The 237,550-nt window shown below is 43.4% G+C and overlaps 2 protein-coding genes across 9 annotated transcripts; one reads left to right on the top strand and one right to left on the bottom strand.

Moving 5' to 3' along the window:
* The first annotated feature begins 34,744 nt into the window (after positions 1–34,744).
* Positions 34,745–214,327, top strand: POU2F1 (POU class 2 homeobox 1). 8 transcript variants are annotated; one of them, XM_045982521.1, is made up of 17 exons: positions 34,745–34,856; positions 35,211–35,252; positions 136,127–136,192; positions 163,061–163,161; positions 167,533–167,586; positions 169,420–169,539; positions 171,834–172,022; positions 173,479–173,605; positions 174,878–174,972; positions 180,921–181,094; positions 187,192–187,333; positions 188,229–188,374; positions 189,785–189,964; positions 191,803–191,920; positions 205,029–205,374; positions 205,953–206,041; positions 208,993–214,327. In XM_045982521.1, exons 3-17 carry the CDS (start codon positions 136,135–136,137, stop codon positions 209,301–209,303), a joined length of 2,250 nt encoding a protein of 749 aa, XP_045838477.1. In that variant the 5' UTR covers positions 34,745–34,856; positions 35,211–35,252; positions 136,127–136,134; the 3' UTR covers positions 209,304–214,327. The 8 variants fall into 8 exon arrangements, with proteins under 8 accessions (XP_045838477.1, XP_045838473.1, XP_045838474.1 ...); XM_045982517.1 differs by lacking the exon at positions 34,745–34,856 and having other exon boundaries at positions 35,131–35,252; XM_045982518.1 differs by lacking the exon at positions 34,745–34,856 and having other exon boundaries at positions 35,131–35,252; positions 191,803–191,908.
* LOC123927733 (von Willebrand factor A domain-containing protein 5A-like) lies at positions 107,413–121,577 on the bottom strand. Its single transcript, XM_045982525.1, has 3 exons — positions 121,566–121,577; positions 119,682–119,684; positions 107,413–108,642 (listed from the first exon to the last, which is right to left on the bottom strand). The coding sequence occupies exon 3, from the start codon at positions 108,573–108,575 to the stop codon at positions 107,451–107,453; it is 1,125 nt and encodes a 374-aa protein (XP_045838481.1). The 5' UTR covers positions 108,576–108,642; positions 119,682–119,684; positions 121,566–121,577; the 3' UTR covers positions 107,413–107,450.
* Positions 214,328–237,550: the final 23,223 nt, after the last annotated feature.

A 237,550-nucleotide genomic window follows, 5' to 3' on the forward strand; every position in this document is an offset into this window, starting at 1 on the left:
GAGTCCAGGCAGGGTGGTTCTCTTGGTGTCTCTCATGAGAGTCCAACTGAGGCTGCTTCGTCCAAAGGCTTGTCTGGGGCTGGAAGACTGTCTTCCAAGGTGGCTCACTCCCAAGGCTGTTGTCTGGGGCCTCAGTCTTCTCCACATGCATCTCTTCCTGGGGCTGCTTCTGTGTCCTCCCAGTATAGCAGGTGACTGTTCTGGACCAAGTGACCCCACAGAGGAAGGCCGAAGCTGCCAGGCCTTTTATAGCCTCGTCTTTGAAATCATGCATTTTGCCATATTCTGTGGATCACAAGGGCCAGCCCTGACTTGGTGTAGAAGGGGGTTCCACAAGGCCATGGGTACCAGAAGGTGGAGATCACGAGCACCCATATGGCTACCTTGCTCACATTTCTTTTGTCAAAGGTTGTCTGGAGGCCCAGGTGACCTCAGTGAGATGGCAGTGCCCAGCCCCCATATGGAAGGAACTGTAATACTGAGTAAGCTAAAATACCAGCTACCATGGTGGCTCACAGACTGAGCCTCTCTTTCTCTCTAACATATCACGAACCCAGGGAGCAATCTTTTTCCTGCTACTGCTTCTCAAAGTTCTTGCCTCTTCCAACAGCACAGCCTAATCCTGCTCAATTTTCTTCACTGGGCTTGGGGACCACTTTCAGGAGAACCTTGGAAATGTCAAACCAAAAGTCCTCGGTGGGATGAAGAAGGCTAGAGGTCACTGGTGTGATGACTCTTACATCTCTTATTGTAAGTCAAGGCTTTGGAGAGGTGAGCTAATGTCTGCTAGGTCTGCACAGAACAGTGAGAAATGATAGCAAAGCCTTGAGGTAGAGCCTAAGGAGCTCGGCAGAGGCTCACGTCAGACTCCCATGTACTGGCCAAAAGCAATGAGGCAGGGCTTTCAGGGTCCAGGACAAGAAAAAGCAAATCAAACACAAGAAGAACAGAGCAGTGGCACCAGGAGGATGTAGACCTTGAAGACCATGGCAAGGGTAATGCTCGTGTATCAGCAGGAAGTCAGGGGTTGGGGTGGGGTCAAGGACCAGCATCACAACACCAAAGAGACCTCAGTTCTGAGATAAATTCCTGTCTCGGATCTTAGGATAATGGTGCCCTTGACCTTATCCTCTAGACATGTTCTATTTACATGAGTACAGCCCTATTTTACCAAACCAAGATTGTGATTCCTACAGTTATTATGATATTGAGCTCTGGGATTGTTATTACGGTACAAAGCTCGGTCTCTTGTGGGTGCTCTGTAAATGCCTCTTGACTATTAACAATTGCCATCAAGCTTCAACACAAAATATGTCAGAAAATAGAGTAGTTCAACATGATCAGGGATCTAGGTCCTGAATTTTGAGTTTCCCTCGGCAACCTAGATGAATGATCTCACCCACGAAAGGAGTTGGCTGCAAATTTTTTACTCCTCTTGAGCGATGGGGCTCATTTCCCACCTCCCTCTGGCCTGGGGAGGCCTGGTTGCTTTGATCAATGGAGCACGGTAAGAGTGAAAGTGTGGCAGACTGGGCCTGGCCGCTGAGAGGACGGACACTTCTGCCTGGGCTTTTGGGGCCCTGAGCTGCTGTGTCTGGCTACCCTACTGGAGAGACACTGTGGAAAGGACATGAAGAAGAGGAGACCCGATTGAGCCCAGGGTCCCAGCTGTCCCCACCAAACGGCCAGGGGATGGCAAAGCAGTCTTGTAACCTACAGAAGAGCCCAGATGTCACCTGAGTCCTACCAAGTGACCTTCTTCAACCACATGGCTCGCAAATACTTGCCAGCCCCCGCATTTTGACTGAGCCAGAGACTCCAGGTGAGCGGATGAGAAAACACACGCTTATTTACGTCCTGGAAGTGACAGTCACGTCTCAAGCTCTTTTCTTCTACAAAGCACTTGGAGCGCGTTCAGCAAGAGGCCTGCCACTGCCAAGTGTCCTTACCGTTACCAGCCCCAAGATGCACCCACAAATCCCATTACAGAGAAGCTGCTCGGAAGTTCTGTTCCCGCAGTATTTCATGAAGCTGCTCTCCAGTTCAAGAACAATCAAGCGGCAAGGCGCTAAACTTTGCAGTTACAACGTGGGGTAAGTGGGAGGCCCACATCCCTTGAGATCCTTTCTAAACAGCTAAGCACCTGCAGGCCACTCTGGCTCAGGTGTGGTCCACACCTGGCGGTGGTCTCATGGTGGTCCCGGGACCAGTGCTGGACTGGCTGCCTCAGACTCGCTTATAGGGCAGTCTCGAGGCTCTCCCTCTGGAGACGGAGTCTGTAGATCTGGTGTGGGGTCAGAGGAAACCAAAGTGTTCATGGAACAAACTTGCAGCTACAAGCTAATGAGCAGAGCTGCAACTTTTCCCCCAAACTTCTTTCTTTTGCCTTTAAATTTCCGCAAGTGTCCTTGGAAAGGCCAACTTGAAGGTTGTCTTCCCATTTCCTCGTTTAGCCGCCTCTCCAACCAACGCTTCCCTTGCTGCGGACCGCGGGTCTCTGATTGCCTTTGCTGTGCACCAGGATGCAAACTTGGGTTTGATTACGAAAGGATGTGTCTTTTCCCCAAAGCTCCCAGCTGACACTGACGTGCAGCCCGGGTCGGCGGCCACTAGACGAACATCAGTTTAATTCAGCAACTCAGGATGAGCCCGACATGTACGGAGCCAACGGCCACAGACCAGCCAGCATCAGTCACGCAAGTGCTGAGTCTGAATACTGCCCCTGGGGAAAACGACAGCAGACACCGGCCACGTCATCAGTAATTGTGCGGTTTTAACAGAGGCATCAGCCAAAGACGGTTTATTATAAAGAAACGGGACCCTAACAGAGCCCCAGGTGGAGAAGCAACGGACTGGAATAAAAACGAGAAGGCCGTCAAGAGCCAGTGTGTCTTTCTACCACATTAAAAAACAAACAAATACACATAAGCCACCCCTGTTTTTGCCATCGTTACCCTTCTTCCTCTGCAGTCTGGCTCGCCCTACTCCAGGTGCACAGACCACACCCCGCAGCCGCGGGCCCCTCTTCACCCGCTTCCCTGTCCTGCTTCCTGCACACCGGCCTGAGCAAGCGCACGGTGCACACTCGTGCTCCCTAGCAGAGACGGACGACACCCTTCGCTTAATGTAAGATAAACTCAGCATTATCGAATTGTGACTTGAGGACGTCTATAAGCCTCAGAAAACCTGGCCAACAGGGCTCCCACGTGGCAGCCTCTGGCCCGAGGGAACTAACCGCCAGCCCTTTGCACAGAGCACACGCCCTCCAGCCTGCCTACTTCCGCTCAGTCCCTCACTTGTCCTCCCCAGTCCCGGCTGCTGTCGCAAGAATGCAGAAGATCGGCAGCTTCCACAGCGCACACTTACTTCTCACAATTCTGGAGACGTTCTAGAAAGTCTGCGATGAGCGTGCCAGCCTGGTTGAGCTCTGTTGAGAGCCCGCTTCCTGGTTTTCTCACATGGTGAGGAGAGGAAGAGAGAAGAAAGTTCCCTCTCGTTCCTTCTGACGCGGGCACCAATCCGTCCACGAGGACGCCACCCTCGCCACCCAGCTACTTCCCAAAGGTCTCATCTCCAAATGCTATCACACTGCAGGCTGGAGTTCCAACATAAGAAGTTGGGGGACACAGACATTCAGTTCAGAGCAGGGTCCCTGACCCCAAGATCCCAGGTCAGGAGAATCGGGCTTCGAAGCTGTGCGGTTGGCTTCCTGACCCCTGGCTGCCATCATTCATCATGTTACCTCTTTGACCCTTGCAGGCATTTGAGTTTGCAACTCTTCTAAGTGCATATTCTGAAGCCCCAGAAGAAGAGCTAGACTGACCCAGCCGTGACCGCCGACCGGCCTCTGCTCCAAGCAGCTTGGCCACAGGAGTCATGGGACGCAGGCCCCCCTCAGCAGGGCCCGCAGGAACAGCAGGGCTGAGAGGTTGAGAGCAAGTTTGGCAAGAAGACAGGATGGGGTCAGAGAAAAAAGGTTAGTAATTTTCTTTAATTTTTTCTTCTGGGGGGCTGGGGGCAGGGCAGAGGGAGAATGTTAAGCAGACTCCCTACTCAGCCTGGAGCCCGATTTGGGGCTCAATCTCACGACCCTGAGATCACGATCTGAGCCAAAATCAGGAGTCAGATGCTTGGCCGGCCGAGCCCCCAGACGCCCCGTTACTGATTCTTGAAGCAGGATTCGTGCACTGACCTTCCGTATTTACCTCCCTACCCTTATGACCAGAGCACGGGCGTTTGCAAGAATGTCAGCAGAGTTCCTGGGTGGGAGTGAGTTGGTGGACAGTGCAGAGCTCTGGTGAAGATGTTTTGTTTTGTTTTAATAAATGCTGCAGAGTAAGCTCCGAAGGGCGGGCATTTTTTCCACTTGGTTTTCGGATTAATTCCACACACCTAGGGGCACCTAGGTAGCTCGGTAGGTTAAGCGTCTGCCTTCAGCTCAGGTCATGAACCGGGGGTCTTAGGATAGAGCCCCACATGGGGGGGGGGGGTCCCTGCTCAGCAGAGAGCCTGGTTCTCCCTCTCCCTCTGCTGTTCCCCCTGCTTGTATGCTCGCTTACTCGCGCACTCTCTCAAATAAATAAATAAAATCTTTAAAAAAAAAATTCCACACACCTAGCCTAGTGCCTGACCCATAGACATGCGCTGTACACAGTGTGACCGAGGAAATCACGGAGCCGAGCCCGGTGGTACACTGCGCGGTGCTTCTCAGCAGGGCGTGCCCTTGCAATTATCTGGAAAGCCTTCAACAATACAGGCTCCCCGGCCACATCTTAGACCAACCGAAGTAAACCTTGCAGGGACAGGGTAAAGGGTCTGCATTATTAAAAAAGCATCCCAGGGGGTACTGATGAGCAGAAGTTGTTTTTCTTTTCTTTTTTTTTTTTTAAAGATTTCATTTATTCATTTGACAGACAGAGATCACAAGTAGGTAGAGAGGCAGGTAGAGAGAGAGGGGGAAGCAGGCTCCCCGCGGAGCAGAGAGCCTGATGTGGGGCTCAATCCCAGGACCCTGAGACCATGACCAGAGCCGAAGGCAGAGGCTTTAACCCGCTGAGCCACCCAGGCGCCCCAGAGCAGAAGTTACTTTAAAAAACAATACAGAAAAACTCCAAGATCTTTTCCAAGGTCGCAGATTCTTTTCTCAAATTCCATAAAAAAAATAAAAAAGCCGAGGAAGGGGGATAAGTAGAAGAAATCTGGATAAACAGAAAAATCAAAACCCGGTAAGATAGACAAAAATTTTTCAGGCTTTTCCAGCAAGCATTTCTATCTATCAGTGTTTACTTAACACAAGCTAAATTAGCACAGACTGGATCTTAAATCTTTCTGAAAATACGCTGTATGTTAAGTAACTAGAATTTAAATAAAAACCCCCCAAAATAAATAGGTATTGGGGATTAAGGAGTACACCTGGGATGGCCACCAGGTGTTGTAAGGGGGTGTTGAATCACTGTCTTTTACGCCTGAAACTCCTCATACGCGGTGTGTTCTCTAGCTGGAATGGAAATGGAAACTTTAAAAATAAAGAAAGAAGTAAAGCTCCCTGGAAGCAATTGCTCCTGTTTTTCCTCGTGAAAAAGCAAGCAGCCCCTTCGCAATTTGTAAAAGGTTGACTTCCAGGCGACTGCTTTGTCCCCTTCACTGCCCGAGAATGTCTAAATGGCCCACAAGATTACATGCTGAGTTTTCTCTCCGAGGAATCAGTTTTGTTCTCTCGGAGTGTTAGAGGCTGGAGGGCTTTAAGGAAGTCCGAGTGGGCACGGAGCCTGAGAATTCCTCCGGGCGAGGTCGGCCTGCTGGGGCTTGGCCCGAAGCGCCGAAGACACAGACCCGTGTCAGCACCGCTGTCCTCGTGGCCGAGTGTGTCGGCGAGTGATGGGGCCAGATCCACTGCGGACCGCATGGCGCTCATGTGAGCCCCGCACGCGGTGCCCCAAGGTCACTGGCGTTTCCAGGCACGGCCGGGAGCGGGTCAGCTTTCACTTTCATCACAACAAACACGTGAGGGCAGGCAGCGCTGGGCGTCGGGAGGGCTTTGCGTCCCTGGTGGTGAGCTTCCCCCGCCCCATCCCAGAACGCTGGTGACCCGGGGCTAGCACCAAGTTCACGGGACACAGAGAACGGGAGTCTGGGTCCCAGGTCAAACTCAAAGGTTTCGAGTAGGAGCCTGACAGCAGCAGCAAATCAAGGGGGAGAGGGTGGGGGGGGTGCAGGGGGCAGTGAAGCGGGGGATAGCAGTGCAAAAAGGATTGTCTAAAGGATGGAAACCAGGGACCCAAGAACCCGGGGAATGAGCTTACCACCCTCCTTCTCGCGTGGTATGTGTGAGCTGGAAACATACCCAGCACTTGTGTTTAAAAAAAAACCCAAAAACCCTGCATGTATATGTGTATCTGTTTGTTTCCTGACGCACACGGAGCCTCCGGAAAGACTTGCAGGAAGTAGTCCTGAAGCATATGGGGTCTTGGGAAAGACTTGCAGGAAGTAGTCCTGAGGCACAGGGGGTCTCGGGAAAGACTTGCAGGAAGCAGGTGGTGATAGTTGCTTCTGGGGAAGGAAACTGGGTAGCGGTGAGGTTTCTTTTCTTCTCTCTCCTGGCGTGACTCTCGCATGTTCTATCAAACAATTATTTCACCTGTTCAACAAGCTGTGTGACAGTTAAACATTGTACCCAGGGGGAGAATGTAACCGATGTGGCCTGGAACTCAGAGTTGATGCGAAGCACTGAGAGCCCTGCATTCTGACCCTGGGGGCAGACCCCTTCCTCGGGCTCAGCAGACTGGCCCTACCAGCCCAGAACCTAACGCCAGCATCCCTGTCCCCCAGGTCTGATAGGAGGGGAAGAGAGAGAGTGTGTCACTGGGAGCACAGGCCAGCGGTCACCCGTCCCGTCCCTTCAGTGTGTGCAAGCTGGTTGGTCCACCAGCCTCCTGGGGAGGGGGGGCTCCACAGCCCAGGGAGTCTCTGTCCTGCCCCTGCCCACCCCCGCCGCTGGTGACTTCACTCCTAGAAGGCAGGGACGAGGCCCATTCATCATTTGATCCCAGCCCCAGCACACCGCCTCGCCCATGGAGTGTTGGCTACAATGTTTGTTGAATGAATGGACAAGTGCGTGAATGAATGAGTCAATGACTTCTTGTTCTTTACTGTCCAGAGTCCCCAGAGAAGAGACACGTTACCCGAAGCTGACAAGTCTCTGGACAGTGTCCAGTGTTTGCAGACAAGACTTCACAGTCTGCACAGCACCTTTGTGCAAATTAGGAAAATGCCCTCCTCTGGGCAGATGCCGCCGCACAGGCCACAGCTTGGTGCAGAAGGAGCCCCTAGGAGAAGGAAAGGGGAGACAACCTAGATCGCTGCGTTCCGGTTGGATTTTAAGCCCTGCTCACCCCTGGGCTGGGCACCTCTGTGCAGGGCCCAAACCACAGGAGCTGGGTGGCTCTGGGATTCCTTTCCTTTGCCCGCTGCTCTGTTAGCCACCTCGTTCCCCCGTTCTCCTCTCCAGCCTGGCCACTGGCTTCCCCACAGCTCTTCCCTGTGTCCCACACCCACACCCCTGCCGGGGCTTCTCTTCCTCCCCTCTCAGTCTCTCCTCAGCCCTTTTTCTCCCGTATTTCTCAGCGGCGCCTCTTCTGCGTTTTCAACCCATACCACACGCTGGATGCATTTTCTCGTTCCGTCCTGGGGCGCTGAGTTGAGGAAACTCGCTTCTTCACACCCCCCACCGCCCTTAGGCAGAAAATGCGCTGAGGCGCGGGCAGTTCATGGAGCTGGACAGAGGTCCCACGAGTCTTAAGGAACGAAGTCAGCAGTTTAACCCGAGTTCACATGACTTCAAACGTGCCCTTCAGGCTTCTGCTCCGGCTGAGCTGGAGTAACGGACGCTGGTTTCATCCTCCTGCCTGAAATAGCAGCTAAAAGGCACAAAAGAGATGAAACAACAGTTTTGATCACGGAGCGTCGGGTGACAAAGGGCAGTGAGCCTGGAGAAGCAGAAAATAAACCTCAGGAGCCCTACGATTGCTATCACCCCTGCTTTGAGACAGTGTCCTGATGCCGTGCAGGAGGGGAAACTGAGGCCATGCCCCATGACCTCAGTGAGTGGAGAAGACAGAGCTGAGAGTCTGGGGACGCGGAAGCAGCCGGAGTGGAGGACAGAATATGAGAGAGGACAGAGAACCCTGGAGACAGTCGAGCAGGGACCCTGGTCAGGACACCGGCTTTGGGGAAGGAACCACCCAAAAGGCTTGGACAGAACCACGCCTGGTGCCAACACGGGGCCAGGAATTGAGCCCGAATTGTGTTCTTTCCAGCCATACTGACAAAAACTTACAATTCATGGAGCATGGGGCAGTGCACTCAGGAAAGTCTTACGTCCGTGTGGGGGATATTTAGCACGAGCCTGAGCCCCGTTCTCGGTCCACCTAACAAATCACGACGGCAAGACTGGAAAGGATCAAACTGCTTCCAAGTCACAGCATCCCAGAACAGTGCTCGGGAGGCTTTATGGTGATACACAAATATCCAACACAACGTAGTTCACAGTGCCTGGCATCCAATCAAAGACTGGCGAAGAGGCAGGAAACGTGATCCCGACTGAGAATAATTGATCACCTGCCATAGACCGGGCCACCCCAGAACTGGCCGCGTTGTTAGAATTAGCAGAGAAGGTCACGAAAACAGGCAGTAGGTGCTCAGTAGATCAATAGATGTGAGCTACCATTGTTATTTAATTTCATCCTCAAAAAAGCTTATCTCGAGAAGGACACTCTCATTCTCCCAGATAGAAGATAAAACTGAGGCTCAGAGAGGTGGAGTGGCACAATCCAGTCCCAGAGGAAATAACCTGCAGAGCGGGGGGCTAGGATGGGTTCCTTCGTTTGCGTGTTGCCCAGGGTCAGAGCCACAGGGATGCAGCCTTCGCTGTAGCCGACCCCAGTCTCCCTGTCTGGTGGCCAGAGTCCCTCCTCTTAGCTTGATCTGAAAGGGCAGGATTCATGGTGCCCCAGCTGCTTCCAACAGGGCAACGCCATGGGACCTACAGGACATCTCTGGTTACTGCAGTTCAGGCTTTGTCCTGCCGAGATGCCTCCTGGCATCAGTGGTCTGCGCCCACTCAGCCCCTGGGAGGCCTAAGACATTGACCTTTCCTGGAGGGGAAGAATTTGAAATTTGACTGAACCTCTCGCTCCCAAATTAGGCAGCTGGGAGAGGCCTGCTGGTTTGGCTACGTGTTGGTTTAACGTAACTTGGCAGTAAAATCCACAGACCGGGGCGATTTGGCCATTCAGCATGGTCTCTGCATCACTTGAGTATGAGCTTTGATGAGAGACTCTTCACGAACATCGGCTCTACCAGCATCAGGGAGCCAGGGAGAAGCTGCCGTCCAGAGTTAGTTGCTGCCATGAATCTGGAGGCGGGAGAAAACCAACCAACCAACCAAACAACCACACAAAAAAGAGAGTATTTTAAATACTGATTTGCATTATCTGTAGGGCGGTATGAGAATCAGTTGAGATGCCCATTCTACTCAAAGCCATCACGGAAGGAACTGAGCACACGAAAATATAGAAAATGATTCGTTTTAATTTATGTTGACTGTGCCTTTGTTTCAGAGGCTCAGAAGTTGTGGCAATTCCCGGCGCTAGTGTCTGTCGGGCACTGGAAATAGACTGGATGGATTGCACCCTGCCTTGCCTGTGTTTCTCCTGTTACCGGATACTGTTACCGCGAGCATCTCAAAACGAGCAGCCCTCCTCCAGTTCGTGGCCGACTAAACCATTACGCCTTTCTCTTATGCCATGTCTGCTTTCTAGAAGGGGGAGGATGCTTCTTTGTTCAATCAACATTTTCCTCCCCATTTCTTAGAAGGTAAGGTTGCCTTCTAGCCAAACCTTCACAAGTAACCCTATTCATCTTGTCCTCTGAAGAAGTAATGATGGTACTAAAAGTCCATCATCTAAATTGTTGATGAAGATATTAGATGGCTAGCATTAAGTTCTGCAGGACCGTCCTTAACACTATACACTGTCATTGGCTTCAGACCAACTGGGTACCGTCTAACACACTCTACCCCCTAATTCCAAACCAGCGGGTCATGAATTTGGGGCATTTGGGAAGAAGGGTGCGTGGGCAAGGAGTTATCCCTAGGTTTCTGGGTATCTCTCATTGTTTGTAGATGTTTGTAAATAATGTGTCATGCATATGTGTATTTCTGCTTTTAAAACGTATCTGAAGGCTGTGATGAATACTAAATCACAAATTCATTTAAAATTGTGACTTGGGCATGATGTGTTCACTGGGACCTTACTTTGTGGTGGCTTTCATACAGCTGGCATAGTCACACAGGCAGCCTTTCCTCTGTGGCCCTAGGATCCTCCCTCTGCCCCTCCCCCTCCTTTTCCTTTTGCCCCTCCCCCCTCCTTTCCCTCCTTGCCCAGGGCTCTCTGCTCTTGGCTCTCTCTCTCTCAGTAAATAAAATCCTTAAAAAATAATAAAAAATAAAATTCAAAAAACAAAAAAACAGAGGCTTAAATGTGGGGTGAAACTCAGTATTGGCAAAAATCTCCCTAACCCCCAGGTCTCCTCCCTTCAGCCTAAGTAGCTGTGGGGTATCCCTTCCTCACCCCAACAGCAGAGACGTGGTTAGTGCCTAGAAGTAGAAGCAGAGTACCTCTGAGCTTAGGGACCCCTAGCAGTGCTAGAGGTGGGAGGGAGACACCGTACTGAAAGATAACCTATTGGGTGGTAAGAACCCCCAGATTCTTGGCTTCAATTCCAGAATGCTCTCAGCTAAACACAACTCTTGGACACAACTACTGCTCCCAGAAAAAGTTGAGAAGATTCCCCTCTGGGGAAATTTCCCATCCCAAGCAAAAGACTCATAGATCCTGACATTTGGGTTCTCCTAATGAAGAACAGTTCCCTGTGGTTAGCTCATTAGTGGACAACCCTTGCCCACCACGCCCACAGAACTTCCAGTCAGATTTGTGGTGCCTTGTTCTTAAATATGAATGGACTACTAGACATAGGAGGAAATCCTATAACTTTGCAGACAAAATAACTAAAGAAACAGGAAAAGTATTTTAGAAGACTGACAGTGCAGGGAGCAGAGTCAAATTCACAAAAGGGATGAGTAATAGGGGCAGACAGATAGAAAGGTGTTGCAGCTATTAAGTAAGAATGTGGTGCTATGAAAAAGGAACATTTAGAAAATGAGAAAGAGCTCTTTGTAGTAAAACAACTGACACATAATATCAAAAATTAGGAGTCCATTAAACGAGTTGGGAGATCAAGTTGAGAAGATATACCAGAGAATGGAACAATAGAGACAAACAAATAGAAAACAGAAAAAAAAAAAAAAAAAAAAGACAGCAATTCAGATTAATCTGCAAAGTACAAAAAATCCAGAAAAAGAGAGAAGAAACAAAGGAGAGGAAATTATCAATAAAGTAATAACAATAGCAAACTTCCCATACTATAGGGAGAAAGAGAAGATTTGAAGAGTTTCTGGGGCCAAAAAAATAAGAAAGTTTCAAAGGAATTAGAAGGTAGAAGGCATTGCAGTAATGCCTTTAAAATTCTGACAGAGCGTTATTTCCAACCTGCATTTCTAGTCCCAGCTAAATATTTAATTAAGTAGAAAGTAGGATTAAGGTTGTTTAAGAACTCGAAAAAATAGATTAAAATAAAGTATTTCTGTGCCACCTTTCTCCAGAAGCTACTGATGGATTTGTTTCAAAAGAGTGAGGAGACAAATCAAGGAAAGGAAAATGTGGGCTCCAGGAAGGTGGAGATCCCACAGGGGGCACAGTGAAGGGGATTCTTGGGCCGTTGGCAAAGAGAAGTCCAGGATCAGCAGGCTTGGTAGGTACCCAGTACAGGCCAGAAAGAAAGGGGAGGAGGGCCCTGGAGAGATTGCTTCAAGAAGAACATAAGCATAAAATTGATCAATTTATGTTGATCATATTGAGAAGAGTAGCTTATTCCCAGAAAGTTTGGAAATGAATTCATAACTATTACATGGAAACCTAAGCAAACAAAAAATAAGCCAATTATTTATTTTAGGGGGAAAAAAGTAGTCTCTGACAGTAAAGAGAATCAAAGAAGACTCAGTGGTTGAAATGGACCTATGTCTGCCAAGCAATAAAATGTCGCATGTGATTTTATATTGTTTAGTGTAATTTTATTTATTATTTTTACTTATTCATTTATTTGATAGAGAGAGAGATCACAAGTAGGCAGAGAGGCAGGCAGAGAGAAAAGGGGAAGCAGGCTCCCCGCTGAGCAGAGAGCCTGATGCTGGGCTCCATCCCAGGACCCTGAGACCATGACCTGAGCCAAAGGCAGAGGCTTAACCCACTGAGCCACTCAGGCGCCCTGTTTAGTGTAATTTTAATTGTTGATTTACTAAAAATAATAGTAACATAGCTCCTTCAGTAGACAGAAAGTGAGGAAGTATGGGTATGGTGGTGGTGGGGTGTTATAAGGAAATAAATCCTTGTCTTCTATAATCTGAAGTGAGTAAGCAATGTCCAAAACAGAAAATTTTGGGAAAAAATAGCAACATAAGCATATTTAGAAATACGAGAGTAAAAAACAGAGGAAATAGCTAAAAGATTTTTATATGGTTGCCCCTAGGAGCAGGCAGTAGAATGGGAGGAAAGAGATTGGTCACATGGGTACATTTGTAAATTCTAGAAGTTATAGGGCTATTGAATATATATATGTATATATATATATTATATATATATTATGTATAAAACATATACATGTTTTAGTTTGATATACTTAAAAAGATTTAATAACAGGAGAATAGGAAATGAAAGTGCTTTTTTAGTGATAGGAGACAAAGTTCCCATTAATTTAATGGACCTAAGGCAAAAATGAAAATCATTGTGCTAAAGTGGTCTGTCTTTAGGCTAAAACACATGTTTATCAGACTTAATGTTGTCAAAGAAAAAACAAAACAAAACTCCATACCCCAATTCAATGCGCTGAATTATAAATTATAAAGGCACATCAAAATAAAATCTTTGAAAAAGGATAAAGATTCTGTCTTAAAGGCACGGTGAAATTATGGTCTTCATGATCTTTTTAAGATTCCAAAAATGAAACATAAATCCATTTATTCACTATTTTATGTCTACTTTCCAGGCAGATTCTTAGAGATACTTTATGTGAGGGTGTGGAAATAGGGTGTGTGAACGTCTAAGGCGTTCACTGCCTAAAGTAAGCAGACCATCTTGATGTTCCTTTTCATTGAAGAAGATTTTCTCTTTCCCGCTTCTCAAAGACCTATTCCACTGGTGCATGTTGCTGCATAGAGGCCCTTGTAAATATTAATCACTTTGGGTTTGTACAGCAGAAGGCTATCCTTTCATTCCGTGGAGTTTGCTGTGTGCTTCCAGCTGGGGAGAAACTGTCTTTCCTCAGGTTTTTGGATTCTCCTTTGCATCCGGGATCACGGCCGGCCAGTGGACTACTGGGCCATCACAGACTCCGGAATTATGTTCAGATGATTCCCTTTCCCCCTGCCCTGAAACCATCACCATCACCAGCGCCGACAGGTTGTTCTTTTTTTAAGAAAGCGCGAGAGCAAATCTCATGTGTGTCAGATGTCAGAGAAAGAGTGTTATGTGATTTCCAGCAAACCAAGTTCTCCCAGTTTATCTTGGTCGCACCAACAGGTAGGTTTCTGCTCGGTTCAGGGGCCACTCATGGCATTCACGTGTGGCACGGAATTGGCCTAAGCTTGCCTAGTGTTCGGATTCTAAAAATACCCCGGCTAAGAGGTGCAGTGGTGAGCAGAGCAGTGGGGAGTGTCATGTGTTCAGGGACCATCTGGACCGCCAGAAGATGGAAGGGGCAGAAGAAGGAAGTACAGAGAGTAATTTGGCTCTTCTTTCTCGAGTTCTTTTGCAGCCAGAGTTGCATTAGGGCAGCTCTTTAGAAGGCTTTCACAGCGAGGCAGGGAACAGTGAATCATCCTCCCTACAGCGTGGCTGAGCACCTGCCAGGCACGGGGTCCACCTTGCCCTCTCAATCATGTCAGGGAGAACAGAGCTGAGAGGCTTTTCATGATCTTCTGAGATCTCCAGAAAGCTGCCTAGAAGGGCTCCTCTGCCCATTTTGTGAACTTCGAAAGTCTTCACCTCCAAGAGCAGAGATCCAGACCATCTTCCCAACGGGATCCCCCCACTTTCCTGGATCACAAGTACCTCAAGGACAGAAAAAGTTCACATACGATTTGGCATCAGACATGAAACCCAGTAAAGGTCTTGTCCATAGCAGGACAAAAGATGCATGACCATGGATGCATGGTCAATGAGGAACTGAAGATGCCTAGAGACATGTGTTCTCCTTTGGATGTTTAAAAATGATTATTTATGGTGTCTGGGTGGCTCAGTCATTAAGCGTCTGCCTTCAGCTCAGGTCATGATGCAGGGTCCTGGGATTGAGTCCCACATCAGGCTCCCTGCTCAGAGTCTCCTGCTTCTCCCTGTCATACTCTCCCTGCTTGTGTTCCCTGTCTCTCTGTCAAATAAATAAATAAAATCTTCAAAAAAAAAAAAAAGATTATATAAGGGGCACCTGGAGGTCAGTTGGTTAAGATCCACTTCTTGGTCTCAGCTAAGGTCTTGATCTCAAGGCCATGAGTTCAAGTCCCACACTGGGCTGTACGCTGAGTATAGAACCTACTTTAAAAAAAGTTATTGGGGGGGGGGGCGCCTGGGTGGCTCAGTGGTTTAAGCCTCTGCCTTCGGCTCAGGTCATGATCTCAGGGTCCTGGGATCGAGCCCCGCATCGGGCTCTCTGCTCAGTGGGGAGCCTGTTTCTCCCTCTCTCTCTCTGCCTGCCTCTCTGCCTACTTGTGACCTCTCTGTCAAATAAATAAATAAAATACTAAAAAAAAAGTAATTGGGGCGCCTGGGTGGCTTGGTCATTAAGCATCTGTTTTTGGCTCAGGTCATGATCCTAGAGTCCTGGGATCGAGCCTCACATCGGGCTCCCTGCTCAGAGAGAAGCCTGCTTCTCCTTCTCCCACTCCCCCTGCTTGTGCTCCTACTCTTGCTGTCTCTCTCTCTCTCTCTGTCGAAAAGTAAAATCTTTAAAAAAATTTTAAAAATTTAAAAAGTCATTACTTAATTCAAAGGGATACACATGCCCCTATGTTTATAGCAGTATTATCTACAATAGCAAATTATGGAAGCAGCTTACGTTTCCACTGACAGATGAATGGATACAAGGAAGTGGTGTAAATACACAGTGGAATACTATTCAGCCATAAAAAGAATGAAATTGCCATTTGCAATGACATGGATGTAGCTAGAGTATAAAACTGAGCAAAATAAATCAGAGAAAGACAAATACCATATGATTTCACTCATATATGGCATTTGAGAAATGAAGCAAATGAGTAAAGATAAAAAGAGAGAGAGACAAACCAAGAAACAGACTCTTAACTATAGAGAACAAACTGATGACTGCCAGAGGCGAGTGGGGGGAGGGGATGGGTGAAACAGGTGAGGGGGATTAAGGCGTGTCCTTGTCCTGGTGAGCCCTGGGTGTTGTATGGAAGCGCCGAATGACTATATTGTGCACTTGGAACTAGTAGAACACTGTATGTTAACCATACTGAGATGTAAGAAACGTGATTGTTATTCTTATCCAGGACATATTTTCTTTTATTTATTTTTTATTTTCTTGCTCATAACCAACGGACCAAACTCCAAGGAGTGATTTTTATGGAGTTTTTATTTTTTTATTTGTATTTTTTTTTAAGATTTTACGAATTTATTTGGGAGAGAGAGCACGCATGCGCAAGAGCCAGGGGCAGAGAGAGCAGCAGACTCCCTGCTGAGTGGGGAGCATGACCTGAGCGCAGGGTAAGGAGCTTAAGCGACTAAGCCAACCAGGTGCCCCTTTTACATAGTTTTTAAACAAACAAAACTTGACCCAATCAATTTTCTTCCCAACTGAGGCTACCAAGAGAGTACTTGAAGCCAGAATTGAAAAGGTCCAGAGACTTTTCTGAGGTGCAGTAACTATCATTACGCCAACAGCTCCCATCTCTGTTGGTTCTGTTATCTCTGTGAAATGATCCTAATTTCCTTAAAAAAAAAAATCAGGACACATACAGGCTATTCCTTTGCCTTGATTACTAGGGTCCATCCCCTGACCTACCTCCAAAACCCAACCAAGTAGTCACCTCTTCTGGGAGGCCTCCCCTGCCGTTGTCCCACCTCCCGACTAAATGAAGTTATCTGCTCCTCTGTGGTTGGAACATCTTTCCATGGTTATATGAATCACCAAATTGTAGCTTATTGTTTACTTTGTAAGAGCCTTGAGGGCAGGGATAATGCCGTATTTACATGTAGGTTCCCTAATTTAGGAACTGGCGTATCTTAGAGCGGTGGGTAAATGTTGGTTGAATTGAATTGAATGGTAATAAAAATGTTTCCTTATTTGTAAATGTAGTCATACGAAGTCTCATCATTCTATAAAATGATCCCATGTTTAGTTATATACTTAACAAATTGCCTTTATTAAGATTAAAATTACATGAAATCAGTGTCCTGGAACATCCTGGACATATGGCCGCGTGGCTTTCAAGTCGCATAACATCACCAGCTTGGACCTAGTTGATTTGACAAAGCGAGGTGCTCATTGGCATTTGAAAGAAATGTCAGACAACACCAGGGGGATGGAGGGTGGGGGTGGGGAGGGGAAGAGGGAGTTGTTTCAATTAATTTCAGTTGCCAAAGGGAAGTGATTCACTTCCAAGTGATTTGTTTTGACTCTGATATTATTTTCCTAGCACAGATCTGGTCTTACATCTTCTAGTAATTGGTTTAATACCATAGGGTGTTATTTGGCCCTTTTTCACATACGCACTGAACAACTCACTTACAAAATATAAGAAAGCACTTATTTTAAGAACTTGCTGATTAAAGAGCTAGATTCTCCCACTGTTAAGTTTGGTTCTCAGGGAAATTAGGAGGACTATTAGTACAGAGTTACTTTAAAAGCAGTGAAAATTATCGGGGTTAAACCCATTGGATTATGAAAGAATAGGGGAGAGGGGTGGGAATTTAATCCTTCTAGACTGGAGAAATAAGACCGGTTATATTAAAGCCTTTCATTAATTCATTTGTTCTTTCAACAAACTTACACTGAGGCTCCCAAACGGCATGGCTGTGGCCATGGCATACAATGGGATCTTCCAAAAAGTGCTGGAAAGAATGTCCCAGAAGCTTGACAAATTAAACATCCTTCTCTAATAACTTAACTGAATGTCCTAACTTATTTTGGCTGCTGAAGCATAAAACAAGTTATAATTGGGGTCTTAGAAGGATGGTCAACATAAAGCCGGACTCAATCCCATCTGAATTCGATTAACCCTGATATTGTGTCCTAAATCGTATATTTCTGCAGACAGGACTTAATCTACAAAGAAGCATTGGTGTTAGCAGGGTTTGTGCGCACAGTTCAACCGTGAGTTATTGCTTATTTGTTTGTTTGTTAATGAGCTATACCCTTCAGTATGAGAAAAATAGGCAGTTGAGTGTCTAGAATTTGGCTTCTTCTGGGCTTCATCCTTTGTTTTCAAGAACCTCAGAATCGGGCGCCTGGGTGGCTTAGTGAGTTAAAGTCTCTGCCTTAGGCTCAGGTCATGGTTCCAGGGTCCTGGGATCGAGGGTCGCATCGGGATCTCTGCTCAGTGGGGAGCCTGCCTCCCCCTCTCTGCCTGCCTCTCTGCCTGCTTGTGATCTCTGTCAAATAAATAAATAAAATCTTTTAAAAAAACCCCTCAGAATCAGATAATTGAATGTGGGTGTTTATCTGAACCCATAAGCTATCATGTAAAAACATCAATTTTGTACCTGTTATGCCAAGAGTATAAGCTATGGTCTCTGTCTTCACTGGGCTTTTAGACTCTCAAAGGGAAGAACATAGGTATAAGAAGATTTAGAAAATTGGAGAAACATGCCAGGTGCTTACTGTGATATAGACCGTCAGTCCATATAGTCTGTAGAGACTGCAGTAAGGTCCAGGCCGGAGAGTCTGGGTGGGGAACCAGAGGAAGGAGAACTTGACTACGGCCTTGAAAGGGGGGAATTAGGAATGTAGGGGTGGGAGAATGGGAGGGCCTGACAGGGAGCAGGGAATGGGGTGAGGGGGGGCTGCCTGAGAGCAACAAACAGGCCGGTTTTGTCCCAGTGCAAGGTTAGCACAGACCAGTTTATTAACTGGAGTCTGATGCCTGATTCGGGGCTGTGGCACCGGAGGCACATGCGGCCCGGATGTAGTTTGGGTAATGAAAAATGGCAGGAGTCGCGTCAACAGGCCGATGGTCGGTATTCTCTGAAAACCTGGCAAGTCTGGAAGCAGTCGGTCTGTCCCTGGAAGGCTCACAGGCCTGGAGGCTGAATGGCTACCGACCTCTCCGAGCCGAGTGGGACTTCTCCTTCGAGGAGGTCCTGCCCGGCCCACTTGCTCTGCTTCCCCCGCGGGTGCTCAGGAGCATTCAGTTAGTCCCCTTCTGCGAGGTCGTGCTGTGGCAACCGACACTCCCCACCATCTCGGTGACTCACAACCACCAAGTTCATCTCTCACGCTTAGCACGCGTCGCTACAGTTGGCTGTGGCCGCGCTGTGCGTGTCTCCCGTTCCCTCTGGGCTCTGCCCGGGATTTACTGTCCTCCAGAGCGGGGGTGAGAGACCGGAGACGCCTCTTAAAACCTGTGCTCCGACCCGGCAGGTGTCACTGCTTCCGAGAGAGCCTTGGGTCCAGGCAGGTCACACGCGAAGGCTGCGTCCGGGCTTTGGGAAGATGGAATCCTTTCCCGGAGCTGCAGTGACTCACCGGGAACCTGCCCTACCGTCCCCGACGGCGTTTGAGTTTACTTGTCCCCTGGTGAGGACACGTGTCGGAGGGCGAGGTGCGAGCGAGGAGCACAGTGCGGGGTACGCCGGCGACCAGGCTCCTGACTGACGGCACGTCGGACACACACACACAGACACACACACACACACACACACATCAAACACACACGCGCTGGGGAAGGCCTGGCTCTGGGAAGCGGCGCCCGCACACACCCGCCCGACGACCCAGCGTGACAGAAGCTAATCGAGGAGGAGGAAAGGGCTGGATCCCTCTGCTCTGTCTTTATTTACAGCAAAGGACAGAAGCGTTGTCACCTTGGAAACGGCCAACAAAGGCGGAGCGCAGAGCTCTGAGGTCCCCGGGGCGGCTGGGCTAAGTGCAGGGGTGGGGGTTCCGCCGCTCCGGCCCACGGTCAGGGCTGCTCGGCGGGAAGAAAAGGCTGTTTGGCCTTTGATGGCCGCAGCCGGCTACGGAACACGGACGTCCTTGTCTCCGGTGTTCCGCGACGAGCCTGCCGGCAGAGGGAAGCGTGGCCGCAGCGCTGGAACCCGTGACCTACACGGGGGACAGTCCGTTCTGTCTGCTGGACGGCTGCTCCCCAAGCCCTGGCTTCACCGCCTCTTCTGCCTTTGTCCCGAATAAGCCGCAGCCACCTGCGCACTTTGCCGTCGTTCCCAAGGTCGTCTGTGCGCCGCTGCCTGCACCTGGCTAGCTCCTACCCTTCTCTTGCCGCCTGTGCTGAGTCGCATAAACACGGCACTGGTAAAAATTCCTTCTTTTAAAGATTTTTATTTATTTCTTTATTTTAGAGAGAGTGAGTGGACGGGGGAGGGGCAGAGCGGGGGGTGGGCGGGGGAGGGAGAGAATCTCAAGCAGACTCTGCACTGAGCGGAGCCCGACGTGGGGCTCGATCTCACGACTCTGAGATCATGACCCGAGCTGAAGCCAAGAGTCAGTCGCTTCACCGACTGAGCAACCCAGGCGCCCCACCAGGGAAATTCTTTAAGAAGCTGCATAGGCTTCTGTCACAGAGCAGGAGACTCTGAATTAGATTAGGGCGCCCGCGTGGCTCAGTGGGTTAAAGCCTCTGCCTTCCGCTCGGGTCATGATCTCAGGGTCCTGGGATCGAGCCCCGCATCGGGCTCTCTGCTCAGCGGGGAGCCTGCTTCCCCCTCTCTCTCTGCCTGCCTCTCTGCCAATTTGTGATCTCTCTATCAAATAAATAAATAAAATCTTAAAAAGAAATCAATTAGAAGATTGCTCGCCCTTACTGCTGTGTCATCTTAGAGCCCTGTGGATGCCACCGTCAGAGTGTTGGCCTGGGAAAGAGGGCTTTGAGCTTCTTGGGGTTTCCAGGTATTACCAGTTAGGCCAGAGCACACGGTGAAGGGAGCCCAGCCTGTCGTTAGTCCCACTTCCTGGGGTCCTGGGATGGAGCCCCGCATCAGGCTCCCTGCTCAGCGGGAAGCCTGCTTCTCCATCTCCCACCCCCCCTGCTTGTGCTCCCTCTCTTGCTGTGTGTCTCTCTCAAATAAATAAATCTTTTTTTTTTTTTAAGATTTTATGTATTTATTTGACAGGGAGAGACAGCCAAGAGGGTGGGCGCAGAGGGACAAGGAGAGAGAATCTCAAGCAGACTCTAAATTTAAGGTGTTCTTATTACTATTATCTTAGTGATGGTCACAGGAAATCTGTGATCGTGCTCAGAATATTGGGGTGCTGATGTGGTTTGTGTCTTATCAACACCATCTGTAGTTGTCGTCTCATAGTCTAAATGCCAGCGCTCCTGGCATTTTTAAGTGAGCACGTACTATGGAAGCAGTTTCAGAATACAGAGCAAGGGCAGCCGGGGACTGCCGGGGAAGCCATCGGGGAGACACACTGACTCGGACTGGAAGCCTGGTCTCACGTTTTAACGTGTGAGCGCTGGGCTGTCCCTCAGCCTCTCTGAGCCTCATTGCCTCGTCTACGCGGTGGCCTTTGTGACTTCATCTTAGGGTGTTGCCGAGTTTACGTGAGTTACCACTTGGCAACTGAAAAGCAAAACGATGTGGCCCATCGGTTGTGCCCTATGTTAGTTCCTGAGGCTGAAAAGCTGGTTTACAAGCCGCACTCCAGGAACTTTTACTCAGTTCTTTTACTCAGTTCTGAGTAAAAGACTGATAAACTTAAGAGTCAGGAAACACTTTCAGTCAGAGATAATATATTTTTTTTTTTTATTTTAGTGCGAGGGAGAAGCACCCAAGCTTAGCTCACCGTCTGCCTTCAGAACAAAGGTAAGAGCTGGAGCCTGCCCTCCGTGAGATTGGCGGCTTTTACCAAACAAGGTGCTGCAACTTTTTTTATTTAAAACAGAAAGTGGTGCGCCTGGGTGGCTCAGGTCAGGATCCCAGGGTCCTGGGATCGAGCCCCGCATCGGGCTCTCTGCTCAGCACGGAGCCTGCTTCCTCCTCTCTCTCTGCCTGCCTCTCTGTCTGCTTGTGATCTCTGTCTGTCAAATAAATAAATAAAATCTTAAAAAAAAACAATTAGAAAGTTTCAAGGGGATGAAAACTCAAAGCTGCTAATGAGAAAATGAGAAAAATTCACGGAGAGCGTGAAAAGGTCGGGCTGGGCGGAGATACTAGGTTCCCTCCGGCCAGCAGAGGGTCAGAGCATCCGGCCGTCCGACTGCAGACAACACGGTAGGACAATGAGCAAAACCCCGGAAAAGGCATTTCACAAAATCCTCACAAACGTCCTAGAAGTGACTCAGCTCTGCAGGTCCTGAGGGAGACGCGGACGCAGGGCCCGGGGAGAAGCTCTCCCGCTCTCCCAGGGTCCCGCGGCCCGTCACACCACAGACTCAGGGGAGTCTCCTCTTCAGTCACACCCGGAGGCACTGCCGAAGAGTGAACAACAGAACCATTTTCCAGTCATCATCGAACATTATTTTCCACCAGTATCTGTGATTATTTTGAAGTCGTTTGGAAAACTGCGCTATTCAGGCCACGAGGAGAGTTTTGTTCTTCTCAGCGACCCCACGGGGTTGTCGTTGTGGAGTCCCGAAGCGGAGGCAGGCAGGGGAGGCGACAGAGGCGCTCGCACACGACGGCTTCTCCACAGGTGGCGCAGGCGTCTCCCGCCTGCAGGGAGCCCGTTGCCGCGCCGCTGCGCCCCCGGAACCACGTCCAGGAATCTCTGTTCCTGGGTCGCCCGCGCTCCTCAACGCTCCCCCTCCCCCCTCCCCCCCCAATTCCCCTCCTCCTCCTCTTCACCTTCTCCCTCCTCCCCGCCTTCTTCTTTTAAGAATTTAAGAATTTCAGGGGCACCGCAGGGGCTCCGTCAGCTGGGCGGCTGACCCTGGGTTTCAGCTCCGATGAGGATCTCAGGATCCTGGGATCGAGCGCCGCGTCGGCTCCACGCCCAGCACGGCGTCGGGTGGAAGATTCTCTCTCCCTCCCCGCCCCTTCGCCCATCACGCGCACGCATGCGCGCTCTTTCTCTCTCAACTAGATGAACAGTGAAGGAAGAGAAGAATTCAAGGCTTCCGAACACATCGTGGGCGCGAGTCCCCGGCCCCGCGTGCAGCGGAGCGGCGCTGCGGAGCGCACAGCTGGCCGCCGCAGGGGTCCGTGCCCCTCGCCGTGCGTGTCGGGGAGCGGGAGGTTCGGGGCGGACACGCAAGGCGGGAAGCGGCGTTAAGAAGGGTGCGTGTTCCGCAGGCTGCCTTGGAAGGGGAAGGTAACCCCACACCGAAGCCACAGTTTTCTCAGGGTACGTGGTGGGGCCTGAGGCACAAGACTGCAAAACAGTGGTGGAGTGACACGGCCTGTCTCCACGGGAGCCACACACGCAGCCCCTGCGGGAGGCCACCTTCCGGGGCGGGGACGGCGCGTGGCTCTGCGCAGAGAGGACACGGAAGGACAGCTTCTGTGGGACGTGCTGATGTCCTGCGGCGACGGGGCTCGTGCTGCGAACAGGAACTTTGGGACAATCAATGATGACGTGACTTCATTTGTACCCACAGGCCAGGTAGGGTCTTGGGACATCTGGGGTGGATGATATCAATGTGGTTTGCCTGGGTTTTTTTCTTTCTTTCTTTATTTTTTTGAGAGGAAAGAGAGAGTGTGCACGTGCGCACGGGTGGGTGAGGGGCAGAGGGGGAGGGAGCAGCAGACTCCCGCCGAGCAGGGAGCCCCGCACAGGGAGCCCCGCACAGGAATCCATCCGAGGACCTCCCGGCGATCTTGACCCCACGGAAGGCAGATGCTCAACCAACAGAGCCACCCAGGTGCCCCTGCTTTATTTTTTTTTTAAACGGAGGAAAGAGGATTCAACTTATATTGTATAGTAAGACCATCACTTATTTTATGTTATTAGGAAATGTGATATTCCAAGTAAGTCAGTTTTCCAAACTACTGGAATAGCCCTCTAAGATCGCACCATTTTAATCTTTCTCATGGAAAGACTGCCAAAATGCACTACACTTCGGTATTTTCTCAGAGAAAAAGAATGAATTTAACCCTTCCCTGGTATCTTCAAGTCATCATGAGCACTGATGACTTTTTGTGCCCATGGTATGGCAAGGCCCTCGGGCTGCGACATAAGAGCCCTCCTGAGAGAAGTCGGGCCTGGTCTTCTCTACTTTGCTGGTTCCTGTGGCCACTCTGCTGCCTTTTCCCTCTTGCATGGTTATCGGCAGTCAGTAGACACGTCTTCCTTCTCTGGAGGGGACAGTGTCTAGGAATCTACTTTAAATTCATCATCATTTTAATTCGATATTTAATCTGCTTTGGATCTAGAAGTCACGACTCTTACGCATGTTCTCTCTTAAAAAAGCAAAAAAAAAAAATTGCATTCTGACAAAGGTCGGAAAGGTTTGCGCAGGAATGAAGTGCGAATCTTTAAGATAGTCGTTTTGTCTCTTTGGAGGCATTTTGATTTAACTTTTGGTCTTGGCTGTTACAGTTACCGGATAAGGGACCTCCAGGGAAGTGGTTTTAGTGTAAGTACAATTGAGATCCTGGGGAGATGGGAACAGATGATGGGAGCCCCCCATCTTACCCTGAGCAACATTATCCTATTCGTTTTAATTGTCATTAATATTTGGAATTAATTAGATTATACAATCAGTTTCAAAAGCATAATGCAGTGGTGTATAAAATTTAATAATGCATAAAACTTGTTATGGAAATTTAAAATTTTAGGGCCTAGATGAAATTCAAACATGAATTTTGTATGAAGAAATGGAGCAAAATAGTTTTGTTAGAGTAATTTGCTTTAGTATAAGGGAGAATATCCACGGCATCATTTAAATACTATATTCATCACACGCAGTGCTTCCCAGCAAACTAATTTAAGATAGACTCCAGACTTGATAAATATCAAAAGGGTATATCACTGTCCTGTCTCTGCCTTTTTTTTTTTTTTTAAGATCGGCAGGCTTAGTAAAAACAGATTTTTTAAAAGAAGCATTATCATATACAGAGAAGACTGGAAATCATAAATGATGTGAGCAACTTCCCTTGATTATGACAGGAAGCCTGCATATGTAATCTTTGTAGCGAATAAACATCTTCAATTTCTAGTATTATATCATCCAATTCCAGGAAAACATTATCATAATATGAAATAGATGAGAAAGTAAATAGCAATCAGAACAATCTGGCATTGGAAATACTAGGTTTTTCTCTCTCCTGAGTCGGGGCCGCCTGGCTTAATAAGAAAAGCTGATGGAAGGTGGTCTTGGGTTCAAATCCCAATGCCTATGTGGCTTTGGACAAGTTTCTCAATTTCTCTCAACTTTTGTCCCTCTGAGCATCGTACAACGGAAATGATCTTTCCTTCACAAGGATGGATAATATTTAAATGAGATATATACATTTAGCACTTCACCCCACATCCGTCTGTTGGGAATCTGTAGTCCTACACCGTTGGTGTTACTGGTCCACACCTCCAATCCCTCTTGTATCTAATATCTTTGTAGGGTCCTCCAGGCACCCGGCTGGGAAGCTCATGGTTGTCCCTGCCCTCCCCTTCCTCCCCCTAGTTCTGAATGACTCCCTGCTCCCAATTCTTGTTTGAGTTAGGAGTCAGATGTATCTACTTTGAGACTGCCTGATCTACGCATGCTACAAAGTATGTTTAACCCTCACTGGTGAATACTCGATATCACCTGGAATTTTCTTGAGGGGAGGAATTATCGTTTTTATCTCTGGAGATGATATCTATGGAACTGAAGTAAAATAAAAGAGAAATAGCTAAAAAAACAAATCCCAGTTGGTTCTCTCCCTATTCTCGCTTAAGCTCACGATGCTGCCTTGTGCGGCTCTGGTGTCACGGGCTTTGCCCCACCACGCCAGGCAGGTCTGGTCTCCAGGGGGATTTCTGGGAGCCTTGTGGGTATGTCCCACGTTCCTCCTACCACCTGCGATGGCAGCAGCACTGGGGGACAACTGTGATCCCCAGGGCCTTCAAGTCTCTTGCCTGCCGTCAAATGGTGAGGGGAGAGGCAGAATGGGACGGATCTCAGATCTAGCCAATGCCAGAACTCACCTCATCTTCTCACTCTATTTTCTCCTTTAATACATCTGATCAGAGGGTGCCTGGGGAGCTCAGTCAGGTAAGCATCTGACTCTTGGTTTTGGCTCAGGTCATGATCCCAGGTCCTGGGATTGAGCCCTGCATCCCTGGCTCCCTGCTCAGAGGGGAGTCTGCTTCTCTCTCTTCCTCCGCCACCCCCCTCCACTTGTGCTCTTTCCTTCTCTCTCAAATAAATAAATAAAATCTTTAAAAAAATACATCTGATCTGTTACCCATGGCATCCCCCATTTTGTACCCTTTCGTTTACTTGAGCTTCCCTCTCCGAGCATTGCTGTCCTGTTGGGTTGGTGCTAGTAGTCACTGCGGTTTTTGATTTGCCGGAGTTGGGCAGAGTTCTCTCTCTCCCCTGCATTAAACTTGATCAGAGGAGTGCTGGAGCTTCTCGTGTCTCAACAACCTACAGAAAGTTTCATAGAATTGTCTTTATGAAAAGGGCTGAAATTCATCAGATATGCCCTAGTAAGGCATGGGGCACAGCGGGCATCTACTCTGATGGGTTGCTTCTCTGTTTCGTTTGGTCAGTGCTTGTACCAAACCGTGTGTGAAATATTTTGAATATCCCCTCTGATTCCAGAGCTGCCTCTCCACAGGAATCCACAGATGAGTGCTCATGGGAGTCTGCGCCAGAAGTTCAACCAGAGTTTAACCAAACCTTGTCGCCCTTCCCCTTGAAAGACCAAGATGGACTGGGATGTAGAGTCAAGCCCTTGGTACCAGAGTCATTTAGGAGAGTTTTTCTCCCAGAAGTTTCCTAGACCTTTAACCAAACAGGTGTCTGCTGATCCATCGCCCTCTGCCAGGTGCGGTTGGGGCTCAGTCGGAAGGGTCCTGCTCACTTGATTGTAATGCAAGGGGAATGGGCATCATGGTTACTTTCCATTTCTGGTTAAGTAATAATAGAGAGAAACTCCTTTTATATTAAAATCTTCTATGCTTATGATCTTGTCAGTCTTTGTCATTTAGTTTTTATTTTGTGTATTTCAGGGTAGGTCGCTAATTGCATACAAATTCATAATTATTATAGCTTCTTGATGGATTAGCCTTCTTTTATCACATATTTTTATTCCTTTTTACTTAAATTCCAATTTTCGTGATAATATTGCTAAATAGTTTTCTTATTAAGGACTTCATTCATGTTTTCTTCTAGAATTTTTATTTTTATCTTTTACATTTAAAGCTTTGAACCATTGGGAATTGATCCTGGTCTAGGTCTGAGATACAGACCCAATTTTATATGTAACATATATTAATGCATACACACGTGTATTTTGCTTTTGAAATATGTATATATCTGTACAAATCCATATGTACATACTGTTACAAAGTCTCTCTCTCTCTTTTGAGTTTAATAGTTTTGCGGTTACCTTCACTCTACCTGCCAGGTCTCTAGTCCACATCTGGGTCTTCTGATGGTGGTTAGGGCACCTGCAATATTAGAGAAATCCAGGGAGCAGATCTGTTCACTTCCTGGTTGCCACGCTGTGTCTTGGTCTTCCTATTTGGCTAATCCTCAGCTTCCTAAAAAGCCACAGCCTCAGGCAGCAGTCAGGAAGCAATTCTGTTCAGCTTCCGTTCACAAAGGCATGTGAGAGCGTGAAACGGCACAGGTGAGAGGCTTGCTCATTATGAGTCCCAGGGAAATTTGTAAATGGCTTGTCCCGCCAGAGGAGGGCTGGTTGAGTAAACCACGGTTCACACACACGACGAAGCACGCGGCTATAAAAAAAGATGAATAAAATCTCCATGTCCTGTTAGGGGTGATGCAGGTAAGCGAGCAAAGCTTGGCATGGAACAGTGTAGATGGTGTGCTATCTTTTGTGAAAGAAAAGGAGAGAAATAAGGATTTTTATAGTTGCAAGAAGAAATGGTTAAGGATAAGCAACAAATTACTATAAATGGTTTCTTAAAGAGGAAGAGAAGTGGGGACTGGGTGAACAAGGGAATTCTCTGTACCATAAAATGCTGTGGTTGAGTTGGGATTTTTCTAAGATGCGTCTATATAAGACGCTTTATGGAAGATAAAATTATAACAAAGCCCCACCAGATACAAAAGAGGGGTGTGTGTGTGTGTGTGTGTGTGTGTGTGTGTGTGTGTATGTATGTGTTCTGATTCTTCTCTGTGGCACTAAAAACCCCGGCAGCACTCCCTGCCTCCCGGGCTGGAACTCTGACAGGCCCACGGAGACATTCCCTCACGTGCTCTTCCTGATTCATGGAAATGGTAACTGCCTTTGAGTGCATTCTTTTCGGTTTTCAGTCTTTGTACTTTATCCACCATTGCTGTATATTTATAGCAGAGGAAATGCTTGGACATGTGAAACTTCTCTAGCCATGGAAATCTTTTTCCTCTGGTTTTAACCCTTATGATTGAAAACCCTTTAAAATATTTCTTTTCCTGGGGCACCTAGGTGGCTCAGTGGGCTAAAGCCTCTGCCTTCGGTTCAGGTCATGATCCCAGAGTCCTGGGATCAAGCCCCAAATTGGGATCACCTATTTCTCCCTCTCTCTCCCTCTCTCTCTCTCTGCCTGCCACTCTGCCTACTTGTGCTGTCCGATAAATAAATAAAATCTTTAAATAAAAAAAACAAAATAAAATATTTCTTTTCCTGCCTTAGAAAGTCTAGTATACTCAGTATAACTAAGTATTTCTTGGATGATAAACCATGTTAGAATGAAGTTTTTAAACCATAAGTGTTAATGTAAAAACCCTATTTCATAGAATTTAAAATGCCATTGATTATAGGATATACCATTATTTTATGTACCATTTAAAAAGGCTGCCAGTTAAACTATGATGCAATGTTTTGTTGCATATCCTTTGTAAGATGCATTTTGATTTCAAAGATATTAAAATGTGAAAAAGTAAATGGGCATCTTAGGGTGGATAAAACATAGTTATAGATATAGACCTAAAACACAAAGAGGTTGAATTAAATGTATACTCATCTCAAGATGTTCCAAAAACCAAAAAGAAATATTTTGCCTAGAGCAATGCTGAGTACCTGGCAGATACTTAAGAATGCTTGCGAGAGAATAAAGCCTTCACACAGACATTGGATGATCACTAAAATACAGAGAGAGGTACGAGAAAATTGTTTTTAAAAAAATTGTTAAGCATAGACTATGTCCAGCCCCTGAGCTATGACCTTAAGCACAAGGAGATAAAAATAATGAGGACAAGATGGACCGGCCCTTGAATGCTTTATACTCTAGTGAAAGAGACAAATGGAAACAAATGTAACAAACATAATCAGACACTGGGGGAGAAAGCGGGATGGAAGGTGTAGATTTGGGGGTTGTCTTCAGAGAGATAACAGCTGAAATTGTGGGGATAGATAATGACATCAAACAGGTTTGCAGCTATGAGGGGAGGGACAGGGGCAAATCCTTGGAGAGTACTTATATTAGATGGGAAGAAAAAGAGGATCCAATGAGGAAAACCAAGACATGGTTAGAGAGATAAGGGGAGAAATTGGAGAGCGATTTGCCACTGAAGCCAGAGTTAGAGAGATGGGTTAAGAAGGAAGGAACAATCACCATTGTCAAATTGCCGAGAGATGGGGCAGGATGAGGAGTGAAGATGTTATCAGAACTGGCAGTTAGGAGGTCATCAGTGACTTCCAATAAAGTAATTTCAGGAAAATGATTGGAGCAGATGTCAGACCATAATGAGTTGATGAGTAAATGCAGGAAGAGTTGATCTTGAAAAGCTTATGAGAAGGGATAGGAAGAGGCCGGAAAAAAACAGGAAGGGCAGAAATGGAATCAATGAATGCAGGAAAAAAATAGACATCAAAACTCATGGAAACAAAGCAAAGGGCTGGATGTCTAGAGGTAGTCTAAATGTCAGGATGGGGAGGCAGATGGCTGCCAAGGCAGGGAGCAAATGTGGAGGACAGGCAGAGAGGACAAGGGATCAGGCAATCTTTGGTCCAACTCCTAGCTCTGTCCCTTACTGTATGAATTGGGGCAAGTTACTAACGCGGCCCTTCAGATGTTAAGAAAGAATATCCAGAAGGAAGACAGATACTCCAAAAACACTCCTACAGTAAATATGATACATTTCTCAGAGTTTTTTTTTCTTGTTATGATTTTAATGTAGGCTGATGACATAAGTCCAAAGCATTATTCTAGGAAGGAAGGCTACAAGGGGACAAAATGATGTATTTCAAGTGCACAGCTTTCTGACAGTTCAGCTTTTAAGAGTATCTAGGGTTGGAATTACAAATGGATTTCACCCTGCATGCCAGGGCTGATGAGATGCCAGTGACCGCCCGAAGCACTGGCTGGGCAGAATCATGTTTGAGTAAGAGTCTAGGCTCAGCATAAGAAAGGGCTGTGGGTGAAAGAAGTTGGCCAGAGGCTTGGAAGCGATGGTGCTAAGAATAGCACAGTGAATTTGCTGACCCTGAACCAGAGGCGGAGAATGGGCTGTGTATCCATCAGATAGTTTTCCATCAATGGTATTGAGCTTTTTGATAAGTATTGACTTGTTAAAAACGTCAGTGTCCATCCTCTGAGGAGTACAAACACTCTAGTTTCTACCTTCAGAGTAGCAGTCAGCTACGGCCAGGGGTTTGACGTCCTTTTGTGAATGTTAATACATACGATCGGAATATATTCATTCATAATAGAAGCCCTCTCCACCTGTTCAATGTAGAGGACCATGGAAATACTGGAGGCAAGATCAACATGTTCCCTGGCCAAACTCTGGGTATGAAGTAAGACATGGAGGAAATGGAGATAAGCTTCTGTTGCTTCATATACAATGGCCATAGATCATTTTACTTTGAGAACTTTGAAAAGTTACTACTACCAAGCTTGCTTTACTATAATGAAGTATCCATACCCTATGCATCTTTAAGCAATGAAATAGTAAATTTCGTGTGTGTGTGTGTATGTATGGATGGATGCATGTATATTACATATAATACATATATATATAAAATTTAAAAAAAAACAGCGATACCATGTTTTCCCATGAAACCTTGTCTTGAACTCCAATACAGGTAAAGCAGAGCCTTTCTGGCTAAAGAGGAGATGGAAGGTTGGTTTTCATCCCACTTTAAGGGGCTTGGAAGCCTCTGCTATAAGATTAATTAGTTACAAAATGCACCCCCAGGTCATTAAGCACATTAATTTGCTCTATTAGAATGATAATCTTTATGAACAGGCAAAATGTTGGAGATGTTCATAAAAAAATGACAATTTAAAAAATTTACTCACTTAGGGTAATTACAATAATTAAAACACATCCCCCAGAGCCTGGATTCCTGTCTTTAACAAAACTAACCCAGCAGCTCCAAAAGTTAACTTTCATACAAGGAAGGCAGTGCCAGGCCCAAGCCCAGGCTTTTCTTAACATCTCTATGCCTCAGTTTCCCCTGAAGCAGCTGGCAGTATTCCCACACCAATTCCCCCACCTGTGGCGTGACGGCTATTATAGTGGTAAGGCAACATGGAAGCCACTAGATGGGCCACAATCTAGGAAAACAACATACCCAAAGCAACACTACTTATTGGAGGGACTGGAGAGACCAGTGCCACCATCAAGGATTTGGAAAATGTAGGGATGGCTGTTCCTAGCACATTCCCGTGTAACTCTCCCATGTGCCTTGTACAGAAGACAGGTGGATCTCGGAGAACGACAGTGGATTATTGTCAAGCCGACCCAGGTGGTGATTCGAGCCAGGTGGTACAGCTGCTGTACCAGATGTGGTTTTGCCGCTTGAGCAAATTTACTGGAAACTGGAAACTGGGAAAAACAAAAACAAAAAAACAAAACCCTGGAAACTGATATGCAGCTCCTGGGCTGGCCGATGCCTTTTTCTCCATCCCTGTCCTTAAGAACCACCAGAAGCAATTTGGTTTCAGCTGGCAGGCCAGCATTCACCTTCCCTGTCCCATCTCAGAGCTGTGTCAACTTCCCAGCTGTAGGTCATAATTTAATTCATAGGAATCTTGATCTCCTTTCCCTTCCACAGGTTATCACACTGACCCATTACAATGATGGTATCATGCTGATTGGACCCAGTGACCACTTTAGACTTATTGGTAAGACCTTGGTGTATCAAAGGATGGGGAATAATCTGGCACAAATTCAGGGGCCTTCTATCTCAGTTAAATTTTTAGGGGTCCAGTAGTGTGGGGAATGTCAACTTATCCCTTCTAAGGTAACGCATAAGTTGTTGCATTTGGCCTCTCTTACAATAAAAAAAGAGGCACAATGCTGAGTGGGCCCCTTTGGATTTTGGAGGCAACATATTCCATTTGGGGGTATTATTCCAACCCATTTTCCAAGTAACTCCAAAAAGTTGTTGACTGAGAAGACTCTACAACATGTCCAGAGTGCCAGGCAAGGTGCTCTGCTGTTTGGGCCATATGACCCAGGAGATCCAAAGGTGCTCGAAGGGTCCGTGGCAGGTAAGGATGCCACTAGGCGTCAATGGCAGGTCCCAACAGGTGACTTGCCCCTCAGATCAGGATTTTAGAACAAAGCCTGACATCTATCCTTTATGGATAACTATTCTTCATTTGAGAACTAGCTCTTGGCCTGCTACTAGACCTTAGTAGAGACCTAAAGCTTAACCACAGGCCACCAAATTACCATGAGACCTGAGCTGCTTATCATCTGACTCACCAGGAGGGACACTACACTCTGAAAGAACTATGTGAGTTTACTAATTTATACAGACAGAAATCTAGGGAACATGTGTGGGAATGGGTATTAAGGGTATGGGATTATGGTGGAAGGAACACAAAGTGACTTCTCAACCTCCAAAACTGTGTAAGCCAATTCCTTATAACAAATCTCTTTCACATATACCACTGATCCTTGAATAACAGGCGTTTGAAGTGTGCAGGTCCACTTACACATGGATTTTTTACCATATAGTACTGTAAATGTATTTTCTCACGATTTTAATAGCATTTTCTTTTCTCTAGCTTACTTTATTGTAAGAATACAGTAACATAATATATAACATACATATACAAAATGTGTTATTTTACATTTTTTATTATACATGTAACATACAAAATAGTGTTGATCGAGTATTCGACTATTAATGTTATTGGTAAGGTTCCCCCAGTCAAAGGTAGTCTGTTGGCAGTTACATTTTTGGGGAATTAAAAGCTATGCTTGGGCTTTCGCCTGGTTGGGGGCTATCAGCAATCCTAACCCTAGCTTGTTGAACTATCAACTACATAATGAAAGTCACATGTATATCTCCTATTGGTTTTGTTTCTCTGGAGAACCCTAATATAGGCAAGTTATGTAACATCTCTTGTCTCAATTTCTTCATCCTGGAAAACTGGGAAAAACACTTTCTACCTCCCAGAGTTGTGAGGATTTAAAAAAAAAAAAAAAAGATACACGGAGTTTGCTAAGGTCAAAGCAGCGTTTTATACATTTTCGTATTTTTATCACCTAGTAAAGCTTATGGCAGAATGCAGATGTTCATAAATATTTGTTGAGTAAATGACTTTATCAATTTTTAAAATAATCCTAACATATATAACTGTATTATTCATTATTTTTTATTCAGTAAATATTTATGAATATCTACTAAGCCGAGGCATAAATATTTTCATTAAGAGGAAAATGAATCATTGATAGACTATTTTAAACTTACTTTTTTTCTCACAGAGCTATCCTTCCTTAAATATTCATTCCATGAAAATTTCTTTTTATGGAAATGAGATAAAGAATGAATAGCACATGCACTAGCTTCAGTTACTTTCTGAAATTCGTATTAATTCACTTTTAAAACTATAGAGCAAAACAAAGATCAAATAGAAGATAGGAATTTAAGTTATTTAGGCTTTTTTTCTTAGGGGAGGTAATTTCAAATTCCCTGCCCTCAGAGCAGGGGTAGGTAATTGTGTTTCAAATAGGTCGATGATTTTGAGACCTTCTCCCACGGTACTGCAGGTGAATCTAATTTAGGCTGTATTTCCGGATTAATTGTAACACGATTGAAATTTGCATTTCCTTAACTGTGTTGGGTGGTGTGGCTGGAAATAATTAGATTATCTGGTGGCCCAATTACTTGGTTTCAACAGTCCTGCACGCACCCTGCGGCTTCATTACCGTGAGCCCGTCCGTCCCACCCCGGGTTCCCCGGCGGTCGGGACAGGAGCCTCAGCGGCGCTCGCACGCGATGGAATCCCAGAGGCCGGGACGCGTGAGCGAAACCCCAGCCGTTGGGGTAACCGCTGTCTTCGAGATCCGTTTATTTTCAGTGCAGAATCTGCAGTTCCCCTCGGCGCAAACTTCAGTTCTCTCTTAAAAACAGACAAATAAGGCCTGAACTTTTTTAATTAAAAAATTATATTTAAACAGTCTCCACGCACAACCCGAGGTGGGGCTTGAACTCAGGGAGCCTGACGCCCGCGTCTCCTGCGCTACCCCCGAGCCACGCAGGCGCCTCCGGACGCGCTCCTTCAACCTCGCCCACGGGATGCGCTTTTCTCACTCCTTACAAAGGGGGAGAAAAAAGCCGGAAAAACCTAGGACTTTTCAAAGACTTCGTAGTTAGGCCGGGTCGCGTCCCGGGAGGGGCACCAGAAGGACCTCGTAGAACAGGACTGCGACAAAGACACCCACCGCAGGAGCGCCCGTCCGGCCCGCTCGGGGCAGCACCGCACAGCCGAGCTGCGGGCGACGCTCCCGAGTTCCGCCGCTTTGCCCGGTCCTCCGCTCCCGTTCACTGCCGGCTTTACGAACGCACGTCCCCAGCCCCCGAGAAGGGGAGAGCGCGTACCCTCAGGCAGGGACGCGGCGGGCGGCCACCCGGGCAAGAAACCCGCAGGAGCGGCAGGGCCGGAACTCGGCGCCCGGAACGCCGGCTCCGGGACAGCGGGGACCGCCGAGGGCCGCGGGAGACCCCGGGGCTCATCCGGACCCGCACGAGACACGCCCCCTCGCGGTGGCCCGGCTGCGTCTCCAGCTTCGCCGACTTGGGGCGGGGACTAGTAAGGATTCAAATTTGAAGCGGGACTCCCGCGCCGCGCTCAGCAGGTGCCTCCGGCCCGCTCCCCCCGGCGGGCGCTTCCGCCCCTACCTGCCCGGCGGGCCGGAAATTACCTAGCGGGGGAGCGGCCCCTCCTTTGTTGTCCGCGGCTCTTCAGCGCCCAGAGCCTTAAAAAGTGCGCGACGGAGGGGACGCGGGGGTGGCCGGCCCGCGAGCACTCCACGCGCCTCCACGCTCTCGGCCGCCGTGTCCCCTGCCCTTCCTTTAAAAATGCCACTGTCCCCTGGGGGACGGCGGAGGAGAGCTGGGAGGGCAGAGACGCCGGAGGAGAGGGAGGACTGTAAGAAGTGACGAGCGCTCCACGTCCTACACACAGGTTACGCTTCGAGAAGGAGCCCAGGAGAGGTAACGCATGCGCCGCCTGCGTTTCAGGCGCGTGGAGAAAGTTGCGCATGTGCAGAGCCCGGAGGAAAAAAAATGCGGCGGAGGACTGACTGGCAGGTTGAGGGCGCCTCCGCTACTGGAGAACCACGGCGGGCTGGAGGCGCGTGCGCAGAGCGCCCGAAGGGGTGGGGCTCCTCCAAGGGGACGGCCTCGCGCGCCCCCTGGCGCGCGCCGGGGGAGAGGAAGGAGCGGGAGGGGGCGGAGAGGAGGGAGGAGGCACGGAGGGCGGGAGGGGGGAGGGGAGCCGGAGCGAGGGAGGGTTTATCGACCGGGCGATTTTGGTTAAAATATTCAAAATGGCGGACGGAGGAGCAGCGAGTCAAGATGAGAGTTCAGCCGCGGCGGCAGCAGCAGCAGGTAATCATTACAGCATTTTACATATTCATATTCATACTCAACCCCGGCTCCCGCTGCCCCCCCCGCGACTTAGCATAATTTATTAGTACTCAGGATTATTATAATTAACGGCGGGGAGATGGGGGGCCGGGGAGCACGGAGCCCCCGCCGGGCGCCGAGCGGAGGGGGAAAGAGGCTCGGAGCGGCCAGGCGGAGGGGAAAGACAAGGGGCAAAGGGGGCTGCGATCCACCGCCCTCCTCCTGCCCCCGGCCCACCCCGCCGCCGCGGCTCGCCCGCCCGCCCGCCGGCACCGGCCCTCCTCCTCCGCCGGCCGCCGCCGCCTCCTCGCCGCGGTGCCCGAACCCGAGCGGGTCCGCGGCGGGGCCGCGGGGCCGGGGCACAGGGAGAGGACAATAAAGACATTTTACATATTCATAGCCGTGGGCCGGCGGGGCGCGGGCGGGCGACCCGGGCCGGGCGGGCGCGGGGTGGGGGGGGGCGTGGAGGGGGATGGAGGTGGTGGAGAGCACAATGCCGGGGAGGCGGCGCGGCCGGAGCGGACCCCGGCGGCCGGACAGCCGCACGCGTCCCGCCCCCCCACCCCCCGCCCCGGGAGAGGGCCCGGGAGGGGCGGGGGGGGCAGCCTGGGGGTGCGCCCGGGGAGAGCGTCCTGCCGGCGCCCGCGCCCCGCCGCCGCACGGGGGTCCGAGCGGGGCTGCGCCCGGGGGTCACGGCGCCGGACAACTCGGCCGCGCCCCGCTGGTCCCCCGTGTGGCGGCCTGACCGGAGCCAGGCCTGCGCTCTAGGTGGGTAGGGGTGAGCGGTCGTGGGCGCCGTGAGGTGGCCTCGGGAGCGGCGGGGGTGGGGAGCCCGCGCGGGGGTCCGCTTCGCCCCCTCCGCGGCGGACAGGGCTGAAAGGCGGCCCTCGTGGAAAGTTCCCGTCGGAGGGGGTTGTCCTCCGGGGCAGCCCCATGTGCTCCGGGCCGTCGGTCCGCGGTGCCCGCAGGTGCTGGAGAAGCCCCCGCTCCCTCGTGGGTCGTGCCTTCTCCGGGGAGCTGGGTGGCAGGTCCCTGGCGTGGTCTGGTCTTCGTCTGCCCCGCGCCCCCGCCTCTGCGCCGCACCCGCACCCGCACCCGCACCGACGGGGCCGGGGGCCCTCGCTCCCAGGCCCCAGAAGCGCCCGGAGGCCTCTCGAGAACTCGGGTGTGGAGGGCTGCCCGCCCGCGCCCGCCCCCGAGCCGGCCTGACAAGTTGAGAGCGTTCCAGATCGCCCCTCTCCCGCTGGGGGGCCGGGGGGCGGGGAGCCCCCTCCCCGGGGCCGCGGGGTGGCTTCCCTGCTGGGTGCCGGGTCCTCCCCGCTCTGCCGAGCCGAACCTCGCTCATTTGAATAATGTCTAATTCGGGGAGGTTTATATTATTGAAATGGCCGCCTGGCTTTCCCCGCCTCTCATGTTTAGTAATTCAGACCTTTAATAACAGCCACTCACAGCCCAACGCCGTGTTTATATTTTACATTCGCCCCATGTGCTTTTGTGGTTCGATATGATTCTTCTTTTTTTTTTTTTTTCCTTGGCAATCCACGGGGCTCTGAGATCAAACCCAGGCTGTGCTGGGAGAGCAGGGGGGAGCTAGGCCCTGGCTCCTCTAGCAGTTGCCTAGGCCTCGTTCTCTGCCGCCTGATTTATTTACTAATAACCAAAATGACTTTCCCCCTCCAGCTTCCACGCACAGACCCGTCCTCCGCGGGCAGAACCAGCCCTCCTGGGGCCTTCACCGGCACTGAAGCAGCTCCTAGCTCGGCTTCAACTCTGTCGTGTTTTGTTTTCTCTTAAAAAGACTTTCTTGGAGTTTGCAGCAATATTAGGCCCAAGGAAAAAAAAATCTCATTCTCAGAGCCGAATGAACCTATTCTGATTTAATACAAATAAAATCACTTTAGTGGTAGTTCTCCCCTGCCCCGTGGCTTCTACCTCCAAGTTAAACACTTTCAGGCTTTGTAAAGGTCTGCAGTATTTGTAAAACCAATGGTTTTCTTTCTTTCTTTTTTTCTTCTCCCTAGGAGTTGTAGAGTAAGTGTTTTAGAAATTCCAATTAACAGCACTTTCAGAATGTCTCAGTGTTGCATTTCCCTTTCAGCTTCTTCATTCTGATTTAAAATCGGGCTGATATTAATTTTGTGCTATCCCTGTCAAGGCCTGCTTGTTTTAATGGTAGCACTCCCGAAAGACAGAAGCAGGGTTATGTTTTCTTTGAGTGTTTGTGTCTCAGTTAAATGAGGGAGCATAGAAGAATAAACACAGGCATTGTGTCTCCCCTGATCTTGGGACTTCTTCTCCTCCCAGCACGCCCACCCCTCTTTAAGTTGTCAGAATTGATTTTATGTTTTATGTAGAATTAGGACAGTGGGTCTGTGAAAGTCAGGCTGAGTTTTGTTATTTAGAAGAAACAGTAATTTCCATTTTTCCGTCTTTCCCTTGGTAAAGTTTTCTTTCCTTTTTATTTTATAGAGTTTTAGTGTGTTTCTTAAAAGCACAGTGTTGCTTCTCATTGGTGGTTTTTTTTACCCCTGCTGGTGAAGTACCAGAGAAGTGTTATTTAGCACTGATGTGTTAAACCTTTGAAATTATGAGGCACTTTATGGTCAGTTGCTAGGTACGTATTTTTGGAGACATTAGTCTTCAGTTTATTTTTTTTTTATTTTTATTTTTTTTAAAGATTTTATTTATTTATTTGACAGAGAGAGATCACAAGTAGGCAGAGAGGCAGGCAGAGAGAGTGAGAGGGAAGCAGGCTCCCTTCCGAGCAGAGAGCCGGATGTGGGACTCGATCCCAGGACCCTGAGATCATGACCCGAGCCGAAGGCAGCGGCTTAAACCACTGAGCCACCCAGGCGCCCCTTCAGTTTAATTTGTAACAAAATTGTAGATTTGATGGGCTAACAGCAAGCCAATTTCACATGACCAGTTCTCATCATTTTTCCTCTTTCACCTCCAGTAGGCAGGCCCCGAATGTAGCAGGAAAAAAAAATCTCTAGCTTTCATGTGAATGTTCAGGTGAATGACTGCTTCAGAGACCTGAAGCATGAGGTCGAATGGACAAAAAGCAGTAATATGATTTCATGCCTTAAATAGCATATGTTTTTGCACCTGATTCCCAAGATGCGGTCAAACTGATGATGTCATTGGACAGAGGACAAGGTGCAGTTAATTTGATTTATTGTCCAGGGGTGAAGTGTAGCAGTGAAACCTTCTCATAGGGAAACCATTTATCTCAGGACAATTTCCTTTATAGTGCAATTTAACCACTACCGAGGCTGTAGATATTTTATCCAAGATGATAAAATGTATGCTGCATTTTGTAAACAAAATTACACTGCTGGAATTTTTGTAATAGAGGAAAGATCAGTATTGTTAACTGGCCTTATATTTTGTTTGGTATTCCATGCTATTGTAAAAATTCATTTCCTCAAATTCTCAGAAGGAGACTATGGGTTTTAAGGAAGTGTAATCATGGAAGAGATCAATATAAATGCTTATTTTAGAGAGGTTCTTTGTGATCTCCCAAACCCAAGTAAGAAGCTGCCAGACTAAAGGAGGAGAGAGCATTTGCCCTCGAACCTGTTTCAATGAGTAAAGTGAAGTTGATGAGAATGAAGGCTGTGTATCTTTTAGGTTGGAATTACAGTGTTTACGATAAGCTAGACACTTGTAAGAAAGCATGCGCTTTGCAAACAGTTTTTTAAAACTAAATCGAACTTCTTTTTGGACAAAGTTGTGTCTTTATTTTGAATGATTGGTGATTTTTAAAATTGTTATGTTGTGAGGTCATGATTCCACCTGTGATTTCTGACAATACTTTCCTTTTAGACCTTTTTCATCATAGTTTTTACCAGTTTGTTTTGAAGTACTGGGAATGTTGTAGGATGCTGTGCTTTATTCCTAAGGCTTCCAAGCTTGATACAGAATTTTAGATTACTGTTAAGCTTCAGTTTATACTCTTTCTGTCCCTTGTGCTTCTGTCAGGCAGTTTCTCAAAAGTTTTCAGAGGATCCACTGCCGCTTCCTTCCCAACTTGCCGCAGTTATTAGTGACAGTGTCGGATTTGCAAATTACTGTGACAGCTGACCAAATGTTTTTAATATCTGAAAGCACCGTTCTGTTTCCAAGCTGTTAACTGTACTTTTTAACATCTTTCCCAAACGAATTTCTAATTCCTTTCATTTTGTCATTGTCAAAAATCCCAGTAGTCAAGGAGAAGCAAACAGTGACTATTATTCAGGTTTGTATAGTATTATTCTGCCATATTTTTAATTTTCTTTTCTCTCCATCAATAAGCAGCATAAAGGAGAAGAAATGAGCGTGTTTTATTGCTGCCTGGATTGAAGTAATTGTTAATCTGTTATTCATCTAGTTATTGGATTTTGGAATAAGTTTAGGGCTCAGAATATTAAATTGCTCTTATCAAGCCACCAAAGATGTTTAAAGGAGCCTTGAATATCTTAGGTCAGTGCTTCTAACATGACAGAATAGAAATTTGAATGTTATTTTTCATATGTATTTTGCATTAAAAATGAAAATGAAATATTTGAAGTTTCTTGAATCTAAATTATTTGATCTTGGATTTATTTGTGTGTGTCTGTGTGTATAAGTTTTTAAAACTGGCCACTCACTTTGGTGAAATGTGTTTGCTTTGTACTCAGGAAGACTGTAATATTACGTAGTAGTGAATGGCACCTTATTATTAACAGTTGTTTTGTTTTCTTTTTATGTTGAAAAGCCACCGCTCTAGTCTTTGCATATGTCTTTCAAGCACTATTAAAATTAATTTTCTTTTAAAATGCTGGTATGTGGCTGTCATTAACTTGCTTCTATACAACATTATTTGTTCAATCACACGGTTTTTGTGATTAGTAAATACTATGAAAGCGCAATTTTAAGCAGGACGTGTTTTCCCAATGGAAGTGATTATGTTTAGAACTATTTAATTATTGTTTCCTGAACAGAGCAGGTCATGGGCAAAACATGCTCCTTTTGGGTCACTGATGTTCTTGTTTCCGCTTCTTCTTTTAATGTTAAATGCCTGAGCGACATGCTTATTACTTATTTCTTAAAGGAAATCCAGTGTTCAGTGTTAAGAGTATGGATTTGGTTATCATGCATCCCTTCCTTGAGTTTCTGTGTCCCTTCTGAATGAATTCTTTCGTCCTCTTCCTCTCTTAGGAAACTCTTTGGGCAGGGATTTTGCTTAATTCTTTTATTGTATTGCTTAAATAAGATAAGTATCCTTTGGGGGGAATTGGGGTTGAAAGCAGTAATGATTACAGATCATAGAGAAAAGCAGTTTCCTTATCCATCTTTTGCTCAACATTTTTGCACATTTTGTGAATAATGATAATAACTGGAGTTACGTTTCTTCTTAGGTTATTTACACTGACGTAAGTGTTAGCTAACTGTGTCCATGGAAAGAGGCGAGCTTAGGGTGCTTCTACTCTGTCATCTTCCCAGCCTCCCTCCTATATTTCTTTTTTTTTTTTTTTGTGCTGAAATATTTCTACGTTCTAAACTAGCCGTGAACCCTTATAAACTCTTTCAGCAATCATAACAGTGGGGAAAAAATAGTATGAGTGACTTTCTGATCCATTTACAATATATTTAGAATTTGGAATATGAGAATTATCTTAAGTTTCAGGTACTCCGATTTAAGGAAGCTCTTTACATGGTGTGCATGTAGTTTATACAGTTCGCTGTGTCTTTACTAGAGGGTGTTACTGAGCATTTGATAGGTTATCTTGTTTGTGCTGCGTGGCTGATAGAGCTTCCTTGTTTTTTGTTTTTCAATTAAGCAAAGACTCAAGTTTTCACTGTGGCCTAGATTTTGCTGACAAGACTATTAATGAACAAAAGAATCAATAAACCTTTAGATTTATCAGATTTTTTTTAAGTACTGTCCATGAAACTCGGTATTCATCCAGAAAAGAGTACATAATATTTATTAAAAGAAAAAAAAAAAGACCACGTGAGAAGCACTACACTAAGCTCAGTGTGAGTACTGGTAGTAGCTTTACTTAGTCTGCAACCTTGAAAGTCATCGCAAGTACAGTTTAATTTGTCGCATGATTTATTTCATAATTCTCCACAACTTTATTGGTTTTTATGTTGGAATCATAACAATAGTATATAAAGTTCAATCAGTAAAATAAAAATTATGGGAGGTTTTTTTTTTTTTTTTTTTTTTTTTTGGACTAGTCAGCTTTCTCTTTGTAGTAGAAGTTTGCAATAGAAGATATAAACACGAATGGCTGGGAAATGAACATTATGTTTTTTGTTTAACGTGGTCACCTCAAATAATGGACTTGTTCTGACTGACTAACTTATGGACTGAATGTACTTTTTTAGAGAAAAGTGACTTACCTGTTTTCTTGTTTTAGTACACTTATTTTAATGGTGTGCTTAATGAAAAAAAAGTGTTTTTTTTTTTTTTTTTTTTTTTGCTGATGCATATTGCCGCAAGAAAGTGTATTATAATCAGTCTTTTAAAAATAGTTATTTCATTGCTTACGACATGTATCTGGTGTGTACCTGGTCTTATGCCAGTTGTCTTTGGGGATAATCAGGGAAATAGAAGACTCTGTTGTGAAGGAGTTGGTATGTTTTCTTTGCAGAGAAAATAAAAAAAAAACTGTGTGTAATTACATATTAAAATATGTAGCAGATAATAGTGATCAGAGTAGAGATCAGGGTGTGTCCAAATTTGTAGGAACCAAAGCATCCTAGAGCCGTTATGGCTGGAAGGTAATGTAGATACCATCTATCCTAAAGCCTTTGCAGGTGAGGAAGTGCTCTCACCTAGGGTTACCTGTTAGGCATCCGAACACCAGACTTCTGACTTCCTACACTCCTCCTCGGCACACGCCCAGTCCTCCTTCTACCACACTGCTGCCAGTCAGAGACATGAAGGAGATGAATCTTAAAGCTGAGCTTAAGAAAGGCAAAAAGAATTTGGAGGAATGAGAAGACAGGGAAGTGCATTGCTGGGCAAGCAGGATTGTAGATAAAGAACGAGGCATTTGTTTTGTTCTCTGTGCGGGGAGGCTTTTGGAGGTTGTAGGAGTAAGGAATCCTGTGATAGAAGTGATTTCTTGGGGCGCCTGGGTGGCTCAGTGGGTTAAAGCCTCTGCCTTCGGCTCAGGTCATGATCCCAGGGTCCTGGGATCGAGCCCCGCATCGGGCTCTCTGCTCAGCGGGGAGCCTGCTTCCTCCTCTCTCTCTCTGCCTACTTGTAATTTCTGTCTTTCAAATAAATGAATAAAATCTTTAAAAAAAAAAAAAAGAAGTGATTTCTTAGGAGTAACATGGTGGTGTGCAAGATGGTTGGAAATAGGAAGCAGAGACCATCCGTGGAAACCAGTATTTAAAAATTGAGGCAGGTGGTTTGTTGACTAATAATTGCTTTCAGCACTGTTAGAGGTACAGACAGGACAGTTACCTGACCTTGAAAGGCTTTCAGTCGAATAATGATATTATAAAATAGAGAATCCACAATAAATATGTTGAGGATGTTGTCCAGGTGATCGCACAGAATAATAAGGACCTTGGGAAGAAATTCCTGCCAGGTCTTTATATGAGGAACTGTTTTATTTCTGACCAGTGATTTTGTTTTTAGTCTTTTGGACAGTGGATTATCTAATTGACTTAGTTTCCTTTTAATCAACTACAGTATTTAGACCAAGTTATTAACCTGAAGGCTGAGATGGGTAATTATGGAATGCGTTTTTCTTAGTCTCCTCATTCCCAGTTCCATTTTGTGTCGTTAACTTTTGTTTTAAATTTCTTTTATTGCTTCCATCTTTAAATGCTTGTTATTTTGTGTTTCATGTGGGCTGCCTTTATATCCTTTCTGGAGCAAGTCAGATGTAAATAAAATGAAATTACCATCACCATGACATAATGGTAATGTCTGTATTTTTATAGTACTTTAAAGTTTATAGCAGCACTCTCATTTTCATGACCTCAGTTGGTCCTTTCAGGCAAGTATTATTATACCCATTTTATAGTTGAGTCAAGTAAAGCATAGATTAAGTAGCTTTCACAAGATCATGTGCTCGGTAAGCACGAAGTGCCTGGGGAACAGCAGGACTTCCAGGTCACTCACTGCTGAGCCTGTACAGTGCGGAGTGGTGGGAGCTGGTTTGGGACTCTGGGGGAGAGCTCCGAGAGCTCCCCGTTGGTGGTGTGAGAGTCTGGATTTCTTTTGCTGTGCAGTAGGGAGCCATTGAGTTTTTTTGGTTGTTCTGGACTGGCCATGATCAAAGCCCTAATTTTAAGTGTTTAGCAGCTCATTAGAGTCAAGGGCGATGTTACGGTTTTGAACTTAGGATGACCAAGAGCCGTGCCACATAAACGGAAGTGGGGAGGTGGGAAGAGGGAGCCGTTTGCAGAATGGGCAATGAATTCAGTTTGGGAAACGTTCTGTGAGACATGATTGGGTGGACAGTATTAGGTTACAGATTCATTGTGAAGATCAAAACCGTTCTACTGAACTCAGTGTGTGAGAAACATACTAATATTAGGATTGAGTCTGTGCTTAGGCCACTCCGCACTGAGCACGGAGTCTGAGCTTTGTAAATTCCAGACCTCTCGGTCTGATTTTGCCACTGACTTCTGTGGTGGTTTCTCCCGACAGCAGGTGCTGAGCACACCAGTGCCAGAGCGGTGCTGTGGGGAGTAACGGATGGACGGCAGAAGCATTTTGAAATGCCGTCATAGTTTTTCTTACAGGAGCACACGGGTCAAATCAGCAATTTTATTACTTGTGCTGCTGTAGAGAAGGAGAAGCTTTAGCTTCAGAGCGATTCTGTGGGCCCCTTCCTGAGGGTTGTCGGGTTCCGTGGGCGGCCACGCCTCGGGAGAGGAGGACACTGCCCGGGGCTCTGCGGCAGGTTTGACCAGCAGAGGCGCTGCCCTTGCAGCGAACGTGAACTCTCGAGGTGTCTGTTGTCTAGCCCCGCTCCCTGCCTGTCCATTCCTGTCTTCGGCTACTTCCTTACAGAGCGTGACTCAACAGTTCCACCCAGGAAGTCCCCTTAGACAGGCCCACCACAAACACTGTTTCTGTGGCAGGTTTTAATTTTTAAAAAATCTACCTAAAACTTGGTGTCGAAGGGCTGTTCAGGGAGGGTGGCAGTGTTTTATTCTGGTGCTTGTCTGGGCCCTTTCTCATCCTCCCTCCCCACGCCCTCCCCATCCTGCTCCACAGCCCCATCCCAGCTTGAAAGTAACGCACCAGGGCTTCTGGGTGGCCCAGTCGGTTTAGCATCTGCCTCGGGCTCAGGTCCCCATCCCAGGATGAGCCCGACCTCAGGGCAGGCTGCTTCTCCCTCTCCCTCTGCCTACCACCCCCCCACCCCCGCTTGTTCTCTCTCTCTCTCTCTGTGTCAGATAAATAAATGAATAAAATCTTAAAAAAGAAGAAGAAGTAAACCTGCTGTCTCCGTCACGTTGGCATCTGGGTGCTCTGTGAGCACCTCTGTGCACGGGCCTGCGGCCGAATGTCGTAGTGCTTGATGTGGTGTCTGGTTGAGAGACCTGGGTCTAGATCACTAATCAGCTTTGTGACTTCCAGACAAGTTACTTTACTGGTATTTTTTTCCCCTTTTCTTCATATTTGTAAGTGAAAGAGTTTTCACACTTTTAAAAGCCATTGGAGGTTTTTTGAGTTCTTTTTAAAATGAATTTGAGGCAGATGCTTATTGTGTAAACTGTTGTGACTGAAACAGCGGTTGGGCGGGGAGATGCACCCTCCCTGTTTTCCGTTGTGGCCCTTAAGACACTTCCACGGGATCCTTAAGGACTCCCGCGGAGCACACTGTCTGAAAGCTGTTGTCCTTGTTTATCATAAAGGACCTGTCTGTTATTCTGTCTCCAAAAATAGCTGATCTCTTCAGCCTGTGCTACTGTCCTAGTTTCTCTGAGTTTAACACTTAATTTGTGTTCGTTTAGCTAATTCAGCACTTCATTATACACAGTCTTATTTTCTTTTCTAATTGAGTTATGTAAGTAAATCTTGTCTCCTCTAAGAGCCTCGAGAGCAAGAACACGTTGCGAGGGACAGAGAAGACGTTTAGCAGATAATGCTTGATGGATTAAATTAGGGGTTCTTGGTCTTTGCTGGGATTAAGAATCACCATTGGAACTTTCTCAACATGCAAAGGCCCAGGCCTTACTCCAGAGTTTCTAACGCAGTAGTGATCTGGCCATCCCTAGTTTCAAAAAGCTTTACAAATGATTCAGGAGCATTGAATGAGTAGGATAATTTAAATTAGGGTAATTGCATTTCAAGACTTGCTTAGACTGTTTTGAACAGTGGTTCTTAATGTACCAAAAAGGCTCTATGATGGAAAGACACAGAACTAGGAAACCTAGGTCTGGGGCCCCTGGGTGGCTCAGTCCGTTAAACTGCTGCCTTGGGCTCAGGTCATGATCCCAGGGTCCTGGGATCAAGCTCCACGTCAGCGGGCATCTCTCCCTCTCCCTCTGACTCTCCTCCCCGCTTGCACATGCTCTCTCTCTCTCTCAAATAAATAAGATCTTAAAAAAAAATGGAGGAAGTTGAAGTCCTCGTTCAATACCAAAGTTAAAAACATCAACAAAATACCAAGGTCCTTATTCTGCTTGTAGCACTATGTAGCTTTCTTTTCTTTTCCTTTTTTTAGGATTTTATTTATTTGACAGAGAGAGATCACAAGTAGGCAGAGAGGCAGGCAGAGCGAGAGGGAGAAGGAGACTCCCTGCCAAGCAGAGAGCCCCATGCCGTTCTCGATCCCAGGACCCTGAGATCATGACCTGAGCTGAAGGCAGAGGCTTAACCCACTGAGCCACCCAGGCACCCTGGACTGTGTAGCTTTCTGATTCTTAACTTTTCGGGCCCATTGATAAACTATGGGTTGTTTTCATACTTCTTTCCTTTTAAGCTATGGAATTCTTCAGTACTGTGTTTTGGGTGAAGGCCAGTAAGCACAGATACTTTAAGTAGTTTGGCTTTCATCTAAATACCATTTTAATAAGTATATTAAGAATATATACTGATAGGGACGCCTGGGTGTCTCAGTCTTGAAGATTCTATCTTCAGCTCAGGTCATGGTCCCAGGGTCCTGGGATTCCGCCCCTCATTGGACTCCCTGCTTGGCAGGGGTCTGCTTCTCCCTCAACCTCTCTCTCTGGCTTGTGTTCTCTCTTTCTGTCTCTCAAATAAATAAAATCTTTTTAAAAAAAGTAGACTGATAAATTATTGAACACCACATCTGAAACTAATGATCTAGTGTAAGTTGGGTAATTGAATTTATATTAGAAAACAAACCCCAAACAAAAAAAGAATACAGAGCATGATAGACTTGATCCTCTCTTCTCAATAAAGCTAAATCATTTGGGATAGGTAGTCCAGAAAGGTGGTATTTAGGTTTTAAACTTGAAGCATATTACTAGAATGTGAATGAACAAGGACAGTGCTTATCAGGAACTGCAGTAGTTTTTCCATGTGAGCATGAATTGGATTCTTATTAACCAACCCGACTGGTCCTTCTGCATTCACTTAATTCAGTAAATATTTATAGAGTGTCTTTTATTCCTTGCCATGTACCCAACGACTGGAAATAAAATAGTAAAATGGATACAGCTTTAGCCTTCAAAGCTTACAATCTGTTGGGTAAGTCCTACATTAAATAATGCCGTTCTTACTTAACTGAGTCAAACATGGGAAATCCAGAGTGCTCTGAGGAAGATACGGCCATAAGCAAAAGATACCTTATGGGACACCTAATCTGAACAAGAGGATTTGGGAAGGTCTCCCTAAGGAGGTGATGTTTACGCTGAGACATGAGGGATGAATGGAAGTTAATCAGTCCAAGGCCAAGTAGGAAGTAGGATTGCAAATGTTCATACATTACTCTTGAAACTAGTGAAAACACAGCCCTGTCAAGGAACTGTCTGTTCCGGAAAGAGTAAGATTTAGCTGAAGATGATTTTATTATAAGGCTGTTTTTAGATGATCTTTGTCCTTTTTAATGGCCATACACAGGCAAAATCTGTGGAAGAGATTTTCATGCCCTCCACCAAGTGTATTAATTTCCAGTGACAATAATAAATAACATTTACGGAGTCTTTGTGCCGGTTACAGGATGCTTTACGTGCATTTTCGCATTAATCTTCCCGGTGACCCGCGAGGTGTGTGCACTTGTCATGCTCCTCTTTCACATGAGAAAACTGTGCTCAGAAGAGGCTCCATGGCGCACTTAGGTCTCTGGCCGGTTTTGATCGGGCGGTAGGCAATTAAGAGAATATCGTGCTCTTAACCATTAAATTCTGTCTCAAGTCACTTGGATGACGAAGTGTACAGCAACTGTTGTTTCCGAGTTTATCCTTAGTGCACTTAACAATTGTGTAGTCTAGCCCCGACTGTATATTCATCTCTGTCTTGCTGTTTGGAGAGATGGACAACTGATTACTACATCTGGTATTAACTTTCAGGTAATCTCCAGATGTTGGTTATTAAAAATATTTCACAGGGTGCCTTGGTGGCTCGGTCGGTTGAACATCAGGTTCTGTGCCCAGCGCTGAGTCTGCTTGTCCCTCTCCCTCTGCTCCTCCCCCTGCTCTCTCTCTAAAATAATAAATGAAATATTTAAAACATATTTTGAAACTGCAGATTGCTGAATCTGGTATCCCATAAATCCTGAACATTTTGGATTTCTGTTAAGAAATTAAAACAAACTATTTGCAGATGTTAATATCCAGATAAATTTTATTTGGGACATCGTTTATTTTCTATTTTTTCATGACCCAGTTTTCTACATAGGAAATTAGGACTTATACTGTTACTTATTACCTTGATTAGCATGTCTTTAAACTATTTTATAGAGAGGCAAGCAAACCATAAACTCTTGACTTTAGAGAACAAACTGAGGGTTGCTGGAGTGGAGGTGGGTAGGGGGAGTGGGCTAAATGGGTGATTGGCATTAAGGAGGGCACTTTTTTTTTTAATTGACATAAAATGTATTATTAGCCCCAGGGGTATGGGTCTGTGAATCATCAGGCTTACACATTTCACAGCTCTCACCATAGCATAACCCAATATCCATAACCCAGCAAGCCTATCCCTTCCCTCACCCCTTAGCAACCCTTAGTTTGTTTCCTGAGATTAAGAGTCTCATGGTTTGTCTCCCTCCCAATCCCATCTTGTTTCATATTTTCCATCCCTAACCCCCACGACCCCCACGCCCTGCCTCTCAAATTCCTCATATCAGAGAGATCATATGTTAATTGCCTTTCTCTGATTGACTTATTTTGCTTAGCATAATACCCTCTAGTTCCGTCCACATCATTGCAAATGGCAAGATTTCAGGGTTTTTTGATGGCTGCATAGTATTCCATTGTATGTGTGTATATATATATATATATATATATATATATATATATATATATATATTACAACTCTATCCATTTATCTGTTGATGGATATCTAGGTTCTTTCCATAGTTTGGCTATTGTGGACATTGCTGCTATAAACATTCGGGTGCATGTGCCCCTTCAGATCACTACGTTTGTATCTTTAGGGTAAATACCCAGTAGTGCAGTTTCTGGGTCATAGGGTAGCTCTATTTTCAACGTTTTGAGGAACCTCCGTGCTGGTTTCCAGAGTGGCTGCACCAGCTTGCATTCCCACCCACAGTGTAGGAGGGTTGCCCTTTCAGGGAGGGCACTTGTGATGAGCGCTGGGTATTGTAGGTAAGTGGTGAACCACTAAACTCTCCTGAAACTAAAACTACATTACATGTTAACTAACTTGAATTTAAATAAAATCTTGGAAGAAAATGTAAATAAGTAAGTAAATAAAATATTTTAATGTTTAATGAGTTGTGACTTAAAACTGCTATACAGGTAAGTTCCATGCATTTGTCTACCATCCCTTTACCCCGTACCAAGCTGCTGTTGAACCAGGGGTGTAGCTTTCAGTTGAGGAAACGCGGCTGTTGATTATTGATTCTGATAAGTCAGTCATTTCATAGTATTGGCGTTCTCAGTCGCATATACCTTGTTTAGTCTTGCCCAGTGTCACCCTGTGTAGTTGTTATGCTGTTTGTGTCTGAAGCATTTTTCCTTCCACTGTCTTGCTGAGAGCCACTCCCCCCACTCTCCTGGTGCTTTCTCACGCAGTCAGCCAAGAATGCTGTTCAGGGAGACTGATACATACACACTCATACACCTTGCCAGTCAGTTAGAAAAGAATTGGTGAAAATCCTTTGATGTTATGAGAGACAGTGTAAACATCACTCCAGCCTGGGAGGACGAATTAATAATTTAACTAGTGTTGCTGTAAGAAACCATGTTGTGAGTTCGGGGACTTAGACTGTGGTGTCAGGCGCCGTGGCTGGCTCATGATGCTGGAATCTTGTCTTATCAGTGATGTGATGCTGTAAGGACCAGTATGATGTTGGGTCACTTACTGAGCCCCTTTCTGGAATGTGCTCGTGAGTATGCACATACCCCCCTGGTGCGCAGAGCATCGTCCGGGATGTGCCTGACCCCTCACGTATATGCACATAATTTTGAAAAGGAATCCTAGTGTATCTCTATGACGTAATCCACCCCTTCCTCTTCTCTTAAAATTTTTGCAAGCCTCCCTCCCTATTTAGGATTTGTTCATGTCAGTGAAATAAACAGGTTTGTTTGTTTGTTTGTTTGCTAGGTACAACCTTTGAGTAATATGAAGGCTAACTTTTTTTTTCTTTACTTTTTTTTTTTTAAGGTGTCTGTATTTAGTTGAATAACTTCTAGGGCCATAAATAACAAATGATAAATTAATTGAATTATGACTCAGCGTGGCCATAGCTGATCAAGGGTGATTCTTTTTTTTTTTTTTTAAGATTTTATTTATTTATTTATTTATTTGACAGAGAGAGAGATCACAAGTAGGCAGAGAGGCAGGCAGAGAGAGAGGGGGAAGCAGGCTCCGTGCTGGCTGGATCCCAGGACTGACCCTGAGATCATGACCTGAGCCGAAGGCAGAGGCTTAACCCACTGAGCCACCCAGGTGCCCCTCAAAGGGTGATTCTTAAGTTGAACAGAGAGGCCCAGTGAAGTCCGTAGAGGGGCAATTTCTACCTTGTCTTATAAAACTGGAAAATACTGACATGGCTGCAGGTTTCAGTTCTTCCAAACTAACATAACCTGCCCTTTTTTCTCTTTTCCAAAGATTTTATTTATTTGAGAGAGACCGGGGGCGGGTGGGGGTAGATTGTTAGAGGAAGAGAGCGAAGACTCCCCGCTGAATAGGGAGCCCTGACACTTGGGTGAGATCCCACAATCTCAGATCACGACCCGAGCCTAAACCAAGAGTTGAATGGTCAACTGACCTGACTGAGCCACCCAGGTTCCCCGGCCTTTTTTTTAATCTAACAGTTGTTAATAAATAGCCTTCCACATCTTACCTTATCCTTTTTCAGTGGTTACACAGTATTTTATTGTATGGGTGGACCAGCTAATTTACTTGATCCCTTTTGATGGTAGGTTTTTTCCCATAGTTATAAGTATCCATCTATAGTGATTTTTTTTTTTAAGATTTTTTAAGACTTTAAATATTCTCTATACCCAACGTGGTGCTCAAAACTCACAACCTCAAGTTTGAGGTGCATGTTCCAACCACTGAGCCAGCCAGGCATCCCTACAATTTTTTTTTTTTAAATAAATTCTTAGGAATAAGAATTGTAGGATTAAAAAAATTACAGCTTTAAAAATTTTGGATATGTTGCCATTGTATATTTTTCCCTACAGTATGTATTTTATCTGCAGTATTTAATAGTGTCAGTTTCCCCACAAGCTCTTTTAAATTTTTGCTGTGTTGATAGATGAAAAATATCTATCAACATATTTTCATTTTCATACTTTCACTGTAAGTTGGGCATCTCCTAAAAATTTTTTTTCTGTATATTTTTCAGATGTAAAACAATGAGTTCTTTTTTTTCTTGTTGTATTGCACTCATTCTAGCCTTTCATAGTATTTGTGATTTTCCTGAAATTTTATAATTTAAATAATTTAAATACTCTTTCCATGAGTGCCTCCCCCTTACTCCATCTAATTAATTCTTATCTGTCTACTGAGAAGTAGTTTAGGGATGAGAGAAGCGATTGGGTCACCGCCTGGGAACTCTTCAACTTCCTTATTGCCTTCCCCATTTCCCCAGACTTTCAGAGTCCAAGTCAGAGTCCTTTTTCTCTGTTTCTGTACATCCTATTCAGCCAAATAAGGTAGCACTTTTAATTATTGGTGAACTTGTTTGCTTTTTTCAGAATAGCCTGAGCTCTGTGAGGTTAGGGACTGCATTTTATCCATGACATTAACACATGCTTTCTATGTTTTTGGTACTTAATACGGATGTGTTTATTACTTGTTTCCTGCTTTTACAGAATTAATTTTACATGTGTTACACCAAACAGCATCTTAAACACTGACCTGTATCAGCTCCCTAATACGATAAAGCAAAGACAAAAGCATCATCTGAGAAACTACACCAACACTTAACAGTCTTCGCGCTTTATTGCAGTTTGACTTCGGTAAAACTTGACTTCGGCAAGCAGATCCCACTGCTTCCTTAGCGGAGACTTTCGCGCACGGGACGGGTCTTGCGGTGGAGCTGAAGAGCACGGGTCCTCCCCAGGCTGCGCGTGTCCGGGAACCCGCGCGTGTCCGGGAACGTGCACGTGCCAGCCCTCGCGTCCCCCGGTGCCGGGGGGACTGGTCTGCTGGTGCGCGGGGTGGCAGCATTTCTTCCTACAGCTTAATGGAGTGGACCCGTCAGGACAGCCCCTGAGACCTTGTGTGTGGAGTCCTTACCCACAGTAAGAACTGGGGGCCCTCAGAGCCGCGGAGCGAGGTCCAGCTCGCTCCTGGGCACCCCCGAAGGCTTGGGGCCGATTTGGCTGGTTTCCGGGGTGCTGGCCGGGCCTGCCGGGGCGGTCCTTAGGGACTGGGCTTCTGCGGCCGCGGTGCCCGGGAGCCCCCTGGACGGTGCCCGGCGGGCGGGACCGTCGTGCCGGAGCAGGCGCCCCCCACACCGCCAGCGCCCGGGCCGCCCGGCCTCCACTGCTGCGTCCCCCGCAGCTCCTGCGTGCTTGGGAGCCGTTCTTGGCTTCCGTTTCAGCGGATGGCTGCGGCCCGCTGGGGGGGGTGTCAGCAGGTGCTGATGGAGCGGTACTTTGATTTCCCGTTTTCTTCTGTTAGCACACTTCTCGTGCAAGACGAGAATGAATTTGTATCCCTAAGAGAGCCTGGGCTTATCACAAAATGAAAAAAAAAGTCATAGCCCATGTCATCTAAAATTAGTAATTATGGATTATTTATTCTCTTTCCTAATGCATTGGTGTTCGTTTTATAGATCAAATATTTAAAATTATGCAACTTTGAGTAAAATTGACTTTCCGGGGAGATCCAGCATGTGTATCTGCTCTCTCCGCCATCCTTGGCACAGATTTCCCACCGTGGGAAGCAGGAGGGAAGGGAGCAGACCTGTCCCTGGACTGGCCAGATCCGCGTTGGAATCTTGGCTTTGCCGTTTCCTGGCTGTGGGCGGTGGGCTAGCTACTTCACCTCTTTGTAGTATTCTACAGAATAATTTAATTCGTGGCGCGCCTGGGTGGCTCTGATGGTTAAGCATGTGCCTTCCGCAGGGGTCCTGGAATGGAGCTCCGCATCGGGCTCCCCGCTCGGTGGGGCGTCTGCTTCTCCCTCTCCTGCTCCCCCTGCTTGTGCTCTGTCTCTCTCTCTCTCAAATGAATGAATAAAATCTTAAAAGAACAACTTACTTCATTTATAAGTTTATTTGTAGCATGTATTTTCTGAATGTTTACTGTTTGCAAGGCAGTCCTCTGAGTTTGTGATAATGGCCGTGGTGCTTGCCTTTATAGGGTAGCCCATGTGCCAAGGTTCTCTTGTCTGTGACTGTTACACATTTGCCCTCTTTCCCTGGGTCTCTAGCTAACTTCTCTTGCACTTAGCAGGGCTGACAGCCAAATCTTGTTAATCTGGAACCAGCTTGTATGCAGACTAACCCATTGTTTAAAAGAAATAGTGCATTTTTGAAAGAGTAAAAAATGATCAGCAGAAACATCTACCTATTTTAAGTGATCTCTCCTTGACCCCTGTATGGTAGTCAGTAAACGCTAGCTGTATTTATCATCTTGGTAGTCAGATGCTACGTTTTTCTAGCCATCTATTAGCTGTTCTGTCAGAGAGAGGAGACAGTTGCAGTCTGGGTAGGGACTGGTCAGTGGCACTGTGATGATCTTGGAGAGCACAGTCATACCTTACCCTTGTACAGAATGTTCCTTTTAGCACAGGGAAAGTAGAGTTAGCGTACATTTTTACTCTATGTGCTCTGATTGGATATTTGGGAGGGGAACGGTAAGGGAGGAATGGAAAGATAATGCTGTTTGGACAGTATAAGAATTTATTTAGACGTAACATACTTGATGGAACTCAACCTAAAATCTTTCCAGTGCTGGATTGAACTGAGGTCTAACCTTTGAGCAAACACGGGGCTCTCTGTGCATGGGGGATATATAACTTACGGAATATAACTTAACTTCTGAGTGGAGATGGCTCAGTAGTGTTCTGTGTGAACCGAAGTTGACATACAGCAATGACAACGTTGTAAAGTCTCTTGGCTAGGAATGATGACAGCGGCCGTGAAGGAGAGAGGCTACCCAGCAAGAACATGATCATGCTTGTTGTGGCATTTAAACATCTATGTAGATGACGCTGGGTTATTTAGAAAGCCGAGAGGTCAGTAGTCTCAGATTTTTGCAATGCGTAGGGTTTTTCCTAATACTTGAGGGGCGGGGAAGTGCTCAGATAAGACACAACTCACGTTGAGGGTCTGTTTGTTTTTCCAGGTAGTATCCTTTTGGCCATTTTTATCAAATAGTTTTTATGTTTGTCATTTTTACAGTGTTGAGTGATGCCTGTGGAACAATAAACATTTCTCATAACATTAACTATACAGTAAGTTTGGTTAAGTTTACACAGTCATTTTTTAATTTGTCTAATTTCATTAGTCTAATTTACATAAATAAGCCAATTATTTGGGTTTTTCCTCATCTTTTCTCTGTACCCCTTAATTTCCCTTCCTTCTTTTCCCAGTTAATTGAGAGTTGGCTGGATTTGATTTTTCATAGATCCTATTCTCCAAATCCTTCCTCTCCTTTGATTTCTCATGGGACACTTTTTTCCTGACCCCTTAAGTTTAAAAAGAAAATTGTTCTTATGATGCGTTATGCGGACCATCCATTTGTTTCATTTTGTCCTGTCCCCACCAAATTTAAGGTGGTTTTTAAAGATTCATAAACTAGCAAGAAATAAAAAAAAAAGATGTAAAATAAAATCAAAGGCCTAATATAAAAATCAAATATTTGCTTTCAGTGGAGCATAAATACTTCTCGAAACTTCATATTAGATGGTGCAAATAAGAAACCTAGTCTGTTTATGCCCATAACACTTAAAAGCAAACACGCTTTTGTTTTAAGGGAAGCGCAATTCCTTGACACTAAGATTAGAAGGAAGTTTCTCCTCAGAGGCTCTACGAACAGGCTCGCATCGTGTGGAATGAGCCCTGGCCGCACCGCAGTGCACTGTGGGCGCACCAGCGGAGTTCATAGCGTCCCTCTCTCTAGGCCAGACGGAGCACCCAAATGGGGGACCTCAAGTAAAGGCCCTTCTGGGTGGAGAGGTGAGGACCATTCGAAACCGAGTCTGAGCTAAGAGACGAAGAGCTTTTGCACCATTCAGAAGGATAGAGGTAGTGCATATCCTTTAGTCAGTCTTCTATCAGTATTCCTTCTCTGAACTTTCTGTTGAGGAACAAAGTGTATCCGTGTCCACGTTAGTGCCGGAGAATTGGCAGTAAGAAGTTTTTTCAGAATAAACATGAGGCTGCACTGGCTTTGAAATTCTGTCTGTTGGCCCTTCCTGTCGGAGGTGGGGAGGGAGAAGGTTCTTGCTCAGGAAGCCTGGGAGACTACTCAGGCGGCCCCTCAAAGGGTGTTACTACGTTGGCAGGCTCATTGGCAGGCCTGCTTCTCAGAAACTCCATTCGATTACCATACTTGCAGATAATTGAGTTCAAGGGAACTGACTGTTGCTAACCAAATACAGGATGGGACAGAAATAGAAACAATGCTTGTTTGTGTGAACCTGTCATGAGACATGTACTCGCATGGTGGACGAGAATCCTTGGCCGTTCGGCAGTACGCAGTTGCGCTTTAGGAGAAGCCAAATTATAATCAGAAGAGTTGCTGAATGACTCTTCCTTGGTCAAGACCGAGAAAATGAGTTAATTATGCTAATGGTCAGGACATACCTTTTCTGCTGGCTAAAGTATATTTTGCCCTGAACAGTCCTGGGCGCCTCCTGAAAATTTTTGTTTTCTAGGCTTCCCTTTCCTCTTCTTAATCTAGGCGTGTCCTCTAAAAACAATGTTTGCCACTGACAGAGAAAACTTGGTGAAGTAGTCTACTTAAAAGGTGTTATAAATAAGGGAAAAGTTTGATATTTGATATTTGGATTATGTGTGAATTTCAACTCCTCATGTTGTTCTTGTTTGCCAAGCTGTTGAGGCAGAGTTAGCTCTCAGTTATTAAACACGGTTATCTTGCACAGTTTTCACTGCTTTGCCGGAGTGAAAGAACATGCCTAAAAGTGCTGCCCATAGGCAGCAGTTCAGATGGTAATTTTAATGCATATGACAGGTGTACACATGCGTATTAAATTGCACTGGTGGCTTAAAGGTTATGTTTTGGCATTGTAGTCAAATTTGACACTCCTCTCCCACCTTTCTTTTTAAGTTCATTCTAGCAGGTGTTGGGAATGCTAGAAGCAGAATACATAGCCCCTTGAACAACAATATGCTTTGAAAAGTGATCACTTTAATGCCGACATGAAAGTTACCTGTCAGCATGAAACCAGGGTTTAGGGGCCTGGAATGATTGAGATTCATTAGGTGCAGGAGCCGGTGGTATTTAGGACAGTAGGCTGTCTGAAAAAAGAGATTGTGTGTCAGGATCATTCCTTATGCCATACACAAAAATGAGCTCTGGAGCGATTAAAGATTTAAATGTTTATTTTATTTTTTTAATTTTATTTAGTTGACAGACAGAGATCACAAGTAGGTAGAGAGGCAGGCAGAGAGAGAGGAGGAAGCAGGCTCCCTGTGGAGCAGAGAGCCTGATGTGGGGCTCGATCCCAGGACCCTGGGATCATGACCTGAGCCGAAGGCAGAGGCCTTAACCCACTGAGCCACCCAGACGCCCCAGAAGATTTAAATGTTTAAAGAAAAACTCAGAAAAGTACTAGGACGAAAGTAGGAATAATTTTACTTCAGTTTTAGAAATGGAAGGCCTTTCTGACATGACACACAACTCATAATAAGATTTGATAGATTTAATTGTGTAAAGTATGAAAGGTTCTACCTGCCCAAAGAAGTTACAGATATAACCTGTGTAATATGTGGAGAAAATACTAGCAGCCTATATGATAGAGTTTAATTTTTTCTTAATATGTTAAATACTCTTAGACATCCAAAACAAATGACAAGTGTCTCAGTAGAAGAATGGCCAGAAGTGTGAGAAGTGTGAATAGGCAGTCACTTAGGGCTGTGAACAAATGTTTGAGCCCTGATGGAGATCCTCTGCCGCAAAGACAGAACCTCCTTCAAGGTAGGAAGATAAAAACCTGAAACGGCTTTCGGTGGGGTAGTGGGGACGTTAACACGTTGACTGGAGAATAGAGTCGAAATGAATTTGGAGTTATGTAGAGGTAATTTATGAGTGTGTTTTATACACTTAGTAACTTCATTACTTTGAAGGAGGAGAAAATGTTTAAAATCAGGAAGTAGTTCAGTAGGGAGGGGGAGTGGATTCCTGCCACTCCTGCCCTACCATGTGGGAGGGCAGGCGGGTGGTTCCTCATGCCCGGCCCCAGCTCGTGCGGTGATCGCTAGTTTGTTCCAAGACAAGCGGCTCACAGGTGATTGAAAGTCATCTGTTGTGTTAACTCACTTTTCCTTGTGCTTCCGCACAGATGTGAATAAACACGTCCAGTGTCCTGATGAAGGTACCGTTTTGTGGTGGTTTGAAGCCCCACCCAAATTTTTCAGCATTATGGGAATTTCCATTCTGATTCAGAACTCCACTCTGGAACTTGTGAGTTCGGGGACTCCTTGTTTTGTAATGAAGTTGTCACCCAGGAGATAGGAGTTAGCCAGCAGCCCCTCCTTCTGTCCTGTTTCTCATGGCCAGCAGAAAGCAATGACCTCAACCCGGCCATCTCCTCTCTTACGACCTCCTTGTCTTCTCCAGGCATGACTCCAGATGGTCCACAGGATCTTTTCTCTAGTGCCGGGTGAAATAACTCCCCTGTCTGTCTATCTGTCTGTCTGTCTGTCTAGGTATTTATTTATAAAGATTTTATTTATTTATTTGACAGAGAGAGACACAGTGAGAGAGGGAGCACAGCAAAGGGAATGAGAGAGGGAGAAGCAGGCTTCCCACAGAGCAGGGAGCCCGATGTGGGGCTCGATTCCAGGACCCTGGGATCCTGACCTGAGCTGAAGGCAGACGCTTAGCGACTGAGCCACCTGGGCACCCTGAAATAACTCCTTTAAAAAGGAGTAAGAAATCTCCTATTTCTAAGTACGGCTGGCTTGTAGACCTAGTGATATCAGCAAAGTTAATTGAGCGGATGCAGTGATGCTCTTACAAGGATTTTAAAGCAAGATTTGCTATAGGTAAATAAGTTAACAGCAAGTTTTTTTTGCTTGAGCTGAAAAATTAGTTAACATCTCAACGTGGTATTTGCTTCAGATGGAATGGTTCTGTGTTACATAAAATAATTTATCAGGTTTGTTTTCAGCTCACGTGCCAGCCACTGTTTTCTGTTTATTGCCTCATTTAATCCTGACCTCAGCACTACCACGTGTATACTGTCATCTGTGTTTTAGAGATGTGGAAACTGAAGCACAGGGAAGTGACGGAACTTTCCAGTGTTAACTGGGAATTGATGAACTTAAGTTTAAAATAATTTAAGAGTACTGCTTCCAGTTTTCAGCTAACTTTGCTTGACTTCCTTATTAGATTGGTTAAGGAAGATATTAACAGCAGAAAATCTGTTATTGTCAATTGATTTTCAAGATTTGGAAATCTGTTGAGTGGTAAAATATTTTTAGGACAGTCGTACATTGAAGGGCTGCTCACTCCTTTGCACTTGTATAAAGTATTGTGGACATTAATTGTGGCTGGAAAGTAAGAACCAGCTTTAACACTTTTAGTTTGGGGCATTGAGGTATCAATTCTGAGCCGTTCAGCCTATCTGGTGACTGTCAAAGTAAGGGCCATGAATGCAGCTTTCAGCACTACACACAGTGATAGAAACAACAGGACGCGGACATCTTTGAAAAGTATGTGCGTGCCAGCTTTCTGGTCTGGACCTCTTAGAAGAGCTGTTTGCTGTTGATTCGGAAAGACTGTTAACGTTAGTATTTGACAAACAGAATGAAAAGCTCATGGTGTAAGAACCCAAATCACAGAACTTTCTTACACTGGAGTCATGTTGAAACAGTAAAAGCTTACATCTATCCCACAAGATGGTCTGTGCTCTAGAATTGACTCGATTTTGTCCTGAGGTAGATGAGAAAAGCAAATGGATGCTTTTTTCCTGTAGCTTAACGTTTACTTATGTACCCTTTATGTAAAATTAATCCAGATGAGGAGCCGCAACTTAACTGGTTTATGAGGACCCAACTTTTCATATTTGGAATTGTTACTTGTTTTCATTAGCAGAGTAACCAAAAAAATGGAGTATCTTCATGAGTTTGTACTAATTGTTTTGCTGTGAAATGAAACTCAGATGCAGTAATATATTTATGATTCCTGCTTTGGATAGGATAAATGTATCTCTACACGAATAAACAATTCAGAAAATGGTGTATCAGTCCTGCTTATTTATTTTTTTTTAAAGATTTTATTTATTTATTTGATAGAGATCACAAGTAGACACAGAGGCAGGCAGAGAGAGAGAGAGAGAGGGAAGCAGGCTCGCCGCTGAGCAGAGAGCCCGATGCAGGACTCGATCCCAGGACCCTGAGATCATGACCTGAGCCGAAGGCAGCGGCTTAACCCACTGAGCCACCCGGGCGCCCCTAAGTGCTTTTTTTCTTTGAGCTGAATCTTGAGGAATTCTCTGAGTTGAGACGGATCCGTTATTCTTGACTGCCTCTATGTAACTTATGATCGCCTGCTTCTGCTTTCATCTCTACTTTGTATTTTAACGTGAGGCATTACTGTGTGGTAATTAAGAATACTGGCCCAAGAGTCTGACAAATTGATGTTTGAATACCTCACCAGTAAGTTTCTTTCTTCAGCAGATATTTCATGCTTATGATGTGTCAGACATTATTTTAGGCACCTAAAAGAAAGAAAGAAACTTGGCTCTGAGAATTTACCTGTAAAAATCCTTCCTTACATACCTATGTTTAAGATTAAATGTAATGATGTACATAAATTGCTGAGCACATTGCCTAGCAATTGGAATCCAAAAATTTTTCCTACCCCAGAACCTATTAATTTATATAAGCTCTTTCTTCTTACTATTTTCAGATCTTACAATGACTTGGAACCTCCTGATAAAAACGCAAGTGTAAAAAAGTGCTATAATTTTTAATGTGTCATACAAAGTTACAAACATACAAAGCAAATGATTGTCCATATTAAAAAAAAGGCTCCTTTGATTATAAAATGTTGTAAACTGTGGAAGACAAAATTTTTCCATAGCAAATAAAACAAAGTCAACAACATGTTTAGTGTTACATAATTTTTATTCTTTGCAAAGTAGGTTTTTTTTTTTTTATTTTCCATTTTATTTTTTTTTAAAGATTTATTCCAGGGGCGCCTGGGTGGTTCAGTCAGTTGGGCGCCTGCCGTCAGCTCAGCTCAGGCCATGATCCCAGGGCCCTTCCTGGGATCGAGCCCCGCGTCAGCCCCGGCTGGCTCAGCGGAGAGCCTGTTTCTCCCTCTCCCTCTGCCCCCAGCCTCCTGTTCATGCACACTCTCTCTCTTTCTCTCAAATAAATAAGATCTTAAAAAAAAGAAAAAAAAAAGAGTCATTCCAGAGAGAGACAGCAAGTGTGCGCGCGTGAGTGGCAGGAGGGGCAGAGGGAGAGTAGCAGATTCCGTTCTGGGCCCAGAAGGGAATCTGCTTCTCTCTCAAACGAATAAATAAAATCTTAAGAGAAAAAAAGCTAGAGAGTGTACTGTTGACCTTCGAAAACCCTGTGGGCTAGGTGCCTAACCCTGCCCCTCCCCCCAATAATTTTGCCTCCCCCAAAACTTAACTACTAGTAGCCTACCTGTTGACTGGAAGCCTCACTGGAAATATAAACAGTTGATTGACGTGTATTTTATATGTTATGTGTATTATATGCTGTATTTTCAGAATAAAATAAGCTAGAGAAAAGAAAATTCTAGGGAAGAGAAAACACATTTACAGTACCGTACGGATATTTATTGAGAAAAACTCTGCATATAGGTGGGTCGGGCCAGGACAGGAGTGAGGGGCCCCGGCTGGGGAATAGCAATGTTCTGCAGCCACTGGTGGCCTCAGCTCAGCAGGGGCAGCTGCAGGGCAGCCTGACGCGACAAGGGCTCCCAGACAGCCCCGTCTGCCTGGAGGGATACCACTGGCCCATGGCCATTGGCAGCTTCGGCTGCACATTAACATGCTGGCTTCTGGGAGACCTCCAGACTGGGGTACCGCAGCGCGCAGGGATTGAGGCCTTGCTGGAAGGGGCCCCAAATCCACAGCCACCCTGTTCCACAGCAGGGAGGACTGGGGTGGGGAGTGGGGCTCCCCTGCTCAGTGCAAACCCTTCCCTTGGGCACATTCTTCTGCGTCAGCCCAGCATCCTGCCTACCAGCCACTTAGCACTTGGGGGCCCCCAGGAGCTGCTGATGGCCTCCCCAGTACTTAAAGGGCAGCAGGTGTGATCCCTGTACCACGTACCTAAGTCAGTCCTGTGGAGACTAGTGGGCACTTGTAAACAAATGCCACGTGTTTTTGCTGTCAACTCTTCAAAACAAACAAAGATCCGTGTGTAAGTGGATCCACTCAGTTCAAAGCCATGTTGTTCAGGGGTCAAGAAAGGAGTGTTGGACAGAAGTCACAGCCATTGTAACCTCATTACAGAAGTCCCAGTCCATCTTCGCCCTGTTCTCTTAGAAGCAGGTCACTAGGAGCCCACACTCCGGGGGGCGCTGCACAAAGGCGCTCGCAGCAGGAGTTGGGCTCGTTTGGGGCCAGCTTAGAAATCTGCCTGCCATGGAGGCTTCAGTAATCTTTAAGGTTGTAAAGGGGCCCTAAAATTAAAAAAAAAAAGTTAGAGAACTGCTAATCTAGACATACTAAATTGGTAGACCATGTCCGGGAAATAATCCCTTCCTTAAAAAGGTATTTTTTGGGAGTCCGATCTTGGGCCTGCCAAGTGAAAATGAAATGAGGAAAGCCTCTGATTTTTATGTATATCATTTTCTGAAGAGAGGGATAAATAAGTATTACATATTTCTTACAAAGCGGTTTTCTAGCAACATCTTTTAGGAAAGGACACAGACATAACAGGAAGAATAGCAGATGTTGTAAAAGCTGGAACATCTCTGAAATTTGTCATACCGGCTTTGAGAACACAAAGCACAATTTTGTCCCAGTCACTGAAACTTCATGTCGTTGGTAGGAGGAGAGAATGCAGGTAATTAGGGTACCTGACCGACAGAGGAGAAATAGCATCTACCAACATTTGCGTTATCCTGCGTTATCCTGCGGGACCTGAGAAGCCAGAGTGCTTGCCTTCTCAGCCAGATTTTGACGAGGTTCCACTCCCCATTTGCCACTGTTACTTCAGTGGTCTTAATCTCTAGGGGCAAAAATTTCTTTATCTGGTAAATGGGGCCATGATGAAGAAGGTTCTGTCTGTCTTCAAAATGTCTTAAGATGCCCTGCATTGGGGTAGAGAGAGAATGAATTACCAAAGCTGTGATGAATCTTGCCATTTAAAAAGGAATGGATGTGAATAATCTTGTTCATTCTAAGTGATTGATACACACAGTTTCACAATAAAATCTATCACAATTTTTAGAAATTATTTGGGTCCTATAATGGATTAGCCATATTGGAATTTGTCTGGAACATTTTAGCAACCATTTAAAAATTATTACGCAAGGGGCGCCTGGGTGGCTCAGTGGGTTAAAGCCTCTGCCTTCGGCTCAGGTCATGAGCCCAGGGTCCTGGGATCGAGCCCCACATCGGGCTCTCTGCTCCGCAGGGAGCTTGCTTCCTCCTCTCTCTCTGCTTGCCTCTCTGCCTAGTTGTGATTTCTCTCTGTCAATTAAAGGAAATATTAAAAAAAAATTATTACGCAAAATTCCTTCTCTTTGAGAATTGAGTTCAAGAGTTGCATGCTCTTCTGACTGAGGGAGCCAGGTAGGAACCCCTGGAAAGATGCTTTATTTTTTTTAATGTACCTCTTTTTTTTTTTTTTTAATATTTTATTTATTTGACAGAGAGAAATCACAACTAGGCAGAGAGGCAGGCAGAGAGAGAGGAGGAAGCAGGCTCCCTGCAGAGCAGAGAGCCCAATGCGGGGCTTGATCGCAGGACCCTGAGATCATGACCTGAGCCGAAGACAGAGGCTCTAACCCACTGAGCCACCCAGGCGCCCCTGGAAAGATGCTTTAAAATGTTTATGACTCTTGGTCTGAAGATGGTAATTTTGAGCCCCACAATGGGTATAGTGATTACTTAAAAATAAAATCTTTAAAAAACTGTGTTTCATTTCAGAATATGAAATACAGTTAGATTTTTGGTTTGGGAAAGCCTTCTAGTGACAGTGCTAATGTACGTCAGTCGTAGCAAAGGACAGAACTTTGTTTTTCTCGGGCTGACCACCGAGTTCATATATCCTTTCTAGAGTATGTGCAAGAAATAGAAGAAGATGAAAACAAGCATAAATTAGAATGTAAGTATGTAGTTATTAAACTAACGCATAATTTGCTGCTAAGAATCCTACTGGCTAGAGCAAAGAAAAAAATGTTCAAAGTTCTGAACTTTGCTTGGGGAGGTTGGGGGTCAGGGTACAGCAGCGTTCTATTCCTCAAGAAAAGCAAAACTTTGTTCAGACATTTAGAATCTAAAAGGTATTTCTTGGGGGCCCCTGGGTGGTTCAGTGGGTTGAGCGTATGCCTTCGGCTCAGATCATGATCTCAGGGCCCTGGGATTGAGCCTGGCATCAGGCTCCGTGCTCAGTGGATCAAAATGTGAATTAAAGTAACCTTATGAAGATAGGTACTGTTATCACTGCTGTGTTTTATAGACGAGGAAATGGGCTAATAGGAGGCAGAGCCAGGGTACAGACCCTTGACTTTGATCTCCGTAGCTGCACGTGGAGCCACGTAACCATGGCACCTCCCTAATGAGAGGAGTTGTTGGGGGGAAGCAGCACCTAAAATTTATTTAATAAGGAATAAATAGAAGAAAATGTCTAGACTTTTTAGATCTGGAAGAGATCTAAGACTCTCCTCCCTCATTTAGAGAGGAGTTAAATTCTTGACCCAAGGTCTTATAGTTAAAAGAAGACTCCAGATTTTAGATTTCCAAGTAAAATGTTTGCTTTTATTTAGTGACTTTTTAAAAATATTGAAGTTTAGTGATTTCTGTATCTCCTAGCACTATGTGGAAAACAAGAAGATCCAATTTTTTATTTCCCTTTTGCTTTCCTGTTGATAGTTTCTTCTGTCAAGAGTTTTGTCTGTTTTCATGGGCTAATAAAAATCAGGTGTTGCTCCTTTTAAAAAAATTTTTTTTAAAGATTATATTTATTTATTTGACAGAGAGAGATCACAACTAGGCAGAGAGGCAGGCAGAGAGAGGAGGAGAAGCAGGCTCCCTGGTGAGCAGAGAGCTGGATGCAGGGCTGGGTCCCAAGACCCTGGGATCATGACCTGAGTGGAAGGCAGAGGCTTTAACCCACTGAGCCACCCAGGCACCCCTAACAGCTTACTTTTATATGCAATGTTATTTTTGAGAATTCTCTATACGCCTTGCATCATTTTTTTTTTGTTTTTTAAAGTATCGGGGCACCTGGGTGGCTCAGTGGGTTAAGAGACTCACTTAACTCACTTAAGAGACTCACTTAACCCAGGTGTTTAACATGGAGGAGGGAGAGGAAGAGCCAGGGGAGATGTGTCCAAGAGGATCCAGAAGGCTAGTAGAAATTAGGTTGGGAATATGGGGGTCAGGGAAGTCCACTATATTGTGGACTGAAAATGAGAACATCTAACTAGCATTTTAAGTTTTTAGCCAGAAGAATAGCTAACATTCCATATATTGCTTATTATGCTCCGGTCACCATTCCAAGTATGTTCTGTGTATTAACGCCTTTCATTTTCATACCACCCTATTACATAGGTATTATAATTATATCCCCATTTTACAGGTGAGGAAACTGAGGCTCAGTTTTCTGGTGCACTGTGGCATTATTTTAAAAATATATCTTAATAACACCCTGTCTACTTTTATTGTAAGTTATTTTATTTCTTCAAATTTTGTTACCTTTCCTACTTATGTTTAGATTAGATTAAAAATGAATACACATACACAGACTTTATTTTGCTAGGATTCTGTAAAAATAATTAATGTTATTTTAGTAGCTTCAGAACTGTGTCCCTTAGGAGATCAGTAAAGATGTTTAACCAACCCAACAGTTTCAGGTAATAGATTGATGTGTGTGTGAAAGAGCGACCTATTTTAAGAAAATATGAGCAGACTATGAGGTTTTTAGCTTTAAAACTAATCGTGGATTCATTTGTCCCTCAGAAAATTAGAGCCAGTATTTATCAATATTTTCCTGAGTATGGAGAGAAAAGGAGTTTAGAGAGAGATTTTAACTAATGTTAGTGGGAAATTTTAATTTTGATTTTCTTTCATGTTTTCTCCATTTCAGGTACTAGGAAAATAACATTTTTCCATTAAAAGATCATACCTCTTAGACGTTCTCCTGGTTTGACAGCCTGAGCTTCTGTCCTGACCGTAGGGTATTTCCTGCTTGACATAATAGGCTTTGCAAAACGAGTGAAGACACCCTACCATTTTTGTCATCACTGAATAAATGGTGTGACAGGCTTCATGATGTATAGTGTAAAATGATTTTCTGGATTTTGTCATTAAGAGACAAGGATGGGAAAATAGATATGACATAAGATAATACTAAACTTTTCCTGTTTCTTCTGGATACACTGATTATTTAAGTCAGATATATTTCTTTTCTAAGGGTTGGCAATTTTCTCCATTTTTTAAATGTGTTTTCTTATCTTTTTATGTCATAACAAGATCCTTCTGGATGCTTCTACAAATAAAGGCCATCCTGTTTGCTATTAGGATTATCTGAACAGATCTCCAGAGAGTCTATATTTAGAACCAGTGGTTCAGGTTTCATGTGTTGTGTCTTTGCAGATGAGGAGAAGCACAGATGTTTGCAGTTTCTTCATGGGATACACCCACGAAGCAGCAGTCCCCACCAGTTCCTCCCTGAAAGACTTGAGAAATTCATGTGCACTTTTCCAAAGTGCTATCCAAATTTAATTCCTGTATAGTGTTCCATATTGAAGAAGCCCATGCAGGAATGGCTAATAACGAAATTTTGTAGGGGGACCTGAGATCCCCAGATCTATTTCCAGGGTTAATTTTTTCTCACCATGAAGGAGAACTAGCACCATAATAAACTCCACTGTCGATCATTTGAGAGCACTAACCAGATAATTATCTGTATTCTGTGTAATTGTGTAGTTAAGTTGCAGATTTTTATTTTATTTTATTTTTATAAACATATAATGTATTTTTATCCCCAGGGGTACAGGTCCGTGAATCGCCAGGTTTACACACTTCACAGCACTCACCATAGCACATACCCTCCCCAATGTCCATAACCCTACCACCCTCTCCTGACCCCCCTCCCCCCAGCAACCCTCAGTTTGTTTTGTGAGATTAAGAGTCTCTTATGGTTTGTCTCCCTCCCGATCCCATCTTGTTCCATTTATTCTTTTCCTACCCCTCAAACCTCCCACGTTGCATCTCCACTTCCTTATATCAGGGAGATCATATGATAGTTGTCTTTCTCCAATTGACTTATTTCGCTAAGCATAATACCCTCTAGTTCCATCCACGTCATCGCAAATGGCAAGATTTCATTTATTTTGATGGCTGCATAGTATTCCATTGTATATGTATACCACATCTTCTTTATCCATTCATCTGTTGTTGGGCATCTAGGTTCTTTCCATAGTTTGCCTGTTGTGAACATTGCTGCTATAAACATTCAGGTGCACGTGTCCCTTCAGATCACTACATTTGTATCTTTAGGGTAAAGACTCAGTAGTGCGATTGCTGGGTCATAGGGTAGCTCTATTTTCAACTTTTTGAGGAACCTCCGTGCTGTTTTCCAGAGTGGTTGCACCAGCTTGCATTCCCACCAACAGTGTAGGAGGGTTCCCCTTTCTCCTTGCCAGCATCTGTCATTTCCTGACTTGTTAATTTTAGCCATTCTGACTGGTGTGAGGTGATATCTCATTGTGGTTTTGATTTGTATTTCCCTGATGCCGAGTGATGTGGAGCACTTTTTCATGTGTCTGTTGGCCATCTGGATGTCTTCTTTGCAGAAATGTCTGTTCATGTCCTCTGCCCATTTCTTGATTGGATTATTCTTTGGGTGTTGAGTTTGCTAAGCTCTTTATAGATTTTGGATACTAGCCCTTTATCTGATATGTTGTTTGCAAATATCTTCTCCCATTCTGTCAAGTTGTCTTTTGGTTTTGTTAACTGTTTTCTTTGCTGTGCAGAAGCTTTTGATCTTGATGAAATCCCAATAGTTCATTTTTGCCCTTGCTTCCCTTGCCTTTGGCAATGTTCTTAGGAAGAATTTGCTGCAGCTGAGGTCGAAGAGGTTGCTGCCTGTGTTCTCCTCAAGGATTTTGATGGATTCCTTTCTCACATTGAGGTCCTTCATCCATTTTGAGTCTGTTTTCATGTGTGGTGTAAGGAAATCGTCCAATTTCATTTTTCTGCATGTGGCTGTCCAATTTTCCCAACACCATTCATTGAAGAGGCTGTCTTTTTTCCATTAGACATTCTTTCCTGCTTTGTCAAAGATTAGTTGACCATAGAGTTGAGGGTCTATTTCTGGGCTCTCTATTCTGTTCCATTGATCTATGTGTCTGTGTTTGTGCCAGTACCATACTGTCTTGATGATGACAGCTTTGTAATAGAGCTTGAAGTCCGAAATTCTGATGCCACCAACTTTGGCTTTCTTTTTCAATATTCCTTTGGCTATTTGAGATCTTTTCTGATTCCATATGAATTTTAGGATTATTTGTTCCATTTCTTTGAAAAAAATGGATGGGATTTTGATAGAGATTGCATTAAATTTGTAGATTGCTTTAGGTAGCATAGACATTTTCACAATATTTGTTCTTCCAGTCCAGGAACATGGAACACTTTTCCATTTCTTTGTGTCTTCCTCAATTTCTTTCATGAGTACTTTATAGTTTTCTGAGTATAGATTCTTTGCTTCTTTGGTTAGGTTTATTCCTAGGTATCTTATGGTTTGGGGTGCAATTGTAAATGGATTGACTCCTTAATTTCTCTTTCTTAAGTTACAGCTTTTATTAGATTTGGTTTTTTACTTTTTTTGCAAACTCCGAATGCAAGAATGTTCATAACTGAGCCACAAGTGCCCAAATGAGTATTTCTGGCCAATAGAAAAGGTGAAGATGATCTTCTCAGTGTAGCTGCATTGGGTGGTTTCCTTGCTCATAGCAGCGTCTACAGGGTGACTAGTTTATAGCTTTCAGTCTGATGTGTTTTGGCACTAGAGGAAAAAGGCACATATCCCTCTAGGATGGCATTTCTAATGTTTCTTATGCCAAAGACTGCTGGCTGGCATTTTGCCAGGAGCTTTGGGTATTGACTGATTTATGTATATATTTAATTCAAATTTACATAATCTAATTGGGCCTTCGGGTTTTTAAGAAATGGCCTTGTTTTATTGCAGTATGGTGTTCATTACAATGCATATTTTTAAGTGGACTGGCCCAAAGAGCCCGTTATGATGAGTTTGCTAATGAAATATGTCTGAAACTCGGACAAACTTGATCATCACTTACGAGGCCAAGAGTCTCACTTCAGAAGGGAAACCTGTAGTACTCACTTTTAATGGTTTGAATTATGCTTTTATTTCTCATCAGCCCGAGAGTCTGTAGCCTCTGAGAATTTACTCCTTTGTACAACAAAGTGTCATTTTGTAGCCTCTCAGAATTTACTAACTCTCTTATACAACAAGGTGTCATTTTTTCCCCCACTAACATGTTTCATCCTTTATTTTTCTAGTTCTTTTTTTTCCCCCAGAGTGAATCTTGGAACTATATTAAGGGTTTTTGTTTTTTTTTTTTTAAGTATTTTATTTATTTGAGAGAGAGCAAGAGCGTGTGAGTGAGAGCCAGCACAAGGGTGGGAGTGTGGGCAGAGGGAGGGGGTGAGCCGACTCTGCACTGAGAGGGAAGCCAGTTGTAGGGCTCCATCCAGGGCCCTGAGATCATGACCTGAGCCGAAATCAAGAGTCTGATGCTTAACTGACTGAGCTACCCAGGTGCCTTTATATTAAGGATTTTAAAATTTTATTTAATTTTTTCTTAAAGATTTTATTTATTTGACAGAGAGAGACGTAGCGAGAGAGGGAGCACAAGCAGGGAAGTGGGAGAGGGAGAAGCAGGCTTCCCACTGAGCAGGGAGCCCCATGTGGGTCTCGATCCCAGGACCTTGGGATCATGATCTGAGCAGAAGGCAGACGCTTAACGACTGAGCCACACAGGCACCCTAAGGATTTTTTTATTTTAAAGAAATAAATTTCCTCTTAGATTTTTTTTTTTCTTTTTAACTTGATGCTCGGTTTGTTTATCTCAGTGTGGAAAAGAATAGAAAATACTGGCTGAAGGAAATTTCTTTGCTGTATCACTTCATTTTTTCCTATTTGCTCCCTTTTTTATGATGCAGCTAGAAAAAAAATAAGGCAACTCTTTTTTTCAAGAGAAAAAATTTGGATAATCCACTTCAAACCAGGAAAATGCCTTAGTGTTCTTTTAAAAACATTTTATAAGATAAGGATATTGATCTAACTTAAAGGTTATAATGGAATAGAGATAAAACACTTAGTAGTCTCACTTCTGGCTAGTGAGAATTTGAGCACCATAACATTCTTTAGCTACCATGTACCTGAGTCTCAGCTCCCTGAGCGAAGCCGCCGAGCCTCTTGTTCTTCTTCTTAATATACCGAAACTAGTGTTTGGCCCTGAAGGTAGGCAGGAAATATTTATTAAATTGGATTTGACATAGGAAGTGATTGTTTGAGTATTTAATTATAATTCATAGTAGAGCTGTGTTCCGCATATATCTTGATTTCTGCTGCGTAGAAAGCTAATGCAGAAGACAGTATTAGTTTTATTCATCATTAAAAAACAACAAGTACTCCTGATCATAGAGGACCTTGAAGCTGAAGTTAGAAACATTGGTTCTTGGCTTCAGCAACTGAGCATACAGGACAACGTTCGTTTTTGATTATCAGAGAAAAACATGGTTCAGGGAGTTTTTTTTCATCTGTCTTTTTGCTCATCCCCCTCACCCAGTGTATAAAAATTTTTATTTAGTTGGAATGCCTGAAGATGGTATGTTATGGTAATTTTCTTCCATTGAGTGATTTTTGGTAACTAATTCACAGTGACGTGTAAGATTTACATTCTGTATCATTCCATAACGTTTATTGTTTCCCTACTGTCAGGAACAGTTTGAAGGACTGGATATATTTAATAGGAATTGTTTTCCTCAGGTAGATTATCACCTGTAAGTGGTTTTTGCCTGGAGAGATGGGGCAGGTAATGTTAACTGCCCTGAAGCTTTTTCACAGTGCACAGGCCTGGGCCCGAACTCCGCTTTGGTGTGTCTGGTGTGGTGTAGGTTCCAGGCGTCTGTGTTTTAGAGCTTTTCGGATGATGCTAAAGCCTGTTTGCTTTTGAGAGTTATATCTACCTGCAAATATGTGAGTGCAGTAGATCCTACGGGTGCTGTGCGCGAGAGCTGTACTGGGTGTTGTGAGGGCACAAGGAAGGAAGTCCTAGCAGGTACCTCGGGAGAGGTTTCGTACAAGTGGAGACACCTTAGCTGAGTCTTGTTCTCCCAACTGGTTTAGAGTTAAGGGAACCCCTTGAAGCCGCAGAGTAGCCCAGGCAAATTCCGACCTGGAGAGCAAGGTGCGCAAAAAGACTGGTAAGAAATAACTGATTAAGTTTTGGAAATTGCAGTAATTGACGTGATTAAACTATAAGGTGAAGATGGTAAAAAATAAGACAGTTTTTATACTGCCAGAAACAAGGAGACATTAAAAAGTCTTTTAAAAAAAGAAAAAACAAAGTGTAAAGAAGGGAGAGTAAGATTGGATGTGAACTTTGGAAAGATACAGGTGACGGTATGGAACATGGAGTTTGGGGTGGTGGAGACCGGAGGTGGGCGATGGGTTGGATACAGTCTGAGCACCTCGTTGGGAGCGGAGGGAGGGAGGCCGGCGCGCAGGGAAGGGGGTGCGAGCAGCTGGGGGGGAAGAAGACTGAAAAAGAAGCTGAGGAGGTGGAGTCTTGGAGAATCTGTGACTGACTGGATTTAGGAAATGAGGAGAAGGTGATTTTTCCCGTGGATGGAGAGTGTGAGTGATGGGCGGGATATCGAAGGGAAGGTTTAAAGGCTCATGAAGTTTTAGAAGAAGATGGTGGGGATGTAGCTGATGAGGGAGAGAGATGCCTTGGGGCCTCAGTGGAGGGATTTACCTTGGGTGGGAGAAGGTGTAAAGAACATCTGTTTCGTGTGAAGCGTCACACTCCTTCCCCCTCTCAGCTCCTGCCTAATGCGTGGTGCGGACTCCGCTCTGGCATTTACGTTGTGTTCCCCCAGGCCAGTGATTGGGCGGCAGTTTCTCAAGTGAAGGCAGCTGCAGCTTCTGTTGTTGCTGGAGCAAAATGGGAGGAAGTATCCTCGCTGAGCCTAAACCCAGGCCCACGAAGGGCAAGGGCGGCTGCAGTTAGCCAGTACCGCGTGGCGAAGAGTGAGTCGGAGTAAGAAGAGAGACACATTGAGGGGGAAGGAGGGAAAGAGGGAGAGGGATACGGAGACGGAGGAATCAGGCCTTGGAGATGCTGCTCAAGGGTGGGTTGTCTGGTCTCCTTCTGGCTATTCCAGTCACTTGGGCCACCCCCCACCCCCTTTTTTAACTTACCTGTTCGTGATAGGTTTCCTGTGCGTTGAAATTGATGGGATCCTTAACTGATAGAGAAATGATAGTGATTTGTCGTTGTTGAGACAGGAGAATAAATGGTGGAAATAACAAGAATTTTTAGCTGAAGAGTTGGTGAGCATATTCACATCAAATAACTTTGAGTTCCTAAGCTGAAAACAACGGAAATTAAGTGACTTGATAGAGATCGGTCATCTGACAAGTAATAGCGAGACTGGAATTCAGATCTCGGATGTCCAACTCAGTGGTTTTATACCACATTATCTAACTTATGCTAACAGGAGAGTTTTAAAAAAGTGATGGTCTTTTGATGAGCTGCCTGTGGATAAAGGGAGAGATGTGCCCCCCTCCCCCACTTTTGGTGATGGTATTGGAAAAACTCTTCGGGATACAGCAGTACAATGACTTTCTGCTCCGAAGCGCCTCAGTGCGTATCTATTGATGTATTAGGGTCTGGGTACACTGGTTACAGCTACACAAATCTTTATTTTGAGGCAGTCATAATTTTGAGTTGCTTCAGGGAGAGAGATACTTACAAAGCAGTAAAATCCTGTTTGAATGTGGCAGTGCCTTTTCACTGTCTGGATGCGCTTGTGGAAAATGTCTCCCTAGGACCTTTAATTTTGTTCCTAAATTTATAACAGCCGCTTCCTGATGCCATCTGTTGCTCAGCGTACTTCTGGTGATAAGATTGTTATTAAGTTGGGCCGGTGAGCTGGGGACTGTGTCCTGCAGGGAGCCGTTATTGTTTCGTACGAGAGTAGGTAGTGCTGGGGTCATGTCTCATTTCGGGCATCACACGGCCTCACTTTAAATCTGACGTCGGCACTACTTTTCCTTTGCTTGAAGCAGAAAAACCAGCAGATGCTCCTGTGAGCATGAGAAAGATGACAAAAACAACCTCTTTTGAGGCATGGGCTCTCTTCTATTTGTTCTATGGAAAATAAGAACGAGGAAGAGCACTACAGTAACATTATATACACCTATGTCCAAATGATGAGAAGTAGATGGCAGTTTGGTCCAATGTCAGTTACTATAGTTCTTTCCCCTAGAAAAATATCTTTTTTGTGAGCCCCAGTATCGATTTTCCGTTGGAAATGTTACAAATATATAGGGCTAAGGATATATATATAATAGCTTCAAATCTAAAGAAATTGGCTGAGAAATAAAACAAAAGCTTTATTAAGCACTATCTGAGGCAGAAGAGTATTGGAGAAAATGGAAAATGCAGACTACACATGATTGGCTTTTTGGGAAATACTAAGGGATCCGGTGAGATGAGACTCCGGTGACTGGTCGTAATGATACCATCGTGTGTTGCTCCGTGGGCGTAGCTGTGTTACCCTCTCAGCGCACAGGAGTCTTGGGATGCAGATGGTGTTTTTAACCGTCGTTTTACAGAAGAGAAGTCCTGAAATTTAGGTTAAATACCTTGCCCGAGGTTTCAGAGCTAAGCCATAAATACTGGACCTGAGATGAACACAGGCACGTTGGTTCTCACGCTCCACTTTTCATCAGCTGGCTCTGCTGTCTCCAGGTGTGCCGTAGCTGCAGAGGTGACCGCAGAAGGGCTTCACCTCGTGTGAAAGGATTTTCTTTTCTTTTTTGAGAGAGAGAGAGAGAGAGAGAGAGAACGAGAGCAGAGAGGGTTAGAGGGAGAAGCAGACTCCCCAGTAAGCCAGGAGCCCAGTGCAGGGCTTGATCCTGGAATTCGGGGATCATGACCTGAGCCAAAAGCAGATGCTTGACCCACTGAGCTACTCAGGTGCCCCAGAATGGACCTCATTTTTTGCTGTTTCTCATGGCTTGGGTCTGTCTCCATCTCTTGGGGCCGTGGCTTTGGGAACAAGAATCAGCAACTCCTCCCCATCATATTTCTTTCGTATTCATTCCTTTTCTGAATGTGATCCTTAGGCACTTTTTGGTATCCTGGCTGTTACCTATCTCTGTCCTTTATTTCCTTCACTTTTTGGTATCCTGGCTGTTACCTATCTCTGTCCTTTATTTCCTTCATAGCACTTACCGTAAGTTGCAAATCATTGTATAATTGTGTTTTCTTTGTTTACTTTTTTTGTTTTGTTTTTGTTTTTTCCTCACTAATAATAATATCCTGTATTTATTGAGCCTTTCCTAGTGGTCTAGTTTGTTCTATGTATTTTATATATGTATAAAATATACACTGTATATATTTTATATATGTATATATTTTTACTTCTATTATTATTTCTAACAACTCTTTTAGATAGATAACAGATAGGGAAACTAAAGCATGGGGAGTTTAAGAACCTGCCTAAATTTCCACAGGATTCACCATGGCTGTTGCTCTTAATTAGAGGCTGGCAAACCTTTTCTGTAAAGGGCCAGATGGTAGATATTTTAAGCTTTGAGGCATTTCAAGAATATGATACAGATTCTTTTTTAAAATGTAGATATTTCTATAATAAGAGAAAAAAACATTTTCCGGTATTTCTAGTTACTGAAATTCAAAATACAATAATTAAGTAAAAATTTTTGTGATATAGGTTTATTTTTTTTAAAGATTTTATTTATTTAACTGTCAGCACAAGCAGGGGGAGCAGCAGGCAGAGGGAGCAGCAGGCTCCCCACTGAGCAGGGAGCCTGCCGTGGGACTCCATCCCAGGACGCTGGGATCATGACTGAGCCGCCCAGGCGTCTCTGATATAGGTCTGTTAATGAGAATAATAGAATTATTGGGGGGGGGCGGATAACATTTCACTTAATTGGGGCTCAAAATTAGTGTTCTCTGTTATCAAATCAATTGAAATGTTCTTCCGTAAAGACTCTTCTTCGCCTGCGGACCGCATGAAACAGGTAGGAGGGCAGATCTGGCTGCAGCCTGTAGGTTGCCAGCTCCTGCCCTCAGCTGTGGCCATGGCCGCGATTCCCGTCGGGGGTAGAGATTATCGTTACCTGGGAGCCTTAAACTAGAAGGCTCCAGTCATTATTCTGGGAGCTACAAACACAGTACAAATCCCTGCTTTTATGGAATTAGCTGATGTTAAGTGCTTAGTAGAAAAATAAAGCCGAGAAGGGAATATGGAACAGGGTGTATTGGGAGGTTTGAGATTTTAGGGAGGGTCTCTCTGGGGAGCTTGAAGCCCCTGTGTACCTCTCCCCAGTGGCGTCTTTCTTTCTCCAAACCTGCAGGTAACATCATTCTTCATACGTATGTAGAGCAACTCTACACAATGCTTTTAAAACATATGTATGTTTGATAAGAGATTTTTGTGCAGCTTTTTACATGTAGTATTATTTGTCCAGTTTATTCACATTAATATGTATTGCTTTAATCCATTTGTGTATCTGTTATCTGTCACTTTGTGACAAGCCCCCAGACTTAACTGACTTAAAATAGCAACCACTGGTTCATTGCTCACGAGACTGTGGTCAGCCAGGTGACTTGCCCATCAGGGTCGGGCTTGCTCACAGTGTCTGGCCAGGTGCTGGAGTTGGCTCCGGTTTGGGTGGGTCAGGATGAGGTGGTTTCTGCTTCACGTGTTTTATCCTGCGCAAGGTTGGCCCACTGTTGCTCTCCCGGCAGTTGAGCAGGTTTATAGGAAAGCAAGAGGAAGTGTGCCCGGCCTGGAGGCTGAGGCTAGAAACTGGCACATTCTTTTATTAATGCACATTTCTGCTGTTTTCAGGTCTTGGCGCTTAGACGCAGTGCTGCTGTGCGTCTCCTTGGGTACATGTGCCGAGAGAGATTGTTAAGGGGTGTGGGTGTGTATACGTGTGTATGTGTGCGCGCGTGCGCGGGTGAGAGTATGCATGTGCACACGTGTACGTGCACACGTAAACTGGACGTGAGAGTGTTGTGTTGTAGGGTATGCCCGTTGTTAGCCTGGCTAGGTGTTACCCGAGTGCCTGGGTCAGTTTGCATTCCTCGTCGTGGTGTAGTTCTCACTGCTCCCACATCTTTGCTAAGGAGTTTTCATTTTTGCCAGTCCCAGTGGCTGTGAAATGGTATCTCATAGGGGGTTTAGTTTGTATTTTCTTTCTTATTAATGAGATAAGCACCTTGTCATATGCTTATTGGTCACTGTGTCTCTTCTGTGAATTGACAGTTAATATATCTAACCCATTTTTAATTGGATTGTTTTGTCTTTCATTGATTTGTAGAAATTTTTTGGATTCTAATCCTTTGTTGGTATTATGTGTTATAACATCCTTTCCCAGTCTGTGGTTTGTCTTTGCATTTTTTTAAAAAGATTTTATTTAATTATTTGAGGGAGAGGGCCAAGCAGACTCTGTGCAGAGCCAGAAGTGGGGCTCAGTCCCAGGACCCCGAGATCATGACCTGACTAGAAAACGAGTCAGAAGCTTAACTGACTGCCATCCAGGCGGCCTCCATCTTAGCGTTTCTTAAATGGACCTTGAGTAACAAGTTTTTAATTTTAATACTGTTGGATCTACAGCCTTTTCTTTCATGGTTTATACTTTTTATGCCTTATATTTACTTGAAGTTATAAAGTTTATTTTTTTACTTTTTGGTCGTAAATCAACTTGGAATTTACTTTTGTGTATGGTGTGAGGTCAGGACATTTTCATGGACTTACAGTTCTTGCAGTGCAGTTGGTTGAAACATTTTTTCCTTTCCTCTGCTTCTCTGCAATGTCAGCTCTGTCATACATTGAGTTTCTATGTGTACACAGGTTCTGCATTTCCTTTAATGTGAATTTCATATATAGTGTCAGGGAGGAAGACCTCCCTCTGGGTCCTTCCAACTGGACTTAGAATCAAATTGACATGAGACAAATTAACAGGAGAAAATTAAATTTAATAGAGTACATACAGGGAATCCACAAGACATGAAATTCTGAAGACCGGCAACAGGAAGCTTCTAGGAGCTAAGGAAGAAGGGACGGGCCTGAGCATAGGAAAGGAGAAGACTCAGCAGAAAGGTGAATAGATATGTTTGGAGAAACAAGGTGGTTCACCATGCAGGTGATGGAGTCCTTGTTAATACGTCAGTGCCCGAGCAGGCCCTTCTTTCCAGTGTGAATGAATCAAGGCTGTTGGGGGAGGCAGAGAGCCTTGCCTGCATCTGCTGGGTTCTTACTGCTTTTAACTCGAAATAATCTTTACGCCAAAGGGGCCCATTTTGGGGCAGTCTACCCTGGGCCCCGACACAGTAGAAATGCCTGGTTTTTACTTTTGAAGCTGGTACTTTCTGTTTACTACCATCATCCCCCTGTATCTGCGGTTCGGCTTTGCGTGGTTGCAGCTCGCCGTGGTCAGCTGTGGTCCGGAGGCGCACATGGATGCGCCTTCTGACTGGGCAGAGGGTCAGGAGTAGCCCGATGCCCTCCGGCCTCCCCATCCCGTGGGCATTTCTCCCCACATCATCAGGGCGCCATGTGAGTGCGGTACAGTGGGATACTCGAGAGTCGGTTCCTACAACTTCAATTGCGGCATGTTGTTAGAGTTGTTCTGTTTCGTTATTAGTTATTGTTAATTTGTTACTGTGCATCATTTTTAAATGAGACTTGATCATAGTTATGTATGTACGTATGTAAAGAGGAAACAGCATTTATCGGGATTCTGCATTATTTGAGGTTTCAGCGTCCGGTGGAGGTGGTGGAACGCATCCTCCGTGGGTAAGGGGGGGTGTTACAGTGTGTTGGTGCCGAGGTTGTCCTGACTGAGTTAGTGTCCTTCATTCCTTTGGATAATAACAATCGGTCTTTTGGTTGCTTGCTCTGTGCTCGATTACTATACACATTACTGATGCTTTGATGCATTTGTTCCTGTGTCTCATAACCATACTAGGAGTGAGCTGTGTTTTGTTCTCATTTTAGAGATGATAAACTGAGGCACAGAGGAGGCCTGATTAGCTGGGATTGTGAACCCAGGCCGGCTGGCCCACGGGTCTCAACTTCAAACCACCACGCCCTCTGCTCTCTCTCATTTGAATGAGTTAAAAGTGACTCTTCTAATCTCAAACAGTTGAATATTGACTTCAAGTCAACTATGCCCCATCTAAAATTTGTCCAGTTACTGATGTTTAAGGTGGTAATTATTAGACTGAGTCAGGCTGGGGCCATAAAGATTTATTTAGTTTGTTTTTAAAATTTAATTTGGCTTCCTAAATGGTCATCTTTGAGATTTCCCAATTTCCCTTTACATTGCGTGTGAGGAAAATGTAGAAAATGGGTTTTTTTTGTATTTTGGAAAATGCTGTGTTTTCAGATTTCTGGATTTTACATCTGAGGGCTAATAGAGGACTTCTGTGTAAAGTGGAAGGGGCCAGTGAGCACGTATATTTGTAGGTCATTATTTTTTAAACCAAGATGTAGGGAGGATATGACTATTGGAGCAACCTGAGGGAACACATTGTTTTGGATAATCTTGCCTCTTCTTGCCTGTCTAGCTATGCATTTCAGAAACGTTCTTCGTCCAGGCTGGCCTACCCAGCTGTGGTCGCCCTGTTCCAGACTTCCGTGGCACTTGTTATCTATGCCAGCTCTTTTGAAATTCATAGTTTAGAATTTAATTGTTTGATAACATTTTTATTACTTTTCTGATTGCTGTGGAAATTGTCTTATGTTCCTAACAATATCGTGATAAGCTTCTTAGGACAGGGATGGTAGTTTATAGTTCTTAGTAATCGTCTATACTGCCTCTTAGCACAGTAGCTAACTACAGTGCAGGTGCTTAATAATTGTGTGTGTGTGTGTGTGTGTGTGTGTGTGTGTGTGTGTGTTTAGAGAAGGAGTGGGGGAGGGCCAGAGGAAGAGGGAGAGAAAGAGAATCCCAAGCTGAGCATGGAGCCCAGCACAGAGCTCGATCTCACGACCCTGATGAGATCATGACCTGAGCTGAAATCAAGAGTTGGATGCTTAACTGACTGAGCCCCCCAGGCGCCCCTGTTCTTTCTTTAAATGTGGCTCAGTGAACAAGACTGGAGTGAGAAGGGGCAAATTTATATTCAACTTAAAATTTTTGAGTCTTATTACACAAAGATTTTTTTTTTTAAGATTTTATTTATTATTTATTTGACAGAGAGGGAGAGAGATCACAAGTAGGCAGAGAGGCAGGCAGAGAGAGAGGAGGAAGCAGGCGTCCTACTGAGCAGAGAGCCTGATGTGGGGCTCGATCCCAGGACCCTGAGATCATGACCTGAGCCGAAGGCAGAGGCTTAATCCACTGAGCCACCCAGGCACCCCTACACAAAGATTTTTAAACAGACGCTTTGTTCAAAGAATTGCAAGAAACAAAACATGAATCAGAAACAGTTCCTGCCCTCAAAAGGCATAGTTTATTAGAACAGTTTACAAACTATAAATACAGTTGTTGATTTTGTGTGCATAAGTACCCATCTTTCTTTCACAAGAAGGACTAGAAATTATTGATGATTTAATCGGGAAGGTCAGACATATAAGGAGAAGGTCATTCAACCTAAGCATGGTGCAGGTTACACAGCACTGGGCTGTGGGTGTCTGCAGGAGGAGGAGAAGTTGGTCTGTACTTGAGGGCGTTGGAAAGAGACTGAGGGAGGTCGCATGTGACCTGGGCCCTGAAATAGGAAGGTAGGATTTTGACAGGCGAATTTGGCATGGAGGGTGGAATTGTGTTTCAGAAAGATGGAACAGTATGAAGCAAGCTGTGGTCGCTTGAGACTGTCTAGTAGAGACAGAAAAAGCTGGCTGTGTTGGAGCAAAAGTAGTTCAGTTTGGCTAGAATATAGGGGAGTAAAAGCAAGTAAGTTGGGGTCAGTTTGTAGAGGGTCTTAAATATCAGGCCAAGGTGTTTGGACTTAATTCAGTAGACGGTGGGGAGCCACTGAAGTTTTCTGAGTGATATGGTATGAGCCATCCTTTGGAAGATTAATCTGGTTACATGGTAGGTAATGAATGACTAGGAAAATCCCAGGTGTTTTTCGTTGTTGGTCCCTTTTTGTTTTCTGTATAAAATATAATTGAAACAAACAAGTTTAATTTGGTCATTAAATAATGCTAAGAATCTTCATTAATTAATATGCAAGAAAGAATATATATTTGTGTTCTTACATTCGACTACCTTTTAAAAGTAGTTGAGGCCCTATTTACCTGTTGGATTCTAATTAAAAAAATTTTTTTTATATGACTGGCATTACTTTGGGGGCTTCCCCACGGTCAGAAGTCATTGTTGCATTTGTTTTGTTTTAACAAAAATACAAGAGAACAAATCTACACCTTTATTTACTTTTCAATAAGTTTAAATCCCTGAGGGGTATAGCATCACATGGACTCTGGCCAATGGCTTTAGGAGGGAGATTGCTTTGGAATTCGGCAGGGACCGTGCCGCAGTTTCCCTGAGCATGAGTTACTTTCCCCAGATTATTCTGGTTTTGTTCAGTTTGCCACCCATAGTCACCGTGTCGTGCTTTGCTTTGTACACATAAGCACATCTCTTGCCTAGGTAGAGTTCACTTTCATCTCGAGCATGAACACCTTCAATTTTAGGACGAGCTGTGTGTTCTCTCTTGTTCTGGAGACCCCACTACCACCAGCAAAAATGGCCTTGGACCATAGCCTTTCAGAAATAATTGTCATTTTAGAAGCCCTATTCCCAGTAGGCCTCCACAGGCTCCAAGATGGCAGAAAGAGCAGAAGTACTTGTTGCGTTTGGATTCTGATTAAATTTTTGCATTCGGATTCTTCTTCAGTTAGCTATACACTACCGAGAGCTTAATTTTCCAAGTATGCTGTTCTGCTTGCAGCATTGTAAAGCTCAAAAAGCCTTCAACACCCCTTCATTTGGCCACTAAATGAAGTCTGAAGGTAATAACCCAACAGTCAAGGCCCTCCCTCATTTCTCTCTCCCACTCCCTGACTGCTTCAGGAAAACTGTTCCTAAAACTTTCGTGGTGGCCTGTTTGTCTCATTACCTCTGTTTTCTATGACTTTCTTATAGTCACAAGATTAAAAAGGGGGAAAAGTATGTTGAGGCCCTGAGAACTTAAGTGACTAAGATGATGTCTGGCAGAGCTGCGATGAAAGCATTATCGTTGGTTCAAAAATTGATTTTTGTACTTGCTAGGTATGAGGTGCTGCGTCACACCTTGCGGTCGTGATGGTAAGTGACACAGACGTAGTCTCCGCTCCCGATAGTCCGCAGTCTCGAGAGACACACATTAACCGTGAAGTGTAACTAAACCGGTGTTGTAATTACCAACCAGGGCGAGCGGCCCTATCAAAGAAGAGCCCTTTGGGGGACTTGGGGAGAATATAATAGGGGAAGGGGGCAAAGCAAATTCAGAGTGACATGTTGGGGAAGGTCTCTTCGTGGAAGTGAATTTTCTAAGCTGCGAACTGAAATGTGAGCACTCCCGGGATCATGCGAGCCAGGCCACGAGTGAGAAGCACTTCTCAGGCTGAGAGAACAGTATGCATGAAGCCCTGCCCCATGGAAAAGAATTTGGGGTAGTAGAGAACCTGAAAGAAAGGTCAGTGTGGCCAGAATGTGTTTTGATTACTGAGAAGTCAGATGACGCTGGAAAAGTTAGGCAGAGACCAGATCTTACAGAGCTGTTTAGGTCATATTAAGGATTTTTCATTTTATATAAAGCGCAGTGGGAAGAAAGTGGCAGCTGAAGGGCTTTTGAGTTGAGAAATAGCACAACCCCATTTATGTTTTTAAGAATATGAATTTGCGGGGCGCCTGGGTGGCTCAGTGGGTTAAGGCCTCTGCCTTCGGCTCAGGTCACGATCCCAGGGTCCTGGGATCAAGCCCCGCATTGGGCTCTCTGCTCCGCGGGGAGCCTGCTTCCTCCTCTCTCTCTGCCTGTCTCTCTGCCTGCCTCTCTGCCTACTTGTGATTTCTCTCTGTCAAAAAAAAAAGAATATTAATTTGTGATTAATAATATATCTTTAAATCTAACCATTTCTTATCTTCACTACCCCACTCTGGTCTAAATCTCGTGTAAGTTAACTGGTCTCTGCTTCTGCCCTTATGGCCCGACAGCCTATTCTTGACATAGTCCCGCGGTGTTTCCCTGTAAAGCGTTAGAGCACAATTCTCTGCTCCAGGGCTCCTCGTGGTTTCCCATTTCACGCACAGTAAAAGGCAGGGGCATGCTGCCACCTCAGGGTCTTTGTACTTGCTCTTCTCTTTGCCTGGGATACTTTCCCCATATCCTGACCTCCTTCAGGTCGTCATACAACGGGTGAGTCTGTCCCCGGCCACTCTGTGTAACACCGGACTCCACTCCTGCCCACCCTTCCCTATGTCCTCTTTCTGCCTCTTAGGCCCTCCCACATATGTGATATTAGAATTTAAGTTTCCGTAGGTAAAGTGTTCTGTAAGAAAATTGTGTGCACCTGTGTATTCTCAGTGCGTGGAATGCCTGGCATAGAGCAGACGTTCAGTAACTATTAGTTGAATGGGTGGGTGGATGGATGGATGGATGGAGAAGGGGTTGGAAGGGTCTAGAGTAAAAGCTGAGTAGAAACTGAGAAGGCTCTTTGGATGAGTCATGATGTTGGCTGAAATGAAGGTTGTGAAAGTTGCAGAGAAATGATGGATTCAAGAGACATTTTGGATAGATATCGGGTTCAAGATCTATACTTGGATAGTTCACAGTTCATAGTTCACTTAACAACTTCAGTGTTCTTTCCGTTAAACCACATAAAACATAATTGTTAGCTGGTGATAGGTTAGTCACCAGATGAGTCTTTTTCTTTTTTTTTAAAGTCTGTGTCTACTGGTGCCGTTATATTCACTGGTGACTGTAGAATGGGGTGTGCAGGTTATTAAGAATTTGATAAATATATCAAGTGCTTAACATATTTGTTACTTTTATAAAATTGAATGTGTGAGACCATGCGTGCAGGAGTAAAATTAGCATGCAATAGTTGTTTTAGGTAGCCTAGGATAGTGGTCCTCCAGTGCGGGATGATTTTGCCTTCTGGGGAGCATTTGACAATGTGTGGAGACATTTTGGGGCCTCATAACTTGTGGGGTGGTGCCGACGGCGCTAGTCGTTGGAGGCCGGGAATGTTGCTGAAACGCCCACACCCACACGCGCAGATTAGTCCTCCTCCTCCGGCAGAGTTATCTGGTCCAGAACAGTGGGATTAAAACTTCACTTCCTGTCAGAGCCAAACCTGCAGTTACTCTGTTACAGCCGCATCTGACATGGCTTCTTGTCCGAGCAGGCTCTGATCGGAAGGGTGGGTCTTAACTGTTAAACAAATACACACGACTGACACGTGCATGCCCACGGCCTTAAGTCCGGTGGAAAGCTATGTCTGCAAAGTCGTTCCCTTGACAAGGTTATCTGTCTGTTCATGCGAGCCTACGTCTTTAGATGCTTTCGAAACCCGTAGGAAAGTCTTTAAAAAATCTCCTTATTAGTACCACATTCTCTTCTGAGGGTGGATTTGGAAATATCCAGTGCTTTCTGAATGTACTTTGATGAGTAATGATGTTGTGTAGTAATTTTTTGTAAGATGAAATTGAAAGATGCTATAAAGAAATTATTGTTTCTTTTTTTTTTTTTTTAAGATTTTATTTATCTATCTGACAGATCGAGGTCACAACTAGGCAGAGAGGCAGGCAGAGAGAGAAGGGGAAGCAGGATCCCCGCCGAGCAGAGAGCCTGATGCGGGGCTCGATCCCAGGACCCTGAGATCATGACCTGAGCCGAAGGCAGAGGCTTTAACCCACTGAGCCACCCAGGCGCCCCAATAATTGTTTCTAAAGATAGTTTATCTTTACTTATTTATTTGAGAGAGAGACCGAGAGTGGGGTGAGGGGCAGAGGAAGAAGCAGACTCCGCCCCGAGCAGGGAGCCTGCCCAGCCGGCCCTCCGGGATCATGACCCGAGCCCAAGGCAGAGGCTTAACTGACTGAGCCACGCAGGCACCGCAAAATAAGTCAATTTTAAAGCCATGATCTTTTATTGTTTTGAAGCAACCTTTTGTATTAATACATAACATAGCTAAGGATCTTTGAGTCCTGTATTTATATTCATGGATACCTAAAATTGGCCAAAGGTTCCTAGGGACTTGTTCTCCATCTGAAGTTTTTCACTGATTTTTAAAATTCTTTTTAGTTTAGTTTTTTTTTTTCCTTTAAGATTCTATTTATTTATTTGACAGAGACATAGTCTCTGAGAGGGAACACAAGCAGGGGTAGTGGGAGAGGAAGTAGACTCCCCGCTGAGCAGGGAGCCTGATGTGGGGCTCGATCCCAGGACCCTAGGATCATGACCTGAGCTGAAAGCAGACGCTTAACGACTGAGCCACCCAAGTGCCCCTAATTTTTTTAAGTTCTTGACTTTAAATTCGAAGTGTCAGGGCACCTGGGTGGCTCAGTTGGTTAAGCGTCTGCCTTCAGCTTGGGTTATGATCCAGGCACCCTGGAATGGAGCCCTGGGTCCGGCTCCCTGCTCAGTGGGGAGCCTGCTTCTTTCTCTCCCTCTGCTGCCCCCCACCCCCCGCTCTTGTTCTCTCTCTCAAAAAAAGTGAAAGTGTCAAAGATTAATGTGACTTTTTTTTTTTCTTTTTAAATATTAGGCTCTGAAATGTTGCAGAATGCTCATCTGTGTTTATCCTGCAGGTGGTGCTGGTGGTTTTGCAGAGTTTTTGGTGCTGTTTACCGCTCAAGTAAAATTCCCCTAAACTGGAAAATTATTTAATTGCTGGTTCTGCTTGTAGAATGCTGTCTTGTAATTGTTGAGAATCAACAGTTTTATTACTGTTATTTTAAGAGCTGTGGTGTAGCAGAAAAAAAATTGTAACAGGTTTTAAGGACATAATTCATTGTGTTCCTTATTTATCTATGTTATTTCTCGTTACAATCTCTGGGAAAATTAAATTTATTTCAACCTTGAGTGATATTCTCTAGCTCCTTTAAAGTTCCCAAACTTCATCAAAACTGGCAAGAAAACTCATTTTTTTCAAATGAATTCCTTTTGAAGTCCCCCCTTTCTCTTCTCTTTGTGTGTTCAACTCCTCCACTCTTCTCCCTCTCTTTCTCTCAGTCTGTCAAGTTCAAGAGCAGCTCAGATGCCGTGAATTAGGTGAAACACAAAAGGGGGAAAGGAGACCCTTTTGAAGAACAAAGGCCTCCCATTAGGCTTCCATGTTCTTTTTTGACCACCCGTGCCCCCTACATGGATTCTGTTGTCGTCCGCATGCCCTGCACGGAAGGTAAATACAGTGGATCCTCATTACCTCACGTTTTCCTCCTCTTCCTCCTGTGCCGCACGCAACCAGTGAAGCTTTCGGGCTTTGATGTCGCTAGGCCTTCTCATACAGTTGCTCTGTCTGCTTTAAAAAAACTACAGGGGTAGAAATGGCAGTGGAGAGCAATGCACACCAAGTAAAACCCCACACGGAGAGAAAATTAGCTGATAGAGAAGCTGCAACCCAAGAATCCAGGGCAGGTGGAAGGAACCAAAGATTTTCCTGCCATTATTCTTCTGCTCTGGGCCTTTTAATACCCTGTATTTTTAAAATAATAACTTTGATTTACGCTCCCTATAGGTTGGTGAGTTAGTTTCGGCTTTGTCTATGTAACAAAACACACAAATGGGAATAAATGTAATTGCTGAGAACAGTTCTTGTCCTCATGAGAAACTCATGCGCCTGCTTCTTACTGGGTGTTTGCTCTTTGGTGGCACATAGATGGCTTCACTGTGGGTGTGTTGTCTTCGCGGTACTTTTCACTGGGATGGAGCTGAGAAATCATGATTTTTTTTTTTAAAAAGCTGTAAATAGGAAATAACAAAAGGGATAACCTATGTAGAAGAAACTTAAAATTTCACAGAAAATTATTTCATGTTCTACATACTTGAAATTTAGCCTGCTTATGGTCAAGTTGTTTTAATGTTGCTGGCAAAGAAGTGTGAGGTTCTAGATATTTACCTACTGTTAATCGTTGAGAAAAACCGTAATTCACTGCAAAGATGGCGTATTAGATGATTAGAGTTTTAGACTATGGTTTGATTTATCTTTATTCTTCAGAGAAATTGGATAGTAAGTGCTGTGTGGTAGGGTTTGGGGGCTGTCCAAAAGAGATGGGAGAGGGAGAATGTCGATGGGGAAAGAAAGAATAATATTCCCTTTTTTTGTATTTTTGAATTAAAAATTGCCATCTGGGGAAGAGCCAGGTTAGAGCTTCTGGCAGTGTATTTTATCTGATGTTGAACTAGTGGTGGGCGGCGTGTGACAACATATAGTAAGGGTGCTGTCTTTTTAGGATTATAGAAGTCATTCGGTGGAGTAGAAAGAACATTAAAGAAATAATTCCTTTGTAGGAATTTGTAGGAGCGGTAGTACCATTTTATTTGAAATTTGAAAATTCCATGAGGAAATTTTTCGTATTTGTTTCTTTTTCCACATGCATTCAAATAAAAAGATATAGTACAATAGCCCTTCTCCCTTTTTTTGGTCCTGAGGATTTTTTTATTTTAATGCTGAAACCTAGCTAGTGCACAAAACAAAACAAAACAAAAATTAAAGGTGTTAACTACTTGGGGAAGTGTTTTGACCTTTAGTGGACCCTGAATGTTGCTTTTCAGGAACTGTATCCCTTGGTTTCTTGTTTTGGGGGAGGGGGTACAGTAGTTTGCAAGAAATCCTTTGGTTTATGTAGTTGACAGCAGAATAAAAGGCAAAGAGCTTCTTGCTTTGTGCTGTGTAGGAAATTACCATTTCTGTTGTCTGTGCAGGACGCTCTAAAGATGTAGCCAAGGAGCCTCAGAGGCCAGAGGGAGAGAGACTTGCAGTTCTAATCTTTTCTTGCTGTTGCCTCTGGTCATAGGATGGATTGTTTATCTGCTTTTGTTCCTTGGGGTGGCATCTGTCTTCAGAAGAAATCACTTCACAGTCAAACACAGATTGCTGAACTGTGGCATTTTTGCTGTTACTGTTACGCTGAATTCACTGGGAACCGTTTCAATATAGGTGCATTTAAACACTTGTTATTTATGAATGGGGAGAGGTGGAGAGTGAAATCTCATTCTTTACTGAATGCTCCATCTCCTGCCCATCACCTTTCAGGAACACAATTCTGCCCTAGCACATGGCTTTTCACGAATGCCTGAATATTTATGCTAATCTGAAAGGGACTGCACATTTACACACTTTCCCCATAGAGAGACACTTACGAAATTGATGATTTCTTGACACTTCCCAGTTTATGATTGTACCTTTCTGAATTAGTATTGATTTTATTTCAAATATTATACTTTGATCTGTACTTACAATGTTTCAGTTATTAAAGTAACATTTTAGGACTTTGTGGCTTTAAATTGAAAGAGATGCAAGTTTTTAACATATTATGAAACATTGCCCTAGTAACAATAACAATAATAATAGTAATTAGAAAAATAATAAAGTCAAATAATTAAAAAATAGAAAAGGCTACTTAACCAGGGAAGTGGAGACAGAGCATTTTAAAGCAATAGATCATCTCTTTTCTTGAGATGCCATCTGAACAGTTACGGGCGAGATTTTAAACATTAAATGTATTTGTGACTAAAACCTGCCTTCTCAAGGATGCAGCCTAATTGCCACAACCTCACAGGGCTCTCACTGTATAGAACCAGACTTAAATGATGGCTGAAAGAGACGGGGCATGATAAGATTGGCCAAATCTATATTTATCGAAAGATTGAGCATGAAAAGACTTGGAGCTTTACAGTAGTTCAAGGAAGTAGGATTTATAAAAAATTGCAATGAGTGACTTTCCCCCCACCCTCCGCCCCTGACACGGGTAGATTTTGATTTAAAAACATCCAAGGGACTGGCAAGCTGTACCCTGGGGAGAGGGATGTGCAAGGGGGAAAGGAAGCTGATGAAATAGGACTTTAGAAAGTTACTGTGGAAGGCTTGAAACTGGGAGTGGAGGAAAAAAATGAAAGAAATATCACGAGAAATATTTTTATAGACATTCGTAAATTTTTTTTTCTGCAAATAGTTAAAAATAACACAGAGATGGCATAGAATGGTCCTCAGGCTAAGAATGAGTTTTACATTTTTTGCATTTTTAAATGGAAAAATATAAAAAGTGTAATACTTCATGACGCATGAAAATTATATGAAATGGACATTTCTGGATCCCTAAAGTCTCACTGGGACACAAGCATGCCCTCAGGCTTCGTGTCCTCTGTGTAGTGTGTTTGGCTGCACTACTCGTGCTGCAGTGACACAGGTGAGCAGTTGTGAAGAGACTGGCTGATACAGACGTAAATGTTTCCCTCCTGGCCCTTTCCAGAACATGTTTGCTATAATAAAAGATTGCCTGCAGAATATCAGAGTGAACAGTGTAGACTCTTTGCTAGGGTTAGGTATGTTTGATTTGTGTTTGTTTTCTGTGCTCTCGCACATATTCATCAAGAATCAATGCTCTTTTTAGTGAGTTTTGTTAATTCTGCAGAATGCCAGGATAGTACATACAGCCCTTGGGGGGGGGCTTGATAATGCTTTTATTGGGGGGGGTATCCTTATTCAGGTTCATTAAATATGTTCCTACTCATTGAGATTTCAGAAGATCAAGCCATACTGAGAACTCAGTCTGGACTTCCCCAGTCTGCCCAAAGTTCTGTTGTGCTCTCTTCTGAGAGAGAGGGTATGGGAGATGCCATTGTTAGAGCACCAGGAGAGCTATTTACTGCTGTTACGAAATGAGATTTAGCCAAGGAAATTCAAAAGTCTAATTAGCTGTATTAAAGGATTCATGAATTAGATCGCATCCCATGTAGCAAGTAGAGGGGAGCTCTCAGGAGTTGTACAAAAATGGAAGGTTTTTATGGGAAGGAGGATGGAGCAGGAAAGTTATTCCCAAAAGAAAAGGATTGTTCCAGGCAAACTCCCTTTTCCTTAGGGGCAGGGGCAGGTTGTCTTAACCTCTAGACTACGTCATTTTCCTTTGGGGGATAGAGAGGACCCTTGTGCCAGATTACCTCACCAGCACCGGTCAGAAAACTGCTGACTGACCAGCTGTGAGTACATTTCTGCGGGAGGTTGAAAACGCAATCAGATTAGGTTTTGAGCCTCGACTTGGTGGCTTGGCCTGAGTGCTGCCATTTGGGGCCTGTCGTTCTTCACACTGCTGTTTGTGAATGTTTGAGGTCTTAGAATTAGTACCCAAAGTTTGCCCCATTTGAGCCAACTACTTTGAAATGGGCAGTGAATCTTTCTTGAGAGTATTAGGCCTTCCAAAATTAGTAAATCTGGCATTTTAAAATGCATTTAAAGAGTTGCACTGTAGACTTGCTCATCAGAGCGGTTGATTTGTTGGGGTTCCCAGCTAGCACAGTCTGCAGAGCTGGTGACTCCTTGATCTCAGGGCCCAGTGTCAGGGTAGAGCTTCCTGAATAAATTAAAATTTAAAAATAATAAAGTTAAAAATAAGATAAAACATTTTCCTTTCTCTTCTCCTCTGGACCAGTAGCTTCTGTGCTTCCCTGTTACACCTGCTAGGAGATGGCCCTTGTTGGGAAGCAACCGGGAGCTCTCCTGGGCTGCTCTGGAAAGAGCTACGACGACCCATGCTGTGACCTACTGATTTGCCTGGGTGGGGGGAGCAGTGCAGACCAGAGTCTGAACTTGTCCGTTTTCTCTGAATCTTCTGCCTTCCTCCCTCCTATCAGCTTCACATGCTCAGGAGAATGGAGTTAGGGATTTTGAAATGTCATAATGAAATACATTATTAGGTTTAACAAAATTATAGAAGTCATGGTTAAAAAGAAGTTATTTAATTTTCTTGTATTTCTTCCCTTAAATAATTGAGCCTGAACCATGAGCACATTGTTTATGACTAATCTCTCTGTGAAAAAAACAAAGGTAGTAATTGTAGATCAAACTCCTGATTTATGCTGAATGACTGCCAGCTGCAAATTTAAGTGATTCCCCCCCCCCCCCCCCAACTAGGTCTCTTTTCCTAATCATATCTAAAGAATGACAAGGTTGGTATTTTCTTTTTTACTTCTTTTGGTTCACATTGTATTACTCTATGCAGGATTAAAAAAATACTTTAAGTTATTATGCATATTTTTCCTCATTTATTAGAGCTGTAATCTCTAGCAGGAAATATTTTGCAGTTAAATCCATTGCTTTTGTCTTCTAGTCACCCCCTTCCTCTCCAACCCTTTTAGGTAAAGTTTAAGGTGTTTTATAATAATGTGCCTGGATATAGGATGAAGCTATCAAAAATCCATATAGCTATAGAACTAGTCACAGTATTCAGTTTGATTATTTTGATTTCTTTTTTAAGATTTTATTTATTTGACAGAGTGTGCACAAGCAGGAGAAGCAGCAGAGGGAGTGGGAAAAGCGGACTCCCTGCTGAGCTGGGGGCTGACATGGGGCTTGACATGGGGCTGGATCCTAGAGCCTCAGGATCATGACCTGAGCCACCTAGGCACCCTGGTTTGATTATTTTTGATAATTCCTTTCCCTAATTTTTTTTTCTTAGCCTTCTAGCTCCAAGTATTGCCTGAAATAATACCTTTTCCGGTAAATGTGTATAGGAGATGTGGCAATATGGAAGAGGCCGATGTGATGTTAAATAAGTTACCTATTCATGTCGTTTGATTGGCTTTGCTTTTTGAAGAGTTTGCTCTATGTATTTGGTGCTGTGCTCTGCATTAGAAAACTTCAATATTTACTCACTGCCCTGAGTTCTAACATAGTTCATATATTTGGTAATTAGGATTACCTCTCTATATCAACCGTGCCATCAGAAAGAATGAGGAGTTAAAGTAGTTTGGTTCTTTTTTGTTAGTAAGTTCAGTTGTATATTAAACCATGAATTTTGGTAAAGTTACTTTTTTTTTTTTCCAAATCAGTTTTTGTAAGAATTCTTGTCACTTTTCATTAATGTCAGCATCTCTGACTAAGACTATTGGCACTCCTTCCGCTTTCCTTTGCAGTCCTTTCTTGTTTTCAGCCTTTTTTCTTATCTTTTTGAGATACTTGTTTGGAACATGCTGTTTTAGCCCTCAGATTTGCCGCTGCTGAATTCCAGGATTAAGTTAACTTTCATCAGATGAATGTAATAATTATAGACGGTGGAAGCGCTATGATGAGACCAGGAGCGTGTGTGCATTCTTTCTTTCCTTCTTTCTTTCTCTCTTTCTTTCTTTGGAAGTCCTTGTGCATTTTGCAGCAAGGAAGGAAGGTAGGTAATGGTAAGGAGCATTACCAATTTGTCCAACAGGAATTACAGTGTTTTTGGAAGGAGTATAGAGGAATGGTTTGATTTTTATTTTATTTTGTTATTCTTGCAGTGATTGTATTTTTTCCCCCCTGCAGATTATTAGAAGTTTCATTTTACTGTTTCATGACTTCCCTTGCTATGTCTGTGATAAAGAAAAAGGACTGATTAAACCACACAAGAAATCCAGTCATTATTTAATAGCTTTATTTCCTTTTTAATTAATTTTTCTCCTTACCATTTATGCGTATTTTTTGAAAGTCATGGTTTCTCCTACTGGAATGTATGTTCCATGCGGGCACAGGTATTGGCTTGTTTTCTGTGCTGTCCCCAGCACCTGAACAGCGAGCCGAGCTCAGGAGGTCCTCGGATACTCGTGGAATCAGTGCACCGACGTGCAGACCGTGGAGGCCAGGGCCGGGGGTGGCGGGCTCCCTTGCTGAGGAGAGGCCACGCTCCCACCAGTAACGTTTTCTTAACACCAGGTCAGAGACCTAGGAGTCATTCCCAATAGCCCCTCACTCACTCCCCAAATCCTGATTATAGCAAAGTGTGTGTATTTTCTATTCTTCAGTAATACCCAGATCTGCCCAATTCTCTGTCCTGGTTCTCAGCCGCCGCAGTGTGAAGAGCAGCAGCGCCCTGTCTTGCAGAATAACGCCGCTCCCCCCTGTCCCCCCAGGCTTCCTTTAACTGATTGTCCACACTGAAGCTGGGGTGATCATTTGAAAACACAAATCCAGTCATGTCATTCTCCTGCTTGGAATGATTTCCGCTGCTCTTAGGCTGGAGACTAACTCATCGCATGCCCGCTTCTCCGGCCTTCCCACCTCCCCTCCCTCGTGGCACTCGAGGCACCCAGGCCTTTGTTCACGTCCTCAGAGGGGCCACGCTCTGACCTTCCACATCCCCTTTTGCCCAGTCAATTCCATTTCATTCTCCAGATCTAACCCAAAGAGAGTTTCCTTAGGAAAACTGCTTGATGTAATGCTTTCCATTTATAGCATTTATCATAATTTATCATTATTTATGTCTGCGATGAGACCGAGAAGTCCCAAGAGGGATGGAACCATGTCTGCTTTATTCATTGCTGAATGCCCGGTATCTCTAGCACCTGGCACCTGGTAGGTAATTAATAAATCGTGTTAAATGGCTAAAGTTTGTCTTGTCTGTGGATTTAAGGCATCCATTCCTGGTCCGTAGGTTTTACTTTCAAGAAATCTTAGGGCACAGCATAATCTTTTTAGGCCTCAAAGTTAAGGATAATAGTATGTTTATCTTTCAACACAAGTTAGAAACTAATGATCTAGTAAATTCAGCTGATTTCTGAGCTGGACTTGAATCTGTTCAGCTTGTCTGGGAACTCTCATTTTTTCCTGCCCTGACATGCTTCCTAAAAGAAGATATGCTGGCTTAGGGATTTTGCTTTAATTCAACAAACATTTGAGGACCTGTATTATGCCAGATACTTTGCAGACTTTATTCGGCTATTTTCCCTTCATTTATCTTTCGATGATAATAGAATTTAAAATAATTTTAACCTTAGATTCGGTTTTCAAGAGCTCTGTTCCATATGATTATGTGTTTGGGTGTTCCAGTGGGATTCTTTAAACAGTGCACTTTGTAAATAAAATGTTCACTTGAAAGCTCTTTTTTCACTTGACTGATAAGTGCAAATTAACGTAACTATGTGTGTTAAAGGTATTCAGATGCTGTTGGAATAAGGTTTGTGTCCCCAAGTTCTTCTCTTTCCCCTGATGATGATGGTTCTCAACCCTTACTGCATAAGCCTGACAGTATCGAACGGTCTCACGTTACGTGTAGAACTCTGCCCAGATATTTGGTTGGGGTTGGCAGTATGTAACGAATGTCATTAATGGACGAGAATTAGCAAACATAATTGGGGGGGAGGTTTAATCTTGAGGAAGAAATTCAGTCCCCTGTTTTATAGATAGAATACAACCACCGACTGCTCGAAGATGCGGACCGAGAGCTGTTAAGTTTTCAAATGTAGGCTTACGCGGAACCATTTCTGTTTCCCGTGGATGTCTTCCCAGCCATGACAGAATGTATATACCAGAGTTAAGGGAATAACTTGTGGCCTACCCTTGCAACTCAGATAACTATTGAAATACTTGGTAAATTACTTTAGAAGAGCTTGCGGAATATGTAAAAGGTGAGAAGAGATGTGATTCAGAGTGGGGGAAGATACACAGTTCTTGGTAGAAGGAACTACAGCATAGACGGTCCAAAGGGAACAAACCAGTATTTGCTGGAGTTGGGCAGTGATGAATGGGATCAAGTAGAAGGCTTAGGAAGCAGGTTTCTTGGGAGAGGAGGAAACATTTCCCCCTACCCTTCTAGGTTCTTTTGACTCATGTTAGAAAGATTAGCAAGAGAGCGACTCCAAATAGGCAGTGGGGCTTTATATGCATCCTGACCCAAGGAGAAGGGGTTGGGGGTCTGGGGCCTCAAAGCATAGGAAGAAACAATTTTGCAGGAAGACGAGGAGAGCAAATGATAAACAAACGTTTGCCATCAGCTAGAATGGGACCCAGAGGAGAAGCTGAACAAGCCAGCCCTGCAGACACCCGCGTGCCTAGCCTGTGTTCTTTGTGGTTGTCCCCAGTGATAGCTCTCTTCCTGGACCAGGCTCCTCCATCTTAGAGGCAATTACAGGGGAGGTAAAAATAAACAAACCTGAACCTTCACGGCCTTTCATCTTCAGCCTAAGATAATCCACATGTCAAAGTCACACATTTTGGGGAGGCTTTTTCTGAACCCCTTCACTTGTATAGAGTGAGGAAAAGGTGGTGATTAGTTGGAATTATGATTGGAAACGTAAGCTAAGAATTCTGATTTAAGACAATGATTTGTATTTAAAAATACAGTACAAATTTGTGATGTAAGAAAACTTCCTCTGTTGGTCTTGTGAAAATAAAAGCGGACATGATGGGTAGCAAAGACGTTTTATATTTGAGCTTGGTTTTTGTTTGTTTTGTCTTTGAGATTTTATAGCTGGTCTGTTCATTCAGAGAATTTGGAAAAATAACCCTGAACACTTCTCATTAGTGAACATGTTGTTAGGCTCTCAACAAAACAGTTTCTGCAGTCTTTCATTTTGTGCCAGTATCAGCCAGCGTCACTTAAGGGTATTGTTGGGGAGGAAGAATTTCTTCTGCCTGTCCAGGTCCTTGTAGCTAGACGAAGAATCAAGAGTTGACGTGAGACAGAGTAACAGGAGAAAATAAAACTTAATAGCATATGTATGGGGAATCCACATAGACATGAAATCACAAAGACAATGAGGCTTATTTGAGCTTGGGAGAGGAGTAGGGGCCCAAGGACACAATAGGGAGAAAATGCATTAATAGGAAGGAGATGTTTAGGAAGCAAAGGTGTTGCCCTATCTGCTCAGATTGCAAAGAGGAATCTTTGTTAATACCTTTCATGCTGGTAAAACAGACAGTTTTGATGGGCAGGTAAAGAGCTTTTCCTGAATCTCTGGGTTTGGATTAACTTTTAACTCAAAATAGTGTTCATGCCAAAGTGCGCCATCTTGGACAGCCTGCCTTTGGCCTCTACAGTATGAATAGTACTATGATAGTTAACCTTTACAAAGATAGTTGATAGTTGACATGAGGTTTTTATATGACCCCCCCCCACCTTTTTTTTTTGAAGGTGAGTATCAAAGTGAATTACAAACCGATTTTGCTTTTCTTTGAAATTATTTTAATTTAGGCTTTTGTGAACCTTTGACTCTCCTTCCCTTTTCATCAAGATGGTTTCCTTTGCATGTTCTTCCCATGTTCTTTATTTTTCAGCCCCAGCTAAGCATAGAAAGGGTGATCTTTCTTCTAACCCCTTCCCTGAAATTAATTGTGCTAAATTACCAGCTCCTTAGACATCGTGCAGTCCTCATACCAAAGGCATTTATTACGTGTCCATATGTGCTTGCTGCTATGCTAAGTGTTGTAGTAATAAAGTAGGAACTCTTGGGACTCGCGTCTATTAAGTGCTTTTAAAGTGCCAGGTAACACTAATACAAATCACATTATCAAAGGCATTCATATAACTAGTGTCCCTCTGCCCCCGTCCCACCAAGCTAAGTGCCTTAAATGCTTTAAGATTGCATCCCCATAGGAGGAGGGTGGAGTGTTTAGTTTTCATTTGGGTCTGGTTTAGATGAAGAAATGTAAGTTATACAGTTCTCCAGAGGTCCATTTATAGGCTAGTCTTACTTAAAATGTACATAAAGTATTTGGGAATGCTCTCCCAGTAGCAGAATGCCCAAGACTGCGATTGTCTGAATGAGGAATAGTGGCGAAAGAGCTATGGTGTGCAAGTTTAAAGTAATGCGTTTGGGGGAAAATATTCTAGTTAACACTTGTAGGGTTATGGTTTTCAAGCTATTGCTAGGGAAAGAGAATTGAAAAGTTATTGTTTATTATTATTGCAAATAGCAGGTTGATGTACTGCGACCAAAAGACTAGTAAAAGAAAGGTTATTGGAAACAAAAGAAAATATTTTTCTACTCTTACACCAAAATGATCTCCGTATGTTATATATAGATTTGGACACATCGCTTTGGCAAAGAAGGAAGGTCCAGAAGAGTGACAATTAAAGACCAGAAAGACAAAATAGTTGCAACACTTCCATCTGGTTTTTACAGAATGTAGGATGTGTAGGCTTTCATTTACGCGGTTGTTTATTGAGGGACAACTGTGCTCTAGGCCTTGTGCTGGGCTCACAAACATTGTTCTTTGTTGCCTTTGTCAAACAGGATACTACTGGTCTGTGTGAACTGTGTCCCACTAATTGTTTTTCTTACGCTGTTATGGGAAAACAAAAGATCAAGAAATACAACAGGAATAAAACCTTGAAATTGTATAAGATCACAGGTTTTAAATCTTGAATGGGTGGAATAAAGAGATGCAGAGTTTGGTTTTGTTTTATCAACATTTGGGACACAGGGTTGAGTAGGATTTGAGAAATGGGGTTCTAGAGCCAGACTGTCTGCATTTGAGTCTTGGGTTCGGAGCCTGCCTCTGTGTGTTTTGGCTGCCTCATCTATAAACTGGGCTGTTTTGAGGGTAATGTATGCAAAGACTTTAGAACAGTTACTGAACCACAGTAAGGGCTCAATAAATGGTAGCTGTTAATTTGAAGAACACTAGAACTTCTTAAGGATTTGGAGAACTAGATACTGGACAAATGAAAAATAAAAAGCATCCCCACAATTAATCAACATGTCCTTAAACAAATTAACTGGCAAACTGAAGATCAGATCCAGTGGAGAATGCCTTCCAGTAGAATGTAAATATTCATGTTTTTAGAATCCTGGGATATAATTATGGTGCTTGAGATTTATTAAAAGGGGTTTTTAAGGGTTGTTTGAATAACAAAAGATTGGCCTGCTCAATGTGGAAGAGCATTCCAGGAATCAGGATTAGTTTAAGAGGAGAGTCAGAGCTGGAAAGGGAAGCGCAGAAAACAGGATGTTAAATCCCTTTTGTATGGGTCTAGAGCAGTGTTCTCAAACGTGGGCACATTTGTCTGGAGACATTGTTTATCGCATTGCCCCGAGCTGGGGCAGAAGGGCGCCACTGGCATCTAGTGGTTAGAGGCGGGGGGTGCAGTTAAACATCCTGCTGTGCCCAGGATAGCTCCCATAGCAGAGACTTGCCAAAATGTCAGTAGTGCTGAGGTTAAGAGTGTAATAAAGGCCACCTGCTAATAGAAACCTACATTTATAATCTTATCCCCACCCCTTCCTCCATAAAACAAATATGGACACAGATTTAGCTCAGGTTAATCTAATTTGCCATGATACATACAAACACATCCTTAAACTGACCACCCTGCTCTCAATGTGACCTTTTTCCTTTTTTTCAATAGATCACTTTATTCCCAATGGAAGAAGATAAGAACAGATTTAGATTAAATGTATCAGGGATGTAATCCCAGCTTTTCCATTCATTTTCCATGTGCCATCAAGCAAATTGTCTTGCTTTTCTGAGTCTACCCCCCACCCATGTTTTTCGCCTATAAAATGAGTGTAGTAATAGTTACATCTAGAGTTGATAGATTCAGGGAGTCAAGGGCAGAAACTCAAATAGACACAGATTGGCCACAAATGGAGGGGAATCCCTGGGAGAAGGCCTCATAAGACAGGTTTTGTTATCCTAGCTCATACGCTGAAGTTCAAGATTTAGTCTCCAGTCCATCGGATTCAGAACCCCATTTATCAGTACGTGTCTTTAGACAGGACTCTTACAAACCAGGCTCAAGAACGCAAGTTTGTAGCTTCAAAATGTTTCCGTTGCTTGGATCTTCCTTAATCTTCCTGATCTCTAAATGTTAGTGTCCAGAACTCACAATCAGACCTTTCTCTCTTCTTGCCACTCTCTTTCCCTGGGTATGTTCCTGGCTGCAAATACTATCTGCAATTTAACTCTCAAATTTATATATTCTGCTCTGTCATCTTCCTTGATTTCAAGTTTTTGGTTTGATTTTTTTTTTTAATTAAAAAAATTTTTTATTTATTTATTTGACAGATCACAAGTAGGCAGAGAGGCAGGCGGAGAGAGGGGAGGAGGCAGGCTTCCTGCTGAGCAGAGAGCCCGATGTGGGGCTCCATCCCAGGACCCTGGGATCATGACCTGAGCGAAGGCAGAGGCTTTAACCCACTGAGTCACCCAGGCACCCCTTTGGTTTGCTTTTTAATAGTAAGTAGCTAATGTTACTGAAATTTCCATAATGCCAGATGCCTGGCTAAGTGTTCTACATACTTTTTTTAAAATTACAATACAGTTAACATATGGTGTTATCTTAGTTTCAGGCGTGCCATATAGTAATTCAGCAATTCTATGCATTACTCCGCTCATCATGGTAAGCGGAGGGTTCCTAATCCCCTTCCCCTATTTCAACCCCCCCACCACCTCCCCTCTGGGAACCACAAGTTTGCTCTCTGTTTTTTTTTTTTTTTTTAAAGATTTTATTTATTTGACAGAGATCACAAGTAGGCAGAGAGAGAGGAAGGGAAGCAGGCTCCCCCGCTGAGCAGAGAGCCCGATGTGGGGCTCCATCGCAGGACCCTGGGATCATGACCTGAGCCGAAGGCAGAGGCTTTAACCCACTGAGCCACCCAGGCGCCCCTGCTCTCTGTTTTTAAGAGTCTGTGTTTTTGTCTTTCTTTTTTTTTTAATTCAGTCAATACATAGTACATCAGTAGTTTCAGATGTGGAGTTCAGTAAATCACCAGTTGTGTGCTGTTTCTTTTTTTTCTTTTTCATTTGTTTTGTTTCTTATTCCGCATGTGAGTGAAATCATGTAGTATTTGTCTTTCTCTGACTGCCCTATTTCACTTAGCAGTATACCCTCTAGATCCATCCATGTTGTTGCAAATGGCAAGATTTTGTTCTTTTTATGGCTGAGTGATATTCCATTGTGTGTGTGTGTGTGTGTACACACATGTATATGTATATATCACATCTTTATCCTTTCATCTGTGGATGGACACTTGGGTTCTGTTGCTTCCATAATGTGGCTGTATTAATAATGCTGTAGTAAACATAGGGGTGCTCTTTATTCCAGATCTGCAAATTCAACTGTTTGCTAAAACTCTGCCATGGGCACGTCAACTTAAACATATTCAAACTCCTTCTTTCCCCTCCACTCCCACCTTTTCCCTTCGCGGGCTCACCTTCCTCGGTAGCACCACCCCCTCCCTGCTCAGGGCTCCAGCTCGTACCTGGTGGTCACTCCGCTCATCTCCTTCACACCTGTCAACGCTACCAGACCTTCCGTCTTGCTGTTGCTCATACCTGTCTGGGGCCGTTCCCTTAGCTGCTACCGCAGTTCCACTCTTGCCTCGGGACATGTGTTGGTTCAGTTTTCAGATTTAGTCCCTGTAACCTGCATTCATACAGCTACCAAGTGAACTATAAAAAATGGGCTTTTAAAATTATTATTGTAGTACGCTGGCTTAAAACCCACACAGCTTTAAGGACAAAAATTTAAGCTTTAAGTTGAGCTCAAAGTTCAGCTTGAGGAAACGATACTGTCCTTTTCCACCTTTCCGCCCTCACCCTGACACCTGCTCGCCGTCCCCTCCGACCGGCTCGGAGATTGGCCATTTCCTGGGCTGCTTGTGCCTCTCACACCTTTTTCCCTTCCTGTGTTTGACATTTTATTTATTCCTTTATTTTCAGCTGGAGTGTAGTTGGAAATGTTCTGCTTTCTCTGTTCTTGCCTGCCTCAGTATTCTTTGTTTCCCTTGTTTCCGCCTCTCAAGGAAGCCTGCTGCAGCGCCGACCTCGCGGTCAGTGGTCGCGTCTCGCTCCGCCCTGCAGCCTCCTCCAGAGCCGCGGAAGGCGAGGTTCACTGCGGCGGCCGACTGCCAGGTTCAGAGTAGCCCTGCTCTGCGCTGATTCGTCTCCTTGCGCAACTTACTCTGCATCGTTCAGTGTTCTCGTGTAGGATGGGAGTGATACTAGAACGTTCCTTACAGGCTTGTTCTTCTGAGAGTCAGTGAGTTCGTGTGTCGGACTCGTGGCACCCGGGGACCCTGACGGCGTCGCAGATGTCACTGGCACCGAATCACCAGTTTAACATGTTCCCTTTTCCAGTGCCTTGTGAGCTCTTTTGAGAGAAGGGACTAAGTTGTACTCAACTTAAATTTTATTAAAAAATGCTTGTTGGGTAGCCACTAAGTCAGGGCTAGCTGTAGGAGCCCAGACTGTGGCCTGCTTTTGTAAGGCCCTTGAGGTAAAAGAATGGTTTTTACATTTTAAAAGGGTTATTCGTGGTGGGGGGAAGAGGGGCAACCAAAATAGGTAAAAGTATGTGAGCAGAGAGCAGGAGCCCACAAGGCCTAAAATACTTTCTGCCTCTGGTCCATTTGTTCGTAGAGAGCGCTTGCTGGTGTCCGAGCGGCGCTGGAACGGTGGCGCTTGCATGGGCTGGGTGGGTCGGTGGACGGTGAGCGGGGCCTACAGATGAGAGGTGTGGGTGTTTGTGAGAAGAAATGGCAGCAACGTCGTGCAAGTACGCAAGTCAGTGGAGGAGGGCGCCCCGGCGGCTCAGTGGGTCGTGTGCCTGACGTGGTTGCGGCTCAGGCATGAGCTCACGAGATGGAGCCCTGCGCTGGGCTCTGCACGGGCTTGGAGCCGGCTGAAGACTCCCTCTCTCCCACCCTCCGTCCGCCGCCGCCCCCGCCCGCCCGCCCCGGCGAGTCCAGAATAATTGCTTTCTCATTTGGTGACATGGGTTTAGACTGTCTATTCTTTGTGTGCAGGGACATTTTCAGGCCCCGCATTTTTCTGTTGTATTTGAGAAGTTGGATATAGGAATGCCGTTCAGATTCCCAGGTACAACGTGTGAAAGAAGACAAGCATTTGCCAGCTCCTGCGGGTTGTAAGGATGAGAAGTTCCGGGGAGTTTGTGGTTTCCATGAGGCATTCCTGAACATCCATGCTGGTAAACAATAGTAAACACTGACTTTAAGTTTAACTGGCTTCATATATTTTGCTTGTATAGATTTGTAGAAATAGAGCAGGCTGAGTCATAGTAAATTTAGACCAGATTCTTTAATATTTATTTTTGCCATTCTTAGAGACTTTGGCCAAAGCAGTTTACCCTCTTATTTTCTATTTATGGCATTGAAACAATTTCTTTTCCTTTTTATTTCCTTAATGATTCAACTTTCTATTTGCTCTAAATAGTGTATGTCTTAAAGGTAATATCCAATTATAATATTGATTTTTAAAATTTTTATACAAAGATTTATATTTATTTATTTGACAGAGCGAGAGAGCACAAGCAGGCAGAGCAGCAGAGGGAGAGGGAGAAGCAGACTCCCCACTGAGCAGGGATCACGATGTGGGGCTTGATCCCAGGGCCTTGGGATCATGATCTGAGCTGAAGGCAGTCACTTAACCAACTGAGCCACTCAGGCACCCAAATTAATTAATTTTTTAAAAGTTAATTGGCAACTATTTGCATATTTCTAACATGAAAATACCAAAATGTATTTCACAGGTTGGTCAATTGCTGTAAGTCACGAAGGCAGGGGGTAGTGTAGTGAGAGCTGGCAGCCGAGTGCTTCAGCTTCCGCACATTTTGCTCTCTGGTAGACTGCGCTGTCTGCTGGTCCTGCTGTACTGGCGTAATGGATGTTCTTGGGTGCAACTAAGATCGATGCATTTTAGTATATGTAGTTCCCACCTCTGTATTCTGATTTGGAGGAAAAACTTTGCCCTAGAACACTGCTTTGTGGAAAAGACTTTATGTCTCTATTAGGTTATGTTTTCCTCTTAAAGGGATTTTTTTTTTTTTTTTTTAAACAAAAAATGGAGAGTGGCGCCTGGGTGGCTCAGTGGGTTAAGCCTCTGCCTTCAGCTCAGGTCATGATCTCGGGGTCCTGGGATCGAGTCCCGTGTCGGGCTCTCTGCTAGGCAAGGAGCCTGCTTCCTCCTCTCACTCTTTCTCTCTCTCTCTGCCTGCCTCTCTGCCTACTTGTGATCTCTCTCTGTCACATAAATAAAATCTTTTTTAAAAAAAATGGAGAATAACTTGATGTTTAATCTTTAGTGTTAAGCTATAAAATTTTCCTCCATGCTGCCATGAGTTTTAATAGTTAATGATGGTAGACTCTCTGGTTTAACATTTTTCTTAGACTTTTTCTTTTAGAATTCTGTTAAGCCTTTCACAATAAATATTTGTTGAATTGAACCTGCTGAGTCGATGAATTGTTTTGCTTTGCTTAAACACAGATTCTCTCACAAGTATAAAAGAAGAACTTGTGGCTATTTGCTGTCTGTACTGGGTTCATTCCTGTCTGTGATACTTTCAGGGTATTTCTTCTTATTTATTTAGATGTGGAAATGAAATGATACTGTAAATCAGTTGTTGGCTGTGATGTTAGTGTAAGAGCAGGAAGCTTGAAATTGAAAGATCAAGTCTGTGCCTCGACTCTGGCACTTTTGATAGCATTTGTGTTAGGGCAGTCTGCGTAGATGCCCTCATCTGTGGAAGAGAGAAGAGAGTAAGGCTTCATAGGGTTTTATTAGGATTAAATGGGATCACATTTAAGCCTACCTAGCATAGTACCTGGTGCATGAAGAGTGGATAATAAATATTTACCGACTAAAAACCACGCAGTGCTTCAGGTATGTCTGAAGACTGTTTTACTAGAAGTTTTATGGAATCACAAAACCTTAGAATTAGAGGGGCTGTCAGAGTTCAAGCCCAGCCTTCCTTGTAAGAACTTAATTCCTTCTCTGGTACGCTTGCCAGGTGTTCGTTTCCCAGCTGCTAGCTTTCGTCTTCAGACGGGATTCCTGGCAGGTTTTCTGGAAGCTCCGACTGGAGACTGCTGAGGGTCTAGCTTCACTGAAGACCCAGCCCTGGAGCGCGCTCTTGGAAGATGGGTTGAATCCACCGTGTTTACGAGGGTTTCTCACTGCAGGCATCGTGGAACACAGGAAAGGATATAGGGCAGCCACGGAAAATCATGAACCAAGTCATTGCCTTTAATAGGAGATTAGGGGAAGGTAAAAGGATAATGAAAGGAAGGGCCAGGGCAGGTTATGGCCAGAGAGGAGAATCCTCGACGCACAGCTTCAGTCTGGCCTCCTCGTACCCACCAAATGCGATACAGAGAGAATTTTAACTGGAAGTGATACACTCTGATTGACTCCATTTTTAAGTAAATGCTCTGATTTTTAAATAGTTCTCCCTTACTACTAACTTGAAATATGTTCCCTTTTTGTTACTTTCATTCTCTATAGCCTTACAGAGTCAATACCTTTCTCATCCCTCGTATCAGATCAGACACCTGCCAGCTTTACCTCTAAAACACATAGAGACTCGGTCCCTTTTGCTACCATCTGAGCTTAGGCCACCATCATTTCTTTTCTAGATTACTGTCATACGTGGCCCAGAATCAACCAGTAAGTTTCCATTCGTGCTGTCCTGTGTAGAGCTTTTGTCAAAACCTCTGTAGTCTTTCATCCTTCATTCTCAAAAAAACTGCAGAGAGCAACTGCCCCTGATCCTTATCTCCTGAGTTACAGTGAAGCTGAAGAAACACTCCGCTAATTCCTGTTTTCTTGTAGCCAAACCAGGAATTGCTGAGGTATTGTCATTGTTCAGAGGTTCCCTTGGGTTGCTGAATACGGAATGTCTGTTGAAATCCAGGCAGGGAGGAGAGGGCCCACGGCAAGACAAGGTCGCATGACAAGGTCGGGTAAAGGAAGAGCCACGGAGTGTGCTCCGGCCTGTGGGAACACAGAGGAGCAGACAAAACTCACTTCAAGTTTGCTTGTGAAGATTTAAATTGCTTGTTTTAAGCAATTAAAACTCTCAGACTTCTGGTACTACACCAGATTATTCTGAAGTGTTCTGCAAAATTCCTACAAATGCCCATGGTATATCCCTTTAATGTTTTCTTGCAAGATTAAGGATATAGGCCATTTCCCCAGGGCCAGTGAATAGGAGAGGGTATGATCATCTAGCTAATGGAGGGGCCTTGGCCCGAGCTACATTCCAGATCCTTCTATTGCAATGTCTGAAGACTAGACTTTTTAGGTTGGTGAAATGGAGCAGAGATCCCTTCATGAAGTTATAACTCTTTTTTTTTTTTTTTTATAACTCTTGAATACCTATATCCGTAGCAAAAGGGTGGGCGAGGAAAAAACCCACCCACTGGCAAAGTATAGCAGTGAAGTCTTTTTTAACTTTAGATCTAGGGAGATGTCATCCTGAGAATTCATATCAGAGCTCTTTTTAAAATACAGATTCCAAGTTTGAATTTATGCCACCTATGTGGTCTGGGAAACCAGGAATAAGAAATAAAAGTGATCTTGGGGTAGAAGTGCCTCAGTGGGGTAGAGGCCAATATATGGTCTTTTTGAAGGAACGTTCTTTCAACCCAGGCTTCTCAGACTCCTCCTCCAGAGCCTGTATCCTCAGATGATAGAACCTAGGAAGGAAGAAGCCAACATCAGAGTTGCAGCAAAACAACCAACGATAGAGGTAGACTCTGCCCATCTCCATGGACCTCAGATTATTGCAATTGGTCAGATTATCATTCAAATTAACATACAAATGTTTTAATAATAAAAGAGGGGGGTTGAAAACCTGGGCAAGAAGCAAAGTAAAAAATGACAAGGTAGATTTGGCAAAGGAGCAATTTCTAGAAAGGAAAAAAAAATAGAAACTCAGTGGACAATAGTGGATCACAAACTTTTTAAAGAGTGAATTAATAATAGAGCTCAGGAGATTAACCAGATGTAGTACTAGTAGTTATGGATGAAAGACAGGAATGAGAAGGTAAGAGATTTGGAGGATGGGATGAGAAGGTTTAAAATGAATCTAATTTTGGAGTTCAGAGAGAATAGAAGTAGTTCTCAGCTATTGTCAATTCAAATACTATATAATGGTTGAGAATTCTCTAGAATTGATGAAAGGCATGAATTCTCAGCTTTAGGAAACACAATGAAACCCTAAGTAGGATAGGTAAAAATTCTGTCCCTAGATATATTATAGTGAAACTGCAGAAAATCAAATATAAAGAAAGAATCTTTAATAGGGGACAGGAAGAATAGATCATTGCCCACACAGAGCCACATTTCACAGTACTCAGTAGCAGTAATGGAACCCTGAAGACAATGAAATTATAAAATGCTGAGAGAAAATAACTATCAGCCTTAAAATTTTTTACCCAGCTAAACTTTTATTTGAGAATAAAGATGAATTGACATTTTGGACAAATAAAAACTGAATTCACTGCTGTCATACCTTCACTGAAGGAACTTCTAAATGATGTACTTAAAGAAGGAAATTGAACTCGGATGGAAAGACTGAGATTCCAGAGGAAGTGAAGCAGATACTGGTCACTTGGGTAAATCTAAGTAACCTCTATACACCTGTTTTAAGATGTTGGTACTTAGTAAATGCTTGATTGACGGGTAGTTGGTCCATCAGTTTTCCTGAAATAGTGTGCTCTGTGCTCTCTCATTCCTGCGTGGCAAAGGGGGACACTGACTTCTTAATTTAGAATTTTTCAAGGGAAGCTGGAATTTCAACAGGACTCCCAACATGGTTAGTCTTATTTTACAAAGTTAGGAGGCACATTCAGTCTCTTGGATGTGATTTAGAATGGCTGAATTTCTTGAAAGATTTCTATTTATTGGTTGCAGAGCAAATTTTTTTTTTAAGATTTTATTTATTTATTTGACAGATCACAAGCAGACAGAGAGGCAGGCAGAGAGAGAGGAGGAAGCAGGCTCCCTGCTGAGCAGAGAGCCTGATCCTGGGCCGGATCCCAGAACCCTGAGATCATGACCTGAGCCGAAGGCAGAGGCTTAACCCACTGAGCCACCCAGGCACCCCTGGTTGCAGAGCAAATTTTAATTTAGGTATCAACGAACTTTACCCCTGTTTACCAAGATCCTAAATGTCACTCTTGATTTTTATTTGAAGATTTGAAATTCTATTCAAAATGTTCTCAGATTTTACTTCCTTTATTTAAAAGACAGTTCTAGATTTATTGTTTCTGAGAACCCATGCTAATCTAGGGCAAATTTTAAAATAATAAATGAAATAGAACTTGATACTCTTTAACTGGCCAAGAACATCACACCAGAAACCACTCTTTCTCTCTTATGGTCCTGGCTCTAAAAAAGTATTTGCTAGACAGAATTTTTTTAACTGTTGAAATTCAGCTATGCTATCAGTAGTATTCTTACAGTAGGATTTTGTTAGCAGGGCCAAAGTCAATAGATGAGTTCTCTCACCACATGTTTTTATATATTTTTGAAATAGTTTTTATTTTTAAGATTTTACTTATTTATTTGACAGAGATCACAAGTAGAGAGGCAGGCAGAGAGAGGGGGGGAAGCAGGCTCCCCACTGAGCAGAGAGCCTGATGCGGGGCTTGATCCCAGGACCCAGAGACCATGACCTGAGCCGAAGGCAGAGGCTTAACCCACTGAGCCACCCAGGCGCTCCTGAAATAGTTTCTTTTAAGGAGTTTTGTGGACTTAAGTTGATATCCTTGATCCACCACTTATTGGACTTTCTGGGCACCATTCATTTATTTATCGAGCAGGTATTTTTGTGCACCTGTCAGGTTCTTGCCTGCGCTGAGGTTGCTGTAGTGAACAAGATTAATAAGGTGCCTGTGCTCAGGAAGCTTGCCTTCTAGTGGGGCAAGTAAATGAGTTTTAAAATGATCAGAAGCACATAAAAAGACTAAAATAGGGTGTCATGATAGTAACTTGGGGGGAGGGGCGTGTGTTTTGGGTTGAATGGTCAGGGAAGGCCTCTTTGAGGAGATGACCATCAGAGCCTGGAAGAGAGACGAGGCCTCCTGAGCAGGAAGCCTCCTAGGCTGACAGAACAGAAATTGCAACGCTGTGACACCCGTATGAGCTGGTGTTTCTAAGTGCTGTGGGAGCATATTAATGTGGTGGTTTAAAATGACCTTACATTGTGTAGAAATTGATTTTGATTTTATAATGGTGTGAGAATCACACTAGAGTGTCATAACTTCAATTCATATCTTTTACTGGCCCAAGTGTTGCTGCTGTAATTTTTACTCTGTTCTGTTTTCAGCTGGTGAACTCAGTAACGTTTGGTTGGAGATGTTTGATTTATTTGCTGGCATGGTCTGTTTTCATTTGGGCGGTTTGTAGTGATCCCCCTGTAATATAAAAACATGAAAATATTTGCTACATTTAGTCAAATTATAAATCTAGTTTTTTACAGAGGGAGATAAGAGAGAATAACAAATGATCATTGTTTCTTACACATGGAAAAAACTTTAAAGGGAGTATCCAAAATGTCAAATTATGCTATAGAATTTAAGCATCTAGTCTCTTTTCTTTAGAATAAACTTAATTTCATAAATATCTAGTTATTTAGTTATTCTACATAAATAAGAAACCCTTAAAATCACAGGAAAACTATGTTTTCTCTTTTATTTTGAAATATACATATATTTGTACCCTTCTGTCAGAAAGTAAATACTTTTTTTTAGCTCTTACTCTGAGTTCTGTGCGGTCTGTTCTAGCTCTTCAGCCTGCCAGACTGAAGCTTTCCAAGGTCAGAATCCTGTCTCATGTCTGGTCCCATGGAGCAGAGTGCAGGGCGTTATACATAACAATCTCTTAAAATTGTTTGAGTGCCTGAATGAACGAATGAGTGAATATATGAACATTTACTATGAAGGTAGTCTTTGGAGAATAATGAACTAATAATCGGTATACTTAAAAAAATAGATATTGATTGCTTTTTTAAAAAGTGTGTTTATCATATTGTTGGAAAATTTAAGCATTTCTGAAGTTGGGGGTGTTAGGGTCCGTGATCAAAGGAACGAGACTGACACAAAGCGAAAATCAAGGAAAGCTTTATTTCGCGCCATGCATCGAAAATCAAACCAACCAGTCAGAGCGTCTCTTACAAAGAGGTGACAACGACCAGGACACCAACCCCGATTACTTCCCTTACCCGACGATTCCCGCTACCCCACGACTCCCGCTACCCCACGACTCCCGCTACCCAACGATTCCCGCTACCTAACAACAGCTGCTACCCCGTGGCCCCCCAGGTTAGCTTGCATAAGCTTAACTCTCCTCAGTGCCTCCTCCATGGTCTGCTGAGTGTATTTCACACTATTCGGAAAGAATGCCTCATCGGAACTTCCGAATCCATAGATATTGAAATAACAGCCCATAGGCAAACTCTTCAGCAGCAAAATCAGTGTTTCCTTGGCTGCCTCTATGCATAGCTGAGAGTTCTCCTGTTTATGTATGAGGGACTGCGTACTTCCTGAACGGTCTGTGAGGAAGATGAATTCTCCAGAGGTGGCAGGTGACTGAGATTCTGGGATATTTGGGTAGAAATACACTATCGCAGACGGATCTTTGATGAAACCATCTGAGTTGTCTCCAGGTTGCCCCCTCTCCACAGCTACAGTGGGGGTATGCACCTCACTGTAGTAAATCAGGAGTTCCACATCTCGATCGAATTTGTGTCCATCAGCCAAGGAAACCTGGGCAGAAGTCTTATCTTCTCCAAGGTACTTGGTAGGACTGAAGGGGCAGTTGGACTGGATCCTCTCAGTGCCATGCTGGGAACTGACGGTGGCAACTATGCTGAGTGTAGAGGGCAGGTCCTCCAAGGGAACGACAGGAGTCTTCATATCAAGGCAACTGTCCTCAAATGATCCAGAGCCACGGTATCGAGGATTCAGGACAGCTGGGAGCACGTAGCGCAGGGCTCTATCTGCTTCCAAGGGGAGCGCCTGCACATACTTCAGGGAGATTGCTACATTCGACCCTGGGTCCAGGTTCCCCACACTGCAACAGAAGACGTCCTTGGAGTACTTGTCCTCCTCCAGTAGGAAAGCTTGGCGGCGGCTGCTGATGGCACTGTCACAGATGCTGTGGGCCTTTGTCTTCTCCTTTAATTCTGCTTTAATTTTCTCCCCATCCAACTCGGCCTCAAAGCTGTAGACAGCTGAGTCATCATCCATGGGGAACACAAAGAAGGTCTCCAAAGGAACTTCCTCCTCATTCTTAGAGTTTAAGGTAGCAAACACACCAGCCACAAACTCACGAATGGACAAGGTCACAGAGATGCTCTTCAGGGGTACTGGTTCCTCTCTGCGGGTTAGTAGGCCACCCTGGAGCACCATGGTGACGCGGGACTACAAGGGTGGCTTCCAGGTGAAGAGAGAGCGGAGAGCAGTCTCCCACTGTTGGGTCCGTGACCAAAGGACCGAGACCGACGATGGCCCTCCCGATGATGGCCGCTTCCCGATGATGATGCTCCGACAGCGCTGCGCCCCGGCGAGGCCGCTCCCCGGCTGGCAACGCGACGGGGGGGTAGCCAGTGTGAAGAACACTCGTAAGGACTAAGAATCAGAAAATGGATCAGAATTGAAGCTGTGCCGTCACTCACGAAGTGTTCTGAAGTAAATCGTGCAATCTTGCACGTAGTGTCCTTGTTCGTCCAGTGAAGGGATTAGATTGATTGTTGCTAACATTTCTCTCTGCTCTAAAACCCTATGATTTTTATCCTTTGCTATTTGCAAGAGCCAGGAGAGATAAATGTTGCCTTTTATGTTAGATTTGATTCTAAGTCTAATGACACAGGACAGTGGTGCTTACACTATTTTTGTTAAATGGTAGGGAAACGCTGAAAGAGGGTTGGTGGTGGTATGAATACGCGGTGTGCTATGTTACCGTTAGCCGCCACTTCTGTTTCCTTTAGTGGCCTGCGCTCTTCATCTGCCTTTCTAATTTTTCTTAGTATTGAGATGATTTTAGTACAAACAAGTAGTGTGTTTGTAAAAAAGGGCCCAGCCGGTATGGTAAGATGTCTGGATAGTTTAAAAAAAGAAAAGATGTCTGGATAGTTGATGGTTTCTAAGTACGGGCTGGTCTACAATACAGCACATTTTTTAAAGGTTTTATTTTCTCAGGGTGGGAGGACGTGCTGGGTACTTCTCTCTTGAAAATTAAGCCTAAGCCTAACATTCTCTTTTCTACCATGTTAGCATGTTGTTGAGGAAGTTTCCTGAAGTGAAAATAAAATCTGTTTAGTAGCATATTCAAGTTTAGGATAGATAATTTTTTTTTAAGATTTTATTTTTAAGTAATCTGTCACCCAACATGGGGCTCGAGCACACAACCCCGAGATCATTAGTCGCACGCTCTACCGACTGAGCCAGCCAGGCACCCCAGAAGAGAGAATTTTAATAGTCTCATTTGGGTCCCAAATAGCGTGAGGTCATGGGAGATGGTTTGAGCGACATGACTGTAGGTGCTCTGGTTTCTTCCTTTGTGGTGGGCGAGGTGAAGTCTGGCTGCCCCGGAGAAGGGCCGCTGGCCGGGAGCTCCTCACGTCCGGCATGCCTGGCACACTGTCATAACTTGTTTTCTTTCCAATTCATGTTAGAAAATGCACTTACGTTACCTTATCTCTTCTCGGTGCCTCTGAACTGGGGAGAAAGAGCTAGTGAGCCTTCTTACAGGTAGATTATATGTTTTTCTATCTTTTTAGTAATAATCTGTATAGATATATAATATCTTTTGTAATAATCTGAATAGGAGAGGGAGCAATGACAGTACGTACTAAATCCCAAGTCAAGATAGGTTCTTGATCGAGTTTAGTTAAAATGCCCATTTATTGATCCTTCTTCTAATAATTGTTAACCATTCCTCCTTGTTTGGAATTTTTATCTTGACTTTCTACTTTGAAAGTTATTAGCAATTCTAACGTATTTTGGCTTCACTGTCTGGAGGGAGCACTGAGTAAACAGGGTTCTAGAATCATCTGCCATTAGGTTAATGACTTTAGGATTTTCATCTAGAGCTTTAGAAATTCCTGTTGTCATTTTTTGTGGCATATGAACATTACTTTAGGGGCCAAAACTGTAATAAAATATTTATTTTTTTTAACAGTGTTCTGTGGAACCGGTTGCTTGATGTTGTCATAACCAGTGTGATGTGAATGTGTTGTGGAAGGTCTGTCTCTCTACCACGTTGACCAGAAGGCCTTCCTGTCTACCACTTTGAACCCCTTGAGGGTCACTGTTAATTTTTTGTTGTAGTTTTCTGATGAGTGGTTCAACTATGAAATAAGTCAAAACTTGAACAAGTATGTTCTGGAGGTGCTGCTTTCTACTAGAGGTGGTGCGGAAGGGTCTGCCAGGGCCGCCGTCGTATTAAAAAACTGTTACTTTATTTTGTCTCAAAACAAACAGGAAATGGTTAACAATTATCTGAAAAATCTTCTTTTGTATTTGCTTGTTTCCTCTTAATTACAGAACTTTCTCATTTTATAACAAATCTTTATATTTAAAACCAGTATTGGGGCACCTGGGTGGCTCAGTGGGTTAAGCCTCTGCCTTCGGCTCAGGTCATGATCTCAGGGTTGTGGGATGGAGCATCAAGCTCTCTGCTCAGCGGGGAGCCTGCTTCCCCTCTCTTTCTTTGCTTGCTGCTCTGCCTACTTGTGATCTCTCTCTCTCTCTGTGTCAAATAAATAAATAAAATTTTTAAAAATAAAAAAAAATGAGGGGCGCCTGGGTGGCTCAGTGGGTTAAAGCCTCTGCCTTTGGCTCAGGTCATGATCCTAGGGTCTTGGGATCGAGCCCCGCATCGAGCTCTCTGCTCAGCGGGGAGCCTGCTTCCTCCTCTCTCTCTCTCTGCCTGCCTCTCTGCCTACTTGTGATCTCTATCTGTCAAATAAATAAATAAAATCTTTAAAAAAAAATGAAACCGATATTGTCAAATGCACTAAAAATAAATAGTTTAACTAAGAAACGTTTAGTAATAGAACAATTTCACAAAAACTATGTATCTTGAAACCAAAAAACAGATGCATATGCTAAAAATTAACCATTTGTTGTAAATCTGTACATACATGTGCCTATAGGTACAGAAAAAGTAGAATCATACCTAGAACTCATCTAACATAGTCCTCTTTATACGCAAAGCACTTTACTGTGAAATATGGGAATTATTTGAACATTACTGACTTCAGTCATGGAGGCTGTTCTTTTGGAATCTGATAAGCTAGAAATGTTGGTGCAAATATATAACTAAATTAATATACAAAATAAAAAAGAATAGTTGAGACTGAAAACCTATAACTTAATATTGACCAGGCACAATTAACAAGACGAGATTTTGGAAATTCAAGTTTGTACATTACGTATGTGCATGCACATTTGGAGGTTTGCAGAGTTGCCTCTAACATAAGTGGTAACTACATTTCTTAGCAGACTCCAGTAACTGATCTAATTATAATCAAAGAGCACCAAATTAGTAACTCTAAATAACTTACATATATGTTATTGGTAGGTTGCTTTTAACTTCAGATAATGAAAACTCAGTCTGGCTTCAACACAAGGAAATTGGCTTGGCTCATAGGATTGAGAGCTGCAGGGTCAACAGCCTGGGCTTCGTGTTGCTTTGCCCTCGGGTTCTTCCCCTGATGGTTGCAAAACACCTGATAGCAGCAGCAGGTAGCTTCCTTGTTGGAATCTAGAGAATGGGGAGTAGCCACTTACTTTCTATTAAAAGTGAGACTAACTGTCCCAGAAAGGTTCAGGAGCTCTGTCCTTGATTTCGTTGGCTAGAATTGAGTAGTGTGTTCTGGATTATGGTCTATTTCTGAACAAGTCAGTAGCTGGGATTGACCATTCACATCTTTCCCTTGAGCTGAGGTCATTTGCTAAACAGCATTGCCCATTTCCAAATGGGGAGAATTGGGGTGGCCATCAGGATGTACTATTACTGTAGTCCAGAGTGAAACCTCAGAATGAACGGAATTAGCATCTGCTGTAAAAAAACAGTATAGAGGTTCCTCAAAAAATTAAAAACAGAAATACTGTATGAGGCAATAATTCCACAACTAGGTATTTACCCAGAGAAACTGAAAACACTAATTAGGAAAGATCTATGCACCCCTTTGTTTGTTGCAGCATTATGTACAATGGCCAAGATGACTGTGTAACCCAAGTGTCCCAGCTTTATGCATAATGAATGGAGAAGATGTGATTATACACACACACACACACACACACACACAGTCCTCAGATTATTCAGCCTTTAAAAGAAATCTCGCCCTTTGTGACAATATGGATGGTATTATGTTGAGTGAAATAAGTTGGAGAAAGACAAATACCTTATGATTTTACTTATATGTGAAATCTTAAAAACAAAACAAAAGGGGGCGCCTGGGTGGCTCAGTGGGTTAAGCCACTGCCTTCGGCTCAGGTCATGATCTCAGGGTCCTGGGATCGAGCCCCATGTCGGGCTCTCTGCCCAGCGGGGACTCTTTGTTCCCCCCTCTCTCTGCCTGCCTCTCTGCCTGCTTGTGATCTCTCTCTCTCTGTCAAATAAATAAATAAAATCTTTTAAAACAAAACAAAGGAACAAACAGAAAACAGAAACAAATTCAAAATCCACAGAACAAATCGGTGCCAGAGTGGAGGGAGGTGTGGGGATGGGCAAAATAATTTGGTGAATGGGATTAAGAGGTACAGACTTCAGTGATGAAGTAAACGAATCACGGGGATGAAAAGTACAGCGTAAGGATTATAGTCAGTAATAGCGCAATAACGTCGTGGGTGGCGGGTGGTGCCCACGCTTCTCAGGGTGGGCACTGGGCAGTGTATGGCATTGTCAGTCGCCGTGCTGTACCTGGAACACAACACTGTATGTCAGCTACACTTCAGTAATGAAACCTTTTTAACTCAATAATTAGCGTTTTGGGATCAGTTCTGGACCACTAGTAGCAGCGAGACAGTACTTTGACAGTCACTGGTATAGTGAGAATGGGCTGAGGACAGACCCTAAGCAACACCAACATTTAACATTACAACGAGGGGCGTGTGGATCAGTCTTCTAGTTAAATTTATTTTGTGTGTATTTTTAATTATGAGCTACTAAAAGCTGTTCATTTGGCCTTATTTCATTAGTTCTAACAGCACATTTCATATTTGATTTACTCAGTGGTTTTCTCTCTTCATCTCTGGTTACTTTAATGTCACTAGCATGGTGTTTCTTTCAAAGAAAGAAGAAAGTGCTGCCCGTTGTCTTAAAGGAAACAGAGAAGGGATTATAAATGGGGTACTGAAGTTAAAGCAAAAATGAATGGGTATTTTGTAGCGTGTTAAATGTCTAATGAGTTAGATACTGAGGAGGAATGCATTCTTGTATGACCTTTTTTTGGGAAGCTTTTACATGTAGAAACTTCAGACTTATACCTACCTACATGTTAGGTATCTTGGAAAAATTATTATTCTTTTATTATAAAGGAATAAATGACAAGATTTGCTACCCCGTGTGTGCAGACCTCAGTGATTAGAAACAGGTTGTGATTGGTAGTGGGTTGAGTCTCTTACGCGCGACAACCCTCTTCTCCTTGAGGTACCACGAGCAGACCGTGTGACTCTCGTTTACTTGTGCTTGGCATGGGTAGGGCCACTGCTGACCTCTGCACCATGGTTTTTAGGCCATGAGTCACTAGCCAACAGCCTCAGTTCAGGGGCCCATGAGTTCTGCTTTACATTTTGTGAAAAAACTGATTGCTGGGCCTCCAACCCCCAGAGTTTCTGATTCAGTAGGTCTAGCGTGGGGCCTGAGAATTGACATTTCTAGTAACTTCCCAGATGATACTGATGATGCTGACCCAGGTACTGCACTTCGGGAATCACTGTTGTGAAACATTTATGTTTAATAAAAGCAAGGAACAGTCATGCTGAATTTGTTTAAGGAAAAGATACATGGTACTTACTACTGTTTAGGTTAGACTGTATTGTTTTTTTCTCTCTGGTTGTTGGCTATTACATTAAGTGACCCACAGGGAATACTCCCTCAAATTATATTTCGTTAGTAAAAGAACAGTTACCTTTTGATAATTGACATCTCTCAACTTTTGACAGATGCGTTGATTATGGCTGCTGGGCTGAAAGCCACTTTTGGCCTAATGAAAATACTGGCATTATTTTGCCTGATGATCCCAAAGATAGGATTTTTTTTTTTCTGTTTGTTCTTTAGTAAGGTACGGTAATTGTTATTTCACTCAGTGAGTACTGAAACTTTAAACCGGTCTGAGGCCAGTACAACCCTTTGCTGTTGCCAGCTGTGCATGTTTCTATGGAAACTCTAGCCGGATTACTACTGTAAGGAGCACACCTGGCTTATTTGCATCCAATTTAAGTTGGGGAAATTTCAAAAGAATGAAAGGTCTGTAGACGTGTCAATGGACAGCCAGAAAGAGCTTGTCATTTGTAACCATCATATTGGTCTAAAGAGGAAGAGTGGGGTGGGTTTCCCTTCCTCATTATAGTTCATGTTTCTGGAGGGTTTTGCTTGGTATGCTAAAGTTTATATTTGTTTTGTGTATTTGTCTCATTGTGTTTTGTTTTTGTTTTGGGAATATCCTTTTAAATAATCTAATATATATCTGTAATTAAATATCTTTATGATTTTAAAATTCTCTTAAAGAATTTAAAGTGCATGTAGATCAGACTCTTTTTCAAGAAAGGAAGAATTTAATTTCTTTCCAATTATACGTTGTGATCAGATGTCTTAGTTTTTGATCATAGTTGCAGAATTACGGCAGAATTTTGTGTTGATCTCTACTTTCAAGTGTTAGGAGCTACTCTGAACCCCTTCTCTCACAAAAATAACTTTTTTTTTTTTTTTTTTAAAGAAGGCAGTTGGAACTATTTACGTATTGGATTTTGTTTGCACCATTGAACTTAAGCCTTGTTTCAGAGTTTCATAAATGGTTAGGACCATCACTGAATGTATAGAAAAAAATTATATGGACTAGTTACGTGAGCACAGAGTTACAGAGCACAGATACATAAAATTTAGGTGCTTTTCACTAATAAGTTACAGTACTCAGTTATACTGACTTATACTAGTTGTACTAATTGTTATGCTAATTCAAACATAGCTATATAGTACAGGTATATGGCAAATGAGAGTCAGCGCATGTACTAACTTCCCTTCCTTGGTTAAGGCTGCTTGAACTTTCTACTGGTCTGAATTCTAAGATTTTCTGGCAGAGTGTGGTGATCAGCGAATGATGGTGAATTTCCATACTTGTCTGTGCCAAGTTTTTCTTGTTTTCCAGAGACAAAAATGTAATCCTGTACCTTTTTTTTTTTTCCGGAATATTTTGCAGTGACGGTAGTATACGTTGATCTGTCACCTGTGAACATGTGTGTGTGTGTATATGTGTACATATGTGTATGTATAGTGTGTGGGTGTGTGTGTATATAAAGCCAGTTGAAGTAGGTACTTGTAAATTTGGAAGGAGGTAATATTGGATTTGGGGATTTTTTTTTTATTAGTGAAATATACTCTTTAAAGAAAAAAGTAGGCTACTTTATTCAGCTTTATGAGAGAGTAGCACCTTGTAATGCATGTTCCAAGTATCTTCTAATTCACCTCCAGTGAAGTCAGGGCAGGTGCTAGTGTCCGGCAGATGAGGAAGCACAGGAGCGGGGCGCGCCTCCAGTCGCATGTGCTCGGAGAACTACACCCTCCCGGGTGGTCCAGTGTTCCCCACTGTGTATAATTGCTCCCCCTTAAAGTGTCAGGTTATTTTATGCGATTTACTCAGTATTGCCTTTTTCTCTTTTTGTATTCATAGACTGGAAAAGTAAGAAGAGCTTTCCTGCCCTTTTAATTACCAAACTACTCTCAGTTTTCAATGAATCAATTCAAAGAAAGAATGCAGTCTTTCTATACCTGGTAAATATTTTCTGCTCATAAAAGCTATTAATTAAGTAGCTCTGATAAATCCAGGTGTTCATGATGCGTGCCTTTAATTTTGTGGAATGACTATAAAAATGACTTATCATATATATATATATATATATATATATATATGATATTAGCTCTGAAATTTGTTTGATATTTATTGATGTGATGGAGTGATCCTTAGAATGCCTGTGCCCTAGCCGGCGACAGAAAACAGTTTAGGATTGGCCCTAGTACTAAATTAGACTGTGCTGGGTGGTTTCTTTTGTTTTGTTTTTGTTTTGGGGGCATTTTTGTTTGGTTTTGGAAAAAGTTGTGAAGTTGATGCAAATAGTGTACATAAATATCGTAAGTTTTCTCTTTATTTGGATAATATAACACTAGCAGTAATCCCTGTGTGTCAGTTTAATAGTACTTTGTAAATAATAGTTTTACAGAAGTAATCTAGTAATCAGAACATTAAACCTGCATTTTTCCATTTTACGGATGACCTAAGTGAAGATTAGCGAGAGCAAGTAATTTGCTTAAGGAAGTTGAGCTAGCGGGCATAGAGCTGAGGTCAGACTTGAGGTCGGAGCCTGCATACTTTGATTCCTACTCCAGTGCCTTCGAAAATTCTTATTTTTTAAGTACCTTAGGTAAGAATTAACATCCCTAAGAGAGTAAACAAATCATAACAAAATTCCATATGGGTCTAGTGTACAACTTAAAATGTTAATGTAGGAACAGAGAGGACAAAATGGGTCTATATATATGCCACATAGAATACTTTGTCTATTAACAATGGTATTAACATTAATAAGCTACTAGGTACCATTAAAGCTTTTAGATACACTTTATTTAAGCCTGAGGTGAACCCTTGGGCATATTTTGGACCTGTTTTGCAGAAAAGGAAACAGGCTTTCAAAGAGAGTGCTGTAGCTTAGGATGGTTAGAAGTGGAGTTTAAAACCCAGTGCTCTCAGACTTAAAAGCGCATTGCTAAGCTGTGAAGCCTGTTGATTTTTGGAATTAAAACTCAATCATAAATCCAGCCTATCCCATGTTAACTATTACTGATGATAGAATAATTTCCTCTCATAATTCAGCCATCCAAAATCTGAGCATTTTAGGGACATATTGAGGTAATGCAGAGAAACCATGTCTCCTCTCTAATGATTTTAACCATAAGAATCATATTAGCTCTTTTTATAATGTCGTTTAAATGTGTAGGTCTTACACCCCTCTACAAAAGAAAGGTGTTTATAAAATATTTGTATATTCTAAACATGTGCTTAAACTACACTAACTAGAGCAAGTTGAAAGGCGTATTTCCTGTGACGGAACATTTGTCTCCGTGTTTTTACTTACTATAACTGATCAACGAGCAGTGATTATTTTTCTAAAGTATTTTTCAGACAGACCTTTCAAAATTAGTTAAATGTTAATGAAAGAAATCAATGTTACAGCAAGGAGTATCATTCAAAAATTAATACATTTCAAGTGTCTGACTGGCTGATAAGTAAAAGCTTATTATCTGAAATGAAACGGTAATGATCGGTAATGATGAAAGTACAAAGAAAATGCCGTCGTCTTTACTAAAGTACGCAGCGCACCCGAGTTTGCGCAAACCAGGTGTATCTTTGCCTTAAAACCTGACTTAGCCTCTGAGACTCGCCTTTCCCCACGAATCGTCACCTGCCTGGCCCAAGGAGGGTGGGAATGCTTAGAATGTAGACGATGAGATACTAAAAATACACTTCATTAGCAGATCGTGCGAGGCAACTGTTTTATTTCTGGTAGTGTGGAGAACTTACAGCAAAGAAGTAATTTGTGTGCATTTTAACCTGTACCATTCGAAATGAGAAACGTAGTTAGATGCCTGGTATATCTTTCTGCTTGGGGCAGTCATATGTCAGGACTGGATGAAAGGTGAGATTTTATTGTTCGTTTTATTAAATTCTTTCTAACCGGAGCTTGCAAAGATGGTATGAAACTTACCGATACAGTGACGTTTTGAGAAGATTCCGGAGTCGCTTACCTGGCTTCGTATTTCTTAGAGCTGCTCATCACCGGAGTAGAAGGGAAGGAGGTGAGGCAGGGCTGGGGCCGCGAGTGTGTGTTGAATCCCGACTCCGTTGGGCATCTGCTGGGCACAGTTTTAGCAGAAGTGCAGAAGTACAGGAAGTAGAGCCAAGAGAAGTACCGTGTACAGAATTAGGCGTTGCTTTTGTTAGGACGATCATCTTGTTAATCCACCACATTCTTTCATCGTTTGCTCTCGGCAGCACCAAATGCTCCTGTTTCCAGTGCTCTGAATCACAACCGCCTGGGATTGCTGTTTCGGTGCTTATGTGCAGAAGGGCATCGGTTTTCTGGGGGGTTTTTGTTTGTTTGGTTTTTGGTTTTGATGGGGGGGGTCAAGTTTTAAATTTTCAGAAAACCGTAGTTAACAGTACTGCCCTGTAATACTTAAAAATTTGCACAGAGGGAGATCTTAGGTGACGTGCTCTTGCCACACATGCAGAAGTTTTTAATGAAGGAAAAGGAGGGGAGGAAGCTTTTGGAGGTCATGGCCAAGTTTATGGCCTTGTTTGTACTCTCAGAGGAGTATACTTACCGCTGAACTTACCAAGTTGTATACATTAAATATATACAGCTTTTGTATGTCAAATATAACTCAATAAAGTGTATTTTCAAAAATGATTGCAAAGGAGAAAAATTACACTTCTTAAGTGTTATTTAAGGATTAAAGCATGAGAAAAAAGCAGGAATCAGCCATGTCCAGATAATTGTAACATTATTAAGACTCTATTCTTACCATGTACAGCAAAGGTGATCTTGGGGCCTGTGGATTAAAAGTCAGTTAAAAAACATAGAAATGAAAAATAAAAAAAGGGGAAAAACCCCAGAAATGTTCAAGAGTATCACTTAAATTTTTTATTATAATAGAAAAAAAATCTTGACTATGGTATTTATTAAATTATCTAGCGCATAACAATACCATTATCATTTTTATAATTCTTGGTTATTTTCAAAATAATTTATATTCTCATTTTAATTTTAAGAGCAGATGTGGGTGAGAGCATAATCTTCATTTCTCAAATGAGGAAATTAAGGTTCAGCTGTTGTGTTAAGTTTCTTAGGGATGCCATAGCAGGGTACCACAAACCAGGTGGCTTAAACAACAGAAATTTCTTACCTCATGGTTCTGGAGGCTAGAATTCAAGGTTAAGGTATTAGCAGGGTTGGTTCCTTCTGAAGGCTGTGAGGGAGGATGTTTCATGTCTTCCTTCTTGTCTTGCCTCTGTTATGTATCTGTGTCCAAATTTTCCGTAAGGACACCAGGAAGATGGGAGTGGGACCCACTGTTGACCTCCCTTAACTTGATCATTTGCAGAGACCCTATTTCCAAGTAAGGTCACACTCTTCTTTTGGGGGACACAGTCCAGCCCATAACAGACAGTCTTTCAGTCAACATCTCTTAAGTAGGAAAGGTAAACATATCACATTGTCGTGCCGATAAAACAGTAAGTTTTAAAGGCATGTAAAAATAGATATATATAATATATTTAAAATTTATTTGCTGATATTTTCTTTTGTCTGGGTAGATTTTATTGAAAACTACATGAGATTCTAAAGTATTTGATAGAGGGATGCCTGGTTGGCTCAGTCAGTTAAGCAGTTGCCTTCGGCTCAGGTCGTGATCCCAGGGTCCTGGGATCGAGCCCCACATCAGGCTCCCTGCTCAGCCGGCAGTCTGCTTCTCTCTCTCCCTCTGCCCTGCTCATGCTCTCTTGCTCTCTCTCTCTTTCTTACTCTCTCTCAAATAAAATCTTTAAACATGAATAAATAAAGTAGTAGTTAATAGAATTTGGGGTTGTGATAGGTTTCAGGCTCTTTTTTGGGTATGCAGTATGTTACCGGTTGTGGAAAGGTTGTTTGGTTCTCAGTGCTCCATGAACTCTCCCTCGTGCAGTGTAGAGCCTTATGGTGTGGACTCCTCCGTATCTCGAGATGTCCAAAGGAATACTGTTTCAGTTGTTTCAAGTGCGCTCTGACCGTAGGTAATCTGTGCACTGCATGATTCTGTAAGAATCGTGCTCCTGTCAGTGTTCATGTGCACCTCGCAATCTGAGACTTCCGAGGGATGGGGAAGGCAGGGCCCCACTGGAGTTAGAGTAAAACACTGGTAGTTTGTTGAGCTCCCCCACTGTTTTCCTTTTTTTTTTTCCCTCTGCTATTGTTTTATTTTTATTTTAAAACACTCCCAGTACCAGTGAATAATCCTATAAATAAGGACATTCTGCTGCATAGCCACAGACATAAAATGCAGGAAATTGGCGGTATCACTTTACTGTCAACTAATCCATGGACCTGATTCGGATTTGGCAGGTTGTCCCCAAAATGCCTCCATAGTAAAAGTACCTACTGCAGGATTCTACACAGCATGTAATCATCCTGTCTCTTTAGTGTTCTTCAGTCATATTCCTTAGTCTTTAATTGATTTTCAAGACTGTGACACTTTGGAAGAATATATTTTGTGGAATATCTTTGAATTTGTGTATGTGATTTTTGATTTTTTGTGGTTTTGGGTTTTTTTTTTTTAAAGATTTTATTTATTTATTTGACAGACAGAGATCACAAGTAGGCAGAGAGGCAGGCAGAGAGAGGGGGACGCAGGCTCCCTGCTGAGCAGAGAGCCCTATGCGATGGTGGGCTCGATCCCATGACCCTGAGATCATGACCTGAGCTGAAGGCAGAGGCTTTAACCCACTGAGCCACCCAGGTGCCCCTTTAAAGATTTTATTTACTTGTCAGAGAGAGCACAAGCAGGGGGGTGGCAGGCAGAGGGAGAAGCAGGCTCCCCGCTGAGCAAGGAGCCTGACGCCGGAACTCAATCCCTGGACCCTGTGATCATGACCTGAGCCAAAGGCAGGTGCTTAATCAACTGAGCGACCCAGGCGTCCCTGAATTTGTGTTTATCTGGTAGTTCCCCATGATAGATGCAGGTTCTGCGTCTATGGCAGGAATATCACAGAAGTGATGTTGTGTTCTCACTTCATTGTTTCTGGTAGTGCACAATTTTGATTTGTCCCTAGACTAAGTGACCTTAATTGATCGCTTGATTACGGTGATGCTTACCAGGCTTCTCAGTAAAGCTGCGTCTTCCCTTTGTAATTGCTTAATATTTTGTAGAGAAACTACATTTTCATCATCAAGTTTTTAGATATTTTATTAGATTGAGCATTTCGACTGAACTTATGATGATGATGGTGGTTTCCAAATGTTGACTTTCTATTATTCTTTCTGTATTTATTATTTGGGATTCTACAAGGAAAAAGCCTTCTTTTCTTCCTGTTTATTTATTTATTTATTTATTTTTTTGAAAGATTTTATTTATTTATTTGACAGAGAGAGATCACAAGTAGGCAGAGAGGCAAGCAGAGAGAGTGAGAGGGAAGCAGGCTCCCCGCCGAGCAGAGAGCCCGATGCGGGACTCGATCCCAGGACCCTGAGATCATGACCCGAGCCGAAGGCAGTGGCCCAAACCACTGAGCCACCCAGGCGCCCTGAATTTCTATGAGTAATGATTATAATTTTTTAAAGACTTTCATTTATTCACTTGAGAGAGAGTATGAGCACGAGCCGGCAGGCGGGGGGGGGGTTGGCGGTGGTGGAGGGGGCATAGGGAGAAGCAGACTCCCTGCTGAGTGAGGAGTGTGACATGGGGCTTGATCCCAGGACCCTGAGATAACCTGAGCCGAAGTCAGACGCTTAATTGACTGACACTTAACGGACTGAGCCAAGCACCCCAGTAATGGTTACAATTTATTGTTTTTATTTATTTTGTCATATTGCCTGAAATTTAGTCAATAGAAGGGCCTTTCAAACTTGCTTTTGTGTCTTTTCTGCATATTCCCATTGTTCTTAGAGCACTCCACTACTAATTTCTTCACCAAAACAGTAAAAAGAAGGAAAGGAAAAATAAAATGCAGAATTTCAGCCTAGAAACAAAAAGCCTCCATGAAGATACAGAAAATATAAAGAACTAAATGAAAATTTTAGAACTGAAAACAACAATAACTGAAACAAAAACTCAGTGGATGGCTCACAGCAGAGTAGAGTGGATGGAATGAACTGGAACATAGAACAGTAGAAATTACCCAATTTGAACAAAAAGGAGAAAATAGAACAATAAATGAACAGAGCCACAGGGACCTGTGGGACTGTGACAGAAAGACCACAGAGGAGAACAGAAAGGGGGGTGGTCTGAAAAATTCTTGTAGAAAGACTGGCTGAAAACTTCCCAAACTTGTCAGAAGATACAAACCTATAGATTCTAGAATCTGAGCAAGTTCTAAACAATATAAACCCAAAGTAGTAATAATAAAGTGTTGGTAAACTAAAGACAAAGGAAAGATCCTGAAAACAGTGAGAGAGAAATGATACCTTTCCCTGTGGAGAAAACCAGTTCCAGTGTCGTGGATTTCTCCTCAGAAACCGTGGAGGCCGAGAGGCAGTGCATCACATTTTTCAAGTACTGAGAAAGAGCTAAAAATACCAACTTCTGTATTCATCAAAAATATCCTTCAGGAGTGAACGGGAAATCAAGACATTCTTAGATGAAGGAAAACAAAGCATTCATCTCTGGTAGACCTACCCGATAAGAATGGCTAAAGTAATGAAATACGTAGTTTTAAATCAACAGAATATACTTAGGACTTGTGTACCAAAGACTACAAATGCTGGCAGTAAATCAGTTTCCTGAATTTCAAGACTTCTTGCATAGTTGCAAGAATGAAGCCTGAGGAGATTGGTGAAGAAATTGACACATTAATCATTGGAACAGAAACAGAACCCGAAATAGGTCTACACAGGTATAAATGACTAATTTGTGACTAAGGTACGAAAACATTTGGAGCAAACAGAGGAAGGAAAATCTTTTTGACAAACAAAGAATTAAAACAAACAAACATTTGGAGCAAACAGAGGAAGGAAAATCTTTTTGACAAACAAAGAATTAAAAAAAACAAACCACCTTTACTCTTCACGCTAGGAAAAAACATAGAAGGAAACCTGTAGAACAGAGAAATTGATGAATAGTTCTTAAACATGACCCCAGAGGGGCAGCTGGCTGCTTCAGGCAGTACAGCATGCTGCTCTTGATCTTGGGGTTATAAGTTCAAACCCCATGTTGGGAGTAGAGATGACTTAAACATAAAAATCTTAAAACAAAAACCCAAAACACATGACACCAGAAATACAGCCTACAAAAGGAAAAAATTGATAAATTAGACATTATCAAAATTAAAATATTTTGCTGTGTCCATTAAAAGGATGAAAAGGCAAGCTCCACAGTGGGAGAAAGTATTTGCAAAGCACATATCTGATAAAAGGCTGACATCTACAATATGTAAAGAGCTCACAAAACTCAGCCCTATGGAGGAAAAGGAACCCTCATACACTCTTGGTGGGAATGTAAATTGGTGCAGCCACTGCAGAAACCAGTATATATGTTCCTCAGAAATTAAAAATACAATTACCATATGAGCTAGTAATTCTGTTACTGTGTATTTACCAAAGAAAACACTAATTCAACAAGATACACGAATCCCTGTGTTTATTGCAGTATTATTGATAATAGTGAAGATGTGGAAGCAGCGCAAATGGCCCCTGATAATGGAGAAAGAAGTTGTGGTATATGTCCACACAATGAAATATTACTCAGCCATAAAAAGGATGAGATCTTGCCACTTGTGAAAACACGGGCAAACCTAGAAGGCATTATGCTAAGAGAGATAAGTCAGACAGAGAAAGACAGATATCATGTGGTTCCACTTACATGTAGAATCTAAGAAACAAATGAACAGAAAGCAGAATCAGACCTATCAATAGAGGAAAAAACTGATGGTTGCCAGAGGGGGGAGGGGTTTGGGGGGCAATGGGCACAAATGGGGGAGGGGACTGAGAGATCTAGGCTTCCAGGTATGGGATGAACAAGTCACAGGAATAAAGGACAGCGCAGGGAATATAGTCATGTATTGTAGTCGTGTTGGATGGTGACAGGTGGTAGCTATACTTGTGATGAGCATAGGTGACATGTAAATTTGTTGAGTCACTGTGTCACATACCTGAAACTGATGTGACGTGTCAGCTGCACTTAGACCTCCCCTCCCACACACAGTGGAACTCAGTTCTAGAAATCAAAACAGTCCTTTAGAAAAGGGATATTTGGGGATTTTTAGAAAAATCCGAAAGAATTGAATAGACATGTCACTGAGGGGGATACACAAATAATAAGCACATGAAAATACGTTCTGTAGTGCTATTTATTAGGGAAATGGAGATTGAGACCATTGTGTGATGTCACTACACACCTAGTAGAACGGCTACAATGAAAAGTAATAATATCAAATGCTGGTGTAGATTTGGAGAACCCGGATCTCTCATACATTGTGGAATCCTAAAATGGTACAGCCATTCTGGAAGGTATTTGGGAATTTCTTCAAAAACTAAATATACACTTACCATGTGACCCAGCAGTATCACTGCTGTGCATTTATCCCAGAGAAATAAAAATTTGTCCACAAAAAACATATACACGAATGTGCTTTATATGTTATAGACAGGAGTCCTTTACCAGACAGGTCCTTTGCAAGCCTTTTCTCCCAGTGTGGAGCTTGTGACCCAGTGTACATCCCAAACATGAATGTTTGTAGCACCGTTCTTGGTTTAATAACTCCAGACTGGGAGCTACCAAAAGTCTTTCCATAGGTGAATGGTTAAACAGATTAGGGTACATCCATACTATGGAATATTCTGTTCCGCAGTAGAAAGGAATGAACTGTTGACACACAGAACAGCTTGTTTAGATCTTAAGGGTATTATATTGAATAAAATATGCCAACTTGAAATGGTCATATATGATATGATTCCATTTTTATAATATTCTCAAGATGACAAAATCATAAAGGTGGATGGCAGATGATTGGTTGTCAAGGCTGCAGAATAGCCAGAAGCGGAGGAATGAGTACAGCCACAATAGGGTAGCGGGAGGGAATTCTTTGTGATGAAATGGCTCTCCTGTATTGTGGTTGCAGGGTGGTGGTGTGGTCTACCTACACCTGTGACGGTAAGATGACAGAACAACACATACCCTTTACACCAGCGTCATTGGCTTGGATTGGTAGCATGTTGTAGGATGGACTATTTCAAACAAAAAGAGATTCTGTCATTGCTCTGTGGTTTTGGAGAAACAGATAGTTACCTGACAAGGAGGGGAATAAAGGAAGATCTGAGGTCATAACTTTTGAACCTGTCTTTATACGTTCGGTGGGTAGATGTCTCATGAGTTCATCCAGGGAGGAGAGAGACTGTAGAGAGACTGGCAGTCAGTCCATGTTTACGGAATGACTGCTGCTATACCGTTGACATTGTTAAAACGTATTAGTAGCATCTGATTAGTCAGAAGAACGCCTTCATTAGTTGAGTAGAGAAATGTGTCTTTGAATTTCTATCTCACATAGACTCTGGGATACTTACTACCGTGTATCTTCACACAAATTTATGAAACCGAGAGTAAGAGACACAGAGAGGACACATCACCGATATCATAGATGCAACCTAATAGTTCAAAGGGACGGGTGGGCATCATTAAGCAGCATGGGGTTTCAAATAAAACACAATAAATAAAAGCCTGAATTTCATGGCTTTAAGAAATGGAATCAGAGAAGTCACATTGCAGTCGTTAGGAGAACTCCAAGATCAGCCAGAGATGTTGAGACAGGCTGTAGGCCTCTGTGAAAGCTGTGCCGTCACTGCTCTTCCCCTCCGTGGAATCTTCTTACTTGCTGGTCATGTTTGGAGTGATTGTCCAGTACTTCTTTCTAATCAGCTGGGAGCATTCTGTGCCTCAGCGCTGTGCCCCGACTTCCTGTCCCACTGCCCGGCGGCACCGAGTCAGTATTTGTTGAATGTGTTCGTGCATGACTTTGCACAACTCTGTGAAGTAGAAAAAAGAAAAGACAGTTACAGAATCAAATCGGAAGACAGGGTGAGCTGGACAGGTGCGTGCAGTGCGAGGGCGACCCTTCAGTAGAGCTGTGCGGAATTTAAACTTCACAACCGAGAAATGCAGGATTGCATTCTACAGTGATATGTCAACTAAAGGTCGCCGCAGTGTTCGGCCGCGCGACGGGTGGGCTCGGTGCACGACGGTGGTACGTGTGTTGGCAGAAGTTACGGAAAAGCGCAGAAGCTCCAGTCTCTTCACTCGAATTCGCTGCTGTCCCGCGGGGCGGCTCTCCTAGCGAACCGGCGGCCGAAGGACTCCTCGGACTCACGGCTGCCTGCACGGTTCCCGCTTCGACCGCGCTGTCGGACGCCCTGCAGGGAGCGGAATGCGTTCGTCTTTCTGTCCGTGCTGTCTGCCGCCCCTCGGAGGCCGGCCAGCCCGCAGCACCGGTCCTTGTCTGTGCTCCCAAGCCTGTCCCGTCGGGTTGGACTCTCACTTAGTTCCACGGTTTAAACCGTTACTATATCAACTAAGGAAGAGAAAAGGAGGAGATGACGTCTCTGTGAAAACTTCAGTTGAATGTTTTGAAAAGAGTAGATAAAGGATAATGACTGAAAATACTGCTGAATTAGATGCGAGAAAAGAGCTGTAAAATATTAGGGACAAATTGTTCTTTAAAAAAGAAAGAAAAAGATTCTGTGCTCTCAGTGCTTGATGTGTCTTTTAAGTTCTTGCCTTTTTCTTTTAAAGGTTTGTTTATTTTAGAGAGAGCGATTGTATGCAGGGGGTAGAGGAGCGAGGGAGAGGGAATCCTCCAGCAGACCCTCCCTGAGCGCGGGGAACAGCACACGCTCGGTCCCAGGGCCCTGAGGTCATGACCTGGATGGGAACCAAGAGTGGGCTGCTTAACTGCCTGAGCCACCCAGGCACCCCGAGTTCTTGTCTTACTTTTTTATATATATTTTTAAAAGATTTATTTATTTATTTGACAGATAGAGATCACAAGTAGGCAGGTGGGGGGGGGGGAAGCAGGCTCCCCACCGAGCAGGAAGCCCAATGCAGGGCTTGATCCCAGGACCCCGGGATCATGACCAGAGCCGAAGGCAAGGGCTTTAACCCACTGAGCCACCCAGGCGCCCCTTGTCTTACTTTTAAACCAGTTTTTCAATCTGTGGGTCATGAAGTCAATTCAGTAAGTTGAAATCAGCAGTTAAAAAATATATATCATATTGTACTACATCTGAGGAGCATTGTTTCATGAAATTCTTCTTGAGTTTTTTGTATTCTTAATATATATGTAAAATATGAAAAGCTTGAAAAACAAAGCTCAAGAAATTGAAACTGAAAATACTGGAGTAAGTATTAAAGGTTATGATTCACCCAGAAAAGAAGAAACTCAAATGAGTGGATTCAGTTTTAAAGCAAAGGCTTTGGTCCGCCCTCAAAAGATGACTAAATAAATGTATGTTTATGTACTTTCTGTTAACATGAAATGTCTATGTATATAATGGTTTTACGATATTTAAGTGACCTTTTTAATTGACCAATCAACTACAAATCTCTGTGTTATGGGTAAGAGTTTCAGCATATTTTATTTTACTTAAACGTTGCTCTCGTGCCTCCTTGTTATGTCTTTTAGCCCCTGCTTTCTCTGCCACTTAGTAGTGTGACCTGCAAGTCATTCTCTAGGCCTCAGTTTGGTTTTTAGGAAAGAAAACAGTCCTCCGGCCTCTTGTACCCGGCAGTGCTTATCGCCAGAACGATAAAATGGATTCGGTCCTGGTGTTTGCCCACCGAAGAGTTTTCGTAAATACAGCAGACATTGTTTTCTTAAATCTGTTCTTCTTAAGCTCTGAAATTCCATATTGCAGTCTTGGGGCCGGGGAGGGGATCAGTCCCCTAGACTGTGATACTCCGTGCATAGGGATAGTGGCAGTGCTGATACCCATCACTTGATTTTGGATCAAGAAATTTCCAGATCCTAGAACGTTCTTTCGTATTTGAGCCTTAGTAAATTATTTTAGGCTTTCTGTGGGTGATGAGTTTTGGGATGAGGTTTTTGGTAAGATACCGGTTTATAATTCTTGAGCTAATAAAACATTTTTGTATCACTGAGCACCCGCTGAAGCAGTGTCCTTGTTTTCTGTAAAGAAGCTCGTGAAATTAAAGTAATGGTGGATTTTGAAAATAGGTGAGAATTAAAAAGACAATTGCAGGAGCCTGGGTGGCTTAGTCCTTAAGCAGCTGCCTTTGGCTCGGGTCATGATCTCAGGGTCCTGGGGTGGAGCCCCACGTCGGCTCCCTGCTCAGCGGGGAGCCTGCTTCTCCCTCTCCCAATCCCCCAGCTTGTGTCCCCTCTCTCCCTGTGTCTCTCTATCAAATAAATGAATAAAATCTTTAAAAAATAAAAAGGCAATTGAGATTGCCTAGGCGTGAAAGCAGTGGAGCTAGGAGATGAAAAGTCCTACCGAGAGGCAGACAGGATGTGCTGGGGACCAGTTGCCGATTGTACCTTCCCGTTGCCCAGACTAGCTGGACGGCCAGTCCAGGGGTGTACAGTCGGCTGTTCATCTGGCCTGTGACCAGGTTGGAATTTGATAAGTGAGGTCGTGGAGTACAGGCCTGCCTCTGTTCCCTCATACTCAAAAGATGTGTTTTAAAAATCTAGTTTGTCATTGAGTTGTTATTGTCCTCAGTTGCCTTTCTAATGAGACCGAGACTAGCCCTATGATCATGAGTGAAAAATTACTCTAATACAGATGCTGTGAGCCATGAATTCTGGATCCCAGAAGAGCATTTCTTCCCCTTCTTAAAGAAAAGGCTTGGGTGCCTGGCTGGCTCAGTTGGAGGGGCATGCAACTCTTGATCTCAGGATCAGGAGTTCAAGCCCCGCACTGGGTGTAGAAATTGCTAAAATAATATAATAATAATAATAATAATAATGAAAAATATAAAAAGCCTCAGTTTTAAGCCTAACTTTGAAGTATGTGAATTTTAACTTTGTCTTTCAGCTCCTTTTTATACTACTGTACGCTACTATTTCCTATTTTCTGCTTTCTGTGAACCCTTTCCCCATCCCCCAAGTACAGGTCAGCTCACAGCATTTATTTTATAAGAGTATTTACTGGCCTTTTCCCAATGGGAACAATTATTACCACCCTAAAACTCCTCAATGAAGTGTTAAAGGGAAGCAGTTGAATTGGATTAATTTGTGCTAGAGTGTGAATGACTGACAGCCCTACAAAACTTTCCAGAAATTTCTATTTTTAGAAGGGTATTCTTTTTAGGTTAAGTTTTAATCTGATATTTCAGACAGAGGGCCCAATAAAGTGAATGCTTGAGCTTTGTGGGAAAGCTGTCTGTTCCCTTCTTTTGGGTCTAACTTTGCCATGGTTGGGGGAGTACAGGGGAGAGATGGATGGTAGCCAGCCTCCTACAGTCCATCTGTAGAGGCCTAGACAGCCTTCTAGTATTTAAACCTGCCTTTTAGAATGCACAGAATACCTACATCGAGGGTGGCGAGTGGGAGTTTTCTTGTCCTTCCCATTGTAATGAAGTCCGCTGCATGGGTGAGGCTCCCGGTCACTCTGGACAGCTGCATCTCAGCACTGCCTTCGCTTGTCCCTCTTCCTGTTCTGGGGTGAGGATAACGAATGACTTGCAGCAGAGGGGACAGGGGTCCCTCTCTGGATAGCAGCCTCTGTCAGCTGGTGAGTTCTAGGCCCCCTGCTATGCAGAGGCCCTGTGCCACTCTCTTGGCTTGAGGGAAGGGGGTGGTTAGTACACTGCCAAGGCCCTGCCCCTGAAAGGGCACCTTCCAGCAAACACTTCGTAGTTGGCAGTGATGGCCTGGTTGAGGCTTCAAGTCACACTTAGCTGATTTGTGAAAGACCAAATTGGTGTAAGAAAGGTAGCTTAGAAGTGTCACTGCAAACAGCATAAAAAGTAGGTGGTGAGTTGCAGAGATTGTCTATAATAAGTACAGGCAGTAAATGTAAAGTTTTATGAAGGCAAAAGAGGAGGGAAAGAAACATACATTGATGTCCCCTCCATACCAGTCACAGTCACTGCTTCTGACTTTCTCACCAAGTACAGCTTGTATAGTCCAAGGCTTTCAAAACTCATTTGGATTTTGGATTTTGTTGTGTAATACAGTCTTTATTGTTTTACTAAGTGTTGGGAATTACTGTTGAGTAAACTTGGTGCTCTTGAAGGCGGTAGCTTGCTTATCCTGTGTCGTGGTCTCTGTCCGCTGGCACAGCTGCCTCATGCCTTGCCCCACGATCAGGTCTGAGAGGCACAGGCCCCTTTATCCTCACAGCAGCCTCGTGGAAAAGATCTCTCATTTTACAGATGAGAAAATTAGGGTTCAAAAAGGGAAGGAACTTAGTCTCCCTGGTACAGAGTGGTAGTGTTACATTTCTCCCCTATAAACTCTGCCCTCATAGGGATTTTGTGATTCTGCACAACGGAAGGACTAGCAGTACAAATAGAGTGCTTATATGGAACTTGAGAGAGGGTTTTGGTTCCTACCTAATTTATTGACTTGCAAAGAAATCTTTTTTAAAGTTCTGTTATAGAAGTCTTGTCTTTTGTTTCCACAGATGCACGTTGAGTTTAATTTCAGCCTTAATGTTGGGAAAACATACGTATTTTGGGGGCATTTGGGTGGCTGAGTTGGTTGATCATCTGCCTTTGGCTCAAGTCGTGATCCCGGGGTCCTGGGATCCAGTCCTCCAGCAGGCTCCTTGATCAGAGGGGAGCCTGCTTCTCGCTCTGTCTGCTGCTCCCCCTGCTTGTGCCCTCTCTCTCCCTCTCTCTCCCTCTGACAAATAAATGAATAAACATCTTTTTAAAAATACATATTTTTAATAATCAGACACATGGCATGCTTGAAGACTAGTTCTAAATAAAAAGTTGTTAACGGGATAATACCCTGGAGAACTCCCCTCAATTCTAGTGCACTCTTCTGTGTATCTGTACATACTGGACTTTTAGACACAAAATCTTTGTCACCAGTTATTAGTGTCCTCACTACACTGAAAACAAGCTGTGTAAATCTGCCGCCCTTTTGAAGCCCCCCATGCCTGCTACTTCCGTAAGTGTGCCACTGGGCCGCAATGTGTAATAATAGGCAAGAGCTCAGGTTTTGATATCAGCAAAATCCGATTTAAAATCTGACCCCAAATTATTAGTGTCACATTGGGTAAAGTGCTTCAGCTCACTCTGCCTCAGTTTCCTCTTTAAAAAAAAAACCACAACACAAAAAAGTCAGTAATATCTACTTCATGGGATTTTTATAAGTCTTTTCCTGAGTTGTTTATGGTGATTACAGTGGAATGTCCTGTCATAATGCCTAAACAGTTTTGGACTGATGTTTTACCTTGTAAATTGAATAGATATATTCTCTGGTAAAGAGTATAAATATATATTTTTCCTATACATGAGGTGAAATTTACTTGAAAAGACTAAGTCCATAATTTGTGTGACCCATTTTTTTGATGATTTGATATTGTAAATAATGAGCCGTCTTCTACTTTAGATTGATTTCGACGGGGCAGGATGCTGCAGGATATGAGGCATTCGGCTAATCTGGTCTGTTAATTTAGTCGTCTGAAAAGATTTACAGATGATGAATTTCCATACTCTTGAAAATAATTTTACAGCTCTTGCACGACTTCTGGGTTTATATTGTTGCCTTGTTTTAAAGCAGGACTTTCCCCAGACAGTGCCCGTTAATATTTGGAAAATCCCCTGTCAGTAGGCACCATCTTGACAGCCCTGCGTTCTGCTTCTACCTGGCTAATTGTTTCCTTGGGATTATTTGGATTGTGTAGAAAGCTTTTTGCAAATCCTCTTATTACTGAAGTCATTGTTGCCAGCAGGAATAAGATGAAAGGTGCTTAAGTCTGCAGAGTTGTTTCTAATTTGTACGTGTCATTTCAGTGCTCTTTTAACAGAACTCAGTCTCCTGTCTCTCCCTTCTCCCCCGGTACTATCTCAAGTTAGGTCCGAGGAGCCAGGCCATTGGAAGAAATCTCATTTTATCCTCCTAATTATTATGCTGGCACTCAGGAGATAATTTTTCCCTTCATGCACTGCCAATTAATATGCAAATGGGCTGATAAATATTTATGCAATGATTTAAATTATGCAGGGAGTGCTTTCAGTGTGTTCTGTAAATGAATTGTTCGTGGACTTCAAAGTGCTGGCTGCTGTGCTAACGAGGAGAGATTTGCATAAGGCCCTAATCACACGCATACTGATTAAGCTTCATTATGGAAACTGCCAGCTGCAATCTTTGTTTCTATTTTATTACAAAAAGGGGAACTTTTCATGCTTCAGTTGCCTTGACAATGTCAGTCCTAGCTGGTAGGAGAGACTAAAACTCCTCTGAGCAACTGAAGTTTCCTTATTCAGTTGGAGATTGCTATGGTGTAACTGAAGTTGTATTTTGCCTCGCCCCTAATCCACTTTCCACCTCCCACCCTTGTTCTCTTAAGAACATAGTGTAGATTTGTTAGAAATAGTAGTACCTTCGTCCCCCCACCCCAAACTGCTACCTGTTTCTTCCTTGCTCCGGACTGCCCGAACTCTAGGCGAGCTCACAGCAATGCTGGACTGCGGTGACTGTGTTCTAGGTGGGTACCGGCACAGTTCTTTCTTACAAGCCTTAGTATGGAAATGGCGTGTGCGGGGTTGACTATGCATAAATGCTTAATCGCATATGCAGCCCGCTCGGGGAGGGAGGGGAGAGGTGGATTGAGCAGAGAAGTAGGAAAGCGTTTGCAAGGCACGAGCATACTTGAATTTGCAGTAGGTCCCTCCCTACCACCAGCTCTTCTGGTTCAGAGGACATTTTCAGTAAATAGTGTAGATTTGGAATTCACCTTAAACAGAGTACATTTTTGCTTTTTGGAAATATCTATTGGGAACATTTCATGTAGTTCTAAAAAACACTCTAAATCTGAAACAATGTTATAAAGTGTACCTAAAAAATGTGTACATATTAATAAAAATGTTTTGCATACCTAATGTCAGTGTCTTATATAAAAACCAAAAATGGACAGTGAAAAATAAGGCGGAGCCGCAGTGCAGAATGGCTCCCATGAATACTGACGCAGAGGGCCATCGCAGCGGTTCCTGCCATAGGACTGTTCGTTGATCAGTGTCCAGCTTTGAGAAACTACCAACTTTTCAAATTTTGGCCAATATTAGCCTTTTTTATTAAAAAAATCAATTTCTGTTCTTCGGAAAACAATTTTAAGTGCTGGAAAGCCTATATTGAGAGTTCTCTCTGTAGAACAACAAACCTGTTAGGAGAGGGGGTGTGACGCTTGATTATATAAACTGTCTTGGTAACTGAGATTTAAAATAGATTCAGACGCACTGTGACTCCTGGTGGCTCTATTTTGTGTTGAGATTTGTCTGTTTGTATGCAAAATTCTTGAAACCTCCTTTGGTTACTCTGGTCACCTGGAGAGTCAGATGCTATAAACTCCCAGGATGTAGGTACTTTAGGTTGAAAACCTTTGCAAGTGATTTTTTTTTTTTCCTGTGCGTCATTTTTCGTGCTTGAAAATTTGAAGCTTAACCCCCCCCCACCCCCATCTCCTTCACAGTTGCTAAGGATAAAATTAAATGATAGTTCTGAAAATGTTTACATTGTTAGGCAGAAGGAATGACCTAAACTCAAGATAGTAGTAATATTTGTGTAGCACAATAAAAACCACAATTAAAACAACAAACTGATGTCAAGAGTTCCATCTGAGAACAGTTTGTAGACTGTGTGTTAGACTCATACACAGCTCAGTGTGCCCAGAGAGAGAAAGAAAGAAAAAACAAACTTCAAATATCAAGAGAGAACTTACTTGTATTGACTCTTTTACATCTACTCTGTTGGGAACTTAAGAAAGAACAGAAAAATACCTTTTGAAATATTTTTAGCATTATATTTTAGAATTGGAAATTGTATCTCTGTTATTTGTAACGAACAGTAACTGTCATTTGAACAGTTTGCACATTGTTGTACAGTTAGTCCGAATTTTGTTTTATTTACATGTGTATGTATGTGTGAAGTAATTTTGTTCAATGTCTCTAAAGCTCGACAATTCAATAGAAAATGTGTAGAAGAGTCACACAGTACCTGTGACATGATTTTTAATTTAGATGTGTGGAAATTAGGGTATGGGTTTCCCAAGCACAGGCTCATGACTTGTTAAGAATTATTCCTACTTCTTTGTATAAAAGATACGTTACCCTTTTGATGAATATTAACTGGTTCATACTTCTCCCACTTTCTTTTACCATTCTAAAGGAAGCATTGAGCAGAACGTATGTTTAATGGTATATTAACATTTGTTGTGATCTTTGTGGACTTCCGTAAGATTTTGGTTAAGTCATTCAGAAAGCTGGTTTTCACTAAGTTGTACACCTGTTCCTTTCAAACCTTAGTATGCTTTCAGTGACATTTAAATTTTTCTGTGCAGTAGATGCAAGGAAGTTGTAGAACTACTCTTCTTTATGACCACAGAAAAAACGAACTTGAATCCTTCGAACATCTGAAGAACAAACTAAAGATGTGATAAAACTGCTTAAGACCGTAAGACAAGCATCTGTTTCAAAACCTGTGTTAGAAACGCTGTCACACAGCGTCCAGGTTGGAAATGAACTTTATGAGGAGGACTCTTGATTCTCTCTCATCCCGTGGGCATTTGGATAAAGCACTATGGCCAGCATGGTTGGGACTTCTGATGACGGTTTTGGTTTCCTAGTTAAACATTAAAGTGGAGGACAAAATGTACCCTCGAGTGAAAAAATAAAATATATGTAGTTTACTTATTCTACACTAATAATTATAGTTAAATGGTTCTTAACTCAGTAGAGGAAAAGGGGGAACTTGGTTGATAGTAAACTCGATTACAGATATGCTAAGTTTGGGTTGATAGAAATACAGTAAGATATGTATTAAATGTATATTTAGGTTTTACCCTGTTAAAAAGAAACTTCAGAGAAAAACAGACTTGTTCTTGTCTCTTGTATGTCTCCTGGGATACCTGATATTGCTTGATGAAAACTTTTTACTATGAAAGCCTTCATTAAAGAGATAACCCTTAAGGAGATAAACCCAGGTCAGGAGGTTCATATGGGATATCACGTAGTGTTTTTAGGTGGGTGTGGTTGTGGTTCAGTTTTGAAATTATTAGATACATCTGTCATGCCTTGTGGTGCACCTTCTTGGACTGGTTTATGGTTGGGTATGAATTTGACATTCTCACTTTGACGCATAGTTTGTGTAGGGAGTAAATAAGGAGATTTTTTTCTTAGACATGCTTTCTTTTTCTGTTAGGTTGAGTTACTGTACAGTCTTTTAGGAAGAGTACTGGTGAATTGTTTTGGTTGTAACTAACAAATGCGAAGGCTTATGAGAAAAAGAAGCTTTCTTTGAGAGTAACATGTTTTACTCTGCAAGGTGCTGGCCCAAGTTTGTTTCTTTGAAGTATTTTATGCTTCGTATTTTATTTGTTACATGTACATGTTAGACTCCAGTATAATTTTTTTCTGGTTAGATTTCAGTTATCTTTGTTAGGAGAAAGTTAAAATTCTTTGGAAAGAGAGTTTATTTGTGGATCACTTCAGGGTTAAAGGAATACTGAATTTCTTTCAGATAAAACTTTTATTACAATTTCCAATGTTTTAGTATTGACACTATCTGTTTTTGAACATTAATTAATGTAACATTAGTCAAGATTCTTTGATGTGTTTGAACATTAATGTGACGTTAGTTACACAAAACATCAAAAATCATGTTGTGATGTAACATTAGTTACATTTCATGTTTTTGAACATGAATGAATATAACAGTCAATATTCTTAAACCTTTCCTTTGCCACAATTTTGCGTTCCTAACCACATCCCCAATTTTTAAAAAACCTCATTCACCTCTCATTCATTGCAGACTCAAGAATGAACAATCCGTCAGAAGCCAGTAAACCATCTATGGAGAGTGGCGACAGCAACACAGGTAAGAGATGACCCCAGATCCAGCTTTTTAACTAGATCTGATGGACTTACCAGAAGAACTTTCCGTTTAACTGGGACTTCTGTTTGGCAAGTGAAGAGCAATTGGAGTGTTGAGTTGTCAAATGTAAATTTAGTGCTTGCGGGAACTGGTATTGTATTTGCTTAAGATTATTTAGTTTTGGTTATTTCCCCAAAAAATACAAACGTAGTGATCCGCAGGGGCACATGCACCCGAATGTTTATAGCAGCAATGTCCACAACAGCCAAACTCGGAAAGAGCCTAGAAGAACATCAAGAGATGAATGGATAAAGGAGATGAGAGAGAGAGAGAGAGAGAGAGAGAGAGAGAGAGTGTGTGTGTGTGTGTGTGTGTGTGTGTGTGTGTGTGTGTGATGGGAAACTATGCAGCCATCAAAAGAAGCGAAATCTTGCCATTTGCAGCGACATGGATGGAACTCGAGGGTGTTATGCTAAGCAAAGTAAGTCGGTCAGAGAAAGACAATTATCATATGATCTCACTGCAATGAGGAATCTGGGAAACAAGATACAGGATCATAGGGGAAGGGAGGGGAAAATGAAGCAAGATGAAACCAGAGAGGGAGACAAACCACAAGAGACTCAGTCTCAGGAAACGAACTGAGGGTTGCTGGGGGGTGGTGGGTAGGGATGGGGTGTCTGGGTGATGGACGCCAGGGAGGGTCTGTGCTATGGTGAGTGCTGTGAAGTGTGTAAGCCTGATGATTCACAGACCCGTACCCCTGAAGCAAATAATACATTGTATGTTAATTTAAAAAACAAGAGATTATTTAGTTTCTCCTGCAGATTGCTTCATCTCTTTGCTGCTGTTTTTCAGAGAAACTCTGAAGCAGTTGAGAGAAGTCCTTTGGGTCGGGTAGTCTGGGTGTGAGTTAGGGATTCGTTACTGGCTTTGGACTTCAGGCAATTTCCCCAATCTTTTGAGACTTCATTCACCTATAAAATGGAGAGAGTGTATTTCATAGGTCATGGTGAGTGTTGAAGGAGATGGTTAAGCACAGTGCTGGTAGCCACACAGTAACCATTCAGTAAAACGTTGCCCTTGTTACTGGTGTTAATCAAAATAGTAAATATTATCCCCCCCCCGCCCCGTTCAATCTAAAGTGAAGTTATGATGGTGTTAGTAGATAGTTAAAAACACACCTATTTCTAATCTGTTCTTTTATCTGGTAATTTTTAAAAATTTATACTTGATTTAACCCTTCATCATGAGAAAATTAATATCATGTAAAGGAGAAAACTGAGGCCCCATGAGAGAAAGGCAAATCCGTGGAGGGTAGAAGGTCTCTACAAGCCGTCCTGTTCATTCATTACATCGCTCGGAGGACATCCCGCGTTGCATCCTCATCGTCCGCCAGAGAGGGCGCCGGGGCCGCCCGGTTTCTGGGGAAGAGGCATGAATTTCAGTACTCAGCTGTGTTAGAGGGAGTTACGGGCAGGGGTACACAGACAGTAACAACTTCTGAAGTAAACTAGGTTTTTCACTTGCGGAGGGGGTTGCCTCTTTGACCCATCATTTTAAAACCGCCCGACTGTGGGAGGTCGTAGAGTGGGAGTCACCCCTGCAAGCAGCCTTTGTTTTCACCTCTGTCGGCCACAACATCTTGTACTTAGAAGCAGATGAGTCGAACCAGTATAGCCGTTCCTGCCTACGCATCTTTCCATTCGAAAGTGTTCTCCACGTGGAGGGGCTTGTTAAACTTTTAATCTCGAAAGTGAACCTGGCTCTTGATGGGAGTTGAACCGTGGAACATCCCGCTGCACTGAGCGGGGCGCCCAGAGCGCGCCGAGGCCAGCCTGGGAGGCTGCCCCGGGACCTGCCGCCGCGGGACCTGCCGGCAGCCGGGAGAAGGGCAGCCTTCTCTTCTGTCTGGGCTGTTGCTGCAGTCTCATTTTGTTGTTTCTCTGTCCTCTGTTTGGGCGCTCTCTTGCATCATTTTGTAGCACGGATCCATCTGCCAGTGTTTTGGCCAACTAGCTTAGGTGTGGGACTTGTTTGCAAAGAGAAGCAGGGCGGTCGATCCCGTAAGATGTTGGGGGAGTGTACAGGGCACTTGCGGCCAAGGAGCCACTTCAGAGGACAGGTGTACATTCTTCAGGGAAGAGAGACCGATGGTTGGGCCAGCACTGAAAATGTCTCTACCCCAGAGTCCTCGAGAAACCCCTATGAGTAATAGGCGTTTCATAGCTACCATTTATTGAGCACCTACATTTATTTAATAATCCCCTGAAGACATGTCTTTAAAAATCTTAAGCACTGTACCCATTACCTGATTTCAAGTCGAGTTCTTAATGACAGCCTTGTAAGTTAGGTATTACTCTTTCAAGAGTAGAAAGTCAAGGCACAAAACCAGCCAGGAAATAAAGGCAAAATGAGGATTTACACCCTGCGTATGGTTTCTCCCAGGAATTGCAATAAAATAAAACAAAATTTAAGCCATGCTTGAATTCAGGTAAAACCATTTTCAGAACTATGTATAAGCGAAATTCTAGATGGAGCACTTGCTAAAGCAGTCTTGGGAATTTCTTGACTTGTTTTAATATGCAGTGCATGATAGACTCAGAACTGGGCCAGTATGAATTAGATTTTTACTTTTTAATGTCTCCAAAACCTAGCATTTGTTGCCTTTGTAAAATTACAAATCACTTCCATGCTTCGGACCTTTACATGCACTTGAAGGTAACTAGAAGCTTGAAGGTCAATTTCTGAACCGTTAAGAGCCTCTCACTCTGTTCTTAGCATCTCCCACTGATGTCAGTTTGTTGGTTTAGGAATATAAAAATAACCTGGAGTTCCAGTTTGCCCATTAAATTACAATGCTCAGTGTATCAGATATAGATAGATTGCTCAGACAATTACATGCCTACAAATTGATTTTTATTTAAAAATAAAACAGACCTACAGATTGTTTAATTGTAAAGGATATATGTATTCTTCGTTTCTGCTACTTGAATGACAAGTAAAGTTTAGTAGAAAGAACGCTTAGTATTGTAAGAAAACAAGTCTCACCTTTTCTTGGATTTGGAATACTTTTGTGAAGATTACTAAAATTTTAAATATTTCTAGAAAAAATAACTTTGGTTTGTGGCATTTTATAGGGAGTAATGCTGGAGAATTATTTAAGATTGTGTTTGAGATGTTTCTTCTTTGCCTTTCTCCTGCCAAAGCGATCTGTGTAAGTTGAGCAAATACATCTGATGATGGTGTGTTCCCAGAAAATCTGTAGTTTAGGTTTATCAGTGTGTTGACTCATTAAGTGCCTGTCATATGTAGAATATTGCGTGTGGTGTTTATTATAAGATGCTGGTGCAAATAGATGAGATTCCCTTTCAAGAGTTAGCAGTCCGTTAAGAAAACAGATACACAAAGAAGAGATTCCGGGTAGATTATTGTAATTCAAGAGGAGGTATAGAAAAATATCATAGTGATATTTCTTTGAGGAACTTTGAGTATTTTTTTCCTTGACATGTAATTGACATACAACACTATATTAGTTTCAGGTAGACAACATAATGGTTGAATATTTGTATATACTGTAAAATGACCACTAAGTCTGGTTTTCCTATCACTCTGTGAAGTTACGTAATATGCAATACAGTATTATTGAATACAGTCATCGTGCTGTAATTACATCCCTGACTTACTATTCTATGACCGGAAATTTGTACCTCATGACCTCCTTTTCCCTTTTTGCCCAATCCCCAGTCACCCTTCCCTTCTGGAAACCACCAGTCTGTTCTCTGCATTTATGAATTTTATTTTGTTTGTGTTACTTTTTAGATGCCACATGTCCTGAGATCTATGGTATTTGTCATTCTCTGAGTTCTTCACTCAGCATAATACCTTCAGGGTCCATCCATGCCATCCGAAATGACGAGACTCCCCTCTTGGTTATGGCCGAGTAGTATTCCGTTGTGTGCGTATGCAGCATCTTTATCCAGGCACTCATGGGTGGACACTAGGGTTGTTTCCATATCTTAGCTATTGCGAATAATGCTACAGTGAACGCGGACATGCATGTATCTTTTCTAATTTGTGTTTTTGTTTTGTTTTTTGGATCAATACGCAGAAGGAGAATTGCTGGTAGTTCTATTTTTAGTTTTTTCAGGATCCTCCATACTGTTTTCCATTATGGCTGTACCACTTTACATTCCACTGACAGTTACTAAGGTTCCCTTTTCTGCACATTTTCACCAGTACTTGTTACTTCTTGTCTTTTTGATAGTCGCCATTCTGACGGATGTGAGATGATATCTCATTGTGGTTTACATTTGCATTTCCCTGATGATTAATGATGTTCAGTATCTTTTCATGTGCCTGTTGGCCATCTGTACGTCTTCTTTGGGAAAATTGCCCATTTTTTACCAGATTGGTTTTTTCGTTATTGAGTTGTGTGAGTTCTTTCTATATTTTGTCATAAATTGACTATATTGCATGGGTTTATTTCTGGACTTTGTACTATTCCATTGATCTGTGTGTCTGTTTTCATACCAATACCATACTGTTTAAATTATTATATCTTTGTAATATGGTTTATTACAGGCAGTATGATGACTGCAGCTATAGCCTTTAAAAACAAATTGATTGGTTTATTTTAAAGGAAGAGAGTGAGCAAGGGGGGGGGGGGGCGGGAGGAGATGGAGAAACCCGAAGCTGACTTCTCACTGAGCGCAGAGCCTGATGCAGACCATCTAGAAAAGAGAAGAGTAAAGATAGTTCTTACAGTTTTTTGGACAAGGATGCTGCCAAGGATATTGCCTGTAGGGGAAGCAGTAACTCCGTTTCTTCCTCCTCCCAGCCCTTGGTAACATCTGATCAATCTATGTTCTGTCTCTAGGAACTGGCCTCTTCTAGATACTGTATATAAGGGGAATCACACAATATTTTTTCTTTTGTGTCTAACTTATTTCATTTAGCATATTTTCAAGGCTCATCCACGTTATAGCATGTATAACTGGATAGTATTTCATTGTGTGTATGTATTATATATACACCACGTGTTGTTTATCCATTCATCCGTTGATGGACAGCTGGGTCGTTTTCACCTTTTAGTTACAACTACTGTGAACACTGGTGCACAAGTCTTAGAGTGACTGTTTTCAGTTCTTTGGGCTAAATAAGTAGTAGTGAAATTGCTGGGTAAATCCACACAGATTTATTATCTTTATGGTTTGTAGGTTAAAACTTCTAAAATGAGAGTGTTGTAAGGCTTGCATTCCTTCAGGAGCCTCGATGGAAAATCCATTTCCTTCCCTTTTCTAGCTTCCATAGGCCACCAGCATTCTTTGGTTTATGGCCTCTTCCTCTACCTTCAAAGCCAGAAGTGAGGTGTCTTCAGGGCGGTCATTCTGTCTGACTCCTGCTTCCATCATCCCATCTTCTTTGACTCTCCTTGCCTCCCTCTTCCTCTTATAGGCACCATTGTGATTACCCTGGGTCCACCCAGATATCAAGCATACAGTCTCCCTATCTCAAGACTCTTAACGTAATCAGATCTGCAGAATCCTTTTGCTGTAAAAAGTAACTATTCACAGCTTCTGGGGGTTGGGACATAGACATCTCTGACCATTGTTCTGGCTGCTACACTATCCTGAATTAAATTCTGATCCACTGTATTACAGATAATATTTGGAAGAGTAAAAAAAAGTTGTGTAAAATTTTGTAAACATCAGTAAGAACAACCAAAGCAGGGTTTTTTGATCTTAGAAATATTGGATAAGTTTTAAAGTCTTGCTCACTTTTAATCAAAGGGCAGACTTCTTTCATCAGTACTTCTGACAAACGGTCGCCTCCCCTGTGCTTGGGCTCATCCACTGACAGGGAATCATAGTTTTTGATACGTCTTCTTCTGTTGCTGTACGGCTCTGTTATCTATATTCTTTCTGAATTCTGTCCTTAGGAGTAACACAGATTGAAATGATTTTCCCTAACTTTTAAAAAAGGAAAGCTCTTTTGGGAAGTCATTGCCATATTTTAAGTCTTCTCCATGTACTTGACATTTATTTTCAAATACTAATTTGTTATGTTATAGTTTATTGTAGAGTAATAATTTATACTATAGTTAATAGTGGCTATCATTAAGTATTTACTAGAACGTGTTAACCACTTTGTGTGGATTGTCTCAGTTAATCCTTGTAACAACCATATGAGGCACTGCTTTTCTCTTTTTATGGATCAGGAAATTGAGGCTCAGAGATGTTTGGTCCCTTTTCAGAGGTCCCACATACCTGTAAGTGAGCAGAGCTGTTCTCTTGTCCTTTGAGCTATGTTGCTCCTTATGTCTTGTTTTCCATGTGCAAGATACCGTACTAAGTATGATCACTAAAGTTCAATCAGATATTGATTTTGTTCTCAGTAAACTTACCTTACAGAGAAAATATCATGAAAATGTCGTAGAAGATTCATAAGTATGCAGAGGTCTGTGAGATTTCAGCGTGAGGCAGCTCGTTTCCGTCTGGGAGCGCAAGGGAAGGCTTTGTGGAAGGTAGAGCTGGACCTGGAGGGCCGGTTGGGATTTCCGAACGCCAGTGGGGGCGGCGTGTATGCTCGGCCTGAAGAGGCAGGTAAGCCAAGATGGGAGAAGGAGATCCGTCCTCAAGTTCTCTGATCCCTTCCCTGTCTTCCCTCTTGCCCTGTGATTTCTAGATCTTTTGTCGTTCTGTCGTCCTCACAGGTCAGGTGACCGGCTCCGCCGACGTCAGTACACCCGGACAGTCACCTTCAGCTTACTGTTATTTTTGAAAACTTACCATCGGCTTATTGTACTTATTTTTTATAATTAAGGTAGAAATGATGTTAAGATTTAAATTTTTAAAATATAAAGTGTTATTTTTTTCTGGTAATATTTAATTGTTTTGAAATAAGGAAACCTGTTTCAAAGCAACTGACTCACTTGTTGATTCGTTGAGTTTGGGGTCAATTAACTGTAAGTCTTTTTTCTTTTCACCTGAATCATGATAGTGCTGAAGCTCCTCCCCATTCTGTTCTTACTCACATGATTTTTCATTCAGATGATTTTTTCTCCCTAGGAGGATGTCAAGATCTTTTCACAGTTGAAAAGACCAAATAAATTTATTAATGCAACCCAGTAGATGTCTGTGATTGCATTCCAAAAATATTTTATCAGAAGTTTCTAGAAACCAAGGATATTTGTTCTGTGAAATTTATTAGTGCTGTGGCTGATTTTAGCAAATTATATTAGTAAGAGAGCTTGAGCAGACCTCATTATCTCCAAGATAAAGAGAAAGGATCCCAAAGGGCCAGGGCACCAGTGAATACACCTGCTAGTCGTCGTAGTAACTGAAGAATCTTGAAGTCTTGAACCAGCCAACACTAGTTTTGGAAAACATTTCCAGATAAAATACAGTGTTTTCAGAGAAGAATCAGAAATTCACTGAGGAACAGGCCTCACATAAAGTTCTCATCAAAACAGTAGAGCGGGGTGCCTGGGTGGCTCAGTTGGTTGAGTGACTGCCTTTGGCTCAGGTCATGATCCCAGAGTCCTGGGATCGAGTCCCACATCAGTCTCTCAGCTCCGTGGGGAGTCTGCTTCTCCCTCTGACCTCCCCTCTCATGCTCTCTCACTCTCTCTCTCTCAAATAAATAAATAAAATCTTAAAAACAAAAACAAAACAGTAGAGCAATTGCAAATTTCAGACTCGGAAGAGCTTTTTTCCCTTTGAACTTATGTTTATCCAAGGGCCATTTCTGATATTCTTACTGCTGTTTTCATTATCATTTTAAACTTAATTACGTTTCACTGTGTAGACTACGTTCTGTACTGGCTAGAGTGCTCTTACATAAGCCTGAGGGTGGAAATACCAGTACTGATTTTTTTTGGAGTTACTGGAGTTTTAAATAGTGAGTAGTTCCCTGGGTGGGTGAGACTGGCCAGAGCACTTCTGGAGAGCCTCGGGAGCTCAGAGGCGGGCGTTCAGTGTTCTTGGTGGTCTAGAAGCAAAAAGCACATGCATGTAGGAAAGGGGGTTCTCCCTCTGGTGTACGGTTTGGTAGATACCAGTTACAAGATACGCTTCCAAGAGCTTCTGACCATTGAATATGGAGAAGCTTGTCCTGGCCCTGCCCCACCGGTGCGCGTGGTGGGGGGGGGATGATTTTAGGTGTACGAGGCAAGGAGCTATCGTTACTGAACCTGTGAGAATACTAAGTGGCATTTGAATTAAGATTAAAATTTAATGAATGAAGGAGTAAGTGATCCTTTTGCCAGGAGTATAACCCAGTAACAAATACAGAATTTTTAAAGTAGTATCTGTTTCATTTTACTCATTACCAATAGGAATTTGGAACATTAATAAAAGAGGATTTGTTGCTCAAAGGCCACTTTAAGTATGGATTGTGAGATTTTCTATAATTTTCTCCTTTTTCCCTTAGAGGGCAGTTTTGTTTCCTGTCATGTTAAGAGTGTGTGTGTGTAAAAGGATTTTTTAGCTATGTTACACCTTACATCTCACTTGAAGCAAAAGAACTCGACTCATTGCTCTCTCAGTGAGACCCAGGACGCGGTGCTCTGGCTTGGAGCAGTGGCAGTGGACACGGGGGTCAGATTTACCGCGCACTCGTGGGAAGAAGGAGATCGCGAAGGGAGTAGACAGGGGAGCGCTCGATCTGACAGGAGGGCTGCATCTGGGTCGGGGCCGGGTGGATGGAGCGCCAGGCCCTGAGCTGGGGCTGCCCGAGCTGCAGGGGACGCGCCCATGACGGATCCAGTGGGTTCGGAAGCTGCGGCGCGGAGGCGGCACGTGGCGCCTGCAGGTGCGACGGGGCCGCGTTGGGAGCTGGAAAGCGGCTGCCTGTGCGGGAGCGGACGGACGCAGCGGGGAGGTGGCACTGGGAAGAGTGGAATGAGCCAGGAGAAGAGCCGAGGGCAGACCTCCTGCACGGCTCCGAGGGGCCGGCGGAGGAAGCGGGGCCGAGTCGGAGCCCGCCCCACCCGGGACCGCGCGGCGGCGTCGTGCGGCGTCAGCGTGGGAAGGAAGTCGACGTCCGCCGCCGCCGGCGCTCCGGGACCTCGTGTGCTGGGAGCCGCCGAGCTGGGAACCGCGGAGCTGGGCGCCGCCGTGCTGGGAGCCGCCGTACTGGGCAGTGCGCACACCGGACCTTCCTGGTGCCGCAGAAGTTGCCCCTGGACGGTGCTTCGTTGACTCCGGAGCAACCACGGGGACGAGCGGCGGAGCAGGCTGCGTCCACGGGGTTAGCGTGCAGGGCAGCCGGGGTCTGCAGCGAGCCCACCGGCTGCGGCGAGCCCAGGACCCTGGAAGCTTAACTGCGACCTCGATCTGTGACAGTTTGTGGTTACGAGGGGACTTGTAAATGGTTTCAGGTACGTGGTAGAGAAAGAAATTTCTGCGGACAGAGAATTGAGTGATTGGGGAAGGGGGTGATAAGCGTCGGCAGCTCTTGTAACCGCGAGCGGCTGTACACCGCGGTGGCTAGAGCTCCGGCCCGGGAGCCAAACCCCCGGGTTCAGATCCCTGGTTCCTTCCCTTACCAGTCGTTACTTTGGGCATTTTCCTCCTTTCTGTGCGACAATTTTCTTAGCTGTCAAAAGGGAGACAAATAATAATAAATCATTATTTAAAAGTGGTGTACACGTTGAAAACCAGTAGACATGACCCAGGAAGTGCTCCGTAATGGACAGTATTTATTTCTAATATGACGATGATGGTAGTGATTCTGTATTAAAGGGAAGGAAAGACCAGGAGAGGGAGTCGAGTGTGTTTGTATGTGAAGGAGAGGAGCCAGGAGGAGGGGGTACGAAAAGGAGGGATGCTTCAGAACCAGAGTTCCCAAGGAGGAGCGAAGCGTTGGGTAGACGAAGTAGCTCAGAATAGAATAAGGTCCCTCCCCTCATTTAAGGTACAGAAATTGGAGAGTGAAGGAGTTAGAGATACATACAGATAACGACTATTGATAAGTTTGTAGGTAGAAGGGAAGGCTATAAGCCCTCTAGATAGGGCTAGGAAAGGAGGCAATTAGGGATGTCCTTGTGCTATTGGGAAAATGAAACCAGGGAACAAATTGCAATGAAGTCTGGGAGTAGATGGTTCATCCCGATAAACAAACAATATAAGAAGGATTGATAGCAAAGGGTCATAATTCAAGCTGGGAACTTGCCATCAGATAAAACCAGAGGCCCCCACATTTCACTGCTGCTTCTCAGGCACTTTATGTTTCAAAAGAAGGCAGGATACTAGCACCATTTAGCAAACTCACATCTCTAAGGTTGAGGATGAGTAAGGAACACTTGACCACGTTAGGAGGCAGGAGAAAGACGGAGCAGAGTAAATGTTTGGTACATTTTTCTGTCAACAAACTGTTGGCATGGTATTATAACTTTAGAGCAAGGACTTTATTTCTGGTTTTCTTAGTCCTCGAAGCATTCCCTGTAGGTGACATGCTTAAGTTAGTTGAAAAAGACATGGTCTGAATAACTGGTAGTCATAAGCCATTCCTTTCTCTTCAGTAGGGCATAAAGGTGTATTTCAGTAATACCTTTCATCCAGATAGACGTTTAACAGTTTGACAGGCCGGGCACCTGGTTGGCTCAGTGAGTTAAAGCCTCTGCCTTTGGCTCAGGTCATGATCCCGGGGTCCTGGGATTGAGCCCCGCATCAGGCTCTCTGTTCAGTGGGAAGCCTGCTTCCCACCCCTGCCCCGCCTGCCCCTCTGCCTACTTGTAATCTCTGCCTGTCAAATAAATAAAGGAAATCTTAAAAAAAAAAACAAAACCCCAAAACACAATTCAACAGACTAACCATGGAACTCTTGTCTTGCACCACTGATGGGCAGTCATCTCCAAGGTAATATATGTAAGCAATTAAAAAATGTCCACCATTATTTAGGAAATGAAGACTAGACAGTACGATAGCAGGGGACATTTTTAGTGGATACTAATAGTCACCCGTCGTAGAGATGATCTATAGCATCATTTCTGATTGTGCTTCTTGCTTTTGTGGTGACATAGAACTTTTCTAAGCTTTAAGTGGTTTTCTTTCTGGATTTCCGTTATCCCAAATTCTTCCCATTTTATGATGACTTTTAAGGAAGAAACCACCTACACACACCCACACACAACAGACACATGAACATAAGTTTTCCTTGAAGATCTTTTAGCTGTTATTTATGTTAGTTATGTCCCATCGTTACATGACTTTCTGTAAACTTGGTTTAGAATTTCTGCTTGCTTGTTACGTCAGTGCAGTAACAGGTGCAGACGTTGTTACTCCTTGTAGGGCATCTGAAGTTCAAGCTCTTGGCAAATTTCACTTTGACTGCCTTAAGTTTACTGACAGATTCCACCAGGGGTGGCCTGGCATTACTTGGTCTACGGCATAATGTAAGCAGCGAGTCAGGCTGTGAGGCAGGCAAAACCCATAGGGCAGTCAGATTTGTCCTGAGCTGCAGATTTCTTTTTTTGTTTTATTGAGGTGAAATGTGTATAGCATAAAACGAGCCATTTAAGGCGAACAATTCAGTGCCATTTAGTGCAGTCACGCTTTATATAGCCACCGCCTCTGTCTGGTTCTGAAATGTTCCCATCACCCCAAAAGGAAACCTTTACTCATTAAGCAGTTGCCCTCCATTTTCCTCTCCTCCTCAGCTCCTGTGCCTATAGGTTTACCCGTTCTGGATGTTTCATATAAATGGAATCATAGGCTGTGTGACCTTTTTTGTGTCCAGCTTCCTTCATCTAGCAGAACGTTTTTGAGGTTCATCCATGTTGTGGTATGTCTAATACTTCCTTCCTTTTAACAGCTGAGTAATATTCCGTTGTGTATACATAACATCGTATGTACGATTTGTTTTGGACACTTGGATTGTATCTACTTTCTGGCTATTGTGAGTAGTGCTGCTGTGCACATTCATGTCCAAGGATTTTTTTGAGTACCTGTTTTCACTTTGGGATGTATTCCTAGCAGTGGAATGGATGGGTCGTATACTAATTCTGTGTTTAACTTTTTAAAAAACCATCAAACACTTTTCCACAGTAGCTGAACCATATTGCATTTCCACAATGTACAAGGATTCCAGTTTCTGCCAACACTTGTTATTTCCCCTTTTTTCCCCATTAACAGGTATCCTAATGGGTTGAATAAGCTACTTTTATTTATTTATTTTTAATGTACTTTTAAAGTAGCAACTCTGCGCTCTTTTTTCCAGTAGTGTCTTTGTGTATCTCCCTCTGCATTATGGTCAGAATGTCTTGGAGAACAAGATGAGCAGTGGCTAGTAATCAACTTGTGTTTACATCTGAACCAGTAATTTTCACCTTTCATACCTTGGCGGGTCAGGCCTCACTATGTAACCCTAAACAACCTTTATATCCTAATCTCCCTTTCTTAACTATGCTAGAACTCGCAAAGCACTTTCTACCTTTCTTTGAGCAAATACCATATTCTGCCTTGCTTTGTTTGAGGACAGGGAATGTACTTGATTCTGTTTGTGTTCTACTTTCTGCCATCTTTTTGTAGGTAACTTCTTGAAAGTGCTTGTCTTTTACATTATAATTATTTTCGTTCTTGTCTGTCACCCATAGCGAACTGTGAGCAACTTTCGGTGCGGGAGTATGACTGGTTTATCTTTGTAAACCGAGGACCTAATAGAATGTCTAAAATTGTTCGTTTGGATTCCTGGATGTTAAACTTGCGTTACAATGTCCTCTACTTTTGGTAGAGAAATGCTTGGCATTTTCCTTCTTCATATAGCCAGTTCCTGTTAATTCCATCTCATCCTCTTAAGATTCAATCAAAATGTTGCCTCCAAGAAGTTTTCCCTGGAATCACCTTTTCCCTTCTTCCTTAAGGGCCCGTTGCTGGGTCCCGGTCCCAGCGTGTGAGTATCTGCTGTTGCCCTTGCCGTGCTGTGTGTACCTTTCATGGAACTAGAACCACGGCTGTTACCCTGCACCTCCACCAGACCCCCTGTTCCTTTTTCTTTTATTTTTTTCTTAGCACTTATTTATTGCATTATCTAATGTTCAATATTTTTTCATTTGTATTGTCTCTTTCCCCACACTAAAATGTAAGCTCTGTGAAGAAATGGTTTCTGTCTCTCTTCTTTCTTGTTCTGTCTCTTGCATCTAGAACAGCGTCTGCCACATAGATACTTGGTGAGTTTTTCTTTAATTTATTCTTACAGGAGGATCTCTCCTCTGCACAATATATTCTTGGTTCTCTTTCGTTGTTGTTTATACCTAAATAATTATATAAAAGCAGAAAATGCGCCTGAGCGGAAAGAATAGTCTCAGTGCACACGGGAGATGATTCAGTCCTAAGTATCACGTATACAGCCGTAACAGTAGGTTTCTGAAAAGGTAGTCCCTATAAAGGTAAAACCGTTCATTTGGAAGGAGAGATTTCTTTCCAGTTGTAAAGATGGACAAAGCTGTTGGTTAAGAAGTTAATCATTTAGAAAATAGCCAGATAATCTCTGTATCAGTATTCCAAAGTAGTCACTCTCGGAATAGATTAAAAACAGTAAAGGGAGTGTAGAGCTCCGGGCAGATCAGATTTATAAGGGGAGACCACGTTCGCTGTAGATGAGAGTAAGTTCCCAGTTTAATTAGCCAGTGATACCAACTGTTACTGGAAGCAAAGTAGCCTCAGCACAGGCGCACAGTATTTTAGTGGCTTTTCCCTTGTCCCCAACATCCTTAATTGGGTGGGGGTAAGCAGTTGCCTGTGACACTCTCCTTACAAGTGGGGTCTTATCAGATCCGAGAAGAAAAAAGGGTACCTTGCCCTTTTATATATTCAGCGTTTAGGTCTCCACTCAGAGTTAATCATTTTTGATCTTCCTTTGAAATCCAGGAATATTTACAAATATTTTCAGGGATTCCAGAAATCTCAAGTCTCTATAACCAATGTCTTTACTCTGATTTAATTCTGTTTGGTGATGTGAGTGATTCTGACTGTTGGTCTGAGCACCACTGTAACAAATCCGTTTCCATGCATTTAGCAAAAGAATCCGAGGCTACTGACATTAGAAAGAGATTTTTTTTTCCTTTTTAAAGTATGACTTCCTTTAGACATAGCTGTATCCTGAAGAGACTACGAAAATATATTACTGTAAGTTTTAAATTCTCGCCTTAACGTGTTGATCTGTTGAAAAATACTAATGTTATCTCTTAAGTAAGGATTAAGTGTCCTGACTTAAGAAAAACTAGGCTATAGAGGTGTTAAGATTTGGCCAAGATTGGCACGCCTGGTGGCTTGGTCCATTGAGCATTCCACTCTTGATTTCAGCTCAGGTCATGATCTCAGGGTCGTGAGATGGAGCCCTGTGTTGGGCTCTGAGAGGGGCTTGGGCCCTCTTAGGATTCTCTCTCTCCCGCTCCCTCTGTCCCACCACCTCTCCAAAAAAAGATTTGGGAAAGATTTTTCTAGTTAAATTGGCCCTTAAAGAGGGTAGACCCCAGGCTGCATGTTGAACACTACCTGGGACTTTGACACAGAGAAGGTGACGGAGGCCATCTACAGTTAGACCCTCCCGTGACGGTGTCACCTTGGGTTTCTGTCTCCTCCTTCCTTCCCCCATTCTTCTCCTCCTATCTCTGTCCTTCCCTCCCTAGTATGTTATGTTTCCTGCCCCATTTACACACTGTAACATGAGCGTTTGGAAGGTATAGATTTCCATTCTCAGTTACGGAGAAAAGCAGTAAGAATAGCGAAAATGAGCAAACTGTTCCCCCTTGTCCAGAACTTTTCTACTTTCTTTCTGTCTTGCTGTTGTTGTTTTCTGAAAATGACTACCTTTTGATGACTGAGAAAATTGCACTGATTTGAGCCGGCCGCCTCCCTCTGCTTTATATTATTTTCTTTCCCCCATCTTCTCCTTTTCATTTGCCTTTAAGAAATACCCTTTTTCATTATTATGATCCTCCACTTTTCACTCTTAATTATGTGTCTTCTCATTTCTTTCAAGCTCCTGTCCCCTCTTCTCACCCCATTTTGTTCTAACATCTTCAGTGTATCCCTTCCCATAGAATCTTTCCTCAAAATATTGAGGTATGCATGGCTTTGTCAACCCACAGACCCTCACCTGACCCGCAGTCTATACACCTTTCAGTGACCATCCCCTCTCACTCCCACCACTGCTGGACCTACTAAAGGTAGGAGCGCCCTCATGCTTTGGCTTCATGACCGCATGCTTTTTCCTTTGCTCCTTGCCATTTGAATGCGTCCTTGAAATTTTACTGCAATTATTTTGTCATTGTGGATGTTTTACTGTTTTAATGTAAATATAATAATCTTAGAAACCTGCATGTAAACATGTATGCATCGTTTAAGTACTCCTGTGTCTTCCACTCTATGAAACAGAACGTTACCGTGTCCCAGGAGGCCACTGTAGGGTCCACCCTGGTCATCGTTGCTTCTTCCGCCACAGAGGTAGCAATCATCCTAAATTCAGTGTTAAAGGTCAAGTTGCTTTTCTTTTCAAATTTTTTCATCTGTATATTTACTGTCATACTCAAATCATACTTAGTTTCATCTCTTGCCGTTACATAAATCGAATCACCCTATATTCTGACCGGTTTCTTTTGTTCAATATTATATATATATATTTTTTAAAGATTTTATTTATTTATTTGATAGAGAGAAATCACAAGAGAGGCAGGCAGAGAGAGAGGAAGGGAAGCAGGCTCTCCGCTGAGCAGAGAGCCCGATGTGGGACTCGATCCCAGGACCCTGAGATCATGACCTGAGCTGAAGGCAGCGGCTTAACCCACTGAGCCACCCAGGCGCCCTCAATATTATATTTTTGAGATTCATCCAAGTTAGTGCATATGTTTATAATTCACTTTCACTGGATATAATATTCCGTTATATGAAGATATCACAAGTTTTCTATCCATTCTATTATTGATGGGCATTTGGGTTATTTTTAGGCTTTTGTTACTACAGACATTATTGCTATAAAGTAATTTCGTACTTCCCTCTTATGCATGTGCATGTAAGTCTCCAGAGTGTTCTACCTGAGCTTCTTCCAGTGTGATTCCAGGACTGCCGGCCACTTTTCCAGAGCATTTGTACTGGTTCATATCGCTACCAACAGCAAATAAGAATTTCACAGTCTGGCCACAACTTGATATTAACCAACTTTGTGATTTTAGCCAATTTAGTGTCTATAAAATGGTATTGTATTGGGATTTTAATTTCATTTCCCTAGTTTCCAAGGAGGCTGAATCTTTTCTAGTGTGTGTGCACGATTTATGTTTCTTCTTCTGTGAAATTCCTGTTCATTTGGGCTTTTTTCTGTTGGTTTGAGTTTTTTTTATTGATTCATAGGCATTCTCTGTGTGTTCTGAATTCCAGTCCTTTGTTGTTTTGTATATATTACAGATATTTTCTCTTTTACATTCTCTTTTTATAGCATTTTAATGAACAAAGCTTTTAATTTTGAAGTAAACATATCTTTTCATTTATTGGGTCTTGGTAAAGAAATCCTTTTCCCAAGATTGTAATGATGTATTCTTAGTTTGTCTTCTGAAAATGTAATAATTTTGTACTTTACATTTAGGCTTTTAATCCTTCTGAAACTTTCCTTCCTTCCTTCTTCCTTCCCTTCCTTTTTTCCTCCTTTCTTTTATATGGTGCAGATTGATTTAATTTCGCTCTTTTCCCAAATGAATACCTGGTTATCCTTTTATCGAAAACTCCATCCTTTCCTCACTGATGTACAGTACTACCTATCGCATTGCAAGTGTCTAAAGATACGTGTGGCTTCCAGACTCTATAATCTGGTCTGTTTGTCACTGTACAAATACTACACTGTTCTAATTATTGTTGGTCTATTATAACTCATAATATCTTAATAGTATGGGTCCCTCAACTTGCTTTTTAAATTTTTTTAAAGATTTTATTTATTATTTGTCAGACAGAGAGAGAGCAAGCCTGCACGTGCACAAGCAGGCAGAGGTGGAGAGAGAAGCAGGCTCCCTGCCTGCAAGGAGCCCGATGCAGGACTCGATCCCAGGACCTTGGGATCATGACCTGAGCTGAAGGCAGCAGCTTAACCGACTGAGCCACCCAGGCATCCCAACTTGCTTTTTTAAAAAAAAAGCATTTTCACCCTTTGCCCTTCATGGTGCATCCAGCTGGCTTAGTTGGAAGAACATGTGATTGTTCATCTTGGGATCATGAGTTCAAGCCCCATGTTGGGTACAGAGATTATTGGAGGAAAAAAAAAAACTTTAAATAATTTTAGACTCAAGCTGTCAATTACACACACACCCCAACCCTGAAAAAAAAGGAAGGAAAAGAGAAAATAACTTGTTGAGATTTTGATATGAAATTGCTTTGAATCCAAAGATCAGTTTGGAAAGAATTGATTGATATCTTTATAATGTTGAGTCTTCCAGTAAATGAGCATTTATTTATGTCTTATAATTTTAAATAAGGTTTTATAGTTTTCCACTGATTAGGACTTGTTTCATAGATTTATTCCCAGGATTTTATATTTTCAAAGTGTTAAAAATAATATTGTTCAAAAATTTTTTCATTTGGTGTATAAAAGCAATTTTAAAATGGATTTTATGTATTAAATTCTTTTTTAAATTAACATATAATGTATTACTGGTTTCAGAGGTCCAGGTCTGTGATTCATCAGTCTCATATAATACCCACTGCTCATTACATCACATGCCCTCATTAGTGTCTATCACCCAGTTACCCCATCCCTCCATCCCCCTCCCCTCCAGCAACTCTCAGCTTGTTTCCTATGATGAAGAGTCTCTTATAATATATCTCCCTCTCTGGTTTCATCTTATTTTTCCTCTCTTCCCCTGTGATCCTCTGTTTTGTTTCTTAAATTCCACATATCAGTGAGCTCATATGATAATTCTCTTTCTCTGGTTGACTTATTTCCCTTAACATAATATCCTCTAGTTCCATCCACATCATTGCAAATGGTAAGATTTCATTTTTTGATGGCTGCATAATATTCCATTGTTTTTATATACCACATCGTTTTTATCCATTGATCTGTTGATGGACATCTGGACATAGAGTCTTTGGCTATTGTGGACATTGTGCTATAAACATTGGGGTGCAGTTGCCCTTTTGGATCACTACATTTGTATCTTTCGGATAAATACCAAGAAATGCAATTGATGGGTCGTAAAGTAGCTCTATTTTTGACTTTCTGAGGAATCTCCACACTGTTTTCCAGAATGACTGCACCACCTCCCATTCCCACCAACAATATAGGAGGGTTACCCTTTCTCTGCATCTTTGCTAGCATCTGTCCTTTCCTGACTTGTTAATTTTAGCCATTCTGACTGGTGTGAGGTGTGGTATCTCACTGGGATTTTGATTTGTATTTCCCTGATGCTGAGTGATGTTGAGCATTTTTTCATGTGTCTGCTGGCCATCTGGATGTCTTCTTCACAGAAATGTCTTCATGTCTTCTGCCCATTTCTTGATGGATTATTTGCTGTTTGGATGTTGAGTTTGATAAATTCTTTATAGATTTTGGATACTTGCCCTTTATGTGATATGTCATTTGCAAATAACTTCTCCCATTCTGTAGGTTGTCTTTTTTTGTTTTTTGACTGTTGCCTTTGCTGTGCAAAAGCTTTTGATCTTGATAAAGTCCCAATAGTTCGTTTTTCCTTTGTTTCCCTTGCATTTGGAGACATGTCTAGCAAGAAGTTGCTGTGACCAGGGTCGAAGAGGTTGCTCCCTGTGTTCTCCTCTAGGATTTTGTTGGATTCCTGTTTTACATTGAGGTCTTTCATCCATTTTGAGTCTATTTTTGTGTGTCGTGTAAGGAAATGGTCCAGTTCCCTTCTGCATGTGGCTGTCCAGTTTTCCCAACACCATTTGTTGAAGAGACCATCCTTTTTCCATTGGACATTCTTTCCTGATTTGTCGAAGATTAGTTGACTGTAGAGTTGAGGGTCCAGTTCTGGGCTCTCTGTTCTGTTCCATTGATCTATGTGTCTGTTTTTGTGCCAGTACCATACTGACGTGTTGATGACAGCTTTGTAATAGAGCTTGAAGTTCATAATTGTGATGCCACCAGTTTCAATTTTCTTTTTCACTGTTTCTTTGGCTATCCAGGGTCTTTTCTGGTTCCATACAAATTTTAGGATTGTTCATTCTAGCTCCGTGAAAAATGTTGATGGTATTTTGATAGAGATTGCATTGAATGCATAGATTGCTCTAGGTAGCATAGCCATTTTAACTATTTGTTCGTCTAATCCATGAGCATGGATTGTTTTTCCATTTCTTTGTGTCTTCCTCAATTTCTTTTGTAAGTGTTCTATACCTTTAAGAGTATAGATCCTTAGCTCTTTGGTTAGGTTATTCCTAGGTATCTTACATTTTTTGGTGTAATTGTAAATGGGATCGATTCCTTAATTTCTGTTTCTTCTGTCTCATTGTCAGTGTCTAGAAATGCAACTGATTTCTACACATTGATTTTATATCCTGCCACTTTGCTGAATTCCTGTAGGAGTTCTGGCAGTTTTGGGGTGAAGTCTTTTTTTTAAAGACTTATTTGTCAAGGAGAGAGGGAGAGAGAGGACAAACAGGGGGAAGGAAAGGCAGAGGGAGAAGCAGTCTCCCTGCGGAGCAGTGGAGTCTGCAGGACTTGATCCCAAGACCCTGGGATCGTGACCTGAATCTAAGGCAGATACTTAACTGACCAAGCCATCCAGGAGTCCCTGGGGTGGAGTCTTTTGGCTTTTCCAGAGACTATCATGTCATCTGCAAAGAGTGAAAGTTTGACTTCTTTGCCAATTCTGATGCCTTTTGTTTCTTTTGTTGTCTGTTTGCTGAGGCTAGGACTTCTAGTACTGTGTTGAATAACAGTGTTGATAGTGGACATCCCTGCTGTGTACCTGACCTTAGGGGGAAAGCTCTCAGTTTTCCCCCATTGAGAATGATATTCACTGTGGGCTTTTTGTAGATGGCTTTTATCAAACTGAGGTATGTTCCATCTATCCCTACACTGTGAAGAGTTTCAATCAAGAAAGATGCTATACTTTGTCAAATGCTTTTTCTGCATTTTTTTCTATGGAAAATAGAAAAAATCCTTTCTATTGAGAGGATCATATCGTTCTTGTCCTTTCTTTTATTTATGTATTATATCACATTGATTGATTTCTGAAGGTTGAACCAACTTCGCAGCCCAGGAATAAATCCCACTTGGTTGTGGTGAATAATCCTTTTAATGTACCGTTGGGTCCCATTGGCTAGTATTTTGGTGATAATTTTGGCATCCATGTTCATCAAGGATATTGGCCTGTCATTCTTTTTGGTGGGGGTCTTTGGTTTTGGGATCAAGTAATGCTGGCCACAGAAAAATTTGGAAGTTTTTCTTCCATTTCTGTTTTTTGAAAGAGCTTCATAAGAATCGTTATTAATTTTTCTTTAAATGTTTGGTAGAATTCCCCTCGGAAGCTATCTATAGGCCCTGGGCTTTTGTTTGTTGCTAGATTTTTTATTACTGCTTCCATTTCCTTGCTGGTTATGGCTCTGTTCAGATTTTCTGTTTATCCCTGGTTCTGTTTTGGTAGTTTATACATCTCTAGGAATGCATCCATTTCTTCCATATTGCCTAATTTGCTGGTGTATAGTTGCTCATAATATGTTCTTTTAATTGTTTTTATTTCTTCATTGTTGGTTGTGATCTCTCATCTTTCATTCATGATTTTATTTATTTGGGTCCTTTCTTTTTTCTTTCTGATAAATCTGGCCAGGGGTTTATCAGTCTTATTAATAATTCAAAGAACCAGCTCCTAGTTTCATTGATCTGTTCTACTGTTCTTCTGGTTTCTGTGTCATTGATTTCTGCTCTAATCTTTATGATTTCTCTTCTCCTGCTGGGTTTAGTCTTTCTTTGCTGTTCTTTCTCCAGCTCCTTTAGGTGTAGGGTTAGGTTGTGTACTTAAGACCTTTTCTTGTTTCTTGAGAAAGGCTTGTATTCCTATATACTTCCCTCTTAGGACCACCTTTGCTACACTGCAAAGATTTTGAGCAGTTGTATTTTCATTTTCATTTGTTTCCATGAATTTTTTAAATTCTTCTTTAATTTCCTGGTGATCTATTTATTCTTTAGTAGGATGCTCTTTAGCCTCCATGTATTTGAGTTCTTTCCAAATTTCCTCTTGTGATAGAGTTCCAGTTTTAAATTATTGTGGTCTGAAAGTATGTGGGGAATGATCCCAGTCTTTTGATATTGGTTGAGACTTGATTTGTGACCCAGGATGTGATCTACTCTGGAGGATGTTCCATGTGCTTTGGAGAAGAATATGTATTCAGTTGCTTTAGGCTATAAGGTTCTGAATATATCTGTGAAGTCCATCTTGTCCAGTATGTCATTCAAAGCCCTTATTTCCCTGTTGACCTGCTTAGATGATCTCTCCATTGCAGTGAGGGGGTTGTTAAAGTCCCATACTATTAATTGTATTATTATCAATGTGTTTCCTTAATTTTGTTATTAATTGACTTATATAATTAGCTGTGCTCCCATGTTAGGGGCATAAATATTTATAATTGTTAGAACTTCGTGTTGAACGGATCCTTTAATTGTAATACAGTGTCCTTCTTCATCTCTTTTTATAATACTTGGTTTAAAATCTAAGTTGTCTGATACAGGAATTGCTACCCCAGCTTTCTTTTGAGGTCCATTAGAACTCCATTAGCATGATAAATGGTTTTCCACGTCCTCACTTTAAATCAGGAGGTGTCTTTGTATCTAAAATGAGTCTCTTGTAGACAATATATGGATGGGTCTTGCTTTTTTATCCAATCTGATACCCTCTGTCTTTTGATTGAGGCATTTAGCCCATTTACATTCAGAGTAACTAATGAAAGATAACAAATTTAGTGCTATTGTATTAGTTGTAAAGAGACAGTTATTTTATATTGTCTCTGTTCCTTTCTGGTGTATGTTACTTGTGGGCTCTCTCTTTGCTTAGAGGATCCTTTTAATATTTCTTGTAGGGCTGGTTTGGTGTTCACAAATTCATTTAGTTTCTGTTTTTCCTGGAAACTTCTTATCATTCCTTCTGTTTTGAATGACATCCTAGCTGGGTAAAGTATTCTTGGCTGCATATTTTTCTCAGGTAGAGCCCTGAATATATCATGCCAGTCCTTTCTGGCTGCCAGGTGTCCGCAGATTGGTCTGCAGCCAACCTAATGTTTCTACCCTTGTAGGTTACAGATCTCTTGTCCCAAACTGCCTTTGGGATTTTCCCTTTGTCTCTGAGATTTGTAAGTTTCACTGTTATATATAGGAGTGTTGACCTATTTTTATTGATTTTGAGGGAGGTTTTCTTTATCCTGAATTTTGATGCCTGTTTCTTTACCCAGATTAGAGACGTTCTCTGCTATAATTTGCTCCAGTATACCTTCTGCTTCTCTCTCTCTCTTTCCTTTTCTTTCCTTTTCTCTTAACGAATAATCCCAGTTATTATTCATTTAACTGCATGGTATCACTTACCTCTCAAATTCTCCCCTTGTGGTCCAGTGAGTTGTTTATCTCTCTTTTTCTCAGCTTCTTTATTCTCTGTCATTTTGTTGTCTATTTCACCAATTCTCACTTCTGCCTCAGTTATCCTAACAGTTAGAGCCTCCATTTTTTATTGCATCTCATTAATAGCCTTTTTGATTTCAAAAATTAGATTTTAGTTCTTTTATTTTTCTAGAAAGGGACTCTCTCGTGTCTTCTATGCTTTTTTCAAGCTCAGCTAGTATCTTTATAATCGTTATTCTGAATTCTACCTCTAACATCTTATGTCCATACTGATTAGATCCCCTTATTAAACTCTCTTATTCTAGAAATAGATCATTAGATTTCTTAGGATACTCTATATACATTATCAAATCATCTGAAAAGAAAGTTTATTTTCTTTTTCCAGTTGGTGTATTTTCTTTTCTTGCCTTGTTTGTTGCCTGAGGCTTTCAGTAGCTGGCACACTTATCTTGTTCTTAATATTAATGGGAATGCTTTTAATGTTAATTTTTACCAAGTTAAGGAAGTTTATTTCTGTTCCTATGCCTAGAATTTTTGTCATAGGTGGATATTGAATTTTATCTAAGGATTTTCTTTAGCCTTTGAGTCAATTAAATGATGTCTCCCCTTTAATTAATGTGATGAATCACATTGATTTTTTTTAAACCCTTAAACTCCAAATATTTTATCTTATTATCTTATTTTTGCTAATACTGTTTAGGATATTTTTATGTATGTTTGTGAGTAAAACTGGCATGTATTTTTGTTTGTTTGTTTTCTTCACTCATCTTTTTCAGGTTTTGGTAGTGAGGTTATGCTGACCTCACAAAATGACTTAGGAATTATTTCCCTTTTTCCCCCATACTCTGGAAAAGTTACTTAAGATTAGAATTACTTGTCCCGGGCGCCTGAGTGGCTCAGTGGGTTAAAGCCTCTGCCTTCAGCTCAGGTCATGATCCCAGGGTCCTGGGATCGAGCCTCACGTCGGGCTCTCTGCTCAGCATGGAGCCTGCTTCCTCCTCTCTGCCTACCTCTCTGCCTACTTGTGATCTCTGTCAAATAAATAAATAAAATCTTTAAAAAAAAAGAATTACTTGTCCCTTTGACTTCTGGAAGCAAGCAGAGTAAAATTGTTTAGTTTTTCATTTTTCCTTTTGGGAAGATTTTTACTTACATATTAAATTTCTTCAAATGCTGTAGGACCCTTGGCATTTCCTGTTTCTTCTTGAGTCAGTCTTGGTAAGTTACATTTTCTAGAAAGTAACCCATTTCTCAGTTTTAATTTTATTGGTGTATATTTTATTGGTTCATGATAATTCTGTTTTTAGTGTTTGCAGCATTTTTTTATTATGTCCTTCCTTCTGTTATCCCTAAATTTTTGCTCCTTCCCTTTTACTTTTTTCTTCATCTTACAGAAGTTTGTAAGCTGTATGATTCTTTTGAAAGAACCAAGTAGGTGTTTCTGTTATGTGTTTTTTCCCTATTTCATTAGGTTTTGGCCTTACTTTTATTACTGCCTTTCATTTAGTCTATCTGGATTAATTTCTTGTTCAGTATTTGATCCTGTTCTATACCATTTGACCGTAGTAAACTACCCCATCCTTGTAAGATTCTTTTGCCTGGCTCCTGAAGCACACTAGTCCTGAAGGATTATTTTATTTTTTTCTCCCTGTTTTCTCACTGCTTCCTCTCTGGTTCTTTGTCTCTACATCTCCTAATGTAGGTGCCCTCTTATCTTCAGGCTTCTTCTCTCTGTAGCCCCTCTTAGTTGATTGGCATTTTTACTCCAGATTACAACTATCACTTCTCTGTGAGTAATTACACAGAATCAGGGGACCCTGTCCTTGTCTTGGCTCTTCCACTAAGTAGCTATGACATTTTGAACAGTTCACTTAAGATTCCATAATCTGTCACCAATAAAATAAGGAAGTTGGATTCAAGATCTCTGAGGTCCACCTCAGTAACACTGTTCTTGTGGCAATTGTATAGAATCTTTAGCTTTGGACTTTGTCATTTCTAAATGCCTTCTGGATCACTTTTCTTACATGTTTTGGGATTTCTCAAATTCTGTATGTGCTATTTTAATCTTCTTACATCGTTCACCTTCTCTCTCAACCTGTTAATTCCCCCCTTGCCTTATTTGGATGTTCTGTTTTCTCTGACACACATTTGGTTTGGCTCCCACCATCCTTGTCTCCCTGTACTATCTTCATAATTATGTTAAATGTGTGTGTATGTATGGGTGTCTGTCTTTCTGTTCCCCTCTCTTTTCCTTTTAGCCCAATTTAGGTCTTTATGATTTACAAGAATGATTTCTATGTGATATCTACTTTCTTCCATCCCTTACCTCCTCGTGGAACCTCAGAATTTTACTGAAAAAACAAAAACAAAAATAAAAAACCTTCTTTTGCATCTTGAGTCTCTGTTTATCTGAACTGTTGTCTAGGAATGTTCTTGTACTTCACTAGCTTTGGGTGTCCTGCCTTTATGTGTCCTCTGAGCTGGTAGAGCCAGGGTACTTAAGTAACATTAGCTGTAGGCCACTGCCGTAGGCTCTGTACCAGGGGTAGAAATTAGCCAGTCTCGTCATATAGTACTTTGTGATTTACAAGGGGTATATCATTTTTTTGGCGACTTGATAGTGGAACCGGTGTGTAGAATTTTCATGGTCTCCATGAGAGTGAAATATTTCATTCTGGTAGAGTTCTGTATTGGTGATGTTTTAATCTTTGGGTGCTTGTCTCCGTTTTTCAAAACCTTGTCTTCTTTTAGCCTTGTGGATTTGTGTAATATATATGGAGCATAATTCTCTAAGGGTGAACAATCTTAAAATCAACCTCGCAATGATTTTCTGCATAGGAATAAAGACAGCAGCTAATGACCAAATGTGTAACTCTAAAATAATGAAATTTCTGTATGTGGCCAATGAAAGTGACCCTTTGTATGTCTAGGCAATTCTTTTGTTTCCTGTTTATGGGAAGGTAGGGGAAAAATACAAAAGAACAACCATTATGAGGTTTTAAGCAGGTGAAATATATAGACCTTTTATAATTATCTCAGGGAAACCTTCAATAGTTCTTTGGAGTCATGTGATCTACCTCATTATTCTTACTAAAATAATACATTTGCCAGATGTTGGTTAGGATATATAATGGCAGAAGTGAGTAGCCATTTAGAAATACTACTTAAGGTTCTGGCTTATCCTGTCCTGACCGGTGTTCTCCGTGTGTGCACACACCAGAGTGAGGACGGGCAGGCAGGTTGTCTGAGTGGTCAGAAGCAGAAGATCAGGGCCACATTTGTGAGCCTCAGTGATTCTTGCCGGTTCCTGTGGTCTGTTACATTTTATTGCATACAAGGAATTTCGGTAATTTCTAAATTACAGCTGGATATTATACTTTGAAAACAATGTATTATATCCTTAATAAATATTTCTGAACATTCGGATGGTATGTCTTTCCATAAATTAGTCCTATTCTAGCATCAGACTACAGCATAAGTGGTTAAAATGCACAGGCATAACATTTAGAAGATTATAATTATAGCAGGGCTCTTGCTAATTACATGTATGCAGCAATCTGTACTTTAGGATTGAAGAAATCAGTAAAACTATTTTATTTATCATGTAAATTGTTGTTTTTGCCATCAGATTGTCATGTATTAAAAGTGTAAGTTACGAATAAATCATCTTGGGGCGCCTGGGTGGCTCAGTGGGTTGAGCCTCTGCCTTCGGCTCAGGTCATGATCTCAGGGTCCTGGGATCGAGCCCCAAATCGGGCTCTCTGCTCCGCGGGGAGCCTGGTCTTCCCCCCCTCCCCGGCCCCTGCCTGCCTCTCTGCCTACTTGTGATCTCTGTCAAATAAATAAATAAATAAATAAATAAAAAGAATAAATCATCTTGCAGAGTCACCAGTGAATTTCTTCTGCCCGTGCCAAATATTGAGAAGGGGGAGACCAGAAGAGAGCGTCAGTCCCTCCTTGGAAGTCTGTCTGTACCGTTCTTTACAGCAGTAGTAGTGATGATAATCTCTTCCTTAAGGCCTGTAAGTCCCATGCTTATTGTGACCCCGACCCCTGCATCGATTCTGAATTCTGTAATACCATCTTATGATTAGAATTCAGTATTTATATTTTTGTTTCCGTTTCTTAAGCTTTGTGTTCATTTACTTGTCGCACAGTCCTCCCTTCAGAAGAGAAAACCTTGTGCTGTAGATCCCTTCTCGTCCCTGCGGGTACTTAGGAAAGTGCTTCTACAAAATAGTATGCCTGGTCAATGCTCATGACTGAAGTCTAGTGCTTGTTTCAGTTGAGTTTGTTTTTAACAGTTACATGCTTTTGCTTGCTTTCTAGGCACACAAACCAATGGTCTGGACTTTCAGAAGCAGCCTGTGCCCGTTGGAGGAGCCATCTCAACAGCCCAGGCCCAGGCTTTCCTTGGACATCTCCATCAGGTAGAATGCTCTCTGCTCAACCGGAAGGGAGTGTAAACAACCGGAGGCATGGAATGCGAAGGCCTGGGGTAGTTACTTCAGTGGGCGGGACTTTCTAAATTGATTAAAGCCTGGTGCTAGTCACATCTGGTTGTGTCCTTTTGAATGGTTAGTCTGGAATCATAGTTTAATTGACTGTATTGTTATTGACCTCACAGCTTTGTTGGGAAAAAAAAAAAAAAGAATTCTTTGTTATGAATGGAATGTTCATAACAGCTGAGTTACTCTTTGTCACTGTGGGTCTGTGAGGCTCACTGAGGGTAGTAAATTACAGAGTCTCCCAGAAGGACATGGCCACCATTGCCCAAGACCTGTGTAAGGCTCTGCACTCGGAATATGTCTTCATAAATTGTGTCTTCATATGTCTTCTGAGCTCGTAAATTATGTCTTTAGACTACCTGAACTTTATTTTTTTAAAGAATTTTTATTTATTTGACGCAGAGAGAGAGAGCACAAGCGGGGACAGGGAGAGGGAGAAGCAGACTCCCCGCTGAGCAGAGAGCCCGATGAGGGGCTGGATCCTAGGGCCCTGGGAACATGACTGGAGCTGAAGGCAGTCCCCCCACCAGCTGAGCCACTCAGGCGCCCCCACCTGAATTTTATATAAAAGAAGCTCCTGCACTTAAAACAGGCGCAGTTTTAGAAAGGTCCTCAAAAGCCCATTTATTCACAAATTCAAAGGTATACTATGCAGGTGGCAGTTAGCATCTTCTATTGGAGTGAGGCCCTAGCTGACACAGTTTTGCTCAGGTGCATAGCTTTGTGTTTTTCAAAGTAGAGAAACTTCTATATGGAACTTCTAGATAAAATATTAAGATATATTAGCATCTAAAATAAGAATGTATTATAGAAAACCAAAAATGTTATCTTCATGTCAGTTCTTTCTTCTGAAAACATTTGTAGGGGTGCTTGGGTGGCTCATTCGGTTTAGTGTCTGCCTTCAGCTCAGGTCATGGTCTCAGGGTCCCGGGATCGAGCCCCACATCAGGCTCTCTGCTCAGTGGGGAGCCTGCTTCCCCCTCTCCCTCTGTGCACTCTCTCTCTCCCTGTCTCAAATAAATAATCTTCAAAAAATAAAATTAAAAGTAAAAAGTAAAAACATTTGTAGCTTCCAACAAGTTTTCTGGTTTCTTAGAGGAATAAAATTTTTGGTGGTCAGTGTATATGGTGCATATTAAGCCTCTATCTGGCTTAAATTTGTGATGGTCATAATGTATTAAAAAGTCCCCGAAGATACATAGTCTTTTCTTCACTGGATCCAAATTCTAAGAAGAGTGCAACTCTTACATCAGCTCCAAGACCTCTAGCTGCCGATTACCAAAATCACTGAATCTTCGATATCCCCCAAACCAAAGGACTTTAAACAAAAGAATTTGATATGAAATCTTAACATCACTGACTTTTCCAGCAAGATATCAATCCCCTCAGAATTGCGTAAGTGTGACTTACCTTCTGTTTCTAGCCCTCTTATTGCCCGGACTCACACTCTGACCTTTTCCTTACCGTAATTACAAACGTGTGTACACATATACAAAGTAGATGACTTTAGTTCTGTTACCCCGTAAGTTCCATGAAGATGGGCACTTTTTCTCATTTATCTTTATCCCAGCATTTTCCAAAGAGCCCAAAATATAATAGATGTTCAGTAGTTATTTACTGAATAAGTGAATGGTAAGGTTGTATAGGAATAGAGAGGTAGAAATAATTAGCTCAACTTGTACAATCTAAGACATTAAACAGAGAGGATGACCTTGGAGCTAAGATTGGAAGGATGTTGGGAGGTAGCTAAATTAAGTGGTAAAAGGATGCTCTCACTCTTTTTTCAACTTTCTATTTTGAAAATTTTCAAATCTGTGGAAAAGTTATAACTATAGAACAGTTTTCAACCAAAAGCCCTTCATCTGGAATCACCAACGATTACTGTTCTAATCTTTGCTCTGTGTGTGTGTGTGTGTGTGTGTGTGTGTGTGTGTACAAACACATATAAAAAATGTATATACATTTTTTTTTTTTTGGAATCAAGTTGCAGGCACTCTGGCCTTCTACTTCTAAATACTTCATCACACTTTTCCTAAAAATGGTATTTTTTTATACAACTATAATATAAATTTCAAATTCCAGAAATTTAACATCAGTGAAATTTATTATCTAATGTTCGGTCCATATTTAAGTGTTCTCTGATCTGCAGTCCAGTCCACACCTTGCATTCAGGTTTCCTGTGTATTTGGCTTCTTCATTCTGTAAGAATTCCTCAGTTCTGTCTTCATCTTCCATGAGGTTGACATTTTTAAAGAGTAGATACCAGCTGTTTTAGAGAAGACCCCCTCAGTTTGGGTTTGTTTAATTTTTCCCTCATGATTGGATCCAAGTTTTTGACAGGAATACATTAAGACTGTGGTATCCCATTGTCCCATTTCTGTGATACTAAATTTGATCATTTGATTCAGGTAGTCCACTCAGCAAATAATCCATGAGGCGATACTTGACATGCAACTGTCCTGTTCCTCAACAGACTTCTGCCCAGAAACAACATGATTTAAATAAAATCCCACAGAAACTTTATTTCCTTTAAATCTGTGTACCCAAAACTCTTTCCTCTGGCTCTCTGGCTGAATTCTTAGCCTTGGGTCTTAAACGTACTGTCTTTTCAGATTTTTCTCCCTTGACTACCCTGCATCTAAAATACGCTCTCTGTAAGTGGCTGGTTTTGCTTCTGAGGGCTCTCAGCTCCTAGCAGGACTGTTAGTTTTAAATAAAGGGCATCTCTGATCATTTTCGCTCTGAACTGTGTCTTGATCTCCATATTAACACTTGTATTTAACTTCAGCAAACCTTGATGCCATGTGATCTATTCAAAATGGAACTTACTGGCTTCCCTGGCAATGACGTTACCTTTTTTCCAGTCTCTCAGATTTGAGCCCTGGAATAATTCATGACTTTTTAATCTATATCCATTCAGTTGCCAGGATCCTGTGTAGCACCTTGCAGTGCCTCTTGCGTTAACTGCTTTTCCTGCTGACTGCGGCCGTTCTCCTTTAGGCTTCCACTCATTCTCCCAGGTTTATCTTCTTTTTCTCCTAACATAGTGTTTTTGTTTTCAAGACATTGACTTTTTTTTTTTTTTTAAGGATTTTATTTATTTATTTGACAGAGAGAGAGAGAAATCACAAGGAGGCAGAGAGGCAGGCAGAGAGAGAGGGGGAAGCAGGCTCCCCGCCGAGCAGAGAGCCCGATGCGGGGCTCGATCCCAGGACCCTGAGTCCATGACCTGAGCCGAAGGCAGAGGCTTAACCCACTGAGCCACCCAGGAGCCCCAACATTGACATTTTTGAAGACTGTTGCTCAGTCGTATGTTACTTACATACGACATAAGTAATACTGTGTTCTTAGTGGATCATACCAGAAGGCACATGTGTCATCGCTGGGGACTTTATCTTTTGTAATTCGTTGAGAGCTATGAAGAGCTACGTGAGAATGTGTAACTATCACGTTATTCCTCCGGTTTCACCCATTAGAGCATCCCTGGATGACACTTGCCAGAATCGGTTATCGTCAACATGGTTGTCAAATAATGATCCTTATTCTAATGAAAATCATGGTTTTAACTTTCTGAATGCCTGAAATGTATTAAGAAAGTACGATGACAATTTCCTGTGTGGCTTATAGGACCGATTCTTTATTTCCGCCGGCACTCTTGAGTTAGGACCGATTCTTTATTTCCGCCGGCACTCTTGAGTTAGGACTGTGAATGTTTTAAGGACTTGACTGTGTATGTGTGTGTGAGGTTTTTACTCTCGCATGTACATGAAAATCTTGAAATTAGAAGGAGTAGATCATTCTGGTTGTTTATAATGATGACAGTGACGTGTATGAGTAACTTGTTCTCATGTGCTCTTTAATACGGAAGATGAATTGGGCTTTTAGGGTCTCGGTGTCCGTGGGTACAAACAGGAGGCACAGGAGGAAGGCCTGGGACAAGTGCAGCAGCGGCATGCACGCTGGGGCTGCCTCAGAAAACTCGTTTTCTAGATTGTAGAAAAGAAATGGTAGATGTGCTTTCGGTGACGATCATAACAGTAAAAATTTTAAAAGAAAGAATAAAGCTTAAAGCTGTTGGCGAAAGAAAGGAAGAAGAGAAATGTTAACATAATTTTCTGGTGGGAGCTTCTCCATAAAGTTTTAACCCTGTAAGATAGACCTCTTTGTGTTCTCAGCTCTGACTCAGTGACACACACGTAGTAGAGATTCTTGAAACACTTGGTGATGTCGACTTATGGTGATGCAGTATCCGTAGTACTAGACTAGAACTTTACCTCATTATTGTACTTGTAGGTCCAGCTCGCTGGAACAAGTTTACAGGCTGCTGCTCAGTCTTTAAATGTACAGGTAAGCTGGGTCAGGGGATTATGGATCAGTTTTACACTTTTTACCATAGTTTTTAGATTTTTTATAATGAGCATGCAATAATATTATAATTAGGAAATATTTAGAAGTATTACCTTTATTACCTAATGTCATTAATGATAATCACTGACATAGGTGAAAATTCAGTTTGTATTATGCTACCATGAATGACAAAAGGTGAACAAGAAAAGTGTACTTTCAGAGTTGGATATGTAAGTTTAATAACAGTTTCTCAGTTAGGTAGTGATAACACATACCTGAACACAAAGCCAGATAGTATCTTAATGCCCTTTTGTTTCCAGACGTCTTTGTCGTCATTTTCTAGTGTGGAGGAAAGAACACCGGGCTGAGATAGAAAGGTCTTAGGTTTGCACATTCTCCCTCCGCCACTGACCAGCTGTGTGACCGTTGGCAAGTCACTCCACCTCCTGGGGTTCCTTTTCTCTTACATTTATTTAAGTAGGGAAGTGGAGAAGCTTGGCAGGGTTCCTCTCTGCTCTAAAATGCTGTGATTCTAAGGTTTATAACTAAATCTGTTATAGTCCTCGATGGGCTTCATACAGTCAAAATTTTAAAAACCAAAGTTAAATCTGGCTACTTTGCTGATACCAACCATATGGTAAAACATGCAAAGTTCAGTTACCATGCATTACTCCATAATTCAGTCGATCTGCAGCTTCCTTTCGTTGTAGTGTTTGGGTTACTGACAGTCAAGAGGGGAAAACTGTTTTCTAGAAGATTGATTCCAGTGTTGCTAATGACTGAAGACCTTGGGTTGAGCATTCCATGAAACCCAGTAGAATATGGACCTAGTAATACATGGAAGTGAGAAGAGAAAAGAAAAGGAGATAATGTGACCTTCCTTTCTGAGGGAGAGGAGGCGGAAAATTGCCTTGGTTGCCATGGTAAACTTCCATCCCTTGGAGAGATGTTGGCAAACAGGCTGTGTCCCCAGTGCGGCATGTTTACAGTCCTGCACTGTAATTCTCTCGAAGTGACTGGCAGGATTAATCAGAGCCTTTATGTTAATTAGCCTTGCTGCGGTCCCCAAAACAGGTGGTGGGAAATATGCAAATCTATGCAGAATTTTAATGTTCTGCATAACCAGTTTTAATTACCATAAAATTTCCTCTTAGTGTCCCTTTTAGGAGTGTGTTCTCTTTCCCTCTTGACTGCAGCACTTTCCCTCTAAATTTGTCTATTACTTGATGGGAGATGCTAAATTTACATTTATTTTAAATATTAGATGAAAAGTTTTGTGGGTCCAGTAACCAGTCTCTGAGAGGATATATAAGGAAGTTTCAGACTGACCATCAAATACATCTCAGAATGTTGGCATGGACGGTCTGGCGTAGAGGTGGATGGAGAATGTGCTCTTCCCTTACCCTGTATTTCCAAAAATTGAGGATTTGGGTTTCTAAACAATCCTGCTGACTTGTGGAGGACCCAATTATTTTTGCTTCTTCAGAGTTGTAATTGCAGCTTTGCTAGCATTGGAATAAAAAGTCTACCCCAAAAACTTGTATGTGGATAATTTTTATATTTTATTTTTCTACTTTTCTAGGTTCCATATTTGATCATTTTTTTATAGTTGGAAAACAGCAAATAATAAATGTGACTTTTAAAGAAAAGAAGTCTAAAAACTTATTATGTTAAAATTAGGAAAATACAAAGATTGGTAAGAAAGAAAAAGAATGAAACCAGAAAACTCATGACTAGATAAATCCATGTTGTAAATAATTCTTAAAATACAGAGTTTTTTAATCAATTATTTGAAATCTCTTATTCCTTCCCACCATCCCCCGCCCACCTCAGTCTAAATCTAACGAAGAGTCGGGGGACTCCCAGCCGCCGAGCCAGCCTTCCCAGCAGCCGTCGGTGCAGGCGGCCATCCCCCAGACCCAGCTGATGCTGGCTGGAGGACAGATAACTGGGGTAAGTCTTCACTGAGAGAATTGTAACAAACTTTCCTAAACTTTGTGTCAGAACTGCCATTGGCCAATACTCGGATTAGAACTATTTGCTATGCCTGGAACCATTTTCTTTCAGGAATTTTCTATATTGTAGGCAGCTCTGAAAAAGGAATTTGTCCTAAGTTTTCAGGGTATCTTTTCTGACTTCTGCAGATGCTCTAGATAAACAAAAGACTTCTTTAAACTCGTGTTTTAGCTGCTGCTTCATCGTGCGGTGTGGTCATCCTGTGACTGAGACCATGACATTGGTGTAATTGTAGTGATCCGTTTGGAGTTCTGCTACTGCTGCAGAACAGAAGTGAAGGAAAGGGCTAGTACCTACAAAAGGAAAACAGTCTCTTTAAGATCCTGTGTAGTGTTCTCCGATGAAACCCCTGGTCTCCTATCTTGACTCTGCAGTTTGCTGTTCGGGCTGATGATCTCATCTCTCTGTGCCTCAGTTTTCCTTCAGTTGAGTGGAGGTGTTACCCATGCGTGGTGCTGTCTTACAGTACTATTACAAAGATTAAGAGTAACAGTACTTGAAAAACTTAAAGGATGGTGCTGGGCATATCACAGTCAATAAATGTCATTTACTATTATTGGTAAGAAATTGGCCTTTATGGATATATTAAGCTTTTAAATTTTCAGCTCTCTTTTCTGTAAGACACAAAATATTTTCCAGGGTTAAACACTTGTCTGTTATTTTTGTGGCTGGAAAAGCTAGGAGAATTATAAGGAAGAGTTATTTGTTATTGTTAAATTTACATCATATCAGCCCACACAATTTTTTATTTCCTTTATTTTAGTTAAGTATGTCTTAGTAGTGGAAAGGCTCCTTAAAGAATTGTTGTGAAACTATTCTCGAAATCCCCTTAATGGAAACAAACCATAAGAGACTCTTAACTTGCTGGTGGCGGGGTTGGGGGGGGTGGGTGGGTGGAGAGGTGGAGATGGGGTAACTAGGTGCTGGGTATTAAGGAGGGCACTTGATGGAATGAGCACTGGGTGTGAAATGCGACTGATGAATCACTGAGCTCTACCTCTGAAACTAATAATATACTATATGTTAATTGAATTTAAATAAAATAAAATTTAAAATAAAAATCCCCTCAGTAAAAATTCGTATGTTTATATACTAGAGAAAATATTTATAAGCAAATATACCTTGATAGGTATTAAGTTTTTGGATGGTTTGATTTTGATACTTACGCCTCTCGTGCGGAAGTTCTTTTGGACCCTTGTAGAAGGAGGGTTGTGCCAGCAAGTGAATGCACTGAGTATATTGCAAGGTGAGGTGCCTGGCTGGCTTAGTCGGAAGAGCATGTGAATCTTGATCTCCGGGTTGTGAGTCCGAGACCCATGTTGGGGGTCGAGATCACCAAAAAGAAGAAAAGCATACTAGAAAGATTCTGTGGTTCCTTCTTGTTTGATCGGAACATGCCACCAAAAGGAAGGCAAAACACACTTACTACTTTGTATTTGAAATAAGTTGCATTATGAAAGCCAGTTTAAATCTGCTCTAAATACATTCCTTGTTTTACTCTGTGGGTTTGTTTTGAGAGACTAGCGTCCACAACAGTCCTAAGGATTCCAGGTTCCTGTGGCTGGGGCTTCTGTTAAACCTGGGCTTTAGTGTTCATTTGCATGTGAAGAGAGCGGCCGACACCACCTGTTTCCCGGCGATAATGTATTGGAAACGGGATGTCACGTTGCCCAGGCCCAGTGCTTTCAGTGATTGAAAAGACTGGGTTAGGGAGGGGCTGCAGGGAGATTTGGAAAAGAAACAAATGGAGCTCATATTCTTTAGTCATATCTTAGGACATAATGGGAACGATGGAATATGGCAGAGATTCATGCTAATGGGAAGCAGCTGGGCCTTATCAGTTCTTTCTGTGGTCAGATCCAGCGTCCTCGTTCCTCATTCATCTGACTAATCACTTGCTGTTCTGTTGGGTGTAAATTTCTTTTCATATCCTGTCAGCATTGATTCTTTTTTTTTCCTTGCTTACTAGTTAATTACTTTTTTGCCTGAACCCTGGGGCCCAGGACAAGCTCGAATGATTGTTTAAGTCCAGAGCGAGGGCCCCACTTCAATTTAAATGTTCGGCTGGTGCGGTAGCTCGGTTGCCGATGGACGGCTCAGTCTCGGGCTCGCCGGTGCGGTTGGCCCGCTAAGGTCTTGGGCCGCTTGCGTTACCTGCCGCAGAGCAGGTGGCTTGCACGGGCGCCCTTCCCAGTCACACCTTTCAGACTGTCGGTTGTGCTTGTGCGCAGCTTACGTTGACGCCAGCGCAGCAGCAGTTACTGCTCCAGCAGGCCCAGGCCCAGGCCCAGCTGCTGGCTGCCGCCGTGCAGCAGCACTCGGCCGGCCAACAGCACAGCGCCGCCGGGGCCACCATCTCCGCCTCCGCCGCCACGCCCATGACGCAGATCCCACTGTCGCAGCCCATCCAGATCGCCCAGGTGAGTGTCTCTTGTGGCCGGGGTGCCAGGGGGAGGCAGAAAACGGCCGGTTTCCTGTAGTTTGGCATTCACTCTCCGGTTGTCAGTGTGGGCCCCGCAAGACCCGAGAAGCTCCCATCAGGGAAGTACACGGCAGCCTTCCTTGCCGCCGCCGAGCTGGAAATAACACGTTTGTTTGCTAATTTGAGTTGGTATTATAAACACATAACTGATTATTTGAATAACTGACTGTTTATAAGAAGTGACAATTCTTGAATAATTAGTCGGCATATTTCTGGAGCAGAGGATGACTGTATTTATTTTAATTAGCTAATTATGGCAGGCCTGGTTCTTTCACGTGCGCGGCCGTGACCGTCGCGGCTCGAGTGGGAGGGATGGCGCCGGCGCGCCGCTGCGAAGTAAGGAGCTCCGCGCAGAGCTGGGGAACATGGTGTTTGCTTCCACGCTCACGTTTTAGGGCAAAGTATCCACAGATAATAAAAAGTTGTTTACGATGCACAGACAGTACTACCAAGAAAGAAAGGTCAACGAAACCCTTTATCTTGAGGAGAGGAAGAAAGTACAGGTAGTCGTATCAGTAAGTCCTACCAAGAATTCTTCAGAGTCTAGTGCGAGACGATGGTCCTTAACCCCTAGAGGAGACTCCGAAGTGCGGAAGGGGATTTGTAGTGTAGCTAGAGTTGGACTCGACGTCAAAGAAGAGCCAGTTAACTACTGAGTAAAGAATACGTGTCAGACTAATTTTTATGACTGTTCTATATAAGCTTTATCAAGATAATGTTTAATTTTGGCCCCTTGCTTCATCACCAAATACATGTTAAGTGTGTAAGGTTTGAGACCCTGTGTTGACATCATTCTAATAAGATGATGTGCACGGAAGCACATTGAAAACTGTGAAACACTAAACCGAGATAAGCAAGTTCAGTATGCTATGGATTGGATTTTTACATGGATAGCTATTTTTACACGGATTTCGCAGTTGAGTTAGACTGGTACCAAGTTTAACGAATCATTATAGATACTTTAATCTATTGATGCAAATTCAGACATAGTGCTCTCAATTTTTATTTAAGAGAAAGATCAATTGAATATTCAAAAACTCAACATTCTTTTCTCACTCGATTTGTAAAACCCATATTGCTCTTTACATGTTACAAACTCAACCGTAACCGTTTGTTCTGAGGAAATTTGTAATAACTCTTGGAAATTAGGTTTGGCCTGACTCAGGATACAGTAGCTGGCCCCAGAACTCCTAAGTCCTCCGGGCCGCTCCGGGCTCTTCTTTGTTTCCTCTTCGCGAACGTCCCCAGGCACACCCTGTTCCGAAGATGGAAGACTGTAAAATAAATATTGACTCTTTTTTATTTGGATGACCCGGTTCATCCTCTGGGGAACCTGATGATTCAGGGAGTTTGATTTCGGGATCTCCAGTCTGTGTTTTAATTGTGTTTTCCAGGATCTGCAGCAGCTGCAGCAGCTTCAGCAGCAGAATCTCAACCTGCAGCAGTTCGTGCTGGTGCATCCGACCGCCAACCTGCAGCCCGCGCAGTTCATCATCTCCCAGACGCCCCAGGGCCAGCAGGGTGAGCACCGGCGCTGCTCCTGTGGGCGCACCGGGCCGTCGTGCGGGGGCCCCGACACCGGCTGCTGTCGGCCGGCCCGGGACCTGTCGGCAGCACAACCGCTTTACTGCATTGACTCTAACTTCCAGCTCAGTACTCACGTTAAGAAAAACGCATCTTTCGGTCAAGTCCTTCACTGCCTTTCCTCTGTTTAGTCACAAGGGGGGAACCGAGAGCTTGGCCAAAAATCTAAATGAAATCTTTTAACATAAATTACTTCTAGTATTTTGATAGTTTTTCTTGAGAATGTATTAAGACATGTGGGCTGAGCATTAAAAGCATATGCTTTTTTTTTTTTAAGATTTTATTTATTTATTTGACAGACAGAGATCACAAGTAGGCAGAGAGGCAGGCAGAGAGAGAGAGAAGGAAGCACGTTCCCTGCGGAGCAGAGAGCCTGATGTGGGGCTTGATCCCAAGACCCTGGGATCATGACCTGAGCCGAAGGCAGAGGCTTTAAACCACTGAGCCACCCAGGAGCCCCCAAAGCATACACTTTTAACAGTCATTTGTTTTAAAGTTTGAGAAGCACAAGGGTATTTATTATATTAGAAGTTGCAGGTTTTTGAGTTACAAAAAAAAGTTTGAGGCCTTTTAATACCAAACGTTGTTTTGTCATTTCTGTACCAAACAGTCATGTTTGTTAGATTGGTTACTGGAGTCCCTGTAGAGAGATTTCAGGGTATCACGTCTTCACGCCAAGAAACGTTAGTATGTCTCTACCAATGCCTCATTATTTCTGTCCTTTAGTCCTCTTCGTCTTGGTGATTCATTCTAAAATCTTCCGTTGTGTAAATACCCATCCCACTTAATAGACAGCCTGCTCCCTCCACGAACCAGACAGTCCTCTGGTCCAGCATCTACTGGCAGTTCCTAACGCAGTCTGGGTTAAGAAGGTGAGCTCTTTTTAGAGTTTCAGGCTGCTTCCATTTAGACTAAGTACTTGTTCATTTTCATCCATTTCTTACTAACATAAAGGATTCACCGACCAGAGAGCCCCTCAGAGCCAATATCAAACACATGCGTCGCGTTACTTTAATGGTCCCTGTCTTCTTCCCCAACTTGTATTTACCAAGATTGAGTTTTAGGCAAATAAGACATTAAGAGTTTTAAGACTGATAAAACTATCAAGAGATCAGTTGGAAATTTTCACTTCACTTTCTTACTCTCTGTTTTGCCATATGTTCAAAGCAGTCTTTAGTGTTTCTGACACGACATGTTTGTATTTTACAGGTCTCCTGCAAGCGCAAAATCTTTTAACGCAACTACCTCAGCAAAGCCAAGCCAACCTCCTGCAGTCGCAGCCAAGCATCACCCTCACCTCCCAGGTCAGTTTTCTCCCAGGGACGGGGGTTTTCTCTTACCCTGATGTTTTGACAGATTCTTGGACTTGGTTAAATTATAAAACACAGCAAAACCCCATCATACCCTGATAAAAATAATCCGGATAGTTTTCACAAAGTGATCAAAGATTCAAAACAGAACTTACCAGCTTGATAAAGCAATGCCACCAAACTGATGTCGTCTTTGACCGTATTCATGGAGTTCCTGTTTGCTCATATGTTTATAAAGAATAACTTTGTTAGTGGCAGATGAGCAATGAGTTCTGGCTATTCGAGCATCCTCTCGTCTTCCCTGACCCCTCCCCTCAGTTGGCTGTAGAGATTTCCATTTGTGTTAGAAACCTACTGCCTCCGTTAAAACACATGATTGTCTTTTGCACTTTCTCAGAAATGGCAAAGAAGTTCTGATCTCTTTGTTCTCTTTCCTTTTGGCTCTCTCTTTCCTTTTCCTTTTAGCTCATTTCTACTAGAGTTAATGTGTAAGCATCTTGAGATTTAATAGGTCATTTGCTTCGTAACCACCTGTGACTCTGAGCATGTCATTTTACCTCTGTGGACCTTCATGTCTTCTTCTGTAGTTGAGGAGGTTGAACTGACTGATCTTGAGTCTCTCTTCCAGCTCTGATTCTCTTTGTCTATAGTCTTGAAAGTTATCATGAGCACATTGCCACATTTGACAAAATTCAACATCTGTTTATGTTTAAAAAAAAAACAAACTCTTGCCAGCTAGGAATAGTTTTCAAACCCAGTAAAAGGCATCTACCGGAAACAAACAAACCCCACATCATACTTCCCAGTAAAATCAGGACTAAGGCAAGGACGTCCGCTGTCAGCACTTACTCAGCGCGGTGCTGTAGGGCCTCGCCGAGCAATAACGCATGAAAAAGGAATGAAGGGCGTACAGATTAGAAAGGAAGATGTAGACCCGTCTTTAATTGGTAGACGACATGATGGTCAATGTAGGAAATCCTAAGGAATCTACAAAAAGTTGCTGGAATTAATAAGTGAGTTTAGCAAGAATGTAGGACTAGATTCTTGTAATCAGTCAGCATTAGCAAGGATTGTTTGGAAGTTGAAATTAAGAGGAAAAATATTTTACAGTATTTATGGGTAAATTTAACAAGTCATCTGTAGGACTTACGTATTGAAAACTACAAAATATTGCTGAGTGAAATTAAAGAAGGCCTAAATAAATGGACAGATATATGTTCATGAATCAGAAGACTTACATTGCTAAAATGTGAATTCTTTTCCAAACTGATCTATAGATTCAACACAATTCCAATCAGTACCCAACAGGCTTTTAAAATAGAAATTGGCATGGTGTTTCTAACATTTATATGGAATTGTGGAGGACGTAGAGTAATCAAACAATTTTGAAAAGTAAAAAAGTTGAAAGACTACCTCACGTCAAGAAATGTTATAAAGCTGTAGTAACGAAGATAGGATAATAATGGCACATGGATAGAAATGAAGCAGAAGACAAGGGTAAGGAGACCTACACACCTATGGCCAACTGATTTTCCACAAAGATGCCAAAGGATTTCGGTGAGAAAAGGAAAGCCTTTGGTTATCCATAGACACCCCCCCCCAAAAAAAGAATCTTGATTCTATTTTACACAATTTACAATAATTTATTTGAAATGGGTTATGGATCTAACCTTCCAGAAGAAAACTTAAGGAAAAATCTTTGTGTCCTTAGAAAGAAAATGACTTCTCTCTCCTCTTCCTCCTCCTCCTCCTCTTCCTCCTTCTTTTTAAGATTTTATTTATCTAAGAAAGAAAGTAAGAGAGAGAATGATGGGGGGGGTGCAGAGGGAAAGGTAGAAATAGACTCCCTGCTCAACAGATGCCCGGCTCTGTCCTAGGACCCTGGGATCCTGACCAGAGTGGAAAGCAGATACTTAACCAACTGGGCCCCCCGGGTACCCCAAGGTAATGATTTCTTAAATAGGACACAGAAAGGGATGTCTGGGTAGCTCAGTCAATTGAGTATCTGACTCTTGATTTCAGCTCAGGTTATGATCTCAGGGTGGTGGGTCAAGCCCCACTCTGAGCTTCATGCTCAGCAGGGAGTCTGCTTCTTGCCTTTTCCCTCTTCCTCTGCCCCTCCTCTGGCTCTTGCTTGTGTGCTCTCCCTCTAAAATCTTTTTTTTTTTTAAAGAACAGGACACGAGCGGGGCTCCTGGGTGGCCCAGTAGGTTAAGCCTCTGCCTTCAGCTCAGGTCATGATCTCAGGGTTCTGGGATCGAGCCCCACATCAAGCCCCACATCGGGCTCTCTGCTCAGTGGGGAGCCTCCTTCCCCCTCCCTCTCTCTGCCGACTTGTGATCTCTCTCTCTGTCAAATAAAATCTTAAAAAAAAAAAAGAATAGGACACAAGCAGTAATCATAAAAGAAAATGATTAATTTATAAAAGTGAAAATTCTTTGTTAAAAGAATAAAAAAAGGCACAGACTGGAAGAAAATATTCTTCAAATTTATATCTGATAAGACTTGTGTTCAGAATTTAAAACAAATTCATACAACTCAATAATATTTTAAAAGGGGGGTTATGTGCAAAATATTTGAAAATACTTCACCAAAGAAGGAGGTATGTGAATGCTCAGTAACCACATAAAAAGATGCTCAAAATCATTAGTCATCAGGGAATGCAGATGAACTGTCCCTACACACGCACTAGAATGGGCAAAATTAAAAAGCTGTGACGGTACCACTGGGTTCTTTCATATGTTGTTGGTGGGGCTGCAAGTTGGAGCAAACGCTCTGGAGAACAGTTTGGCAGTTTCTTACAGAGTTAAATATCCAGGTACCTTATGGCCCAGAACTTCTGGTCTGAGAAATGAAAGCATATGTCCGTGCCAAGACCTGTATATAAATGTCCAGAGCAGTTTTATTCGTCATCATCCCAACCTGGAAACAACCTGAATGTCCAGCAGCTGGTGACTGGGTAACATCATTTTTGGCATAGGCATATGATGGAATGCTGCTGGGCAATAGGAAGAAATAGACGTGGGAAACTCACCAACATGTGTACATTTTGGAAGCATCGTGTTACGTGGAGGCCGAGCATGAAGGGCCGCAGACTGTATGACTCATGTGCGTGGTGTCTTAGAAGGCAAAACTGTAGGGACGGAAATCCTGTCAGTGCTTGCAGGGGCTGGGGGCTAAGGGTGGAGATTGGTGGCAAAGAGCACAAAGGAACTTTTGTGGGGGTAGAATGTTCTGTATCTTAATTGTCGCAGCAGTTCTGTGACTATATACAGTTGTCAGAGCATCAGACTGTACACTTTTAAATTTGCATTTCATTGTGACTGTGCTCCATATAAAAATCGGGCTGGAGTTTGGGAAAAAGCCTGTCCCAGCAGTTCCTTCCCGGCCTCCGTGCTTCCTCGGGGCAGGGCTGGTGTGGCTTCATCCTGACCCCTGCGCGCTGACTTCTCCTCTGCCGTTGCTAGCTCTGGCCCGGTTGAGCCTGAGGTTTCTGGAGTTGGGGTAACTTACCGTAACCACCCCACCGAGAGGTACCCAAGCTAGTTTTAGTCCTTTCTCACTGGAGAACCGGGCTTCTTCAAGCCTGGAGATGAAGTCACAGTTTGATAGCCGAGACTCACCTCTGCCGGGCAGCCAGGGTCCCTGGGGCGTGCGCAGCTGCAGGATTCTAACTCGGTTGGTGCGGGGTCGGGCTCCTCCTGCACGGTCAGGGTGAACGACCGTCCGCGTCAGCAGCGTCTGATGGAGAGGAGCTTGGTTGTCCTCACCGAGACAGGACGATAGAGACCAGCTTACTCCAGTTTTAGGCCTGGGTCGCGTCTACCGCGTGGTTTCTGGGCCGGCTGGTTCAGTTGGAAAGAGCACATTACTCTCCAGGTTGAAGTTCGGGGTGTAGGACCATTTAAATTACAAGAAAACTCACAGCCCCAGGCTGTCTGTCACGCCGGTCTGGACGCCCTCAGCTGGGCTCCTTCACAGGAAGGCTCGGGTCCGCAGCTCGGCTGCCGTCAGGCAGCACCTTCCACTATCGAATACTCACACGGGCAGGTTCCAGTCAGGGCTTGTGAGCAAAACAGAGTAGCCTTATGTTTGTGTAATAAGGAAATCTAATATTTTCTTTAAAAGAAGAAAGATTATACCTTCATGTCTTCAAATAAACTCTAGATAGATTTAAATAAATATTTAAAAACAGGAAGCCAACAGACTGTTAAAGGAATTTTATCTGAGAAATAAGTGAAAGCTTTCTCAGATTTGAAGCAATAAAATATTAGAAAAAAAGTTCACCCAAATGACAGTTTAAAACCTACGTACACTGAGAAAGAAAAGGAAAAAAACAGATTGCGAAATTTGTACTAATACAACAGACAAAGATTTCATCTCTAACATCTGGTGAGCTCCACGGGGATTAGAATAACGAGACCATGAATAGACACATGGCTGTGGTCTAAATTGATTGATAAAGAAATACAGGTAATAATTGACACGTGGGAAAATTTCTGAGTAATAAGAAATTCAGATTAAGGCATTAGTGACGTACCATATACTCCTTCAATTAGCAATACATCTTTACAAACTGCTACCACAGTCATGCGGAAGAAACTAGCATTTTATAGTGAGAACCAACATGATGTGTATCAAAAACCATAGAATTATTTATGGTATGTCCTTTATCCAGGTATAGATTTTACCTCAACTAGTTAAAAAGGTGCGAAAAAGAACCGTATGTACAAGGTTTTTCATTATGTTACACGTTAACTATCTTAACGAAATCATAAATGAAAAAAGGATTTAGCAATGAAGAAATTGTTAGTTATGATAGCTCCTCAGTCAGCCTTTGAAAATGATAATTATGAAGCAGAGTATAAAATCATATATATTATAATTATAGTTAAAGTTAAGAATGTAGGGGCCCCTGGGTGGCTCAGTCATTAAGCATCAGACTTCATGATCCCAGGGTCCTGGGATCGAGTCCCGCATCGGGCTCCCTGCTCAGTGGGAAGCCTGCTTCCTCCTCTGCCGCTCCCCCTCCCTCTCTCTCTCTCTGTCAAATAAATAAAATCTTGAAAGTTAAGAATGTAGATCCAAGGCAGGGAAGAACCTGGTCGAGGTAATGAGTAGGTTTAGGGCATTGTGTGTGGTGACAGTGTCCAACCCCTATCTTCTGACTCCTCAAGACGCACACACTAAATGTACAAGCTTTTTTATGTCGGTCACACCTGAGTAAAAACAAAGTTTACTGTTTGACTTAGTGCCCTGTGGACCCTTCCAGTGTCTTAATAATATGAAAGTTACTCTGATGTTTGAGATGCAGGGCTTGTTATTGCAGATTTGAAAATCACTTAGAACGTGTGTGAGTTACGTGTAGAGGTTAAATAAACATGGTGCAACAAATGAAAAGCAGCATAAAAAAGGAAAGAATTGTAGGTCTGCGAAAAGATACACGAGAAAGAAGCTAAGTCATTTAAACTGTAGGTGATTTACTCTCCCCTTAAAAACATTTTAATCTGACTGGTTTTATAACACTGTGTCGTAAGTTGGAGATGTGCCAGTGATGAACAAAACGGGTGTGGGCCCTGTTCTTTTGAGACTTACACCTTAAGTGGCATATTGATGGAAGAGATTCTTTAAAGTAGTCTAATTTGTTATGTTAAGTATCTTATGCACACGTATATTTGAAAACCCGAGTATAAGGGGTTTCATTTTTGAGTAGTTAATTTTTCCTCCTGGACTGGACGTGTCTAACTGTAAGCGTAACCATAACGCAACATGGTCTCGCATTCTGCCCTCCTCGCCGGGCGCCAGTACGCTGTGCCTTCCGCGGGTCACACCATCTGCGTAGTTCCTTAGAAAGGTAGCTGCTCCTTCAGTTGTTCACGTGTGACACCTCCCAGTGGATCATCATGTGCGCTTGTTCTCGTGTCCTTCCGTCCCCGGAGCAGCCAGCAACCCCGACGCGCACGATAGCGGCCACCCCGATCCAGACACTCCCGCAGAGCCAGTCGACACCAAAGCGAATCGATACTCCCAGCCTGGAGGAGCCCAGTGACCTTGAGGAGCTTGAGCAGTTTGCCAAGACCTTCAAACAAAGACGAATCAAACTTGGATTCACTCAGGTAGGATGCACCCCCGCCCCCAAACTTGGACTGATTTCCCCAGCTGGGTCCGGATCTGTGCCTTCCGCATCTGGATAAGCTTCCGAGGTGCAGAAGTTTCCCCGGCCTTGTCGCCTAGTTTTATATTGGAACTTGTTCTTAGCCATTTTCTGCATTTATAGATTTAGACTGCTAATCATATAGTCATTTATAAATTTATGACTTAATGTTAGGTTAAAATCTTTAATCTTTAAATGTTAGGTTAAAATCTTTAAGATGTCTCTCAGAACATGGGCCCCTGAAGTCATAATTAGACCAAGAAAAGGTGAGAGTTTAACAGATTATGTTTGGGAATACTGTAATTATAGTGAGGGTTTTATCTGTGGGACATCTTGTTCTAGGCCTTAGTGCTCCGTAAGACTGAGAGAGTAAAGGTTGCAGGGGAAAAGTGTGAGAGACTTGTTTAAAACAGATTTTTGGGAGAGAGTAGGGGGCCAGTGGAGACAGACATTCACACGCACAATAAGCCCAAACTGAAAGTAAACAAATAGAAATCTGTTAAATCTGAAAAGTCCAAATTAATCAAAATCCAAATTAATTTTTTTTAAAGATTATTTAATTTGACAGAGAGACAGCGAGAGAGAGGGAACACAAGTAGGGGGAGTCCGAGAGGGCGAAGCAGGTTTCCCGCCAAGCAGGGAGCCCGATGCGGGGCTCGATCCCAGGACCCTGGGACCATGACCTGAGCCGAAGGCAGATGCTTAACAGCTGAGCCACCCAGGTGCCCCCCAAATTAATTTTTTTTAGTGTCACCTAGCAGAGGGCTTTTAACGTGAAGTAAGTTTAATGGTCCGAACAGGCATCTGGATATATGGCATTCTTGTTCTAAGCGCTACACGGATACCTGACGAACAGGTCACAAATGATACTTTGAAAGCAGGGAAAGAATTAAACCAAGTAGCAGTTATGTAAAATGATATGAGATCTTTAGATGGAAAACAGTTGCCGAAGTATAGAGGATTGGGTGTTTTTATGGAATCAGGAAAAACCTGCTGTTTTCTTAGAATATAATTACAGTGTGAAGATGAAGCCACTACTTAAACACTGTCCAGATTATTTTCAGTGGAAAGTAAAGTATGTGCTGCTGTGGCAGATCAAAAACCAGGGATGAGGGGCACCTGGGGGGCTCAGTGGGTTAAAGCCTCTGCCTTCGGCTCAGGTCATGATCCCGGGGTCCTGGGATCGAGCCCCGCATCAGGCTCTCTGCTCGAGAGGGAGCCTGCTTCCTCCTCTCTCTCTGCCTGCCTCTCTGCCTACTTGTGATCTCTGTCTGTCAAATAAATAAATAAAATCTTTAAAAAAAACAATAAACCAGGGATGATATCCCTCTTCCCTCTGTTTTTAAGAACAAACTTTTTGTTCCTTATATTTCTCTGGTAAGTTATTTTTGCTTAAAGAAACTAATTACATATTAGGAACATGAAACGATTTTTTTAAGTAAATACAATTTTTAAAAATTAATTAATTAATTAGAGAGAGTGTGCAAGCACAGGCAGGCAGAGTGGTAGGCAGAGGCAAAGAGAGAAGCAGGCTCCCTGTCGAGCAAGGAACCCGATGTGGAACTCGATCCCAGGACGCTGGGGTCATGACCTGAGCCAAGGCAACCGCTTAACCAACTGAGCCACCCAGGCGTCCTGTAAGTAGATACAATTTCAGAGGAAATGTAGTTATCTTTGTGAGCAAACAAATTCATAGAGTTCAGTACTTTTGAAATATCTCAGTGATCTGGCTTGTTTTTACAAAAGAAAGCTGGGGGCACCTGGGTGGCTCAGTGGGTTAAAGCCTCTGCCTTCGGCTCAGGTCATGATCTCAGGGTCCTGGGATCGAGCCCCACATCAGGCTCTCTGCTCAGCCGGGAGCCTGCTTCCCTCTCTCTCTCTGCCTGCCTCTCTGCCTACTTGTGATATCTCTCTCTCTTTCTCTCTCTCTCCCTATGTCAAATAAATAAATAAAATCTTTAAAAAAGGAAGCGGAAGTGACAGCTCGAGGAAGGGGGTCGGTTGAGCGGGGGAGTATCAGGTCGGTGTAGGGGGCCTGCGTGGCAGCCGGCGATTAACCCAGCGTGGTGTCAGCCTCCCTGGGAGGTTGTGGCCTCAGTGATACGCCAAGGCTGTTAAGGCTTTTAAAAATTTTTAACGTTTACCCAAATAGTGTTTTAGCCTTTCTGTGGCATTTGACCCAACACATTGCTAGTGTTGTTCCTCCTTCTCTTTCTTTTTACGGAAAGGAGCTTCCTTATGGTCTGGTGCTTTTTGGTTTTATCCTAGTATCCGGCATGACTCTTCCTGATTTTTCAGAATGACTTTGACTACCAGTGGCAGCATTTTGCAGAATTTAACTGCGTGGATTAAAGCATGTGTTACTGGCGCAGGATGGGAAAATCAACCTTTGTTGTTAAGTCACATTATCCCAGTTGTAGTTTTTCAAAGGTCGCTTTGTGTCCTGTTTGTTTATATATACACTCAGGGGTGGATAGACATTGAAGTTGTTAGTTTAAACAAACAAAAACCCCCATGCTCTGAGTAAATGTACATGTTAGTAGGTGTTTTAAACAGCAATTTTTTTTTTAAAGATTTTAGTTATTTGAGAGAGAAAAAGTGAGAGAGAGCATAAAGAGAGGAGGAACAGAAAGAGAAGCAGATTCCCTGCTGAGCAGGGACCCCGACACTGGCCTTGATCTTAGGACCCTGGGATCATGATCTGAGCCCCCCCGCCCCCCCGCCCCGCATCCCCTAAACAGTAATTTTCCATTTACTTAATTGGTTGGAAGATTGCTGTGGGTGTCACTATATAGTCGGGAGGGGCACCATAGTATAACACTTTTGTCACCTGTGGAAGACTCGTTCTTTCCTGATCGCAGCCTTTGCTCTTTTCAGAAGTATCAGGGCCTCCTGGCGGTCTCAGGTGGTTCGGTGTCTGAACCATGACGGTCTCAGGGTCCTGGGATCAAGCCCCGTGTCAGGCTCCCTCACTTGGTGGGGAGTCTGCTTGTCTGTGTACCTCTGCCCTTCTCTTTCCCTCTCTCTCTCTTTCTCTCAAATAAGTAAATAAAATCTTCAAAGAAAAACATACCAGAGATATTATATGGTTCAGATAATGTATGAGGCCACTGCTTCACACACGTACTTTTATGAGGAAGAACCCAACGTGGTAGTAATAGCACTGGCCTGAGCAAATATAAAATTGATGAAAATCAGTATATTAACTGAGGGGCCTGTTGCTTTTTACTCATTTAAGTAACTTAGGGGCACCTGGATGGCATAGTCGGTTAAATGCCCAACTCTTGGTTTTGGCTCACGTCATGATCTCAGGGTCATGAGATCGAGCCCCGTGTCAGGCTCTGCACTCAGTGCGGAGTCGGCTTAGGACTCTCTCTCCCTCTGCTCCACAACCACCCCCGCCCGCCACCCCACATGCGCTCTCTCACATAAATAAGTTAAGTCTTTTAAAAATATGAAGTAAAATTGTATTATAAATCTCACATGGCAAGGCTCTATGTCTAGCCACCATTTAAGACATCGTTTATTTTTATAGTGATGTGACTTTTTTTTTTTTTTTTTTTTTTAAAGATTTTATTTATTTACTTGACAGACAGAGATCACAAGTAGGCAGAGAGGCAGGCAGAGAGGCAGGCAGAGAGAGTGAGAGGGAAGCAGGCTCCCTGCTGAGCAGAGAGCCTGATGTGGGACTCGATCCCAGGACCCCGAGATCATGACCTGAGCCGAAGGCAGCGGCTTAAACCACTGAGCCACCCAGGCGCCCCGTGATGTGACTTTTGACGTGTTATTTTTGTGTACTTATCAATAGTGTTACTTTTCATAGAAAGATATTACAGACGTTTTTGAGACATTCTTAGCAAGTTATGCAGATACGACGTCAGAAGACATTTATTTTCTTCCGACTACTGCAGCAGCTCTTCTCCTCAGAGAACTGCAAGTTTCGTTGGCCCAGCTTTCTAGAAAGCCAGAATCTAAACAAACAAAGTGGCCCGGACATGCATATGTGACAAACAAAGCATGTTTATAGCGAATGTTTATTGATTGACTGAAGTAAGATCGAACAATTGTATAACGATACCGATACAGATAAACCTGTATCGACAGATACCTTTGTATATCAATGTAATGGACAGCAGTTATGCCCCGCTCACACCGTGCTGGTTCTTTCGGTTTTACTATAATTGGAAGGAAATCAACAAGCCGTCCATTTCCGCTCTTAGAGATTGTATGTTCAAAGCTGTCAGTGAAACTTTCTGTGATGGTGGGAATGTTCTGTATTTGTGTGTTCAGTACAATAGCCACTATCCACGTGTGGCTACTGAGCATCTGAAAGACAGCTGGTGGTGCTAATAAGGAACTGAGTTTCTAATTTATTTGATTTGAATTAATTCAAGTTTATGTAGCCACATCAGTTGAAGTTCTGATATTCTCTATACCTCATTTTATCATATAGTTTGAGCATTTTTAAAAAGATTTTATTTATTTATTTGACAGAGATCACAAGCAGGCAGAGAGGCAGTCAGAGAGAGAGATGAGGGAGCAGCCTCCCTGCCGAGCAGAGAACCTGATGCGGGGCTCAATCCCAGGACCCTGGGATCATGACCTGAGCCGAAGGCAGAGGCTTTAACCCACTGAGCCACCCAGGCACCCCTAGTTTGAACATTTAAACCTATACCTCTGTTAAACTTTTTATCAGAAGTTGTGCACCAGTAAGAAAATGGAGTTTTCTTAAGAATGTTTGTTTTTTGGGGGGGGTCCCCTGGATGGCTCAGTCAGTGAAGCATCTGCCTTCGGCTCAGGTCAGGATCTCAGGGTCCTGGGATTGAGTTCCGCATCAGGCTCCCTGCTCTGTGGGAAGTCTGCTGCTCGCCCTCTCCCACTCCCCCTGCTTGTGTTCCTTCTCTGTGTCAATTAAATAAATAAAATCTTTGGGGGCGGCGGAGGGGGGGGTGTTGTTTTCCTTTCCTTAACTACCACTTAGATGCAGGTGCTAATAAATGATGTAGTATGGGATTGGGAGGGCTGGGGGTGTCCAAGGACTAGGATAATCTCAGTTCAAAATAAGTGTTGCTGCAGTTGTTGCGAGTTGGCTGTTGCATGGTAGACTTGGCTGTGTAGTATTTAGGACTAGAAATGTTGCCGTTCTGTCCTGCCACTAAACTAATTGAAATGAGAGCATGAATCATTTAAACTCCATGAGTTTCTATTACCTGTATATAAAATAACTACTAAGATAACGGCTTTTTTCTGCTTTAACAAGAGAGATTCAGCTGGAAGAAAAGCACTGTATACATTTCAAAGGTTATAGGCTTATAAAGAAAGACATCTTTTGTAATATATTCAGGGGATCATTGTTCTATTGCTATAAGGTTACCAAGTTTCCAGTGCCCATGAAGGTTTAACTAAGTGGGTCAAACCTCTCTACTGTGAATTTCTGTCTCTATAATGGTTACAAAAGTAGTCTTTTAGGATACCTGTTTTTGTAACCAACTTTGAAATCCAAACTAAGGGTGGAAAATAGATTTTTTTTTCACTGCTTCCAGAAATACTTTACGGGGGGCAGGAGGAAGGTGCAGGGAGAATGAGGCCTTATTTCTAAATTTTAAAGTGATTTATAGGAAGTTTGGCTAGTTCAGAAGTACCTGAAGTTATCTAAGCATTTACATCTATTAACTCTATAGGAGATACAGGTAACTGGTTTTAAGGATTATTTAAATCATTGTGGTCACATCCGTTAAGGGGCTTGTTAGGATATCAGCACTGTCTTTTGAAACCTAGAAATATTTGATGGCTTGATTGTTACATGAGGCAGCAAGAAGAGACTCAAAACGGAGAGAAAATGGGAGTTACGAATTTTGTCATGATCAAGGCCTAGTAACAGTGTCACTGAATGCTGTGCTCGGCTCAAGGTTGGATGCGTTTGTGGGACCCGGTAAATGGAATGATTGTTGAGTCTTTAGAACAGTTTCTGGAGCAGCAGCCTCGAGTGAGGACTTTGGACATTAGTGAGACAAATCTCTTCTCTTCCTCTCCCCCTCCTGCTCTGTATTACCGTGCAGGGCGATGTTGGGCTCGCTATGGGTAAACTGTATGGAAATGACTTCAGCCAAACGACCATCTCTCGCTTTGAAGCCTTGAACCTCAGCTTTAAGAACATGTGCAAGCTAAAGCCGCTCTTGGAGAAGTGGCTAAATGATGCAGGTGAGTGGCTGTATAAGACACTTCCTCGCTGTCCAGTTGGTTTATGTTTCCTGTTGCATTCTTGGTACTTCGGAACATCAAAGCTCACTCATGTTGGGAGGGTCAGTGCCCGTTACGACGCCGTAAGTCAGAGAGTAATGCTCTTAGATCTAGTAATTACAAAGTACACAATGAACAATGATTTTTAGCCTTGGAATATTTCTTGCATTTGAACCAGAGTTACGGATAATTGAGGGAAGAGGATAAGAAGTCCTGTGTATTTAGATACACTTGGAAAACAGGTTTATAGGTTCTTCCTTGATGAATCATTGTAAACTTACTATTGATCATGTTTCTGCTTTTGTTAGTAATATTTCATAGAGAAAAAGTTGCGCTGCTGGTTTTAACTTTGGTCTTCTGTACTGAGATTTCCTATTGGAAAATTTGGATTTTGAGTCACAGAATCATAGGCTCTGAGAGCCATAAGGAACCACAGAGATCTTCTAGACCGTGGTTCTCATTGTAGATATGAACAAAAGTCAGATCTTTGGAAAAGACAGACCTGTCATAGCCACTCTGGGACGGTCTGCTTCCATAGCTCTGGGGGGGGCCTCAGCGTGAGCGATCTTCTGAATTCCACAGCTGAGAACATCTCATCTTCCATCCAGTGCAAAGAAACGCAGAGATGTCTATGACATGACCAGGGCCATTAGACTATTAAGTGCCTGAACCTTGCTTAAACTTTACTTAGAAAGATCTATGGTAGAGAATGATGTTTTAATGTAGGTTATGAAAACCTTCCCGTGCTTGCTTTTAACTTAACATATTTTGGTCAGTTTTGTTGTCTTTAATATATGTATCACGTGCATGAATCACACTCCACTAACGTGATTCTGTGTTTTCTTCTTTCTTACAGAGAACCTCTCATCTGATTCAGGTCTCTCCAGCCCAAGTGCCCTGAATTCTCCAGGGCTGGGAATGGAAGGCTTGAACCGCAGGAGGAAGAAACGCACCAGCATAGAGACCAACATCCGTGTGGCCTTAGAGAAGAGTTTCTTGGAGGTTAGTCAGGTTTTTACTTCTCTCGTACATGTGATTGTGTAATGTTCGGTGCTGTAGGTGACAAAAGATGGACTTGCCAGCCTCAGTCCCGTAAGCTAGTGGAGAACAGCGGGCAAAGCCCATTACTGAACATCGGAAACGGAACTGGCGTGCGGGGAGCAGGAGCGCCCGGGCTCGAGCCATGTGAGCCCCAGTGGGACAGGCAGCAGCTGCCCCGGGAGAGTGGGGGGAAGCCCTGGAAGCAGAGGAAACGCACGAGCAAAGGCATCCAGGGAGGGAACAGCGCGAGGTAGACCCAGCGGCACACAGATGGCGTGGTGTGACTAAATTTTAGTGTCTGGGCGCCTGCCATAGTCGTTTGGTACCAGCAGGCTACGGGCCTTGGATCGCCAACAGTGGGTTGGCCTGTGTGTTTGTTACTGCCCCGGGCAGTACCGTAGTCCACGCTTCCCGTCAAATTTTGACTTCCCTAATGTAGAAAAGACGGGAGGAACACTGAGTCAGGAATCTTTATCCATTCGACCACGTTTTATTACCCATGTGACTGGTCAAGTTACTGGATTTCTTAGGCTGAAGTCCCTTTATCTGAATCCCCAGCCCTTCCTGCCCCGTAGGCTTATTACGGGCCTCACTGTCCTGGTGAAGGCGTGTCATGAAGCACTGAGAAGCTCTTAAATTCCACTAAGATAACGAAGTTGTATTGATGACTAATTTTATTCAAAATTAATAGCCCTTAAGAAAAAAACCAAATATTCAAGAATAGCTTGGGACGCCTGGGTGGCTCAACTGGTTAAGCATCTGCCTTCGGCTCAGGTTGTTTGTTATCCCAGGGTCCTGGGATCGAGCCCCATGTTGGGCTCCTTACTCAGTGGGGAGCCTGCTTCTCTCTCTGCCTATTGCTTCTCTGCTTGTGGGATCTCTCTCTCTCTCTCTCTGACAAATAAAATCTTTAAAAAAATAAAAAGAATAACTTAGTTAATATGAATAAGTTTAATAAATATATGTTCATTAGAATGTTTATCTGTAGAAGTTCTTCGTTAAAAGCCGGCCAATATGGTCATAGGTATCCCAGCTTCATTCTCTGATCTGTCCCTCCCAATTAGTTTATTTATGTCAGTAGTTTAAAAAGTTATCCCCCCCACAAAAAATATTTTTTAATTAAAATAATAAAAAGGGGAGTGCCTGGGTGGCTCAGTGGGTTAAAACCTCTGCTTTCGGCTTAGGTCATGATCTCAGGGTCCTGGGATTGAGCCCTGTGTTGGGCTCTCTGCTCAGCAGGGAGCCTGCTTCCCCTCTCTCTGCCTGCTTCTCTGCCTACTTGTGATCTCTGTGAAATAAATAAATAAAATCTTAAAAAAAAATAAAATAATAAAAATGTATTCCAAAAGATGATTTTTTTTTCCCCTTTAGAATCAAAAGCCTACCTCGGAAGAGATCACCATGATTGCTGATCAGCTCAGTATGGAAAAGGAAGTGATTCGTGTTTGGTTTTGTAACCGCCGCCAGAAAGAAAAAAGAATCAACCCACCAAGCAGTGGTGGAACCAGCAGTTCGCCTATCAAAGCAATTTTCCCCAGTCCGACCTCACTGGTAAGGATAAAAAATAGAGGATGCAAGCTCAAGGACGCATTTCTATAATTTTACAAATGACCTATGAAATCAACTTACTTCCTAACAGTAATTTATTGTGTATATATGTTCATGTTGAGTAAGTATATGTAAATTGGTATTTTAAATGTTACTAAGTGGGACACCTGGGTGGCGCAGTTTGCTAAGCGTTTGCCTTTGGCTCAGGTCATAATCAAATCCCACATCAGACTCCCTGCTCAGCAGGGAGCCTGCTTCTCCCCATTCGTGTGTTTCTCTCTCTCTCTCTCTCTGACAAATAACTAAATAAAATCTGGAAGAAAAAAAAAGACGGAGGCTTAAAAAAAATTAAATGGTACTAAAGTAATTAAATCTCTTGTCATTAAGCCAAGAACTTACTCATCTTTCTTTTTTAAAGTGAGCAGTTTTAATTCTTTCCTGTTTCATGGTAGCTTGCTTCATTATTCTCTTCTCTGATGTAGTTTATTAGGTTACTCTGGAGCTGTGGGAGCAGATTTGCTGGGCTCCAGTTACCTGAAAAAAAATCTTCAGTTGCTTTTTCTTCATGTTGGGTTTTGGGGTTTTGTTGTTGTTCTTTTGTTTTGTTTTGAGGGGGAGCCGGCAGGGGGTGCTTAAGCAGACTCCCCACTCAGCACGGATCCAACACAGAGCTCAGTCTCACCGCCCTGAGCCAAAATCAAGAGTTGGATGCTTAGCTGGCTGAGCCACGCAGGTTCCCCTATATTCATGTTCGGTTTTAAAACCCAGTTTATTAAACTTACATGAGGAGGGGACAGCAAATTCCCATATGACCTTTTTGGCTCTGAACTGGTATAAGTTCAGCCATCTCACGTCTTCACTCTGAAACATATGTGGGACTGTTCGTTGATGACCTCATTGAGTAACTTGAACGCATTGCTTTGGAAGAGTATTCTAGACTGAGGGGACATGCGGCGGTCATGTACCCCCTTGATCTTAAGGATGATGGCAAATGTGACTCCATATTTCCAACCAGGATTCCACACATGAGAAGTAGATTGTTGGGTTTGCATTTCTGATCTTCCCTTATTGTTTTTATTATATTTGAATATCACTCTAAACTGGGATGCTTTTTAAACTAAAGTCATCATTAAGAGCGCATACTGGTTGTTAAGGAACGCTGTGGTTGTTGAATGGTTGGGCTTTAATCATGAAGTTCCTGACATAGTAGTTATGAAAAAGATAGTCTTTCGATATGGTTCTGTTTCAGGTAGGTGGCTATTTTGTGTTTTGGATTTATTTGTTACTAAAAGGAAGACAGTGTTTCTTACAAAACTGTAGAAGTATTTTATGTTATTTCAAAAAGAAACTGTAACCTTTTAAAAATTTTGCTTCACATTCTTTCCATAATATCATTTCATTAAAAACAAAAACAAGACAGTCTTGTCTCCACTGGACCAAAAGTAAAAGCAATCCAAGATTCCCTGATTCTCGATCCTGTTGAATAGTTTTCTTGTGTAGATTAAGTTGATAATTAGTATAATATTTTTTACTTACTTGGAGTAATTCTGACTCACCATCATTGAAATTTAGGAATTTTTTAATTATTTCTTTTTAAAACCTGGGCAAAGCCATTTCTCCTATCAGAAAGACAACCAACTTCTAATAGCAGCCTTTGAACATGTCTATTTTCTCAATTCCAAGATCAAAAGATGATTATAAAAGTATTCCCTCCTAGGCCCCTTTAATTCTTTTGTATCTGGAATTTAAAAATTGTTACAGGCAAAATACATCTTCAGTATTGATATACATTTTATGATTTTTTTAAAATGCTTTTGCATATTTCCATTTCTGACCTCTAGGTGGCAACCACACCAAGCCTTGTGACGAGCAGCCCGGCGACGACCCTCACGGTCAACCCAGTCCTCCCGCTGACCAGCGCCGCGGTGACGAGCCTCTCTGTTACAGGTAACGTGACAGGTAAGGCAGCCGGGCTGTGCTGCTCGCACACCAGCGGTAGCCCTATGACAGGTCTGAGAATTGTGAATAGACTGTGAATTAAGGCTCTAAACTACAAATATGTATCACTTTTTTTTGTAAAGTCATGTATAAAAACCTGAACTCCAAAAAACAGGCATAATTAATTTTGTCAGAAAAAATAACTTTCATGTAAGGGTTTTTTTAATATCTTTTGTTCTTTCCCACATGACTCTTCCTTCTAAACTGTTCCCAGAATTACCTCTCAAAACTCCCAACTTTTTTTCAAGTAACTCCTTAAAAACCTTTAGTGGCTGCAGCTTTTTGTATTCCAGAAAGCATCCGAGTTCATCATCAACTCACAGCAGGTTATTTCCAGTCTCTGGATCTTATCTTCCACTAGTCTTTTCTCCCTTCCAACCTCAGCACATGGGAATATTTCCATCGGTGCCTTTGTCAATACACATCCCCACCGCCCGAACCGTAAGCCCCGCCTGCACTTCTCTCCGATAGCAGGGAAACTACCCCAGCACAGATATCCAGTCTTTCTAGAATACTCTTGCTTTTCCAGGAAACTGTTCTTTTCCACCTGCTTATATTATAAATGATTCTATTTTTCTACCGTTGTCTTTTCCAGTACACTTCGCACTTCTCAGAAGATCTAAATATTCTTTTTGCAGTCTCAGTGTCTAGTTTAGTGCCTGACACATTAACTATAAAATGAATAAATAATTTTTTTTCCTTTGGCCTCCTTTAAAATAGCATATTTCCCAAGTACTTTTAAGATAACTCAGTGTTGTCATCAGAAGTTTTTTAGTGCTATGTGATGCATAAGGAATTCTGTAATTATTCACTGGGTTGATTATTGGTAATAAGAAAGCCTCGAATGGATTTGTGGTATTTCACACTCAAGTGTGAATTTAACCTAGAGTTGAGGAATTTGATTGTCTTCACGCATATTTTAAGTTTGTTGTAACACTTCTTTGGTTCTGTGATCTCACTGAATGGCTTTTATATAGTTATTAAATTTCTGAGTCATTAGGAAATCTCATAATTTTGCTTACATATTTAGAGTAGCACTTTTTTTTAAAGTAGTCTTAAAGCGGAACCCAATGCAGGGCTCGTACTCACGACCCTGAGATCAAGACCTGAGCTGAGATCAAGAGTCGGGTACTTAACTGACTGAGCCACCCTGGCGCTCTAGAACAGTACGTTTTGACCTTTTTGGGTTTTAGAGCTCCTGGAAAACTTGATGAAAGCTTTAAACTTGCCCCTCACAGAATAGATATAAGCTCAGTTTGTAGTAAAATACAAGGAGGTTCATAAAAATGACAACTCCCATCAACCCCCACCTCCTCGGGGCCATCTTCGGACGCCTTAGGAGTGGAGATTATAAGAAACCCCGTGATTGCGAGTACACAGTACACAGTGCTCAGTACCTCGGCTTGGTGAGCGACCTGGTGACGACTGGTCGCTGTTGTTTGGGGCACTAGGAATGTGGAATTCTGGCATTTAAGGAACTCACTATCCACCTGCTGAACTTTTCCTTCCCAGCAAATTATGTCATATTTTATTAGGACTAAAGATACCCATCTTTTGCAGAATAATTCCTTGTAGTTCAAATAGAACTTGGTAGAACAGGTAGCTTTGTAGATTTTCTAAAAATGTGGCAAAAATCTGAAAAGGTAATTTTTAGGAGATACACATCCCAAAAACAGCTAAAACTTTCCTATCAGTTTTTGTTGGTTCCAGTTAACCAATGACATTTTCCTGAACTCACTTGCTTGGCCCATTTATGTGCATTTAATTATAACTGTTTTCTAAAATGCTGGTAACTGGGGTGCTGGGTGGCTCAGTCAGTTAAGCGATTGACTCTTGATCTCAGAGTCGTGAGTTCAAGCCTCCTGTGGAGCCTGCTTAAAAAATAAATAAATAAAAATTGAAGTGTTGGTAACTTTTTTGGAATGAATTTTTCCTTCAGTTCTTAAAAAAAAATTGAACATTATCAGAAGCTCAAATAGGAAAAATAATCACAATGAGTTATTTATATTTGCCTTTAAATCTTTTATGTACATATGGACAATTCCAATAGTGTTCAGTGTGTCCTGCTCTTTTTTACTTCTGATCTTACAATAAGTACCATCCCGTTAATAGTTTTTACATTTCTACTTTTGATAAGATAATGTAAGATACTCCGTATCTTACATACTAATATAAGATACTCAGTAACTAAACTAATTATTAAAGGAATGAAGTTTTCACTTATAAATAATGCTATAATGAGGATTTTTTTTTTTTAAGATTTTATTTATTTGGGGCACCTGGGTGGCTCAGTGGGTTAAGCCTCTGCCTTCGGCTCAGGTCGTGATCCCAGGGTCCTGGGATTGAGCCCCACATCAGGCTCTCTGCTCGGCGGGGAGCCTGCTTCCTCCTCTCTCTCTGCCTACCTGTGATCTCTCTCTCTCTGTGTCAAATAAATAAATAAATAAATAAGATTTTATTTATTTAAGAGAGAGAGAGCACGAGAAGGGAGGGTTAGAGGGAGAAGCAGACTCCCTGCCGAGCAGGGAGCCTGATGCGGGACTCCAGGATCATGACCTGAGCTGAAGGCAGTTGCCCAACCAACTGAGTTATTTAAACTGTAGGTGATTTACTTTCCCCTTAAAAACATTTTAATGTTACTGGTTTTATAATACTGTGTTGTAAACCTGGGCAAAGCCATTTAGGACCTTTACTTTTATGTAATTTCAGGTTTACAGAAAAGTTACAAGAATAGTTAAGAGAAATCCCACATCTCTTCCCTCAGATTTTCTGTATGGGAAAATCTTGCCATATTTGCTTTTCCTCTCCTTTTTCTCTTTCACTTTCTATGTATGTGATGTTTTTCTGAACTGTTTGAAGATCAGATTAATGGGTATGCTACTTTATCCCTACTTCAAGACATTAGCACATATAGCGAGAATACAGTTATCAAAAATCAGGAACTTAACCCTGACTCGGTCCTCTATCTAGTGAACGTTCACATTCGTGCTTTGCCAGATGTGCCAGTGATGCCTTTTAGAGCAAAAAATCTTCAATCATGCACTGTATTCGGTTGCTGTGTCTCTTTAGTCTTCCTAAACTGGGGACAGTATGGGTCCCCAGTCTTTCTTTGTATTTTAGGAAATTGATTTTCTGAGGAATGTAGCTGTTTATTTTGTAGATGTTGTGTCTGACGTTTCCTCGTGATTAGATGCAGATTATGCAGTTCGGGCAAGAAGACCACAGAAGTGATGTTGAGTCCTGCTTGGTGCATGGTGTGGAGGCACGTGCTGTTGATCAGTCCCGCTGCTGGTGGCACTGACTTGGACGGTCTGATGAAGGTGCTGCCTGTCAGATTTTCCGTCATGTAGTTACTGTTTCACTCTTTACAGCAGTAAACGGGGAATTCTTCAAACCTTTGCCCACTAGTGTCCATTGATGATCTTTGCATGGATCTCTTACTGTGATTCTCAAGTAATTCTGTCATTTCTTCTGCATTCATTAGTTGCCTTTCACCTGTAAGGATACGCTTTTCTTTTTGCCCTGTCTGTATCAGTATGGACTCAGACATTTTTTTCCGTATTCAGTAGGTTGGAATCCTACTATTACTTTTTATTTTAATGTTCAAACTGTTCTTCATTTTGCCAGTGGGATCCCCTTGGTGGTGGCTCTTGTGCTTTTTCGACGTGTCCCTGACATTCTTTGCTTTCTTAATTCTTTGGCACAAGATGTTCAGCCTCATCTTACAGGTGCTCTGCGCCGGGCCTGGAGGCAGCCATTTCTTCAAGGATCCCTAGTTCTTTCTAGCAAGGAGAGGTCTGCAGAACACCAGGATCGACGTGCATCATCGATACTGTGTTGTCTCTGCTGCTAGGGCGTCTCGACAGAAATAGGTACACGCATGCGTATGCGTACCTTTGTGTGTGCTTAGACCGACACATGTAAATTCATTTTTATACATAGATCCGTACATACCTGTGTGCACTTTATCTGCTTTTATTCAAATCCATGGGTTCATACTGAGAGCTCCGATTCCAGCCTGGCACCCTATAGTTTATGCCTTTCTGTCCGTTTTCCACGTTAACTGCCTTCACAGTGACAGCGAGCAGCCTGGCTCCCACGATAAGAGCAGTATCATGACCGGATTGCTGGTCCTGTAGTGAAAACAGAGTGGTTTCAGAATGGCCAGTCCACGCCTCGAAACGGACAGGCCCCTGAGTCGAGTTCCCTGTTTGTTTAGGGTCCTTGCCTTTAGCCTGAAGGCCCATGATCCAGAGACTGTGTAGTAGCTGTTTGGGTTGGTTTTTCCTCCGTCCTCTTCAGTGTAGCGACATTATTCACGTGCAGTTCCGTTTGTTTCACTGATATTCAATATTGGTGTTCTTCCTCTCATCCTCGCGCGGTTTTTGTAAGTATACGAGATAATAGCATATCATGAAACATAGGTTTCAAAAGTCAGGACTATACAGAAAGTTCTCTTCAGGATAAAGTCATTCCCTTCTATTGTAATTCTCTTTCTCTGACAACTCTGCGCTTGGAGTCTCCTTGGGGCTCTGCCGAAGTGAGTAATTCTCACTGCTGTCCGAGCCGTCTCCTGTGCCCTTCTGGACTCAAGTTGGTTTCCATACCACCAAATGTCAACCTCTTTCTCATTTGCGAGTCTATCAAAATCTCAAGTCCTCTGATATCTGTCCCCAGAACTCTTACTTCCTTTTTTTTTTTAACCATCATTTAGAATAGGATTTTAGAAATGAAGAGGAAAGAACCATATCCTCAGTTTACCATCTTCTAAGAGAAATCTAGTCTTATTGACACGGTTGCTTTTATTTTCCGGTATTTAGCATAGTGCTTGGCACATGACAGCTCTCTGGTGAGCTTTCCTAGAAGAGACAGAAGAATGATCATGACTGTACTACTCCAGAGAGATGTCTTCGGACGTGTCTCAAAGACAAAAATTCGACAGCCTTCAATAATCTCAACTTAACATGCTCTGCCCCAATTTTTCCCCCAAAACGTTGTTCCATAATGAGTCCTGTGCAACTCCATACCATTAGCAGTCCCTCCCCATTGACTCCTCACCCTAGTCCTGGCCGGTCTGCTCTGTCTCCATGGTATGCTCGTTAAGGACATTTCGTACAAGTAGAATAATGTATTATTTGGTCTGTGTCTGGCTTCTTCCATTTAGTATAACATTTTCCAAGGTTTATCTGTCTTGCAGAATATCAGTACTTCATTCCTTTTTTATGGTTTTGTGATATTTAATTGTGTGGATATAACAGATTTTGTTTATCATTTATGAATTGATGGACATTTGAGTTGCTTTCCGTTTTTGGCCAATTTGAGCATTGCTGCTGTGAGCATGTGTATGTAGGTTTTTATGTGGACATGTTTTCAGTTCTCTTGGGTATATATTTAGGAATGGAATTGGTGCCTTATGTGGCATACTGGAGTATTATGAACAACTTTATGCCCCCCAAAAATAAGGCAATTTAGATGAAACAGATTGATTCTGAGAAAGACACAGATTATCCAAACTCACTCAAAAAAAAAAAAAAGAAAGAAAGAAAGAAAACTTAAATAGACTTAAAGCAAGCAAAGTAAATGAATCATTAATATAAAGGCTTTCCAAAAAGAAAAGTTTAGACCCAGATGGCTTTAGAAATGAATTCTATCAGATTTTTAAAGAAGAAATAAAGTTAATCTTCAACTATCTCTTCCAGAAGATAGAGGAAGGACAGCTCATTGTGTGTAGCCAATATTACCTTGTTACTAAAGCCAGACAGAGATACCACACACACACACAAATTATAGGCCCATATCCCTTATGAAAATATACAAAAAATCACTCAGCAAATTTTAGCAAACCAAATCCCAGTAACGTGCAGAAAAGATATTCATCACCACCAACAGGGCCTAATCCCAGGAATGTAAGGTTGGTTTAATAATAACTGAACATAAGATAATGTACTACACCACGACAGCAGAAGAAAGGACCAGAACCACAGCATCATCTCAGCAGATACAGGAAAAGCCCTTGTCAAAATCCAACACCCATTCATAATAAAAACCTGGAATAGAAGAAAACTTCTTCACCAGATAAAGAGTAAAGAGCATCTCTTAAAAACCTACAGCTAACAGCATACTTCATGGTGAAAGGCTGAATGCTTTCCCCATAAAACTAGGAACAAACAAATTAACATTGTACTAAGAGGTTAGAGCCAGTTTAACAAAGGGGGAAAATGAAAAAATCCAGTTTGAAAGAGGAAAAGTTAAACTCTCTGTTTGCATTATTCTGTATATATAAAAGTCCCAAGGAGTCCACGTACCAAAAAAACTACTAGGATGAATAAATGAATTTCGTGTTGTTGCAGGATACAAGATCAACATGTAAGAATCAATAGCATTTGTACAGGCTATCAGTGAGCAGTCCAAAAATGAAATTATAAAAATAATTTTATCCACAATAGCTTCAAAAAGAATAAAACACTTGGGAATAAATCTAACAAAAGAAGTGCAAGTCTTATACAGTGAAAACTGTAGTTTGCTGAGAGAAATTAGAGAAAGTCCAAATAATGGAAATATTCCATGTTCAGAAGGTTTAGAAGACTCAGTATTTTTTTTAAAGATTTTATTTATTTATTTATTTGAGAGAGATCACAAGGAGGCAGAGGAGGCAGGCAGAGAAGGCTCCCCGCTGAGCAGAGTCCGATGTGGGGCTCAATCCCAGGACCCTGAGCTGAAGGCAGAGGCTTTAACCCACTGAGCCACCCAGGCACCCCAAGACTCAGTATTTTTAAGATGACAGTATTCTCCGAATTGATCTATAGATTCAATACAATTATAGTAAAAATTCTAGCAATTTTCTTGCAGTAATTATCATGATAAACTCATCCTAAATATATGGAAGAGACCCAGAATAGCCAAAACAATTTTGAAAAAGAATGAAGTTGGAAAATATCCTGATTTCAGAGCATGGTGTAAAGCTGTGTAATAAAAACAGTATGCGGCCCGCGTGAGGACAGACAATAGATTAATGGAACAGAATTGAGAGTCCAGAAACAAACCTTTAAATTTAGGCTCTACTGACTTTTGACAGAGGTACCGAAGCAATTCAGTAGCAAAAAGATACTCTTCATATGGTTCTGAGAAACCGGATGTCCCTATTCAGGAAGATGAATTCAGATCCTTGCCTGATATCATGCACGAAAATTAAGCCGAAGGGATCAAAGGCCTAAATGTAAGAAATAAAATTTTTAGAAAACAGGAGACAGTCTTCATGACCTCGGGTTAGGCAAAGAGTTTGTAGATACAACACCAAACACAATCTATAGAATAAAAGAATGATAAATTGGAACTTAGCAAAAGCAGAATCTTGTACTTCAGGAAACATTTTAAGAAAATGAAAAGACACCCACAGCCTTGGAGAAAACATTGTAAATCATATATCTGATCTGATAAAGGAACTGTGTCTAGAGCATGTAAATAACTTATAGTTAAGTAGTAAAAATATAAACAACCTCATTTTTAAAAGACCAAAAGATTCTAATATATATATATATATATAATGCCAAAGAACATATGGAAATGACTAACAAGCACCTTAAAAAGATGCTCAGTCTTGTAACTCATTCGAGAATTGCAAATTAAAACCATAGATAAGATTTCATACTCACTATATAATGGCTGTCATCAAAAAGACCAAAAATAGTCCTTGCTGGCCGGGAACTGTCATGCATCGCTGGGGTAGTGTGAAATGTGATGTAGCCATTTTGGAAAACACTTGGGCGGTGTCTTTAGAAGTTAAATGTAAACTTACCATTTGGCCTGTAAGTCCCCAAGAGAAATGAAAGCAGGCCCACACAAAAACCTTGGTACAGATGATCCTAGCAGCGTTCTTCGTAATAACCAAATACCGGGAACAAGCCAGTGCCCGTCCGCTGGTGAACCCCTCAACACGATGTGGTCTGCCCACGCACTGGAGTACTTTCCAGCCAGAGAAAGGAGGTACTGATTTGTGCTACGACATGGATGAACCTTGAAAACAGTGTGCTGAGAGAAGCCAGATGAAAATGATCACAAATCGTACAAGTCCATTTACGTCAGGTGTCCTGAAAAGGTGAACCTGTAGAGAGAAACGCAGATGAGGCAGCGGCTGTGGGTGGGAGAGGGTGTGACTTCGGAGAGCCACAGGCCGTCTGGTCATAAGCCGGGTGCAGTGGGTGGTAACTGTACGACTTTGTAAGTATATTAGAAACCATTGAATCTTACATTTAAATCATATCTCAAAAGTGTATTTTCTAAAAAAACAAAGATGAGGCAGGAAGTGAGAGGATGTGCCTGACACTGTATATCCTTGCATGTAACTTCCCACTAACCTTCTAGTGGGTGATGGCGTTTTACTTTGTTGTTGAGGACATTGAAGTGAGCAAACATCAGTTCTCTGGTCAAAGTAGCCCAAGTAACTGTGTTGCCAAGAATATAAGGTCATAAAATGTTGATTAAAATGTGATTCACTAGGGCGCCTGGGGCACTCAGTCAGTTGGGTGTCTGCCTTCAGCTCAGGTCATGATCCCAACATCCTGGGATCAAGACCCACGCTGGGCTTCCTACTCAGCGGGGAGTCTGCTACTCCCTCTCTGCCTGTACACTCTCTCTCTCTCTCTCAAATCAATCTTCAAAAGTAAAATGAAATTCAATTAAAAAAGTAAAATGTGATTCACTAGTTAGGGGAATTTATTTGAGAATTACAAGTGCTCACATGACATATTCCTTTTTTTTTTTTTTTTTAATTTTACTTTTATTTATTTATTTATTTTTATTTGTTTATTTATAGCATAACAGTGTTCATTGTTTTGGCATCACACCCAGTGCTCCATGCAGTACGTGCCCTCCCTATTACCCACCACCTGGTTCCTCAACCTCCCACCCCACCCCCCCCACCCCCCCCGCCCCCCCTTCATAACCCTCAGGTTGTTTTTCAGAGTCCATAGTCTCTCATGGTTCATCTCCCCTTCCAGTTTCCCTCAACTCCCTCTCCCCTCCATCTCCCCATGTCCTCCATGTTATTTGTTATGCTCCACAAATAAGTGAGACCATATGATACTTGACTCTCTCTGCTTGACTTATTTCGCTCAGCATAATCTCCTCCAGTCCCGTCCATGTTGCTACAAAAGTTGGGTATTCGTCCTTTCTGATGGAGGCATAATACTCCATTGTGTATATGGACCACATCTTCCTTATCCATTCATCCGTTGAAGGGCATCTTGGTTCTTTCCACAGTTTGGCGACCGTAGCCATTGCTGCAATAAACATTGGGGTACAGATGGCCCTTCTTTTCACTCCATCTGTATCTTTGGGGTAAATACCCAGCAGTGCAATTGCAGGGTCATAGGGAAGCTCTATTCTTAATTTCTTGAGGAATCTCCGCACTGTTCTCCAAAGTGGCTGCACTAACTTGCATTCCCACCAACAGTGTAAGAGGGTTCCCCTTTCTCCACATCCTCTCCAACACACGTTGTTTCCTGTCTTGCTAATTTTGGCCATTCTAACTGGTGTCAGGTGGTATCTCAATGTGGTTTTAATTTGAATCTCCCTGATGGCTAGTGATGATGAACATTTTTTCATGTGTCTGATAGCCATTTGTATGTCTTCGTTGGAGAAGTGTCTGTTCATATCTTCTGCCCATTTTTTGATATGATTATCTGTTTTGTGTGTGTTGGGTTTGAGAAGTTCTTTATTGACCCTGGATATCAACCTTTTGTCTGTACTGTCATTTGCAAATATCTTCTCCCATTCCGTGGGTTGCCTTTTTGTTTTGTTGACTGTTTCCTTTGCTGTGCAGAAGCTTTTGATCTTGATGAAGTCCCAAAAGTTCATTTTCGCTTTTGTTTCCTTGGCCTTTGGAGACATATCTTGAAAGAAGTTGCTGTGGCTGATATCGAAGAGGTCACTGCCTATGTTCTCCTCTAGGATTCTGATGGATTCCTGTCTCACGTTGAGGTCTTTTATCCATTTCGAGTTTATCTTTGTGTACGGTGAAAGAGAATGGTCGAGTTTCATTCTTCTACATATCGCTGTCCAGTTTTCCCAGCACCATTTATTGAAGAGACTGTCTTTTTTCCATTGAATATTTTTTCCTGTTTTGTCGAAGATTATTTCACCATAGAGTTGAGGGTCTATATCTGGGCTCTCCCATCTGTTCCACTGGTCTATGTGTCTGTTTTTATGCCAGTACCACGCCGTCTTGGTGATCACAGCTTTGTAGTAAAGCTTGAAATCGGGTAACGTGATGCCGCCAGTTTTTTGTTTTTCAACATTTCCTTAGCAATTCGGGGTCTCTTCTGACTCCATACAAATTTTAGGATTATTTGCTCCAGCTCTTTGAAAAATATCGGTGGAATTTTGATCGGAATGGCACATATTCCTTTTTTTAAGATTTTATTTATTTATTTGACAGAGATCACAAGTAGGCAGAGAGGCAGGCAGAGAGAGGAGGAAGCAGGCTCCCCACCGAGCAGAGAGCCCAATGCGGGGCCCGATCCCAGGACCCTGAGATCATGACCTGAGCCGAAGGCAGAGGCTTAACCCACTGAGCCCCCCAGGCGCCCCTCACATGACATATTCTTATTGAAAACACCTGGAATGTGGTTGAAGGATGACAACCAGAAAAAAAAAAAACTCCTGGGAGTGGTTTCTGGAGTCATCTTCCAGCCCAGGTTAACTTAACTGCTGAGGATGACTGGGACCTTCTTTGTATACATAGGGAATTTAAAGAGAGAGATGCTGAATGGTGTGTCTGAAAGCAGTGGAAATGGAGAGTGGAAAAAAAATCCTATTTTAAGTCTTTGACCTCAAGATAAGGAGTCTTATGGAAATTGACAGTTTCAGCACTTGGAAAGGGAAGTAGTGCCCATAGATAAGGGTAGATTAGGGTAGTGAGAAATTAGGCAAGAAAAGATTGAAAGTACATTGAAATTTCTTAGTAGTACAAAGAGAAATGAGAAAAGACATTTGCCTTTCTAGATAGAACAGGGGCAGTTCTAGGTGTCAAAGTGGAAGAGTGTGAACCTGCCCAGCGTAGGACCCAGCACAGCGTCAGGGACTCAGAGAGAGGGAGAGAGTGATCAGGTAGACTTAGAACTGAACAGTAACGGAGCCTGATTAATGATACAGATGTAGCTGTATTTAGCGACAACAGCAATAAAGAGGCAATTTATAAAGGGGGAAAGAGGAATACATGGTCCCTTTTTGATTAGCAGTAAGAAAGAGGTGTTTATGGGATTCACTGAGACCACGTAACACTTCTGCGCAGCAGTGTGGGGGCCGGAAGAGCGGACTCAGTACCGAAACAGAGGATGTCTGATTTCCTCCCAGCCCTGTGCCGTGTGAAAGAAACACTTCCTTAGAGCTAAAATGAGGAAAGTTGAATTCTAGATGTTCTTAGTATAGACCAGAAGGCTCAAAAATAGATTTTAGGAGGACAGAACTGAATTTTTTAAGAGAGAGTCTTCTTTAGCTTAGTGATAGATTTTGTCACCAAAAAAGTTATCTTTTACATAAGGTCTTTGTTCCAGTGTATTTATGGGTTTGAAACATTTATTTTGATTGGTCTAGTTCTTCTAGAAGGTACCGAGTCTTTTATACCTCACAGAAATACTACGTTGAAAATTTATAGGCGCTTTTTGTCTTCTTGAGCTCTGTGTCCTGAGAAAATACCACTGGGGTTCTGCTTTATACATATATATATGGTTGGGGAGACCCTAGAACGTAGTGAGCTTCAGTGAATTAGGTTCCAGCGGGTGTGGGCAGCCCGCGTTTGTGATTCTGTGGCATTTACTGAGAACTGACAGAGAGTCTCTTCTGAGTGCCTTCTGTAAATAGCATCAGAATTACAGTTCACTGGGGACAGCTGGCATCTGGTTTATGGAAGGCTTTCTATCCTATGACTGCCTTATGAGTCATTTCTGCTTTGGGCAGAGAGACTATATTCTTTTCGTCACACTTGCCTCTCTGACTCCACAGGCCTAACTTCTAGACATATTTTAGACCTCTGTTGGCCAGCGCGGCAGGCACTAGCCACCTGTGGTTTTTAAGCACATATAATGGGGCTAGTTCTAATTGAGATGTGCTATTAAGTGTAAATCACACACTATTTTCAAAGACTTAGTGTGAAAATACTTTTTTGAGACTGATTTAATGTTAAAATGATAATATTATGGAAATAATTTAACTTACTCCTTTTTAATATTTTTAGTAGGACCACTAGAAATTTTTAATTATGTATTTATTATGTTTCTGTTCGACATTGATCTCGAACATTAAGTAATTCCGGTGAATGTGTTTTAGTTTTCAGCACGGATATTTATAATGTCAGTTAGTTGTTTGTATACAAGTGTTTGCTGTTCTCCTTACAACAAAAAGAAGTTTGGGCATCTTGATTCTTTTTTTTAAAGGTCTCTCAAATACGTTTCCTCGAGCTTCATTTTTCATTCTTTCATGAGATTCATAATATCCTTGCACGTTACTGTTTCCATGAATAAGGACATGTTTCCGGCAGGCTTCGTGAGAGCCGATTTTCATTACAGAACAGCTCCTTCAGTATTTCAGCACGAAGAAGGCATCTAGATGCAGGCCCGTAGCTGGTCCCCACTCGTTCCGCAGATGTCATTACTGACCCTGAACTTCAGAAGAATAGCTGAGTTTTAGTTCTTGCCTTCGCTGTGTTTCTGATTTTTCTGGAGAGGCCACTGCAATTTCTGATGGAAACTGCCTCTCAGAAGCCAGGACTCTTGCTTATGTGTTTCTTCCCCAGACCGGTTCAGTCCGCAGCTGCAGCGGCTGATTCTTGGGTTTGTGCACCTAGAAGACTGCTCTGCGCTGCTCGCATGGCTGCCGGCTCGCTCTTGCCTCCTAAAGCAGGGATCGTGGTTCGGGTTCCCAAATGTTAGTTTCCACGGAATCGCCGGCGGGGTGACAGGAAAACCCCAGCCAGCGGCCCCGGCGGCGGAGGACCGAGGCGCCGTGGGGTCGGGAGCGCGGCGGAGCGACGGGGAGCCCCGCGCCGCTCACGGTCTCTCTGCCCCGCCCGCAGGCAGCACGGACAGCGCGGCCACCGGCTCGGCCACCGTCATCTCCTCGGCGCCGCCCGCCGCCGCCGCCGCCGGCACCTCCCCCTCGCTCAGTCCCTCCCCGTCGGCCTCCGCCTCCGCCTCCGAGGCGTCCAGCGCCAGCGAGACCAGCACGACACAGACCACCTCCACGTTGTCCTCGGCCCTCGGGACCAGCCAGGTGATGGTGACCGCGTCCGGGCTGCAGACGGCGGCGGCCGCCGCCCTCCAAGGGGCCGCCCCGCTGCCGGCCAACGCCAGCCTCGCCGCCATGGCCGCGGCCGCCGGCCTCGGCCCGGGCCTCATGGCGCCCTCGCAGTTCGCAGCTGGGTAAGCAGCGCCCGCCGGGGAGCCCGCCCTGCGGTCACTCGTGGGGAGCCGCCACCACCCCGTTGAGGGCCCCCCCGGACTCTCCTTCCAGCCGCCGGCGCTTGGGAACGGGCCGCCGTGCGGAGGCGCGGGACGCGGCGTCCGAGCTGGGGGGGCGGCCGCGCCGCGGGCCGGGAGGGAAGCCCCGAGCTCGGTGTCAGCGCGCTCCGCCGTCCGCTGCCTGGTCCTCAGACCCAGATGGCAGCGGGATGCCGGCCTTCCCATCAAGCAGGGAAGGACACTTGTAAATACGTTCCTGTCTCTGGCATTTTTGTGTGTGGGTCTGGAAAAAGGAGAGAGCGGTCATTGAAAGAGTCACCAGAACTGCGGGTTTTCCGCTCGGGGGGGATCATGTCCTTACTTGGCCGTGTGCCGGGGAGCAGCCGAGAAAGCCCGAGCCAAGCCCTGTTCCCGCAAGGACAGTCACAGGGACTTCTTGACTTCCCCAGCCCGGTTTCCCTTTCCCTTGTCCTTTCCGGCGCGTGAGCTCAGCCGACAGCCGCGCCTTGTAACGAGTGACCCCTCTTTTGGCCTTGCAGAGGTGCCTTACTCAGCCTCAACCCAGGGACCCTGGGCGGCGCCCTCAGCCCAGCCCTCATGAGCAACAGCACACTGGCAACCATTCAAGGTCAGTAGAACTTCTTGCTCGCTTCGCTCCTCTGCTCGCTGTCTTGGTAATGAGGGAAGTTTGCTTTGCCCCGGGTGAAGGTGGTGGGGAGAGAGAGTTGGACTGATAACGCTGATTCACTTGAGGACCAAGAAACGTCCTTGTAAAAAGGGTTTTTTCTGCAAGCAGTGTAGGTGTTCGCGTGTGAGAACAGGAAACGTGCTTAGTTTGAAGCGTCATAAAAAACGAGGACTCTGTGTTGCTATTTATCTTCTTAGGTGAGCAGACGTGGAGGCAGAATTTCCCCCTGACAGATTGACCTGAGTACACAACCAAGACCCATCCAGGCAAACTTGACCGAGAAACATTGCCCAGTCCAGCCGCACCCCTAAGAGCGGCATGTGTGAGAAGGTCCCGTGATGAATTAACCTGGAAGCACATTATGCGGGCTCCGGGCGCACTTTCCATTGTTAGGTTCTGCCCTTTGTCTGTCCCCGTCAGTACAGCACATGCATGGCCTTGGACAGTCTCTTCTCCAAGGCCAGGGGGTCGCGTTCGGCTTCAGCGTGCTGTCCAGGCGAAAGCCGCTCCTTCCACACCGGAAGGGTTTCCCTTATTTGGCTTCGGAGCTTTGTGTCTAAAGATGCTGTTATGTGATTCAGGAAGACAATTTGAGACATCAGTGTAATAATCAGAGAATTTTTTTCTTAAAATTTAAATGTTTTGTACTTAAATGAGAGTTCCTGGGGCCAAACGTAAGCTGTTAGCCAACCTCAAGTCCCATGAGTGTTTCACGAATGGTGTCTGCAGTGTACGGTAGCGAGTGGGAGTGACAGACACATCTAAGACAGACACATCTAAGACGTGACCTGGATTACTCTTTCTAGGGTTCCTAGACCCAGTTCCAGCCAACGTGCCCTCCCTGCCCCCAGCAGCAAGCAGCTGTCGCATACCAGCAAGGTGGCTGAGAGCTCAAGTGGACTCTGATACCGTCTCCCTAGAGGCAGCGTCCGACTCCCCCCGTTCGGGGTTCAGTCCTACGGCGCTGCTCCCGTTTCCCCTTCAGACAGCAGTCGTAGGCCCAGGCGCCTCCCGCGGCCTCTGACCAGTTACAGATCCAAGGGCCCAGCAGTCTCCTCCTTAGGCTGCATCTGGTGCTCGGTTCGCAGAGCTCCGGGAAGCCCTTGCTCACGCTCAGCAGCTTGTGGCTTGTGAAAGGGCACGAGGAAGGGGCAGGTCCGCAGCCAGAGGAGAAGGCGTGGCAGGTGGGGTCCCAACCCGAGGAATCTCTGTCGGTGCGGAGCTAGGGAGCTTAGGGCCTAGCTCGGTGGCGGGTAGAAGCTTCCTGGTTCTCCCAGAGGGGAAGCTCTCCAAAAAAGACCCAAAGCTGTCCTCATGGGTTTTTACAGAGGCTTCATGAGATTGACTAAGTCCCTGGCCCTTGGCAGAGTCAGGCTCCGTCCCCGCTCCCGTCCCGTGAGGCTGGGGTGGGACTGCAAGTTCCAAGCCTCTGGTCACGTCACGTTGTTTGTCTTTGGGCGGCCAGTCACTGCCCTTGGGTGGGGTCCAGAAGCCACCCTCCCTGCCTAAGACACCCATTTCACCTTTCTGGCTCTGAAACATTTTCAGGAGCCGCGGATGTAGACCAGATCTCCTGGAGAATTATTAATTTGGTCACTCAGGTGACTGAATGACCAAATCCGTATTTCTTATGAATCGTTAGGTGACAATTACCTTACGTTATATTGGCTTTCTTAGCGACTAAATCATATGTAAAATTGATGGTTAGGGCTGTAAACTTCTTGTGATACGAGGATTTCTTTCTGGCATAAGATTTGTGATAAATCACTTTTTCTCTTGCGCGAGGGTGTACCTCTGGGCTGTAGTGATGCCGCAAAGGCAAATGCCTTTTGCAGGGCCCAGCAGAGATCAGAATGAGTACTTTCTGGGAAACTCTGCAACTGTCCGATGACCGGAAGCCTAGAACCTCAGAAAACGTCAGGCTATGCCAAGTCTTGTTAACCTTGCTCTTTGTATGCCATGTCCGGAGTCAGAGACCTTCCCTTCGGTCCCCCTAGCTTGCTTTATGTGTTCTGTAAGAAATGAACTGGATTTTTAGTGCCATTAGAAAACCCCTCAGATCTTCATGTGACAATGTGGTTGTCCGGGTGGGAGGACCCTGGAGGGGTGTCGGATGGCGGAAGAAGGTATCAAATGAGAGTGCCCGGTTATTTAGAAGTCGGTGATACCTTCTGTGGGGACAGAAGTGACAGTGTCGCAGACAGACTTTCCCTCTGAGAGCAAGTCCTAACCTTAGTGAGCCCCTTAGGCCGCCCCATCTATGCTGTCCTTGTCCCCCCCCCCCCCCCACGTCATCCTCCTCCTCGGCATGAGTCCTGGGAGCCAAATGTGATGCGTCTGCAAGGGAAGCACTAACCGCACCTTACACTGTATTTGGTGATAGATAATGATTTTAGCACTAAAGCCATTTGGGAAGATGGTTTTCATCTTTCTTTTTTTTTTTAAGTGCTCAGATTTATGAATAATGCCAGTTGGCTAAAAGCGAATTGTATTTTAATGCCCCAGTCACTGTACCTAGTTTGTCTTTTGCATCAAAGTGTAAAATCACTCTTCATTAAAGACAAAATTATCAGAATTAATAGCCCTCAGAGGGTGAGGTCTTCTAGGAAGTTGAGGCCCCGACACGGCCGGGCAGCTCGGCTTCGCTCATTTCTGCCCGCCAGCCTGTGCTGCTTGCGCCCATTCGTTGGAATACGGCCGCTCAGGCTCTTCCAGAATTACAGATGCGCTCGGTTGGAGGCAGGGGAGCGCTGGGATTAAGATAAAAAGTCAATTAAGGGTTGCCCTTTTCCACCTAGGTTGTGGGAAGACTACATTTGATATGTTACTTGGCTTCTCTAGAATGGTTTTAACGTTCTCCTTTCTGCCTGTTTGTGGGGTTTTGTCTGTAGCTCTTGCCTCTGGTGGCTCCCTTCCAATAACGTCACTGGATGCCACTGGGAACCTGGTCTTTGCCAATGCAGGCGGAGCCCCCAACATCGTGACTGCCCCCCTGTTCCTGAACCCTCAGAACCTCTCTCTGCTCACCAGCAACCCCGTGAGCTTGGTCTCTGCCGCTGCAGCCTCCGCAGGGAACTCTGGACCTGTAGCCAGCCTTCATGCCACCTCCGCCTCCGCCGAGTCCATCCAGAACTCTCTCTTCACGGTGGCCTCTGCCAGCGGGGCCGCCGCCACCACCACCACCGCGTCCAAGGCACAGTGAGCCGGCTGGGCCGCACGGGGTGCGATGGGCTGCCGGCCAGGCTGAGACTAAAAATGTGATTGGCTTCCTCTTGCCATGTTTCAGCAGCAAGGGAAAGAAGGGAGAGGAGAAAAACGCATACCAGAAAAAAAGGATGGAGAAAGGACAACATTTGCCTAATTTTGTAATAAAACACTGTCTTTTCAGGATTGCTTCATGGATTGGAGAACTTTCTAACCAAAAAGTAAAAAAAAAAAAACAAAAAAAAAAAACCAAAAAACCACACAGAAACAAAAAATCAAAAACAAACAAACAAAAAAAGAAGTGAAAGGACTACTTATCATTTCCAGCAGTCATGATGACAAGTTAAGGTGGGTTACCAATTCCAATATAGGACGGGGATTTGTTTGTCTAAATTTCTTTTTTTCTTAAAAAAAAATCATTTTTATGGGTCTGTTGTACAGGCCATTAAGTCATAACAAGGTGTTTATAATCATATCAATTGTGTTGGGGGTTCCTTTCTTAACTGGTACAATTTAGGCAGGCCTGTATTACTGTATCTCTATTATTGTTGTTGTTGTTGTTATTGTTTTTTATATATATATATAGTTTGGACATGTTTATCTCTTGCTCCTGGATCCTATTTCAGTGAGCTCCCACACTGTGGGGAGGGAGGGTTTGGGGGGAAGGGGAGACTTGCGTTCTTAACTGCGGGGAATGTTCTTGCTGGTTTCCTTATCCTTGATGACTCTTACAGAGGTGCTAGAAAATTATTTTCTTTTGCCACTTATGCAAGAGGCTTGGTGCAGAAGCTGAAGGCAGTGTGTGCAAACGCCCACTCCACACACGCCCCCCCCCCCCCCGTCAGGTGGTGCCTTCGGAGCACTTTTGTGTAGGAAGGAATTCCTGCTGAACTGTAGCTCTCACTCACCCCAGATCACTGAATGACCCTGAGGCCCAGGTCCCGCGGCGCACCGGTGCTGCTTCCGCGACCTCCCGCGGGACCGCCGTGCACGGCAGGGCAGGATCTGGGCCCAAAGCGCAAAGACTACTGCAGACCCCTGACTGGGTGGTTCTCCTGATTGCTTATCTCCTGAAAAATGCTCCTACTGTTGGTGTGTTGGTTTGTGTGTTTCCATTTTGTGGAAGTTTTTCATCCAAACTTCCTTTTCACTGACTTGGCAAAGAGCGAACTGATTGAGATTGGGAAACTGTGCCCTTCTTTTGATTTCTGAAGGAATCCACTAGACGGTTGCCATCAGTTCTGTATTCCCAAAGAGGTGTGATGAGAAGAGTCTGAGGCTCCCCCCTTTTCCTCTGGCCGCAGACTTCTCTTTCACCGGACGGCGCGTACATACATTCCTCTGACCCGAGTCTCTCCTTGCTTCCCCGACTGGAGAGCGCGCACTAGCTGGCATGGGGTCTTGAGAACCTTTGAAGGACTCTGAGCAGGAACTTTGCACACACCTCAAGTGTCTCCGGGTTTGTTAGTGATGCTCCAGCTAGGCGGGTCAGAAGGGCAGTACACGTCTGGCTCTACGACAGAAAAAGTGATTAGCTTCTGGAATTGTTGGCAGGGAGTTCTATGTAAACGGGCCCGTGGAAAGGAGTCGTCGATGGAAGTCAGTGCAGAGGAATGAGGGTAACTTGGACATTCAGTTCCCCTTTCTGTCCGCATGCTGCGAGGACAGTATCTGTACCCGAACAGTTCCCGGAAGATCGGATCGCTGCGCTGGGGCGCGTCTGAGGCGCGTCTGAGCTCCCCTTCGTGTTGGAGGTCACGGTTCCCGTGTGCTGTCCGTGGGTGCTTGCTTATGTCTCTGGTGGCCTGAGACTGCACTTGCGCCCCTGCTTTCGAGCTGGCGTCTCAGAGAGGGTGTGCAGGTCATCTGCGTTCTGAGTGTTCTGCTTGGGTCCCCAAGGGAGCTTGGGGTCTGTATCTGTCTCTTCGCGGCGTCGGGAAAGGCGGTGACAGGGACGTGGTGTGTGTGTTTCTTCGTGATCGTCCAGGTGGGAGACAGGCACCTTCACAGTAAAAGGCCGGAAACATTTGTAGTCCCTTTGTTAGTCTTTCTTTTGTTGCTTCTGTCTTCCTGTTTTATTTCAGAGTATTTAATTATCAACCTAAATTTCCTCTTCTCACCATTCACCTTCCCTAAAATCCCTCCAAAATCCGTGAACTGCAAGCAGGGAAACTAACAAATGTCCATCCACCTTTTTAATGTGTGGTGTGTGTTGTTTTGTCTTTTATGTTGTTGTTGTTGTTTTTAACTAAGCTTGAACCAAAGTCAGTTTTTAGCAAGCTGCTGTACTAACGGACTAGTTTATAACGTGCATTTCAGACACACTGAGGAGATAGATGCTACTGACAGTTTCTTTTCTCATTTGTCTTTATTAATTTTATATAAAAGTTGCTGCTTGTTTTAATCATTTATGTTGGTAAATCGTAATATCCTCTGGGCAGACATTAACTTGATTTTAACTAGTTTATTTAGTTCGGTGTGTAAGTAGAAGGGCAGTGTCAGTTACTAGTTTCTCTCCTCTCCATCTTGCTATTTCTCTGATGTAGTTACGTTTACTCTTTTATCCTGACATCTCTGACTTTAGTCTGCGCAAACGGTTTAGGGCTCTCAGTAAGACTGTGGCTGCCCGTTGGAGCGATCCCTCCCCTGGGGGTGGTAAGTTAGGAGGACGGATTCAGGGAGGGAAATGCTGATGCCCACCGTCCAGGATTAGAGGCTCCAGCATTAATTTCCCAAAACGGCTACCAAAGGAAGTGTGGAGTCCTCGGGGACTCACACCCAGTGGGTGAAAAGGAAGGGCAAGGAAAGGCTGTGCTTGCTTGTTTGTTTTCCTGTGTGGTTCAGAAGATGCTCCCTCTCCCAGGTAAGATTCGCCAACAGATTTCAATATTTTAAAAGATACTAAGCTTTAAATGTCAGTACAACGGCCTTCTATTCCCTGCCGTGTGTGTGTTCTCTGGTCATCCTGGGATAGGGGCATTCTGCCTTTCGGTGTGTGCGGATCACTTTTTGAGGATAAACCTTAAACCAGCGTAAAAATCTGTGTTTAAAAGAAATAAATCCTTGGACAAAGTTAACTTTTAAAAATTTTCTCATTTTTTCCCTTAAAGACAGGTTGTAAAATGAAAGGCACATGGGCACATGTGCGCGTGGAACACTAACACTGCGCTGACGGGTGTTTAGCTCCCCATCGCTCCCCATCGGCACCCCTGGACAGGCTCCTGATCATACTGCTTCACGACCCAACCTTTAGTCCTTTCTTACTTTATATTTCTTTATCATCTCAAGAAATGCTTTTTGCATTGAATGACTCTCCTAAGCGAAGGTACTCAGACTTGACTTTTAACCCCCTTATATGGGACAGTCTAGAAATTAAGGGGGCCATTTGATCAAAAAGGTGTTTGGTAGTTTCTGCGTTTCTCAGCGGATGGGCCAGATAGGTCATCATTAACTCATTGTACATTCTTCTTTTATCTCCCTAGTGATTATGCAACTTTTATTTCATCCCTGAATTTGGTGAATACATATTAAACCAAAGACTAATTCTGAATGCATTTATAGTGATACTATGTTTGCCCATGGTAATGGGCCCTCCCTAGGGAGTGGTGAATGTAACTGAATGCTGCTTATCACAAGCAGGCAGTTTGGTCATGAACTTGATACCCCGTATGAGTCTGAAGGACAGAGCAGAAAAACCTAGAAAAGGGCTTTTCATAGGAACAATATTATTGTTCCTAATTTAAGAAATAAGTTGAGTGCTATATTTAAATGTTTCTGAAATTAAGTATAGGCAGCTTTTTAAAATTAAAAAAATGTTCATTTCCATTACCTGGTGCAGTACACACTTCCATTTATTTGGTAAGAACGACCAATACCATCCCAGTTTACTCAACTTATTACTCAAGAAATGGAACCAAAGTAATCCAACTTTCATTTTGTGTAGGACCATACCTATCTGTACTTCATGGGGGCATTATTAGAAATTAACAGTTTTTTTAAGGGAAAATAAGGTTAGAGTTAAAAGATTTTTAGTGAGATTATCATGCTGTTTTGTTCCACATAGTTCACTCATTCTTGGGGGAAAAAAGCACAATTATACCTCTTTTTTATATTATTTTGTCCTGTTCTCCCTCATGTAAATGGGAAGGTGGGAGAACCCTAGTCTATATTACCCAGAAGCACAGACATTGCTTGATGCAATATTTAAGGTCAGCCCAATCTTTAACGTTAAATTTCCTATTTAAATGGCTGGGAAAGCTGGACACATTTGCAAATACAGGAAATCACTGCAGATGTTTCAAGTTATACATCCTGATAGTAAACATTGAATTAGTGTGTAACAAGCACCTGGCTCACAGAAGAAACTCTTTGTAGTTCATAGTCTAAAGTTGTTCCCATCCCTTGTCATCATCACAAAACCTTCTGGGTGGGGGGGGAACAAAACCCCTTGAGAGGAAGAAAAGGGAGACGTGCTGGTGCGGAGAAGTCTGCGGGCACCGCAGCTGGCGGCAGGTGGTGACGGGGAGGCGTGCCCGCCTGGCCTCCTGCCGGCCGCTCCCTTGGGGCTCAGACCCCTTAGGGGCACCCCACAGGTCAGTCTGCAGCTTGAGAACCCTCAGTTAAAAAAGAACCTCAACAATTTAGTATGAGATGTTGGCCACTTTTTCATGAAAGCATTTAAATCGATGACTTTAAAGTTTTATTTATTCCTCAAGTCATGATTATTGGAGCTGAAAATGTTGAGAGACCATCAGTGCTAACGGAGAAAATGACTAAAGTCCTGAAATTTAAAGTTAGTTACTTAAACGGGCAAGAACTGATGGATTACTCTGCTCAGAACCGTTGTGAGTGCATTCGTGTGTGTGTGTGTGCGCGCGCAGAAGCCTGTCGTGTGTGACGTTGTTCGTGTCGTCACAGCCTGGCCATTCTGAAGTCATTTTCTGTCTTAACATTTTGATGACAACACTATAAAATGGTAAATCTTTCTTAGCATTTACCTTCATTTTTGAGAAGGAAAAGGAATCTTTTGCCGTTGTTTAAGGACAGGAAGGGCCGCGGTGAGGCCTCCTCGCGTGATGGCGGACACAGCACAGATGTGAGCGTGGACGGGACTAGGGTGACCAGACTGCTTCGACCATGGAGAGCTGATACTAATCCTGTTCTGCCTCGTTCTTTTCTTAATCCAAAGAGATGAAATGGGACACCCCTGAGATTTCCAGTAGGATCTTTGAAGGATTTCATGAGGAGGGCAGAGAATGTGTTTTCTCCTCGGATCTGTCCCGTTTGCAGCCAGATTTCCGTACGGTTCGTGAGCGGTTGCTTTCTTCGGACGGTCCGTGTCCGTGCAGCACGGAGTTCCTTGTTCTGGCTCTTGGCTCTGCTCGCAGCCTTCTCTCAAAGCAGTAACTTGAGTGAATCTTACCCTGACTCTGTGACCGGAGCTCCTTTCCCTCTTCCTTCTCTCCCTTTTCTTTCTGAGCGGCGAGACCTTAGTCTGCGAGGGTAATCTGGTGGGTAATGGCTAGCTTCTGGCACCTTCGTAAAATACCTCAGTGTAGCTTAGCATTGTTGCAGACCTGGTTTTAACCTAAAAACCAAATAAATAAAAGAGAAGAAAACTTTATAAATAGTGGAAATAATTCTAGCTGTAGCATTTAGTTGATGTTACTACGATCGATAAACATGATCGATGCTGTATGTATTTGGGTCCTGTTTATAGGTTACAGTTTATAGGGTTAGGGAGGGTTGGGTGGGGAGAGGAGAAGTTGGTTATGTTAGAAGGAAAATGTTACTCATGTGTGTGTGTTTTTCCTTACACCTGTCTTGCCAAAGGAAACTTAATTACCCCCATGATGGGTTTGGGATTCACGGCCTCGCTCTGGTCAGCCCTGCACAGCAGTGTGCCGTGCTGGCAGGCAGGTCACACGTGGGTTGTCCTGGAGGGTCAGGGTGCTCTAACTCAATGAAATCCCTTCCTGTGGTCGCCCTTGCCCCCCAGACCCTGCCATTCTCTCCTAAGGATTCATTACCTCTCTGTAGCAAGAGCTTAGGCGAAAGATGAATACACGGCCGTCTGGGGGTGTGGGGGAGAAGGGGAGGCAGGGGTAGACGGCGCCATTTAACTGGGAAAGGAGAGAGGAGGGCAGGGGCGTCGTCATCGAGGACAAGTAAAGTGAAACAGGTTCTTTTTGTCACCCTCTGTCCTGCTACCGAATGTTGCGCTGGAAGCTCAACACTTGAAAACTCTACTTCCTCTTTTCCTACCCAGGCTAATTCTGTCCAGACCAAAAATGCAAACACAAGTAAAACCAAACCAGGCGGTGGGAGGCCAGCTTGCTTGCCTCACACGTGCGACTTGAGGCGTGACCTTTGGGGACCGGCAGGTGGGGGAGGTTGAGCGCGTTGTTCTCGGTGCGAACGTGAATGAGAAATGATGCTGGTTTGGGAGGAAGTGACGAGCCCTTTCTGTCCGGACAAACGGGCTGTCTTGGCTCTCCACGTTCAGGTACAGACCACAGCTCCGAAAAGGTGATTTTTAAATAGACCGTCCGTCTCACGAACTTGAGCGGGATTTGGTTTGGACACCAAAGACACTGCCACGTGACTGTTTATTCGTAGGTTTTTGGAACCGGCAGAGAATAGGAATCAAAGGCTGAAGTTTGGACAAAGTTGCGCCTGTGTCTCCTTCCTCTTCCTCTCCGCTCTGCCCTCTCCTCCCCGACCCCCTTTCTGAAGGAAGTCTTGCTGCTCATCCTGGCTTTGGAAGGGACGCTGCTTTCCCTTCACCCCGTGCGCTCCGTGAGGACGGAGAGTTGCGCAGCGTAGCCGTGATGGTCTTACAGTTGCTGGCAAACGGGGGGGAGGGAAAGATGGAGGGAGAAATTTTCTTATTTCCCTTTACCTAACACTTACAAATAGAACCAGTACAGCCTGAGTTCGGCTGATACCTAGATGTGCCCTCGCTGCTCTGTCACTTGTAAGGGATAAGCATTTTCAAGAGCAGGATTACATGGAAAATCAAAAGACTTGCCTTTACTCTCCCAGGGAGCTGTATCCCTCCAAAATGGTTTTATGCGTGAGTTCTAGAGAGTTCCAAAGTTCGCTGTCTTGGTGTACTCTTCATGGGACTTCTCTTCCTCTCTGAATATTCTGTCCAGAAATGATCAGGTTGCAGAACTTCCTGAAAGCTTTACTAATACTGGGTGGTTCTGCCATTATATGAAAGTGGTATTAATCTTGTGTGACTTTTCCAAGCGCTAGATAGGTTTGTAAGTAGGTGATCGGGATATTGAGACGAGCACGCCACGCAGACAGTAAGGAAAACAAGGTGTGCGTGACGGAGCGCCACTTTGAGCCTGGAAGTGAACCTCCCCAGGCTGGGGAGGGAAGGTGTCCCCGCATCTGCCCGCTCCGCACAGGGCTCTGTCACCTGGCTCCACCTTCTGGTTCAAACCCAGGACACTGTCAAAAAGTTCAGACCCCAAAAGTAATTTACTGTAAAAAAAAAACAACAAAAAACATTGAGGTCTGCTGCAAAGTTCCCCCGTGTTTTCTTTGTTGACTTGTTCATCCTTAAGTCGGCCACAAGCTTACAAAAGCAGCTTTAAGGCTTCTTTCCTAACCGGGCAGCAGCGCTGAGCTCTCACATTCGATCCCGAGGTCTGCAGGCAGACAGCCGGAGAGCGTGCTGTGTGCGAACAGGAGACATCCAGACACTTCTTTCAAACTGGAATCTCCTTGGAATGAAACCGTGAGAAAGGACAGAGCCCAGGAGAGGAAAGACGATGCTTCTGCCGAGCCCTCCCAGTGTGTCCTGGTCGGACAGTGCAGCAGGAAAGGAAATGCACTTTCAGAGGCTGGCGTGTAGGCGGTTCTGTCAGGAAAGGCTGTGGTCGTAGGCGCGTGGGGGTGCCACGTCCCCGGTTCTGGTGGTGCCCAGGTCTGCGGTAGGCACGGACCTTCTAAGAGTTGAGCGGACTGAGGCCCGCCTGCATGTGTTGAAAACCGCAAACCAGGGGGGTGGGGGTGGGGCGGGCAGGGGCCGCGCAGAGGAAGGAGCACAGGACTTTGCAGTCCTCGGACATGGGTTCTCGGCAACACCCGCGGCGTGGTGCCCCAGAGACAAGGAGAGGCCAGACTTCCTCCAGCTGCTCACCGCTGCCTCAGGGAGCGGCTGTGCAGTACTCAGCCGCGGGGCGGGGCGGGCGCCCCAAGGGGACAGATGTCCCCTCCGTTAGGCTGGAGCCCCGGATCCTCCCTCCACGGTAGGAGCAAAGGCTGGGTGAGTGAGTGGGGGGCTTGTGCCCACCTCAGGCCGCGAGCTGTCGTATACCTCATTTCTAACTCACGGTTGAGTAACTTGCTTTAACTTTCGCTAAACCCTACAGAGTTGCCAAGTCCGCCCTCCCTCCTCTAAGTCACAGTTGAACTCTGGCCTATAGCATCACGGGACCTGCAGCCTAGGGCGGCACCTCCTCGAGCCTCTGAATGTCGCTGCTGAAAAGCTACTGCAAACCAAGGGCAAATTGCAATCTCCTCTTTCCTTTCGTTGCAAGGGGTCTTCACAGGGCTCTTACCAGCTCCCTTCCTGCCACCCTGCCTGCATGGCCAGCCGCTCTCCACGCCCGGCCCACCTGTGGCAGGTGTCCCCCCTGCGGTGGAGGCCGTCCCCTTCCTCTCTGAGGCCTCAGGGTTCTGCTGATTTTCAGGACTTTGGGTGGAAGGGAGAAGACCGGCAAGGCTCCTTTCAGCTGACTGCTGCACACACTTCTCACTTTCTTTCCTTTGACATGACCAAAAAAAAAGAAAATCCAAACAATGAAGTTTGTGTTGTTACTAATGTTATTATTTGACAATCTCGTCCCCCGCGGCTCTCCGGAAGCTGCATCCCCAGCCCTCCCACCTTTTCTTTGAATGTAGTCCCGCCCTTTGATCCCCACCCCCAGCTCGCAAGAAAGCTTTGCCAGGTCTGAATACTGCTGCTATAAGCCAGGGGAGGGTGGTTTCTTTGTTTTGTTTTGTTTTTTTAAATTTCCAGCCAAAACCAAAGATTCCTTAATGATTGTATAAACTCAAAACAAACAAAAAAACCAAAGAAAAGGGAAGTCTTCAGCATCAATCCAGTCTGTGGTGTCCTGGCGTCCAGAGGAGTGGGGGTGGGGGCCTTTGACACCCCCCCCCGGAAAGCAGGGGGCTCTTCCATGTTTTGGGGTTCGCGGAGGCGCACCCTCAGTAGCTTCGGCTCTGACCAACTTGTGAATGTGCCGTGGAACCAACGGGCATTTCAGATTTACCAGAACAGTAGACAAAATGCCATCACTGGACTGAGGTGACAGCTGAGGACTGTGAGCAAGCCACAGTCACGTGGGGGCTGAGCACAGCGCGGCCTGGCCTGGCCGCCGGACACCCAGAGTGGAGGGAAGCTGAAGACATTGGTGCAGGACTGGCCGCTCTGCCGGGTGCTCGGCCCCCCGGGGTCATGACAGTGAGTACACGCCAAGGTGCCCTTCTGAGCCTTTGCTCTCTTCCTGTACTGGGGCTGCTGGGAAGGGGCTGCCCCGTTTGCGAGAAGACGCGCAGAACGATTACCAAGCTTTTCATTTCTCCTTGCCGTAGCTGGTTTCCTTTGGCAGCACCGCTGTGCAACTATGCATCGTAGCTCACGACCTTTGTGCTAGGTAGATGCCTGTGACTTTTTAACTTGGGGGGTGGGGGGGTGCAAATGAAGGAACTTTTTACATGGATCTTTTTAATCTCAGTTGATTGGGGGAGGGGGGTATTTGGTTCTAGGGTCATACAAGCTCTATCCCAAAGCAAAATCCAAATGTTAATAATAATAGCCTGATGCAGATACCAAAGATGATTTCCTTCCTGCAGAACCTTAGACTTGTGTATTAAGTACGATTACCCAGCACTTGCATTAGTCTAACCTCAGTAATTCCAAAGCTTAGATGTATATTTTGGTATATTTCTGGGATATTAAAAAAAAAAAAGTCGTTTAACTTGTTTGTTTCAGTGTAATGCTCTTAAAGTCATAGCATGAAAATAACTGAACTGTCCTATTCTTAGTAGTTTGAAATAATAGTATTTTTGTATGTTTTGGGTGTGTCTATGTATGTATTAACATAACAGTTTTCACTGCCTAGGTGTTCATAATAAAGAAAATGAAAAAGTTCTGAGTGTATATAATATTCATAATAAACTCCCACCAGGTTCAATTTGGATTGCATATTTGCTGATTACTGTTCCCAACTGGGATTTTGTTTTGTTTTAAAGAGACAGTGATCGTGTTTTCCTAAAGATGTTTTCTGTCTTTACATCTTTACTCCCCTCCTCACCTTTTTCTTTTCTTCCTCCCCCCCCCCCCCGCCTTTTTTTAAAAAATATTGATTCAGGGGTGTTTTTCCACTGTTGTCAAGGGAGAGTCATGAGGCGTATTGGCCCCTTGGTCTCCCGAAACTTTTTGTTTTACGTACTTAAATTTAAAATGTGAGTTTGAGTTCTCTTTTGTGGAAACTTAAGATGTGGTGTAAATGATTCTTTCCAAAATTGTCCAGCAGCTGTAAGGAGGCAGTGAATGTTTCCGAGTAGTTGGGTGGGAGTCCTTTTACATTTCTCCTTAGATGACTTTGCGGTCTGGGTGGCGGTCGTATAGCCTCACTGGCCCAGAGTGCCTGCTTAGCCACATTCCCTCTGCTAGGGATGTTTTCTAAGAATCTGCTGATAACTTGGGAGTTTGGGGGACCTTGTTATCTGGGCCCCTGGAAAACACGCGTTTTCTTAATTTCAAAAACCCAAAACACAAGCAACTTTACATTTTGGGGAATTAGCTGATGTGCCTCCCAGAGGCCTGAGGAAGTGGTGGGGAATATGAGCGGTGCTGTCTCTTTAAAAGTGCCCTTTATATGATTCCCCCTCCTGGGGCCTCCTGCAGGGGCTGTAGGCTTGGGCGAGATTGCGTAGGTGACAGAGAATCAGGATGAAATGGTAGATTTTGTGTAGATGCATTTGTCTGCTGTAATTTTTATATATATATAAAACTTACTGTAACTGTACAGTTCGTTTCTGTTGTAAAACATCATTAAACCATTTTCCAAGTGTTTTCACATTGTTGGAGTTTCCTTGAAATTGCTGTTTGGTGTTCAGGATGCTTCCCGCACCGAGGGTCACGTAAGCTTTCTGGTTTGTCTTTTCCAGCAGGAGCCACCCCCACCCTGGGTCCTACCGTGTGCTTCCTCCTGTACCCCAGGGGTGTGCTGTGACCAGCACACCTCTCCCTCTTCAGACTGTCTGGGTTTTCCAGGGCTGAGGGGGGAGCGCTCATTCGAGAAGCAGTAGTCCCCAGGACTTTGCGTGACCAAACACAGGGGCCCCTGACTGGCCCTGCCAGAGAACTCTCCCGAGCTCCCATTTCACTTGTGTCTTTGACAGCACACCTGGTATTGAACCTGACTTTTCCACATTTACTGTTTGTGCTCTTGGGCCCCCTCCAGCCTTCCCTGGCACATTCTGAACACCCACTCTCTGGGGTTCTCCGAAAGAGGCTGGGCCTGGACTTGGCATCTGCTGCTCCGGTCAGGGGCACACAGCGTAGCTCCCTCCCTCCCGTGTGGACTAGTCAGTTCACATTTAGTGGCTCACTGCAGTCCACTGTTTGGAAATTTGAATTTTTTTTTTTTTTTAAGATTTTATTTATTTATTTGACAGACAGAGATCACAAGTAGGCAGAGAGGCAGGCACAGAGAGAGGGGGAAGCAGGCTTCCTGCCAAGCAGAGAGCCGGATGCGGGACTCGATCCCAGGACCCTGAGATCATGACCTGAGCTGAAGGCAGTGGCTTAACCCACTGAGCCACCCAGGCGCCCCTGGAAATTTGAATCTTAAGTGAATTTCCCACGGAGAGCAAACTTGAGCTCGATGAAGGGCCTTCAGAGGCATTCCTCTCTAACTGGGGGTTATGTCGGACTGAGCCTGCCCTGTGTGCTGCTGGAAGGAGACAGCTGTTGTCTCAGACGTGCCTGGCCATCCTCCCCAGGGCTCAGGGTGGGAAGGAATCCGGGCTCTTCCTCTCCCCTGCTCCTACCTCCGAGAGCTCCTCCCTCGTGACTATCCACCCCTTCTTGTGTTTATAGCTTGCATGTAAGTTTGGGAGCTTTTTAAAATAGAAATCCTACATTTGGTAGAGATAGCGGCATGCTCACTAGCCTGGGAAAGACTTCAGGAAGCAAAACCCATTTGTCAAACCTAAATAGCAGGGGTAAGTACTGATTAGATCATTACCCTGTAGTCCTTTCACAAAAATGTGGTTATAGGGAGGAGCACGATGACCCAGCAGGAGAACTAAATATCCTCGGGTCCCAGGAGTTCAGCTAGAGAGTTTGCAAACCATCCTGAGCACCTACAAACTCAACAGGAGATCGAAGAGAAGAGGAGCAGCAGTTCCATGAAGAGAAAGTCAACCACTTTCTGGAAGGTCGGACATGCGGAGAAGTGACTCTGACGCGGTATACCCGAGAGACCGCGGGGCGAGGGGCCAGCTCCCGGCAAGCAGTGGAGCAACAGGGCACAAATCAGAGCTTGTACAAGTCCGCTTCGCAGAGGGACGAGGGACAATGCTCCAGAGGCTAAGTGGGGGGTGGAGCCCTCGCGGGGACAGTCTGGTCTCAGGACCCGCAGGGACACAAAAAGACCACGGGTGTCTGAGCGCGGCAGAGCTCCCAGGTATTGGAACCGGGACGCCACCTGCAAAACAGAGCCGAGGAGGAGCTCTCAGCTCAGGGTTGCCTAAAACCACGATCGGAGGCGGTCGGGCACAGCTCGAGCAGGGGCCCCACAAGTGGCAGATGCAGGGAGACTTGCGGCGCAGGAGCGCAACGGGAATCTGCTGGGTTTGGAGACTCCACACGGGGCCACGCGCCAGAGACAGAAACACTCGGTCACAGGCTGGGTGAGCTCGGAGCGCAGCCGGACACCAGGGAGACGGGAGGGACTGACGGCTTTTCTCTGAGGTTGCAGTGAGGAGCTGGCCGAGCTCTCGCTCCTCCGGCCGGAGACTGGGCGGCCGCCATCTTCATTCCCGTCCTCCCAAGCGGTACGGAAAGCGCTCAGGGAACAAAAGCTCCGAGCGCGACCCCAAGCAGATTGCTTAGCCCCGCCCCTGGCAAGGGCAGTGAGGTTCCGCCTCCACCAAAGACATTTGAGAATCACGGCAACGACCCCTCCTGCAGAAGATCAGCAAGAACGTCCAGCCAAGACCAAGTTTACTGATCACTGAGAACTATGGAACTCCATAGCTAGGGGAAAGCAACACATACAATTCATGGCTTTTTTCCTTGATCCTTTAGCCTTTCAAAATTAAAATTTTTAAATTTTATTATTCTATTTTTAAAAATTTTTCTGCTTTCCTATTTTAACATTTTTTAACTATTTTATCTTATCAGTACCTTACAGCAACTTCTTTCAAGACATGTCTCCAAAGGCAAAGGAAACAAAAGCGAAAATGAACTTTTGGGATTTCATCAAGATCAAAAGCTTCTGCACAGCTAAGGAAACAGTCAACAAGAGAAAGGCAAACCATGGCATGGGAGAAGATATTTGCAAATGACACTACAGACAAAGGGCTGATATTCAAGCTCTATAAAGAACTCAAATTCAACACCCCAAAACAGATAATTACATCAAAATATGGGCAGATGAATGCACACTTCTCCAACGAAGACATACGAATGGCTAACAGACACATGAAAAAGTGTTCATCATCATTAGCCATCAGGGAGATTCAAATCAAAACCACACTGAAATACTACCTTTCACCAGTTAGAATGGACAAAACTAACAAGACAGGAAACAACGTGTGTTGGAGAGGATGTGGAGAAAGGGGAACCCTCTTACACAGTTGGTGGGAATGCAAGTTGGTGCAGCCACTTTGGAAAACAGTGTGGAGATTCCTCAAAAAATTAAAAATAGAGCTTCCCTATGGCCCTGTAGTTGCACTGCTGGGTATTTACCCCAAAGATACAGATGTAGTGAAAAGAAGGGCCATCTGTACCCCAATGTTCATAGCAGCAATGGCCACAGTCACCAACCTGTAGAAAGAGCCAAGATGCCCTTCAACACACGTGTGTAAAGAAGATATGGTCCATATATACAATGGAATATTACACAGCCATCAGAAAGGATGAATACCCAACTTTTGTATCAACAGGGACGGGACTGGAGGAGATTATGCTGAGTGAAATAAGTCAAGCAGAGAAAGTCAATTATATGCTTTCACTTACTTGTGGAGCATAAGGAATAACACAGAAGACATGGGGAGATGGAGAAAAGAAGGGAGTCAGGGGAAATCAGAGAGGGAGATGTACCATGAGAGACTGTGGGCTCTGAGAAACTGAAGGTTTGGAAGGTAGTGGGATGGGGGGATTAGGTGAGTCTGGTGGTGGGGATTAAGGAGGGCACCTTTTGCATGGAGCACTGTGTGTGGTGCATAAACAATCTGGGACACTGAAAAAATAAAATATAAAAAAAGTAGATATAAAGAGATATAAACAAATAAACAGCAAGTAAATATATATTTGAAGTAAATAAGTAAAGTAAATGTAAGTATAAAAAATAAAAGAATATAACAAAACTAAAAGATTTTTTTAATGGTTAAAAATTTTTAATTTTCACTGTTATATTCTATCCCTTCATTGTATTTAAACTTATTTTTTGTGTACACATAGTTTTTTCTTCCTTTAAAATTTTGGGATGCAGATCAAATATATACCCTAAATCTAGGACATGGCTTCATCTAGTCTCCAGCCTGATCACATTCTTTTCCTCTTTTTTCTACCAACTTCTTAACAATTCCTTTTTTAGACTTTTTAATTTTCATCTTTATATATATGTATGTATTGTATGTATATATATATATATATGTTTTTCTTTAAAATTTTGGGAGGTAGTTTCTTCTAAAAGACCAAAATCAAATGTGTGTGGCACTGTTCTGTTCACCAGTCCTATATATATATATATATATATATATATATATATATATACGCACACATATACATACGTACATATATACATATATATGCACACACACATACACACACACACATACATACATCCTTTTTTTTTTCCTTTCTAATTTTCCTCCTTTCTTCTCCCCCGGGTTTCTGTTCTCTTTTGATTTGGTTACTGCATATTTTTCTGGGGTTGTTGCTACCCTTTTAGTATTTTCTTTTCCAGCTAGTCTTATCTGGATAAAAATGACAAGGTATAAAAACTCACCTCAAAAAAAAGAACAAGACGCAGTACCAACAACTAGGGACCTAATCAATATGGACATTAGTAAGATGTCAAAACTAGAGTTCAGAATGACCACTATCAAGGTGCTAGCTGGGCTCGAAGGAAGCATGGAAGATACTACAGAATCCCTTTCTGGAGAAATAAAAGAATAAATCTAAACCAAGTTGAAATCAAAAAGACTATCAATGAGGTGCAATCAAACATGGAGGCTCTTACTGCTGGGATAAATGAGGCAGAAGAGAGAATGAGTGATGAAGACCAAATGATGGAGAATAAAGAAGCTGAGCAAAACAGAGACAACTATGGACCATGAGGAGAGAATTCGAGAGAAAGACAAGACAATATTCAAATAATTGGGCTCCCAGAAGAAGAGAGAAGGGGGCAGAAGGTATATTGGAGAAAGTTGTAGCAGAGAATTGCCCTGATTTGGTGAAGGGTACAAGCATCAAAATCCAGGAGACACAGAGAACCCACCCTCAAAATCAACAAAAATGGGTCCACACCCCATCATCTAATAGTAAAACTTACAACTCTCAGTGACAAAGAGAAAATCCTCGGGACAAGAGGGCTGTAGCATACAATGGTAGAAATACTAGATTGGCAGCAGACCTATTCACAGAGACCTGGCAGGCCAGAAAGGACTGGCATGATATAGTCAGAGCACTAAATGAGAAAAACATGCAGCCAAGGATACTATATCCAGCTAGACTGTCCTTGAAAATAGAAGGAAAGAGAAAAAGCTTTCAGGACTAAAAGAATTTGCAAACACCAAACCAGCCCTACGGGACATATTGGAAAGGGTCCTATAAGCAAAGAGAGAGCCTTAAAGTAACAGATCAGAAAGAGAGACAATATACAATAACACTGACCTTACAGACAATACAATGGCACTAAATTTGTATCTTTCAACAGTTACCCTGAATGTAAATGAGCTAAATGCCCCAATCAAATTTAATCAGAATGGATTTAAAAAAACAAAAACAAAACAAGACCCATCAATATGCTGTCTGCAAGAAACTCCTCTTAGACCCAAAGACACCTCCAGATTTAAAGTGAGGGGGTGGAAAACAATTTACCATGCTAATGGACATCAAAAGAGAGCTTGGGTGGCAATCCTTTTATCAGATAAATTAGATTGTAAGCCAAAGACTATACTAAAAGATGAGGAAGGACACTGTATCATACTTAAAGGATTTGACCAATGAGAAGATCTAACAATTTTAAATATCTATGCCCCTAACATGAGAACAGCCAATTATATAAACCAATTAATAACAAAATCCAAGAAACAAGAGGGAGGGGCAAAATGGTAGAGAAGCAGGAGACCCTGTGTCAACGGGTCCTCTAAAGTGAGCTAAATATCTACCGGAACACTGAATACCCAGGAAGTCAGCCTGAGATGTAGGATTATACACCTCTGGATCTCTATGGGGACAGAAGACGTCAGTGGAGAGGTAACGCCGAATAGGAACGCTCAGACTGATATCGGAGAATAAACAAGGGGGAGGGAGCCACCAGAAGCGACCCACTGGAATGTAATACCCCAATATGAAAGTGCCCTGTGGTTGGGGACCAGCATTAACTTGGAGTCTGGTTGAGAGCACTCACAAAGAGCAAAAGATCTTAAGGGGCAACTGGTGGAACTGGGCGGTCATGGGCATGGGCCTAAGCCCACGTTCCCATGACTGTCACCACTGGCCACCACCCATGCCAGAGAGAGTCCAGCAGGGCCTCCACTCCGTGGTCCCTGGACCCGAGGCGTTCTGCTGCTTGCACCACCACTCAACTGGGTGCACTCCCGCCCCTGTCTGAGAGAGCCTGGTGTGGGCGCGGGCTGGCAGTCTCTAGAAACACAGCCATCTGCGACCTGGGTGACCATTGGGTCTGAGTGCACCTGGCATGGGCCCGGACTCCAGACAGCAGTCCCGGCAAAGGCAGACCCCTGAAGTAGGCTCACTGGACCAATATCGCTTGTGGTTTTAGTAGCCTGGGGGTGCAGAGACAAGCAGGGGCCTCGGGTGTGAACCCCCTGCAGGAGGTTGTGCTGTTCAGTAGAGTTTGCAGAGGAGGAGTCTGTGTGCTCTGGACCATCCATCTGAACAATCTAAGGTTTCTCTCTGAGGCAGAGATCAGGATGCAGATGGATTCTTTGCTCTGACCCTCTGAAAAGCTGCAAAAAGCGGGCAAAGAACAAAAATCTCCAGAGAACTAAAGCCTGAAAAATCGGTTACACGGAGTCCAGCCCTTTGACAGCTTGCAGGATGACTCAACCCAAGCATCACTGACAGGAGAAAACACCCAGCGGGCCCCTTCCCCAGAAGCCAAGCTGAAAGAACTAGAGGACAACCACCACAGGGTCCCCATAAAACTGTCAAATCCCAATTATCAGGGGTAAACAATATATTAAGTTCCCAGTGTTCTCCTATTACCTGTATATTTCATAGATACTTTTTTTTAATTCGTTCTCACAATTCTTGTTCTTTCAAGTTTTTTAACCTACTTATCATTACGACTAGAGGTTTAATAGAACATATTCCATAATTTTTTAACCTGAACTTTTTTCATAGACATACCTGTGTTTTACCTATTCTTTTCTTTTTTTTTAATACACATATAGATATAAGCTTCACGGTAATCCATTTTTCCTAGTCAATACTACCACTATATATAAACCAGTTTTTTTTTTTTTTTTTTTTTTTTTTTTTTTTATTTTATTTGACAGAGAGAAATCAGAAGTAGGCAGAGAGACAGGCAGGGAGAGAGAGAGAAGAGGAAGCAGGCTCCCTGCCGAGCAGAGAGCCCGATGCGGGACTCGATCCCAGGACCCTGAGATCATGACCTGAGCTGAAGGCAGAGGCTTTAACCCACTGAGCCACCCAGGCGCCCCTATAAACCAGTTTTAATTTCCCTGTATCTCTGGAAAGTTGAGTCCTTTAACAAAAGTAACAAGATACACCCAGGAAGAACGGAAATAACCTTTTTTGCTCACACTGAGGATTTACAACCTCCCTCCCATCTTCTTCTGTCAGTGTTCCTGTGTATCTGAAAAATCACCAATACACCAACTCTCTTTACACCTTAAAGAACTGGAAAATCAGGGGCGCCTGGGTGGCTCAGTGGGTTAAAGCCTTTGCCTTCGGCTCAGGTCATGATCCCAGCGTGCTGGAATCGAGTCCCACATTGGGCTCTCTGCTCAACAGGGAGCCTGCTTCCCTCTCTCTCTCTGCCTGCCTCTCTGCCTGCTTGTGATCTCTGTCAAATAAATATATTCAAAAAAAAAAGAACTGGAAAATCAACAACAAATTAAGCCAACCCCACACACAAGAAGGGAAATAATCAAGATTAGAGCGGAGACCAACAATTTAGAAACTAGAGGCACAGTAGAACACATCAATGAAATTAGAAGCTGGTTCTTTGAAAAAATCAGTAAGATCGATAAACCACTGGCCAAACTAATCAAAAAGAGAGAGAGAGAGAGGACCCAAATTAATAAAATGGTGAATGAAAGGGGAGAGATCACAACTAACACCAAGGAAAGGGAAACAATCACCAGACATTATTATCAACAGCTATATGCCAGTAAGTTAAGCAACCTAGAAGAAATGGATGCATTCCTGGAAACCTATAAACTTCCAAGACTGAAACAGGAAGAAATTAAAACCTGAATAGGCCAATATCTAGTAACAAGATTGAAGCAGTGATCAAAAACCCCCCAAAAACAGCAGCCCAGGACCTGACGGATTCCCTGGGGAATTCTACCAAACATACCGAAGAAATAATACCTATTCTCCTGAAGCTGTTTCCAAAAATAGGAAAACTGCGGGTGCCTGGGTGGCTCAGTGGGTTAAGCTGCTGCCTTTGGCTAAGGTCATGGTCTCAGGGTCCAGGGACTGAGACCTGCATCAGGCTCTCTGCTCAGCAGGGAGCCTCCTTCCCTCTCTCTGCCTGCCTCTCTGCTACTTGTGATCTCTCTCTGTCAAATAAATAAATAAAATCTTTATTAAAAAAAAAATAGGAAAACTTCCAGACCCTTTCTATGAAGCCAGCATTACCCTGAATCCCCATACCTGGCAAAGACCCCATCAAAAAGGAGGATTTCAGACCAATATTCTTGATGAATATGGATACCAAGATTCTCAACAAGATCCTAGCTAATAGGATCCAACAGTACATTAAAAAGATTATCCACCATGACCATGTGGGATTTATCCCTGGGATGCAAGCGTGGTTCAACATTCGCAAATCAATCAATGTGATAGAACAAATCAATAAGAAGAGAGAGAACCACATGGTCCTCTCAATTGATTCAGAAAAAGCATTTGACAAAATACAGCATCCATTCCTGATCAAAATGCTTCAAAGTACAGGGATAGAGGGAACATTCCTCAGCTTCATAAAGTCTATCTATGAAAACCCACAGTGAGTATCATTCTCAATGGGGAAAGCTGACAGCCTTCCCTGTGAGACCAGGAACACGACAAGGATGCCCGCTCTCACCACTGCTGTTCAACATAGTGCTAGAAGTCCTAGCAACAGCTATCGGACAACAGAAAGAATAAAAAGTATTCAAATTGGCAAAGAAGAAGTCAAACTCTTCTTTGCAGATGACATGATACTTTATATGGAAAATGCAAAAGACTCTACTACCAAACTACAACTCATACAGCAATTCAGTAATGTGGCAGGATACAAAATCAATGCACAGAAATCTGTTGCTTCCTTATACACCAGTAATGAAAATATAGAAAGGGAAATTAGAGAATCAATTCCATTTACTATGGCATCAAGAACCATAAGATAGCTTGCAATAAACCTAACCAAAGAGGTAAATGATCTGTACTTGAGGAACTACAGAACACTCCTTAAAGAAATTGAAGAAGACACACAAAAAGATGGAAAAGCATTCCATGCACATGGACCAGAAGAATAAACATTGTTAAAATGTCCAGACTGAGCAGAGCACTCTATATGTTCAATGCCATCCCAGTCAAAATTCCACTAGCATTTTTCAAAGAGCTGGAACAAACTATTCTAAAATTTGTATGGAACCAGAAAGGACCCTGAATTGCTAACAAAATGTGGAAAAAGAAAAACCGGGATATCACGTTACCTGATTTCAAGCGATTTACTATAAAGCTGTGATCACCAAGACAGCATGGTACTGGCACAAAAACAGACACAGAGATCAATGGAACAGATTAGACAGCCCAGATACGGACCTGCAGGTCAAATAATCTTCGCCAAAGCAGGAAAAATTATTCAGTGGAAAAAAGACAGCTTCCTCAATAAATGGTGCTGGGAAAATTGGACAGCTATGTATAGAAGAACCATTCTCTTACACCATACACAAAGATAAACTCGAAATGGATAAAAGACCTCAACATGAGGCAGGAATCTGTCAAAATCCTAGAGAGGAACATAGGCAGTAACCTCATCAACATCGGCCATGGCAAATTCTTTTAAGACATGTCTCCAAAGGCAAAGGAAACAAAAGCGAAAATGAACTTTTGGGATTTCATCAAGATCAAAAGCTTCTGCACAGCAAAGTAAAAAGTCAACAAAACAGAGGCAACATATGGAATGCGAGAAGATATTCTCACATGACACTACAGACAAAGGGCTGATAGCCAAGATCTTATTATAAAGAACTCCTCAAACTCAAACCTCTAAAACCAGATAATCACATCAAAAAATGGGCAGAAGACATGAACAGACACTTCTCCAAAGCAGACATAGAAATGGCTAACAGACACATGAAAAAGTGTTCATCAGGGGCACCTGGGTGGCTCAGTGGGTTAAGCCGCTGCCTTCGGCTCAGGTCATGATCCTGGGGTCCTGGGATCGAGTCCCGTGTCAGGGTCTCTGCTCAGCAGGGAGCCTGCTTCCCTCTCTCTCTCTCTCTGCCTGCCTCTCTATCTACTTGTGATCTCTCTCTGTCAAATAAATAAATAAAAAATCTTAAAAAAAAAAAAAGTGTTCATCATCATTAGCCATCAGGGAGATTCAAATCAAAACCACACCGAAATACCACCTTTCACCAGTTAAAATGGACAAAACTAACAAGACAGTAAACAACAAGTGTTGGAGAGGATGTGGAGAAAGGGGAACCCTCTTACACCGTTGGTGGGAATGCAAGTTGGTGCAGCCACTTTGGAAAACAGTGTGGAGATTCCTCAAAAAATTAAAAATAGAGCTACCCTATGGCCCTGTAATTGCACTACTGGGTATTTACCCCAAAGATACAGATGTAGTGAAAAGATGTGCTATCTGTACCCCAACGTTCATAGCAGCAATGTCCACAATCACCAATCTGTGGAAAGAGCCAAGATGTCCTTCAGCACACAAGTGGGTAAAGAAGGTATGGTCCATATATACAATGGAATATTACGCCTCCACCAGAAAGGATGAATACCCAACTTTTGTATCAACATGAATGGGACTGCAGGAGATTATGCTGAGTGAAATAAGTCAAGCAGAGAGAGTCAATTATCATATGCTTTCACTTACTTGTGGAGCATAAGGAATAATTTGGAGGACCTTAGGAGAAGGAAAGGAAAAGTGAATGGGGGGAAATTGGAGGGAGAGATGAATGATGAGTGACTGTGACTCTGACAAAAAAAAAACACAACACGGGGTTTTGGAAGGGGATCGGGGGGATTAGGTGAGCCTGGTGGTGGGTATTAAGGAGGGCACGTTTTGCATGGTGCAGTGGGTGTGGTGCATAAACCATGAATCTGGCAACACTGAAAAAATAAAATTAAATTTAAAAAAAAAACCAAGAAACACATCAACAATGATACAATAACAGTAAGGGATTTAACACTCCCCTCAGTGAAATGGACAAGTCATCTAAGCAAAAGATCAACAAGAAAAAAAAAGGCTTTACATGACAAACTGGACCAGATGGACATCACAAATATATTTAGAACATTCCATCCCAAAGCAACAGAACACACATTCTTCTCTAGAGTCCACATCCTGGGTCACAAATCAGTACCCCAAAAGCTGGGATCATTCCCTACATTTTTTCAGACCACAATGCTTTGAAACTAGAACTCAACCACAAGAGGAAAGAGGAAATCAAATACAGGGAGGCTAAAGAGCATCCTACTAAAGAATGAATGGGTCAACCAGGACATTAAAGAAGAATTAAGAACATTCATGGAAACAAATGAAAATGAAGACACAGGTGTTCAAAATCTTTGGAACATAGCAAAGGCAGTCCTGAGAGGAAAGTATATGACAATACACGAAATAAGAAAGGTCTCAAGTACACAACCTAACCCTACACCTAAAGGAGCTTGAGAGAGAACAGCAAAGAAAGCTGAAACCCAGCAGGAGAAGAGAAATCATAAAGATGAGAGCAGAGGGGCGCCTGGGTGGCTTAGTGGGTTAAAGATGAGAGCAGAAATTAATGAAATAGAAACCAAAAGAACAGTAGAACAAATCAACAAAACTAGGAGCTGGTTCTTTGAAAGAATTAATAAGATTTATAAACCCCTGGCCAGACTTATGAAAAGAGAGAGAGAGAGAGGACCCAAATTAATAAAATTATGAAGGAAAGAAGAGAGATCAAAACCAACACGAAAGAAATACAAACAATTATAAGAACACATTATGAGCAACTATACTCCAGCAAATCTGACAATCTCGAAGAAATGGATGCATTCCTAGAGACATAAACTACCAAAAGTGAACCAGGAAGAAATAGAAAACCTGAACAGATGCATAACCATCAAGGAGATCACCAAAAATCTCCCAACAAACAAGAGCCCAGGGCCAGATGGCTTCCCAAGGGAATTCTACCAAACATTTAAAGAAGTAATACCTAGTCTCCTGAAACTTTTCCAAAAAATAGGAATGGAAGGAAAACTTCCAAACTCATTTTTTTAAAGATTTTATTTATTTATTTGACAGATAGAGATCACAAGTAGGGAGAGAGGCAGGCAGAGAGAGAGAGAGGAGGAAGCAGGCTCCCTGCCAAGCAGAGAGCCCGATGCGGGGCTCAATCCCAGGACCCTGGGATCATGACCTGAGCGAAAGGCAGAGGCTTTAACCCACTGAGCCACCCAGGTGCCCCCCAAACTCATTTTATGAGGCCAGCATTACCTTGATCCCAACGCCAGAAAATAACCCCATCAAAAAGGAGAATTATAGACCAATATCCTTGATGAACATGGATGTAAAAATTCTCAGCAAAATACTAGCCAGTAGGATCCAATAGTTCATTAAAAGGATGATTCACCACGACCAAGTGGGATTTATTCCAGGGCCGCAAGGTTGGTTCAACATCCGCAAATCAATCGATGTGATACAATACATTAATAACAGAAAGAACAAGAACCATATGATACTCTCAATAGATGATGAAAAAGCATTTGGCAAAGTACAGCATCCTTTCTTGATCAAAACTCTTCACAGTGGAGGGATAGAGGGTACATACCTCAATATCATCAAAGCTATCTGTGAAAAACCCACAGCGAATATCATTCTCAATGGGGAAAAACTGAGAGCTTTCCCCTACGGTCAGGAACACAGCAGGGCTGTCCACTATCACCACTGCTATTCAACATAGTACTAGAAATCCTAGCCTCAGCAATCAGACAACAAAAAGAAATAAAAGGCATCCGAATCGGCAGAGAAGTCAAACTATCACTCTTTGCAGATGATATGATACTTCATGTGGAAAACCCAAAAGACTCCACTCCTAAACTGCTAGAACTCATACAGGAATTCAGTAAAGTGTCAGAATATAAAATCAATGCACAGAAATCAGTTGCATTTCTATACACCAACAAGACAGAAGAAATTACGGAGTTGACCCCATTTTCAACTGCATCCAAAAGCATAAGATACCTAGGAATAAACCTAACCAAGAGGCAAAGAATCGATACTCAGAAAACTATAAAGAACTCATGAAAGAAACTGAGGAAGACACAAAGAAATGGAAAAACGTTCCATTCTTATGGATTGGAAGAAGAAATATTGTCAAAATGTCTATGCTACCTAATGCAGTCTACACATTTACTGCAATCCCTATCAAAAGACCATCAATTTTTTTTCAAAGAAATGGAACAAATAATCCTAAAATTTATATGGAAACAGAAAAGACCCTGAATAGCCAGAGGAATGTTGAAAAAGAAAACAAAAGTCGGCATCAGAATTCCAGACTTCAAGCTCTATTACAAAGCTGTAATCATCAAGACAGTATGGTACTGGCACAAAAACAGACACATAGATCAATGGAACAGAGTAGAGAGCCCAGAAATGGACCCTCAACTCTATGGTCAACTAATCTTTGACAAAGCAGGAAAGAATGTCCAATGCAAAAGTCTCTTCAACAAATGTTGTTGGGAAAATTGGACAGCCACATGCAGAAGAATGAAACGACCATTTCTTTACTCCACACACAAAAATAAGACTCAAAATGGATGAAAGACCTCAAAGTGAGACAGTAATCCATCAACATCCTTGAGGAGAACACAGGCAGCAACCTCTTCGACCTCAGTCACAGCAACTTCTTCCCAGAAACATCGTCAAAGGCAAGGGAAGCAAGGGCCAAAATGAACTACTGGGACTTCATCAAGATCAAAAGCTTTTGCACAGCAAAGGAAACAGTTAACAAAATGAAAAGACAAGTGACAGAATGGGAAAATATATTTGCAAATGACTTATCAGATATGGCCTAGTATTCAAAATCTATAAAGAACTTATCAAACACCCAAAGAACAAATAATCCGATCAAGAAATGGGCAGAAGACATGAAGAGACATTTCACCAAAAAAGACATCCAAATGGCCAGATGATCCAAACAGACAGATGAAAAAGGGGTCAAAACCACTCAGCATCAGGGAAATACAAATCAAGACCACAGTGAGACACCACCTCACACTAGTCAGAATGGCTAAAATTAACAAGTCAGGAAGCAAAAGATGTTGGCGAGGATATGGAGAAAGGGGAACCCTCCTACACTGTTGGTGGGAACGCAAGCTGGTGCAACCACTCTGGAAACCAGTATGGAGTTTCCTCAAGAAGTTGAAAATAGAGCTACCCTATGACCCATCAATCGCAGTACTGGGTATTTACCCTAAAGATAACAAATGTAGGAATCTGAAGGGGCATGTGGACCCGAATGTTTATAGCAGCAATGTCCACAATAACCAAACCATGGAAAGAACCTAGATGTCCATCCACAGATGAATGGATAAAGAGGCTATATACGTATGTGTGTGTATGTGTATATAATGGAATACTATGCAGCCATTAAAACCCCCAAAATCTTGCCATTTGCAACAACATGGATGGAACTAGAGGATATTATGCTAAGTGAAATAAGTCAATCAGAGAAAGACAATTATCATACGATCTCTCTGATATGAGGAATTTGAGAGGCAGGGTGGGGGTTCGTGGGGGGTAGGGAGGGAAAAAAATGGAACAAGATGGGACCAGGGAGGGAGGCAAACCACAAGAGACTCTAAATATCAGGAAACAAACCGAGGGCTGCTGGGGATTGTGGGGGGAGGGACAGGGTGGCTGGGTAATGGACACTGGGGAGGTTATGTGCTACAGTGTTCTGAATTGTGTAAGACTGATGATTCACAGACCTCTACCCCTGAAGCAAATAATACATATGTTCATTTTTTTAAAAATGTGGTTATATTTTAACCCACTCCTGGTTGTCATCTGTCAAGCTGAATCACCTCTAAGACGAAGTGAATGACGTCTGCTCTTACTGTTGCCTTTTCTTCTCCAGAAACGAGGGTTTTGAATTGTAGGACATACATTTGTAGTTAGGCCTGAGTCACAGGTTCACAGAAATATCCAGGGCCAGATCACCAAAATGCATGTGTTATTCAGACAGAACAAGATCAACAGCTAAACGGCTAAAACCAAATGCCCAGGCCCTGAGTCCCCTTCGAAGCTATCCTCTTAGCTTGAATGGATCATCTCCCCTTTTCACACCTGCCACACCTGGCCTTCAGTGACTATTCTGTTTGTAAACCAGGGGCCTTGGGGGCATGACCTACACTGAAGGCAGACGCTTAATGACTGAGCCACACATGCACCCCGAGAGTGTTTTTTGTTTTTAAATTAAAATGTGTTGATGGCACATCTTTTATGATCAAGAACTTCTTGGGATGAAAAGAATCTAGCTGTGCTTTGGAAAGAAGACTGCCAGACCTGAGGAAGGGCAGGAGCTGGGCGGCGCTGGGGACACCTTCCCTTGGCCCGTTTTGCTCCCCTGGCACGTGCTCATCTCGTGCCCAGCTGTCTGTCTTGCATGTGGTCCAGTAAGTGTCCTCACCCACTCATCCAGGTCAGCCACAGCACCCACACCTTGTTGCCAGCTTTCCTCCCTGCCTCTTGAGTCAGATTCTTGATGGAACTGGGTCAAACTCTTATTTTGAAGCCAGCCGTATAGGTCATGTGGCCTGTAGATAACTCAGCAGACCCTGACTAGGCCTGAGGCTTACTCATTTTGACTAACAGATGAACTCAACCTCAGGTTTTAAAAAAGCCCAGTGAGTAGAAGACAGAAACAAGTAGTAACCCCAAAGGGGCCATCTGTTGTCTTGGAATCAAGGCAGCTGAAGCCACTCGCTATCATTTTCCCATTCCATTGCCTGGTGACCAGGTCGCCTAATTAGGGCCAGCTGCCCTCAGAAGCCATCCTCCCATGAAACCTGCTCCACTTCCCCAGCCCCTGGCTGGACTCTGTCTGCACCCCTTCCCCGGCAGCTCCCCCTCCTACCTGCCCCCTGAGTGTCATGACCCTGCGGGCGATGCTGCTCTTTCCGTGATGTGGCTGGAATCCAACGGCAAACTGTTAAGTCCCCAGCTCTGCAGTGGCTCTTCTGTGTCCTCGCAGGGAGCTTGCAAAGTGCTGGGCACAGAAACAGGTCGATGCAGGGTAAATATTTGTTGAATGGAATTGAGTTCCCCCCATGAGGTCAGGTTTCAAATCGAGCGCCGTCTCTTCCTGAGGTGTTACACGCCCGCCTCGCTGAGATGCGAGTCGCTCCTGCTGGAATCCCAAATGCTCGGGGGCTTTTAACAGCCGTGACCTTGGGTTTTTGATCTCGAAGTCTACCCAGTGTTAATTGGCAGCTTGACGAGTTGGGGCCGCTTTTACATTTAGAGAACCTGACCCAAAGGGACCTCTGTCATCCTCCAGCCCTCCCCAAACCCTGCAGACAGAGGGTTTGTGCGGAGGCGTCAGCGGCCGTCTGCAACCCCCACACCCTCACTATGCGGATCGTGGCTGCTCCGGGGCCTCCCTCTGCCACGTGCCCGTCGTCCCCAAGCTGACCACGGGGCTGGGAGCCCTGCAGTCCCGGCGGCTTCCCCGGCCCCTTCCAGGCCTGGCCCGGAGGGCAGCACTCCCGGCCCCTGCACGCAGGGTCCAAGCAGCCACCGTGCTCGCTGGGAGTCGGCAGTTTCGCCCCAAGGCAAGGGCCCCGGCTGGGCCGCCCCAGACGGAACGACCGGAATCACCATTACCTGCCGGGCGGCCGAAACACAGCTCGGGAAGAAGGCGGCATCTTCGCCAGCGCGTTTATTACGCAAAAGTAAGCGGGGTTTAGCACGCCGGCACAAACCACAACCGGGCCGAGCAGGGCGTCACACACGACACCTCACACGGCCGCGCTCCCGGACGCCAGCCCACGCGACCCCGGAAGCCGGCGCGGACGACCCCGGAAGCCGGAAGCCGGCCGAGGCGCTCCCAGCAGGCGGCGCGGGCGACCCCGGAAGCCGGCCGAGGCGCTCCCAGCAGGCGGCGCGGGCGACCCCGGAAGCCGGCCATGGCGACCCGGCCCGCCGCAGCCCTCGGTCTCGGCAGGGGTGCGGGGCGCTGTGCCGCCTACGGAGGCCTTCACGGGGACGCGGGGAAGCGAACGGGTGCCTGCCTGGAAGGGGTGCGCGTGGCCCTTCCCTCGCCCCGCCGTTCGCACTCCGC

This window comes from Meles meles, chromosome 17 (assembly GCF_922984935.1).
Source record: "Meles meles chromosome 17, mMelMel3.1 paternal haplotype, whole genome shotgun sequence".
Taxonomy (NCBI): Eukaryota; Metazoa; Chordata; class Mammalia; order Carnivora; family Mustelidae; genus Meles; species Meles meles.

Bases quoted from the DNA above. Each gene is read 5' to 3' on its own strand.
- LOC123927733 (XM_045982525.1), bottom strand. From the start codon at position 108,575: ATGGTGCTCCAGGGTGGCCTACTAACCCGCAGAGAGGAACCAGTACCC.
- POU2F1 (XM_045982517.1), top strand. From the start codon at position 35,192: ATGGCGGACGGAGGAGCAGCGAGTCAAGATGAGAGTTCAGCCGCGGCG. The intron at 173,606-174,877 runs GTGAGCACCGGC...TGTATTTTACAG, and splicing joins GACGCCCCAGGGCCAGCAGG to GTCTCCTGCAAGCGCAAAAT. The intron at 189,965-191,802 runs GTAAGGATAAAA...TCTGACCTCTAG, and splicing joins TCCCCAGTCCGACCTCACTG to GTGGCAACCACACCAAGCCT.